Below are 208,895 nucleotides of genomic sequence, written 5' to 3'. Positions count from 1 at the left end.
AAGCAGTAAAAAAATATGCCTCAGGCAGAACAATTAACAGAAACACTCATTACTGCTCTCTGAGTCACATTTGCTCTCCGAGTCAATTCAAAACAAAACAGTGACCCCCACCCCCCCGGGTCCCTAACCCTGCCATTGCTTTTCATCTACAACCACAGTCGTTTTTTTCCCCTTTATCACTCCATCTGAGTGACTGTTTGCTGGCCTCAGCAGGAACATGAATGGCGTGCAGCTTAATGCTCCAGACTTACCTCCTATGCTTGCCTGCTTCACTCACTCAAAAATTTTCCACATGTAAAAATAGCACAACCATTAACAATCTGGAAAATACCCAGTGGGACTCCAACTCTGGATGAGTGAGAGGCCACTGCAGAACAGGACATGAAAAATACAACTGAAGCTCACCCTTTGACTGTGTACTCGTCTTCTGTCACTTCCTCTGAGCCACACTGACCTGCAGCAATAGGATGCATATGTTGCAGCCCCAGAAAGCTGAGAAGATGTGTGTGTATGGTGCATGTGAATGGTAGACAGGCAGGCACAGTGTAGACAGGCAGAGACAAGGAGCTGTGCATAAGTAATGCATCTGCAGAATCTGGGTCACACTGGTCTCACACCACTTTTATGTTGTCAGATTATTTCACCTACTTTTATGATTTGATGAGACATATTATCCTATATTAAATAATTATTTGGAGGCCTTAGGTGCATGTAATGGAAGCTTTTGTTTAGCAGTGCATCATTGTTATGAATGAAGATACAGAGGAAAATCCAATGGGATATTCTTAAGTTTGTATGATATTGATAATAACAGTGATCAGCTTCTTTTATTTTTACAGTGATGCCAGAGAAAGGTACTACCTTTTGAATAAAATATTTTAGTAATCATCTTTTGTTTTTATAATTATCTAATTTACGATAAATGTTGCATGTCAGTTACAAATAAAGCATACAGTAATATTATATAGTGTACAGCAGCACTGATGAGCCAAGATGATGTTCTGCATAATATATATTAGGAAAATTATAAAGAAATGTAAGTATTTATTTTAACAGAGATAGTCTTAAAAGCATGAAGGCAGCTGATAAAAGGCTATAATCATTTTTTTGTGTGTCCTTTCGGCTTAGCCCGTGAGTTCAGGGAACTCATTTTTCCGCATGTTGATTTGGCACGTTTTTATTATTATTATTATTATTATTATTATTATTATTATTATTATTATTATTATTATTATTATTTTCACGCCGGATGCCGTTCCTGACGCAACCCTCCATAATTTCTACTGGTCTTGGGACCGGCACTGCACAGCTGGGGATAGGGACGGGCTGTTGGGTGTCTTGCCCAAGGACACTTCGGCATGTGATCCTGTTGTCGGTAGTAGGCCACTTTATACTGATAAAATCCTAATGACAAATAAGAGTCATTATATTATCATTTACTAGTTTTGTCGAGATAAAAAAAAAATATTTTATTGCACTACACAAATGAAAAAACCTTTTGATGTTTCTTAATTAACTTTCTGCAGAAAAGCTGCAGAAACATATATATAAAGACACACCTGAGAATAAACGATGTTTTATTTTGGTATCGATGCCACCATACACACTCTGACGACGCACGTTTCTCCCGCACCGTCGTCGTGTCCACGCATTTACCGCGCGCGGTGTCATTCTTGAACACGCAGTCAGGTGTCGCGCTTCTATCACGCTACCGGCGACGCCCGCCGGCTTTTTCCCACGTCGAAGCAGCTTTATTTAACTATTAACCCACGTTAACAGATTCTATAGGAACGAGTGACGTCGCTTGTGCACCCAGTGTGTGTGTGGGTGTGGAGGAAAATGTCAATGTGCGGCGCGGAAGCAGGAGGAGAAGCTGGAGCTGAGTCCAGTCTCTAGCTAGAGGATAATATCAGTCTAAATACAACTTTAGCACTTGAGCTAATTGCTGGAAAATGCGTGAGGAATAAAGTTGTGAATGGCAGTTTGCAGTTAGCTGAGCTCTGCACATCGAAGCCCAGCCTCCTTTCCTGGACGTGAGGCACATTAGGCAGCGACGATTCAACATCAGGGCCACTTGTGATCACAGGGCCGGACCTCCATCTCAGGTGAGTTTATTCGCTCTACAACGACAGAAAACTTCTGGAAACCGATGTGTGGATGCTGGACAGGAGGTGACACGTATCCGACGTCCGTGTTTCATCCGGTGCGGTGAGCCGAGCTGGCTTCATCATTTATGAGTTTCGATGTTACTTTGGGCTAATGTTACCTCCAGTCACCGCCGAGCCTCATGTCCACCAACAGAGGCGTGTGAATTTTATGCTTTCGTCGCATGGTGCAGCTATGTGTCGGATCTGCCTGCAGCCAAAGAGGAAGTATGGAGCTTGATGATAACGTTACCGACACGAGTGGTTAATATTCAGCAGTGTTACTGCCCTCTTTATGTGTGCCGTTATATTATGGAGGTTTTTGCTTGTCCTGCCCAGTAAAGGGAGGCCACTGGTGTATAATGGACCACCACGTAAGTCTGCAGTGTCTCCACAGACGATTAGTGGAAATACTACATGACAGTGGTTCATACGGAAACATCAAGACCTTACACTGTACAAAAGCGTTTGAGTGCAAGGACATCCGACCTCTGTGGGTGGAAGATGCTGCAGCAGCCCCTCGCATCTCAACGTGGGGTGTGGTTGGCAAGCCGGCCAAGCAGTGTGATAGCGCTCTCTCCAGCAGCACTCTACGCTTTAATCTGCCATTTGACAGGCCATTAAGCCATCCCAGCTATCCAGTATATCCTCTACCAAGCCAAACCTCTGCCATGCATGCACCCAGCCCCTCTGCTGCTGTGCTGAGTGACGGGGTCTGTGCCTGTCATAACAGCTTTGCTGCTGCTTGCTCCAGGGGCTCGTAAATCTGCCCCAGTAGACAGGAAGCATGTGTTGCACACTCACTTTAGTTTGATCAGCCTGCTCAGGGCGGCCTGCAAAAACTGCAGTACATGCCGTGGTACTTGTATGTGTGGGATTGTTGTCATAATGCAAAAAATGTAGGATCACTCTCTGTTTATGGTGATGTAATGTTTTATATTCTCCCTGTCTCAACATGTTGATCTAATGTTTGGTATAACATTTTAGGAATGCTAAAATTTACAGTATCCCACTCTTTTTTTCCCCTAAACCCTTTGTTTCTCTGCTCTTCACCCGCTAACCAAATTTACCTGACTCACTCTTTAATTATAATCCCGTCTCACCCTCCATACTACTATCTTCCTTATCTTTGAATGCTAACAGTGTAATCCCTGTGGACTATACACACCAGAGTATGCCTCTCTCTTGGTTTTGCTACCTTCCTAAACCATTAATGGAAACACTCAAGGGAAGTCTAATGTTGGATTTATGATAGTTAGAAAGATAAATAAATGCCTTTTACTGTATTAATGTTTGTGCGTAAATGAGAGGATAAATGGTGTACACATAGATCTACATGCACAGGCCAACAAATCAGCCTCCAGCAATCAAGGAGAACACTGATACTGGTACTAGCTATGGTATAACTGTTGTGGTGTGTCTCACACACACACACAGCAAGGCGGGTTGGTTTCTTTGGGTTGACTGGTCATTCGGGTCAGTAATTTGTAGCCATGCTGTTTGCATAGTAGTTTTTAGATCATGTGCTCCACTCTTGTTGCACTAGGATGGGTTGTTCTGCCTCTCAGTGGGATCTTTACAGTCTCTTAAGTGTATCACTAGGCTGCTGAGTGTGTCTCGGTTTGTGGATGGACGTCTGGTGTATGGACAGACCTGTTCTGCTGGTATTACTATACAGTGAAGGTGTATTTATGTGTTCCTTATATGTAATATAAGGCACAGTTACTGATGTGTTCTGCAAACAGGAGTGTATCTTACTCTGTCCACACCCTCACACAGAGAAGTGAGCAGTCTTTGTTTGAGCTCCCATTTGCAGCTCTTTTATGATTTTACTAGGCCTGCATTTGCCACTAAATTCTAGTTAATGTTTGACGCTTTGTGTGTGTGTGGTCTGTCTGGCCTTGAGGAGGTCCATCTGTATGAGTTTAATAAGCATGTGGCCATTGGAGAGATGTCTGTCTACCCAACCTTTTGTACTTGATTTACTGTATAACCTACTAGCTTAATCTGCTAAATAGTGTAATTAAAAAGGTAACATTTAGAGTGCATTATTTATTTTTACATAAATAAAGATTAGCAAAGTAAATATAGTAATAAATGTTAAGTTTTTTTCAGACTTGTCAGTGTTTTAATAATTTAATTATTTTGTTGGCTAAATTCACAATGTGCTGTTTTGCACAATGTTAATATTTAGTTCACCACAATTGACTTGTTTTTAAGTGCATGTTTTATTTTCCATGGACTCATTCAGAAATGAAAACAACCTTTAGTTGGAGTATTAGCCACTTAGATAGATGAATCGTGCTTAAATGTTAATAGAGAACTGGTTTTATTGTCAACTTGTAAGTGAACATTTTTTCGTTATGAACGTTTTCTTTTGCAAATGATGAAAAATGTCTCCGGCTGTTATAATGGGTTAACTGAAGTTAGGGCACCACTTTTGTAGTTCACTGTTGATCTTAAAGGAATAGACCATAATGCAAAATTATTACACATTTTGTCAAATTCACCAATGTTCCTCTAGCTGTCCGTCCATTATGTGTGCTCAACCACCCTGTTTGTTTTTAATATAGTCCTGGCTCTGTAAATGGGCAAACGGAGAATGTGGCTCGGCTCACCAGTTACAGCTAATTGGTAGCGCATTGTTTGTTCAAGAAGCTCAAAAGGGAACCTTTGGGGTGAGGGTGAAGGCCTGCATGAACATTGCTGTTGCTTTTCAACAATAGAATTTGTTTTTAGCTCACACACTGTGGACATATAGCTTTGTTTCTGCTAGGACAGCTGCTATGAACATTGTATTTTGCCAATGTTGGCGTTAGCTCCACCAGCTCGAGGTTGGAGTGAGAGAGTAACCTAGTGAAGCTGGTGTGCCTCTGAAAGTTACTGTTAGCTCTGTAGCATTAGTGGTTCGTAAACTATGCAAACTCTCATTAGGGTACAAATAACTTTTTGCTGTTGTGTTCACTTTTGTTTTATGCCTATTTGGTTATATATATTTGATTTTAAATATACCATTTTATGGGAAACATCAGATGTTTAAGCTCATTCCCTTCTCTTTAGCATTGTTGCTTTGGCAATGCGTGTAGCTGAACCTTAGCAGTGACTGAATAGAGCAATATTTTTTATTTGGTTGAGTTCAAATTTTAGACTAAACCTTCACAAAAAACATATTTATTGAATTGTGTTATTATAAAGAAAAACTTTTTACATCCTACATTTGGATTATTCAGATAAAAGGCTTAAACTCAGCCACCAACCAGTGTACAATGCTCTTTTAGGTACACAGAGCTCTTATTTCACTCAAAGTGAAGAGGGATTTCCTGAGGTAGTTGTGAAACTCCTTCTGTGTTTATCACACTTTGTTCAGCCTGTTTTGAAAGAATCAGGGTTACAACATCAGCCAGTGGTAGAAAGGTACTGGCCTAAAGCCTTCGTCATGTTATGTTTCAGTGTTATTATACTGTATTGGTGATGATAGCTCTCTTCTTCACTGCTGGTGACTTCTTATCCAAGGCGACCAATAGTCCATTTCTCAAGCAACAGTCCAACATTATGTGGTTGTCTATTGGTTTCTTAAACTTTGAGGATTTCCTGCAGAAAACAGTTAGACTAACTGCTTCTACATGAGTGGATGGAGGTAATTGACCCTGTGACTTGTACTCGCTTTGTTTGCTTCTGTGAACATTAAAGGTGCTTGTTAGTTTTTCTGTGCCCCTATAAATTGTTCCAGTTTCCTGTATAACATTCTTGGTTTTCCATCAACTATAAACTTTTAGAGTTAGCTAATGGCTGCCACTTGGAGAACATGTGCTTTCAGTATGTTGCTGATGACATATACAATGGTTTAAAAAAATAATCACATTTGTGCCTTTTATTTTTTTCATAACATTAATTCATGTTTGATTTAATTTGCCTGATAAAAAGGTTTTTTCATGTCAAAGTGACATGATCAAACAAATTTGTATAAAAAATATGAAACTGAAAATAATTGCATATAAATTCACCTCCTTTAGATTAACTCAGCTAATATACTGTGTAATATATTTTATACCAGGTATTTTGACAGTGTTTTGTAGTGAGAAAAATATAAAAAATGTGATAGACATGCAACAAGCATTAAAAGTCACTTTGTAACATCCAGACGTTCCAGTTATTTGAGCTTCACCTGATTACTGATTATGGCAAAGGCATACATAAGCATGTTAAAAAACGTGGCATATTGATATTGTACATAAAACCTTTTGGTCATTACAAATTGTGGTACACATGCTTGTTAATCACATTTGTTAAACAATTGATATGTTTGTTTCTCATGTCAATAAGTATAGAGAATGTTTGGTTCCTGTGTGTACAGTCTCAGTTGTATCCATCCCTAGTTGTTCTGCTTAAGACTGTTAACGAGAATGTATGCTTGTGTCAAAGCTCTCAGTGTGTGAATGAGCTCTATCTCCCTTTCTCTGTCACTGTGAATAAGAGTGAGACCACTGATTGCCCGCACTCACTAACATCACCATGCCAGCAACTCTGGGTTTTGGGATGTACATGTTGAAAGGTAAGAATGTATGGGGGGATGGAGGAGGTGGTTAAATGTTAATTTCTCTGGTAGAGGTCTGCAGGGTTTTATTTCTTGCTCCTATTTTATCTTCTTAGCTTATCTCTTACAGTCTTAATCTCTTTTCTTTTTTGCTCACCCATCCCTGCTTTTTTCCAGCATCTGACTGTGCATGTTGTGTAAAAATCTATGTGAAAGGAAGCATCCTTGCCCTCTGGCATTAATGCATTTCTGTGTCTCAGTCAACCTGCTCTGAGAGTGGACCAGATAACAAAATCTTTCTGCATGTGTGGTTTTAAATGTGTTGCCACATTGTATGATGTATTTAATTTGATTGTGTGGTTTTGTGTGTGCATCTCATGTTTCCCATCCACCACGAGACTTCTCTTTCCCAACATCCTTTGATATGAGAGGAATCAAGTTTTTGATGGCAAGGGTTGCCTTGGTAACTATTTCTGCCATCTGTGTATGTTGTATGAATGTTTTTTAATGTGTGTGTAGAAAAAGATGAGACATCTGTGGTCTAAATGCAGCTCCCACTTTTTCGCATTATTAATTTAATAGTTACCAGGAAGACTGAAAGGTCACTGGGTTACACATTTTTTCAGGGAAGGAGGAGTCCACTTTCAGCTTAGTGAATGTGTGTCATTGACACATCTGTAATAAAATACGCCAACACAACTGCAGCATACCTATAGTGGGGTAAAGGTGGATGAGTAGATATTAGACTCATAATAAATTTAAACCCTTTTGTATTTGCCTTGCTTTATGTTGCATGTTTTTGAAGGGCATTTATTTTATTGTTTTTGCATTGGCTCTTTATACCTGGCAAATATGGCATTATTTATATGTTCTTTCTGGTGTGTCCTGTATGTGTGTCTTTGAGAGAGGAAAAGGTAGAGAAAAATCTTGCAATTGTATTGCACTGATGGATAAAGTGCAAGGATGTCTATTTGAAACTAATTTAATTCATGATGAGTCGGTTTTAAAACAAAACTGAGATAACAGAAAGAATAAAAGGTACATATCTTCAATTTTCCATGGATACGTTTCTTGAACTCTAGCTTAGGCTGTCACTTTAGGGGATTTTTAGCTAGAATATAATTTAATACTGCTTTATGATTAGTTTACTCCTGCAGGGGTTAAGAAAACTACCGGCCCTTTATTCTCAATTGTTCCAGGACAAGATAATGTGATCTTTGGGAAGAATAATGTCAGGACTTATCAAACCAAAGGATAAAGTTATTAGTTCACAGAAAGAGTTCCAGTGAGATGCCAGAGGCCAGGAACATAACTATGGTGACGAGACACATTTTCATGCACTGTGAAGCTTCTAAGTAAAGCCAACGGACTGGAATAGGGTAATGTTAAATGGCCAAGATATATATGTTACAAATACAAGGATACCAGAAGAGAGTGTAAATGTTAGTCTCAAGAATAGCCTGTTTTCCCCAGGCTGTGTTGCGTCATGTGGCCGGTGCCCAGAGAAGTTCGCAGAGTAGTTTTGTGTAACCCAGTTTTTAACACTGACTCACTGTTTCCCATCTTTTCTTTTCTCCCTGTTTGTCTGTCTTTCTCTTCATAATAGAAACTCTCAGTATTCCCCAGCAATGATGTAGATTGAGCATCGACATGATGATGAAGATGCGGATGCAGGGATTTGTAGGGAGAAGTAGAAGTAACTGACTCTCTTCTCCATTTTGCCACACCTGGCACTCTGTGTCCGTCCAAATTGGGCGGCCAGAGTGCTATGTCATCAACCACACCCCCTGCGGCACCACCCCTTAAGAAGGGAAGGAAGCCAGAGAGATCAGAGGTGATGGCCGATTCAGTGCAGGCCACCAATGAGGAGCTGAAGAGCAAAATAATGGACATTCAGATTGAGCTACAGCAGGAGCGGAACAAGGTGAGAAGGAGGTGCAAGATGATGAAGAAATAAAGTGACATATAGTATTAGTCTCCTTTATATGCCACAGAAAAAGCAAAAGCAGGAGAAGGGAAAATTTAAAGAACTATAAATAGACTTAGACGTAATATAACAACAGCAACAACAACAACAATAATAATTGCTGTTGTTATTATTGTTATTATTAAAAATGTTTTTAATGCAGGCTTATAGTCAAATTTGAAAATGCTTTGAAGGTGCATGTATGTACCCTTACAACAGGGGCTGTAATAATGGTCATTGCAACTAGTATAACTAGATAACTGCTATGATAAGCCACTTCCACAGATAGATTTCTGTTTACAAGGTGTTTTATATTTGATTGTATGCATATTGCAATAACTATCACCATGTTGCTATTCTGTATTATATTTGTTCACTAGGTCTTACTGTAGGTGCTCTGTACTCTACAACTCTTTACAAAGTTTTTGGTAATTAATTCAGGGGGTTTGCCTCTTCTTGTATCTTCTGTTTGACACAAATTTCCTGTCTGTGCCACTCTCATCCTACTTTACATTTGTAAGAGCATTGAGCTCGTTGTTCCCTTACTAATGAGGGAAGCTTAAAACTTATGCAATTGGCAGTTTGCATAAACTGTAAGTTAACTGCATCTGTAAGTTTAAACAAATGCCTACAGGAATGTGAACAGCATAACTACTGTAATATTAACAGTTAGGGTCATTGTGTTTAAGACTCTTCTATGGGCTGTACAGGGTCTGGGCAAATGGGTGAATATTGGGGGCATATGATATTTATGATAGTGAAAGGTTAATTGCGTTATTATATAAATCTAATGGCACAATTTGTCGTAATTCCAGGTATGCAAGCTCCGTGAGCGGCTCCAGGAGCAGCGTCAGGCTCGAGAGCTTGAGCAGCACAAACATGCCGTTGCACTCACTGACCTCCGTGCCAAACTGCATGAAGAGAAGCTGCGTGAGATGGCAGCTGCCCGTGAGGCCCTAGCCCGACAGCATGAAGTTGAGCTGGCCCGGGCCATCAAGATCCGGGATGCTGAGGTGCAAAGGCTCCAGGGACTTGTTAATGCACTGAGAGATGGAGCAGCAGACAAGCTCAAAAATGCTCTTCTTGGAGAAGCACGAGAGGAGGCAAGGAGGGCTTTTGATGGGGAGAGGCTAAAGCTACAGCAAGAGGTAAGTCTTATACATATATGGATGACTAATTACTTATTATGACATCATTGACACTTGGCCTGTTCATTCACATGTTCAAATCTACTGTACTATGCTCCGCAAAAAGCGGAGCTCAACCTGTACCTGAGGACTCTTCTTCTAGTCAGTGTAACAGTGTCATCTGACATTCGTCACAATAATTAAAGCACCTCTACATTTGTATCAGCTGTCTCTCATTGTAGCTGTGTTGTTGCTTCTTTGCATTTATATGTGACCTTACAAAAGTATAGAACAAATTTTGAGGACTGAAGTTACGGAAACTCTAATGGTGCTTTGTGTTCTTCTTTGTGTTAGTTGGAAGTTTGCATTCTGAAGCCATTCTGTGTGTGTGTGTGTGTGTGTGTGTGTGTGCGCTGAGTAAACCTTTGCAAATTTTGTGCTGAAAAACAGGAAGTAGGGTGGAAAAGCCCATTGCCAAGCTATTGTTTCAGTGCAGCCTTTCCAGACAGACGGGGCATCTATCTTTACAGTTGTTTAATGTTAATTTGGAAATGCACACATAACACTTTTATGTGTGCTAGTGTTATCATGTGTTAATGTTGTCTTTTAGATCCAGGAGCAGAAGACTGTTAGGAAGCAGGCTGAGGAGGCACTAGCCAATGCTTTGCAAGCAGATAAGGCCAAAGCAGCAGACCTGCGCACAGCTTACCAACAGCACCAGGATGAGGTGCATCGTATCAAACGAGACTGTGAGAAAGACATACGCCGACTGGTGAGACAACATGCTTATGGGAAGACATATGCTACACTACAAGACACTACAAATGTCTTATATTAAACTATAAAGGAGACAAGTGTGACAACATAAATGGGATGTTTCTAAAATATTACCTAAGGTTGACTATACATTTACAAAACCTATACACTTATGAAAGATGTACTAAATTTTTCATAAAGCTTATCTGCAGAAATAAGCCAGTATGTAAATGTGGTATGTGCAATCCAAAGACAGTCCTATAAAAATACAAATTAATAATCCCTAGTGTTAAATTCACAACTTTAGCTGCTGTTACTTTTTTATAAGACTGGTCTATCTTGACTTTTAAATATAAGGCAGTTTCTCACACTCCAACATTTGCTTTGGTGCTGCTGAAGTTATCTCTGAGGGTTTATCTCATTGATTTTGCATGAAGGCTAATTGCTGCACTGTCTACCTTGGCCTTCCTCACTATGTGGAAATTATCTGCAGAAATAAGCCTGTATATGTGCTGCAGTTATTCATTAACACCGATAGATACTGTACAGTACAGCAGGGCACAATAGGAGGCATTATTGTTTGTAAAGCAATATTTGAACAAGAAGACAATGATATTTGGAAGCAAAGTGGTAAGTGAACACAGCTATTGTGAAAAAGGTGTATAAATTTATCAGAGCTGGAGGACGGAATTAAAAGTTATTTTGTTTTCAGCCATCATAGATTGCTGTTCTAAAGGTGTAAACAACATGGTATGTGAGTTTAGAAACTGTTTGATGCCAATCCTAAGTGATGTCATGTGAACTTAATTCTCACACGTTAGTGTAAAACAAGTAAAACAAATAAATGGACCAAGCTTAATTCTTGATACGTCATAAACATTTTTCACGTGTTTTCTGCAACATGATTTCAGGAATTTCTGCAGTGGTATTTATTGTGAAGAGTTTCAGTATTTTTATGTGGACTATGACAGGAATCTGGCTCAATTACTCTTTACACCGTCCTTCACCTTGGTCTTGTCCCTGTTTTACAGATGGATGAGTTGAAGGCAAAAGACCGTGTAGTGTGTGCCTTGGAGAGAGAGCTGGGGGTGCAGGCTGGCTATGCCCAGAAACTTCAGCTACAAAAAGACGCTCTGGATGAGCAGCTGGGCCAGGTACGAGAGGCTGAAAGGTACAACCACGGCAGCCCAAAGAGGGAGGCGATGCCTGGCCTGGGGGAAAACCCAGACCTGCTCAATAACCAGGTATACATACACAACCTAGTGTATCTACAGTTATCTGTATATGTGCATGCATGCCTTTATACATATCTAGTATAACAGGACTCTAAAATGTGGACATGCTCTACAGTACATCCATAAGATCAAAATATATACAGGGTGTTTTGCATTTTGCATTGCATTTTTGTTTAGATGTTATAATTTTAATGCAACTAATCTAAAAACATTAGGGGCTTTCAAATAAAGGCTTTTAGAATAACATACGGCTAATAATTGAAGAAAGATTACCTGCTTTGAATTGAGTATACCTAATTTATCAAGGTGTAACAATTTAATTCCTGAAAAAAATATTTTTTAATTTGTAAAATTTAAAAACCCTAATCTATATGTAGTATGTGTTCTGTTCTGTAAGTGTCTCCCATCCTACTCTTTGATTTTAAAGGAAACATAGGGATACCTTTTCATTTTTGAGTGCTAACTTATTTTTTTCCTAAAACAAGGGGAAACATCAATCCTCTTGGAGGTGTACAACAACAGTGTATATCCATACGATCAGTCATACATGCATATACAGGTCATCCGTCCATGGTGAAGCATGTGGATACTGTGTATATTGCACATAAAACTTCACAGTTGCACTGTGAAATGACAACTCATCCTTCATCCCATCACCTTCTCTGTCCCATCCACCTCCATTACCTGCCTGTCTGCCTGCATGTTCTCCCTTGTTTAGTTTTTGTCTTCCTCCTCCTCCTCTCCTGCCCCCCCTGTTCAACAGGAGGCAGAGGAGCGTGACATGAGGAGGTTTCAGCTGAAGATTGCGGAGCTCCATTCAGTCATCAGGAAACTGGAGGACAGAAATGCACTTCTGGCTGACGAGAGGAATGAACTAGTGAGCAACACACATGCAGAAGTACATATAAACCGTGATTATAGGCATGCAAATATGCACACACATACGTACAAATATACACACCTAACAACTAATCAAGGAACTTACATGACCTGTGTCTAAACCCTCCAACCTTGAACTCTCACCAGGAGCTAAGACATAATATTACAGTGTTTCTCCTCCCTGTTTCTTTCCTCTGTCCAGTTGAAGCGGGTGCGAGAGGCAGAAAGCCAGATGAAGCCTATATTTGAGAAGAACAAACGGCTTTCTAAGAAGAATGATGACCTCCTTCAAACACTGCAACGCATGGAGGAGAAACTTAAGAATCTGAGCCGAGAGAACGCTGAGATGGTAAGGGGCAACTAGTCTTCCTCTTATATCTGTGTAAAAATGTTGGTCAAAATTTTAATAATTGTAGAAATACAGATATTAAGAGAGTGGAGTTTTGTTTTTGTGCTGAGAGACTGTCATCAAGATGAATGCAGGACCTCTACTGGCTGTTAAAGGAAAAGCATGAAGTAATTGTCACTATGACCATTATTTGTCCTCTCTGCCCTTCTCCCTTCCTCAGAAGGAAAAAGCTTCCACTTCTCGGCCTTCGTCACACCAACAGCCAATTCAGCTGCAGCTGAAGCGGCCAAGCTCCCTGACAGACCTTAGCCATGCCCACGAGGAGCAGGAAGTGGAGTTCCTCAAGCTGCAGGTTGCAGAGCAGCGTGGCATTATTGACGAGCTCATGCAGGTCAGGCTCAATATGTCACTTTTTTCTTTACTTTACATTTGCAGCCTGACTCAGAACAATCTGCCGATTCACCATAAAATGTTGAGCTTCATTTGACAAACTTTATTCCTATCATTGTCCATTAGTACAATTTTATCTCAGTTATCTGTTCAGTTGGGTTTAATTTTTGTTTTTGACCCCATATTCAAAAGAAAAAGACAAAATTGGAAACCACTGTATGAAACATTTGATTACTGTTCCGCCTGTGCCACTTACTGAGTGATTATGACTGAATATCAAATGTGAGGTTGATCTTACCAAGAACAAAGTTTGAGATGTTGATCTCCATGTGTTTGTCTTTAGGAACGTGACCGATTAATGATGAGCAAAAAGAACAAGAGGAAACCTTTCAAACTGTCAAAAGTAAGTTTCCACAAGTGTTTTAAAATCTCTGTTAATCCAGTCATGTGTAACGAAGCAACTATCCTATCTGCAGTTGACTGATCCTTAAGTTATGTTTTCAGTTGAGTATGCATTTCTCTCTGTGTGTGTTTGTGTTTAATTGGGCTCAGGAGACTACAATGACAGTATCTCTCACTACTGGGAACATCATGCTGAAAACACTGCATGAACCATTCCTACAACTAGAAAAACAAAAAATGTTTTTATGTTATTTTATTTTATGATGGTGTGAGAACATGGAAACATTGATCAACCAAAGTGCAAGCTTATTTTGTCGATAAAAGCTTGCACAAAAATAAAAGCGATCTGTGTCTCCACTACCCTTTTGTGTTATAAGGAGAGAGAAAAGTGGCTGATGGGTAATTGGATGAGCTGATTGTGTTAGAAAAAATAATTGCTGTGATACGCGTGTGTGTGCTTAACTGTGCAAGTCTGGGCTAATACATCAGGGGGCAGTTTAGAATCTGTGATGTTGCTAGGAGGAGGAGTTTGTAGATGCATGACACATAACTTCTCCCACCTCTGTTGCTGGAGGTAGTTGTCTCCTCGACAAGTTGCATACAAGATTGGGCACATTGACCTGACTCATGGACTTGCACCAGGAACTTTGTCTCTTTTTTAGGAATTAAATGCAGAAGCAGTTTACACAAGCTAGAAGACCTCAGTCAGAAGTTGGCTTTTTGCAGTTGCGTCTGTGGAAGTCTGGCAGAGAGCAGTTTTGATTCTTGGACTTTTACTAAAGCCCTGAAAAACACTATAAAGATTAGCTGGAGTAGTCCAAAATAGGATATACATTTTTGGGTGATTATTTATAGTTTTGGTCCAGTTGCAATATGACAGAATACATCCTTCTTATTCTGTACTTCTCTTCCTTCATTTGCCTGTGTGCCCTGGTCTGCCTCTACTTCTCTGGTTGCCAAGAGATGACTTACAAACATGATGGTAAGGACTCAGCGGGGCTCGGAAAATAAATGCCAAGAAAGAGATGTAAAATATACAGAGACTGGTCTGATTCATGGTCTGATTTCTTAATACCTAGGTTACTAAAATGAAAACACAAGGTTTATATATTATCACAACAAAAGAAGTTGTGAGTTTTTCTAAAAGGTAACCTGTTTTTAGGGTGTTATTGCATTTAAAATGGATGTTTTATAATATGTAATAAGGTGTGATAGTTTGGAATTTTCTTTCTTTATTTATTTCAAATTTCTACAGAATGGGCAACATCAAACCTGTTCAGATTTGTGTTTTAATCAACATTGTGTCCCTTTTTCTTGTTCTCCTTCCTGCAGAGGCATGTTGTGGAGACATATTTTGGATTTGATGAGGAGTCAATAGACTCTGAGACCTCCTCTCTCACCTCCTATAACACTGACCTCACTGACCGCACTCCTGCAACTCCAGAGGAAGATTTAGAAGAAGTAAGAAAATCATTAATTTGCAGAGAAAGAAATTATTTAAATCATATACCGGTCCAACATATATGCATTGCATAAATATTGAGATAACTTACTCCATTCCACATGTTAAGGTGTCCTTGAGCAAAACATTGAACCCTAATCCGTTTCTTCCACACTTGACTCAGATAAATGTTTGCCTAATGAGTAAAAATAATTGACAGGATAAAAGATACAAGGTAAATATTTGTGAGCTATTTTGACTCTGTCCCTCTTTGTTACCACAGAGTGTTTCCCGTGAGGAGTCAGAGCTTCGTTTCCGTCAGCTCACCAGAGAGTACCAGGCTCTTCAGAGGGCCTATGCTCTCCTGCAAGAGCACATTGGAGGCTCTCTAGATGCTGAGAGGGAGGCTAGGGTTTGTACTTTCACTTTTAGTTATTAAATCCTTTTCAACTCTTTCAGCTGTTCTTATTTACTTGTCTCTATAACCAACAAACTATGCAAACCTTGTTGTTCTAAGTTAAAAACTTCTTTTTCTCTGTTGCCTGGCTGATAAACTTGCTCTTGGCGGATCTCCCTCCCACAGACACGTGAACAGCTGCAGTTGGAGCTCAGCAGCTGCCAGGCTAAGATCATGGACCTGGAGAAGGCCTTGGCTGAGAGGGGGCAGGTAACAAAGACAAGGGATAGGGACAGGAATTCTTTGGTCCTGCTCTCACTGGCCCTCCTGCATGTCTGTCTGGCTGCTCTGCTCCTTGGTTGGCGGTATGCTGACCATGTCTGCCGCAGAATTTTGTGATGTCACTTCCTGCACGTGTGATGCCACAGCTTGTGTCTGCATACTGTCCTTCACGTTGTCCCTCACACTCTGTGTTTCCTATTGTTGGTTGTGTTTCTTACCACGGAGAGGAAACTTAAACCCCATTGATTCCCGTTATCTTAGCTATTTTGTCAGAACTAAATTCTGTGTATTAAAAGAAAATAGGAAGATGTTCCTTAGTTGAAACTATACCAATATTATTATGAGTTCACATAAATATCTTAGTTTTTTCATTGGTTCTAAAGTTTTTCTTAGTCTTGATCTGCATGTTGTTTTTCCCACTGTGGCTTGATTTAGCTCTGTTATTTTGATTTGCTGTGCTACTTTAAAAAAAGCAAAAAAAAAAAAAAAAAAGATTGCCTTCTTGTCCTCCTGTTGCTGTGACCTCTTTATATTTAAATGCAGCACTTTTGTTATCCTGGGAGTGATTATTTGCATGAATATCTGCATGAATAAACTTCTGCCAACTGCCACTTTGTTCCTGCCTGTTGTCTACTGTATGCAACATTTGCATGTCTTATTTGAGGTTTTGAGTCTTCTTTGTGCATCACACCCCAGTGTTGGGGATCCTTTTCTTCATCCTCTGTTCCTACCAGTGTCAATTGTAGCTGATTTTATGTTTGGTTGTTATGACAGGACTCAAAGTGGATAGAAGAGAAACAGTACTTGCTCAGGACCAACCAGGAACTTCATGAGAAGGTAGATCGTATAAGTCTATATTCACTATACATCACTTTATTGGTACCATACAGTAAATTTAAAAGTCTACACACCCTTGTTAAAATACCAGGTTTGAAATATAGAAAAACAGACCGGAGGGGAGTAAAAATCTTACGATAAGAAATTTGCATAAATATGCACATTCAAATTTTAATGGGATTTAGGTCTGGATCTGGCAGGGCTATTTGAAAACTTTTGTGCCAACATTGACTGTGGGATGTGTGCACTTCTTATAAACACTGTATCAATAAACTGTATGGATGAATTTTGTGCATACTTGTATGCATTTAGACATTTTTGCATGGAAATTAGAGCTTTCATATTGTACCATTGCTGATTGATGCCATTGTGTATTTTTCTGGACAAAATAAGTTAATGAAGATTTGAAGATGAAATGTGTTGCAAAATGTTTTTTCAGAAAAGCCAAAATATACATACAAGCAGACATACAAGAACTTCTCCTAAATAAAATGGGACTTTAAATAAATCTGGTCAGGAAGAAATACATTTATTTTTAGAAAACCTAATTTCATACGCAGAAGTGTCTTTGGCCAATTTGAAAATAAATTTAAGCAGTTTCAGTGCAGCTGTGAGATAATAAATTGGTTTTAGACAATTCTTGGACACCTGGAAAAACATGAAAAAACTACAGGACATCAGGTATTCATAAAGCAATGTAAAACATGTGAAACAATAGTTGCATCACAGTGTCTGTGTGTGTGTGTAGATGTGTGCTTTGCAGCAAGCAGAGTCACGGCTCCAGGCTGAGGTTCAGGATGCTCGGGACCAGAATGAGCTGCTCGAATTCAGGGTGCTGGAACTGGAAGTAAGAGACTGTACTAATGTTAAACTGTCACCCGGAGGTGACAACAACAGTCTGAACTGCAGACACAAGACCTATATACAGTGACACCCCCCAACAGACAGACAGACTTACTGTTCACACCTTTATTCACACACATTTGAGTTTTCTTTGTTCTCCGTGTTTTCCTGTTTTGCATGGCAGCTGTGTGCATAACCCATCCAGTAAACTGGAGTACCTTGTATTTGAAAAAAATGCTGTTAAGATGAATATAATTTTTTTAAAATAAAAATATATTTAAGCTCACCATCCATTCCCATCTTTGTTCATTTTGTCTCTCATTTTTGTCTGCACATCCTGCATTTTTTTCCTATGTAATAACACCTGAAGTTTAAAGACAGCTAAAGACAAGAAATTGTATAATGTAAATAAATTAATACATATATTGGAAGACATCAGGTGAGTTACACAGATTCAAATGCATTTGCTAATAGAAATTATAATTATTACCTCAGTATCAATCATGTCAATCAGTCTTTATAATTGATTTGGCATATGTTTGAGTAAGCTGTCTAAGCGAGGACAGTTGTGCATGTGTTTGCAAACATCCTATCGGTTTGATTTGGTTTTCCTATTTATGGGTTTCCACACATTTTGGCAGATCCTGACCATGTTTTCAGTGTCATGATGTAAGTAAATCCCTTATTCATTTACTCCCGTTTTACTTTGCTAATGTTGTCATTTGTGTCCTTTACATTTTGTGTATCACTGCTCACCCTGAGTACAGCATGCTAAACTCCTGCATTTGTGTAGCACAAGGGGAAACCTTAGCTCCACTGTTCTGATTATGTGAAATATGTATACATAAGTATTAATGTATATAATAAAGGATATATTCCCTTCAGGAGAGGGAACGCAGATCTCCTGCTCTCAATCTCCACATGTCTTCATTCCCGGAGAACAGCAGCAGCGCCCTGCAGATCTACTGCCATAAGGAGGGAGTCAAGGTGAAAACACAGCCACAAAACCTCTTTACTGTTTTCTATATATGTAAAGGGTCCTAAACACAGTCAGTATTATATCTGCTTTGACCCCATGGCAGGATGTAATCATACCTGAGCTGATGAAGAAACTGGATATTCTGGGGGATAATGGGGTGAGTTCAAACACACCACCATTATCTGCCTTTATTTTGATGTCAGTTTTTTATAGTAATCTCTCATAGCTCTATGCCTGTGCCTTGTGTTTTCTGTAGAATCTCAGAAATGAGGAGCAGGTAGCTGTGATCCAGGCAGGGACGGTGATCTCTCTGTGTGAAAAGGTCAGTTGAAGACCTCAAAGACATGTTGTATTTCAGTGGTTCTCAATCATTGTCATCAAGGACCCTTGCTCTGCTTGTTTTCCAACTAACTCTGCACAACCCTCTGCTGATTGACTGAACACACTGGATCCAGGTAATCAGAAGCTGGAACTTACAGTACCATCTTAAATGAAGTTCAAGTGAGGAAGAATGGTGGACTGAATCCGAACTGACTCTTCCAGCTTCTAATTGACTAAACACGTCACAACTAATTTTCTGGGAATGTGTTAATCCCTCACCTTTACTCTTTGATCATATTCCTTCCTCTACAGTGGTTGAAACAAATAGACAGCACAGAGGCCGCACTCACACAGAAGATGATTGACCTGGAAAATGACAAGGTAAAAACTTAAAACTGTAGCTCCAATAGTTTTTCTAAAACTACAAAACTTCATATACAGTAATCCACTGTGATTACACAGGTTTGCATTGTATTATGTCACTTCTTGTTGCAGGAGCTGTTCAGTAAGCAGAAAGGATTCCTTGAGGAAGAGCTGGACTATAGGAAGCAGGCTTTGGACCAGGCCTACATGGTATGGAGAATGACACAGCGTGGGTTTACCTGCAGCATCTGCATAGAATAAAGATTGCCAAAGCCTCCCTAGAGACAAATTTCACTCAGTTATATTTATTTAACATTAAACGAGCTTGTTTAAATGGCATAAAGACTTGAGGTATAGTGATTTAGGAATGCAGGGGTGAAGCACACATCATTTCAGCATGCTACATAAACATTTGAGACCCTATTAAACATCACAAATGCAACATTTTCCATAAAGGTAAATTCCTTCTCATTTTATTGGGATACTGCATCTTTTATCATTTTCTAAATTCTGTGAACAGGCTAATTAACTGAATTGGATTCTGTAATTGGCTTTGCATTTATTGGCCTGATTTTCTTTCTTTATATTTAAGATATAATATCTTTATAAATATACAGTGGTTAGTAATTATTTTAAATTGCACAGTGAGGATCAAATTTTAAGAATTGTTTTCTTAATGGGTTTAATAAGATTGTCTAGAATTATTGCCCTTTAAATATCTTCTGTTTCCAACTACTTAAAAAAGCTCTTTGCTGAAAATAAAAATGAATGCTCAGATCATTTCATATGATTCTATTTCATTTGATCAGTGTTGGTGGTGGTTTGTGTTTATAATCCCACTTTATACTATTTTGGTCAAAGTGTGGTTTTTGCATGGTAAACTATTGAGATCACCTGATAAAATGTGAAAGTAAAAACCATAAAGCCACAGTTTGTGTTAATATAATGAATTTGAATTTACCATGTGAAGGTCAGGCTGAAATAACCACCAGCATAAAGTGGAACAGTGCTCCCATATCAAAGTGGTGTGTGTGCGTGTATGTGTGTATCTGCATGCACATGTGCACGTTGTGTGTGTGTGTGTGTTTGTTTTTGCATGTGCCTCATTGTGTGTGTTTATGCATGCCTATGTGTGTTTGTGCATCCACACATGCATGTCTGGGTTGGTGTGTGTGTGTGTGTGTGAACCTTTATGTGTATATGGCTGGCTGTGCAGAGGATCGAGGAGCTGGAGGCCACGCTGTATAGCGCTCTGCAGCAGGAGCAGCCAGCATGCCGGGCGGTGGCTGAGTCGCTGACAGACAGGCAGAGGGAGGAGCTGAGGCTAGCCGTGGACAAGCTGAGGCGTCAGATTCTCCGGCAGAGCCGGCAGTATGACAGTCAGATCTTACAGGAGCGCATGGAGCTCCTACAGCAGGCCCAGCAGGTAAGGCTTAAAACAAACCAAGTCAGGTTACTAAATCCTACCCACTCTCAGTCTGACCCTTGGTACCTGCTGAGTTATCTGACCCCACAAGACCCCTGGTCTTATGAAAAAGATGCAGTATCCCTGTTTGTGCTACCTATAACTTGACCTGTGCATGTAGATATGTAAGTGAAAAGATGAGAAAGAATGACCATGTGGCTGTGTATGTGTGTGCGTATCATTGTGATCTTAATGCCCCCACTCCTTCAGTATCCTTCCCTCTCCAGCCCTCACAGTAGTTTTACAGCCATGGCTTGTATTTATTGAATACATTAACAAGCACCGCATTTCAACCTTCATTTGAGTCAGTTGAACTGTAAAATTAATATTGTGATTTAAACACCTATTACAACACATTATTAATCAGCTTCTCACGATAAGATAACATACTGCACTAACCAAAGCAACTCTAAATATACTAATGGTGAAGAAAGGGCATGCTTTGTGTAAGTTTGTCAGTCATTATTGAAAACCAAAGATCAGCTTGCAATAGATGATGGTGAATTGTAGAATCAAAATATCCTGTTTGTCCTAGCCTGTTTGCATAGTCTTCCCTTTTTAATTTAATGTTTTCAGAAGAAAGAACAGAGTCAATGACTAAGCTGCTCAGATTTAAGGTCTCACAGATGGGGTCATTTCCACCATTAGGTTTCCATGGGAGCTGATTCCTATCCAGCGCAGCTACAGTACCATGGAGATGGTGGGCATGATGAAAAGGAGGAATAGCTGGATCAGAGTCTTATTAACATCTTACAAACTGTCTTCTTTTATACTTGTGAAGTTATGACTGCGTGAGATTTGGAAATGGGGTTGTAATTTTATGTTTGGGCACATTTTGACCACCTAACCTAACCACTCCTGTCTTTACCTTGCAGAGGATTAGAGAGTTGGAGGACAGAATTGACTTGCAAAAGAGACAAATAAAGGAAATAGAGGAAAAGGTATTCATTCAAATGTGATTTTATTTTATTTTATTTTATTGAGCTTTCTGTTGTGGCAGTGAAGTGTGAACCATATCTTGATTAGGTAAAGATTAGCAAGAGAGAAAGTAAGGATTTGTACTGAACTGATGCTGTGTGTTGCTTAATAACATTATTAACTTTGGAAACTATTTTTTTCTCTCTTTTTTGTCACCTGTTAATTAAACCCCTTTTGTTCTTTTAGTTTTTGTTCCTCTTTTTGTTTTTCTCTTTAGCATTTATTCTTTGGCCTTAAAGAACGTGACCACGGACCCACATCAGGTAGCACCTTTATTTACTTCATTGTTTCAGTTTTTAGCACGGGGCTTGTGATAACACAGATAATGATGAGGAAAACTAAACAAGTTTTTCTTTTTTTGCAGGTTTTAAGGTGCTCTGGAGGCAAGCGAGAATAAAACATAAACTAATTGTTTTTATGCATTTTTAGACAGCTCAAAAAAACCTATGGCCTTTTTGATAAATGTGTACTTTTGCAGAAGACCCTTACCTGGAATGCAAAGATAGTTAAATAATATAATAAATAATCAGATACACATGAGATTAACATAAGATTTATTTATAAATAACATCTACTTTAGTGGTTCTTGGACCTGGAACATAACACCCTAACTCCTCGGTAAGAACCAAACACAAGTGGATTTACTGAAAAAAACTCTGAATCAGAGGATCTATTAATGAGAGAAGACAAAGCCTCAGCTAAAGGGTTTGACTGAAGATGCCCAGTCAAACAATATAACAGAAGAGATGGAGGGAGAAAAAGAAGGGAAAGTACTGGGCAGAAAAGGGGCTGAACAAGCCGATTGCCAACTGGAGAAGGAGGATTCTGCCAAAGTCCAGCGTCTCTGGCGTTTCTAAGGAAACAACAATGCAACTGATTTCAGAGTGGACGCTGAACTTACTGGAAGCTCATTGCTGCAGTGGTGGACAAAAAACTGGTTATTATTTACATTTTCCTTTGAGAATTTACTGCTTTGTATATTTCTTTATATCAGTTTAAATGTTTGTAGAATATTATAATGGTTAATCCTATCCTAATAGCACAATTTCCAGATTATATAATGTAAATAGTTTTTCTTGTCTGGTGTGAGTTAAGCATTAGCCAGTACAGATCATCAGGGAAAAAATCCACAGTCCTCATTCTGAGGATAATATGAGGCTGCTAGGCTCAGCAGTTAGACAAATTAAGTTGATAATATTCAAATTTACAACACACAGGCTCCTGAACCCTTGTTAATGTTCTGGTAAACTTGTGCAAAATGTGTTTAACAGCAAATACAAGCATTAGAGCATGGATTTATTACAGACCTGAAAAAATAGTAGGTTTTTAAGCTTTCATGATGGGAGGATTTGTAAAATGTGGTAGGTGTAGCTAGAGGGGGACAGGATTAGGAGGCAGGGTAACCTGAGAGATACCTGTGCTTGACAACTTGCAACCAAGCTGTTAACATTGTAAATAATAGATAATTGTGTTTTGTGCATATGGATCTTTGCCTCCGTGTGTGTGTGTGTGTGTGTGTGTGTGTGTGTAAGTGAAAACGATAAAGAGTATTAACATCAGTTCTTTTGTTACAGGTTAATAAAGCTCACCTAAGTGGAGCAGGCTGACCAATGGAGGATCACATGACCTAATCAGACAACACAGGTACCGGAAACAGTAGTATTATTATGGTTATGAACTCTGTGAGAACTAATCAGAACCTGCGGGTTCGACAGTTCCCTGATGAACAGGTGAGAGACTGGGGGAGAGGGGAGATCCAGTGACACACACGCACATGCGCACACCTGCTACTATGCTCACTTTTGGCAGAGGTGATATCGCATATCAAATGCTCCTGACTGCACGACACACTTGCATGCAAACACGCTGCTGCTAACATTTCTGCTGGACTGCTCAATCCAGGAGATTTAAATTTGCATTACTTCTAGCATTAGAAGGTAATTGCATCTTTCACATTTCTGTTAGTTTGCAGATTTATGCGATGATAACAGCTTCTCTGTGTTGTGTTGCAGGATCAAACCGTTACAGAGGTCAGAGAGGAGCCTGCTGCTACAGCTCTGTCAGCTAACCCCCAGCATGCAACACTCTCAGAGGCTGGACCACAGACTACAAATGCTCAGGGGGGAAGTCAGGGCCATGGTGAGTTTTCTAGATCTGTAAATGCATCACAATGCAGGGACGAACAAACCACAAAATAACTTTACAAGTTGGTTTTAGGAGATGCTCTAGGACATTTTGAGTTCACACGTCCCTACTGCAGGCACAAATAAATATTGTGTTTAGCCCAGCTCAAGGGATGGACTTTCTTAATTAATTCAATTACCTACAACTACAAAGATTCAAAGGTAAAGAATGAAATAAAACAAACAGTACAGAAAACAGTACAAGCTAGTGTTGGTAACAGCACTCTGCTAAGACATGATACTGTTACATTACTATCACACAAGCTAATGCATATTCTAAAAGGGCTTTTGTGTAACTCAGGAAATGGCTTAGCCACAGCATGTTGTAAAACAAACTTTGAATTCATTGACAGTGTGGGATTTACCATAAGTCAGGAGTTGGTTTTCCAATATCTCCCTTTACTGTTTTCACTCCCTCCCATCTTTACCATTTCTCAGACTCTGGAGAAAGAGCGAGGGGAGCAGGTATGGAAAGAGCGACTGCAGCGTTGTCAGAGACAGTTAAAGGCCAAAGAAGATGAGATGAGTCGCCAGTCCCAGTACTTTGAGAACTTTAAAACCCAACTTCAGCACAAACTCACCCTGGCCCAGGACAGAGAGCAGAGCCTTCAGAGCCGGATCTACACTTTAGAGAAGCAGCTACTTGACATGATTGTAAGTGCAGCCACGGGGGCAGCAATGATCAGTGCAGTCAGAATCACTGGTGGGACCATGACATTTTGGAAACAACAAGAGAGACTGACTACCATGAGAGGAGAGGGTGAAGGAGAAGAAGAGAGAAAGGAAGAGAAAAGGAAGCAATGGCAGCCAAGTGTTGAAACTGAAAGAGAAAGCGGACAAGATGGCGATGAGGGAAAATCAGAGAAAGATACAGAAGGAGAAAGAAACAAAGATACAAGACAGAGCTCAGATGAGGCCAGACTGCAACGCTTTATCCTGAGCCTACAGGAGGATCTCAGGGTGCTGTTGGAGAGAGAGGAGGATGGGATGACAGAACGAAAAAGACTTATGGAGCAGCTGCAGGGGGCCCAGGAAAACAGCCACTTCCTCGGCTGCCAAATGGAGGAGATGAAGGCAGAGATGCAGCGGCTGAAATTGTCTGAAAGCTCCCTACTGGAGGAGGCAGAAGAGCTCAGAGAGGAGAACCACAGACTCCAGCAGGTCCTCAAAGAAGCTACAAACCAAATACCAAGTCAGTCATCTCAAATCTCTGAGTCCACATGTCGGAGTCTTGGGACCAGCTCGCCAAACTGCAGTACTATTTGTCCTCGGTCCTCTAACACCACCATGACACATTCTTTTGTACGGGGCTTTGGAGAGGTGTGTAAGACTTTTTCATAACCATAATTATTATTATTACATACATTGTGTTGATTAAGGTAGTGGCATTGTATAAGATCTACGGGCAAGGGAGACCCAAATAAAGCAGGAGCAACAGAACACAAATAAGACAACAACAGTACAGATGGTCATACAAGCGCATACACAGTAACACATGGTCCAGTATTTACTTGAATTTTTTTCACCACATTCTGTGCCTTTTACTTCAAAAATAAGACTTTATTCTATATCAAGATTTTATAATCCTTAACTTCAATATCAGTAACATATGTGTATGTAGGTTAGAAATATCAAATGTAGAATTATTAAACATGTCGATATAAAGCATTTGTTGATGGCCTGTATAAATAATTAGTATCCTGCACCTGTTTATTAGGCATTACTTTTAAATTGGTTTTAGAGATATTGCTATTCAAATGGATGCAGTTTCTTTCTTTTAGTCAGTTTTGCTAGTTTTACACTTAGGACAGGCCAAATGGGTTTTTTCAAATATAATGCCGATATTAAAAGGATCATTGAATATCCAGTTGGGTATTATTATTTGCTTAATATTAAGTTCCTTCTTGTTTCATGAGAAGGACTTACAGCATGAACAGAGGGAATGCACCCAATAAGTAAAGGCTCTGCTGCTATAAGTTAGTGTGTTACATAACTCCCTGGGGAAAGAGTGCATCTAAATAAAATGAATATTTTACCATGGTAAAATATGAATTTTAATTACTTGGATGGAATTTTTTATTTACATGTCATAAATATAATTTCCACAGGTACAGGGGGCTACTAGTGAGGGTCTAGCCCAGACATATTCATCCGCAGTTCCACATGTCCACCACCAGGATGCAGCGGAGACCGTTCAGAAAAAGACCAACGATCACTCCTCATCTGCCAAATCAGACCCCGTAAACCTCTCTGCCTGCCAAGGATCCAGGACCAACCCCAACTTCCAGACACTCTCCTTGACTACAGAGACAATAGATGAGTTTAAACTGGGAACCTTGTGCTCCAGGGGAATTTTAAACCTAGAGAAAAACCCCAGTGAGGAATCTGATGCCTTGAGGGAAGCTTATAGGAGCATGGGCTTACAAAAGGATCTTGAGGCCCTTCAAGAGCACAGTGACAGCCTAGAGGTTGCCCTGCAGCACACACAGCAACTGCTGCAGGTAATGTCTGAGGAGAATATTCAGTTAAACTTACACCTCAAAAAACAGGCAGAAGAAGAAGCTGAGGCAGAACAAGGGTCTTCAAGAGAAAAGGTATAGTATGCCACAGCAGTTGCAGTATTTTCAAATTTACAACAAAATAAACCCAACCTTTTAAACAACGGCTGTACTTAAATTATCAAATTCTATCATGCATTCTATTTATGCATACACAGATCATCTTACTGTCTAGCTGTAATGGAGCTGATCACCCTCAGCCCTCCTCTACTCCTGATAACACCATCCTTTCCCTTGCCCAGGATGATCTTGCCCTGGCCTTGAATCAGGAAAACCGGGCCTTGGCAGACCGGATTCAGGAGCTGCTGGCTCATATTGAGCTCAGAGAGGAGGAGGTCAAGAAGGAGGAAACACAGCTGAAGGAGCATATCTCTAAGTTAGAAGAAGACAGAGCCAGCCTGGAGCAGGAGAAACAGGAACAAGGCTGTCTAATCACAGAACTCACCAGGAAGACTGAGGATGATCTCAATACCATCATGGATCTACAGCAAAATTTAGAGGAGAGTAGAGAGCAGCACAACCTCAAAGTACATGTGGGCAGTTTGGGGGATAATGTGCTAAACAGAGAAGAACTGCAGTTGATTTCTGGTCAACAAATAGCTGATTTGACTACAGCTTCAGCTCCTGGTTCACAGCATAATAATCCAAGCGGTTTATTGCAAAACAGTCTACAAAACACTTTGCAGGTTAGTTCGCTGACTGATCAAGTGGACCAGCTGATCAAGTCTATCCAGATCCTCAAAACAGACCGAGAAGAGCTCCTGGGCCACTTAAATTGCCTCAGAGAGCAGCAGAAAGAAGTAGCTCTGTCAGTCCAGATACAGACAGAAGAGAAGCAGCACTTAACTCGGACAATTTGGGGACTGAAAGAGGAGAAAGACAACATCTCTAAGTCTCTTGCTGGTCTCAAACAAGAGAGAGAAGAGTTTAGTAAAGCAGTCTCTGCACTGAAGAATAGTAGAGATAACTTTATTAGGTCAATGAGTGGCCTGAAAGAGGAAAAAGAGACTTTGTCTGGTCTTGAAAAAGAAAAACAGGCACTGATGGAATCTCTTTCAAGTGGAAAATTAGAGCAAGATCAAATTCTGCAATCAATACAATGTTTACAGAGACAGAATGCCCAGTTAGGCCACGAAGGGCTCAATTTAAAACAGGAGAGAGATGAACTAACCAATTCCCTTAAGTGTCTCAAAGAAAATAGAGACCAGTTTTCCTACACTTTACAAGAAGACTGCGACAAGTTAAAAAAATCAATTAACAGTTTGAGAGAAGAAAAAGGACAAGCTGAACATTCAGTCAGCTGTTTAAAACAGGAGGAAAAGCAGCTAAGACTTGAAATTCAGGGGCTAAGAGTAGAAAAAAACAGTGTCCATTCTGCTTTTATCAGCCAAACACAAACAGAGGAGAGGAAACAAATGCAGCATCTGTTGAATCCAAATGGTGCTGATATGACCCTAGTTGGGATAGAAGAATACGATGCAGAAAAATGCCACATTAAAAACTTCAAAGGAAACTCTACATGGGTATAAAAAAGACACACTGTGATCTCTGTCAGCATTATGGTTCATCAACATACAGTATCATGTAATGTGAGTGCTGTGAGGTAACACAAAATGTTTTTCATGGATAATAGAAGCAAAGTGATCTGATGAGAGAGATTGAAGCTTTGGGAGAACAATTAAAGAGGTCACGAGAGGAACTGGAAGAGACTCGAGCAGAGGTAAGCTTCTCTCATCATTTGCAGTTAAAGACAACATTTACTTGGAAGAAAGTGAGTCACAATATAGGAAACCAGTACACCAAATGTTTAAATGTTAAAATTGAGAGTGTACTTCATTTGCACTCTATTATCGTGAATGGCAGTTCATCAGAGAAAGAAAGTCAATGCGCTCATGTTATTTGCGTAAATGTTCAGACCAAGAAGTTGCAGAGTGAATTGTGTCAGTCAGAAGCCAGGAGGGAGGAGGCAGAGAAGAAGGCGACTCAAGCAACTGAAAAAGGAATGAGAGTGATTGATTTAGCCAGTCAAGTAGAAGAAATCAGAACGGAAAATGCGAGCCTCACCAGCCAGGTATTTAAATAGATATACAGTACATGACAATTATTTTGTGGTAGAAATTAATGCATGGCGTGTGAATTGTGTCACATTTGATGTGCTTGTTTACACTTCAATTCCGTTTGCCTTTTAAGACCAGATTAACTCCTTAATGCATTCTTATTTTGGGCATCTTGTTTCTTTTATATTATTATTCAGTAGCTGGTGCAGAGCTAATTAAAGTTAATATTGATCTGTTTGCTTTAAACAGTGCTTTTCTGTCATAGGTGAGGGAGCTGCAGAGCAGCCTGACAGGTGTGGTCAGAGAGAAGACCGATGCTCAGTTAGTAAAGACACAGATAGAGGAGCAATACAACATCCTCTCAGCTCAGCTCAGAGCTAAGGTAAGAATGACATACGGTAAAGTTCTGTTTTTCACAAATGAATTCTAAATTAATTACAGTGGCAATCTTGCATTTATGATCTCAGCTCAGTAACAATGTGTTTCTGCTTTCTGAAAACCTGTATTTTCATCAACCTAGTAAGACTTAACCCACATTACTAATCATCACTGGTTTCCAGTTATTTGACTTTTGATGATGTTTCGACAAAATAATGCAGAAATAATTGATAATTGCAGTAACAAAAAACGAGAAACAGCAACATCATAAGGGAGGCTTAATTATGGATCTGTTACTCTGTGTGTGCTTGTTGATGTGTGTGTAAAACTGCACAGTCGGTGGCTCTGGAAGAGTTGAACTCTGAGTATATCGCTCTAAAACAAGGGCAGGGCAGCAAAAATGATCTGAGTGGTGTTCTCACGTCACTCTGGACCCGCTACAACAACATTAGAGCTAAGGTACATGACCTGTCAGCTGTAGTTTTGCAGTCATATTTTCTTTATGAATGGTATCATTTATTCTTCAGTACTTTTCTATGTGTTTTGTCTGCAGTATGATGCACTCTTGAAAAGGAAGAGCCATACAGATCTGGATATAGCTCCTTTGAAGGTGAGGAAATGTATAGCTTTGTTTTCCTTTATCTTGTACACTGTTGTACAGTCAAGTAACAGTAGTCATATTAAAACATGTCTGTTGGACTGCAGGTAATTTGTACTGGCTGCTGTTTTGTTATATAATAGGCCAAGCTGTCATGCCTGGTGGTGAAGTGTCAGGAGAGAAACAGCTTGTTGGTTCAGATGATGAAGGCCATGCACAGACATGGCTGCATGGACTCTACGCTCACACAGCAGGTCGAGCAACTGCTCAGTGACTCCGCTCTGCAAGACTACACTGCAACATTCACACCAGGAAAGAGCGTAAACACCCAGAATCACAGTGCTGGGTTTAAAGCAGGATTTATTTCCGATCTTCCACACTACAGTGGTGGATTGCCACCTGATCCGAGCTCCCCTGCTATATTACCATCGGTTAACAAAGGGCACCAAAATGGATTCAGTGAACCTGGAGTCAAATGCAGAGACTTAAAAAGTGAAAATCACACTTGCACTACCAGGGAATGTACAGAAAATCTTCAATACTGCAGCAGTGAAGTCACAGTGGAAAAATCTGAGAAAAATGCCAATTTTTCACCCGTGCAAGAGCTCATCAATATCTATGATTCACCATCACCTGCTGCTCCATTGAAAGAGGCCTTAAATACAAACACAACACAGGTGAGAGTGATTTTGGGGAACTGTGGTCCTAAATAAGACTTTAGCACTAAAAACCCACTTTACATGAGACCGAACCTGTAGGTTGCCTCACGTACTCACTAACTTGTTTTTAATCACGGAATCATTAATATTGTAAATTGATATCTTGACATTCTGTATATACCAGACATATTAATTCATAATTATATATTTATAATTATAATTAATTAGTAATTATAATCAGAACCATGTTATTTAGCATTTGTCCTGTAAAAAGAAACATTAAAGTTTTGTATCACCTCCAATACAGCTGTTTCACTCTGCCTGTGGTTCAGAGAAACTTGAATTTCATCATCCAGACATGAAAGGGAAATTTTCCCCAGGTTTCACCAACTTGACTGAATCCTCACCGAGTCCATCCTCCCCACTCTCCAGCCAAGGAAGCAGTCCAAGCAGGAGGCTGAGTAGTCCCGAAAAGATCATCAACTTGCATAAGCAACTGCAGAAAACTCTGATGAGCAGCTATCAGGTAAACACCAACTTTTTAAACATTCAGTAATGCACATATGGTAATTTTAATGTTAGAAATCTCACCAGAAACAAGGACACATTAAAGTGGAGTCAAGCCTAAAATTGAGATTATTACTGTGTTGACAAATCTGCTTTCATTTTGTTTGTATTTATAGGCCCCAATGTGCAGGGGAAGAGAAGAGCAACCCAGGAAAAGTCTATTGTTTTCAGCTCCTGCAGACCTGATCTCAGGCTCTCAGACAAGTGAGCAGAACATTGGTTTTGATAATCCCCATTCCAACTCCTCCCAAGTCACCACAGGCCATACTACAAACATTCCTGTAATAAAACCTACTGCCATTAATAAGTCAGTAACACTTTTTAATGCAGTTGGCTCAAGATCTGCTGGTGTGAAACTCAGCCCTAATGTGTTTACTGACAATCACAACAGAACAGTTACATCTAAAACTACAACATTTGCTAATTCTGGCTCATCTCACCTTCCTTTGGCCACTATGCCACTTAACAAAGCCAAATCCATCTCAAGCAGTGGTTCTATGGTATCTTTACCCACAACATCGACAAAGCAAATGACTATTTCTGACATATCTGATGCACCACGTCCAGCTGCCACTCCTTTAACTCTGAGGGCCACTGGCTTGGACTTGCCTCTGTCAATAGGTTCTGACACAAATCCAAAAAACACTGCCTCAGACAGAACTGCCTCTAGCATGTCAGCACCCCCAAAGGTTAATATTTTTAATATGACTTCAAAAACGGATGGTGCTGCCCTGTCATATGACGACTTTGTGTTCACTGCATCCTGCACTCCAACCACACATCCCTCTCCTGAGAACTCCGAAACATCTGCCAGAAGGTCTCCTGCTGGCCTAGAAAAGACCAAGAGAGCAAGACCTAAACCAGGTAATGCAAATGTTCAATATCGGATTATTCACACAAAAGAATAATAAAACTTTTCTTAAAGCCCCAGTAGAAGTAATTGTTGTTATTAAATGCAAACACATACGGTTGAGCAGCTTTTATATAATTGTGGTGTAGAAATTGAAAACATTGAAATGTCTTTATTGTAACGACACAACAATTCCTACACTTCCTCTGTGTCCTCTCTAGTCCTCTGTGCATATTGCTGCAATTTAACATTGTAGAAAATTAGTTTTTGCAGCAGTGCGATGTACCCAGCCTAGAATTAGGCTGTTTTGTCACATTCTGATAGTTTGATGTTGCTCTATTTACTGCCTACATCAGCACACTGCAGTACATAAACCTAATGAAAAAAATAAATGAAATGAAATGAAATTAATTAATGAAATTAATGAAAAATAAGTGAAAGTGGGAGTGCTTGTGTACTTATGTGAGGGGAAAAGCCATCACACACATTTTTATTAAGAAAGAGACGTTTTGGTAGCATGTTTGAGCCAAGTTGATTTTGCAGTTTTCCTGCTTTGGAAAAAAGTCCCAGAAGCTACAGATGAGGCGCAAGTACATAAACATTTTAAAGCAAGTTTGTAGAGGTGCATTGATGAAGTGCTCCTGTTTATGTAAGACAGCTCTGTGAAGCGGTTAAATAATGGAAGGAAAAATTAAGTGTAGAGTCCTTCAGAAGGGAATTTGAACATAATAAACTTAAATGAAAACTGAGCAAAAGTGTAGACAGGAAAGGAAAACTTATTTGGAGAAATGTATTTGGAGTTATAAGATCAAAATGATCCCAGGCTAGAGAAAAATAATTTTTTCTCGATGGTCCAATAAATATCAGTGGACAATGACGAAACAAAAACTAATACAAAAAGCACCAAACAAAGTGTCCTTTCCTACAGTACAGTACAGTGTGTTTATCTTTTGACATTACAGTCAAAAGATAAACACAATTCTTCATTTCCTTACAACACAGCAGCTGTATGGGTCACGTGATTTATTTTTTTTCTTCTTAAAGCATACACACTTAGATACACGGTTTCACAATTTCTGCTTGGCACACGCACCAACTTTTCAGTATTGTTTGACCCATCACTAATTTTGCATCTGCAATATGAGCAAGCAAGTGAGGATGCTTAACCGTTCTCTGTCTGATTACCTCTAGAAGCTCCAGCAGAGGTGAGTGCTGTTGAGGTCATTAGAACAGTGGGCCAGAGCAGCCTCATGATTGGCTGGGAGAGGCCTCCCCTCGATGAACTGGGCTGCAGTAACGGCACGTTTGTGTATGGATACAGGGTAGGAAGAATGAACTGGCAGGTACACTGACATATGAGCTTTGATTTTGAGAGATATTTGTCTAAAGGTGTTTGCCTTTAATTACCTCTAAGGTGTTCATTGACGGAGACTTCCACAAATCTGTCATGAGCTCAGCATGCACCAAGGTAACAGCTCCACCTGTACTTAACAGCTGTGCATTATCGTGTTCTGCTAACACTCCAAAAACCCAAACCGCAATTCATGTACTGAATGTTTTATTGTTATGCTCCACAGTGTATTATGGAGAATGTTGACCTGAGTGTCCCCATCCACATCAGCGTCCAAACGCTGGGTTCCAATGGCCTGAGTTCAAACAATGTCCACATCACGTACAGAGCAGATTATATTTAACAGTGTCCATATAAGATGGACACATTGAATAGATCAGAAACTAAGACCAGTTTGATTAGAATTCTCTGCCTTTAAGTTTAATTCCATCAAATGTAAATGTGTATTACATGGTAAATGGTAAATGGTCTGCACTTATATAGCACTTTTCTACCTTATTGGTGCCCAAAGCACTCTACACTGCTTCTCATTCACCAATTCACTCTCACAATCACACACACACTCACTCACAAATGGGGAGCTGTTATGCAGCTGGCCTGTTCTCACTGGGAGGTTGGGGTTTAGTTTGGGTTTGGTGGCTTCTTTAAAGACACTTTGACATGTGACTGGAGGAGCCGAGAATCAAGCCAACAATCCTGGAATGGTTGGATGACTGCTTTTCCTCCTCATCACCCCCACATCACATCATTTTTCTCAGTGTCTCTGTAGAATTACGGCAACGTCTAAGTGGAAGTCTTCCTCGTTAGGGGCCATGGTGTGGTAAGTTGCTTTTATCTTTGTGTCCAAGTGTCAGTGTTTGTTTACCAATGCAGTACATCTGTGTGCTTTTTTTACTGACTGCACTGCAGCTGTGTATTTTTGTTACAGGTTTGTTGTTTTCTTCTCATTCATTTTTTATTTTTGTTATGTATGTGTCTACCTTGACACTCAATTTAGGAAAAAACAACAAAGTGATATCCAACATAATATTGTTTGTCCAGATACATTGTAAACACACCATATTGTGTATTAATTAAGGCATATATTTTATCCAGGGGATGCATTTGTTGTATGATAAGGTTGTGTGATTGTAATTGAAAAAGGTGCTGACTGATCTTATAACTCACTCATAAGTGAGTGAAATGGTTTGTATCAGCTCCTGTGTCTTTAAGGCCATCCCTCCTCCCCAAAACCCACTCTGTTTTCATTGATTGGCTTGTGGAAGTCTTCATATTGCTGCACTTTTTGAGCGTGGGAACCCAAAACAGACGTCTATTTATAAACTTCCACGACATTCGTATGTCACATTGTCAGGCATGTTGAAAACACTGATTACTCCCAAGCCAACAGGAGACTGACATTAAACTTTACAGAAGTATATCGTATATATATTACACCAGATTACAGTTGAGCATAATATGGTATTATTTTCCGTGCCAGGACTTTGCTTCTTTGTCCTCTTGTTTTCCAGGAACAACTAATGGAAAAAACATCTACTGTTCAAATGCTCAAATTATACAATGACAATCTATTTTCTCTCCATCCTGTGTTTGTATCTGTTCTTCAGGGCATGGCCATCTTTAGCTGCAGCGCCTTGAGGGACCATCCTAACCTCCACCTCAGCTGAGACACAGTCATGCTTCTGGGATACCCTTGGCATATGAAGCTCAGGTCAACCCATGGGAAAAAACGTATCTCACATGGTCATTCCCAAATAGCTATGAACATTTAGTGACCTCTGACTGGCCACTAAACCTCAAAATGATTAGCTGACGATGTCAAACAAAAAACTATGTAAGACTCCTGCCTCTCTGCTGCTGCATATAAAAGCAGGTGAAATTAACTCTATCCTTGTAGGAAGGTCCAGTTACAGTTTTCCACTCACTGGATTCACCTGTTGAAAAGATACGATTGAGCGACTGTAAGGTGAAAGGCCAGAATGGCTCCCAATCAAACTGATAAAAACTGCTAAAAGCAAATGTTTTAAGCCAGGCTCACATTATCAAAAGCTGTCTCTGACACAATGGATGTTTGCATCTGCTGCATTCTTTTTACACTGTGGTAAACTCCGAGAGACTATGTGTCACATAATGCTTCACTGAAGATCCCTGCTGCTGCCTCTCTCAATTCTCTGTATGCCAATGGCTGGTTGAAGGGACATTTTCTGTAAGAAAAGGCTACACATTTTTACAATGTGCTAATGCAACATTGTACCTGAAGATCAACTTACTTGATTTTTACACATGAAGCCAAATAAGGAAAAAGATTAACTCCAAAGACTCACCTGTTTCCTTCAACTCACCGGTCTACAGGATTCATTCAAAAACAGAAGCTATTTTAGTTTTAAAATTTGCACACAATCATTAAAAAATGGGAACACCTCTAATATTTTTTGTAGAGAATATTATAAAGAATATGCCAATATATGTATACAAAATAAACCATGCGACTTTTTGTATGAGGGGCACTTTGTGTTCAGACTTAATCAATTTCATATTTGCACACTTTTTTTTCTATCTGTGGGTGTGGAATACCATGGTGCAGCAAAGGTATTTTTGTATCAGTAATTGATAATATTGAGTTCCCATTGATTCCTTACAACTGTACAAGAATAAATGTTTATATGCTATTAACTAACTACAGTGTATGTCTGTGTCTGTTAAGCTTCAGAAAGGGCCTAATACATTTACGTGTTACTGTTATGATTGATGCATAGTTTTATATTGAGTTTAGATTTGAGTTTGAGTTAGGTTTGAGTTTACATTTTGTAAAGTGGATAATACATTGCTGTTTAAAGTAACATATGGCAGACACAGACCATTGACTGTAGTAGTGTTGACACCAGAAATAACACAATGTGCTAAAAAAAAAGAACATGATCTAACTAAAGGAAACATTGGTCTGTGCGTCTCTGTACAAGTCGGTCACTGCAGTTGACGGGTGGTTTTGCTGTGCGTTTGGTGGATTGGGTGATGCTAAAAGAAAAAGAAGAAGCATCAGCAGCAAAAATGAACTTAATAATCACCTGCTGTGCTCGGCAGTTTTGGGAACCCCTCTGAGAATCACTCGTGATCGGCAGAAAGTGTAGTGTGGTGTAGTGTCGAGGAAGGAGAGGTTGTGTGTCGAAGTGCAGGTGCATGATTTCAGTATAAAGGCTTTTAGTACATGTACACTGCGTGAAAAGATAAACATCATCTCTCACTTTCTTGCCGCTTTGCCTGATGTCTGTATATAATGCACACAAGGGGGAAAATTTGTTCTCTGACTAGGATTAGAGTTTCAAATGCAGGGCCAATAATTGCAATAAGCAATGCATTTCCAAAGCAGAATTTCTACTTTTACCTTTATTTTAAATATTTAAATAAAATTTCCACTGCTTTTGTAAAATGTATTGAGAAAACACATCCCAAGTAACTGTTCTTCTGTTACTATAAGGTTCTATTACTACAATACTAGTATCATTTGTATCAATTAGATTATTTATATATAATATTATTTGAGCTTCGATATCTTCTTAGTTGCCCAACAATAATAAATACTGAAGTTTGAACTCCCAAGCCTTATTAATACTTAATAAGAGGCCTTTAAGCACAAAAACTGTCTGCATGTACTGTACACTGTAGGTTTTGCAGAATGAACAGGTTTAGCTTGTATGTTTTAAAAGTTAGTTAACTTTATTTATGCATTGCTCGATTGCGAGTTTGTTCATTTATTCCTGCCTTATACCTGTTGGGTTCCGTTCTGGTTTTAGGAAGTGGCCTGCTGCATTGCACCAAGTAAAGAAGCTTTAACAAACTGCAGTACAGCTCCTTTTATGCCAGTGGCCCCCGAATCAGCCAAAAGAACTTAACTGGGCCCAGAGGGCTCTATACTCTCCAGGGCGACTCACCTCCATATTTAACATACACCATACTTGATGCACATGCCTCAGTGCAGTAGCATGTGATTATTGTGCTTCTTTACATGGGTTAATGACCTCTGTTCATTTATGTTCAGTGCTGGATGTTAATGATGCCAAGCCCAGCTCTGACTCTTCCCATGTAGCCCAACATGGGAGTTAAGGTGATGCAGGAGAGGGATGAGAGGAAGGGCAAACAGGGGCTCCATATTAAATAAATTACTGGAGCTTATGTGTAAGTATGCATGACTGGGTACAGGTGTGTCAATTAAAATGACAGCTGGGCACAAGCCTCCTGCAGGAAAATACTGTTGTGATGCTTAAAGACACTTATGCAGCATCCTCTCAGCTTGTGCATCAGGGCATCTGAAGTGGGGGGTCTTGGAAAAGGAGCGGCAGTTTCAAAAGAGAATAATAGGTAGGGTGTGTTGAGGTTTACATTTCACCCATAGGAGACATGTCACTCACCACTGTCACTGACATCCTTAGGGTCTAGAGCTCAAGTGGAGCGTCGGTCTTGAGTGGATTTCCAGACCTCCAGGCCAGCACATTTTCTCCTTACACACACATAGGCTCTAAAAGTGGTGCTGTGTCTGGGCAGATGGGTCTTGATACTGGAACGTTGTTCTGTGAATTTTTAGTGTGGGCGTTTATATGTGTGTGTTGGTGAGCGGCGGAACTTGCATAGACACTCCTATACTTAAAGCACATTAAATCACCATCTAGTGAGAGGAAATTGTTTCATTCTTGTATGCCATTGAAGGAAAATGTTTATGTATCTCTCCATGTGTGTTGTGAAGCCTCTTTTATTCTCTCCATCTCTGTTTCTGTTGCGACCGTATCAGTCCATCTCAGAGCCCAGTATATTTAGAGGCAAAGCACTATCAGAGCCTACAGCTGGAGCCTGTGATTCACATCTGACAGATCTACACTACAGTGTTCAAAGCAATCTCCGTTCTTTTTGTCTCGCTCGTTTTCCCAACCCCCTCCCCCATCTTTCTCTGGCCTCCTTCACACCTTCACTTTCATCCTTCCCTCTCTTCTTTTTTCAGCTAAGATTTTATATGTTTTTGTACTTAAAGCCAATCTAAGTTTGTATTTCAACCCATTTTTGTTTAAATTGTTTCTTTAAACACCCTAATTTTAAAATTTGTTTTTTTTCGATACAATCCTGATTTTCATCTCCACCATTTTCCCACCTGCATTTTTCCTTCTTCTTGTTTCTTTGCCAGCTGCCCCTTTTCAGATCAATTTGAAGCGCCTCATTGTGCATCATGAAACTCTCTCCCCCTCAGCTCCCCTTGTTTCTTCTAGTCTCTATTCAATTTTACCCACATCTTTATCATTTGCAGTTCCTATCAGGGACACTCTGTCCTAGCAGGTGCAGAAATGAGAAATCATTTTGAGCAAATCCATACTGAAACAAACATCAAACGATGTAACTTCTAATTTTGGAAGAGACTAGTAATTAGCTGCTATTACATCCTTAAATCTTTGCACAAAGGCAACTCTAATCTCATTAATCATGAACAATGGGGGCAGTAATAGAGAAACATGTTTATGCAAATTCCCCCACAGAGTAATCTCCTTCATGCTCAACAACCAAAACAAGGGTGATGCCTCACAAAACAATCCTCCGCCTTTGTTTTTCTACTCTCAGCCATTTGACTTTCTCTTTCCTCCTCTGTATTTTTTTACCCCGCTATCATGTTGTTTTTCTTATTTTACATTCCTCTGCCTTCATCTCGAGTGAACCAGAACATTCAGAGTCAGTGGAAAACTATTGATCCAAGTCCCTGTTGAACCTTTCAGTTTGAAAGCAAACAACCCTGAGTTTGTTGGGGCATTGACTTTTACCTCCTCTCCTCTTCCTCTTGGCAGCCCCCCAGCTTATTCCCCTATTCCTCAATTCTTTCTGTTTCTGGTATTTTTTATGCCTTCCATTTGCATTTTTATTGTTTCATTGCTTGCCTCCCTCTCTCTTTCCCCCATAGTGTCTGTTTACATTTATTTCTTCATTTTTCTTCTTCATAATTTTGCCATTATTATTGTTTTTCTTTTCTTTATTTTGCATTGTAGCCTTCGGTCCAGTAGGCATATATGATTCAGGACTAAATATAGCCCAGAAAGTCATTTTTCCTGTGTTCTTCTTTTCACTTCTTCCTTTTCCCCTCTCTTTTAGTCTTGTCATCTCTTTTGCATCATGTGCCAGTTTCATATGAAGCTGACAATTTGGTGTGAAGCCTGGTGAAGAATGTATTTGAGGTTTAATAAAGGTTAACAGCAAAAGATTCAGACGGTTATAATAAAAACACAAATTAAAACCTCCCAAATACTGTAAGGTTTAACTGGGACAATCTACATGTAACTATCTAAGTAAAAGTACTTTAGATACAGTTTGAGCTTGTTTTTTGAGCATATTTGCTAAAAACCTTACCTTACTTACTATAATATTCTTAGATTTTACTACATTTCACATGTGAAACGACCTTGTCTTTTATACCTATACTACGTTACTTGTCACTTTACAGATCTACATTTTAAACTAAAAAATTATAATTATAATAACATCAGCATGTCACCATCACCTACTACACTAAATAATAATAACATCTTATTAAATTGTTTGAGATAAAATGTGCCATCAGTGTGCAAAGTCATCATCAACATCAGCAACAATAATAATAATACTGCCTATTGTGCAAAAATACTGTGTTTTGGCACCTTGTTAAGGACACCCAGCTACAACTAACACATTCTTATACAACAGTGCTGCAATACATTCTCTTTCATGAAGGTAGTTTTTTCAGTTTTTGGTAAGCGATCAATTCAACTGTATATTTTTGACGCTCATCATTTAATTGAAACAAAAGAAATTTAAAATCTTTGTTCTCGTCTTTAACGAGTAAACAAAAAATGGTTACAGTGTTTCCACAACAGTGGCACTAAATGAGTATATGTTAAAAACAATGCAAAAACAAATCAACCATGCTGCCCCAGAGACACACAGTAAGGAATATATAATACAATAATAAAACAAAAAACTACATCATTACCTTTTCCATCACCGACATTACAGTGTCTCTGTTCTACGCTATTCACAATTAGTCATTTAGGAGATGTTTATAAGTGTCTTGCCAAAGGACACTCTGACATGTCTCAAGCAGTTCTGGGTACCTGTCACAAAAACAGAACTTTGGTTCAGTTCAAGGACATGTGCAGCTGTCACCCAGGAGGACAACGTTGTCCATCAGTGCAACAGCATGTTTATTTGTTTAGATACTAATTGTTGTACATTGCTGATGTTAGAGCCTACATGGTGTGACTGCAGTAAAGTGCCAAAGCTTCAGTTAGAACAAGAAAACAATGAGCTAATTAGTCTGGGGAAAAAAAAGGAAAGAAAAAACCTAGAAGAGTTTAATGTATATCTTCTTTTGATGGGAACTTCAATTGTAAAAACTCTTCTAACAAACTCTTTTTTTCTTTTTGGAAACCACCAGTTTATTTCTTTACCACACACTTCCTCTCTCTCTCTCTCTCTCTCGTATTCACTCTGTGTATATGCACATCTCACTCTCAAGCAGACACATAATTTAGACACATTCAAAGATAGGATGGAGGAGTTGGAGGAGGAGTGGAGGGAGGGAACACAAAGCAAATAGATGAAGATCCCAGTTTGTTAGTTTTTTCTCTCTCTCCAGCTGAGCGAGGACGAGAGGCGACACTGTAAGAAGAGTGCGCTCACCTCTGCATCTTTCACTCTGTTGGATTCTTACTCTCTGCCAGAAGAAGTTGCATTGATTGCCACTTCGATCTGAGGGAACTGCTAGTGGTGCTGCTGATTTTGTCCTGGAAATCTCTTTCATGCTCTGGCCCTACTCAGCCTGCTGTGTCCCAGTTCACTGTCAGGATGGCAGTGTGTGCTAAGCGCTGCAAACAGGGAATTGTCAAGTTTGCTTTGACTCTGCACAAACTGGTCAGTGGAACTCTCATTAAAGGTATGTAGGTGCTAAAATGTCTCTTAAAAATTATAGTAATGGTTCATATTCTAACAACTTCAGGCACATATGTTTTTTTATTAAGTTCTTGTACATTAAACCATATACTTTAAGGTTGACATACTGAAAGTGGCTATGGAATATGTGTGTTTGTGTTTTGAACAGTTAATGTGTTGCGGACAAAGTCGAAAAAAACATTTAAGAGTCGCAAAAGTGAAAGACTAGTCCACCTCATACTTCATGTTCAGCTCATAAAACTCCTTTCCTTTACTCTTTTTCGTCTCCAGTTGACCTCGTTCTGTTCAGTATCTTCTCCAGAGGGAGGAGTGAAGGAGACAGAGATGAAGGGAGTAAGCAGCAAATAGAGAGGAGAGATAAAGTTGATATATAGCAAAGAGTGTGTGTGCTCATGATAAATGTGAGTAATAAAACACACACAATGCTGAGAGGTATTGGAGGGTTTTGCTATTTTGAGTCAGAGGTTGTTATTTGATGTGTGTGTTTGTGTGCGTGTTTGTATTCTATCTATTGCCCAGTGCCTATGAGTAAGATCTCTGTGAGTGCACAATTTTTTTTATCTTACTCTGGTTATTTTATTGTTTCAGTAGGAAAACACTGCAGGGGAAGACAGCTTCAGAAACTGTATGAAGCACAGCAACCACCTGGAGGCACATGCATGCAAGCACACACACAGACAATTTCAACATAATACTATTTGAGCCAATTGACATTTTGTCTAGAGGGATGCCAAACATCAAAGAAGTCAGTATACACATAGAGTACATATTCAAATGCACACAGACACACAGAGACATGCACAGACACACACATACATATTTGTGGATGGCTCAAGCATTTGACCACAGTGGGTAAAATTGCCCTCAAGGTCTCTCTCTCTTTTTCCATCTCTCTCTTTCTCTCCTACATGTACACACACACACACACACACACACACACACACACACACACACACACACAGATAGTCATAAAGGAGCTGCTGAGTCTTGGTTGCGTAATAAATTACTCCTTTGAAGAAAAACTCATACAGAGGCACAATAAATGTAAATATGAACTTAGTGTCTCTCGCTGTCTCACACACACAAAGATGTAAAGCACACACTTACCAAAAAACATCAACACACATAGAATCAGATTCTGTATTTATTAGCCAAGAATACAAAGAAAGTGTCTCTTCACAAATGCAACCTATAAAATGAGAATAAAATTGATCAGAAAAAACGTCCACATGGAAACTGCGATAAATTATAAACTATGTACACTAACTTATAGTATGATGATGAAATTAATTTGGAATTACATATGTATATAAAAAAATTCAGGGCACTAATACGCAGCCATTACAACAAGGAAACTAGTTGAAGGAGCAAGTGGTCTGGATCTGCACAATATTAGACACCCAAACACACACAAGTTCAGAAACCCACAAATAAAAACCCAGACAGGTCTACAGATGCTCTTGTTCAGAGCTACAGTGAGAGCAAGAGCTACAACTGCAACATCAGATTATGCAACTGACACACACACACACACACACACACACACACACAAACACAGACACACACACACACAAACACATCGACACACACAAACACATCTATGCACACACACATACACACACACAAACACAGACACAAACACACAAACACATCGACACACACAGACACACACAAACACATCTGCGCACACACACACACATTCACACAATATTACACACAACATATTCTAGCTCCTTAAAGGGCCATTACAGTTGTGTAGTTTTATGGATTTCGTTTACTACTCATTGCTTTTCAATTTGGGATGTTGGTATTTTTATTGGGCACCAGGAGAAGCTGCTGTGTGCACTCTTAATCCAGATTGTTGAACACGAGAGAAATAAATTCTGCTCTACTGTTAGAATTTAATAAAGAATGGTGAACATGTATTGAGCAGTGAATAGTTTTTTCTAGTAAATGGAAAGAGGAAATAAATTTGATTCTTGTGATGAGTAAAGTGCCCAATATGTTTTACCTTCTTCTACAACAATCACAATTTGTCTTCCTGTCATTTCTTTTTTTATTACTGAAAGACACAAGATCACTCAATTATGTCACTCACAAAGTGAAAAGTGACAACATGAAGAATGAGCAAAGATGAGTAAGTAATTTTACAACACTATCTTTGCACTAGTTGAGGTATTGAGGTTTCTGTTTTGATGTGCTGGGAGACAATGCAAATACATTCTAGGAATCCTCAAAGCATTTGTGCAGCATTGACCTCTGCTGGTAGCTCTGAGAAAATACAGGTTACCATTATGCAACTCCTGGTGGGTTTCTGTCCTACTCAGTGGCAATTAAAGTTTTAAAAATAAAACTAACTATCTGATTTGAGACTTAATTATGTAGTCACTGGTTCGGTTTCCCTCTTTACAATTCAAAACAAAGCACCAGATAAAAATGTATGTTTTTAAATCTTACCATAGGCAGTAATCCAGGATTTGCAATAAATTTACAACAATGTTTAAGTCGATTGTTTGACAAAGGTTTTGCCAAACAGTCACAGATTGTTATATTATAGCTATAAAGCTGCATTTTCTGTGTATCCAAATCTATTTACCAAGATCCAAAGCATCTCCTTGTTTTTTAATTAAAGCTTCTTACACTCAGAGACTTAGTACTAATCATAAATGATGTTAAGGTCAAAAACAAATTACTGTTCAACACTGCTCAAGGTTATTAAAGAACTGTGATAGAATTTTTTAGTTTACAAAAATGTGAAAAATTATTTAATGCATAAATATTAAACATAGTACTGCAATAGCACTGGTTCTGTATAATAGGTAATTTTACTATATGGTTTTTATTATAAAAGTGCAAGCTGGGTGTGACAAGCACTTTGCACAACATTCACAGATAAGATCAAAAATCAAAAAATCAAAAATCACATTGAAAAGCTTTCTCGTGCTATAGTTGCTGATATAAAACCATGATGTGACATGTTATGCTGCAAGCAGTCTAGCTTACAATCTTAAAAAATAACCATATTAGCTAAATTTGTTTGCCTCTAGTTCACAGAATTCTGAGGCTGGAGTTTCCACCTCTGCTCACTTTTTGTAGCTGCAGGCTGATTAGACCAAATCCCTTTCATCTCTTTGATTTTCTCTACTTCATCTCTGACTGTCTGTCACTTCCTGCTCTGCCTTAGCCCCAAACTTCTCCTTGGCTCTCTGTCATCTCTGAAAACCCTGTAAACACTCTGTCAAGCCATGCCAGGCTATAAACAGTCATAATTTCACTTATCCCCTCACGCAGACTGCCTTCTGGTGCTTTCCACGGTGTACAAATCCAACCTCTCTGGATGTAGAACAGTGCAGTCTGTGGCGGTCTGAGCACAGGTGAAGGCAGCCATCAGCAAACAAAACACAGTTTGGCTTAAGTCCACAGAAAACACAATCTTCCTTCAACCAGAGATGAGCATGGAAGCTGGCAGCTACTCAAGTCTCACATTAGTTTGAAACTCATGACATGTATTGCATCAGATTTTTTGCCTGTTTTACCACCTCACACTATGTAACAAAACAGAAATGTCTCAACTATGACATCAGACGACTTTTGGTAATTGGACATAAGAAACTTCATTGGAGGAACAATTCCAGAAACTTTAAATGTGCTGACTCCTCTCTGTCTTTAAAGCCGACTACTGTTGGGAATAGTAGGAACATGCAATGTTAATCACTCCTCCCCTCCTTCCTGTCTGTTCACTGCCTTAAATGGAGAAGCTCATTTCCAAAAGGGAAGAGCGATGACACCTGAGGATGACTTCATCATGCTACATCTTAATGTCTCATTTAGAATGTATTAATAATGATGCTGTAGTATTTACAGTTTTTAATCCTTGCCTAAAAACTCAGTTTTCTGTCTTCAGATTTGTATTTCTCTGACTGCACAGCAGAGGGTGTTAGATTCCTATTCCTTTTATTACCATTACCTTTACCACATTGTCAGAGCACATTAAGGCAAAAGTGATGTTGAATCTTAACCAAAATGAAGCTTCAAATATTTAGAACCTCAAAGTGCTTGCTTATGATGGTGGACATTGAGGAGGAGTGTTCACACTGAGGGTTCATCGACATCGACTGCGAGGACTCAGATCTGAGGTGTTCCTAGTAACTGCTTAATGAAATATTCAACAGCTGCTTTGTTTCCATCACATATTCGCTTTGAGTCAGAGGGACTTTCTGCACTTGTATATTTGGCGGAGAGACGTACTGACAGTAGGATGAATGAGGAAATTAAAGGGGGAGCACTGAGGAAGGAAAAATAAGGTGACAGGAGTATATGCGTGTTTGCATGTCTACACATGTGAATGTTTGTGCAGACAGGCTTTGGTGCAGCCCTTTGAGTGTGTGCTTTTTCCAGAGTTCTACATTTGTGGGTAGGCTGCTGCTGCTCCTCTTTAAAATGCTTTTAATGTGCCATAGGGGACATATTGAATGTTTAACACAACATATAATGGAAAATAATTCATATGGAAAAGGCTCTCAGGATGATACGCCGTTCACACCCCCAGTACTGCAATCAATCCCAAAGCGGCATACAATTAACACTTCCATCAGTCTCATCTGCTGAGGAGGGAGGAAAAGAGAGACACAGAGGGGATGAGTCAATGGAGGTGTTTGTATTCAGTTCACATCATCCACATGGAGCTCTTTGGGCAAAGAAAAAAAAGACCTGGCTGCAGTTGACAAAAATGTAAATTCCATCTTCATCGCACCCCGCTGTGTGGTGTGTTTAGTGTAACCAGGAATAGTCGTGGAGGACGACAGGGCTTGAGTACAGTAGCAGCCACAGGCAAGGTGATGCATGGCAGAATGAAACCAGTAAATATTTCCACCAGGCTGAAACAAGAATTGATAAACAGCTTGGTCTAAGCGTGATTCGTGAGAGTTTATGGTCTGTACAAGTTCACTTCAAGCTGACAGGCGTGGTGAGAGTGAACGGGAAAGGTGGTGGCTGTGAAGTGGGTTTTTTCACATCTTGACAGGTGACATAAAGTATTTGGGTGAAAAACAGTGGAGAATCTGTCTGAGAGATTCACAGTGGGACAGAGAAACTGCAGCTGTTGCCTTGAGGGAGAGAAATAGACTGTTGTCATGGCAAAAAACACAGACACACACACACAGATATAACATTGTTACCCGTGATCAGTCTTCTACCTGCAGGGACCATCAGTCTTCTTCTTTGGAATCACTTAAAGGCTCAGTTCACCCAAACCACTATTAAAAAGCAGATACTACATGTTGCACAGAGGTGTGGTTGAATTTGTTTTTTTTCGTTGATTTTGAAAAAAAATAAACTACTCTAATGGAAACATCTCAATTTGTAGCTGTTAAGTCCCAAAAGCTTTCCCCTGTCGCATTTTAAGCAGCCACATGAATTGGGTGAGACAAGTGATGATGTAGATTTAGATGTTGATATAATCTATGCAAAGAATACTTATGGAACTTAAACAATTCACAGCATTTGCCAGTAAAACAAGATAGGGAAAGTTGTTGTTGTTAAGGTCTTTCAGATTGGAGTAACACAGATGTTGATGCTGTTGTATTTATTTTAATTTTACTTTTTAAGAACCAGAAAAAAAAACAGTACAAACCCTTTGTAAAGGCAAAATAATTCTCGCAGTAAGGCCTTGTTGAACAGCTTGGCCCAGTTTGTAGGAGTAACTGAGACGTTTGTCTTTGTTAGAGGAAAAATGACGTATGATGCACTATTTGCAGCAGGAATTGGCTGCTCTTGACTGTTACACCTCATTCCCATGTCTGACGGGATCATTGAGCTTGTCTCTTCTGCTCCTCACTCCAGTAATCAGTCTATTTGTTGTGATGACTCAGACGACATTGAGCATATCTGAGCCAGTTGGTAGCCAGGTGCATTTACACTCTTCCCTCCTTGTATTTCATCTCTCTGTTCTAACTACCCCAACCCTTTTTTCACTCCCTCTTCCATTCTACCATACTGTTTGTGTCATTTTCTACTCCCCCACCCCTGCTACACCCTCAATCCCTCCTTTCCTCTGACCATATCTCCTCTCCATCTACTCTGTCCTCCCAAGTCTCTGCTTTAATTCGCTTCTCTCCACCTTCTCCCTTTTCACTCTCTAACTCCTCTATCTATCTTGCCCACCAAATTCGCTATTCTCATTTGTCTCGCTTTTTTCTCCTCCTCAGTCACCTCCCTTCCTACAGTTATTGACCCTCGTCTCATTTCTTTCACTCGTTTCCTTCTCTCCATGCTGCCCACCAAATTCTCTGCGCTCACTGCCCTCATCTCCTTTCCACTGTGTGGTCATCACTAAGGCGTATTTCATCCAGCCTTGCTCTGATAAGACCAGGCAGCCACTAACCATCCATTTATTATTCACTGCCCACTTGCCACATTTCCTGTGCTTGTCAACACGTCATCCCCCTTTGCTGTCAAACACATTCTACCTTTCAACCCCAAATTCTAACCCCATCTTTTCCTTTCCTTACCCCCATCCATTTATCCAGGCAGCATTTCAATCTAGCAAAAGGTCTGTTAAGTAATGGTTAATAAATGATGAGAAGGAGGTTGGCGGGCACTCAGAATGATCCACAGCACCCTGGACAGGATCAAGTCGCAGCACAGATGATGTCAGGCTTAATGTTCTGGAAGAGTTTGGCGCTCAGCCTAATGTGATGAACCTGTTGCTGTGAGTGTTATTACACTGCAACTGCAGATCTGCAAAGTTATTTTGGTTTCCTTGGTTAAACCACTGAGAACTTAATGGCTCGGTTATCTTGTCTGTGTGTGTCAGCAGGATGTTTTAAAGATCTATGAATTATGAAAGTGTTTAGATAATGGTGGTGACTTACAGCAGATCTGGATATATGTGATGAAATATCCAGGGTTAAGCCAAGGTTTGTTTATGCAGTTTTTCTTGTAAAGATTAAACTCATAGATTCATAATTTCTAGTGATTAGAAATTTTGGTTTAGGTCCAAATAATTTCAAATGCTCAGTTGGTTTATTTGAGTTTTTTGTCATTGTGCGGTAAATGAACACAACTAATTCCACTCATTAAAAATTGGTTCTTTCCAGGAAATGTGGAGCAAACCTCAGAAACAATGTGAGTTTACATTTGTGACAGACCCAAGATCTGGTTGTAGCATCACAAAATCCACAGTTGGATGATCGTAGTGATGCAATCAGTCGATCCCTAGATTCAATGAATTTTTTTTCCTCCTAACCTTAAAAGAAATTATTTTCACCCAAATCATGACATTTCCCCAGCCTCAACCACGTAGTTTTTAAACTAACCAATCCTAAACCATACATGCTTAAGGTCCATTTCATACTGAAGGGGTCAGAAAACCTCTATGGAGGGACTTATTGTATAGAGGACAATGACAATGCGTTACATTTAATTTGCACTATTCCACAGCCATCTTCATTGCATAACTTAGAAAAGGTATTTTTCCCATGATAACAGGTGTTGGAGGATGAGATTGTCTCTGGCTTTGAATATGAATGTCCTTGTTGGGCTGTCTCCACATGTCCACTGACCCCTTATTTATAACTCTGATCCCTTCCCAATCAATATTGGGGCCTCTTTCAGTCTGATGCTCACAGACACTCAATGTCCTCTGCTTCCCCTGCTTATGCACCATCTTACCCATGGTGAAAATACTATGCGGGGCTTATACTATACTAAGCGTTAGGCAGTTCTTGGGAGAGGTCTCTGTGACAAGGCTGAGTTGCATGTTGGACAAAATGCCAGGCCTGCTTTGGTGAGAACTGAGATGCCAATTACAAGTCATCAGATCACTGAAATTATTTTAAACAACAGAAAGCACAAATTCTGTGGAAAAAAAAAAAAATCAGTGGATTTTGATTTGAAAACACTGTTATTGTTAAATGATCTGCTCTCATGTAACACTTTTCTACCTATTGCCACTCAAAGCGCTTGACACTGTTACTTATTCACTCATTCGCACTCACAGTCGCACACACCCTCACACACTGATGGGGGAGCTGCTATGCAGCTGGCCAACACTTACTGGAAGTAACATAGTTGGGGGTCAGTGTCTTGCTCAAGGACACTTTGACATGTGACTGGAGGAGCCGGGGATTGGACCAACAACTGCAGGATTGGTGGATGACTGCCCTACCTTCCTGCGCCACAGTCACCCTGGAGGATTTCAAAAACCAGTTCTCTGACCTGACATTGCTAGATGTTGGTCAAAAAGTACTTGGTTAGGATGGAGAACGATTAGTGGTTGGCTTTAGTTGCTTTGTGTCGTGACTGTTGGCAAACTCCTGTCCTAACTCCAACATTTTGTTACAGACAGAATAGAGTTATTAATACATTTTCTATTTCCTGAACACTTTGCAAAGTTATGCTTATGTTGACCTTCAGAGCAGTGACTCAGATTCATTCTCGATCTTAGACAAGCAAAGAAACTTTTGATCATACTACCACCTTCTTCTGAATGTTATTGTGAGAATTCTCAACTTTTGTTTCCAAGGAAATTGTCTTTTCTATTGTTTATTTCCTGAATATTTCAGATTTTTCAAGAAAGGTAATTTAGTGCTGTTTGAAAAGTTGGTATTTAGAAAATGTCAGCTTTGCAGAGACCGACCAAAGCATCTTCCACTTTGACATTTTCAGTCTATCTTTTATATGTTCAAAGTGTTTGATCAATCAAGGGCTTTTTCTTTACTGTTGGATGTTTTTAAACTCTTTCAAGTTAAACATCACCACTACTACAAATCATGCTCCCTTATCTCATCCATTTAGCCGAGCTTTAAGAATTCAATCAACGTGTGTGTGTGCGTTTGTCAATGTATCACTGCTATAGTGTGTACCTGTATTTAAAGGTTGGTTTTCTCTCTGTTACATTGCCTCTCTTACTTGTGCTAATCAGTGTCTGTTTGTGTATTTGTGTGTGTTTGTGTGTGATGTGCATGAGAACGTGAAATATTTTTATTTTGATTGGAAACAGCTGTCAGAGCTGTCTCTTTCTGAAGTACAAGAAAATAGTGGGAAGTCAAGGTGTGTGTGTGTGTGTGTGTCTGTGTTTACTTGAATGAGTTCTTGCATACCCCCCCAAAAAACCCAATGTCTCTCACCATTACACACACACTCTTGCCCTGTAATACTCCTTTTTTCTCACTTCTTCAAACTCTCTTTCTGCTTCTCTTCTCCTCATCTTTTTCTTGTAATTCTTTTGTCTACACTTCTTATTTCTCCTGGTTCTGTTGTTTTTCCTTTGCATTGATCCTCAGCATGCAGGATACCGAAGCCAGTAGCTTTTAATGAATGTTATGCCCTAATGGCTTTATCATTGGCCTTGATGACCTCATCTCAGCCACACCGTTAACTCCGCTGTAAATTGTTTTCTTAAAAAATCCACGTGAGGAATTTCAATAAGGCGGGCAGTCAATAGCGTCAGTGCAACCTGCCAATCTCAATAGCAGGGTCTCACATGGTGTGCAGCAAGGAGCTAAGTGTCATTGAACTATGTATAAGAACTATGTATATGAGTGTAGCTGATGGATTCATCAGCAGCCCCCAGAGCAAAAACATGTCTGATACAATGTGTTGATGCTGGCACTGATATATGCGCAGCATCACTTCTCCAAATGTGGCTGTGTCAGTGTACAGGGCTCTGTCTTTGACCCACCCGCTGGCTAGCAGAATAATTACAGACACATGCACCAATACATAGACACACATCGCCTGTCAGACTCGTGCATGTCGAGATAAAGCGGCAAATACACTCCAAAGTCAGACTGTGCTTGCTGAATAGCAAAGGGGGACCGATCAGTCTAGTCCTCCCTTATCTCCCCTCACCCCTTGCACTCTTCATCTCTCACTATCGCTCTCTTTCACCCCCTATTTTCCCACCTGCTCTCCCATTCACTTTACCTTTGCGATCCTGCTAATTTGTCCTTGTCTCCCTTTTTCTCCTTCTCATTGTTTCGTTTTTCCTCCTCTCTTTTGGCTCTCCCTTGGGTTTACTCTTCCTCTCCCCACACTCCCTTCTCCCTGTCTCCCTCTGTGCCTGTCTTTTCCTGTGCAACACTGTGCAATCCCTCTTTCCTCAACTAGACAGGCAAAGAGACAGAGCGGCTTAGACGAATAGGAAAGGAGAGGGAGCAGAGAGAAGCAGAGACAGACAGAGGCAGATACATAAAGAGGCACAGAGGAATTGATGGAATGACAGTCTGGTGGCAGGGGACCAACTGAGAAAGAGAGAGAAAAAGAGGACAGACAGAGAACGGAAGAGGAAGGGTGTGCGAGCTAGAGAGAGACAGAATGGATGTAAAACAGGCAGCTTCAGTGACAGCATAGACAAAGGTAGCTTCAGAGTGCATGTGCGCACTCTATTTCATTTACACACTCTCTCTCTCATACGCACATACACACATCTCCTCTCTCTCTTTTTTGTTACTCGCACAGACAGACACACTCACACACACACACATACATACACCCTCGAGCAGAAGCAGCAGAGCTGTGTGGGTGTTAGGCAGCATGAGAAGTGATATATGTATTTCCACACATACAGCTGGCTGATGGACTAACTTAATTACAGCTTACACACACCTACTGTACGCACACTCAACAGCACACCTTGACTATATACGACCAGACGCACACACACACGCACACACAAACTGTCTCCAGCCAGAAGTCAAGATGGGTCTTGTGATGGGAACCTTTTCAATGCAAACCAAGCAGGTGAACTACCGCAAAGGTAAGAGTTCTTTTTTAAATTGTATTTATTCTACAATCAAATCCCTCTTTACACTCAAGCTGTGTGCGTGAATGTCTTGAATGTGGGCACAAACATGCATGTTATTTGACAGCAGCACCTGTAATGACAAGGTCTGGCATGTTTGCTCTCAGTCATAAATATTGAAAAAGAAGTGCATTATGCGAATGAGCTGAACATATACTGAGCGGTGATATAAAGTTGGAAAAAATTAAATTTATTGTTGGTTTATGGTGCACTCCCCAGGCCATCTGTCCTCTCTGGGTTTAAGAAGATAGAATTGTGTGTGTATGTATGTGTGAGGCTGTATGTCTATAAAAGGTGATGGTATTTACCCCTGTTTGCTCTCCAAACCAAACTGCTTCCTGGTTGCCCTGCTACTATTTGACAGGGGGAAACTCGCACATCCATTTTAATGCGTGTATGCGTTCATATACCTAAATTTGTGCAAACAACTTCACGAAAATATTTATGTACATAAATCACTCCTATGTGAAATGTGGGAGTTTGTAAAGGGGGGGGGGGGGGCATTCATTTTGTGTGTGTTGTTTGGTGGTAGTGGCAGTGGTGTGCATATGAGGGCAGTAAATCAGAATGGTCTTATCTGTCAGCCTCTGGCCATGCTGTGTCCTGTGTGTGTTGACCTCAAACCTGATGGCTATCGCCGACAGACACAGAGCCACATCGTACACACTCGAGACAAGAAGCAGATCCTGTTCTAAGGACTAAATGGAGTAAGATCATGGTAAATAGGTTGCTTGTTATGTTGTGACAAAATCTGGGGGTGATGTAAGTGAAGTAAATTATGTGCTGTGAATGGTGTGTAAATCCCACAGGAAAATACCTTTCTAGTTGGAGTCACACAGAGTATTTGAAATAGCTGTACAACTCTTTAGAGACTCTGTAAATGGTTTTCTGAAATACATGCATATATAGCTTTTTGCGTCGGTTGTTTATTTTAATTCCCAACCTGCGCCTCATTTCATTGCATGGCAACACCTCTCAGCAGATACTTCTGATCTGTGCTGAACAGATACTTGAGGCACGGATGTTTCTTTTCTGTGTAAAATATGAAACCTGTAGGAGGATGTCTGACAGAGGAAACACGTGTCAGAAAGTCTTTTACGTCCTGTCCTGTAGCACAACCCTGCTAGTAACTATAGACAGGAATGCCTACGAAGCAAGTGTGTTTAGTCAATTTTGTTCAGGAAAAGCCATTCTCTTGTTAGGGTAGCCTCTTAACTGCAGCCACTTTGAAGTTTCCACTGTTATGGTGTGAGGAAGAAGCAATAGATGAGTAAAAGTGGGGAAAAAAGTTGAGAGTGAAGGCGAGGTTGCTCCTCAGGGGGCTGGAGTATGAGTGTCAGCGAAAGTGTGTGTGTGTGCGTTTCACCATCTGCTACAGTGGCCTAATGAAAGCAGGGCAGGATTCATTTTGCATGGAAGGTTGGCTCATCCTTGATCACAACCCAACATGAGGCAACAACCAGCTGAGATGGATCCAAAGTGAAGTGGCTGAGAAAACAAAACTTTCCAGGATAGAACATGATTTTCTAGGATAGACTTTGCTTTTGTGCAGAGCTGTTGACTCAAGTCAAACCTGTTAATCTGAAGACTTCATGTGACTGGACAAAATCAAGTAGACTTGATGGTGGTGATTCAGCCAGTTAACTCCAGATTTTTTTTACTGGTCACAGTGCTTTTTCACTTTCTCAGCACTTTACGCTGCTACTCATTCACCCATTTCCATTAACAGCTCTATGCAGCTGGCCTGCACTCACTGGGAGCAAATTAGGAGCAGCTAAGTTGTGGTTCAGTGTTTTTCTCAAGGATACTTTGACATGTGGAGCCAGGAATTGATCCAACAACTGTGGGTTTGATGGGCACCTGCTTAACCACAGTCACCCTTTAAGAGTTGTTGACGATCTTGATATGTTTCTTTAGCCTGACCAAGAAACATTACTTGAAGTATAAATTTAAATCAGTGGTTTCCAGTCCAAGGCAAATACTCTTCTTAGGATTCTCAGTGTGAACATGCTGTTGATATATTTATACATTTACCTTTTCTTTTTAAACAGAGGATGGTGCCATTTCTTCAGATTTAACATTGTTAAAACTTTTTACGCTTGACAAGGAAAAAGTAGTTGTGGCTTGATACACTCAGTATTTAAGCTATGACACTAGTACTTTACTCTAAGGGGACATGGGTCAAAATGTCAAAACATTTGCTTTACAATGACAGATATGCAGAATAGACCTTATTCATCTAAAATCATTCACCATTATCCAGTAGTGGAGACCTCGCAGGTAGAGTAGGTCTTATATTAATGGCAAGGTGAATACAAAATGGCACTTTGGCATAAAAACAAATGAATGAAACCCATTTACTGTACAGCACTATGTGGAGCATTTTGTAGTGATGAACCAAATGAAATGAATTAAAGAGAGCTGCTACGCAAACTAGAGCAGGCATTTTTTGTTTTCAGTGCACTAAATGAAGCCAAACGGATGCTGTGGCCTATATAAAGTCATAGCTTTTCCATTAGGAAAGATCAGAAGCAGAAACATTAGCCAGTGTCTCGACCAGCTCATGTGGCCACATAGGTTAGCGTTGAGGAATTCATCTATATGCATCTCTCTCTCCACCTGCAGCAAGAAATTTATCCTGTGTCACTGTGCACAAACCCCTCTGCTCGAATGCAATATTTCCCTCTAGGCATGTTTTAAACCACAAAAACTGCACCTTGCCAACACATTCATCTTTCTGCCCATTAACTCTATTTGTTTTTGCCTCTACTGGATTTCTCTGTAGTTTCACACTCAAGTCAAGTGAACCGGACTCTCTGTCTTGATCCTGCTCTCTCTCCTCTCCTCATTTCAACTGCTGCATTTTGTCTTTTATGTGTTTTTCCCCTCAAGTTTTCTTCCATTTCGAATCCTCACATCTCTATGTTTTTAGTTTTGCACAAAGGATAGCTTTGCCCTAAAATCTTTCCAACTGTACAAAGTTTCACTAACTACTCAGAGTTTTAGTGTAGAGCTGGGAGAAGTATGTAAAAAGATGTGTTTATGTGTCTGTGCGTGTGTGACTGTACATGAGTCTTCTGAAGAACAAGGGAGTTTGGCTCAACATTTCCATCAGCTCCAGGACTGAAGAGCTGAGAGGAGAGGAGCCCTATTTTTCTAATAGGCTTTACATTTTTCACCCTCTCTCTCATCCCTCTACATCAAAAGAGATGCTCTGAAAGTGCCAATTAGGACAGCAAAAGAGCTTTAATAGGCACATGGTAACATGAAAACGGGTTTCTGGTTAATCCCATGCCCGAAGCATGTGTGTGTTTGTATTTGACTAAGTATAAGCGTATAATGATGGGACTGTGATTTCATAACCTCATATCTAATATTTCTTTACACATGAATCCATTCTGTGAGATTGTTCACTGGAAGAAATATTAATTCCATCTTTTAAAATCTTTTAGCATTGCAAATTTAGCCACATCTGAGCATTTAATTAAGAAAAAAAATCAATATACTGTATAAGTAAAGAGATGATGAATATATCCCTACTTCTGACTATATGTTTTTAATCTGGAGACAGTGACACGCATTACTTGAATTACATTAGACTCGTTATGTTATTTTCATCTAAATTTGATGTTTTGATTCTGCTTATTGTAACAGAATCAGTACAGTATCTGCCATATAAAATGGTGGAGGTTTTACAATTTATTAGTCTATTATAGTTTATAGTTCATTTGTACATATTCGTAACACTAGTTAATCCCTACAGAAAAAAGTAACTCAAATGAAGCAACAGAAAACACCAACGTCATGCAGAGCAATCACTGTTTATGTCTTTTTCCCTAATTACCATTGTATTACTGAAGGGACCACCTGTTGCCAAAGACATCACTGAGGAAAGCTCTGAGGAAAGAAAGATGTGGCAAAAGGAAGGACAGAGGTGTGATGAACAGCTTCAATTTACGTCTAAAAAAGTGAATCTGTGAGATAAAAAAAGAAATGGAGGACGTTTATCATTGCTTTTCTGACATTTAACAGTATGTTGTGCTGCTGCTTGTGTTGCACCATGTTGTTTCAGATCAATCTGACACTGGAAATAACACAATGATGTGCTCAAAAAAGCATCATCTAGAAATTGGAAATATTGGGTTTGTGTGTGTGTGCGTGCCTGTGTGTGGCAAAAAAAAGTCAATTCACACGTTTTAATTCAATTCAATCTTTATTTATTTAGCACTTGAAAAAAAACTAGGAGTTCACCACAGTGCTTTATAGCAGATAAACAGAATATAATATAATATAATAAAAATAATTTGAAGTTTAAAACCAGAGCAGAACTATTTGTCGGTTTACCATTTTATTGTGGGATTTATCAAGACTGATTAGGTAGCTACCGATTGTTTTACCACCCAGCCCACATGGTCATGTATGGCCGTGGGTCAGAATCAGTATCACAACCAGCAACGGTTGGAAGTCATCCAGCCTTATCCAGCCTCCAATATAGTGACTATCACAGTCCTTCCTGTTCTTCTTGGGTCATGTAAGAACAAACCTCTTCAAACATCCTACTGAGTATTGAATAGCAATTTGCTGCTGTTCTTTTCCCTGACAACAGATGTGCGTTTACTAAGGCGCCCCATTCAGTGTTGATCTAGTTATCCATGAGAAAAAACTGCAGAGCAGAAACCACGTGGAAGAAGGTGATGCTCTTCTTTGTTTAGTTCCTCTTTCTCTTTCTCTATTTAGTCTTCCTCATTGATTTCTTTCTTTAATCGCTCTCTATCCCCCATTCACTCTGTATCTGCTGATTTCTCTTACTCCCAAATCCTTCAAATGTTTGTGCTTTTCTTCCTTTTTTCCTGTCGACATATGCATCTTTGCTCCATTCCATCATTATCTTACTCTCTCCATTTATGCATGTAAATCTTATTTCCATTTCTCCTTTTCTCCTTTTGCTCTTTCCCTATATGATGCCACGGGCATCTTTATTCATTCACTTTTTTCACAGTGTGATGAGAGCTAGCAAGAGGCACAGCATGTGTCCACTCATGAAGATACAGAGGGTGTCTGTGTGAGAAGTAATTTGGACAGAGGAAGATATTAGTATTATTTTCCTAATAGACATGTTCTTCTCTTTCCAAAGCTCTGCTGCATTTGATGAGTAATTGTAAAGCTTTGTGTCCCAACAAGACAATGTCCTGCAGCAGCTTGATTGACTAATTATTTATAAATGCTGGAATCGATCATTTGGGTGGAAAAGGGAGAGTTTTTACAGTATGTTGTAGGCCTGCAGGTTTCCACTAAGGTTGGTCCTAATGTGCAGCTCTGAAGAGCTGAGCTGATTTCTTCCACCCAGCTATATATCTTAATCAAGATCTTTTGAATTTCATTTTCTCCCACACTGCGCGATTTTTTCTCATTCTCTTTGTTCTTCCATCCTCATCTCTGGACATGTTAGCATGTTCCACTCACGCTCTCTGCCTTTTCTTTCTTGTGATGCCACTCGCCCACTCTCCTGGCTCTTGTTACCCACTTCTTTCTGTTTCTTTTGCTCTCTGGATCACTCTCTAATCTCCTGCTGGAAGCTTTCCTGGTGTGTATCCTCCTCCTTCTTCTTCTTCTTCTTTCATTGCCAAACAGGTTTCCATCCCTGCCTTTGCTGTTTTTTCCTGCCTGCTCACATGCTGTCCTGCCTCCTCCTCCTCTTGCTGATTTTCTCCTCTCCTGTCCTGTTGCATGCTGGGAGTTTCATGTGACTGTGGGTAGAGTGTGTGTGAGAAGCGCGTGTGAGAACCGCGAGTTCTTGAACTTTTCTTTTAGCTTTCTTTTTTTTTGTTTGTTTGGTCTATTCTCTATTTTTCTTTTTATCGTTTTTTCTCTTGCATGATTAGGTAAGTTTTGCTGCTAGTTTTTTTTTTTGTTAGTTTTGGGGTGGGATGGCGTCCTCTGAGGCACCAGTCCCAACCCTTCGGCAGGGAATTAGGATTGCCCCGCCGGACGGTAGTATTACAGTGGAAGAGGTTCTGCTAGCTATCGGTAACCAGGTAGGACATGAAAATTTACTTGTTGCATCAAGAATGAACAAAGCGGTGGTCGTGTTCCTGAAAGCGGAGCGTATTGTTAATGACCTCGTTGAAAGTGGCGTGGTTATCCGGGACTTGTTTGTACAGGTGTCCCCCCTGTCAGCCCCTTCTACGCGGGTGATTGTATCAGGTGTACCGCCGATCATCCCTAATGCACTGCTGGAGAACGAACTCCGTAAATTTGGCAAATTTGCAAGTGGTTTTAAAACGGTCAACTTGGGTTGTAAAGATCCCAAGCTGAAGCATGTACAATCTCTGAGGCGACAGGTGTTTATGTTCCTTGACTCGTCTACACAGACGCTAGATGTTTCTTTTAGAGTCAAGCATGGCGATGGGTCTTACATGTTGTATGCTAGCTCGGGACACATGAAATGTTTTGAATGTGGTGATGTTGGACACAAACGTCTCGCGTGTCCACATAAACAGCAGGCGGTTAACGCTGCGGGGCCGCAGTCGGCCACTGCGGTTGTGGGCATCGCTGGGGGCAATGCCAGTGGCGATGCCACCGCGGAGGCTCTAGTCGGCTCCGCGGTCGACGCGGCGGTGGAAGTGGCGGTTGGTCCAGTAGCTTGTCCCTTAGATGAGTCCGGGAACACAGCGGCAATGCAGAGTGTACTTAATCATTATGGTGATAACGGTGATGTAGAAAGGGATGTACAGAGTGTGTCTGTGGTACAACAGGAAACACCTGTGATAACAGATGCTCAGGACTGCAGCCAGCCTGGAGTAACTGACGAGGCTCTACAGCTGCTTACTACAACAAGTGTTGCTGTAGCCGCTAGTACCAATAGTCAACTGACTGGTGAAGAAGACATTGATTATGATACCGATTCAGACACGATGTCTCTCGGTGAATGTTCTACCAAAAATGTAGACCTCTACTCCCTGGACAAGATTAGTGGTTTTCTTGATAAAACTTATAAAAAGTCGGTCAAAGTGACAGACTATTTCAGTGATACGGACAAGTTCATTATGTCTGCAAGAGTACTCCTGAAACTGGCTGGGTTTGACCTTCTGGATGAGAGAAAGCGTTTTCGACTTAGGAAACATATAACAGCTTTGAATAAAACACCTAAAGAAAAAATGATTAAAAAGATGAGGTTTTCCAGATAGCATGATCATGCATCACGTGGTGTTTTACCCTCCTTTACTGTTTAATGTATGCTTTGACTTGTCTGTCTCTTCTTTCCCATCTTTGTGATGCAGGACCTAAAAATAGGCACTTTAAACATTAATGGTGGGAGGGATAGATGTAAAAGAGCTTTAATTGCGGAGGTTTTTTCACAGAAGAGACTAGATGTTCTATTTTTGCAAGAGACGCACACTGTTCCAGCGGACGAGCCAGAATGGGGTTTATGGTGGGAGGGTCTATGTTTTTTTAGTCATGGTACCAATTTAAGTTCAGGGGTAGTTGTCTTATTTAAGAAATGTGTAAATGTAGCTGTACTATCCACCACAGAGGTGGTGAAAGGCCGCCTTATTATTATTAGAGTTGAAATAGAAAACTTTGTGCTGTGTCTTGTCAATTTATATGCCCCGAATCAAGGCACAGAGCGAGAAGGTTTTTTTTCTTTATTAAAAGCTGAACTGAGCAATTACCAGCATGATGCTCTTATCATTGGTGGGGATTTCAACTGTACCATAGACTTTACTATGGACAGGATGTGTGAGGAACCTCACCCTCAATCATCCCAGAGTCTCCTCTGCACCATTAACCACCTAGATCTGTTAGATGCATGGAGGGTCAAACATCCAAAAACTAGGCAATATACATGGGTGAGAGGCAATAGCAACAGGGTGGGTGCAGCTAGGCTTGACAGGATCTACATCTCCCAAAGCCTTAGCTCTAGACTATCTAGCAGCACTATAAGCCCGGTGGGTTTCACTGATCACCACCTCGTTAGCACAACTTTGGTAATTTCCCCAGGTGAAAAGGCTAAATCATACTGGCACTTTAATAATAAGCTGCTACAGGACAACACTTTCTGCCAAGACTTCAGGAGATTCTGGGAACACTGGAGGCTTCAGAAATTAAACTTTAGCTCTCTGAGGCAGTGGTGGGAGGTTGGTAAGGCTCAAACACGTGTGTATTGCCAACAGTACACGTCTTACTCCACCGCTAGGATTAAGACGGCAGTCAAGGAGCTTGAGGCAGACATAACACACCTTGAGAAAGAGCTACATGGAGGCTCAGATCCTGACACACGTCGGGTGTTGCAGGAAAAGAGGCTGGAGCTCAGCTCCTTTCTGCATGAGAGAATAAAGGGGGCCCTTGTGAGGTCTCGCCTCCTTCAACTGGAACATATGGATGCCCCAAGCTCCTTTTTCTTCAACCTGGAGAAATCGGTGGCTCGAAGGAAGCAAATGACCTGTCTTAAACTTCCAGGAGGCAGGTTGACTTCCAATCCAAGTGAAATGCGACGTCATGCAGTGGATTTTTATCCTGACCTCTTTTCCGCTGAGGATTGCAATATGGAGCATCGTGAGAAGCTTCTGGATGGGCTTCCTCAGCTTGCGCAAGAAGAGCGCGCTGCTCTAGACAGCCCATTGACTCTTGAAGAGTTAACAGATGTTGTTAACCAAATGGCAACAGGACGGGCACCTGGGATTGATGGTCTCTCCAGTGACTTTTTTAAGTGGTTTTGGAATGTAATTGGTCCAGACTTGCATGCAGTTTTTATGGAGTGTCTAGATAGGGGTTCTCTTCCTGTTTCTTGTCAGCGGGCAGTACTCTCCCTCCTGCCAAAGAAGGGAGACCTGGCCCTGCTTAAGAACTGGAGACCAGTAGCCCTACTTTGCACGGACTATAAGGTGCTCTCCAGAGCCTTGTCTAATAGACTGAAGGACTATCTAGGAATTCTTGTTAATCCGGACCAAACATATTGTGTACCGGACAGGACTATTATGGACAATGTTTTCCTTATGCGTGATCTGATTGATTTATATAGCATTTCGAATGTCAATGTGGGAATTATTTCTTTAGATCAGGAGAAAGCTTTCGACAGGGTTGACCACTCCTATTTGTTTTCTGTGCTTAAGGCTTTTGGCATTGGTGATGGGTTCCTAGGATGGTTACATTTGTTGTATAACGGTGCTGAATGCATGGTTAAGATGGGGGCAGGACTGAGTCGACCAATCCCTGTACGGCGAGGAATCAGACAAGGCTGCCCTATTTCTGGGCAGTTGTATAGTCTTGTCATTGAGCCTTTGCTGTGCAGGCTGAGAAGTCGGCTGGGTGGTGTCTCTTTGCCGGGCTTTTCCGGCATGTCCCTCCCTCTCACCGTTTCCGCTTATGCAGATGACTTAAATGTCTTTGTGACCAATCAAGGGGATGCTTGGTGCTTGGAGGAGACTTTGTCTCTCTATGAGGAAGCCACATCTGCAAAGGTCAACTGGGCAAAAAGTGAGGCCTTGCTAGTAGGACAGTGGAGAGGTCAGCAAGTGCCTAGCTTGCCAGGAGGACTTCAGTGGGGGAAGACTGGGCTGAAAGTGCTGGGAGTTTATCTTGGCTCGGAAGGTTTCCAGAGGAAAAATTGGGAAGGAGTTAGGGAGAAGGTTTGTGCTCGGTTGTCTAAATGGAAATGGTTGCTACCTCAGATGTCATACAGAGGAAGAGTTCTTGTTTCCAACAACTTGGTCGCCTAGACTCTGTGGCACAAACTTACGGCCATGACACCACCAAGTGGCATGATAGAGGACATCCAGAAAATCATTGTGGACTTTTTCTGGTCTGGCAGGCACTGGGTCCGGGCAGCAGTTCTCTACCTGCCTGTGGCTGAAGGGGGTCAAGGCCTGATTGACATTCACTCTAAGATTGCCTCTTTCAGACTCTATACTGCGCAGAAACTGCTTTACGGCTGTGGATCACGCTGGCTCGATACCTCTCGCTTACTGCTGAGGAGAGTGGGGCGCTTTGGGTACGATAAACACCTTTTCTTCCTGCGGGCTGAGGAAGTGGATTGTGCGGGCTTGACATCCTTCTACTACTCTGTGTTGCAGGCGTGGCAGGTTTTTAAAATCGAACGTGTCAACAATGACACGCCAGGTATGTGGGTGTTTGAGGAACCCTTATTTTTTAACAACTTCATTCGAACTCAGACACTGCAGTCCACTAGCCTTCGAACTAGTTTCTGGGAGGCCGGCTGTACTAAGGTGGGACACCTTATGAAGATGTCAAGACCCTCTTTGACTACTCTTAGAGAGGCGACCGGAATCCGGTCAATCAGGTTACTAGGGCAAGTCATGGAAGAAGTTTTGGCAGCTCTGCCAAAGTCCTTGAGGGTGTTTGTGGAACAAAGTGCTATGCCTGACCAGTGGAATGATGACTGCGAGTACAGTTTTCCTTCTCTGCTGATTCTTCCAGCTGCGGGGGAGTGGCAGGAAGGAGAAGGCCAGATTCTCTCATTTAAGATCCCTCAACTGAGTACTTTTCAGGGCACAGGAAAGAAGGTGATCTATCAGATCTGTGTAAAGGTTTTAAATTTGCGCTCTTTGACGGGAGTGAAAGAGTCGAGGTGGACTGGGTTTTTGGGCCAAGGTGATTCCCCGAAAGGCAGCTGGCGGTGCCTGTACAAGCTGCCTATTGAAAAGCGGACAGCAGACCTCCAATGGAGGGTTGTACATGGGGCAATAGCCACAAACAGATACAGAGCATGGCTAGACCCTAGCTTAGGGGATCAGTGCGTCTTCTGTTCCCAGACAGAGACACTAGAACACTTATTTATCGAGAGCCCCAGACTCTCAGCAATGTTTGACCTTCTAAGGATGTGGTTTCAGGGTTTCGGGGAGGTCTTCTCTTTTAGCTTGTTTATATTTGGGCCAAAATATTGTGTTAAGAAAAGGGCTGTACACATCCTGATATGATATGTTGACTTTTGGCCATAGATGGGCATTTGGGGATGTCCTTTGTACTGTAGTGGAGGAAACTGGTGAATTGATAGTAAACTTCTGATAGTGGACTTTGTTTGTGTTTTACTATGTTGGTGTTGTTTTGTAATGTCTAATAAAGGGTTTTTTTTAAATCAAAAATCTCCTCTTCTCTCTTGCTTCTTCTCTCTGTCCTTAAAAGTGTGACATAGCAAAACAGTCTGTAGCCTTTTCTTTCCATGCCTGCGAGAAAACACTGGCCAATCCAACAGCAACACTGTACACACACACACATTCCTAGTTCTTGCTCCCTTAGCTATAGAGACAGACTCTTGAGTTTGTAACAAGCTGGGAACAATATTTTACACGACAGTAAAACTGGGCTGGTACATGCAGAGGTTTATAGAGAGAGAAAGCTAGATAGAGGTGTGTTGGCGTAGGCTGTGTGCCTGGAGACAAATTCACAGATGGGTATGTGGAGAGAGATGGATAGATATAGTTTAAGGCTAAAGGTGAAGTACGGTGCAGTGAATGTAGGGAGAAATCAATTTGATAGCCTGTAAATTTGTAAAGTCACAATACGGACAGTGTTTTACAGCACAGCAGGCAGAAAGGAAGAGTAGAGTGTGTTGTGTGTAGCAGGAAATAGTAAAGCTCCCTGGTTCTGCATGCTGCTTGGATACCACTACAGTCCACAGAGACCTCACCGTATGATTGCCCATTCTTTCTGCTCTCACTTGCTGCATGTGCAAAATGCTTGTGTGTATACATATGAGTGTTTTTCTCTCTGTGTGAGTGTTTATTCACAACACAGAGAGAGAGACAGAATGGACAGCAGTGGGGAGTAATGCTTTCACCCTGTCTTCACACACACACACACACACACACACACACACACACACACACACACACACACACACACACACACACACACACACACACACACACACACACACACACAGACACACACACATCCGAACATTCATAAACACATTTTCACTGAAACAGATTGCCATTTTTGTACTCTCTAAACTAAATCTTTCCAGCTAAATCTTCCCATATGGCTTCATAACAATCATGCCTGGTTCATTATTCACCATCAGCAGACAAAATGTGCCCCATATTTGGAGCGGTTGCCACATTTTCAGAAGCATTATTACTGACGGCTGGCTTGTTATAAAAGGACAATGTGTTGATTCTCCAACTCAGCTACTGAAAACTTGGCTGTAAAACCTGACATATGCATCTTTCGCAATAGCAGTTGTGGCTCTGTGACATTATGGAAACATTTTTGTCTTCCAAAAACTGTAACTTTATCATAGCTGACGATGACACCTTAATATTCCATCCTCAGGCTAGATGAGCCAACTTTTTCATCATCAAGGCCAGTGATGATTGGATGGGAGCTGAGCATCGATAGTATCACCTTTGTACATTATTTAGAATTGCTTTTCTTCCCAGCCATACTACTTGTTACACTGTAAATTCGGATTTTGCACAAAAACGCACACATTTCCTTTTCAGTAAGTAATTACATGAATATACTGTAGCTATTATATTAGAATAATATAACTACATTAGTGGGGTAATAAGCTACACTATCTAAGAGATATATCTAATCTTTTTATTGAAGCTGCACTTTTGAACTTGCATGTAATAGCCATTTTTTGATCGTAAGCCCAAATTCAGTGTACAGCAAAAAGAAGTGTGGCAGACGAAATATGTCTCAGTATAAAGCTGTAAACTACAGCAGCATCACTAAACTGTGGCATGAAACATGTAGCTAAATTAACACTTTTGTCACATTATAGCCATTATAAAAGAAGACTTTTATTGTTTATTGTATTTATATTGTTTTGGACTGCATTAGACAGCACAGGTGCACCTAAGAAAGACCACTGAGTATTCATAACATACAGACGCATTTCTTCTGGTGATTCTCTTAATTTTGAGCTTTTTTACGTGTGACACGTAAACACGATTTTACCATTAATGCTTTTGCCCATTCTCAATTAAATATTGGAAAGCATTGCATATACTTCAAGTAGTTACAGTACTGTATACTGCTGTATACTGAATGGTTGTTGCTACTTTGGCTTAAAAGATAAAAATACTTCAACCCCTGCGTCCTTGAAATATGCATATGCATTTTTACTTTTCATGGTGCAAATGTACAGCACATATAACAACTATAAGTGTCTTTTAAGTGCTCCCTTAGTGTCATCATGTAAGACCGTTTACCTTGTTAGTATTGATCAGGCTGTAATTAAAAAGTGATTTAATATGGTGTGTGTGTGGAGCTCTTCCCAGTGTGTGAGCGAACACTCCTGCAGTATTAGCTGACACTTATCTTGATCCCTCTATGTCTAACCTATTAAATTTCTTATTCTTCTCATCCTTTGCCTCTTCCTGCTTTTAATCTCTCTCCCACTTTACACTGTTGACTTTAAGCTCTTTGCACCTTTCTGCTCTCCTGCTGCCTTCGTGTCTTTCTTCCTCCCCTTCATCCTTCACTTGGAGCAAATTTCCCTCCACAAACACTCTCTCCATCCTTTTATCCATCCAATTGGTGGGTATGTTGGGGAATATGGGTGAATGAACAGGAATGGCAGACAGAGTGAATAGAGGTGCTGATGGATTGAAATGGCCTTTTCATGAACAAACTGTGGTATTGTGGGAAAAAAGAGGTACTGCATCAGATTTGTCCCATTTTTTCCCATGCACATGTTTTTTCTTCACTCCATAATTCATATTTGTCTCCAATCATTCTGAGCCTGCATCTATTTGCATATTTGTCCTTGATCAGAGAAAAACAGATGTGTTATGCTGTGAAAATGTAACAGGGCATGTTTGTTTTTCAAACACTGCTATCATCTACAAATCGATGGGTACGCTCATAATAATTTATAATTTAGAGAATCAACATTGTGGCGACTTCATACTGAATCACTGATGCTTTGCTCTGGCTTATGGCTTGCAGTAAAGGTGGGAGGGAGCTAAAGTGAGAGAGGGAGGGTGGGAGACTACAACCCCTAAAGAAAAACATGGAAATGGGAGGGTGGGAAATAGAAAGTGGTAGAGTGTAGGGAGAAAAAGGGGAGTGTGTGAGAAAGAGAGGAGGAGCGCCATGAGATGGGGTGAGAAAGCATGAAAAGATGGATGATAGAAACAGGGTTTCTGGCAAGAGCAGCTATTGAGGGAGGAGGAGGAAAAGAGAGAGAGGAGGATGGAAAGAGGAAAGAAGGCGAGGGAGTGTGTGTGTGTTCAAGCCTTTCAAACACGTGACTAAGAGATACAGTCTTCAGCATACAGACGCGCTTGTTTCCACGACGACGACGGCAAACATGGGGGCTGTGGTGGGTACACTGACCATGCAAACCAAACAGAGAAGGCCGTCTAGGGGTGAGGAAATACACACACACGCACAGAAATGCAACGCACATACTGTATGCAACAAAATGTATGCTTTCTCTTTCATGCACACACACACATATATGTAACACACACACACACACACAAACAAACACACTTAGGCATGACAACATGTGGGCAATGAAACTTTTAACACTACCTCTTATACACACATACTCACTCCACTACAGATATAAAGCTCACATACTCAAATTGCATAAGAAAAATTATTGCTGCTGCTGGTATTTTGGTTAAGATGCCAGAAAGAGGACACATTGTTTATAGGGTGTGAAAGCGAGAGAGGGAGATAGAGAGCAACAGGTGTTCCCAGAGGAAAAGAAGAGTATTTTTTATTTTACAACAAAGTTTTAGTGCGACCTTGTGAATGTGTGTTTGTGTGCCGCCATGTTATTGTTGTTGAGCTTCTCTTTCTTGAAAGAACTAACCAAAGAGGAAAGTACGAAACGGCTTCTTTGACTGTGTCTGAGTCTGTGAATGTGTGTGTGTGTGTGTGCGTGTGAGTGCATGTGTGTGCGTGTGTGTAAGTGTGTGCGTGCATGAATCTGGCTGTCTGGCTGGCTGTTTGCGCAGATGCTAGTATCGACGCTGGTAAACACATACACATGTCGAAGGTATTTGTCACCCTGCTCACACACTGCTTTTCTGTCTTGCCGTTACCTTGGAAGCACGGTAGCCATGGCAACAAAAGATGTCAGTTTTGGGGTGGGAGGGTTTAGGGGGGGTTCGTTCGTTGAGTGGAGTTTGATGAGATTGGGGTATTCCTAAGTAAGTCAAGGCCATTTGAAAGAGACAGAGCAGCCATGCTCTGGGAAGCAAATATGTAAATGAAGCAGGGGAGGGGAATTTAATTATTAAGACCTGTTGCCTGTGTGAAGTGTTTTACTTCCTGGTTACTCATTCTAATAAAATTCTGTAAACCCTTATTTATGTAAATCTAACAAATCCAGTGCTCCAATGAATGGGCACACCAAACAGCAGATCAGTGCCAGAGTGAAAATATCCCATATTAATCATGTGTAGTTCGTTTCACATATTTATTGAGGCAGGCTATTATTGTGTTTTCTGTGCAAATTAGAGCATACAGGAATCTTTCCAAGTGTGAACATCTTATGAATAGGCTTTTTTTTGTCAGCCTGGCACAAACAAACACCTTTCCCCTCAGGCGTTAAAACGTGCAAGGAATAAATTTGTCGCTATTTTGAAAAATTAGGTGTTTGTAGATGCACTTCCACAGTGCAAATGTGTGAAACCTGGCTCTTTCTGCAAGTGGAAACAGACCCACTCACCTCCCTGCATAGACATGAAAGTATGGGATGTAGAGACCAAGCTTATGGGAGGTTGTTTGTAATTCTACTATTGTGTTTTGGGACTTCAGACTCTCTCTTTCTCGTGCTCTAACATCTCTCTCGTGCTCTAACATGCCTGCACTAACCCATGCATGCAGGGTTAGTGCAGCAGAGCTTGTCTGTGTGCAGCCACCTATTCTGTTGTGCTGCAGATAACTTGCTATCCAGGATCACAAAACTGACAGCAACACCGAAGGACCAGTGCACGGCTGCAATATCGTGAGATTAGATTCCTACATGATTGATCCTCACTCTGTGTTTGTGTCCTACTCCCTCCTAAATATTTGCATGCATGCTTTTATGCAGTGTCTGTTTTAATCAGGGCTGTTCATTGTTCTCACATTCTGCTTCATTTTCTGGGAAGTGTACTTGTCTTTTTACCTAACCACCTCTTTTTGGTTGGAGATTCTCCTACCTGTTGGCTATAGCTGCTGTTTTGTTCCTCATGTGCTGTATATGTCTCTGACAACTCATTTCTCTAGAAATGTTTTCACCTTTCATTTTTCTCCATGGTTATATTTCCACTTGTTCTTAACCCCTATTTTTTGCCATTCTCACACACTCTCTGCGGCAGTGTTGTCTCAATGTTCTCCCTCTTCTCTCGTTTTTCTTGGTACCACATCTTTTTCTTTTTTCACCTTACCTCTCTGTTTTTTCCTTCTTTCTGTTCTTTCCCCCATTTCTTACTCTCACTCCTCTTACACCTTGTTTTCCTTTGTCTGAATTTGTTCTAATTTCCCCTGCTACACTTGAAATCCACCACCACAATCTGTTCCTGGCATCTTCATCTCCATACCTCTCCCTCTCTCCTCTCTCTTTTATGCCTCCATTCTTTCTCTCATTTGCTCCCTTTTCTCATCACCCACGCTCCCATTAGCTGGTGTGAGTGCTTATTAAGTCATCTCGTCATTCTCCTCTCTTGGCATGCACCAATGTGTGTGTGTTTGTGCCTTTGCATGTGTTTGTGTATTTTTGCAGATTCAAAGTCTAGACATGTATTTACTCAAAAATCAATATTGGCATTCTGTTATGAGTGTGTAAAAGAGCTGTATTTGACTCACTCGGTTGTACTGGCACACCAATATGTGAGAAAGTGACATTTTGTGAATTTCTTTGTGTGTGTCTGTGTGTGTGTGTGTGTGTGTGTGTCACCTGTACATACTCACAAACCCACAACACTGCAATCCTGCCAATACTTTCCAACACTCCTTCACAGCCTGAGGATTAGTAAGCAAACAGATGTGTTTGCTACGGGGACTTGTATGCATGGGGGTGTACAGGATATTGTTTCACACACAGGGCCTTATATCTGTGATCCTTAAAATCCTAAAAACAATGTGTTCTATTTGACTTTTTTAGAGTGTTACAAGTAGATGCATGTTGATCTGTGTGTATGTGTGCTTGTAATTTGTTTGGCCTTATCCAAAGGCCACTCAGCGTCCACTCGAGTGGATGCTTACTGTGGAAAAACAACGCTTCTCACAATGTAAACTCAAATTCACACCATGGAACATGATTATGTGTGCAGCTTTTGCATTGTGTAAATAGGCCTGTTGAAGCTGAAATCTATTTTTAAAATACTTCCTCCATAAACCTCCCAGAAGCGCAAGGCCAGTGAAGAAGCTACTTTCCTGGAGAGTGGCCTCTTCCATTAAAGAGACCGGTGAAAGTGAACACTTCATTGACGGCAGATTAGGCTAATTCAGATTATGCAAATCACATACTCTCTGGCAAGAATTACAGGACGCAGTACAAGAACCAAAGCGGGAACATGGAAGAGACTGAGTGAGAGGAGAGTTTCTCAGAGTGAGTGAGATCAAGTTGGGAGGACAGATGAGGAGTCAGTAGCTAACAGAGGAGGGGAAGAGATGGAGTTTAGGGATTAAGTCAGAAGTCAGTAGTGGTTAGGAAGAAAACTAGATGTTTTTTTCTTTTTCTCAACTTTTCTTTTAGGGTGCTTACTGGGGAGACTGACAGCCACTCTTCCTTTGCTGACAGCTCAGGGCACAATTTAATGCTCTGAACAAGGTCTGAAAGCAAAGGAGTTCAGGCTTTCGGTCAGTGTCAAACTCCACAGCTTATAATAGCTTGTGTAACAGATGGAAGTGAAGTTCTCAGAGCTGCTTTCTAGGTTGGGTTTATTTAGCTAAAGTGCTAAGTTTGCAGATTCAGTTTTGGAACAAGAGTCATGTAGGTTTCTGGATCTCACCTGTTAGCAATAAAAAGTTTCTATAGGTACTACTTACTAGATAGAAATAAACACCACCTTTCACAGTTTCTCAAAAAGCTAATCTTATTTTTATGGTTGCCCTCCCTTTAGTGAGTCTCTTAGAGCTTTGCCTACAATTATCAGAATTAATCTAAACGCCATACTAACACACCTTATTCAAGGCAGATTTTAAAAATAAGGAAAACACCCCATGTTTCCTAGGCAGTGGAGCCTGTAGGAGAGTATTAGCCACTCCCCAGTGTCCAGAGATGTATTAAGCAGGCTTCTCATCGGAAAGTCAATGTTTTTTTATATTTATGTTACTGTCTTTAAATTTCATAAAATATACTAAATGTCCCACATCCACCTGCTCACCTGTTTCCCATTTTCCCATTAGCTCTGTATTACACTGGTTTGCTTCCTCTAGCACTCTGCCAGATCATCTACTGTGCCACCCCAGCTGTAGCTTTCCAGCCTTTTTGTGTGCACTCATTTGCCTGCCAGTTTTCAACCCCCTGCAACCTTTTTGGCCTTTTTCCTGCTCCCTGTTTGCCCGGGTTTCCTTTCTGCCAGCCTGCCGACTTTGCCTAAGCCCTTACCCACTACTTTCTGTAGTACACTTAAATCAAGGTGAATTGTTTGAGACATGAATGCTCTGGGATGCTATCTGCTGACTGTCAATAACACTTGGCTGCAGTTAACATAATTAGTGACATAATTTAAATCTGTTTCTTTTATTTTATGAAAATACCAACATTATCACAAGTTTCCTTTAATATTTTGTCCATTATGCTAAATAAAGTTTAAAACCCTTCTTGAAACTGAGTGTTTCATCATGACATAAAAGCTGTTAGTCACAGTAAGACCAACTCCATGTTGATGATTTGAAGAAACATCTTCATGATTTACACTACTGAGCATGTGTAACAATTTAAATTAAACTACTCCTGACACTAAATTTCATTTTACCCAGGACTGCTGCTTAAATTCAAGGACAATAAATAAAGCAAACATTACACTGAGAACTCTGTGGAAAACCTCCTGATACAGCAAAGCCTCCTGCAATCATCAGTAACCTCCAGACTGTAAATGAGTAGGAGCTGGTCAGACTGCACATATACCACAAGAAATATTTCATGTTTTATTCCTTGTACATTTCAAAGTGTGTTACTATCATGCAAATTTGAAAACCATATTACATTTTATTTCACATGAAGATATTTTGTTATGATTTTCCTAACATTATAACTATATGACTAAAACATATCAGCTAAATGTGAAGAACCATTTGTAATGAAATGTACAACACATCTTAATTAGAGGCTTTGTCAGACAACAAGATGAATTTCTGTTGGGTTCTGCTACCCCCTGCTGGTACATGGAGGGTACTATAAAAGGATCAGTCTGTGGACAGTCTAGAGTTATTCATGCAACAGGAATTTAGCATGTTTCATTAGAAAATTGACTTTATAGTAAATTAAGACTTTTATTCTTTGAGGGTGACTTTGACAATGGGGACAGTTAATCAAATGCTGGTCATGGAGACACACGCACATGCACACCTCACACAAACATACACACACACACACACACACGTGAGGGCACACACACCCACATACGTGTGTATAGGCTACAAGCAAAAAACAAACACCTATGTTTAGTGAGTAAAAGTTGAATGTGTCCCCATTACAGTGTGCTCAGGTTGGACCCTCAAATTAAAACCTGTTCCCAAAGAGTGAAGGACACAATGACTATAACCCGGGGGGGGTGGAGAAAGGGACATAGAGAACAAATGAGGGGAAGAGAGGGAGTTACTTGGATAAAGAGAAGGTCAGGGTAAGGGAGTGAGATGCCCCAGGGAGTGGAGAGATGTGGGGATAAAAAGACAGAGATAGAGAGAGCCAGGTGAGTGCTGACTATAGGAGAAAGCAGGATGGATAGAAAGTTTATAGGCATGGAAAAGTGTTGAGAAACATTAGCTTAACATATTCTGAGCCTGGTTGTACATAATAAAAACTAAAGGCAGTCTAAGACTTTTGGATAAAATTGTTCTGGACACAGAAAGCTGTTTGATTATAAACAAGTCCAGAGGAAGAACATCATTAATCGTAATGGAAAGAGAGGAACAGAGTGAGAACAGCCTGCACACTATAGCCATCATTCTGCTGTGCTGTGGGGCCGTCAAAATGCTGCACCTCCTGGGAGTCATCACTGTAGAGGGTGAGTCAGTACTACAGCTACCGTCGCTGTCATCCTGTACTAACCCAAACAGCAATGTTGGAAGGAGTTTGTGTTTTTTATGATGTCTGAGATAAAAAAAAGATCTGAGTTATTCACGTGAGAATGTTTGTTAGATGTGTCAGACATCTCCACCTGCTCTGGTCTCAGAAAAACATAAACAAACAACGAACAAATTTTATTTGTTACATTTGTGAGATGCTGCAGGGAGACACACACTCTCAAATGATTTTTCTAATGCTTACTGAAGAATGCTTGTAGTTCTTGCTGTAGTTCTTGATATTCAAAATCAACTATAGCCAGCTGTCTAATACATTTTTTGCCTACGGATAATATTGCTGCTCACACTCTCATTGCTACAATGATGTAGCACAATCACAACACAAGAGGAAATCTGAACCGGGTAAGGAAACATTCTTTAACAATGGAAAATAACTAAATGAAAAACATTTTCCATTCACTTTAAGTATTGTGGATGATACAAATGTGCATATTGTGACTTGTGACCAATGAATGAATTAATGTATGCTATAAACTCTACAGCATTCTGTCCACCAAAACAGTACGTATATGAAGTCTTTTTTCATTGATTGTGAGCTCAGTTTTTAATTCAAAAAAGTGAGTTAAGCTGCTTACTGCTTACTTACTTTGTTTGAATTGTTGAAATCTTGCAGGTATTAGGTCATATCTTCAGCTTTAAGATGCTTTATGACCAAAATGTTGGTGTAATGGTAAGGCGTTAAGCCTTTATTTTACATTGCTGTACATGGCACTTTCTGATTGGACATTATGACCTGTTTTAGATTGTAACGTGTGATTGTGTGATTGCTATCAAAGTTTTAATATGAGCTCAGAGTCACATGACAGCTTTCAGAGTAAATGTGTGTGAATGTATGTGAGTGCTGGTGTGTTGTTTAATTACCATCATGAGGATCTGTGTCGCTTTTGTTCCCGTCTTTGTTGAGTAAGATGTTTGTTTTTGTATGTGCTACAGTACTGTAATTGGGAAGACCACTGGGACCTGGGTGTGAATAATCTCACCTTGGGCATGAGTCTGAGCTGTAATGTGACAATGACACTGACTAAGACTGAAATCCCTGAGTGATGAAATGAGTGGCCTTCGGGGGCTCTGTGAGCATTTGTCTGTGTGTGTGTGTGTGTGTGTGTATGCGTGTAATATCACATATAAGGAAAGAAAGGAGCTATACATAGATAATCTGCTTAGCAACATTATATCCAGAAAGTCATTCAATAACACTCACATAATCAGTGGGTTCAATGCATTAAAATCTAAATTGTCTTTTGTTTTGTAATATAGCTGCATCTACATATACAATTTTTTGAAATGTATTTATTAATTTTTATTCACCCAAAAAAAAACTGTACAATTCACACAATACAAAACAGCAACAACAGTGTGCGATATGACAAATCAACATATATTCATAACCATATATACTTATACAATGACACCACAATGCCTTATTTGAGGGACCAGTTTGGATCAGCTAATTCACATAATGTATGATAATCGACCTTTAAATTCAAACCCGCTTTCAGCTGTTAAACCAGGACGGCAACTCTCCAATGCAATTCTCTAAATGGAAAAAGTCTGCAGGTATATAAAGTGGGAACAGTGGATACTGAATCTGAAAAAGGTTAGCCTGTTGACTACGACTTAATTTAGCCGACGCTGTATGACGCTTTCATTTCCTGACGCAGTAAAAACGCCAACCTGGTACCCATGATTCACTGACACTAGAACTGAAAAGGTATTGGAGTAATAAAGCTGCACTATTCACTAATGGTCTTGCCATACCGATAGAAGGTTTCTATTTCAAGACTGTTGATGTTTCAAATCTGCTTTGCCAAGGACAGAACAAACCTAGGACCTTCTGACCCTCAATTAAAGTAAAACAGGAGCCTTTAAAAATGCTTGTGGTCACCGATTCTACCTGTGCTGGACACTGTGACTGTGCCATCCCCTATTGAAGGAACAGTGTAATAATCAGGTATGTGAAAGCAGACACTGACACTTCTGTGGACTGGTGAGGTAAATATAATTTGTAATAACTTTTCACATACTCTGACCAAACGTTCCACCTGGCCAACCCAGTGGGTCATGCTTTTATAAAAAGAAAGATACTTTATCATTTAACTACTAGAGAGTTACATTTATATTTTCCATATTACTACTGCACATTCTAATCACACTATCACTTTCAACATTTAAAAAACCCTTTCTGGTCATTTCTGCACAAATGTAACAAAATGTGTATCTGTGCATATTGTCAGTGAATGTCCTCAATTTACAAACGTGTGTGTGTGTTGTTTCAGAGTCCACGGTTTGTCCTCTCTCTCCTCCCCTACAGCAGGGAGAGTAATGAGTTTTTAATGATAGGCCTGGTGAGAGGAGAAGCATAAAGCTGTCAGATTGACCTCTACCTCTGTGCATCAACATCTCTCAGCCATTCCTGTGCTTCTCTTTTTTGGTTCCACTTTGCATGATATCTGACTTTTCCGACAGATTTCAGACTACATGGTGCAGAAACAGTTCCAAAGAAACACTTTCCTTTGTTAGTCACATAATTAAATAGCTTTTGTTTGTTTCTTAAGATAAAGCTGACGATGACTTGGAGATGACCACGGTGAGCCATCGACCAGAGGGCCTTGACCAGCTAGAAGCTCAATCCAACTTCAGCAAAAGAGAGCTCCAAGTGCTCTACAGGGGCTTTAAGAACGTATGTGACTAAACAGCTGCAATTGAAAAAAATACAAAAAAAGAGCAATTAACCATCAAAGTTACATGTGATAGATTTGTCAGTCCTCCTAGTAAAACCCATCATCTCTGGATTTGAACTGAGAAAAAAGAAGTAGCTTGCAGCTTGTATAAAATCAAAACTTTGTGTAACTATTTCTTTTAGTTACACTACACTAGATTTGGATAGAAGATGTCTAACGTATGTTATTACATCACTAGCTGTCTATACTGTGACCCGGTGCTGATTTTTTTTATTCAGTGTATATAACTATGCGTGTTGTCTGCGTGTTATCTGACTCCGACACAAAATGCTTAGAAGATATGTCTTTGTGAGGATCCCTTTGAGCAGCCCTTATCCTCATCCCCACTTTGCTTGGTTCTCAACCATTCTTACCTATACCCCCTTCTTATTACCTGGATCAGGTGTGTTTTGTCCATGAGAAGATGGGAACCATCTTAGATAAGGATGGAATAGAGAAGAAAGTGAATTGGTATCATCCAGCTTCTGGCATGATACCAATTCACCAAGTCACAAGTCACATGGACACATTTACATTTACATTTAGTCATTTAGTAGACGGTTTTATCTAAAGCGACTTACAAGTGAGGTACAAGGCAAGTAAAAATCTAAGTAAAGGAGAAAACATCAAAGCAAAGTCCTATCAGAAAAGTGTTTACATTCACAAGGTGCAAGTCCGAGAAAGAGTTTTCAATATGAATACATATATGCTAAAGTTGCTAAAGTTTTCAATATGAATAATGACTAATGAAAAACATGAATAATTTGGTGTCTGTTTAGCCAATGTACAGCTAAAATAAAGCTCTATGTAAAAACTAGACTCAATAGTGACGCAGAGTGTTCTTTTGATCATATTAGACAATCAGCAATAAACTTGTAAAATTTGCAACAGTGTTTGACTATTAAAAATGTAATCACGTATTGGTTTATCCAGTACTCAGTTGCCCATCAACTGTATGTATTTCTTTAATTCTTACTGTCCCACCTTCCATCAGTCTCTGTCCACCTCTGTTTGACTTCCCCCAGGGCTTTGTCTCGCTAATTTATGTGTCTCCCTTTTTTGCCTCACTTTCTCTTTGCAGGAGTGTCCAAGTGGCATTGTAAATGAGGAAACCTTCAAACAAATATACTCTCAGTTCTTCCCACATGGAGGTAAAAAAACCAAAACATGCTGCATTTTTGGTGCATTTGGCATCCATACAGTACTGCTCTTTGTCTCCATGTTCTTCCTATCCAATGAATTGAGAGGCCTTTTGCTCTTTTCCTGCAGATGCCAGCACCTACGCACACTATCTATTCAATGCATTTGACACAGCACATACAGGATCCATAATGTTTGAGGTCTTCATGATTTGCTAATTTCTATGCTATTCTATTTGGCACATTGATGCTCAGGTTCTGAAGAGGTCTAATTTAAATGTAGCTCTCTGTTTCTCTCTTTATCAGGACTTTGTAACAGCTCTGTCCATCCTGCTGAGGGGTTCTGTCACAGAAAAACTCCAGTGGACATTTAACCTCTATGATATCAACAGAGATGGATATATCAACAAAGAGGTGTGTGTGTGTTTGTGCCTGTGCATGTTTCAGTTTTTTGTCACTTGATACACAATTTGTTTTCTGAGTTTTTTTCATGATTTATGAGATCATGCGTGTCTCTTCTGTCTCATAGGAAATGACAGACATTGTCAGAGCGATATATGACATGATGGGGAAGTACACTTACCCTGTGTTGAAAACTGATGCACCCAAACAGCATGTGGATGCTTTCTTTCAGGTAACAACAGCTAAGTCTAATAAAAAGCCTACAACAGAAAACATTGACAAAACAAAGACATATCAGTGGAATAAGCTAAAGTATCTGCATATCCACAAGAAGCAAAAGTAGAGAAATAACTAATTGTTACCATGTCCACTTTGTTTAAACAGAAAAAAATATGTGAAACAGATAAAAAGATAAAATATTCCAAGAAAAACACAATAAATAAATCACAGTGCTTGATTTATTAAATGGGTGATGGCCTTTATGAAGGACACTGCAGTGTGTGGTGTGGGCACATTCATATCTTTGAAAGAGATATAACCCATGACATATCTTCTTTTACACACACCACAAATGGCTTTGTTCATATGTATTTCTTTCCTCAGAAAATGGACAAAAACAGAGATGGGGTGGTCACTCTCGATGAATTCATTCTTTCTTGTCAAGAGGTTTGAGTTGATTCTCTTACTTAATGTTGAGCCTCTATTTAACTTTGCAATTAACTTTTTTCACCAATAACATTTTTGTGTGTAAGGTAATAAAAAGTGTAAAACCAGAAAATCTAACCCCGGTAATAGCTAAATACCTAATTAAAAAGCCACTGACAATTGTTGTTTGGGACACCTGAGCTTATCCTACACTGTCAAGTCAAAATATTTGCTGTAAAAATGCATGTTTTAGGTTTTGCTAACTGCCTATCAGCCTCTTTTGCATGACTCATGCTGTTAATAATGGGCTTTGCTGTCTTTTATATATCAATGTGTTTACCTGTAAGTAGAACACTAACATTTGACGGGCTTTCACTGCCCTCTAGTGGCCATTAAGCTGAATTATATGGTGTTTGTTGGAAGAATTTCTCTGCACAGCTCCTTAATTTTTTCATCTTTTTTTACAGGATGAAAACATCATGCGGTCTCTACAGCTCTTTGAAAATGTCATCTAGATAACAAGAAGAAGGGGATTGCAAAACAGACAAAATTACATAAAGAAAGAACAAAGCTGAAAGAGATGAAGGAGGAGATAATGTGAACATGCAAAAAAAAAAAAAAAAAAGAAATGGCACAGCTTGCCACGAAACTCCATGAAAAATGTCTTGCTACAGTTTCATAGCAACCAACAATCACTGGGTTTCAAAAATATCCTTCAGACTTAAATCCTTCTTTTGACTTATTTGTGAACATTTAACTACTCGCCATTACCCTCAGTTGTTGCTGTCTTTACAGTGGCTGTCATATTGGACAATGTGTCCTTCATGCCTTTGTGTAAATACTGATTCTTTTACATTTGGTCAAATTAATTTCCAAACTATATATACAGGGCCACATTATTAGCATTATCTGGATCCCCCCAAAAAGCTAAGCAGTAAAAATCAACCAAATGTATTAGAGGCTTAAAAATACCTAAAAAAATGTTTAAAAATATATTTTTTCTTCATGAATTTCTGTGACAATACAACAAACATGAGCAATATTGTGAATTGTGCAAGACAGAGGCCTATGGTATATTTAGCATATATGTGCCATAAAAAACTGGTGGCAGAATCCTCAAGTTCTCGCTAAGGTTTACATTTGGGATGGCAGAGGTGTGTGTGCGTGTGTGTGTGTGTGTATGTATATGTGTGCGTGTGCGCATGTGTGAGCATCTTGTGGAGCTGCCTCATCTGTTTTGAGATATCTACTAAATTCAGACACAGGCCTGTAAAGGTTTGCAGAGCTGAATGTGACCTCGGCCAGTTTGCGTGTTAGATTTTGTGACAGTCTCCAAACTCCTACTGTGTGTGTTATGGTGGTGTCCATCAGTGATTCAATGTTGTAACAACTCAACTGTAAATATTTAACTCTTGTATTTGTGGCTTCTTCTCGCTGTCTGGAATCATTTGTGTCTCTCTGTGCGTTTCTGATTCTGACTGTCTGTTTGTCTGTCTGTCAAACTGGATACATGGAAATGTAATTATTCTATCCGACACTCACAGCTAAATAAAGAGTCCATTTAGAGGTTTTGTGGCATACAGTTCCAAAGTGAGACAGGTTTGTGCATTTGTCTAAGTGTGTGTGGTGTCCTGATGTGAAGTTTGTTTGCCTGATTAAAGTGTGGTGTATTCTTGCATTTAGCCTTGTTGTGTGGACACTACAGTCAGTATTTCTAGCAGAATTTATGCCAGAGAGGAGAGTTTCATCATCGATTCTGTCTTTTAAAAATGCTGACCAACCTTTCACTGTGAGGGAGAGCCAAAAGAGAGATGTTTTTGATGGAGGAAGGAAGACAGGAAGAGACAAAGATGAGAGAATAAGACACAAGATGAGAGTAAAGACCTTTTCACTGATTCTGAAGGAATGGAAGCCATGTTTCAAACAAGAGCCATCGTTTTTGAAGATTGAGCAGGACAAAAATACAGATTTACATATGATTTACTGTCATGCCCACTCACTGTGCTAGCACTAGCATAATAAAATCCTTACTGAGATGTGTTGCTGATCATCTCAAATGTACCCAGACATATGTCCAGATAGACTAACAGACAGGAAGACCAACAGATGCACAGGCATACAGACACTTAAAAACTGTCAGAATGAGACATGTGTATTGGAATATTGTATAAAATCATTATATTTATCAATAAACTTTTCAAGAAACAAAATGAAAAAATTGCTGTAATTTTTTTTGCCTCATCTCCGTAACTTTTTTCTTTTTTCGTATAGCTCATAAATATTGTATATTGAAACCTTAAAATTATTTTTTATGGTGTATCATAAAGAGCATGAGCAAAAACAGTCACAAGAACAGTTTATACTGTTATTTACACATATACAATCAAAGTAAAAAAAAAGGGTTGTACATCTATGCCTCCATCCCAAAGGACACGTCCCACAAATAAAGCATGATAATGTGCATATGAAAAAATGTCACCACCATCACTGAACATGCATCACTCCCTTTATTAACCCAACTTACAGCCTCTCTCATATTTTCTTCACTTCTCTCCCAACTAATTGTGGTATTTATTTTCCTTTTATTACTGCTCACAATAGCATTTTTTCCATTAAGCAAAATTCTGGGCATCTTGGTTTTTGGGAGGGGTAGCTAGGATGGTTTATCACACCTGTGTATAAACAGGTGATTGTTATGATGCACTGTAGTTAATTGGATGCATTTATAAATGAGGTTTGAAGACGTTTTAACTAGAGCAATTAAACATTTGATCCAAGTTTTATTTTGTGCTGACATTTTTGTCATTTCATTAAACAGAGCTAGATTTGTCTTGAAAACATGTATGCAAGTTTTCTATTGTCTTATTTTGTACGTGTTGGAGGAGCTGCCAATATTGGATGGTGTTTTCTCCTAAAAACAACAACAACAATAACCAAACCCTTTTAAAGTGTAGCAAAGTCTGTCTTTCAGAATAAAGAGACGCTTGCCTTGAGAGAAAACATCTTCAAAAAACATTTAATCATTTCTCACCGTGGAGAATTGACGGCCACCTTCAGATCTATAGGGTCAATTTTTTCTTCCACTTATTCTAATAAACAGAATAAGTACAAGCATAAGAGGACAATCACAGGGTAAGGGGCTGACGAAATCTTAAGACTAGTTCTGTTTTTTCTGTTTTTGAATCTGAAAAGTCTTGCTGTTTCCAAGTATACAGAGTTGCAAGATTTAGTCCAAGGAAGTTCTGTGTCTGCTCCAAGAAAGGGATCACTCACCATCATTTCAGGTCCACTTTCACAATCATCCATTCCAAAGGCTGGGGCCCATCTTTCAGTTTTTTTAGGGCAGCATTTATTTTTTCCTCCATTGCACATTTCAAAGTAAGTCCCACTGTCCTCCCATTTGCCTAATTCAATTTATTTATTCTCCCATGGATAATAGATGATGCTTAATGATTACAGCGCAGTGCCTGGTCTCTATTCCCTGTCCTCGGCCCAGGGTTGGAGGTTCTGCAGGGCGTAAAGGGAGGAGTTGTGGGCGCACAGTGGATCCGACACCGCTGATTCGCTGAGGGATTTCTGGAGGGCGGACTGCTGCAGCTGCAGGATGAGACGATTGGCCTGCTGACGCTCCGCCTCCCTCTCCTCGGCTGTCTGTCTCCTGAAAGACGAAAGGAGAAGGAATATATCTTGGTTAAATACAGAAATATAGGTTATTGTAAGACAAAAGATAACAGGAAAGAGTGTAGAGCTGTAGAAATGTGCTGCGAATAGGGCGGTGCGTTTTAATGTAAATAAATGTCTGCGATGTGATGACAAGACAAAAAGATTTGTCTGAAGCAAGAATAATTAACTAAATAAAAATATGTGTGACTTTAACTCCCTGTAAAGGTGTGTACACACAAAAACATTTTTTTCACTTTAAATAATTTTACAATAATTATTACTTCACACTGTAGAGTGGTTCACAATTTAAAGACGAATCATTTGTACAAAAACAAATATATAAATATGCAGTAAGTCAATATTAAAGTCATTTTTAAAATTTGTTACCGTTCATGTTTTTTTTTTTTTTAATTCCGTGTCTACGGGAAAATAAACAGGAAATTACGCGCGGGATCATCCGCTAAAGGAGGAAAGTTTTAATCAGGGTTACGACGTGGGGTCCCGGTTTCCTGCTGTGAGATACTGATAAAACTGTTAGTATTGACAGCTTTGACTTTAACATAGGACTTCATACCAACCTCCACTTGGTCCTGCGGTTCTGAAACCAGGTTTTGACCTGTGCGTCTGTCATCTTCAGACTCTTGGCCAGGGCTGCCCGCTCGGCGCTGGCCAGGTACTTCTGTCGGTGGAAACGTTTCTCGAGTTCGCAGATCTGAACTCTGGAGAAGGAGGTGCGGGGCTTTTTCCGTTTGGGGGGTGTCCGGTTCTGGTACGGGTGTCCTATCCGGCGCGTAACGGCGAACGGCACCAGGGCGGCTACAGGGAGCAAAGAGAGATTTCGGTGAGTGGAAGATGATATTTAACACAGCATCACACAGACTAATTCACTCCTCACTCTGTATGGAAATTTAAGGCAATATATCACAGATATCTGCCCTGTTTGACAACAGTTCCCTATTTAGACTGTGTAGGCCACGTGTGAGAAATGTGGAATGAAATTTATTGTGAAAGATGAGCCTGGTTAAACTATCGGAAAAAATACAGGTATAAAAATAAAAGTGAAATACTTGTTCTAACGTCGTTTGGATTTACAGATTTATTGTAATTACAAAGGGGACAGCACACTTATTGGCCTACTTATCTTTACCTTACATAGTTTATAGTGCGTTTGATAGACTCCTCACACAGGATATAGGACTTTGTGTAAGTCTTTGTGTGCTTTGAAATTTTATGTTTAAACTTTAATCACCTCAACTTTCCTCAACATTTGTTTACATTTGAATACAGAGAACATATTATTTTATTATTATTAATAGAAATGTTCAACTTTGCTTTAGTTTATGAATAATATAATTATGACCCAATGTATCTTTACATTTTCCCATTAATGATTTATTTATTAATTAACTTGACTTAAGAAATAAATCCTGTTTGATTATTCAAGAACAGAACATAATGGCAAAAGCTGTGTAATTGTAGGTTATTGCACTTGTCACACTGTCCTGTTTAGCAAAGGTTAGGGTTAAAATTACTTTATTGTCTCCCTTAGGATAAATTGTTGTGAATCAAAGATATTGCTGCACGTGGAACCAACATGTCGGATAGAATATGTTATCATATATAATAGAAAAAAAAACGTGACATAGATGAAAAACCTAACAGTACTGGTGACATCTTGTTAATCCTGTCCATTAACACTATCGGCACATAACCACATTGAGTTCAAAGACACAAAGCGTTTAATCAGCATCTGCTTTGTTGTTAAAAAACAATCAAAACTTTTATCCTGTTCTATTGCTTTTATTAATCAGTTTACACAGTTTTGATTAAAATGTTTTATTTTGCCGTGAAAAATGTGTACAGTTGTCTGGCGCAGGTGTCTGATGCTCGTTTGGTCCAGTTACTTACGTTTTAAACGTAATAAAATATTAATGAGAGGAACCCATTAGGTCTAACAGCTGGCCTACCTGATATCCTGTCCTTGGCGAACCTGTTTCCTATCCAGGGGAAGCACAGCCCTCCAAAACCAGGGACAGCGCCTTGAACCGGGGTTGGAGGTCCCGGGGCTGTCACAGGTCTGTGGGCAGGGACTCGAATCACTCCCCGGCTGCCCACACTCCTGCTCTCCCCGTACGCACCTGAAGCCTCCACCGGAGGCATTATTCCGGAAAGGGAGATAGATAGCGCGGTGTAAGAGGGCGCACCGGCCCCGGTCGGGCTTCCTAAACTATAATACCCGTCCCCATTGCTTAAATCTGATCCACTTTGTCTCCCTGCCGTGCGCCCATTTTCTGGCTCTGCACCGGCTCCAAGGATCTGGTCGATGCCGAAGCTGATGGGCTCGTGATGGGCCGGTTTGGGAGGAGGGCTCGGCGCACTGGGTGCTTGCTCCATTCCCGTCGCTCTGTCGCAAAAAGGACGAAAAAACGAAGAAGGTGCTTTCAGGGGGATTTACAGCAGGGTCAAACTGTACCAAAAGTCATCGCCAGTAGTGTCTCCATCGCTATGCAGCCGCCTGCCCGGACTCCGGCGTGTCCTTGTTGTCTCTATCAGGCCTCCTTCAGAGGACTGGGTCCTCTCTACAGGCTGTGGTGAAAGTTTGATGGGCGTTTGGAGAGATGTGACGCTCTGTCCTCCTCTCACCGCGTCAAAACGCTCCGTCTAGCAGCTCCGTCCTCCTCCATCCTTCTCCACCTTTCATTGGTTGGCATCAGAATGACTGATTGAATGTTAATGGGGGTAGGCCCACAATTTGGCACTATAACCAACATTTCCCATAACCACGGGCGTCAGCTTATTATATATGTGGCAAGAAGTGGCATCTCCCTACCTTCTGAGTGAGTCAGTATTTGATATTGTCGTTTTTTATCATTACAGTGAGGCGTAAGGAGCAAGCGACAACTTCATGGAAATTTATATGGCTTATGTAAAACCTCGCACCAGGGATCACTGAAGACCAATGTTCGTCTAAGCTGTTCGGTGACGAACATGTATCCAAATGGTGTTTTGACAGTCATCTGTCAGTGTTGCGTTCGTCCCCATTAATGTTTTAACTATCAGCGCGTTTATACGTTTTTGTAACAAATGATGTCATAAGAAAAAAAATCAATCAAACAAACAAAACAAAACTTCGAATGCACCTTTGAATCAAACGAATCGATGCTTGTGTCTATTAGCACTTTTCAGACTAGACACAAAGTGCCCGTCATTTGTCCTCTCACAGTCTGTATTATTTGACACGTGGAGTGCACGAGAATAATAAGTTCACACGAATCTGGTTGAAAGCCATTAGAAGGTGATTTATAACGCGAAGACTATTTATCATGGATTTGTTATAAAGGCGAGACCAAAGGGAAGAAATCCCGGGACCAGTTTATATTCATTTCATTTAAATGCGTCTTTAAACATAAATATATATTTTTGGTCAGATTTCCTTGCGGAATATCAATATTTTACAATTGTTTAAATATGTTACATTTAAATCAAAAATTACTTTGTTTTAGTATTCACAATGCTTTGGATTTAAAGCCTTAAGTCCGTTATCTAAATGCTGTGCAGTCACATTCCTGTTTATCCATGTTAATTGAATAGAAATAAAGTCAAATCAAAGAAAAGGTCTATTCAAACACTTGCTAATTGTGTCACATATGATGAAGCAATTGAAGCATTTTAACAGATGAAGTCATGTTAATAACTTCAAACGGTGCGTAAATACGCACATCCAGTACGTGAAATGTAGCCCATCACCTCTCTCCTTAAAATGAAAGGACAGCAGCCGCACTGAACATTGGCAGTAAATCACGAGCACCCATTGAGCTTGGCAAAGCCTTATGTGGCCTTATTTGTTCCTGGTACCAAGTGCCACATTAAATGACCTGACAAGGGAAGGCCATGGGCTACTTCAGATAAAGTGTCCGAGCTCTGGAAGCTGCTAACCGTTCAGATTCAATGTAACAGGCGCCCAAAGTGACCGGATAATCTCATTTTCACTAACTTGTCTCTGGGACAGACAAATGCGTGTCGGGTTTGGATGCGGCAGGTGGCTTTTTAGGATATCACATTACAGTGCTTTAACAGACTAATACCCACCATATTCATTTATTGACTATTTGTAGGGTTGAATACAGTAAGATCTGTTGGACTTGTTCATTAATCATACACCATCGTTGTTTTTTAGTCTGTAAAATATGCAAATCAGCCGGTATGTGTGTTGGCGGCAAAAAAACGCTGCTATCAGTCCATAGTGTTTTTTGTAATCACATGTCATCATTTAAGAAGAGGCAGAATGATACTTTTTAAAACATCTCTAAGAAAACGATCAAATTGTTTAATTGTAATTTGTGAAGTTGTTTGCTACAAATTCAATGCAAAGATACTGTGGTGGTAATATATATTTTAAAAAGGAACCTCTTTTCGCCCTTCACAATAAAGACTTATGAAGCAATATGAGATGGGACAAGGCCCGAGGTGTTTGTTTGGCAATATGGACAGACTCTGAGTGTTGGCTAGCTCACCCTGCCATATGTGAGCTCACCGGTGGCTTTTAAAGGAGGAGAATTGGTCTGTTATAGCTGTCATCTTCGGACATTTTTATGTTTCTCTAGGTAACATTTGGGAAAATTATTCTCTAACTGTAATTATGTCCGAGTTCGTTAATCGGAAAAAGTAATTTACACATTTATACTTTGGGTTTATAACGATTTTTACTTTAGGAAAGTGACTTGCAGCTAGAACACTACAAAATAATTGCTTCTTGAAAATTAATAACTATTTCGTTTATCCTGACTCCTCTTCGGAGTGAAAGCAGCCCCTTCAGGTTGTACAGGGCATACAGGGCTGGTTGCAGATGTTGGGTGTTAGTAATCCAGCGTAATGACACATTAGCTCTGACCGACCCGTGACACCGGTTATCAGAAAACACATCAGGAGGACCCCCAGGCCGCGTTTACAAATTTATTGATGATGTCACGCTTGGAGACAGTTTCGGACCTTTTCATTGCTCCTTAGTTAGCAGCAGAAAAGGTAAAACTGATACCAAAAGTCAAACTAAAACCCACAGCCCCATTTGAAAGACGGCCCTGAGGTCATCTCGTTTAGTTCAAAATATTTGGATTGGCTACTGTTTGTGAAAAGCCTACATCCCGACCGAGCAATTAAAACGCACATCAATCCTCGTTTTTTTCCATGGGCAATATAAAAGCTGACACCCTGATTCCAAAAGTCCAAAAAGAAACGACAACAAAAGAGTGAAAGAGTGCGATTTGTTTGAGAAATTACCACTTGATCTGCATAATCGGGGGTCTAGGCTGCAGCTCGGTACCCGGGGGCTGCGTTTTTATTGCGCGTCTCTTCGCCGTTATCAATTTCAGCAGCGCGCCTGACTTTTTAAAAGGGGGACGAGGCCGGCTGCTTCTGAATAATGAATGACACGCTTTTATATTGTCGCTAAAGTGCCCGTGATGTTACAATATGAAAAGGCAGCGGTAAGTAATAGTGCATTTAAGGGGGATGTAGTGTATTATTATGATGTAAAAGAGAAGGAGAGAGGCGGTAGAGAGAGGGAGATGAGTGGAGAGCAGCACACAGAAAGAGAGAGAGATTGTTTTATTACAATAAGAGGAGATGAGTTTGCCTCGCAGCGATATGGGGACCAGTTAATGAAACTTTACCGCAGCTAACGATTTCCCCTCCCTCGCTCTAAAAACCGCCCTTATGAAATATTTAAACTATTTAATATAGGTAGTATTAAGCTGAAAGACACTGGCATCGGCCATCTGACAACATTTACAAGGCTGCGGATTTTTTAAAGTTGGGTAAACAACGCGTTAAGGCCCCCTTTCCCTCAGCCCACATACAACAAAAGTCGTGTAGTAAATCCCGCTCACATTGAGTGCAATATAGTGGAAATGTGTTTTACTGTTGGGAGACTTGATTTAGTCTAATTCACACTTTTCTCCATACCAAGCTATGCATCTTTACACGCACACAGATGAAGCAGTTTATGGGCTCATCCTATCAATATGAGTCTGACTTGCCCATAATGGGAGGGATAGACTAACGTTGCCCCAGCATGGGGAGATAGTGTTTCATATTGACATGCTCAGTGGGATTGTTGGATGAGAAGAGAGCAATGGGATCCCCCATCAGGGACTCCATCAGGACAATCTTCATCCCTGCGCTGTCATTGGACCATTGCTCTGTGTGGACACAGTGTTTCTCCCAAAGACTTAAAAAGCAGATTAAACATGTAAAATGTCAGATATATGGATTTGTGGATACAACAGGGTTTAATTACACTAAATGGATGCTGTCTTTCAAAGTGATGTCCTTATTGGACATTTTGAGCATATTTCTCTAAGTGATAAACAACAGCTGGGTTTTTCTTTTTGAAATTACGTAGCAACTGATTGTAAAAGTATCACCTTACTAAAAGATGGCAGTGGTTATTGGAAATCTTTACATTGAAGCAAGCAGACGTCGGTATGATCTTCTTTTATACAAAGCGGTCATTAAACCATATGCGCATTAAACCACATAAAGATGCCCTGATGGGGGATATTTGTTTCAGTTAACATTGCATTCTTGTTACACTTGAGGAACAATATGCTTTGACTCAGTGTGCGTGTGTGAGGGTAGACCATGTTAGCCTGTCTGATGGTTGAATGCATGGCTGCCTCTTCACGCTGGTTAAAAGTCAGGGAGGGAGGGAGGGAGCAGGCAAGAGAGAGGAAGAGACTTAAGAAGGGAAGTAAGTAACCACACAGACGTGAATTATAGGGCTGGACGGAGAGCAGAGAGCAAAAACAGGATGGATAAGACTGAGATGTGAGAGAAAGCATTAATGGGGATCATTTGGGGCTGATGATAATTGAGCACATGGCTTAAATTTTGACAAGAGGATTCCCAAAGCATTGTCTTGTCTTTACATGTCTGCTTATACTTTTGAGACTTAACCTCTGTCTTATCTGTTCTGAGTGCTAAGTAGAAGTCTCTCTGCTGATTTTTGTGGAGACATTTTTAGCACCTGATCACACTCAGTAGCTTTCAGAGGGATCTGTCATCAGCAAAATGACTTATGTAATTAATAAGTAAGTGTGTGCGCTACTGATTTAATGACTTTTGACTGATTTATGTGTGTGTCTGTGTGTGTGTGTGAGAGCCAGTGTGTGCCAATGTGTGTTGTGTTTAAGAGCAGCTGAGTGCTCCTGAATGCCCCTGGTTGTGGGACTAATGTGTTAATTCATTACCGCCTGTAGTCAGTTGCATTGTGTCAGAGCTGTGTTTGCAGTCTCTCTCTGTCCGTGTCCTCTTCGCTTCATAAAAGCTGATTATCTTGCATGTCGCCGCCATTCCACCCATTCTCTCCTGCTTCTTGACCTCCTCACCCCTCCTGTTGCCTGCCTGCGGGGTGCTCGTGCATGGGAGGAGGGGAGGGAGGGACAGAGGACCAGCTGCCACCAGCCATAGTGCTCTGGTGCCTGGCAGAGGGAGCTACTCCAGCCCCCTGCTTTGCAGGGCCTTCTGGCCCCTCAGGGTAGAGGGGGGGCACTAGCCTCATGCCACCAGCCCCACCTGTCTTGCCCCAGGCGGAGGAGTGTGACCGATTACACACACAGAAAAATATACAAACCCACACATGCACATTGCTGGTGAATGAACACAAAAAATCTAACTCTCCACTAACTTTCAATATGCTCTCTAAACTGCAGAATTCTGTTGGCTTACAATGCAAGGAATCCTTTAAATGTATTTCTGTTCATGCAGAGGCCTAAATTTAAATCTAACTTCATACAGACTCAGACAGACTTTCTCGATGCACACACACAGACACACACACACACAGACACACACACACACCCTTCCACACGCACACTAGGATACACAGGGGCACTTTGCTGTGAGGCGTGAAAGAACGAGAGCTAAGTGAGGCCACTCCAGAGCGCTATTCTCTATATTGATTTCCCATTATCAGACCCCAGTCCCTGCGGAGTCATTAGTGCTGGGATCAAACAGACAGACAGAGAAGGAGACTAATACCAGTCACTTACACCAGCACAGGGAGATCACCTTACCTCCCTGAGGGTAGGAAGGCCAGAGAGGAGCAGAGGAGCAGAGGAAACGATGAAGGGGGTGGGGGTGCAGTGGATGGATGAGTGCAACGGGCTAACAGATGGAGACAGCAAAATGTGTAGAGAGCGAGGAAGAGGAAAGAGGTGGGGTTTCAAAGTGAAACGTCCATGGGCAAATGGTAGACACTCTTTGATCACTTTATTTAACAGTTCTGTTTTGTCTGTTGTAGCGGAAACTTCTCGTCTAGCTTTCTTGCTCTCTTTTTTTTATCAGCTAAGCGTCCACATCGAGTGGAAAATACAGTTGGCTTTTGTTATTTCATAATTCAAACTCTTATGTTTTCTTAAATGGGCGACTTTTTTCTCTTTGTCCAACCTTGTAAAATGTAGCCAATATAACTCCTCGCCCTCCTCTGTCAATAATTTTATGGTAAAGATGCAATGATGAATGGTTTTCATGTAGCCGGCAGCTGTCCCCCCACCAGAGAGAAACAGAGAGAAAGAGAGAGAAATTGAGAGAGAGACACAGGGAGAAAGACTGAAAGAGGAATATGAAATGTGAGATACTCATTTTGGTCCCTTGCTTCATAATTTCTGTGGATGTATTTATTCTCTATGGATTCGGGGGGAACAATGAATTTGTAGTATGAATCAACACCATCCATCTTATTCACTTCTGTTTGCCATTGAGCTCTGGAAGTGCTGGTGAGGCTTTGCTACACACACACACATACACACACATATCAACTCACACTAACAAACACACGCAGCTCAGACGGGGGTGACCCTGGCCTGACCCCCCTGCTGACCCCCAATCTGTTCCCCAACCTCACACCATGAGAGATCAGGGCACACTGGGATAGGGACACACACGCTCAGCGACACACACATTGGCATACTGCGCAATGTGTGATGTGATGACTATCTCCTCAGACAGCACCATGTGTGTGGGCAGCGTGCATGCGGACAATGTGTTTGAGCCTAAGTGTGTGTGGTGTCGTACCCTCTGCCCCCTCCCACTGGTGTTAATTGATTCTTGGTGCGGTTTGCTGATTGGTGTGAGGACCCCTAGGGGCGGGCCCAGTTTCCACTGATGCCCCATCCCCATTTGTGTAACCCCACACACATACACACTCTCACATACATCAAATACGAAACAGATATACTGTATACTTCATGCATATGTTCAAAAACTGTTCATAGCAGGTGTGTTGATTGTATGCACATGTGAGAAGAAAAAAGACAAACACACACACTCCTGTCTTTAAGGGGGTTTTCACACCCTGCTAAAGAGGAAGCTGGCTAGCTAACATGAGCAGATTGTGGATCATATGAGATGATCCACATAGAAAAAAAATCTGTGTCTTAGAGGTGATTCATGAACAATATAGGTCTAGGTGTGTGTGTGTGTCTGTGTGTGTGTGTGTGTGTGTGTGAGTGTGTGTGTGTGGGAGAGAGCCAGAAAGACAGTAAGAGAGATGAATCTCCGGTTATTAATTTCCAGCCGCGGCCCCTGGGTGAGATGTTAATATAGGGCTGATTGTGACTAATTTCTTATTAATTGCCATCAGCGATTACACAGTGGCCAGTAATGTGGCTAATTTGTTGAAATGAATTTGGTTTTCTGAGGCATTTTAATTGCTGCAGGTGGGCAATGTCCTCCGCACACTGTCACTTTTGTTTTTCAAGAGAAAACTTTTCAAGTTGTGCTGCTACTGCATGTGAGTACCATTAGTAATACTTTGTAAATTACCACAACAGTATAGTATGCTGGATGCACTTATGTCTCTGCATATGTATGCTTGTGTTACTGCCTCTCTGTCCGATGCCATGCACTCAAACATATCTTTGCAGCATCACTGTAAATGTCACTGATATGTTATTCATCAGGGTTATGCATCCTCCTTCTTCCATATATCGCTACACGGTCATGGTCATTACAGTGGGGACAGAGGGACGCTTATGTTGTTGCCTTTGTTTGTTGAATGTTTATAGCTTCCGTTAGCACAGGCTCAACGACCACTAAGGAACCAGTAGATACAAAATCCAAATCCCCCTATAAAAGAGGAGATGCCCTCTGGGCAGCCATAGCTCATAGTTGGCCTGATTTAGTGGCAGCCAGGAATCTGGGCTTGAATAAAGACAGAAAGAGAGAGCGAGGGCAGAGTGGGAGAGAGAAAGATAGAGAGGGGGAGAGAGAGAGAAAGGAAAAGATAGCTCCCCGTGTGATAAATAGCCCCGGCTCTTTCTATTGCATTAGCCGTCCGGGCCGATAGATTGCGAGCCCAATAGACCCAGACGTATGCGATTGGTTTCTCATATAAAAGTTGCATATTAAATTCCTTCACAGGACTGTGCCCCCCCAAGCATGAAGGAGGGAAGGAAGAAATGGGAGTTAAAAAGAAGAAAGTGGAAAAAGGAATGGAAGAGCAAGAAAAAGGCTTTTTATGAGAGGCAAAACGAAGGCAGAGAGTCGAGGAAGCCGGAGAAGAAGGGGGGAAGATAATGGCAGGAGAAAAGTAGCTTGATGGTAGAAAAGACAAATGGTGATGTCATGTATTTAATAAGTCCGTGGATATTGGGCGATGAGTGCGACCGTACGTCCATTTAATCAGTATTGCTTCCCAATGAAGATTTCTCTCGTTTTGTGCTCACTCCCCCCCTCTTCTGTTCTCAGCCGTTCTCCACATGCTAACGACCTCTCTAATTGTTTCCAAGCTCATTAAGATGCTGATGTTTTAATAGTAATTAATCCGTCATTTGCCTACATGCAAACACGGGCCACTGAGGTTTGTTCATCGCTGTTTCAATACAGTGATAATGCAGTAGCCTAGTCAAAGGAGACAATACCCTGCTAATTTAGCTCATCACTGTTAATTGGTTGTTAAGTGCCTTTAATTACCACACAGGCTTTGGGATTTAGGTCGGCAGAAAGAGGGGTATCGCTCTGATTGTCCCTGCCTACCTAATGGATCTTGTGTGAACTTTCAAAACTGCAATAAATGACCAAAGCCTGAAAAGAGACACACATTGACCCTGTTCTTCTTCCTTTCTCTGCTGGTTTCTCTCTCTCATTTCCTTTCTTCTTTTCCTTCTTTTGCACCGTCCTCCTGTCCCTTCCTCCATCTCTGTCTCACTCCCTATCTCTTTCTACAGATATTATTAACTCATTAAGTTTTTTTCATTATTTTTAATAAAAGATGAGTTATGGCTTTAGCCTCACTGTGGCAGCATCCCCCCATACCCTCCTCCTCATCCCTTCTCTCTCCCTTTCCTTTCAACCATTTTACTCCCACCCCTCCTCCGCTGCATCCCCCCAAAATTCTTCTTCCTTCTTGGCCATATTGTACCTGCTCAGATATGCTTGACCCCTGAACTGTAGTTTCTGACCTTGGTGTTGCTGGTTAAAACCTTCTGTCCATCTTCTCTGCTTTCGCCTAAGTCACTCACTTCTATCAATCATCTCTCTTTCTCATAGCGCTGAGCAGTCTTTAGATGGCATTCATAAGATTTATGATTCATGATTCTCTCTCCTCTTCTGTGTGTGTGTGTGTGTGTGTGTAAGAGAGAGAGAGAGAGACAGTGTGGGTGAGAGAGGAAGTGTGTAGAGAAGGAAAAAGAGAAAGACAAAGACAGACTGGAGAAGGAGAGAGGCTTGTCGATGACACAGTTGAATAATGACAATATGTATGATTGATAGCTCATACAGAACAAGTCAGATGTGTGTACTGTATTTGAGTGTGTGTGTGTGTGTGGGTGTGTGGGTGTGTGTGTGTACTAGAGTGACAGAAAAAGGATTTACTGTTTATGCTCTGTTTTTCCTCACATTCATTTGGTGTTAAAGTAGCAATGATAAATGGGTTTCATGTAGTTTGAGCTGTCAGTGGTCACTCTGAAGAAGAGAGAAAGGGAAAGAGAGAGTAGCAAGTGATCAGAATTACCAAGGGACACACGATTTTATGTAGGAATAGAGGAACTGGAGGAGATGAAAGCATAAGAAATGCCTTTTAAGTTAGAGAAGACAGTTGTTAACCACTCTGGTTTTCACCCATGAAATGCTAAATGTAATTTTTAGTGCATCAGTTAGTCATTGCCTTTACCCTGTTACTAATTTTTTTAAGCCCACCTATATAATTCATTTGGATCTGCAAATCATAAATGGGCTTGCTTCTATGGTGTTTTTCTAAATTAACTAAGAGAGCGCTTTACAATTTGGACACACACATATACACATAGATGGTGTCAAAGCTGCCATGCAAGGCTCTGACCTGCCCACTGGCTGTGATGTAATTTTTAAAATGTTAATAAAATACATATGTTCATTCTAATTTTCAGTTGAGACAATAAGAGGCGTCATCTGTCTTTAGTCTATTGCAGATGTTTAAAGTCTCTTTACTATCCTGATTTGTGTTTGGATGAACACTATTCCATTTTTAAAGCATACTGAGTGAGTACCTTTAGTTTTGCAAGTCTCTATGTTTTCAAGACTCAAAGCCATTATCAAAGTTACCTGCTAGTCCAGTGATGGCAAAGGTATTTGAAGTTGTCCATAGTCCAAAAAAGGTTTTAATGTTGCATTTCTGATGCAAGTAAAATTTTTCAGAGCGATCCCAAACAAAGAGTGTATAAAAGCATGCTGGATTTTGTTGTATGTGATAATTAGACATTACGTAATAAAACATGACCAAATAATGAAATTCTACATTTCTTTTGTAAAGCATGGAATATACAAGATCGGAACAAAACAGGGAAATCCTGCTTGAATGTAAAGTGTAATGTGGCTGCTTATGCTTCATATTAGCTTTGCTGCACAGAAATTAAAATATGCAGTGGTGCAACATCTCTTCGTCTGCTGGCTGACAAGTAACATCCAGTAATGATCATACATCTACTAAGTGGCTTTTTTTAAGTTCTAAATTCTTACTATCATCCTGGTAATTGATAATGCCAGCACCACTCAGTCTACTTCTTCCTTGATTTGGGGTTTGGGACTGTTGTTGTTTTGCAAAGCTCTAATGTTAATATATGTTTACACCTGTCTTTGGTTTCTTACCATTACTTGTTTGTGGTAGTAGCTCTCACTGCAGAATCCTCATTGCTGCTTGGATGATCTCAGAACCCTCTTAAAGGGTAGAGAATTTTATTACAAATCTACATTTTTACCATTTTCTATGAATCGCGTGGTCCTTGACGGAGTCGTCGTTGACTGAAGGAAGACTGTCAATTATATTTTACATTGTTGTCTTATGAGAAAAGAATTACTTCTAAGCAGACATATAGTACCTGTAGCGATATGATTATTGATTAAGATTGATTTTTTTCTAGTCCCTAAAATTCTCCAGTAAAGCTACTGCTTGGTCATTGGATGAAGCTGTTGTTGAGAATGTTTGTACCTGTGTCAATGTGGAGGTAAACATTCCGACACTGGTGCTTAAACTCTCTACTGATCTACCTAATTGAAGAAGTTACCATTGTTGTTATAAACACGACATACGTGTTTTGATGAGGTTGAATAGGTTGTAAGACCTTCTCCATCATATTATACACACCACTGTGTCATTCCTCAAAGGAAATAGCTGCAAGTATGGAGAAGGTTAAGTGTTAATGTGGCAGTGGTTTGAGGCCATGTTTACTGACAGCTGTGATGAATTGTTTTCAATGTACTTGTCTTCCATACAAGTCATACAGTTTTTGTGTATCATCCCACATGATGATCCCTTTCCACACATAAGAACAGCACAACTGTTCTGCTTAGAAAAATGGTTATATACATTATGCAATTTATATGCGTAAATTTTGGATGCTCTTTATTGATACTGTAAGGTTGTTGTGTAATTTTTTACTCTAGAGGAACAATTCATGACATTCTTTTTTGTCCTCAGTTGTTTTTATGGTATGATACAATACATACATTTGCCATTTTAATGCTGCTGAATAAGCAATGATAAAAATATTCTTCCATGACACATAATATATTTCACATTTCAGTGTCACACATTTCAACACATTCTGCATGAAGTGACACATTTTTTAGAAGTCCATTAATGAACTCTCCCCTTCTGATTTTGCAAAACATCCATTTCATATGAGTAGTCCGTTCCATTGCTAAAGTGGTGATCCTTTGTGAGATCCTCATTGAGAATGATAACTTTTACCTGGTGTCATTGAGTCTTTTAGAGATTCCATTCAGTTAGTACCAGAGCATTTCAGGGCCACATGCGCCCTGTGTGAAGGCTGAATGTGTAATTGTGTTAAACAATTTTTATCATCATCCATGTGAAAATGTCTCCATTTGTTCAGTGATGGGCAGATTGAGGCCAGATTTGTGCGTACAGTTGGTTCTTGCTGATGAGGTGTAGAAATAATTGTGATTGCTAACACACAAAGACACACAAAAGAATATGATCAAAAGCTGGCTTTGCTGTTCATTTTGGGTGAATAATATGAAGGCAGGAAAGAATCAACAACTGTTGCGAGTGAATTAGCTTATAAGCTTGGTAAAGAGATGAGACACTTTACTGTATCAACAATCACAAGAAATCCAGGGCTGCATTTAAACATTTTTACGAGGTAGGATTGGTGTTAGATGCTTGTTGATGGCTGAATATGTTGCAGCCACCCAAAGCTGTTTCACTAATACTATTTTAACAACACAGGTTACTTTAAATCTACATTTTATAATTTTAACTGTTTAAAAATATTAAAACATTTATTAATTTGTTAGTCAATAAGGACAAGTACAAAAGTAATTCAGGAGGTGCTGAGAGAGTCACAATAAAGAATGATTAACAAGAAATTCTCTAAGTTACAATTGGGCCTGCTTGACATTTCATAAATGATCATCCCTCTGCTTCAGACAAATAATTTTACCAATTCAAGATGGTATTTATGAAACACGATGTTATGTTTCTGAGTGCTGAACATTTCTCATTTTCAAACATTGCTACAGTATAGCCATTATTTGTTTGTCTCTAAAATACATTCATTATGATAATTATCTCATACAGTGCTTTGAAACATATTTTACTCTCGTGATTTCTCTTTATTTGTGTATATCTCATACCAAACAGTTTTTTTAAATCTTCAAACAAAATCTAAGCCAAGCATATGCATAATACAAGTTTCAAATCATAGTCCTATTTATTGAACCACAAAGGTATATAATACCAACTAGGCCTGTAGGGCATCTGAGTTTGTCTGAAACAGATATGTTTAAAAAAGAGAAGAAACAATGTGCTGGATGAAAAGATGGATTTTGGCAAGTGTTTGATGCTTCACTTTTAATCTGATGCTGATGATTTTTAAAAACTGAATGCAATATTTTGTACACAGCAAATCTGGCAACACTATTGTCACATACGGACACAGACACTATATAGATCAACATTCTACGAAAGCTTTGTATGGGACGTACTGCCACTGAAAATTTGTAATAGCACAGGATAGATTTTTCTGTACCACATGCTTTAATGCTGCAGAGCCTTTACAATAAATCAGTAATTAAAATACTATCTTGTTTTGCCTTCTCTGATACACACCTTAAAGACATGGACATACAAATAGTAAATTAATTAGCTGATACTGTTCATGTAGTGTAAAAAGAAAAAGGTAATAGGCATAAGCCTGATGTAAAGTGGTTGACATGTGTCACACATTTGTTGTGGGGCAAACACAGGATAGAAACCATAGTGATGTCAGTTTGCATAACATATGTACTTACATGGATGCTTCATTTGTGGCACAGCAAACTTCCAGATAGAGGGGGATATATATGTTGGTCCATCTTTTTTGGTCTGTTTATTCTCCTCAGGAGAAATTTAGTTTCTTGGTTGCAAAGACAGAAAAGTGAAAACAGCATCCACCTCACCAGCACAGCTTCAGGATGACCTGAGCCCATACAAATGAGAGTAATATTTGAGTTTTATGACTAATCAGATATTGTGTTTTTAGACAGAGACCCAAAGTACCCAAAGTCTGTTCGGTACATGTATGTGTCACATACTCTACAGGCAACATAATGCACTGATGACAAGGTCTTTTCCTTCTAAAACAAGTTAGTTTTTGTTGTATGTCATTTATTATAGTTGAATGTTTCAGAATATTCACCCTCATTTAGATGTATCACTTGCTTTTTGAGCAGATTTATTGAAATGGCTCTGCGTGAAAGAGCTCCATTGGCGATAGACTGGCAGGTGAAGATCCTACCCACAAAGTGTTTACCTTTCATTGCCATTGACATCTGTGGCAGGAGTGCCATTTGCAAACTGGATAGTTGCTGTAGTTCTCCTGCAGTTCATTTCTTCAAGCATCAAGTGTTGATCTGTTAAGCCTGCTCTGCATGTGGCAGGGGTGTGGCCGCACAGCAGTGTCACTTCTGTGAGCTGCTCTCTGGCTGAGCAATAGGGAAATAGAGGAGAAATTAGAACAAGGGAAACTGAGGTCCATGCATATTTGAAACTGAGTTTGCTACTGCAGAGTTGAATTGTGCTGATTTACCTGGGGGTATAGTGGGACACGGCTGCCGGCTCCTCCACCCACTGTAAGATGGGCATCGACATCTCAGTAGATGAGTGTAGGCTGACCTGAAGTCCCTGTTGAGGGCCCCATATAGGATAGGGTTGAGGGCTGAATTAGTGTAACCAAGCCACAAGACAATAGGATATTCTGGTACCGTGCTAGGGTCTGGATGCTCTTTTAGTCCCAACACTGTAAACAGGATAAAATAAGGCAGCCAGCACACAACAAAAGCCCCTATTACTGCTGCTAGTGTTACTGTGGCTTTGTGCTCCCGCAGAGCCACTGCTGTAACAGTGGAAACCACAGTGGTACTGGTGGAAGGGTTATTCCTGCAGTTGTAGCTTGTCATACAATTGGGTCGGGCACTGACAATGCGCTTCGCCTGTGCTCGTGCAATGCGCAGTATTTGGAGGTAGGTCCAGCACATAGCTACCAGAGGCAGGTAGAAAGTGAGAAGTGAGTCAGTTAGTACATACGGTCTGTTAAGCTCAAAACGACATTTCCTCTCTGGAGCCCAAGGCCCGTGGTTCTGCACTGTCCCATTAACAGTGTTCCAACCCATTTGGATGGGCAAGAAAGACACAGCCACAGACACTATCCAAACACTGGCCATGGCTACAGCAACTCTCCATGGCAACACCAGTGAGGCATATCTCAGAGGCATGGTCACTGCCAGATAGCGGTCCACACTGATGGCCAGCAGGGTGAGGATAGATGCAGTGCACAACATGACATCCATGGAGATGTAGAAGTTACAGAAGGCTGGGCCGAGCGGCCAGTCGTTGTTGAGCTGGAGGAGGGCAGAGAATGGGAGGACTAAGAGGCCAAGGAGTAAATCTGTTACAGCCAGTGACACAATGAAGCAGTTAGTCAGACAGCGGAGGCGTCGAGAGGCGCAAACAGCCAGGCACACCAGCACATTACCACCAACAGTCAGAAGGATGAGGAGAGACAGGATGAGACCCAGCATCACTTTTGACAACATTATTTCTGAAGCTTCACTGGGGACAGTCAGATGACATCATGACTTGACATGACATCAGATTTGTCTCTTGACAAATGCTGCCAGTAAAAACTGCAAATTAGTGCTATGTTTGCCTGTTGCAATGTCTGTGATGGCTGTTAAACTGCTTTCTTTCTGCATAGTTGATTCATAGTGGACTGTGGCATCACAATACTTCAGGACCATCCTCTATGGCCGTAGTGACACCTAGTGGTCAGGGATGAGAAACACAGTTAGTCAATTACAAAGACTTTCCTATAGTTTGAGGTGTTTGACAGCTATGCATTAAACATGTCTACACAGATAATGTGTGTTGGAGTATATACTTGGCCTCTGTACTTCTTTTTCAATAAGTAAATTAAATAAATGAATATACTAAATGAATACACTAATGCGCTAAAACATGACTGTATAAGATTAGTCACAGATTATTCAGAATTAAATTACCTTAACTTGGTATAAGGTGTGTAAAAGCTGTAATAAAATGATAGATTAGTGAAAACAGACAGAATTATTCACAGTTTAATGGTAAACTAACTTTTGAGTGTGGCCCCAATTCCAAAAAGGTAAGGAGGATGTGTAAAACGTAAATAAAAACAGAATGCTATGATTTGCAAATCTCATCAAAAGATATTTTATTCACAATATAACATAAAAAACATATCAGATGTTGAAACTGAAAGATTTTACCATTTCATGGAAAAAATAGCTAATTTGGAATTTGATGGCAGCAACACATTTTTAAAAAGTTGGAACAGGGTGATGTTTACCATTGTGTCAGATCCCCTCTTATTTTAACAACTGTCTGTAAACGTCTTGGAAGTGAAGGATCAGTTGCTGACATTTAGCAGAGAAATGTTGTTCCATGCTTGTCTGATGCAGGATTCTAGCTGCTCAACAGTCCTGGGCCTTTGTTGCCGGATTTTTTGTTTTATGATGTGCCAAATGTTTTCTAATGGTGAAAGGTCTGGACTGCAGACAGCCAGTTCAGCATCCGGAATCTTCTCCTGCGAAGTGACGCTGTTGTGATGGATGCAGTAAGTGGTTTAGCATTGTCTTGCTGAAATATGCACGGCCTTCTCTGAAAGAGACGTTGTCTGGATGGGAGCATATGTTGCTCTGAAACCTTCATTCATTGTTCAGCATTGGTGGAGCCTTTCCAGATGTGTAAGCTGCCCACGCCACAGGAACTAATGCATCCCCATACCATCAGAGAGGTAGGCTTTTCTAATGGCCGCTGATAACAAGCTGGAAGGTCCCTCTCCTCTTTAGTCCAAGGTTTTCATAAAGAATTTCAAATTTTGATTCATCTGACCACAGAACACTTTTCCATTTTGCCTCAGACCATTTTTGGCCCAGAAAACACGGGAGTGTTTCTGGACTGTTTTCACATATGGCTTCTTCTTTGCATAATACAGCTTTAAATTTTTGCATTACACAGCGATCTATACATAAAGACGAGGATTTCTGGAAGTGTTCCTGAGCCCATGCTGTGATGTCCAGTAGAATCCTGCCTGTTTTTAATGCAGCGCCACTTGAGGGCCCAAAGATCCCTCACGCACATTCAGTTTTGACCTGAGGCCTTGTCCCTTGTGCAGAGAGATTCCTCCTTATTTTCTGAATCTTTTTTGGCAAATTGTAAAATAAATGAAACTGTATTCAGTATAAATTCAACTCTACTGCCTTTGATCTTTTGTTTAAACAGTTATTACGTCACCAGCGCCTTTGTGGCTATTTAAAAAGCGAATAGACTTTACAGGGTGTTTTAAGCTCATGCTACTAAGTATAGGTATTTGTAAGCTGTTAATTTCATGGCAGCCATTTTCTCAATAAATCAAAGAAAAGTACAGCTGCCACTTTTGACAGTCAGGTAATAGGATTTCCAATCTATCTACGATAAAGCAATAAAGCATGACAGATAGCCTTTTTGTTGTGGGCACAGTATTTGTTTAGCAAAGGACAAGATGCGTACGCGACTGTGAGCAATCTGTTGCTGCTGACATCACCTTGAGTTTTTTTTTTTACAATAGTTAAAATGAAAGCCTTAGTGTAATAACTTCTTAGAAAATTATTGTTCTAAGATTATGTGTCAAATGGAAATCAGGAGTCACAAATCAAAATGTTTGGTTTTGCTACTGTAATTATTATTTTCATTATTATTATAATGAAAATTATTATTGTTATTATTATTATTTATTGCAGAAAGATGCTCCATCTGAATGTGGAGAGGTGCTGTCAGTGGCTTCTCATTGAACAGCCTGGCAGTAGTGCAGAAATACTGCCTTCTAAAGGTGGCTGAGTGAGGCTAGCCCTTCTAACCAATCAGAGAAGACCACCATTTTTTGAATAGACCTTGGAGAGGGAGTTGTCCTCTGTAAACTCATTCAATAATGGCATGTGGACATGAGCTTATAATGTGTGCTTGGTGGAATGAGGGTAACTGCTAGATAAGTGAAAGTGTGTGAGAGAGTATGAGTGTGTGGAGTACATGTTTGCGTCAATGGGTGGTGGGTAATGTTTGCTCGTCTATTTTCTAGCACTGTAATGGATGTCGGGACGTTTGCCAGACTTGGAGCAGAGCCACTCACTTATCACCTCCAAAAAGAGAGAGAGACATGTCAAGAAGAATGAAGACGAGAAGAAAGATTCTTATACAAAATAGGGGGAAAAAAGCAAGAAAGTGTTAATTAAATGTGAGCGTACAAAAACCAGAACCTCATATCTAATCTCTGAATTCTTCTAATCTTCACTTCTTTGTTCTGTGGACACATTTCTGTCACTGACTCACTGCTTTGAACTACATCCAGTGCAAACACTGATAACACGGTCACTAACGTATGAAATGCAGCTCTCAAATGGACATTACATCTCAGTCTTTATTTCTGACAAAAGCACAGACTGACTCGGAGACCACACATTTAATATATTTTCATTATCAAAGTCTGTCTCTCTCACTGTCAGTCACTTTCTTGGTTTCTCTCTCACACACACACACAGAAATACACACACACGTACTTGCTCACACAAGTTGGAATGAGGCTGACTTAGGTCTAAGACTATGAGGAAATGTCCACATACGGACAAATTTTGTAACTACTAGCAGCACAATCTTGTCTCCATCATGCCATGTATGCATATGAAGCTAAGTGGTCACACACAAAACTTATCTGCTTATTTTTATGCTTCGTTTCCTTTTTCCCATGTACATTTGTGTGAGCGCAGAACCATAATTGTTTCCTGTGTTTATTTTTGCATAAACATTTTTATATTGACAACACCATTAATATACAGTCCAACTTGTCTAACTTGCAAACATTTTTGGTATAAATGCCAAGTCTATACTGTGACATTGAAATTCACATTCATTTATCTTAATATTGATGAGAAATACTCCTGCAATAAATAAAGCATAGCTCATTTAGACAGTGTGCTATTTTATTACTCGCCATCTGTTTTCTTTTACAAACTTCTCATTAGCCCTAATGGAAAACAGTGGTGAGTGTTACTATATCTGTATATATAATCACAGACACACGCATGGGCAGACCCACATGAACATATCTACACAACCCATAAAACATGTCTTGATAATGGATTTTGAGGACAGTAATGGATTGTAATAACTGTTGAGTGTTTTCACAGGATGTAAAGGCTGCTCTACTCAGGGTGTCTCTGCAGGAGAATGCTGTTTCATGTTTCCAAGGGATGGCAAAGAGTTGTATATGTTTGTGATTTTGCAGGAAAATGCTTGAAGTGTCCATGCTGGGAATATTTTAGGGATAGTGTACGTTTGTGTGAATGATGTGACACCCAACAGTTGATGAAATACTAAGTGATTATATTTTAGAAGCTCCTAGACTGCTGCCTTTCCTTGTCTGTTCTCGTTCAACACATGAAAATCAGACTTAATTCTGCCCCATCTAGACCTTCCTTTACTCTGTAAGTGGTCTAGTGAAAAGAGACCAATTTGGGTACTGAGATGAAAGGCGAGCTTAAAAGAACTTAGAACAGTGGCTCTTTACCACATGTGGTCTGGGCGCGGAGATGAGTAATGATTTTATTTACTTCCCAACTGGGAATGGCTGTCTGAATAGGGAGATTCTCCACGCAGCAAGTGCTCATAGCACTGCATTTTTTCACTAGCCAGATGGGTCTTTTTAGAAATAAACGGATAAGGAATATCTGCTTCAGCCCAACAAGTAAGCGACGCAATCATGTGTTTTGTTACAAATGCAAAAATTGAATATGTTTACATAGAATCAGGAAATGGGATAATTGTACACTCATACATCACGGCAATATTAGAATGAGCTCTGAATTATCAGCAGGGTGTGAAATTAACATATTTAGCCAGTTGCTGCAGACTAGTCATGCAATCAGGAAATAGCCCATTGATTAACTCACTCACTCATTCATTCATTACGTCAATTAAAACTCAATAATAGTTGGTGTATCTGCTACTTAATGATTGGCAATAGGTACAGCCATGTCCTAAGATGACGCACCAAGCCAAATACTGAAACTTACCTCGTCTTTACCATCCTGCTGAAATCTGTGGAGACTTACAGGGTGTGTGTGTCAACAGTACTGCACAGTAAAAGTACATGCGGTGACTCTGACTTTCAATTTGTTTAATTGTTTGGGTTTTAAAAAAGTGGAGATGAAATTGTGCAATTTCCTGAAGCTTTTTTACAACAGCTGTATGAACTTTTATTTTTTTCTAAACTTATCTAACAGACACCAAACCTTTAATTAGTAAGGATTGGAATACTGAAAAGGCTTACAGATTTTCAAAGCAACTTGTGACCGTGCACACAGCGTCCATCAGAGCTACATAATGCAATCAGACTTTCGTATGCCTCATTCATCCTGATCTAATTCAATTGTACACTAAATACTTGGCTCACTCCCTTCCTCAACCAATCTATAGCTGAATTTTTATGAATGTTGAGAGGTGAGCCTGTGTGCGTGTGTACATGTCTTTGTTTCGAAGCCATCATTGTCAGGAGATTTCATCTGGTCCTCACTAATTAAAAGGGTTTTTAATGGTTAAGACTTGGCTTTGATGTTAGGGTTAAGAGACAGGCATTTTGTTATGATGATTAGGGTCAGGGTTAGATGCTATAGATGCTGTACAGTAGAATGCATTATGTCAATGAGTGTCCTCACAAGTACAGTAAGGCGTAATTGTGTCTCTGCCTCTGTCTTCCTGTTTGTGTTGGTCTTTGACAGAGAGACCCATAGAGAAGTGATCTGAAATGGGGGGTTGCTTGGTAACAGCTGTGTGTCCCGACCAGTGAAGAGAAGCTCTGGACACTTGGTGAAGCGTGAAAATGAAACACACTTGAGCGACAGATGACAGACACAGCTGCACTCAGGTACACAGACAGGGGCATCAGACACATAAAATATGCATAGACATTCACAGCATGCAATGCAATAGTGCACAAGCACTCACAGACACACGTACACGCTCACACACATAACCAGATATACATAAATGTCAGTCACATGGTGATAATTGATTACTTTCAAAGTGTTGGTCTTGACCTTAGCTCACCTCTATTATGTCAATATAGCATCTTCTGTAAAAAATGTCCAGGTTAGGATATAAACAGACACATTGATATATTTTATAGAAAACACACACCTGTGCAGGTCCAGAATCAGCATATTTCTGGTCATATGGTAACTCACAGTTACACTTCCTATCAGGTCATGAAACAGTCATTACAGTTAACCACATCCTTTCACTATTGTGGTGGCAGATTCAGCTAACACAGACACTGCATAGTCAGCCTGCTAGTCGAAGTCACATAGGTCACAGTGTGTAACACTGTCATGTAATAATAGTCCACTTAGCTGTTCTGTGTGCTTCTGTCCATCACATTATTAGTTCTTGAAAGAGTTTATGCTTTCTCTTATAAATATCTGGCATCAGAGAGCACTTCTCCACATACAATCATTTTCCCCTTGTTACTGTCATCAGGCGTTTTTCTTGTTTAGAAAAAAAAGAATGTTGCATTGCCACAATTTATGCACATATAAAATAAATGGTATGACTTAAAGAACCCTAAAAGCAATAAAAGCTACAAGAACACAAAAGCTCAAAGAAATTATGTCACAATACTAACAAGGTTAAGTCATCGAAGAGGTGCAAGTCATAAAAGCATCACATGACAATAGCCATTTTGTGAATGTAAGAATACATGTAAAAAGAAAATGTGATGTTGTGATAGACTGCTTTAAATAAAGATAATTTAATGTCTATTGCAGGACTGTGATTGTTTTTTTTATTGTGGACCTGATCTTCTTTCTCCTTTTCCCACAGAGTGAGGGATTGTCTCATTATACTGTGACAGAGCACTAGCTAAAGCCTTCTAACAACATGGCTATTCTTATTATAATGAACAATTAATATCATACCCATTGTGCTTTAGAATAAGGAAATGAGAAAAAAAGTTAAGTCCTTTTGGGGCTAGGCAAGTTCAGTCATTCTTTGTCTGCTTTTTTATTAATCTATTTTAATCTTACAGTATATGTGCACGTGTTCAATGTTACCAAAAAAAATTGGTAAAAAGGTGAAGTTAAAAAGTAGAAGTGCTAAGTATGAAACAAATAAAGTAATGGGAAAAGATGAATCACTGTAGCTTCACATGGAAAAATCCCACTTCCTTATTTTTGGAACTGATTAAATGACCTCTTTGTATTTTTGTCATTGTGCATGGTTTACATACAGTACTTGCACCAGCCTCAGTTTTAACATGAATCTGAATTTAAGTTGCATAGTTGAAAACTAAATCCTTTCCCTGCTGCGAAGCTAGCAAATGTTCAGAGCAAGAACATTTGAAGCTGTAAGCTTCCTTGAGACTGAGGTCGTCTCCCTCTTTATCATAAACTGACAAGTAATCAAAGAATGTTGGTGGTAATAAATAAATTATCAATGAATGTTTTAAATTAATGTTCTTTTCTTTCTTTAATCATCATACTTTAATCATACGCTGTAGATGTGTGGATCAGTAAATTAGTGCAGGCTGAAACAAATACTGAGTCAAACTTAATCATGCTGTCACACCACAAACACAGAGCTGGATTTCACAAAAAACACGTTTAAATTAATGACAATAAATGAACATTAGGAAGCACTAAATAGTGATTTATTAACTTACCTCTGTGCCGCTTTTCTTTGCTGTGACTACTGCCCCTGCTGCTCTGCACTGCTCCCTGAGCAACGAGAGAACCACAGTGTCGCTCACAAAGTGTATGTTTGTGTGTGTGTGTGTGTGGGAAAGAGAGAGAGAGAGAGAGAGAGAGAGAGAGAGAGAGAGCCACACACATAGCTTCCCTCCCCCTATTTTTTACACAATTTTTGTGTCTTCTCTCTTTATGGTAATTTGCTTTTGGACATATTTTAATAGTTCTTTTACTCTGCTTTCAAACAGTTGCCTTTGGAGACAGGGCTGCAATACCTGGACAGTTTAAACAACCTGTTGCATACAGCCCTAATGGAATTGCTGGCAAATACAGCATGTTTCTCAAAAAAAGATGTCTCCGTTGCAACATTTGATATCTTGTCGTTGTACTACTAAACAAATAAAGGGTTAAAAACAATTCAAATCATTGCATGTTGTTTTCATTTACATTGTACTCAGCATTCCGACAATTTTCAAGCAGCAGTTGTAAAGTTTGTCCGTTTTAATCTCCAAATCCCTCAATGCACTTTTACACATTCAGTCCTCGATAGTGGAAACAAAGATGTCTAGTAAGGACAGCTAAAATAGCTTTTAATATACCATTAACAGCAGCTTGTCAGGTTGCTGCTTAAACAATTAGGCTGTCTTAACTTGACAGACAATGAACAAAGCTAGCTGTACAGTATTATCAGCTTTCACTGCTCGTATGGGTGATGTATGTTTTTATTTACTTTTTTTTTTTACAGGTAACAAGCTTTTACTACACATTATTATTTGCTACTTCTAAAATTATGCAAAAAAATATTTATTATTATTTTGTCATGATTTTCTATCACAGGTACTATCACCATCACAGCTTTTAATCATAACAAAACAATAACAACTTATAATGTTTGTCCTTTCGGCTTATCCTGTGAGTTCAGGGTCGCCAAAGCGGATCATTTGTCCGCAAGTTGATTTTTGCCACATTTATTTTTTACGCTAACCCTAACCCACCAGGCTTGGGACTGGCAGTGCATCGCTGGGGAGGGGGATGGGCTGTGGTGGTTCAGTGTTTTGCCCACACTTTGGCATGTGGTCGGGAAGAGCAGGGGGAAGATCTTCCGACCCTATGATTGGACCCTGCCAACTGGGCCACTACCGCCCCAACAATTCAAATAACAATAAAACTCTATCTAAAAAAATCTAAAATTCCAATAGATCCAAATTCCAATAGATGTTGACTATTACCACATACCATGTTTACTACAGTTTATATCCATCTGTAGTGAGGGGCTAACTAAGCAGACATACCGCACAGATATATATTTATCTTCTTAAACCCAAATCTCTTCAGCTAGCCTTGCAGTTTGTAGTACTTTTTGGGGGCTTTAAGTCTGGCTCATAAAGAGACACAAGAAAGAATTGTATTCATGCATGCATTGTTTCTAGGCTTTAAGAATTTTTCTCATGCACATGCCTCAGCTTTGTAAACTTTATACACTTTATTAATTTGTCTGAGAACTGGCAATAGTTGCAGTGGAGTGATGTCAATGACCCTAATAGGTCAGTAGGATTTCTAAATCTATCTCTCTATTTCTGGCACAGCCGTTTACTCAGCTTTTGTATGCATTTCTTATGTGGTTTGGCCCCTGATGTCACTTCTTTTCAAAAGACAACTCATCATCTTGGCTTCGGGCTAGCATTCAAAATCCATTATCAGTTCTCTTCTTATACCTTTTGTCCCTTTTTGCCTCCCTTTTCCCTTGTCTGCTTCATCTTCCTGATCTGTCTCTGTTTCCAATTATTCATATGTTAGTTTATATCTTTCTGTATTTTTGTGCTGTTTTTCTTTTTGTACAAGCTTTCCTCTTGCGTGTTGCTTATTTATAAGCCTTCATCTGTGTAGCACTTTATCTCTCTCTATCTATCTGTTCTGCTTGTCACTTATTTTCTTCTCTGTTTCCACACCGTGTTAAACTCCACCCATATTTCTCCTTGTGAGTCAAAGCAACAACGTTCCAGTTTTGAGAACCATGTGATAACATATCTTTCTTTATCATGCTTTTTTTCTGTATTTCCCTCCTTCTTTCTCCCTTCCTTTGCATGTCTTTTTCTAACATCCCCTTCCCCCATGCAATGTACACAAATTCTAACCTCCTTACATGCACTTATTTCTTGCTGTTTGTAAGCTCTGAACCCTTGTGCCATTGTTAAATCCATAGTGTGCTGAAAAGTTCTGCCTCCTCTCATGTTTGTACAGCAAACGATTTCCAGAGTATCTCCTGATATTTCTTAACTGGTAGAGGATGTCATCAGTCAGTCACATAGTTGGGTGCGCCTTGGCTTTGATGTCTCTGGACCACATTGTTCCCATGCCAGTAAGTAAGGAATCGGACTATTTATTTAAACTCATAAAGGGCAGTTGGCTATGGTACCTCAAATTCCATTAGTATTATACTGTAGTATAATTTTTGTTATGGGAAGTGAAACAGTTGCTATTATTGTAGGTCAACAATATGGCAAATTTTGATAAGATAAGACATAAGGTAATACCAGGGATTTAAAACAAACAAAAAAAACATTTAGAACTCTAATACCCTCTGTTGGATTTGTATGGTAATTACTTTATTTCCTGAGGAAATAACTAATCTGCAGGCAAGTCATATACAACAAAAAAGACATTTTAAACATGCTGAATCTGAAAAGTGGTGTTCATCTGAAGATTATCTTGCTGAACAAAATGTTGTACTGTTCTGTATGCAGCCTATTTTTTCAATCTCCTTTTTCATATCACTCTGTCCTCTGGGTGATCCTCTTTCACACCAATGTTCTCTTTCAGAGCATCCATGAACCTCCACTTTGGCCTACTTTCTTCTGTCCGGCACCTCCTTCCTCAGCATTCTTTTCCCTTCCCTACCCTGCATTCCTCCTCTGCACATGGTCAGGCCATCAAAGTCTCCCTTCTCTCACTTTACAACATGGCTGGTCTCACAACCATCTTGTAAATGTTCCTATTCATTCTTGTAGATGCCCAGACCACTCGTGACACTTTTCTCCATCCACTCTACCCTGTCTGCACCCTCTGCTTGCCCATTACTTTGAACAATTGATCTTAGGTGGCCAAACCACCTCTTGTTATAATGCACTCCAGTAAGAATCAATTTCCCACTTTGATTTCAGTAATAAACACATAGTAGAATTATCACCTTTCTGACAGTTTCAACCTAAAAATTGAGAAATTATTACCTTGTAAAAGTAGAATTCATTACAGAACTCAGGATTTTAGTGCTTTCAATTGCACAGGCGGTCATAATGTTATGTGTGACTACTGTGTTTATATGTACTCAATGATGACACTATAGCTGCTTCTGCTCCAAAAATATCTTACACATGATCTAAACACGTGATCTAAATAAGAGACTATCTCCCAGGTTTGGCCTACAAAAAACATCATCCCCACAGCAGTCTATACACATTTTAACATTTGATATACTGCAAGTAAAAAAATATTCTGCCCACCCTGAATGTGTCTATTTTTCTGTGTATCTTTTATTAAGATCTCAATAAAACAAAGGCAACTTTAGCATATACGAAACGTAAGTTCTAAATGATAATTGGATATATTGAAACAAAATAGTTTTCTAATACCTTAATCACCAATATGAAAAGTAATGCTCCCCTAAAGTCAGTAGCTTCAGGTTTGAACTAGGCAACTGCAAACATTAATTATTTGGGCCATTCTGAGTTTGACCTAATGTTATGTTTGGAATGCTTGTCTTGCTGCATAACCCTTTTGCAGCTTTAACTCACAGACCAATGTACCTGACATTTAATGTTAAATGGGCTTGACTTATATAACCCTTTTCTACCTTATCATTAGCACTTTACATTTGGCTTCGCATTCACCTATTTGCACACTCACAGTCACACACTTATGACAGTGGCTGTCATGCCTCAAGCCACAGGCAGCAACATGGGGTTCAGTGTCTTGTTGATGACCTTGCTACTGTAACTTCTGAGCCACTGTCACCTGTGATGTCTTCCTCCTGGTAGAGAGCAAATTCAAGTTTCCTTCAGTTATGGCAAGTTGCCCTGGGCCTGACGCAGCAAAGCATCACCACGCAACAACTGTAGTATGGTGTCATTTTTGTGGAATTCTTTGTTCGCTTTATGCCAGATGTAAAGGACCCCTGTCTCACAAACAGTCCAAAGGTTGACTCATAAAATACTCTCGCAGAGGGTTTTATAGTCATGTCTAGTGTTTTGGCAGAACAACTATGTCTGTAAGGGTCATGGTTGTTTCAACATTCACTGTGGATCTATAGAATTTCAAGATTTCAGTACCTTTAAAAATTATATTATAACTCTTCCCAGACTGATGTAATTCAATGTGGTGGTTTTGTTACTGTAGTAACTAACGGGGGATATTTTGTCCACAGATGTAGTTGATATTACATCATCTTTTTTCCACAGTAAATACAATTATTTGTGTTTTCTCAGGTTGACTTTGTTGTATTTTTGGACCAGTTTAATATGTAATACACACAAAATTTGAAGAAACCAAGAGGTGGTTGAATATTTTTCTCACAAGACAGTAAGCTTTTTTATATATTCAGATTAAAAAAATGTTTGTTGTTGTTTGTTTTTAAATACATTTTCACATTTTTCTAAACATTTTTTTTTTACTTGCTGTAACATTTCATTACATCTAGAAGACAAGGGCATGTACAGTGCCAGTTTTGGGTGTAAAAGAAAAATGCTCGTGTATTAGTTATTATTGCATATTATTTTTTATCCTGTGTCTGTTCTTGATGTTTATTTCTGTACCATGCAGGTTAAGTGATCCACTCAGTCCATATGAGCAAAATGGAGACTTAAAACAGGTCTGCGGACTGCACAGGACTCCACCTTGTTGTACTCATTCACTTCCCCTTAACCGCCTGAAGGCAGGAAGAGAGGAGAGACAGAAGAGGAAGAGAGGCAAAGGGGGATGGGCTTATAGCTTTCATTTAAAGCAAAAAGAAATGCAGAAGTGAGAAGTATTGTAGACACCCTCTAAAAAGTCAGATAAAATAGAAAGACTCTCAAAAATACAAGAGTCAAAATAGAAAGTAGGGTATCTACTACATGCAAGTATGGCTCCTTGGACGAAGACCGCAACAGAGCGGTATGGTGTAGGTAAGTTAAAATTGTCCACTTGTGTGTCTTAAATGTTTCTGTACTGTCTCTGTGTTTAAGCGTGAGAGTAAACTGTCATTTCTGTAAATAAGAATGAGAAACTTAAACAGCCATCATTTCCTGCTTGACAGGATATGAGCAGGTGCTAACGGCCTCACTGAACTATACAATGTACACATCAGATATATAACACACAGACAACTTAAATCATGTTCACTACTTAACTTCAAGGCTACAAAACTCATAAGAGCTGCAGTGGCTTGTGTGGGGGATAAAACCATAAACAAAATTGCCATCAATCCCAAGTGGACAGACAAATAAGTAGGAAAATCACTATGCATTACACTCAATACAGCACATAGAAGTACACTTGCTTAAAAAGCTATTATTCCTAAAATTGCATTTTTAGAAGTGGAAAGATTAATTTTGGCAACAGGAAATAATTTTAGACTGTGGAAATGCAATCTCTCAGTACAGTCACAATTTTATGTGATATGTGGGTGGAATACAGCCGAGCTAATCAGCATATATTGTCAAAAGATATGCAATAAAGGCACAGATTTAGCAAAACATTGTTTTTGTCTCATAATTCATATTAAAATGTAGCAAAATGTATGTTTGCCTGTAGCAGACTACACATTGATTTACTAATATGAAATGAGTGCAAATTCTAAAAGAAATTCAAAAAGAAAAAAAATACTATTTCAAGCAAATAGTTCTACCCCTTACAGAGTTGTTAAAGACTGACAAATACATTTTATAAAACCACTTAGAAAGAATTACTAATCTAATTAGTGAAGTGTCGTTTATCTGCTGTATCTAGACTGAGTATCTTCCTGGTCTGTGTGACTCTACAACACAGGAAGTAGAGGAAGAAGTTTGTAGTTGTGCTAAATACTGTAGAAGGAGTTGTGTTTAAAAAAGTACTGATGTGAAAATTACTTTCAACCCAAGACTGTAAAAAAGTCACTTTGCAGTACTGCAGCAGTTTCACAGCTAGGCTTACTTTCACCAAACAACTGATTTCGATTGCACCCTTTAGTGCTAGTCAGTAGACAGCAGCTGCTGCTAATCCTACATTTTTTTGCTTTGCCAGTGAGCCCTGGTTCTTAGTCCAGCGGCAAAAACTAAGTTGCATTTTCTCATTGACCACCAAGTGCCTAAATACGCAGTTTACACTAACATGAAGAAAAACCGAATATCCCTACAGTTGAGAATCTGGAACCACATAATGTTTTGCATATTGCTTTACCACATCAAGAACCACACCAATATAAATAAAAATTAATTTGTACTTTTAAATTGTAATTTGGAGTATTTGTACTTTTGTGCTTTATGTACAAACGTAATTTGCAAGATAATATAAAATGGGACAGCTTTATGTAATACACACTGATTTGGGATTTAATGCCAGCTGCATGTGTCAAGAAATTGGATCTCTCAGTTCCCATTCATGCGTGATATAAGATTCCAGCCACTCAATAGATTGGGGTCCTCCTTTTTCATATTTTTTTGCATTATAATACACTAAATGTTTTCAATGTCTGACAGGTCTGGGCTGTATGTAACCTATTGTATCACTAAAATAAGCAAGTCTATGCTCGATAAAGATGTCATTTGGATAGCACCATATGTTGCTCCAAAACCTTTATGTATTGTTCAGCATTAATGGTGCTTTACAAATATACAGCACAAGTGAACCACACTGTGTGTCTTAATGCACCCCCACTCCATCGTGGATTCTGGTCATGTGGTACCTTTCCCTTTTACCATGGAGAGCATGGCATCCATAACTTACAAAAAATAATTTCAAGTTTTAACTCGTCAGACCGCAGGACAATTTTTCATTTGGCCTTGGTTCATTTAAATAAGTTTGGTCTCAGAAAAGACAAATCCGAAACATGTCCACTAGCCTGCTGTAGTTACTGTCCTGCCTCTAAGGCAATAAAGGCCCTAAATGCCAACTCCACATGAATAATATAATATAGTTATCATATACATACAGTATATCTATGGTCAACCCCATGATTTCTGGAGCTTTTCATGGCACTTGGCAGTTTGACCCTATCTACAATCATCACTAATTTTACGGTCGAACCGCAGCATTTGTTCACTAGCTAGCTAACGCTAACATAGCAAGGCCTGATCTTATTAGCTAGCGTTAGAAAACTTAGCTTTGGTCAATATTTGTTTGCTTGCTTGGCAGAGGTGTTAAAAGCATTAAGTAGCATTAAACGCTTAATGCATTCCTCATCAGATTGTGATTGTTTCCTTTCTTCTTAGTAAAGTGGAATTTTATTGCCAAAGGAGAGAAGCAGCTTTCCCTGGAGATAGGAGATACAGTCCACATCCAGGAGACATGTGAGGGTAAGATGATCCCAAACATTAGGAACGTTAACATAATACTAAATTCATCACTTCTGTATAATGTTGTATAAAGTTAGCCATTCTGAATTATACTTTGTGTGTTGTTTTATAACTAATCATAAATAGCATTTTGGAACTTGGAGATTTTACTGTATTTCTGACAGTACATATTTTATTAACAATGATTTTCTTTTACAGTTTTTTTACAGATACAGTAACTTACACCCTGGCTGTAATTTCACATGTAATTTTCACTTAATATTACTTAATATAGTTAAAAAGAAATGCAATTGTGGTTTATGCTAGGTTGCCACACTTCAGTCCTCCAAAATTTTTTATTAAAATTTTATTGAGGTGACAATTAGTTTACAATGTGTTCCAGGATGGTACAGGGGCTACTTGGCTAGAAACAAGTCTCAACAGGTAAGAGCTCACATAATTTTTTTAACACAATACAAACAAAGGGAATAATACACAACGTACTTGTATTCAACTGCTAAAGTATATCGCCTCTTCTAATGTAAATAGAACTGGTGTGAGCTACCTCTGATCTTTTTTATAGTTTTTCTTAAATGCCTTTTTGTTTTCAGGGAGCGTTCCCTGCCAGTTTTGTCCATCTTAAGGAGGTCATCATTGAAAAACGGGGGTCAGTAGATTGAAAATAAGTCTTAAAATCTTTTCAAAATCTATGTCTTTTAACTTCATACTGTTTGTCTGCGTTCAACTACAGAAATGAGGAGGTGGTGATGTCTGCAGAGATGCCCCTGGTAAAGGAGGTGACGACTACGTTGAGGGAGTGGGGAAGCATATGGAAGCAACTCTTTGTGGTAAAAAAAAAATGAAAAATAGCACCAGCACTTCTGTGTTTTTGACTTTGTATGTTTTGACTATGTATGAAATGGGACAATATATTGTATATCTACCTTTCAGGTGAATAAAGAGGTTCGTGTGAAGCAGGTGCAGAGGCTGATGTGGGAGTTAATGGAATGGCGTTCCCAGCTCTTGTCTGGCACTCTGCCCAGTGATGAATTCAAGGAGCTCAAGCAGAAAGTCACCTCCAAGATTGACTACGGTAACAAGTATGTCAGCTCAGAAACACAATTACGTGTTGTTGCTCAGAGCTACACTGAGTATTTTCAGCTACACCTACAATCTCACTTACATATTTACATTTTTGTAGCCAATAATGTTTAGCAATTTCCCCCCTTAAATATCTATTCTGCCCACCAATGTGCCAAATCCTCAACGCTCTTCCTCCCCATTACTAACTCCTACCTCAGGATCCTGGAGCTGGACCAGGTGGTTCGAGATGAAAATGGTAACATCTTGGAACCAGAGCGGGCTAGTGTCATAAGTCTGTTTCGAGCCCATGAGGATGCCACAGCCAAGATCAATGAACGCATTAAAGAAGAGCAGGTATAGAAAAAGTGTGATACAGAGTGTCATAGAAAAATTCTTAGGCCAGAGAAAGGATCACATGAGAATTTGTTAATCTCATTTAATATTATCTTAATCCCAACTGATTTTATTTAGCACCTCTTTTGAGATTGGTTTGGTTTATGGTCTCTTCATACTAGACTCAAAACTGTACAGCCCTTAATAGCAGAAAATGCAATAGCTATACTGAAGTACTACTGGTACAGTATCAGTGGAATCACAGTTATGTAAATGTTATTTTCTAACTTTCTCAGAAATTGGCTTGTCTTCTCTTCAACTCGGAAGCCTTTTTTACTTTTTAATATCTGGATGCTGTGGCTATAACATGTTAGAATAAAGTAACCAGCCATTAAGTGTTTGCAAACCAACCAACTAGATTTGTCAGGAGTTAAAACTAGACACTTTTGGCCGGCAAACAATTTGTCCTGTTTAACACTTGTCCCAAGTTAACCTCCTAAAAAATGTCCTCTCCTGCAGTCCAACGTCCAGACAGACCACAGTGGGATCTCTGCACGTATCCAGTCATCCCCCACCCACAGTCTTTATGTCTTTGTCAGGAACTTTGTCTGTCGAATTGGAGAGGACTCAGAGCTCTTTATGTCCCTCTATGATCCCATCAAACAGACTATCATCAGGTATCACTTTTTTGTTTTTTCTTTTGGGGGGGGGGGGAATTTAACAATTCAAAACAATATTTATGCTAAAGTTTGAATGGCTCTTTTCAGACTTGAAAAGAATGATTTGAAATCCTTTTTGGGGAGTAACATAGTGCCATATTTAGATAGAAAGCAAAGTGTGTGATTATGAACACTGTTGTGTCTTAAAAGATATAAATTATATTGATATGGTTTTCGTAATAAGTGTGAGTCTGAATTTAAAATGTTAATGAATGAGACTATATAACAAGTAATAAATAACTATCTTTTAAATAAAATAAAAAGATGGCAAAAGGAAAATTAAGTGCGTGCAGCCGTTACCCTATCCTTCATGAAGCCATTCATTGTCTGTAATGAATACAATTGGTTTCGAATTTAACCTCATCTTTATCCATCAACTGGCTAAAATGTGTTCACAAACACCCTAGCTTTCACACACACAGTCCTTCAGTCTTCTCCAACCCCTTGTATCTATTTACCTTTCCTTCTCTTGTCTACTCATTTGTCCTCTCTTTTCCATTATTCTGCACTACTAAATTAGAACGATGGTATGTCACAAATAAGAATATGGAAACAACAAATTATAGAGAACCATTCTGTATACTGATTTGTAGTGTTGTGTGGTGCCTGACAGGGCTCTGACACTCACTGTCATATTGAGTATATCTAAAAGACTGCTGCTTGGAACATTAAGATGGACTTAGATCAGTCATCTTTTTCTTTATATTCACCATATTTTACTTTCTTGACATTTGTCTTAATGTCTGACTTTGTTATGTATCATCTATGCATGTTACATTTATTTGAATGGTTAAATAACTGACTTTTTGTTTTGAAATTATAAATTCTCTCACCTTATCTGTGTGTCTTTGTGTTTTTGACATCAATATTTTAGTAGGGTTTCAACTTTTCCCCTCCCACTGTAGGCACAGACACTTAATGATTATGTGTGTCTCACTTGCTGTCTATCTTCCTATTCATCCCTCTGTCAGTGTCTGATGCATGCTTGTTTGTCAGGAAATGCTAATGGAAATAGAAGATCTGTATTTTTAGCTCTTGAATGTAAATTATTATGCTGCTACTGGACATTGGGGGATCCACAGGCCTGTCAGAGAAGAACTAAAATTTGAAATTTTCCAGAAATAATTTAATATCACATCAGCAAACCTTATACATTTTTTCATGTAAGCCAGCCAGGCCACTGTGTAATTGCCTCTAAAGAGCCTCAAGGCGAAAGAGAAACAGTGCAAGTTTATCTGCAACAGGCACTTGCCCATTCTTAAATTGGGCAGAGATAGCTTTTTTGTATTTTCTTTTTATATATTTCTGTAGGTGTATTTATATACATACCCCAAGACATAATTAATATAGGTATGTAGAGGAGATGCAGATATTGTGTAATATTTATTCATAGGACAATAATGTAACAGGTATGACTTGTGCCTTTTAACTTTGTATCATTCTTTATGCAGTGAGAACTACTTGGTCCGTTGGGGCAGCAGAGGATTCCCTAAGGAGATCGACATGCTTAACAACTTAAAAGTTGTATTTACAGTAAGTGGCCACAGGAGGGAACTGTAACACTATTTTTTAGCACTATTGTCACTGCACTGCATAGCATTTTTGTGATGCTATGCATTTTATCAAATTGGGATTCGCTTAAACATCACCATATGATGGTACAACTTGCTAATGTTTTAACACGTTTCCATTGGTTTAGCACATTTTTTTCAAAGTTTTTTTAAAACTATTAACACACATGTCAGTGACCCAAAACTTTATTGAAATACTGTAACTGTGTCACAAAAAGGAAAACACAGCTGACCGAATACTTTTTGCTGAATTATAAATCACTTATGTATATTTTGTCAACCCCTTTCAAAAAATTCTTCAGTGATCAGTACTGATCCATCTAGAGGGGATGCCATCTACAGTATGTTTTGTATGTTTTGCCATTTGCAAGCAGTGGTGGATGAAATACTCAAAAACTTTACTTAAGTAAAAGTCCAAATAAACAAACTAAAAGATACTAGTATAGGTGGCCACTGACATTTCTACTCTAAAATTATTAAAAGTAAAAATACTTTACTTTTACTTTATGCTTAACAAAACAAATGGTCTAAAAATAGACCATTTGTCCGGGGGCTTTCACTTTAGCTGTGTGCACAAACGCCCTTTGAGCACTGCTAATGTTTCATATAAGTCTTTATAAGACCTGACACTATGCTTGCCTCTGCTTAATGAAGCAATTCCTGTCCTGCTAGTGATTTGTTTTCATAAAAAAACTGAAAAAGTGGTATATCATGATATTTTTATAAAAGTGTGTTTTTTAATCAAGAAATAATAGTACAAATTCATATTCAGTGTCCAAATTGGTCTAGTCTTGATGCTCACTGTACTGTAGATCCTGTATGTCAAAGACAAGTGGGGGGACAAAGACCTGCACACAAAAATGAATGAATCAAGAAAACTTTCTTAGGAAATGTGTTTTTTACTGTTTTTTAATCAGTGCATCTTAAAAAGTGCACATGCAGAGTGCAGCAGGGTTTATGACCTCTAAGAAAATCACAATGGGATATTGGGATATTGATAGATAGATGTTTTGTTGTTACAAGTTTTCTTGTCTGAAGAAAAAAATAGCTTTTTTGTAAACACAATGTGTCATTTCATGCAATAAGCTTTAGTGAGGAGTGTGTGTTACCTTACTGTAAAATGTGACTTCAGAGTGGACAGTGTCTAAACAAAACAGAAATACTGTAAATTGTTTTTGCCCTCCCATTACCACACACATTGTTCCTCTTGTCTTTTTCTTTTATTAACCCCAATACCTCTCTTGCTTTTTTGTCTCTGCTGTCTTCTGTGTTTCTGTCTTCCAGGACTTGGGGAACAAGGACCTGAGCAGAGAGAAAATTTACCTGATTTGTCAGATAGTAAGAGTGGGCAGGATGGACCTAAAAGAGGCAAACAACAAAAAGTTTACTCAAGGCCTGAGACGGCCATTTGGGGTTGCAGGTAATTAGAGAAACAAATTATTCAGTGTCAAAATATAGATAAAATTTAAAAGTTGTTTCTAAAGCAAAATATTTATTGTAGCTATTAGACCAAATTCCTTATCATAAAGGTTTCTCTTCTTTGTCAATCTTTATATTGCCTTAACAAGCATATTTCTGAAACTTTTGTTAAAAATAATTTATTTGTCAGGCTGCAGAAGATATCATTGCCCACTTTAACAGTACGTGTGGGACCTGGGGTTGACCACAGTCATCTTTAGCACAAACAAAATTAAATTATTGATGTGAACTGTCCACTAGTATATACTGTGTTTATTAGGGTATTGTTGCTTCCTCTGGCTCAGAAACATTGCCTTTAGCCTCATGTAACCTCATAAAACAGCTGTCAGGGTATGGAACAAAGCCTGTTTTGCTTGACTACTGTGTGATAGTGAAGTATACATAATGTTCACAGAGCCTGTCATTAATGTGACTCTACATCAGAAATCACTATATTGCATTTTCTTTGATTTTTGTCATCACTGAAATATTTGTTTTCTCTTTTTGTCAGTAATGGACATAAGTGATATCATCAAAGGGAAGATTGAAAGTGATGAGGAGAAGCAGTTCTTCATCCCTTTTGTCCCGTATGTTATATTTTTCTCAGTCTCTGCCTCTTTTATTCCTCTACAAATACCAACTCCCACTTGTAATTAAATAGCAAAATTGAGATTAAAAAAAGTCTAATTGTAATTTTGAGAATACCATAGTTGTCATTTTGCATCTGTAAATGTTTTACACAAGTTTATGATTAAATTGATTTTGTGTATTTGTGTGCGTTTGTACCAGGGTAGTTGCTGAGAATGACTTTCTTCATACCTTACTGAACAAAGTGACAACATTACGCGGAGACAGTGGTGGCCAAGGTACCATTCTTCATTTGCAGGCTTTGCGCTCGTTTCATAGTGTGACCCCTCTGCCAGTGTTAGTGGCTTGGCATGCACTGAAGGTGCTGCTGCAGTCCTGCTGGACTGTGGGTGCTGTAGTCATTTGTGGTCAAATACCCTTGCTTTTTCTTTCTGCTCTATGGTTGAGTGTGAAGGGCATTATCCTGATGGATTGCACACGCCCTTAAGCCGATGTTTTTATATTACTTACTCTTTCTTTCACCCTCACCAGTCTCCAGTCTCACTGTCCACTACCTCAAGTTAATGGCTGACATTGACAGCACCTATGTGTGGCTCTGTCTTGTTCCACATAGACTAACCCCATGTATGCACCGTTGGACTGCACTGGTATATCTCTCTGCTTTTATCTCCTGCTCCTGAAGGCCCTGAGTATAACCTAGATATTAAAGAAACACCTGGATGAGCAGATATGGACAGAGTACCCGAGGCCACCAGATTTCTGTTCTTAACATTACTCACCCCTAATCTCTCCTTCCTCTCATTTTGAGATGCTTTTGCTACTACACACTAACACACACGGAATTTTCCCTTGGGGTAAGTGGTTAGCCTTGTAAATGTGGGTTTGTGTCACAGTCTAGATTTGACCAACTATGTATTTACCTAAAATAGCTCATCCTTTTCTTTCTTTTCTGTCCATTTCTTGTCTTGTTCGTTTTCTCACATAATTTCTCTGAAAACCCATTTCTTAGCAGTAAATTTTTCTCTCCTTATATTAATACCTTCATTTTGTCTTTGTTTCTTTCACTCTCATTCTACAAGGCTTTCACAAATAGGACACACATTTTATTTATTGATTACAGTCTAGTGTGCAATAACAACAGACGTTTTTACATCCCCAGTGCCCTTTTTGGAACACTTTAATTCTGTATTTCCCATAGATAAATATTACAGTGTGTTAATATTAAAGTGGATCTCACTTTAAGTTCAGCTCACAAACTACATGCTTCAGGGTTTCAGATTTGAAAATGCTTTAAATTCACATTTAATAGCACCAGACCTTGAAAGTTCTCATTCATTCAATTGGCTTTAATTTGAATGTACTTGCCTGCAGAAACAATTTTAAAACTCTTTTTGGACCCGCCTTTCAAAGTGGATTGGATTTACATCTATTTGTTTGAATACATTTTCTTTCTCTTTCCTGTCTATACATACCACCAGAAACTAACAGACCACCCTAGAATACAATTAATATGATGTTTTTTCATTGATCACTGGCATACTACAAAATTAAAAGTATTTACTATACTACTATAATATTACTGTATTAGGTTGATTTGACCACCAGTGAATGTATTCCATGTCACAGTATTTCATCTGTCTAAACCTATAGAATCTTGATTAATATCATTCTACGTCCCAGAAATGCTTTATTTACAATGTACCTAATAGAAATCAAAATAAAAAATTTACGCTCTGTGTAAATATCTTGATAAGTGGAGCTGAAAAATCTATATTAATTGTAAGCCTACACTTATTCTCTAACCCTACTTCTTCCCAGGTCTTTGGGTGACCATGAAGGCTTTGGTCGGGGACATAGTTCAGATCCGGAAAGAGTACCCGCACCTGGTGGACCGCAGTACTGTGGTCGCCCGCAAGTTGGGCTTCCCAGAGATCATCATGCCAGGAGATGTTCGCAATGACATTTACCTTACCCTACAGGGAGGGGACTTTGATAAGTACAACAAGACTACACAGAAGAATGTAGAAGTCATCATGTGGGTCTGCGATGAGGAGGGCAAAGTCATACAGGTCAGCAGCATGTCAGTGAATTTAAAATGGAGAGAAATTAATCTATTAGTGTACAGAGATTGTGTTGTTGTTGAGATAGGTTGAGATAGAGTGAGCAGATGTGAAAGTGAGTATGTATTGTATATGCAGTATCAATTGAGGTGGTTTTGGCCACTGGGCAATGATCAAGTCAGGGATGCATAGATTTGGTTTTACTAGGATGAAAATCCAATTAGGGCACACATTCACCAAGCTACCCAAACATAAACCCCTTAATTTAATTATGAAACTAAATGTTCTCTTACTCCCTCTTACCTAGAACTCCATCTGTCTGGGAGCAGGGGATAAGCCAGTCAGTGAGTACAGATCTGTCATCTACTACCAAGTCAAACAGCCCCGCTGGATGGAGACATTTAAGGTGTGTGTGTGTGATGCATTTTACTTACTTATTTAACTAAACCAGAGACTTCTTTTCGTTTCTTGAACATTACTTGTTATATAGTATTTGCAATCCTCAATCTAACCGTAACCTTTATAAAAATAAATTCCAGAATGTCATGGTTTAACCTTAAACATTGCAGATACAGTTTATTATTTATTTTCATAATAACATGAGATGTGCTTCAGGTGGCTGTCCCCCTAGAAGAAATGCACAGAATTCATTTACGCTTCATGTTCAGACACCGCTCTTCCCAGGAGTGTGAGTATGAGCCTCTGTTCCTCTTCCTGCCTGTTCACTTTATATATCCACACTTAAATTCTCTCCTCCTATCTCCTGAGCATAATGTGACACTGGAAGGGCCAAATGATTGGAAGCAATTTGGAAAATGACCCAAGGCACCATTACACACTTGATTATACAAATCAGCAATCTTTCTTCCTCCAATGCCTAATTTCTCATTTCTCCCTCCTCCTTGTCTGTTTTCCTGATGTCTTTCTTCCCTGACCCTCCCTTTCTCTGTTTACATATCCATCTCCTTTCTCTTTAGCAAAGGACAAGAGTGAGAAGAACTTTGCTATGGCCTTTGTGCGTCTGATGAAGGAGGACGGGACAGTTCTGCAGGATGGACTGCATGACCTTGTAGTCTTCAAGGTCAGAAACACAGAAAGGAAAAACTGTCAACTCAAGAATGAGTTCCACTTAATTAAAAAACAGAATTAATCAACATTAAAATGGAAACTCATCAACTGGTGGTTAACAGCATAACCAGTTTGCAGGGTTGTTTTGAATAACCCTTTATGATCTGAAATGAATGAATCAAGAATTTTAAAACTGTACCAAAGCTTGGTGCTATTCCCCAGTTTTGTTTTTAATTTCCATAATGTTAAGAATTGATTGTTAGACTGAACAAATTACTGAATTGTGTTTATCTGAAATACACAGTAAGGTAACACAAGCAAAAGGTTTTCATAATGTCTGTTTACTTGGCACCATCATCAAAGAAGATCTAGAGTAAAGCTGTACAGTAGAGAGTCTTTACAGGAGATTATGGCCACACAGACAGGTTGAGTCAAGCCAAATAGATTTCCTTCCAAATGAGCCAGAGATAAGACTGAATCCCTTTATTGATTAAATGCCAAACGCAATGAAGATTAATTACTCATGATTCACTCAAAGACCAAATGGATGGTTCCCCTGTGCCCTCTTTCTCGATTATCTCTCGTTATCATTGCATTCCTCTCGATCTCTGTGCCTCTCGTGGCTTCAATCTCTTGCTCCCTCCTTTTTCATCAACTCACTCATTATCACTTACTAGTATTGCATTAAAGAGAGCAGAGCTAAGCTTTAGGCCTGTATAAATTAATGACCCAGAGTTGTATGTCTCCAAGAATGTACAGTAGTTAATGTAGTAGTTAATAATTTTGAAATAAGAGAAGAGAACTTTTTCACATACAGTCTTTATTTTCTTTCTTTCCCAGGTATGTTATTCCCTTTCCAGCACTCTTTAACTAAGACATGTTGGTGTTTGAGTTTTATCTAACCTGTCCACAGTCCACTGTTTTTACAGTTATAGGTTTATAAACCAAAGCTGAGTTAGGCAGAAGCAGATAAAGGATTGTGGTCACAAAGGATTACTGATGTGGAACTTGGGACTTCAGTCATTGTTTGTAAATTGCTTTCTCCAGGGCTGGACTGATAATTCAATGCAAGTGTAACAAATATCATTGTCTGTGTGTTTTCTGCTTCTGAATTTGCATCAAGACATTGTGACTTAGTGCAAAAAATATCAGTACCTCTACTGGTGCAGCACCGACCAAACATCTGTGCTATATTATTGATTATGTACCATTACCTGATTATCAGCATAACTGGGTTAAAAAAATAATCTTTCATGCTTTCCTAACAGGGTGACAGCAAGCGCATGGAAGATGTGAATGTTTACTTGTCATTGCCATCAACCCGCCACCATCATAGTGACCCACACAAGGTGGCAGCACTGAGCCGCAGCGCCAGCAGTTTGTCCAGTGGAGGAGGCCTGTCAGTCAGCTCCAGGGACAGCTTCAGCATCTCCACCCTCGTCTGTTCCACCAAACTCACCCAGAATGGTAAGTGTATGTGTGTGTTTTTCTTTGTGTGTGTGTGTGTGTGTGTGTTATGGTCATAGCAAAAGATGGGAAGGGAACTGTGTATATAGTACATGGGCTTCATTAGTGGGGACTGTTGTCATTTTGTCGTGCACACACTGGCTGGCAGCCACATGGTGAAGTGTTCATCAACATCTACAAATACATGCACACACATACACTCCAGGCAGAAAGGTGAATCAGACACAGGTGCAGTGGAACAGCTGTTACTGATGAAGCCAGTCCATCACTATAATGAACATTTTCTGCAATATTAATCACCTGTACCAAACACACACAGGAAAGGCTCTTAGGAAAGCATGCATGCATACAGTATTATTTCGGGCCACCCACCAGATGTGCAGCATGGCTTCATTATACAGAAATTATTGGACAGGGAGAGCGGTGAACTTCAAGTGGGCAGCCCCACAGAGACATGGAAATCTGCCCCATGTCAAACTGGAGCAGAAAATAATGACAGGAACTTTGAGTTTTAATGTTCAGTTGTCTCACTAACTGCAGCAATAGCACTTAACAAATCATCACCTGACAAGATGCTACTGTGTTTGCTTATCAGTCAGAGATACACTTGGAAACCACAAACTTCAATATATTTGTCTTTTGCTTGTTTTATGTCAATCTGCCCAAGGATTGAAGATGAAAATTAGCCTTTTCGCTAAACAAAAATAAAAAGCCCTGATCATACTACATAGTTACATTGTAAGGTTCCTTCTCATGGGCATCACAGTATTTTGGCTGAAGGAAAGGCAATATTTTATTTTTCCAAACCAGATTAAAGATTCTTGTGGCCTGTTTCACTTGAGTAACTTTCAAGTAAATTATTTTACATCCATTTTCAACAAAGTGTGATATATTTACTTTGCCAAGTTAGTGAAAACTAAGTTTAGTTTAACAATTTGAAATGTTACATTCATTGTTAAATGTTTATTTGCATGTGAATTAATTAGTAAATGGCATTGTAAGCTAAGAAGACATATACATATAACTGTACAGTTTGGCTTTAATTGGCATCCACTAAAAAAACAGTGTGTATGTTTGGTTAACTACTACTTACTTGTCTCTCCTCTTTAGTGGGCCTACTAGGGCTGCTCAAGTGGAGAACGCGACCTGAACTCCTCAGAGAAAACTTGGAGAAACTTAAAATTATTGATGGAGAAGAGGTGGTCAAGGTCAGTGGTGTGAATACCAGGTTGTCTATGCAGTGTGTAGAATCTGTCCTCTCACTTGAGCTCTCTATTGTCTTGTGTGTGTGTGCATAGTTCCTGCAGGACACTCTGGATGCCTTGTTCAACATTATGATGGAGCACTCCCAGACTGACGACTATGACATACTTGTGTTTGATGCCTTGGTGAGTGTGGGTTTGTGTGTCTCTGTTTACACAGCAAATGCTTGTGTACCTTGTCAACAGAAGCACATGATTTCTTGACTAACCATGTACATCAAGATTTATATCTCTTTGCCTGCCTGTCCATCTCTTTCAAAATAAACATGTCTATCCGATGATTGTATATAACGTCTCTGCCTTGTGATTTCTACTGCTGTGAAAACTTCTAACCTTATCTGTCTTCTGTCTGCAAGATATACATCATTGGTCTTATCGCTGACAGAAAGTTCCAGCACTTCAACACAGTGTTGGAGGCCTACATCAAGCAGCATTTCAGTGCTACACTGGCCTACAAGTAAGTTACATTCTGGATCAGAAGCCACTTCCTTTAATTATATTCAGTGAACTTCGAATGAGTTTCCTGTGACGTTGAAGGGACAGATCTCAACATTATATGTCTGCTGTCTCAGACTACACAAATACATACACTAGATTCTCTACCCCACAAATAAATGAACAATAGGACAAGCGGCATACAGCAATGTATATAAATTAACCAAAATGGAAGTGTTAGACATCACTGAATAAAGTAAATCTGATCTAAAAGGCAAAAACCTCAATAGCCAATTAGTATGCTCCTGCAACAATTCTGTTTATGTCTTCAAAAGGCACCCAGCTCCTTACTGCATCTACCACAGGAGATTTTATTATCACTGAAAGTCAGTGAGTGAGACAATCTATTTAATGTTTAAATAATATTACTGTGGGCTCCAAAAACTGCCAGTTGAGTGCTGAGTGCTAGTGTGCACACCACCATTGTGTCAGCAAGTTTTGCATTGGCCTTGTTATAAAGGATTATATGATATTTCACAAGGTAACTCCCCCGTATCTTGGGAGTTATGAAATCTTCTAAATCACATAAAATAACTATAATAATAATAATGCTTTGTCATCAAGCCAAAAACTGTTTTGATGTTCATAAAAAGTTGAAGGAAGCATCCTATAGTGCTGCAGATATGTAATATTGTGGAAATTTAAATTTCATATGGAGGTCTAATGTTACAGTAAGAGATTAAATACTGCACTCTTTCCAACTACTACTGGAGGTGTAATTATTGGCCTTTGGACAACTGGACTGATTCGGATTAGAGTATGCTTCTTTAATGAACTCCCAGCTAACCAGAGTTTTAGGCCTGTCTCTCCGTGGGGAAACAGCTAAAGCACTCAGACAGTACACCTCAAACATTTTTCTCTCTGCTAATTCACTTGACTTGATTCTCTGGGCACTAGAGAAAACAGCTGTTTGTGTTGCCAAAGGTTCAGTTAAGAAATTAAAAACATGTCTTACTCTTCTCTTGCTTACCCCAGCTGTCTCTACTCCTCCATTTTAGTTTCCCTGGCCAAATGATCCTTGCCACTCTCCCCCTCTTAACTGCCTTTTACTTTCCCTGTGTTCTTTGCTCTGTTTATCTTTCTCTCCATCATCACTCAATCCCTTCTTTGCCACAGTGCTGGTTTACACCCTCTTTAAGAGGGTGACTGAAGATTAATGCCAGTCAGCCCAGAGGCTCTTATGTAAAACTCTGTAACTCCTTTCCACAACTATTTTAAACTCTGTATATCTTGCTGTTAAAAAAATACTGAGTCATTCTGTGCTTGCCTTTAAATTATTCACCAAAACAAAGCCAGGGGAGACTGAGTGGTAACAATGTTGGTAATAATTTTATGGACACCACAGTGGCATGAAAGGCAGATGAGAATAAAATTTTAATGGGACTTTTGTTATTTTAGGGATTTGATAGGTTTGGGAGGGGGCTGACCCATGTTTGCCATTGAATTGAAAAAGAGGTGTCACACAGCCATAGGTTTTAACCCTCTGTTGGCCTACACTTTTACTTTATGTTATAAATAGTTATTATAGTTCATAAACTTAGACTGAGCTCTCTGTCACCCAGACCTCTTTCCAACTGCTTTAACACCTCCGCATTTATATGTGTCTAAAGACAGCTATGAGGTGCGTGTTTGTTGGAGACAAATTCTTTTAACCATGCGTCTCAGGGCAAATATGTCTGTGAGCTGTGTAAATGATACATCTGTTGATGTGTGAAATACTTGCCTTACTTTGCCTCTTTTCTTCCACCTCCTTGCCCGTCTTCCTCTCCCTCAATCTTCACTTTCCCTCTGTTGCACCATGTCTTTTATGCTCTATGGAAGTGAAAAATAGAGTTGGTGATGAATTTTCCAACCTGTGGATCATTGGAAAAGGAATGAAAATTCTGACTTACTGATTTCTATATGTTTTCATTTCACACTTCTTTTTCTTTCCTTCTTTAATCTTTATTTAACTTCCACATTCTTTGTCTTTTTCACTCCCTTACAGGAAGCTCATGTCGGTGTTGAAGAGGTATCTGGATGTCTCCAGCCGAGGGGAACAATGTGAGCCTATACTTCGGACCCTCAAAGCCCTTGAGTACATCTTCAAGTTCATTGTCCGCTCACGCATGCTCTACTCTCAGTGAGTGTTTGCGTTTCTCTATGTTGACTAATCATTATGATAATGACTTCTAATTTCTTTTTGAACCATAATAATGCAAATAGAGACTGTTGAAGGCACACACTCTGCGTCCAGCAACACAGCTTTGCTAGGGTAATCGTTTTTGACAGCTCTGTGAGAGAAGACTGCTGATTGCAGCATGTAGCTAATAAGCATTGACGATGAAGCGCAGCCTTCGAATGTGACCTACAGACAGGACCAGGGTGCTGAATGCACAGCTACTGATGCACCAGTCAGAGTCACTGTAGGAGAGACTTATGACACCCACTGTGCTTCGCTGGGATGAGAGCTACACCATACAAGTGTAAACCCAATTTATAACTGCAGTGCAAAAGCTGACAGATCAGAAACATGATCCACAATTGTGTTAGGTGCCTTGCCTGGGGGTGACTCGAACGCCTGTTTTTATTTTTGTGGAGGTTATATAAGACAAGAGTGATTGTGCCTGTGGGAATATAGGTTCTGTGCGGGAATTTGTTTGGTGTGTGTCATTTCATTAAGAGCTGTATATTAGTGTTTATAGGATTGGACAGATGTCCATTCCCAATCCATTTGTTTTTGTGTTGGTGTGTTTTCAATGCAGGTCTTGTCTTTTTAATCTTCCAGAGGGCATCATGGGCTTTATTTCTTTATTGTTATGGTTGATGGGTTTGTTATTTCATAGCACATGGATTTCTGTTGATAAATTATATGGTTTCCCAAGTGGATGTGAGTGAGTGTTTATTTGCATCTGTGTATACAAGCCTAAGCATATAAATTTAAGCATATTACAAGTATATGTGTTTTTGTGTGTGTGCGCGTGTGTGTGTGTGCGCGCATTACATTATCGCTCCACTGCTCCTGGACTGAGCTCCAGTCGCTAGCCTCCCCTGGGTATTTCTGAACTGATAAATCTCTGTCCCTTCTCTCTTTCTATATCTCCACCTTCATCTGTCACCACCACAACTACCTGAAGCAGACATCTTTAACTTTTTCTGCATTTAAAGTTGTCCTCCCAAAAGGCCTTGTCATGCCAAAAGAGTATCATGTATTCAAGAGAGCCACTGGTGATGTAGGTGCATCCAAATGGCTCCATCATTATCACCATCAAGACTAACAGTCATTAATAGTTAAAAGGCTTCAGTGAAGATTTATTAGCTTGTCAAACTCACTTCATTTTCAAGTCTATTAGGAGAATTAGATTTTTACTTCAAAAATATGTAAGACACATTGTACCAGATTTTGCTCTTTGTTTCACCTTCTTCCTGTCCTTCATGCCTTATGGCTTTCATTTCTTACCATGGTCTAGTTCATCAGTTGTATCTGTTCCTTTTTTCCTTCCCTAGAGCACCAACCTTGTTCTATATTTCTCCATTGAGTTATCCCCCTTCTCTCCTTGTCCTCCTAATTTCTACCCCTCATCTCATTTAAATCTCACCTGCTCTCTTATCTTCGTTTCTCCTTTATACATTCCCCACCTTTTTATACAAGCAGATGGCCTCTTATCAGTTTTAATAACAAACCTTTACTCTTATAAAGTCTTATTTTTAAGAAACCACTTCTATTTTCAATGACATACTATATTTTGCCAAATTGTCACCATATCTGTGCTTTCTGATTTTGTAAACTTAATCTTATAATGTCATCTCGCATTATTTTGAGATCATGTCTTTTCATAGAAATATTAATATCATATCTTACACAGTAGGTCATTATAACATTGCTGACATATACCAGACTTAAATGTACTCTTTTCCACAAATCAGATTATACCCAGATTCATAGCGCAAATATATTTGGAATTATTAAAGCATTTTAAAGTAATCGTTTGTTTCATTGCACCATTTGTGCATTTACAAGTTTCACTGGTAAATAAACAGTATTTTTTTATACTTTAATGCCTAAATCAAAAGGAGTGATGCATGAGAGCAGAGTTGTGCTCTGTGCAAGTTATTTGCTTCTTCATGTGCTGTGTAGAATATCTGTAGTTCACACTTGACCCACACTGAGGGGGAACCTTGTATCTCACTGCTTAATTGAAGCATAGAACATTTTCACTGATTGGGAACTGATGGGGGGATTGCAATTATACATCAAAACAAGGCAACATTTTTGACAAGGATTTTGTAATTCATGAGGGACATGTCACCTTGTTGTTCTCCTTTTTTTTTTTTGATACCCCCCTACATGAAGCTGAGCTCTTTTCCCTCCGTACCTTCCCTCCTACTCTCCGATTTCCTCAGACTTTTCTTTTGTGAACCTAGCTTTTTTCCCTCCCCCCCCCCTGCTGATAGCGATCTCTTCATCCCCCTCTCTCTTCTCCATCTGTCTCCAGTATTAGTTTGCTGAGCCTTTTTGCTAGAATTTATGTTCGTGTGCTTATGTTTGGGTATTGAGTGCCTGTGTATATGTGCATGTCTGCATACATGTTATAGCAACAGATCAGATTTAATTCCACATGGATTGTTAGATTTGCATTAAAGTGATTTGTATAAAGAATCAGACGCTTTATATTTTATACATTTCAACATCATCTCTCAGTATACACGCACATACATATTCATGAACAGACAGGACTGGTGGATTAGTTTGAACAATGCGTCTGTAATCATAACTGTACTCTGAAAAGAGCCCACTAATAATACCTCTGTGTGCTGCCACCTAATCTCTTCCCCCACATGCTAAATTTGCTGTGTGCCACATGCTAATCCTTGCCTAGAGCTCTCGTAACTTCTATTGTAATTAACAACTACACAGCTCCACTGAATCACTCAGAGATCGTGTCAAGATGGTGGAAGGAACGGGGCGTAGAGCTGGATGAAAGAAAAGTTTGCCAGGGGTGTAGAAAGGATGGCTAAAGGGATGGTAGAGGGGTTTGTAGGCGTATGTATGTTATGTGAAAAGCAGCAACAAAGATTTTTTAAAGGAGGATTGTTGAAATAGCAGCAGTCAGTGCTTATGTTCTTTTACTTTGTCATTATATTATCTTGTAAACAAAATGCTGCATTGAATTGCTGCATCATTGAATAAGGGAAGTGAATTAAAAGTAATTTGTAGCTCCAATAACAATTTGTCCATTTGTCCACTTTTTGTGTCATTGTCTTGAAGATTTAGATGAAATGCTGACTGTGTTTTGGTTATGGTGGTCACGTCAAGTTTTCAGACTTTCTTTCTTTCTTTCTGTTTTTCCTTCTGCATTTGTTAATTTCCTCCTACCCTCCTAGACTGTATGAGGGGAAGGAGCAGGAAGAGTTTGAGGACTCACTGAGGAGCCTATTTGAGTCCATCAACAACCTGATGCGAACGGACTACACCACTACACTACTGCTCAGGGTAATCACACATGCTTAGCCTGTACCCACACTTCACCAATTAGAGCTTTTGTTTAAATTCTTCTCATCACTACTCCTTTCGTCTGTCTTCACCTTCATCATCTTTCCTTTCTGTGATTTCTCAATCTGATGCTGACTACACGTGTATTCTGCTGCTCTATGTTATCCACTTAGATATTTCCACTACTTAAACTAAGTAAAACACACAGTACACAAAGACTGACATGCAAAACAGTGTGGCAGACACACAAGCAGCCATGTGAAAAATAAAACTGAGCTTTTCTTTTACTTATGATGAGAGCTTATTTTCTGTAATAGTAGAGTGACCTCCTGCCAACCAACAACTTCCACGGTAATTTGAAACACCTGTTATCGGGCAAGAGGAGTGGTACATCCTGAATAGATCACCATATATCTCAGGGCCACCACAGAGAGACATACACAAATAACCATTCACATTGACATTATCACCTATGGGTAATTTAGAGTCAATAGTAAACTTTACATACCTGTGTGTTAACTTTGGGAGCAAACCAGTGTACCCTGAACAAACCCACGCAAACACAGGAAGAACAGGTGAACTTCACTTAGAAAGGCCGCAGCAGGCAGGTGGATTTAAACCTTCTAGCTTTGAGGCCGCACCACTAACCACTGTGCTTCTACAGTAATTTGACGGTGTGTGTGTATGTGTGACAACAGGTTGCTGCTCTGAAGTACCTGCCAACAGTTCTGCATGATGTCGAGAAAGTGTTTGATGCCAAGCTCCTCAGGTAAGTTTACCCCTTAAAAACCGACACACACACAAGCACCTTATCTTTGTTCTATTTCAGGGCCACTGCAGAGATAATATATACAGTAAATTTCCCTCTCGTCTTGGTTCAGTGACCGCATCCTTCTTCCCCCCCCATGCACCTCACGCAGATCGAGCTTTACACGTTTTTCGGTGAACTTATTAGTAAAAACTTATTAGTAACACTGTTACTTGATACTAATGATTGGGTAAATTGGGTTGGGATACAGAAGGCAGCAGGTTTGAATCCCACACTACCAGGTGTGACCCCTTCAGCCATCAAGAGCAACCTTAGTCCCAAGCCTGGAAAAATGGGAGGGCTGCCGCAGGAAGGGCAGGAACTACGAAATATTTACACTATAGGTATTTTTCTTCGTCTGATGTTGTTAAAATTATTCCCCAAACTTTTCTTATTGTTATCAAGTAACAACAAATATGTATCCATAGGTACTGTAGGGGAACACCGTTGTTATTAATAAGTACACAGTAAGTTCACTGTACTTGCAGTCGTGGGCTGTAATATAATGCGTTGCAGATGTTTCTTTACTTATGACTGGCCACATTCATTTTTAAGGACTCTCATCCTCATATTCATTTCACCTTTGTTAGACCTGTGTGTACTTTTGTGTATTTATATATATAGTGTATTTATTTATATATATATATATATATATATATATATATATATATATATATATATATATATATATATATATTATTGTGGGTTTGTCCACATCTGCCAATTGAGTTCCCTAGGAGGGTTCTGTCAACACAGTGTCAAAAACTTGCTACCTGCAGCATCTGCCACACGGACACACAGGCCAACACACACATAGGGAGGGTGAAAGGTGTTAAAAGGCACACAGTTAAAAATCCTTGCATATATTCTCACTTTCTGTCATTCATTTTCTTTTTAATTCACACAAATTCATTCACACTTATTGTCTCATTTGCAGTTTTTACATGCATGCCCAAACATGCCTGAGTCCTCTGAACTTGAAAGTAATTTCCCCATTGCATTCCTGATCAGAATTGCCCCGAGCTGTGTTTCCAAACGCAAGCTGTGTGAATTATAATCTCTGTGCATGGAGTGGACATAAAAGCTTTGTCTTATTTCCTGTACAGTCCCATTCATACAACTTGTAAATTCACCTGCAGTGTGATTCATAGAGTGGTACAAGCACAGACATTGTCAACTATGAATGTGTTTTGTTTGCTCTCCATGTCCATAGGGCAAAGGCTGACATTTTGGGTTTTAATTAGATTCAGCTCAGATGATTAGTGGGCCTGATAAGTCTGCACTGAGCCTCTGCTCCCCAGACTGTCTTTGTGCCAGCTTCTTTGCACCAAAAGTCATATGAACCTTTTTGTTGTGTTTAGATTTGGGAACAAAGGTAGGCATTTCATTCTTTATTATTGAAATGCTACTGGAGAATGTGTGGTATAATTTAAGAAGACAAAGACAAACTGAGAGATGGAAAAAAAAAAAATTGAGACAGAGGGTTTGCAGTGCTCCAAGCATTCAATCTTTCTGAAAGGCATTGGGTCTTGCAACCAGCCCGTTTAATTATTCTAAAATCGAATTTGAGTCAGACCTGTGTCTTCATTAATGCATGTTTAGGCTTTGGCTCATTTGTTTTAATGCAGCATGCAGTCATGTCTTTGCTACAGTCTGTTACAAGCACAACTTTTAAAACTTACTAAACTAAAGCTTTAAGAGATTGATGTTCAAATCTTGACTTAGTTAGGTACAGTATTTGTGTATTCAATGTTTCAATCAACTACATGTGAATAATCTGCTGTTAAAATCCTAAACACGTACCATAATATGCTGAAAATTATTCCTGAATATTTATTGTGATAAGAATGTTTATTTTATTTTCAAGATATCACACCTGTTGCTCTTCCACTGTAATGATTTCGCTCATTATTCATTCTACGTTCCCTTTACTTTCTCTCCCCAGTCAGTTGCTACATGACTTTTATTCCTGCATTCCCCCTGAGAAACTTCAGAAACAGAAGGTGGCCTCCATGACTGAAATTGTCAGCAGCCTACTCTTTCAGAAACAAGGTATGTACATTTTTCCACTTATAGAACTCAGAAATGAATTACTAAACAACATTGAAGTTATCAATTCTGCGAGGAACCAATCGCAATCGTGGACAGTGTCATACAAATTCCAAACCATTGCTTGTGAAATCCTACACAGGATCATACATTGAGATCACAGTAAAAAGTCTAATAATTCCTACATGCAGCAATGACACTGGTTAATCACTTAATACTACTGTGCCTCAGGACCAGTAGGAGTGTTCTTTGTTTCAGAGGTTTTAGCTTGATAATGACTAGTTGGTAAACAGGACATGTTCTATCTGCATAGTATGTCTACAGTATAACTTGTAATGTTAAACAATTTCTGACAATTTGTGGGAATTTTGAAAAAGGTTTACCTTATTTATTTGTATGTTTTTCTATCTAAATAATGTGGATATTTTGTCACACAGTTAGGGTTTTTCCCTCATAGGCTATTTTCTATTTAGAAGAATAAACTAATATAGATTTTGTATATTGTAACACAATTACAATGGTGCTATGTGTACCTCCACTGACATTAAAATCATGAAATGGAACCCAGCCAGATACCATCTTATTACAATCAGCACAAGGGGCACCTATTAATGCACTCCTGCACTGATGGGAAAAATTACCCACAGTAACTCTTGCTGAAATTAAACAGTCTTAAAACAGGGTAAAATAGCATCAGACTAGATATATATTTGTCAGTCACTGGCCCTATTTGATGTTTTTCTTTAGTCCTAGGATTGTTTTTAATACTTTCAAAGTAGGTGTTGGTGGTGACAAAGGAGAAAAATGAGGGAGAGAGGACAGGAAGTGCTCCAACTTCCCTGCCATGAATGTGTCTCCTTTGTCACAGCGACTACTCTACTTTTATGTAATAATCTCACTATATTTGGCATAATTATGTGTCCAGCTGTGGTGCAGGAGGTAGAGCGGTCGTCCACCTTTCCCACAGTTGTTGTTTTGATCGCAGGCTCCTCCAGTCACATGGAGCTCCCCCTTTGGTGTGTGATTGTGTGTGTTTGTGAGTGCGAATGGGTGAATAAGAAGCAGTGTAAAGTGCTTTGAATGCCAATAGGTAGAAAAGTGCTATATAAGTGCAGACCATTTATAATTGCCTGGGACACATTATTTTGTCTGTATTGTACCTTTAAAGTGCACTATCAATGATGACACATACTGCACTAATATACCTCTCTACAACCCTATTATGCATTTCTAATTTGCTAAGAGTCATTGATGATACTGTTTGTGGGTGTGAGCATGCTTGTGCATATCGGTGTTTGTGCAGTGGTGTTTCTTTAAAGGGTGTCTGTACTGGCTTGATTATTGTTGTTGCCCAGTGTAGCAGTGAATCCACTCATCAGTCGATTGCTGTGTGTCAGTTACTGGTTCATGATACGGTTACTTTGGTATTGATCTTGGCTTAGGTGACTGATCCCCTAGGGGCTGAGATGACAGGTCTGGTCCTCTGGCTAGCTGTCAACACACTCAGAGTCACAGTCTGTCACCAGTAAAGGAAGAGGAAACGGAAGAAAGGGAATAAAAGCAATAGGAGGGGGTGTAAAGGGAATGTCAGGTAGAAAAAGAGAGCATGTTAAAGAGAAAAGGGGCAAAGTGATGTATACCTAACTGCTATAAATCAGTTTGGGCAAATAGAGACCTCTAAATTATCAGTCAGTATGTAAATAACAGATGCGTATTGTGCAATGATTTTAGAAGTTAACTAAACTCTTGCAAAATAATGCAGCTGAAGTCAGACAGAGGTAAAGGAAAGACCAAGGAAATATGATTAAACAGAGAAGGACAGCGGGAGAAAAAGAAAGATAGCAATTCATGAAAGAGTGAGAGGGAGGATTGGAGAATTTCTGAAAAAGAAAAGAAACTAAGAGGAAAGGAAAGGGGGTTGATGTGAGATTCAGCAAAGGAGAGACAGGGGCATAAAGATAAGTAAAGTGATGGGAAAGATGGCCACAGGAGAACTGGGAAAGGAAATAAATAGTTGAAAAAAGAACAATGGATTTGAGACCGATAAAGAGAATGAAAAGAACAGGTGGATGGCGGTGAAGAGAGTAAGCAAAATAGCTTGAAGAGTGATACAACAAGTTTGTGAGAGAAAGAGAAGGAATGGCCTTCTTTTGCAACCAAACAGTTTAGACATGATAAACGTTTAAGGCTCCCACATGCAGTAAACCTGCAGACTGTTGGTCAGCAACATGTACAGTACTTTAGCCTCCTCCTCTGCTCTTTTTTCGTCCAAACTCCAGCACGGTGCTTGTATACAGTGTATTCAGTCCCCCTTCACTTTTTTCAATTTTGTTATGTTGCAACCTTATACTACAATAATTCAATTTTTTTCTTATTAAGCTACACTCAGTACACCATAATGACAAAGTGAACATTTTATAAATATTTGAAAATTTATGAAAAAGAAAGTAAGAACTGAAGTATGATATTAGCATAAGTATTCAGACTTATTCAAGTGCTCAGCTCAGGTGCGTCTCATTTCTCTTCATCAGTGCTGAGATGCTTCTACACCTTGACTAGAGTTCACCTCTGGTAAATTAAATAGAGTGGACATGATTTTGAAAGGCAATCATGTCTCTATAGAAGACCTCACAGCTGACAATCCATACGGTATCAGAGCAAAAGCCATGAGGTCTTAGGAATTGCCTACAGAGCTTACCCAATCCAGGTGTGCAAAGCTTTTCTCATCGTACCCAAAAAGACTTGAGGCTGTAATTTCTGGGGTATCAACACTGTACTGAGTACATGTGATGTGAATTTTTTTTCTTTTTATCTTTTTATGTGTAAGATTTTGTTTTCGCTATGGGACTGAGTGTATATTAATGAGAAAAAAAGAAGTTAAACAACTGTAGTATCAGGTTGCAACTTAACAATATGTTAAAAGTGAAAGGGGTCTGAATTCACTATGTTTATTGTATATTTATACATTGGTTCATTCAATCTCAATCCCCACCTAACCAAACAAGAGCTGACACTCAGCCTAATTGACATGCATTTTAGCATCGGGACGCTAAGCAGAGGGCTTGTTTGCTAAGATTTCATTCGTCCAGGAGGCTAAAATTTGCAGCAAAGCTAAATTATATATTTATAATACCTAATGGCCCCCGATGTCCTATCACTCTCCTGGAATACATATTTAATAACCCTGCCTATCTGTCTTCTCTGACTGTCTGTCTGAGAAGACCTGCCAAGCTTTCCAGCGAGAAACGTCAAGCCAATGAGCGTGTAGAAGGGGGTAGGTGATGGAGAGGAATGGTGTATGTGTTGGTGTGAGATAGCAGATCATTTGTCCGATTATGTTTGACACAGTGTGAAAATTAACAATCTTTGTTGGTACTATATTTTTTATGCAAATAAAAAGCAATAAAGAATTTATTTCTGAATAAATGAAAAACCCAAAACAGTCTATACCTACCAAACTGTGTGCATTGTGCACAGTAAGGTTGTTTTTGGATATTTATTTGAGGTTGTATTTTGCACTTACTCCTCTGGAAGTACCGTAGTTTTTGTTATCCTGTCCTGTGTCTTGGTTACATTTATTCGAGTTTTCAAGCCATAGTTTCAATTAATTTGTAAGAGTCTATGTTTGTGTGAGGCTTTCTAATGACCAGTCACATTCATGGTCAGTGTTTAATGGGATTAAATTTTTTTTTCTCTCACTTATCTGATTTATTCAAAATACACTCCTGGGATTAAGGGTCTTGGCAGACATATACTGTATAAACACACAAACACATAATGCATGCATACACATGGTGGCACACATGGGCCTGATACACACATGCACTATGTCACACAAGCTTATCTGATTTTGAAACCAAATTAAATTTATGAGGTGCATTATGGCCCATTTTAGGCAAATTATCAGGCCGTCAGGCAATCACTGTAACAGATTGAGAGCATCAACACTGATAAAGGGGAGGAAAGATCTAGAGATCAGAGAGAGCAAAGAGCAGAAGGACAGAAGGATGAGTCTGTAATTTTGTTTGCCCACTTGTTTCCCAAAGCTGGTCAAAGCCTCAGATTCAATCTACTAACCCTCTATATCTTTTCAAGTAGTCCGCCATAACCCCTCCTCTATCTGTGCAGCTAGTGAAAAGACTGCAGTCATGTTACTGGTGTAATAGTGCATGATAAACCACATTTAAGGGAACCTTTCATGCACAGCTATCCCATGGCATGATGTAAAAGAAAATATAAGGCAGAAAAATTTGAAAAAGTGCCTGTGTCATATCTAGTGTAAATATATTTTTCCATTAATCTAATTACTTAAATTGCTTACAGCAGTGCATTTTACTGTACTGTTCACATTTTTTACACGCCTGTATGTATTTCCCTGTTGTGATAAGTTAACAAATGCATGTCAGTACTTGATGAATATGGATGAGTAATGTGCAGTACAGTTATTATCGTGAGGGTTTAATCAGGGCTGACCAATCTCAGTTGTTCCCACAGTCTCCACCAATCACTATTAATGACAGGTCACTTAAAGACCTGATGTTAATGATGCGGCCATTTTTTTCTTCTCTGGCTTCTGAGCTTCAGCCCAAACACAAACTGGCTATGAATCTACTGTGTAGTAAACATAGGCTGTGTTAAAATCTTACTTTAACAAAATCCAAAATCTCCTTGCTATTGTATGTGTTTCTTATAGCTATTCTCAAAGGAGCAGCTTAAGCCATAATTTTGTGTGCAATAGGTTTTTTGGTTGTCAACAAAGTACTTGTGTGAGCATATGCTGTATCTTTTCTTATATAGACATATTACGAGACATGGGGGACATGGGGAATATTTTCTAGGCATATTGAATCCAAAGCATAGAGTAGGGTCCTTTGTCCGAAAGGGTGTCAGTGGGACAGATCGATTTGGATTTCTCATGCAGAGGACGAGATGGCTGGCAAGAAACTCACTCTATTCAGCTTTAACAAACATCTGTTTTCCAGCAGTCATTGCAAAATGGCCCTGATATACCAATTGTTTCAACGGAGCTCCTAGAGATTATAGACAAAACTGTTAACTATGTCTCATATGACATGGTTAGAGCTGAATGGAAGAGGGTACCTGTTTTTGAAGTTCTAGTCTTTTAGGCCATTATAGTCAATGCATGGATGTAGTGTCACTATGTGTCAATTAGTGTACTAATTGCCTACAAAGAAGAATCCTACTCCTCGGGAGTGATGAGGAAGGAAGAATGATCATGGCAGCTAGAGACTGATGTTTTTTCCATGGCTGTTTCTGAAATTACCCCCTACTCACTCATTTCCTACTCCCTGTATAATAAACATTAAGTAGTTCACTTAATAGTGAGTCAATTGACATTTTGGACACTTACTAATCCACAAAAAAGCATTTGTTACACATATGTAACATTTGTAAATGGGGGCAGCTGTAGCTCAGTTGGTAAAGGCAGTCGTCCATAGACCACAGGGTCAGGGGTTAGATCCCCGGCCCTGACTATATGTCGAAGTGTCTCTGGGCAAGACACTGAACCCCTAACAGCCCATTCCCCTCCCCAGCTGTGCAGTGCCGGTCCAAGCCCGGTAGAAATTGGGGAGGGTTGCGTCAGGAAGGGCATCTGGTATAAAAACTGTGCCACGTGAACATGCGGACAATGATCCGCTGTGGCTACCCTGAACTCACGGGATAAGCCAAGAGGACAAAAAAAAAAAAAAAAAAAGTAACATTTGTAAATATAAATTGGGTCCAACAAATGTACGTATATTGTATACTGTATGTGTGTGTGTTTGTGTGTGTGACCTGCTACAAATTATTATTGACAGTTTTACAAGCTGACCTAAAATAACATACAATAGAACTGCATTCTGATGGTTTCAGAAGGTAAATGAGAGACAGAGCGGTAGGTGCTGTCATTCAGTCTCTGCACTGATGGTAGTTTGGGAGGTTATAGATGAAACGATGGAAGGAAAGAGATATGGATAAGACTAATGGAGCAATGTGAATGGAGTTTAATCATTTTGGGAAATGCCTCAGTCTCACACTCTTCCTTCATCTCATTTATATTCTGATCCATGCTTGTGTCTGTGGGGTGGTCTCAATGGAAATTAAATGCAGACAAGGACAGTAGAGGGACAAAAGGGGCAGTGTATCAACACACTTCCTCACTAATTTGTTTGCTACAGATGCTTTAACATTAACTAGAAGCAGGAGCAACCTGATAGACCAGCTTGGTGGTGTCAATAGCCAACCTTCCACTGTATAGCTATGCAGGTCTGTTTCTCACTTACAGAAAATAACATTTCTGGGATTGTTTAAATCTTAATGATCCCCAATAGGAAGCTGAGTCATTATTCAGCAGCAGAGACAGCAGTAGAACTGGATGGGATTGAGAAAATAATGACAAGTTATTGCAGCAGCAGAGATGTTTGGAGATAATGTATTAATATGCATAGCAATTTTAAGCATATGAGCTTCCCCTACTATTTCACTCTAGCAAATACAAACATAATTGTAACTGAGATCAAATAGTAATATTAACCAGAACAAGCAGGTTCTGTTATTCCTATATTAGAGGACACTGTGATTAAGTCGTTCCATCAGTCACTAATGTTTGCAACAAAGTATGTACGTATATACTTTTCATCTTCCGTCTTCACATTGATGTCACAATGCTGTAACAACTAATGCTACCAATAGCATAATTGGTCATTCAATTTCGTAGTCATAATGAAGACAGAACAGAAGAAGAGGGGAGAGATGAGGAGTGGCAATAAATGGGTGTCTCATAAGGAGTCACAAAGACAGGATGAACAAAATTTAACAAATGAAGATGCTCAAAGAATTATCTAAACAGAGTCACTAGCATCTAGTGTTTGTAATTCTTAAAACAATTGTTTTTTAGTGGTTATACATGACTAACATCTTCAGGTCCATATATTTATGTGTATATATACATTTGTACGTTTACTGTATTTTTGTGTGTACATTTGAATGTAACATGAAAGCTGAAGACGACACTTTGTTCTGTAATTCTGTGTAGTTTTGCTGACAGAATATGTTTTGTTCCATCATCATTCTTTACTGCACAGTATAATTTTTAACCCATGAGCCTATGCTTACAGGAGAACCTTAGCCATAAAAGCAAGACAATTTTAAACATATCTATGAAAAAAACATCTATATAAACAATTTTGAGAAAGCTTTCTTACTTTTACAAATCTTACAAGTATTTCTTAGCACCACACAATATTGAAACATAGATTTAAAAAAAGGGTGACAGTAAGAGATATGGACTAACAGGCACAAGCAAATAGAAACAGAGAAAATCTAAGTCTTTAAATTTCAAATGCACTTTAAAAATGGAACAGAGAAAAAATGGGGAAGGAGACAAATGAGATACAAAGGGAGAGTGGATGAGCGGAGACACCCATAGTGACATGCAGAGATGAAAAACCTGCTGAGAGAGACATTTAGTCATCACAAAGCGGGGAGACAGTCTGCTTGGTCCCAACCCCGTCTCAACTCAGAAGATTTACTTGTCGTCACTCCTCCAAACCTCCTCATTATCATCTGTTCTGTCACTTTATCTTCCTCAAAGCAAGGAGCGACAACTGAAGGGAGGGAAAAGAGGGAAGCAGAGAAAGACGAAGACACATCTGATTTAGATGCCTCTTAAAAACTGAGTTTGCATCTCATTATTATGTGCAATAGTTTATTGTGTTTGGCTGTCAAATTTAAAATAATGGAACAGAGAAGGAATGAGCTGGGTGCTGAGCCATCATAGCTGCTGTCTGTGTGGTCGCCTGCAAGCTTTGGTGGCTGTCTGCTCTTACAAACTTAGTAACCCAAACACATACCCACATTCTTACAGACGCACAAAGAAATTCCAGCTCTCACACATCAAATAGCGCTGAAGCAACAAATCATACACAAAAGGAAATTCACACTTGGGCACACTGACACACATTGATATTAATAATCAAAAGCTGAGATTATGTCTAGAATAAATAGACATTTGGAATTGAATATAGATGAGTACTTGAAGAGTACTTGTGTGCCTTCTGAATATGTTGCGTAGTGTGTGTCAGCAACTGTGTGTATTTCTGTTTCTGTGAACAAGTGGGGTTATCTGCACATACAAAAAGCTGAATGAGATAAAGTAAAAATGCATCGCAATGTTTGCTTCAAGACGTTTTTTTCCATTTGTCAGTGCCTGTTGGTGAAACTTTCTTCCACAGTATGACTGAATAGGTTTACTCTCTGTTTACAGGCTATAACATACACTACATGCAACTAAATCACAGAGTGGAACATAGCACCATAGGTGTAAATAGGAAAGTGCAACCACTGGGCCATTAACCAGATTCAATTTTTAAAACAAGTGTACGTGTATGCATGCATTTAGCAAGAATGAAAGGAAAGGTGTTCAGCGATGTTGTACGGCTTAGTGGCACTGAAGAAAAGACAGGATGGAGCGCTGGGGGTAGAAGAGCTTAAGATGTGGAGGTTCTCTTTGGGAGAGACGAGGATGGAAAGGATCAGGAATGAGGACATCAGAGGGACAGCTCATGTTAGATGTTTTGGAGATTAAGTCAGAGGCCAGACTGAGGTGGTTTGGACATGTTCAGAGGAGAGACTGCTGAGGTTGGAGCTGCCAGGTAGGAGGTCTAGAGGAAGACCAAAGAGGAGATTCATGGATGTAGTGAGAGAGGACATGAAGTTAGTTAGTGTGAAAGAAGAGGACGCAGAGGACAGGGTTTGATGGAGGCAGATGATTCCCTGTTGGTCTGGAGGAGCATTGTCAAGACTGCCGGCATGTTATTTTGTAAGTTATGCTCATATGCAGGAATTTACAGTTGTGATAAGAGGTCAATGGGTCCTAAATAAGAACAAAACAGGATCCAAACACCCTGATAGACTCAGTGAAATTGTGCTACTGTCTACTTTAACCTTCTGCTAGAGTCACTCCCTGCCAGATCCTTCTCAGAACTCACCTGACCTGTTTTTTTTTTTTTTTAAAGGTTTAAGTGCATAGGAAGTTGCGAAAGAGTTCTGTTCTAAGCATTTTTTTTTATGTTGGAAGTGACGCTGCTGATGGTGTAGAAGTTTGTAAATGGTCTGTACTTATATAGTGCTTTTCTGCCTATTGGCACTCAAAGTGCTTAACACTGCTTCTGATTCACCCATTCACGCTCACAATCACACACTTACACACCCAAAGGGTAGCTGCTCACTTTGAGCATCAAAGTTGGGGTTCAGTGTCTTGCTCAAGGCCACTTAAACATGTGACTGGGGGAGCTGGGGACGCATTTTGTATTAGCTGGAGGGGTTTGATTGTGCATGCTGGTAGCCCCGTCAACAGGGCATTGCAGTAATCAAGACAAAATATAGCTTGCACCTGTGCAATGACTTCAGTTGCATATTCAGAGAGGTAGAGTCTGATTTTATAAATCTGCATGCCCTAGAGACAGAGGAGTTGTGCTCGGTAAAGCTCAGTTGATCGTCGATGATGCCATCGATGATTTCTGGCAGACTTAATGGGGCAATCACACAAGGCTTAATGTTGATACTAATGTTTTGTTAGGTAGGCATAGCTGTGAAGAGTAGAAGTTCATTCTTGGAAAGGTGGAGCTGAAGATGCCTTTCTTTCATCCAACAGAGATGTCAGACCGGCATTTCTCTGAAATTAAGCTCAATCCTGCACATGAATCTTGAACCTTTCTGTCATGGTTATTTTTTTATGCCTGGCTCCTGACATTTTAAGAACAAAAACAGGGAATACAGTGTATAACACAACATAATCTCTATCTAATCTAATCACAAGGTTTCTGCATTGATGGAAAAACCACATTTAGCAGTTTCTAATCCATTACAAAGCTGACAGCATCCAAAACACCACTCTATATCCCTCTAAAAGGAACCAACCAGAAGGCCTTACTGCTTCATGTTCTTTATTTTTTTACATTATACATTATTTTAAATGAGTTTAAACTGCATGTCTATGAGATACTACTAATCTTTTTTACTTTCTCCTACTTTTAAATTTATCTGCCAATCCTATGTTCCCTCTCCCTCCATTTGCCTGAGACATGGACGGCATTTGGTGACTTATGCACCCCTGCCACCAACATTTCATATCATCATGTATGTGTGATGGAAGGAGTGTTTTAGTGTGGGTCCACTCAGCAGGCATATAGGCTTGGTGCCGTTAATAATGGAACTAACGAGCATCAGCCCAAATGAGCTTTTAATGGGCTCTGTCTACCTGCGGCTAAAAGAGAGGGATGAAGCGGAGGAAGCCGGGGGGGGGGGAAGATGGAGAATAACAAAGACAAAAATGGGAGGTGTCAACTTGGGCAAGTAGAAAGAAGAAGAATTATTACAATAATACATACAATGGGACTTTTTTAATTGTAGTGCATTCTTTTTGATATTCCAAATTTATTATATAGCCTACATATATGTAAAGGTTCTTTGACCTTGAAATTAGATTTAGAACATTCTAACTTAACATAAGCATCACATTTTTTTTTCTGCAGCTGAGAGGAGTGACTGTTTTAAAACTCATGCCAGACATTAAGTAAATACTTTGATTGCTCTAAAATGTTACAGTACACTCAGGAAAAACCACAATACAGTAAGGGATTAGGGCTGAATTCTTTCTTCAGAGTGCAGTGGCATCATTACTCATAGCTGTTTTAGTGTAGCTGCCTCCACAGGTGCTGCACCAACTAATTGAAAGGTGTAGGTTTAGACTTCAAATGTTTTTTCAGAAAGCAATTACAGTACATTAAATCTTGAATCTTGATGCTGTGACTTAACGTCTTACAGTTAATGTTGGGGCTTTCTATGAAAGTGAACACTTTCAAACTATAACATTTTTCTTCCAGACATTGAAGTTTTCTTTTGGATAAAAAAATCTTCCTCCAATTATAGTGTATCTGCTGAATAAACTGTACACAACCTTATTTTTAAACATGACCTTGTGTTCTTTTGCTTCTTCAGAGTGCCGTGATGTCTTGTTACCCATGATGCTGCGGGAGTTGGGTGGGGCACTAGCCAGTATGGCTGACGGGCCACATGACGACAGAAGAAATAGTTTAGAGCTGCTCAACAACATTCTGGAGGTCCTCAGCCGGGAAAATGTGGTGAGACACACAGCACTGCTTAATAGTAAAAATCCATACATCCTGTTCAAACACATAATTTACTAGAATTACAGAATATAGGGAATTTCGCAAAAATACAGTATGTGTGGTGAACAACTTGAGACCAAAGTGCTTAGGTATAAAAGGATCTAATTAGAGGTACAGTTATTTTTACAATAGTAATTGTTAACGTATATATACTATTTAACTCTACACTTACAACTTATTTTACTGCATATAGCTCAACCAACTCAATCACAGACCCTACCTGAGGCAAAATACCAAGTTCATCTTTCTATACAGCAGCACCTTATTTCTCTTATTTCTTTAATTTTAATGTTGTCTGTGTAGAGTTATTTAGCATCTAAATGGATGTTTCAGTCTCACGTAGTTTCCAATGGTAGCTGTGTGGCTTAATGTGTTAATATTATATGTTATTATATGTTGTTGGGGTTTTTTTTTTGTTTTTTGTTTTGTATATTTATTTTTCACAGAGACAATCAAATGTTAGGATTAAATTTTGTTTCCCACTAATTGGTCAGTTGAGTCACATTTCATTAATGGAAGAAACAGGTCTGGATAAAATAAAATCATTTTGCCAGAAAATGTTGATAATAATAAAAACTGGGTTGAGACAGACCAATCAAATTCATGAGTGACTGAACTGTCAAGCAAAATAACACCACATAGGGAGTGAAATTATCCAGCCCATGAATCAGAAGTGAAATATTCAACCTTGGAATTAAGTAAGGCCAATTAGACCAATTAGAATTTAACAGATTGTTTAACACATGTTGCTGCATGTTCAAACATAATCCAGGTAGCTCCTAAACTAAACATATTTAACACACACACAAACACAAACAAACAAAAACACAGAGAGAAAACTAATACATGACTACTATCCAGCCGAGGGCTCTTTAATTGCTCCTGCCAGTTGTTGACAGCCTGCTGACTCTTTGAAATAAAGGTATGGCTTTTTCAGCTCAATTTATTTGGATAGCACTAATGAAGCATAAGCCAAGAGAAGAGAGATGGCGAGAGAAGTAATGAAAGGAGTGAAATGAATATGAATAGATGAATTTGAGTCAGTTCAAGTAAGAAAACAAAAGCAGGCAGTGACAGCATGTCAAAAAGACATGATGGGTACAAATACACTCATGTGCAGACTTCCAAACCTGTGACACACAGACTCATACAGGTTTTCTGTCAAACTACACAAAGACAAATTTCGGCTACTGAAGCAGTGATCGCACATTAAAATATTAACTGAAGAAATATGTGTAAGCTATAAATGTTAAGGACACTTTGAGAATGTATAGTGGCTTTGATAATTACATATAATTATTTAGATAGCATAGATATGCACACATTTGTGCAGTATACATGTAATGCTAGACTTTATGTGGTATAGCTCAATAAAAGCCTTGGCATCAGTACCTTTACGTCGGTCCTTTTCTTTATGCTTAAGAGCTTTTTGTAAAATCTAGACATCCTTGTTTGCCTATGAAACCCAGATGTATTGTCTAGCTGAATAAGCAAACTATGAAGGATTGTTTATTAAACATGTCAGAGGAAAACGAGAGCAAAAAGGCTGAAGAAATGAAAACTGCTCATGGCCATGCAGAGAGTATGAAAGAAAGATGCGTAAGCAGAGATTTAAGGGCTAAACAGACTGAGGAGAACATCAATAATTTCATCAACAATAACATGGAGGGATTTTGCAGATTTTACAGGAAAACCAGACAGGGAGTTGACGAGACAATTGTTTGAAATTTGAAGAAGTGGAAGAAGTAAAAAAAAACAACAGAAGTAGAAGAGGTGCTGAAGCACCCCCCTCCATCTCTTCTTTCCCTTTGTTTTCCACCTATCTTTCTTTTTCTCTCAGGGTGGTACCTGATTAATTTGTTACACCACAGATGTCTCTGTATAAGAGACAGAGAAAAGGAAAGATGGAACGCGAAACAACGTAACAGATGAATGTTCATGTCTGTCGGGGAGTTTGTTTTGAATTTGAGTAACTTTTCTCATTCTCTTCCCGTGTGTATGTGTGTGAGGGAGAGAATAAGATAAAGGGAGGATACTGACAGAGAGACAAGGATTTCTTTTTTCCTATCTCCTAAATAACATTTTCTGTTTTACTTTGTTATATCGTGATGCCAGTGGAGATGATGAAGCAGACTACGCTTTGGAATTAATGAACAGAGTATCCACATAACATATTTGTGTTCTGCAGAAAAGAGGAAGAGCATTGTCTCATCTCCCATCTTTCAAGGAGACTAAAATACCAGCAGTGAGCCAGAAAGATGTAGGGTTGTTTAAATTCAGCAGCTGCATCTCAACTTAACTGTGTGTTTAGTGTGTGTGTGTGTGTGTGTGTGTGTGTGTGTGTGTCTGAGAAAATGGTATGCAAAATGACCCACACACTAAACACACATTGTTTCTTATCTTTTCTTTGGCTAAGTCAATGTACAGTATATAATAAAGTTCATGCCTATATGATTCAAGTTAGGCCCTTCAAAACATCGGCCAACATCCAACACACAGATGGAAAGAGAGTGGTAGATGTAAAAATTTAAACTTTTCCTTTTATCCACTTATTTAGTTATTTTTGGACCTCTTTTTTAGTATGCTTTGCTGATCAGCTCATAAAAAGCCATGCACACATCCTCTACAAGTGCACACAAATGCATATTTGGGTCAGATACATCTGGGAAAGTTGTACACCCCTCCACATACATACATCTACACACACAGTCACAGATGGTCTCTGCATAGATAGTGTTAAGGTGTGTTTGGATGTAGCAGATGTTTCAGTGAGTTACTGCTCTCAGTCTGAGTCAGCTTCTATTGACCAACTTCACTGTATTGTAGCGTGATTGTGTCTGTCTGTTTGTCTGGGTTTTTCCAAGTACATAGATCTAGCCCCTCTAAAGGTTCATATTATTTTCATATTTTGAATTTGATTGGTGGATGAGTGCTTTTTTGGATGAGTGCTTTTGAGAGTGGTCTTTTTCATTCATTATTATGAATGATTATTATAAGTCATTATTATTCCCTTCCAAACTGTAAAAAGTGTTAATTACAGCTTGGCAATAAATATAAATAATAATGATACTGTTATTGTAGTGTATCTTCTATGTATTTAACAGTGCATTACAATATCGTGATAATGTTTTCTGGTTCCAGCTCAACAAAATAGTGAATTAAATAAAAACAAATAAAGCTTTTTATCCTGAGCACTAAAGTATTTATATGTATGTTAGGTAATATTTTGTCAAAGTCTACTGTTTATATGGCTAAACAATTACAAATCACTAGTAATTAGATTATAAACAAACTGTTAAATACATCTTGTTTTTTTTTTGTCCTCTGGAAAATTACTTCCAGGTTGAGGGAATGATAGGAGTAGGACAGCAGGTATGTACAGAAAAAAATTACACTCAAATGTCCACACTAGTGATGGGTAGACACTTCATAGAGTGTATGGCACAGTTCCTTAACTGTGCTGACACAATGTTGACACTGTGTTTGCGCATCGCTTAACAGCGACATCTGCTGGATTGCAAGAGAAAAATAACATTGCAGGCAACATGGATAAAGCGTGTAGAGACTGAACTAGGTCCATCCCTTCTGACATGTGGATGAATTGTGCTGTTTACATAACCAGCTTATAATAGAGTGCTAACTGAATGAAACAGAAGTGTATTTATTCCAATTAGTTTGACTATAACCAAAATAATATGACTATGACTAGTAGTATGGCAAACGCAGAATGTACAAACATTGTTTTTGCAAGGAAGTATAATGGAAATTGTGAAATTAAAGAGAATTTTTTGTTTATGTCACTTACGAGTGACATGAGTGAAAGTGGGTGTGCTTGTGTACTTATGTGAGGGTAAAAGGGCAGGGTTTACACGATTTTATTAAGAAAGAGAAATGTTTGCAGCATGTTGGGGCCAAAGTGATTTTGTCTCTTTGAGACCAGTTCCCCTGCTTTAGAAAATCTTACACAAGGTACAGATGAGGCGGGAGTATATTTGAGTACTCACTAGTCATTCTCTTTTTTCCCTGCTCTGTCTTTACTTTTCTAAGGGGGAAACATTCCAGCATATCCAGGACATTGTGGTGTCTCTGCTTAGAATCATCAACCAGACAGTCATCACAATGGGCCGAGAACATCCTCTCATTGTGAGTACATGCAACTGCAGCAGTGTCTTACTGTAAACAGTCAAATCTCTCTTTCCCTTATTTTTTCTGCACAGTTTCATACTGAAACACAAAGTATGTTGACAAGAGTGACAATTTGTTTAAAATACACTTTTATTACATACAATAGGAAGATCGAGAATAGAGGGAAATAATGGAAGCTCCCAAACTGTTATGGGACAGTTTATAAAAATGCAGGGATCATATTTTAAATATAGATTTGTTGATTTGTTATTTAGTTAGTGTGGTATCACCCAGTATTCTAATTGGTGGCAACGTTCCAGCCAGAAGCAGCTGAAGTAGGCCCTTTTGAGATTAGTTGTTAATCAGTAAACTGCTGTGAACTACACGTTGTGCAAATGTTGTGTGTCTGTGTGCAAAATAATAGTGCGGGTGTTTGTTTGCAGCAGAGATAGACCCATACAGATTTTTTTTTGGTTTTAATTTTTAATGACAGACATGTCATTAAAAATGACACATGCCAATGTAGAGTCTGTTGTGAAATGTAACTTTTCTCTACTAATTGTTAAATGCATTTACAAAAATTTTTTTTTTAACTATTTTTTTTGAGACTTTAGTTAGTCAGTGAGTCATGGAAATAATAAGTGTCTTGACCTAATAAAATATACAATTATTGTACATTTTTGTAGAGAATCTACTCTGTTGTATGAGAGTACAAAATGTTGTATTGTACTGTAGCTGAATGAATGAGTTAGCAGTGCCATGTGGTCTGAATTACTAAAGATCAGGTCTACGGCTTTGGAAATTCTTACCTATGGTATATTTAATGAGTGCACTGAGATTGTGATTATTGGATAACTAAAAGTCTTTATATGTTGTATGTATTTTTTTGTCGTTTGTTTCATTTTCAGTGTGACTTCATGTATGTACTTAATGTGAAAGTGCTGTCAAGTGCTAAACTATATGTAAGCTGATGGCCTGAGGTTCTTCACACACTGTAGCATATCACTGGAGAACTTCTCTGCACAGTTTGTGTAGTGTTATTAACTCCAGATTGCAGCAGCTAATTCAAATGTAATTCATACAGATTTCAATAATGCGTTATTTGCTGTGATGTTGCAAATATTGAAACATTTAGACAACATTAATACAGGCCAATTTTGAACACTAATCTAATAACTGCTCCACAATGGTTCTCTTATCTACTAAATCTGTACTGTACTTTATGTATGTGTGTGGGAGTACTTGCTTGTGTTTTTGTGACTTTACTATACGTGTGAATTACATCTTGCAAGTGTATGCTTCTCTGAATGTATTTATACGCATGTGTGTGTGAAAATCCTTGAAACAAGATTGAGCTTACAGCAGAACATTTTCATTTTGGATGGTAATAAAGGAGAGAATCAATCACTCTGTCGGTCAAAGCTGACAGAATTTTTAATTATCTGACACAGCCTGTCAGTCTTTGATCAGCTGCCTATCACATTGTCTCTTAATGTATTCTTTAAACAATCTCAACTGTGCTCTCCAAACCTGATATCCTTGAAGCAAGCTGTCTTCTTGTTTCCAAAGATCTCATCGTATAGTTTTCTGCTCACATCCTTTTGGGGGCTTGAGTTGTTGCTACATTCAAGTTTTGGCTGTAACACCATTCAAAAACACAATATTCCAATTAGGATGTTGAATTCCTTGGATTTTAAGAATCATTCCAATTTTTTTGCTTATTGCTGTAATTTAGCCAAAATTGTCATAAAAAGTTTATTTCCAGGTGTAGGCGGGAATCCATCTTGTCATAAACTCATCTGTCCATCTTTTTTTTTATTTTTGCCACGTTGCAAACACTACGTCCGTCTTTTATCAGAAGGGGTTATGCTTTATTTCTCTGAATTCTCTCAATTCCTTTTTAAAATTGTTATGGGGAAGTATCCTCACCCTCAGGCAGGAATTAATTACAAGCTATATATCAGATCAGGCTTCCATAGAAAGAAGACTGGGATGATCTCGTCCTTAGTCTCCACTGTCACACAGATCCAAAAGGAGGGTACAACTATGTTGTCTGCTTTTTCTTTTTTAGTACACTTCCATTTTTTCTACCTGGTTCCCATTATATTTTTTGCGATGTTTAGGATGACTTGCTGATTTTAGTCACACTACACACATTGGAGAGATGCCTTACTTTAGAATTTTTTGGGTCCTGTGAAAACCAACACATGTATGCAACTGCTACCCAGAAAGGCTGTTGTGGTTTGTCAGCATTTACAGCCACCAGAAACACTTCTTGCGGAGTTTCTTGACACGGGCCTTGGTGCTTGGGTAGCTAGAAGAGGAAGCGACTGGGGTGGGCTTGGTCAGACTTGGTGCAGGCACATCATACTCCTCCTCTAGAGCCTCCATAATTCCCTGGAAGCGTCCCTCCTGTTGTCTAAAATCATGCTCTACACTGTAAAGGACAGAGTAAGAGGAGGGAGACAAGGATGAGAGAGATGCACTTGGAGCATGATGTAGAGCTTAAGGTAGTATCAAATAAAGTTTATTTGTTTGGCTATTTCAGTTACATTTTCATTCAGTGTGGGGGTAGTGAGACAGAAGGATGTAAAGAGGTGTAAGTTTACTGAGCAGGAGAGTTTTTGAAAGAGAGGGATGGACGTGAAATGAGTAAATGGGTTTTAGGGAGATTAAAATGTCACAAAATGCTGATAGCACCTTAAAGGGAGGTGGCACCTATGCATATTGCAGTTTTATAAGGTGATGTAAAATCATGTTGCATTCCTAACTCAGATATATGCACCTTTAGCATGCTCACACACATACTCCTTAACTTAGCACTCATTTCACGTCCATAGTATACTTCGGCACTTCATGCCCCAATAGATCACAGACTGGTGAGATGAGAGGGGTGGGAGGAGAATGAAAAAGAGAGCAGGGAAGGAGAGAAAAACATTTGCAAAATGGAGGAGCTAAAGGAAGGAGCAAGGGAGGAACTTTTCAAAGCATATCCATTTTTGCTTTCTTTTTATATGCTTCTCTCATTCCCTGCACCCCATACTCATCCGTCTCTCTTTTTTTTTCCCTCACCATCTCTCTGAAGTGTCCACCGCTGCAGGTCATAGTGTAGTAGACTTGGAGTTTGTCTCTCCCTTTTGTGTTTTTGCATATGAGAGAATGTGTGCGTGCATGCTTGCCTGCGTGTGTGTTAAGTTTGATTATAGGGGTGGGGCTGCAGAGGGCCTGGCATCTGGAGTTAATGAGCCACATGATGAGACGAGTAGAGCAGATACAACTACCCATCCGCCCCCCTCCTGTAACCCAACATCCCAACACACACATACTATAAAAACACATATGCTATTGCCTGACACCCAATGTGTTCATCTGCCATATCAAGCCCATAGCTAAGTTAGGGGAAAAGGGAATATACAGTGCAGAAATGTATGGAAGGAAAAAGCCACAATCAATAAGGGCATAGAGGTCACTGCAGAATAAAGATGGGGGGAAAAGACAAAGTAAGGTTAGGAAGGAGAGACATGGTGAGACAAGGGGCTGAAATCTCCTGTTTCCATGAGAAATGGCACAGGGTTATACAGAGTGAAGGGAAGAAGTAAACAGAAAAAAAGAAAGTAAAAGCTATAACAGGCATGGGGATGGCTGCAATGAATTAATGATAAAGGACATGTATTATGACTTTGCATATACACAGATATTGTTCAAACACAAAATATATATAAGATTATAAAATGGTGCACCTGTCCTAGATTCAGTCAATTTAGAGCCTTTCGTGTTTCAGAATGGAGGACTTTCCTCTCTCAGGTCTTTCCCTGGCTACATACTTCACTAGTCTTTAACACCCCTCCCCCCATTCTTTTTAACCACCTCTCTGTTTTGCTCTACCCATATGTGCCTTTCTTACTATTGTTCATGGAATAGCAGCACAGAGAGAAAAGCTGCTGCTCTTGATTCATCTGATAAGCTGTCATCTTCAGCATCCTTGCACCTGTGTGTATGGCTGTATTTATTATATATATTTTGCTTCTGTAGTATTGAGAACCTATTTTGGTTAAAATGAATGTTAAAATAGTCATGAAGGTGCAGGGTTAAGGTATAAGTTTTACTAGATATTTAATTTATTTTCTTCTTACAATGCATACTTATAGTACCTTTTTATGTATTAGGTGTGTACATATATTCCAGCAGATGGATCTGTGTGTTTAAACGGTTTAAACTTTTAGAGGAAAAGAGAGGGGCCTCCGTCACACAGATTAATTAGGACTGACATAGCATAGCATCTTCGGGCAACTAGCCCACATCAAAACCCCATTTTTGCACCACAAATCAGTCCCACGCTTAATTCAACTTTGTCTTAACTCTTTGTCGCCCTTTTCTTATCTTGAGTCTTCCTTACCCCGAGTACTCTCAATAGGTTTGATAAGAATGTGACTGTCCAATCAAACAAGTGGAGCTTCTGCACTTCTGACTTTACAGTGTGTTTGTCACAAATGTGTGTAATTTTCCATATCAAATTTATAATACTATATGAGGACAAATATGATAATAAAGCAGATTGGCAAATCTATCCAAGTCATTAATGTCTTTCACATCAGCGTGAAACATATTCTTTTCTTGTTTGTCATTTAGTATGAGTAGGCATGCAAGTATTCAAATGAAATGTATGGTCAGAAGCTGATTTCCATTTTTGTTGGATGAATTAGCATGTGTGTATAACGATCAACGGCTTTCGTTGATGATACACCACAGTGGAACGTGTTCCGCATGATGATTTGGCCTGAGTTTTTACGCTGGATGCCCTTCCTGTGGCAATCCTGCTAATTCTATCCAGGCTCGGGACCGGCACCACATTAGCCCTTGGTGGCTAGGTGCGGCCACACCTGGTTGGGTGGGATTCAATCCAATGGCCTTTTGTATCCCAACCCAATGCTCCACCGATTGAGCCACCAGGCCCCCAATTAGCATGTGAGTACACATGATTATATTCACATGTACAAGAAAAGTAAATCAGGAAAGTAATTGCCCGAGAAGAGAGAAAAGATGTATTCTTTTCTTTTAAAAGATCCAGAAATACAGTTGCAAACAAAAGTTTACTTACACTTATCATGAACATGACTGCCATGGCATTGGGCTTTGACTGAGTTCTTTGAGCTGCTCATTTTTCCCAGCCAGAATTATTTTACAGCCCACATTTAAAAAAAAAAAAAATGTTAAAGGGGCCTTTATCCTGTGTGGAGGTGTAGGAGATGTATATATATGATTGTAAACGATGAGAATTGGCTTTAAGCCAATTTTAGTCTGAAAAAGACTATATTTTGGTCAGAAAAAAGGCCTCCAGGTTATGACAGGAACTACATCAATTCTAATGTCTCTCCATTCTCATAGAAGTTACTGTGTATATACAGTAGGTATAGAAAAGTACCTTGAAAATATTTACTTATTTATCATTGTCGATTTAACTTGGCTTTTTTGACAAAAAAGAAAACAAATACTCGTGTCAAAGTGGAAACAGATCTCTAACACAATCTAAATAAAAAAAAAAATTTAAAACTGAGAATAAGTGATTGCTTAAAAATTCTGATAAGATTATTAAAAAGCTGAAATCAGGGGATGGATACAAGAACATTTCCCAGCCATTAAATATATCTTGGCATGCAGTTAAATCTATCACTAAAAAATGGAAGAAATATGGCACATGTGTAAATCTGCCTAGAACAGGCCGTCTTTAAAAACTTAGGAACTGTCCAAAAGGGAGACTATTGAGGGAGGCTGCAAAGACAGCTTCAATGGGAAAGACTAGAGGCAATGATAGGTTTGGCAATTGACAGAATAAGATCTACAAGTATACTAAGAAAATCAGTTTAATTAAATGTTGGAGATGATAAAAAGAGAGATGAAGCAGTCATTGAATGGAAAGAGAGAAGGATTTACATAATGAAAAGACGAGAACTAGAAGGAAGGGTTAAAGGTGATGGAATGATTTAACTACAGTATGTGAAATTAGATTGTGCGTGTGCAGCTCTGAAGTATGCGATAACTTATTTAAGTCACACAGCCAGGGGATAGCTGGGACAGGAAAGACACATCATTTATGTCCTGCATTGTTTCCACTGAACAGTCTTTTATGTTCTAATAACATTCCTCGAGAGCGGATACTTTTCTATACATATTGTATGACTACTACAGTTATTAGAGTTAGAGAAAAAGGCAGAGACAACAGGATACATGTATAAATGACACATGACAGTTAATGACAGATAAAACCAAACGGGAAAAAAATGGTGAATAAGGTACTCGACTGTTTATGCTCCAGTAAAGAGTGAGTTGTCATTTGTAGGTTATGGATGCAGTAAGCTTATTATCTTGATCAGGTTACCTGTAGATGATGCAGGCTGTCTTTTGGCAGGTGGGGCAGTTGTTAATGTCCTGACCAGTTCTGTATGAGCTGCGACTGTAGAAAGAATAGATGTAGAAAATTCTCACACAATCGCCATCTGGAGTTTAATTAAAGACAGATGTGCAGGGAGATGGCAACTCATTGCACACTGGTCAGTCTGCTTAAGAGAAAACATACACTTTGGTAGTTTTACATTTAAAGAACTATCAGTGAAGTTAATAATAACTCCAAAACCCTCCTAGTCTTAACATTATGCTCAGATGTACAATAGTAGAGGAACAAATGATCAAAATAGCCATTGGCGTAGCTTTTCTGGACTGAATAGAGTTGTTACTATCTTGACTGCTGGTTTGACAATTGTTATTGTACTCTAAACATATGCATGCTTATTGCAGCAACATCAGGCGTGTTCTCTGGGGTTGTCAAAGGGCACAAATACAGCAGCTTGTGAGGTTTAGTGCAGGTGATCTAGCTAAACTGGACAGAGTCAGGGCATTAACTGAATGGTCCTGCTTGGTTAAAACAAGCCTGTTTATCATTATAGGCAAATGAAAGTTACTAAGCATTGTATACAGTGACTGATTATATAGGTCGGTCTTGTTGGAAGACAGCCATTACATGTTCAGTGAAAGTAACAAAAAATAGTGTTTAATTGGGGTGCATTACTAAAAGACTACAGAGCCAAAGACAGTACAGAAATGGATTAAAAAAATTGGAAGAGTCGATGCTGACTGATGTGTAATTAAAACTCTTTATTTTGCCAAGATTTTGCTACCCTTTCACTGAACTGTGTAGTTGAGACAGTAGCAGATTTATGTTGATAAAATAGACATTTTAATTAAATAAAGAGATGTTGTGTGAATGAATTTTTTTTTCTTTTCTACCCATCTTTATCAAACACGACAACAGCAAGAGTGGACAAGTATTTGCTCTAGGGAAGAAAAGAAAGCAAGGAGCTGAGCACAGCGACAACCTTTTCGCTCAGCCGACACTTTTATCACAGCAGCCCACTTAGAGTTCTTTCATTTCTGGGAAAGCATCAGATACATGCAGCCCCCATTACTTACTGGTTCTCTTACTTTTCTCTCCTTATCTCTCAATTGTGCTCTCTTTCTGTCTCTACCTTTCTCTTTAGTCTGCCTTTCAGTCTGCTTTTTCACCCATTTTTTCCTTCTCAAATGCACTGACATTACATGAGACACGAGCATTCTAAGCTAGCACACACACTTTGAGGACATGAATACATAATCCTGTACAGTCACACAGGGCAGGTCACTGCGTATACTGAATTTAGGAGCCTGATTGTGGAGCTTAAGCATTAATTGCATTTCTCAAAGGTAATCTGGTAAGGATTAGTGTGGAGCTAGAGACATCTGTTAACCCTGATCAGAAAGAAAGAGGGGTAAAAATGGAGACACTATTGTTTTTGAGATGATGTGAACAATTAAAAAATGAATTTTAAGATGATATGAAGTTAAAAAGTTAATTACACAAGTGAGAGAAAGGGATTGACATTTATGCAAGAAGAAATATGGTTTAAGCTGCAGTACAGAAAAAGAACGACTGACAGTTCGAATCAAGGTGAAACTGAAGAAGAAGGAGAATGAGGAAATAAAAAAGAATGGGGAGCAATCGAGGGAGGAGAAAACAAAACAGTGACAGCTAACACATGACACCAGGGGAGAGTGAGAGACAGGTTGTCTGAGCAAAAAGGGAAAAAAAAGTGAAACTGCTGAAAAGAGGACAGATTCACAGGCAAATGCACCGTTATTAGTTGCAGGCTTTTCATATAAAAGGCTACAGAAAGAAAGGCAGATAAGGATAGAGAGAAAATGTATTAATTAAGAATGGGTGAATAAGAGGTGTGAAGGTGGAGGTGGGGATGTAGATGAATAGCTTGAAGCAGGTTAAAGCCTCAGAGAAATGGAAGGACACTGATTGAAATGAAGTGAGTAACAATCACCATCCTGGCTGTATAAAGAGGAGAGAAACAAAGGAAATGGTGCAAGACAGAGGAACTAAGAATAACACAATTAGCAGGAGAGAGACAGATGAACTGGTGGGGGCACTGTACTGATTCTTAAGGATACTGTTTCTACTGGATGTACTATTAGGAATAAGATAAAAGGGCAAATGAGATCTGTGGAGAATGTGCTAACATTGTCTACAGGCTGGCAGGTATCACATATCCCTATAGGACTGTATCACACACATGCCCACACACAGACACTTCAGTGGTTCTCTGAAGCCCTGACATTTAAAATGTATTACATAGACTTGAAAGCTTGTCGGTATACAGTAAAAAAAGTCTAAAAAGTCTAAAAAGTCAAATATACTCTCAATATTGGGCATATTGGCCCCGTTCCTCATTCTGTCTCTTCTTTATCACTCTTACCTGGACACTTGTACATGCAATGAATACCTCACTTTATCTTACTTCCCTATCCCTTATCTTCAACTCTCCCTCATTTTTCTCTCTTTACCTCCCTTCCATTGTCTTATTTCTGTTGTCTTATTTCACACCTCACCTAAATCCTCTATTTATCACCTCTTGTTTGCTGTTATTCTTCCAACCCCCAATTACTCTTCCCTCCTTGACTCCCTTTCTCACCCTTCGCTGATGGCCTTGCTCTTCTCCAGGTCTTGTATGACATTGAGAAGCACTTTGATTCTCTCCTGATTGGATAGCAGGTTCTCTTCTACTCTCTGCAACTGCCTCTCCAGCCCGCGTGGTGGGTTTCCTATGTGTCCCAACAGTCCTCCTGGAGCCCCATTGCATTGTGCTTTCATATGAGTCATACAAGGCAGAGTGTGGTTGTCAAATAATTTGTTCTTCTGCGCTGTGAGTTTGAGCCACTCAGAGGAAGTTTGTTTGGGAATGTTTGTGGTCTCTTGGGGTTTTCTGGCCTGTGCTGCAGGTGTGGAAAGAATTGAATAGGTGGTTTTAGGAGAGGTTTTTGGTGGGAGTGGTGGCGTGGTTGATTTTGAGTCTTTGTCAAGGGAAGAGGCTGGTGTTTTAATTCTAATGTGGACAGATGAGTGTTGGTTTGTCTGTTCATAGGCATGTTGCATTTCGGCCTTGTCTTGCGTGTGTTTGTCAGTTGAATGTGGTTCTCTTGCCTCTGAAGATGGTGTGTTTGCTCGCTGTGTGTGTGTAGTGGCTGTGGTCTTGTCTGTATTGCTGTGCATATATGCATCTGTAGTTTGTGTGGCTGAGTCCTTGTAATGAATGAAATCAGCTGAATGTGGCCTTGTATGCTGAATTGAATCTTTTGTTTTGTTCTGATAGTGTGACATGTGTTTAGAATGTGAATTGTGTGTTTTCGGTATAGTGTGTGACAGCTGTGGTATTTGAGAGGTTTTTACTGATATGTGTGTGGTGTTTTTAGTGCAAGACTGAGAGTTCAGAGGATTGTCTTTTCTTAACTGGCTGGGAGCTACAGATGTTTTCCGTGGTGGATTAGGTAAAGTCTGGCTGGCTTTGATTTCAGGGACAGCCCTCCTGCGACATGCACCTGTGCATGGTGTAATCTGCGATCGTCTCCTCCCACAAGTTGCACAGAGGCGTGTCGTAGAAGTCGTTATCACTCGACAGGGCCGAGGTGGTGTGGCATGCACAGTTGTACAAACACTTCCTGTCTTTAATACTGAGCGATGGCCCTCCCCATGTAGAGACTGCACCCTTCTCCTCTCCCGGACTGGCTCCTTACCTTCTGTGGCCTCGGTACAAACCCCTCCTACCAGATCCGAGGCTACCACACTGCCATTTGTATACTGAGCTGTGCTTTTACCTCTTGTGTCCTTCGGGTTTGTCCGTATAGTTTTTATCTGGCAGTACACTCCACTGCCTGACCCCTGCGACCCCATGTCATCCTGAGTCAGGCTGTTGATTTCATTCTGAGATGTCTCCTTGGACACTGGCAGACTGTTGCTGTCACTTCTAATAACTCGTTCTGTCTCTGCTGTCTTTGTTTTGTCTGTTGCCATGGTGAGTTGGCGATGTGTATTGGGTGGTTGGCTGTTTTGTCGTTTGATGGAGGGGAGAGACCGCAGTCTGGGAGATGTCTGCACCCCAATACTGCACAGTGGACCCCATCGCCCCCCTGCCAGGGGAACCCCCAGTGCAGGCACCGGATTGGTTGGATCGGCCACCCTCCTGCCCATATTTCTCTGCAGGTCGGCTCAGCCCCCTGAGGAGCTGAACAATGTGGAGGCAAGCGATGACATCTGTTTTTTTTTTTGCCCAAATGAATTTGTATGTTTATAAGGCAATGTGAGAGAGTTTGTATGTGAAAGCTGGGGACAGGAATTCAATATCCAATAAGGCTCTGACTCTCAGTGTCCTTCCATTAATGACGTCCTAACTAGTTTGGCTACTTCCGATTGGACATTGCTGTCAGTTTCTGAGCAACAGCCTGCAGATGACGAGTTGGATGGATTCTTTGGTAATTGTCGGTTTTCTATGGAGAGAGATAAAAAATACAGAGGCAATGAATGAGAAGAATGATGAAATAAAGATACAGAGAGTAAATGGTTAGATTGGTTAGATATTAGGCATGTAAATCACCATATAAAAGCTCTGACTTCGACTGAATGCACACACTGATCAGATCGATACAATTCTATTAGACCAGCAGGTAGGTGAGAACTCCAGAGGCAAAACTTTAAATCTCATCAAGTTGTTTTTTTGAGGGAACTGAAAAGGCAAGCAATCACTTAAGGGTAACAGCGTATGTCTTTATGAAGTAGAATCTGAAAAGCCTGTTTTGTTAATGTTCTTACTCAAATGTTTGGAGGTACAGTAGGAGTATTAGAAACAGGCTAGAGCCACATTTGGCATGTTTAAATCACCTTGTGACACACACATAGCTCCTAATGATAACTGTAGTTTATATATAGTATACTGCATTTTTGTGGCACTTCTGCAAGAAATGCAAGTATCAATTGCATTTTAAACTGACAAGAATAAGGTTTGCAAACACACACTTTTGCATTTTTATTATCTTATGTTGGTTTTATTTTCCAAATGGTGGTAAATGGAACTCAATCACATTTGAGCACAAATTAATGGTCAAATTAAATTTTACTCAGGTGTGATTTCCTCCTAGGCCTTTTGCAGAACTTCCCAAACGTCTGCTCTGCTGGTTGTACAGTGTACCTGAAACTGTCACAAAGCGAATTCTAGCAGCTACGTTCCTCTCCAGATAATTCCTACACAACCTGGAAAAATGATTGCGTTACAGAAGTTATCCCCATCAGTGGTTGCTCAAAGGGACTGGCATCCCTGTTCAGTGTGGAATGTTATTTATGCTTATTGAGGATCCCTTGCACATTATGCAGATCACTCACTAATCCATTGCTAAAGCATACCCAGATCTCCATGTTTTTAACTTTGGGTGGTGTTTGGCAGACATCCATGATCAGAAGCTCTGCTTAGGACACATTCTACACTTTTCCAGACACCTCAAACTTTGGCTTATTGGTCCACAAGACTTTGTTGCAGTCATCCAAAGTTTACTGTTTGTGCATCTTGGCCCACTGCAACATTTTCTTTCAATTTTCCAACCTTACTAGAGTATTTTAGCAACTCTGACCATGAGACCAGCTAACCTGAATCTCCTATACACAGTGTATGTGCACACTGGATTCTCTCTCTCTTATTTTATTCAACAATTTAAAAATTATAAAACATTATAAACACGTTTTTATCTGGACTTACAGAAATTTCAACACATTTCTTTCTATCTATTTACATTTGAATTAGACCACTGCCCAACTGTGATCCCTCACTGCCAGTCATGAAGCCAGTGTGCTGCTGAGTCCCAAACTCATTGGTACTTTCCAACAGATGGTTGTTTAGGAAGATGATAAGCGTCTGGTCACAAAAATTATTTGTGCGTGGAATTGAACTAAACTGAAGTTGTATTTGTTTTCTTTGTCTTTATTATATTACAGTCATCATATAATGTTAAACCAGCTGGCACACACACACACACACACACACACAGCAAGATAATTAGCTTTATTTATGCCAGGTGGTGCAATATCACAACACAGTTGCTTACTGTAAAGGGTCCACAGTGGAACTGTGTAGTATTTTTTAAAATAAATGAAATATGTCCTTGTTCAAGCTCAAGCCTTCCAGAAGTTTTGGATATCTGCAGCAATGGCCTTGTAGTAGTTAAATATGTCCTCACCAGCAGACAAGTACTAACTCAACCTGACTGTGATGGGCCTGATTTCTGCTCTAATATTTCATATGTATTCAAGCTCAGAGTCATGCTCACATCCACCCATACCAATGCTCTGTGTGACCTATAGCAACTTATTTTGAAGCCTTCTGTCACAAGTTCTTTTGACTGCATGAGCAGGATAAACACTTCGACCCTTATTATGTTTTATGTGGAAGCAAGTGTAATTAAGGCTGTCAAAGTTTTTATAATTTCAGTTTATTATGCTGGTGGCCCTGGCCATGGGCCATAGGACAACATTGGGAAGAGTTGAGTGCCTTCCTGGTTGATAAAACTTTGTACATGTTATCCACATGCCAGTAAGTTTTTTTGCCAATAAGTGTCACATAATACTGTTTACTTACTGTTTATGGTAAAGCTCCTGGCAAACAGTATTATTAGAGCACTTTACTGGCAGACAGCGGATCTTGGAAATGTAAGACATTATAGATTAAAGGATATTTGTTTCAGGGACATGTTGCAGTGCTATTTATATAAATATTTGACAGTGTGTTTGGCTCAAGGACTACTACATTGCCTTGGAGCTAGCAAGGGGTCATACATAATTTGATGGGCCGGTCTTTTTATAATGACTACTTTGGTAACTGTGCTGACAGTGAACAATGGAGATCTTGACCCAGAGTTCAATCATCCTCCCAGGTTTGTGTGTGTGTGTTTGTTTTTGATAGCTTCTGTGTGTGGATGTAAAATCTATTTGCAAAGCAGGCCACGGCCACTGGTTGGATTAGAAATGGACTGAGATGTGTTGTTAGCAAGAAGAAGTTGGATGATGACAGAAAGAGAGAGAAGGCAAGAATGAAAAAGCCAGTGTCTGTGTGTAAGCTAGCATAAGGACCTCAGATGTTTTTGCATATTGTATTTTGTGTGTGCATGTGTGTCTATGAGTTGTATTTGGCCTTGGGATTCTCACTAAGGCAAGTGAAGGAAATTGTACCGTAGCTCATTTCCAAGCATTTGTCTTTCCACTAGTAGCCACATTAGACACCAGAGCACCAGCTGCAACAAACCTTCTCCCGCTCTCTATACCCTTGCTGTCATCACCTGTCTATGTGTTTCTAAGTGAGCATGTATGTGTGTATGCCACTATTCTCACTTTTCACCCCTGACCTGCAAGCTGTCAGACAGAAAATGACACCACATCCTGAGAAATCACTTTCTCTGATTTCCACACATTTTGCTACCCTGTCTCATGCTCTTTCTGTATCTCTCTCAATCACTCTCTTTTTCAGTCTCTCCTTCACTCTTCTCTATTTATTGGATACTACTCTTGTCTTGCTTCTCTCGTCTTTCATCATTACCTGTGTATGTTGTCGCACTTTTCCTCTCACCTCCCCGTTTTCCATCTCTGTCATGCGGCCTTTGATTTACTGTTCGTTTCTCTATATTTAATCTTAGTCTCTCGCCCACATCACACCTCTGGCTGTGCAACATGAGCGGGGAGGAGAAGGGGAGGTAATGCTTTTGACTGGGAGATGATGGGGAGAAAACAAAAGAGGATAACAATGGAGACAACAGCACAGGAAGGTGCAAAAAGGTGCAGGAGGGGTAAAAGAGAACAGATGAAGGTGAAGGACCACAGACAAGATGAAAGTTATGCGTGAGCATGTGTGTGGAGAGATGTAAAGGCCCATTCCTTAAGCTGAATTCTCCAAAAGTGTTGTGTAAAGTTTGTTAAAGAATAAAGAGGAATGATGCAAAGCAAGAAATGAAGAAACATTAAAGGAAAGGAAGAAAAATATCTTGGAAGCCACACACATTGCTTGCCAGTAATCAGTACACAGTGCAAGTGTGCTTGAGCATCTGTTACCATGCAGATGCTAAAACACAGCCTTTAAACACTACAGGGAGTTTCTTGACAGGGTGCAGCTTTTATGAAAGCTGTTTATACATGCAATGACTTTAATTTACCAGTTGGTGGGTTTGTGCTGTTCAAGAATTGTCTACTACAGAGGCAGTCTCAGTTTGTGTGTGTGTAAGAGAGAATGAGTGTGTGCGTGTGTGTGCGTGTTTGTGTGTGTGTGTGTGTGTGTGTGTGTGTGTGTGTGTGTGAATGAGTGTGCACCCACACCTTTGAAGTGGTAACAGAGCAACAAATGCTCCAGTGAATCGAATTCCTTGTCGTTTCAAGGTGAGGCTCATTTTTCAACCGCCGATTGACGGGGCCTGTGTGTGTGTTTTGTGGAGACTGAGACTCACTTTACTGCTTTGTAATCACACTACTTCTCTCACTCAGTATCTTTGGTGCCCAATCACCTCAGAACAGAGCAAATGCAATATTTTATTTGTGTTTTGAGACAAGGAAAACACTGCATTTTGGGTAGTATAGTTAGTTGTTTCTCTGTTGTCTGGACTCAAAATCATCTGTATTTTTTGCATTTGGTTATTATAATATATGTTTACATTTTATATTACTAAACATATATATATTTATTTGATTATGCAGGTCTTTGAAACTATAAAATTTAATAAAATGCATAGATCTGTCTGGAAAATTGATTTAAAAGAAAATAGGGTAGTTTATTGCGGCAGTGTTACCTGCCAGGAAAAGGCTCTGCTCTTGAAAATGCTCCCTAGATCAATCATCAAGTAAACACAAATGGGCATAATTTTAGGACTGGTTGCAAAGACATTTGTCAATAAATAATTGCAGTTAGAAGTCATAGTGTCGGCAGCAGTAGCCACTGTGATCAGTAATAAGAGCTGTAAGATTATAATGGTCTCCTCAATGATCCGATTTTAAATGTGATTGATGATTCTAATATGAAGAGCTGTCATTTCTGTCAGTTGTCCTGATAAGACTTTTACTTTTACCTTTATTGCAAAATAAGGTGTGTGATATGTAAAGATTAATTTAATATTGGTAGCAAAAGCAAATATAAATATTAACATACAATAGTATTAATTCATTCATTAGTTAGTACTTGTAAAGTATGTGCAAATTTTAAAATTATATAGTATTTTATATATATAAATATATAACAACTACAATAGTATACGTGAATATATCTTTTTTTATTGTATACACAGTTTGTGTTTACTTCTGTTTTTAAATTAATGACTGGTTTAAATTTTCCTTAAGTGTCACTGTGTAACATGTACCCCTGCTCTTCTAACAAAGGAAGAATCCGATAATGATCATTGAAACAACCAGGAAAGCTCTCAGCAGTTTCTGCAGCCTGTTTATGTCATTTAATTGGGTGCAACTGTATTTGTTTGCAGCAGTGCACTTTAATTACAATTTCACCTAAAGAGCTTAAACCACAAAGGGAAATGTGTTTATAACAAGAGCTAGGCATTTTAGCCAACCTAGTATTCTGTACTGTGATTTATCTTCTCATTCAAGTATTGTTTGGATCAGATTGTGTGTACCTTACTTAAAAACTCAAGTGTCTCTTCAATGCAACTGTATGCAAACTGTTGTTCTCCAAGAAACTTGTTGTTTTCCTTATGGACATTCATGCATACTAACTGCTTTGTGAAAAAAACACAGAAAAGCACAAAATGACAATGCTTTAAGGCACATTTATCCAGGCATGTTCATGATGATTTGAGATACCAATCTGGCTCACCATCTTTAATATGCCTGTGAGATGTAAACTGAGTATGAGGATCAGGATTTTGGGTTTTGGCATCATGCGTTTATCTCCTGGAGGTCACATTAAGGAAAGCCAACAAGGTATCACCCTCCTGGTAGACTAGGCTGGGCTTGTCAGCCTATTCTCTGAGTAACCCTCAGAAAATTATGCTGATGATGATGATTAAATGATGATGAATTAAAAATATATTTAAGGCATTTGACGCTTTTTCAATTGTTCTTGTATGTACATTCCCATAAGGATCTCCCTTCAAGGGAACATTTCAGAATACATATTGACCTTCATGACTGACTTGCACCATGTAAATACATTTGTTTTAGACTTATTTAAACTTGTTTACATCATGCCTTGATTACATTACACATGAATACAACTTCAAGAAAATGCCCTATGGCAAGAATCCACCTTAAAAATGCATACTCTTAAAGCTTACATCCATTTTTAACCCTTATGTCCTAGTTTGTAGTGAGGGAATGAATGCGACATAATTCAAAGTGATGTCCCATTTTGTTCAGAAGGCACCTGTAGGGAAGAAAAGTTAACTGCTTTGGGTTTTATGATGTAAGCTTATTTACAATCTGTTAGGTACATTTAAAAGGGAAAGGGGTGATATGTACACAAAGAGTGTATTATTGACAAATCCATATTGCAGTTTAATTTACTTGTTTTGTTGTTGGCTAGAGCATGGTGTGTTGATGGAGCAGCAGAGCAAAGTAACTGATGTAAAACTGTATAATTTTGAGATACTTGCCAGCAGTGTTTGATAATTGGAGATACAATGAAAAACCAAATCCTGTAAACCAACAGAGGAATACACAGTGTCTGTCTGTGTTAAACAAGGTGCTGCAGATGCACGAACACCACACACACCTTATCTATGTGGCTAATAGGGTGTGATACAGTCTGGGTTTTACATTGTTGATCAAACTGCATTCTCTTCCCACTTTTTATTTTAGCCTTTCCTTTCTATCTCCTGTTCTTATTTTATATCTCTCTTTCACCCCGTCCCCGTCCTCTGATTACTCCCTTCTCTTTTATCATCTCATCTTTCTTTTCTCTGCTGTATCACTTATCCTGTCCACACGTCCCATCCAATCTCTCATCATTAACCCCCAATCTATCTCTCCTCCACTCATCTCTTGATCCTGTTGCTCCGGCTGCCCTCTCTCCCTTTCCCTCATCCATCTTTCTACCCTTCTGACTTTCAAGTCCTTTTCTCCTTTTCCCAAAACTCATCTATTTTTCATCACTTGTATACAGCATGTCATGTTAGCAGAGCAGCTAAACTGTCAGTGAAACACAAACAAATTCATGTTCAAGTGGACACACATTCCTTTTAATTATAAGTGTCATCTTCTTTTCTATAACCTTTGACCTTTATTCTTCTTTTGCTACATCATTTGTCAATTTCTGAAGAATTTGGATATAATAAACCTCAGTGCAGTCTAATGTTATAACCTTCTGATCAGGGTTCCGTAGTATGTGTACCTGTGCCCACATTAATTTAATACTTGACATGGAAATACCATGCATTTCAGATTAAATAAAGACACCAAAAGAATCATCATCTATCATAAACAATGCTTCTTACAGATCTGTTGAGAAGGAAAACATTAGGGTATTAAAAACAGAAATGTTTATGAAGCTTGTTCTTGAGAATATTGACCAAACCTTCTTAAAAGATTTGATTAGCACTGAATCAAATTGCTGCCTGCAAGAATAGAGAAATGCACCTTGCAGTATCATGGTGCATTAGTAATTATCACAACCTCACTTTCGACATGCAAACATGTAATTTTTTTGTCATTGATTCAACAAAGAGGATTCCAGTGCCATAGGTCTACAGTTTATTTTTTAATCAATTCATCATTTATAAACTCACTCATAAAGCAAAAGCAGTCCAGTCATAATCTAAAGGTATTTGAGTTGGCACTGAAATACGACAAACATTAGCAAGACAGAAAGGATTTCCCTACTCAGTTTTGGACTTGTTGCTGTGTTTGTCTCTACTAATGATTTAGGTGCATACGAATAATTACACTTAACTATCCTTTTAAATTATGCTCTGAAATTGACAAGATTCTACACAATTTAAGCCCACACATATATCCACACTGTTGGATCTGTTTCAGATGCACATTGTTTGTTTTTATGTGCAGATATAAAAACCGATGCAAAGAAGCAGCATCAGTGTTTAGAGAGGAGTTATTGCGCTGTAATCCCATATTAAAGCTACACTACTCTTCTGACAATTCATTCAGAGGCTTTTAATCGGACAATAAGCACACAGTCTCACAAACAAACAATTAGACAAAAGCATTTGGAATCCTTGTTAATAGCTAAAGTTTAAATGAATTTTGGATAGTAAAACACTCACAAAATATCACTACACACATACGTGCTCTGTACCACTTGCACTATGAATGTATTCATCTGCATCAAATCCTGCTGATGGATAAGATTACTTGCCTACACAAAGACACACACACTCACACACACACACACACACACACACACACATAAATACAATATATCAACTCTTTTCTTATGATGCTGTGGTCTTCATGAACTATAGAGGTGTACACTTTTATCAAAGCTACTGAGTCTGTAGGAAACAAGACATACAACGAACACCAGACATGTTGTTGTGGCTTGACCTATGGACTATTATTCCAGGTGGCTGTGTGGTGCCCACTTTGTTAAAATATCATTCCCTCATTCCTAACTCTGGTCAGTGTCTTAAATCTTGAATGAGCTGCTTTGAAAAATAAAGTATTAGCTATGGGCTGTCAGACTGGAAAAATTTTCCAGGGGGTCAGCTCAGACTGTCTTTGCCAAAATGACAACAATTAAGGCTTTTGGGTTATCACTCACACACATTCTGACTGAACACACTGTACAACTCTTTTTCATTGCTTTTAGAGGCACTCACCTTTTCTTATTCTTATCCTCCTTCGTTCTCATGCTTTTCTTTCTTCCTTGTTCTCCCTATCTCCGTCTCGTCTCTGATAGTCTTTTAGTCCTCAGTGGTGCTCTACTCCGACTCTTTACCGCTCTCTATCTCTCTCTGCGTCTCTTCTGTAGCTACTGATCCTTGCATGCTTACGGTGCCTGGTGATCCTCCCCCCTCTCTCTTGCGCTCGCTATCTCTCTCTCTCTTTCTCACTCTGTGAATTCCTCTCTCCCTCTTTTTTTGTTCTCTCTGATTCATCTTTCTCTACTCAGTGCAGTTCTCACTGTCTTTTTCTTTTCTGCTTACCTATTTCCCAAATACCATCATTCTTGTTATTAATCCCTCCACCCTCTCTCTCTTTCCTTCTGTCAGTTCCCCTATTTCTGTCTCCTTACTGGTGGCTAATCCTATGCCATGCCCTGATTTTTGCATCTATGTACTTGTCTATGTGTGTGTTTCTGCATTGACCCTGGCATGGTGGTATTGTATACCTAGCAAAACTTTGGCAGCACTAAAGTGTCCATTCCTGGGACTCAAGCCAGGATACAAACACACACACACACACACACACACACATATGCACACACACTTGCTCTTGTCAGTGACTTTATTTATATCTTTGCTTTCCTGCCTCTTTCTCTGTCTTGTTCTGTTGTTTTTTTCTCGCTGGTAGCTTTGCCTTACTCTCCCCTCGTCATTTTTCTGGTTTGCCCCACTTTAGCCACCTTGTTCCTTTCTTTATTCTTGTATTTTTTTCTTACACTAGCCTCATCCTTGGCAGTTCCACCACCCACCCTGCTTCTATTCCATTCTGCTTCATTTTCCTCTCCTATTCATACCAATATCCTGCTCTTTTGTTTCTTGAGCTAAACATGAGAACAATTTGATAAGTAGAAAAGTGAGATTGGACACCATATGACATCAGGTTCTAATTATGAGAGATTTGTCTTGGGTGCACAGCAAGTATATGTTGAAAAGTAATCTTCTAATTCATCATGCACAGGAAAGATGAGAATGTTTCTCTGTGGCACATTTTCTTTTCAGGCATGTTTTGAGTTTTGAGCTTTTTATAGTTTTTATTGTAAAGAGCTGTATTTGTATTATGTAACTGCATTATGAGTTATGACTGTCAGTGAAGCGTTTACGTATTTATAAAGAATGAATTATTACCTGTGAGCATGTCTCTCTCTGTGCACATATTCCTTTTGTGGTCTTATGCATATGAATGTTTTCCTGTTCCCTCCCGCTTGTGAAAACAACTGATGTACTGTATGCACCACTGCAAAGTGGTTGACTCACCTTGCACATGTTTCAGTTGACGTCTGATTAGACTAGCCATAGGCTATGCGTGTGTGTGTGTGTACGTGTGTTCATGTGAATGTGTTTGGACACGCTAAGGTCGCAATAATTTGATTTTGGAGTCGAGAATGAAAAGAAAAACAAGATTTTGTCAAGAAAGGATGAGGACAGAGAGTACGGTGTGTGAACAGAGAAATTTCCCTTTTTCCAAGTTAATGTTTTATTTCATTGCAACTTTATTTGCTCCCTTCACCTTTTTTCTTCTCCTTAAGCTCTCTCACTCCCCTTACTTTCTCACCCCTATTTGTACCAACTGATTATATCTCTTTGTACTTGACTGGGAATTGGGACTCTGAGGACACATTGATCTGTTTTCAAAACAGTGAACAGAAGTACATGTTCACCTACACAGTGAAATACCAATACTCAAGCTTTTTCTACTGTTTGTGTGTGTGTGTGTGTGTGTGTGTGTGTGTGTGTGTGTGTGTGTGTGTGTGTGTGTGTGTGTGTGTGTGTGTGTGTGTGTGTGTGGAGTTAAAGGAGAGTCAGAAATGAGCGTGTTTTTGGAGTCCTGCAGGCTTCCTGTGTTTTTTAGATGTTCTATTTTTTAAAAAAGTATGAAAAATCAGAGTTGAGAGTAGCATAATGACTTCCAACCTGGGGGGAGACACCACAAAAGGAACAACAGAGGAGAGAAGATAAGGAATAACAGAAGAAAAGGAAAATGGGTGGTTAGGGTAGCACTGGCAGGACATGGTCTTAAATGAATTGCTGTGAAAGGCATCAGTGGACCTGATAAGAAATTATTCGAATGGATTGTTGTTATCATAGCCCCCTGAGCTTTAAATTGAAAACCATTTATTCTTGTATTTGTTCTCATTTGCTTCATGAGTCGCTTCTTGTCTTTTGGTTTATCTACTAGTCCTCAAAATAAGCTACAAAATTGGCAATTTAATAGGCAAGAACGTACAAGTAAACACCAGAACCTTCCATATGTCTGTGATTTCTGAACTGTTTCACATTATTAACAGTTGTAATATGCTGGTAACGCATTTTTGTATTGCCTTACTAATTGTATAATTATTTATGTTAGTGCTTATAAAATTAAGTTTAGTGTATTTCATTGTTTTAAATTATTAAAATGTGAGTAAATTTCAGATAATGCTGCGCTAGATGCCAGACTTTCCCTGTTTATGATTCTGTTACTGTACATGTTGACGGCTATTAACTATGACTGTGGTTTGAAGGTGGTGATGTTAGAAACAGTGCGCTACAGTTACAGAGACTCGCCATAGACGAATCGAGGGTGAAGGTTGAAGTAACTAAGCTTTAGCTGCAGTGGTACTGCAGTCTGGTTGTCTTTACACTTGCACTTTACACTCTGTTACATGAAACTAAATCTATTTGCATACTACTACTTGAGCTGCATGCTGATAATGGAGATACCACGAACCATAAGGCATGTAATATGTGGTTATTCTGATTGCAATGTACAATGAAAGATATCATAGTATCAAAGGTTTCTTTTCTTTTCATAAACTGTTACTACTGGCTTTAATTGCTACAAGGAACTTTCCTATGCAGACCATGGAGGATGGAAAAGTGCATTAGAGGTTCTCATTCATTTCCCCAAAATTGTTATAAACAATTTGAGACAAGACATTTAACACTGAAAATCTTCCATGTTTACATAATTTAATTTGATCTGCTAGTGCAGGTGATTGCTGACAATAATGAAACCAGAAATTTTGTTGTCAATGAAAGCATTCATTTTGATTCTGCCATCACAGTAGCGGGACTTACACACAACATATAAATTAGCGAGCAAAACTCCCCGAGGACAAACCCTATATTATTACTTAAACTACTGTTAAGGGTATACAAATAACACTATACTAAGTGAGCTTAGTTAGTTAGTTTTTACTGTGGAGTGCAGTATACATTGTGTCCTCTGCGTTTCTAGCGAGGCTTAGTGTAGATTTATTTCCTGTCATTTTCAGGTTAACTGTCATTTTAATGGAACTCAGAAATTAAAGCTGTTAAGACATCATTAACGAGAGTGGCCAGAGTGAGAGAATGAATAGATAAATGTTAGAAAATCATAGAAGGGAGGAGGCGGAGACAAATCCCAGACCTCGCCAGCATCTGTGTCCTGTTTTGTCAGTAATCTCCTCACTGTTGCATAAGGACTTGCCAGAACAAGCCCTGGATTCTCTCTCTGTCTGCCACAGTAACACTATAGTAGCTTCATTAGTATGCACACAGGACATGTTATAAAATGAAATGTAAAGACAGAAAATAGAACGTGTGAGGACACGACACTTGATTTTTGGATAATGAGTCCTTTGAGCTTTTGTGTTTGTTTTTAGACAGTGGTAAAAGAAATCAAAAGCATATTTCATCAGAAAACTAATTATAGTAAAGTAGAGCAATGTGACATGTGGCCTGTACTTCAACACAAGCTGTGGCCCTATAGTAGTGAAAAAGAAGGAAGACACAGGCAAAAGGAGCTACCTTATGTCTGTTAGTACACATGTGTTACTGTCCATACACTGGAATGTAATAAAACCATTTACTCCTGCTATCCTTTTAGTTCACATTTCTAGAGTTATAGCACTTTTCATGTTAATGTTAGTCACTCTGAGATTAAAAAACATAATTGAAAAGCAAACTAAACCCTGTGTTCTTATTTAGATGGACAGCACAAGTCTCTACTATACATTGGTGTCACGATAAGTTGGTCTTCCAGCATTTGGATAAAAGGATAAAACCTTGTGAAAGCACCTTGTGAAGAGACTGCTGACAGCTTCTCTGGCGTTAGGATGATGAATGGAGGATGGGGATAGTTATGCACTGAGCTCAGACAAACATACAGATAAACACATATAGAACACACAACACATGTCTCCATTGGTACTGTGTTTGTGTGTGTGTCTGCCTTTATTTACACTCACTGGACACTTAATTAGGTACATCTTGCTAGTAGCTGGTTTAACACCCTTTTGCCTTCAAAAGAACCTTAATCCTTTATGGTATAGTCTCAACAAGGAGCTGGAAACATTCCTTAGCGATTTTGGTCCATATTGACTTGATGGTATATTGCAGTTGCTGCGGATTTGTCTGCTGCACACCCATGATGCAAATCTCCTGTTCCACCATATCCCAGAGCTGTTGGATTGAGCTCTGGTGACTGTGGAGGTCATCAGAGTACAGTGAACTTATTGTCCTGTTCAAGAAACCAGTTTCAGAAAAAGCAGTTTTAGGGATGGACATGTTCAGCAGCAATACTCAGGTAGGCCTTTGTATTCAAATTGTGTGTGTCATGTTGTTTATGCCAATTTCTGACCCTACCATTAGAATGTGGCAACAGAAATCAAAACTTATGAGTTTCAGATCAGCAGTTTTTGTAATACTCTAGCAGCCTGTCTGGCACCAACAACCAGGCCAGGTTCAAAGTAATTTACACCTTTCTTACCTATTCTCATGCTTGGTTTGCACTTAAGCAGATTGTTTTGACCACATTTATGTGCCTAAATGCACTGAGTTGCCGCCATGTGATTGGCTGATCAAATATTTGTATTGATGAGCAGTAGCTGTTGAGTGTATATCTCTAAATTATGTCACAGAAAGATGCTATAAAGGTGTTTTTGTAATATATTGCAGGGAAGGGCACACACACACACACACACACACAAACACACACACAAACACACACACATACCACATGGTCATTTAATCACATGACAGCTGTCACCACATGAGATGCCATTCACCTTTCATCTTCGATTAGCCATCCATCATCTTTCCTCTCACATTTCCCTTTTCTTCCACCAACTCTAGAGGATAATTTCACCAAAAGCCTTGGCGCTAAGATGAAGCAGCCAGGGTTTCTGACATTTTTCAAAAACACATCTCTGAACTTTGTTTGTTCTTGTCAAATAAATAAACTGAAAGTAACTTAAGGACAAGGCACCTTGTATCACACATTAACAACGTTCTCTATATAGTAAGTGCCAGAGCTGTTACTTCTTTCCAGTTTGCACTGCTGGCTTCATTGCTTTGAGGTTTATGGCTGGTTTATGTAAAGCTCAAGAAACAAAAATATAACCGGAAGAGCAAAATACAAGTTGGAAATTTGACAAATGACAGTAAGACAGCAGGTTGTTTTCTATTTTTAATTTATTTTAATCTGTTTGTTTTTTTTTAATTTATTTTAATCTGTTTGTTTTTTTAAGTATTTTATTGAAATGAAAGCATTTCAAAGTCGAATCTAACAGAATCCCACCAGTCTGAGAAGTACAGAAAGAATGTAGATGCAGACCAAATATTATAGTTGTCTGATCAATCAACCATTTAAGAGTTTTGGGAATGGGATCAAATGTCTGTAATATAGAGTACTACTTAAATAAGGAGGGACTAACACCATGGCTGCCTGTGCTGATTGGTTTAGCAAAGCAATTTCTTTCTTGATATTGGTTTGTTTTTATGACAAACAATAGGAATGTGGTGGTATATAAATTTGCTCTTAAATATAGTGCAGAAAAAGTCAAAGTAGCAAAATAAAGTACAGTACATACCTAAAAAAGTAAAACAAGTACAAAAACAAAGTACCACTAACATTTGATATTGATTTTGGGCTCTAATCTAAAGTTTTTTTTTAGCATAAGTTCTTTTTAAACACACTTTTACATTTTTGTTATTCTAATCTTTAATGTCTGTTTTACCTTTCCAGGCATATCTATGGTTTCTTCTTCTTCCTCCTATTGTGTTTCATATTCTCCCACTTTCCTTTTTTTGGTTTACATTGTTTTCATTATGCAATTTCACTTTTTAACTTTCTAAAATTTGTGTTATGAAGCACAATTTACAATCACCAGGTAATATTTGTGTGTAAAAATAATCATTCACTCACTCACTTTTCACATAAGTATATTTTATACAGACCATCCTAAAAAAAAAAAAAAAAACATAATGCCAATTACTTTTGCTCAGACCACTCACCTTGTTCGAGGTTCTTTCAGCCATATGTGATGATTCTGATGGTGATGGTGACTTTTGGTGTCTAGAACTGATGTAATGTTTTCTCTCACATTCTCTGTAGGTAGCCCTTGGTGTGGGGCACAAACAATTACCTTAAGAAATGTAGATTTATTTAGGAGCTGCACTTCAAAATGTAACCGCGGGTCTTTTTCTCTCCCTCTCGCTAATATTTACTTTTATATAGTCCAGGGTTGTTGCCTGCATGACCGCCATCCTCAGTCAGATGGATGATCGTCACTATGCTTCGTACATAGAAACCTTTACAGGAACCACTGACCTGGTGGTAAGTGTACACATAGACTTTCAGACACACCTCCATCTTAATATAACAAAATATAAATAAAATACATTCTAACATTTTATTTTTTGTTACACTTTTACATCTGTGTTTTGTGTCAGCATTTATTAAACTGTCCACACAGAACACACACAATGTTCTCTTTTCTATTTCACTGCAGGACTTCCTGATGGAGTCCTTCCTGCTTTTCAAGGACCTCATAGGGAAGCATGTGTATCCTTCTGACTGGATGGCGATGATCATGGTACAGAACAGGTACTGTACTTCAAGTGCACAGATTAGAACCATGACCTGCTAGGCTCCGCTCTGCTTCTGTAACCTGTACAATCTACAACTACCCCAGTGTGACCTCTATAGGACTATGTTGTGTATTTTTAAGAAAAGTTAGCATCTGCAGCATCTTCTACCTCCCACAGAGGAATAGAATAGTGAAGCTAGGATCAAGGCTGCAATAATAAAAACAGCTGATGTGACAAATGTGTCTGCAGTGTGGGCTACTGGACTGAAGCCATTAGTGTATCTTTGTTATGTGAGCTAGAGGTGAGGCTAAAGCTGTGTCAGAGTAGACAAAAGGTAAATGGGAAAAAGGGAGGGTGCACTAGAAGAAAAGACAGGTTGATAAGGAGTCTTCAGACCGGGGTTAGGGAAGTGATGTGCACATCCATCTTAAAAGAGGGAATGGCAGCTGACTGTACATAACGATGATAGATGTATTGTATTGGAGCAGAAAAGAATGTAGGAGCGATTTGCTTCCTAACATTAGAAATGCATGTTGTCGCAAGTTGCTGATATACCTGCATAGAGTTTGTTTATTTGCTATTATGGTCTATCATCATGACAGAAGCTGTGAATCTAAAGCTATATTACAGTAATGTAATGTGGCCGCTGACAAAACAAATAGGTTCCATTTTTTGCATTTGACAGACTCATTGACAGATTCATATTCTTAGGTATCAACCTATTTGGATGATTTATTATTTATTATTTATTATTTTCCTATTTGCTTGGTGCAGTACTACTTTTTTGACAGATTTTGTGTGCGCCTATACAGTACGTTTGTGTTTCTGTCCAATAGAGTGTTCCTGAGAGCCATCAATACTTATGCCGACACAATGAACCAAAAGTTCCTCAATAATAATGACTTTGAAGTACAGGTAAATATATTTGTAGCTAATTACCATGCAATGTGTTTCACATATAACAGCATCTGTACAGTTACCCTGTGCTAATTTTAACATGAATCGCTATTCTTCTTCTTCCCCTTCTAGTTGTGGAATAACTACTTTCACTTGGCGGTGGCATTTATTACCCAGGAGTCTCTGCAGCTTCAGCATTTCTCATCAACCAAGAGGAACAAGATTCTGGCCAAGTGAGCGAGAAGCCATATAATTTTCATTCTACCTCCTTTGATCTAATGAAACACTCAATGACGTCTATTTTGGAGTCTGCATTTACTGTTTACACTCCCACTGCCTATTAAAACTATTCGATGCCTGTAGATAGACGTTCAATTTAGTTCATGTTGGGGCAGATTAGTGCAGCGTTATCAATCCCACTGGGCTGCTCATTTTAATAGTGAAAATAATTGTATTGATCATGACATTGTTTCTAAATTTAGGGTCTGTTTTCTCTTTCTATATTTTCTCTCTGTTTTTCTCTTCTTGCTTCTCCATTACAGATATGGGGACATGAGAAGACTCATTGGCTTCGCTATACGTGACATGTGGTACAAACTAGGTAATACTGTCTAAGGATCCTTGTCAGTATGTCAAGATACACCTGTACCTATGTTTATGCGTGTGTGCAGACATGTCTTTAGTTTCATTTCACTTCATAATACAACCTAAAGTCTGTGAAATTTGTTTTCCATACAATGTGATAATATGGGCTCACAGTATTATTATACATAATTTCCCCTCCAGTATAGGTTCAAAAAGTTTTTCTCACTTAAATTCTGGGTGATCTGATGCAAAGGGCTTGTAATACTGTATAGTTACATGTAAATATTAATACTTATGTAGACTATCCCAGCTGTCAATGGGTGAGAGGTGGGGTACAGTCTAAACAGGTCGCCAGTATATCTCAGGGCCAAACATAGAGAAATACACAGACAGCAATTTAGAGTCACAAATTAACCTAACATGCATGTGATTGGACTGTGGAAAGAAACCGGAGTACCTGGAGGAATCTTGCAAAGTTCACACAGACAGCCCACAGCTGGAAAACTGATTCAAACCAGGGACTTTCTAGCTTTGAGGTGGCAACGCTAGCCACTCCACCTCCGAGATGCTATAGAAAACACATCACTCTTAATAAAAAACCTTCACATTCTTTATATGTAGTCAGAATAAACAGTATGTACATACATTTCGGGGGATATCAAGAAGGCTTCAAAGTCTTTATTTCAGAATGAAAACAATACTTGAATTTGCATGTTTTTGTGCTCCGTGGAGCTTACCTGAGAGGAAAAGTCAGAATACATGGTGAGCATGGGGAGAGAAGTCAGGTAGGATCCTACACGGTCTTCTTCACTCTATGTGTATGTGTTCTTCAGGCAGTCATAAGATCTGTTTCATCCCTGGCATGGTGGGCCCTATTCTGGAGATGACCTTGATCCCTGAAGAGGAGTTAAGGAGGGCAACCATTCCCATCTTCTTTGACATGATCACCTGTGAACATGGATGCTCTGGAAACTTCCACAAAGTACGGACACACATACAGGAGCATAATGAATATAGTATACAGTACATAGTGAAACATACGACCACTCAGAGACATACAGCATGACACAGTGGGCACACAAAATAAGATACACATTTTGCTTTCTGTTGAGTTTGAGAGGCATGTTTCTGTAAATAATTGATTTCTTATTCTGTCTCTCCTCTAATTTCACTTTTTCCCATCAAATTTCTCTTTCACTCTTTTCTTTTGTAGTTTGAAAATGAGATTATTCTGAAGTTGGACCATGAGGTGGAGGGAGGAGGAGGTGACGAGCGATACATGCAACTACTCGAGACCATGTAGGCCTGAGCATCAAACTATACCACCATACAGTATTCAATCGTGGGCGACAAGTATAAAAACAATTTTAGTAGTTATAATGCTGCTGAAAGAAAATCATATAACATAGTTTCTGTAATCTGTCAAAAAATAAAACATCTCAACCATCATAGCTTTACGCTTGTCCCAACATATTAGCCCTTAAAGTGCATTTCCTGCTACCCTCAAAAGTTAACCATTTACACATGAAATTGGACTCTCATCAGCAAATTGACAAAACTAAAACGCTGCACATCAATGCAAAATCCTTCTAGGCATCTCTGATCATTAACTTGGATATTTGTCTGCCAGACTGCTGGACTGCGCTGCTGAGAAACCCACGCTGGCGCCACAGGTGCAGCACTTTGTTGCCTTGGTGAAGGGACTCCTCATTCGTCTCCTTGACTACCGCACAGTGATGAGCGATGACAGCCGCAACAACCGCATGAGTTGCACTGTCAATCTTCTGGTAAGATCTTCCTTCTTTAAAATACATCCGTGTGATGGCTGAGTTGTCTCCACCTTGTCTTTAAAATTCCTGCAAAATTCCAGCTTCTCCACAAAAAGTGTGTTAAAGTGGACCTTCTTAAGGCCACATAACCAAGGTTAACACAAGGCTAAGTAAAAAGTTGAGTCCTAGAATTTTGCCATATTGCTGTGAGCATTTCCATGATAAGAATGTCATCTTTTTTTTGTTTTCTTCCTTTCACTGTTCACTAGATTTCTTTAAAAATCTTCCACATATTACGAACCTTTCACGCGTCACCATGAATTTGCATTTGTCGACACTAACCTTGTGATTCAGGCACCATTCTTCGTATTTGTAGTATTAAACCCCACAGCAAAGAGGTAATAATCTAACACACCCACAAACTGTCCAACACAAACACACAAATGCATGAATCAGTAAACTCATAGTTAATTAAGACTAAGGTGAGAAGAAACTAGTATGTGTTTTTCCTTACAGACCTCTATCAATAAACGTATCTATACCAAAGGAGGTATAATGATTGAAGAGTTTATTATAAAATACTGTTTTATGTCTTGCTTTTCATGGCAAGGTCTTTGTGTTTCTTTTACACATTTAATTTGTGGGCTGATTGATCTAAAAGAATAGATCCATCTCTATGTCTGGTCTCTGACGGTTTGCAAAAGGTTGCATCAGCTCCTGTCTGTTTCACATCCTTTTCTGGATGTGATCTCCTAATCAGATTCTCCCCTATGGCATTCTCAGGTTTAGTAATGGATCCCATCTACCTACCATACAATCATCTCCACATCAAATTAATTGCATATGTCCTCCTCCAAATATTTTCTTACCATAGAATTAAAAAATGTGAAGACATTTGTGAGTTCAGATCAGTTAATGATAAATGGATGTGAGTCTGTTTGTATCTTATAATGTGTTTTTTGCTCCCAGAGGAGGCAAGGACTGTTGGCACATGGCAGAGGGTTTAGCTTATAGCCTGTGGCAGCTGTCCATTAGCCATTCTCTTTCATTTGTTTAGCCAGCTAAAAAAATCTGTTCTGCAGGCTAGCGGGCACTAGTGCCTATTCATGCCCTCCTCTAGGTTAACCTCACTATGAAGTGCACACACATTCACAATCAGCAGGTATTTAGTGTTCTTTCTCATCCAGATGCAGTTTTTGTGCACATTCACACATATAAACAGATTAACACACACCACTCAGGCTAAAATAACCTTGCAAACCTTGGGCTAAGTGGTTCCCAGAACAACTGTTTTTCCAGTGACACTTTTAGCTGTTCCCAAAAGCAAGTAAGAATTGCCAATAGTACTTTCTCCATATATATATACAGTAATGTATATGAGTAAAAACTGCTGACTTTCATGTAGACAAGCAGCCTGTCAGTCAAGTAAAATGCACTGATGCAAGATGATGATATATCTGACCTTTTTCAAACATACAGCATATGTATACATATATGTATACAGTGTGCTTTGGCTTCCCAGCATCTCTTTTCATATTTGTGATTGTGTGTGTTTATATTACTATCTTCTGGCCTGTGGTGGAGAGGTTGGGTTAGATCAGTTTATACTGTTCTGTTCTCTGTAGATGCCATTAAACTTGATTAAAGTGGGAGTTTGCGCTGCCTGAGTAACAAATGTGTGCACACTCCCACACATTAACACACACAGGCAATCTGAGGTATGCAGTGTAATGCAGAATGCACATGTACAGCTATATAACGGACCACAGTGGCATACTGTCAATAAAATATTTGTCACTGCAGCCCTTCAGTAAGTCTCTCTGTTTCTTACACTCAACTACAAATACACAGGCAGACTTAGACTAACCCCTCTTCTTTTTTCGGTTTATGCAGAACTTTTACAAGGACATCAATCGTGAAGGAATGTATATCAGGTATTTGTTGGCAAAATTTTATATAATATACAATTAAAATGTATATATTTTATGTGAATGCATGTGTGTGTCTGATTGGTGTACATGTGTGAGAGTGTATTTGTGGCTCCATAATCTGACAAGGGATTATATGAGTCCCACTGAATTAATGTCAAAATCCACAGGATCAGCTCTTGGTCTGACTGGAGGGAGAGCAAAGAGACAGAGAGGCATGAGGCAGAAAATGTGGAGAGAGAGGGGGGGGGAGAGAAATGATGATGGCAGGAGAAAGCGAAAGAGAGAGAGTGAGAGAACATACAGATCCCCTCAGATCCCACAATGAATTACTGACAGGAACTTTTACTGTAGACATAATTAGTTATGTGTATGTGTGAATGTGGTTGATCAGCTGCTTCCTTCTGTCCTGAGGAGAATACAGTAGCATTTGGCTGGCTGTCTCGTTCGCTTGTTCATGTTGGTAAACACACATTTAAAAACTGTCAATGTCATCTCACACTTTAGCTTTTAGCTTTATTGCTTCGAGCAATGCATTAACATAAAACCCAATACTAATTATGCTATGACCTACGGTGAGAATATTAGATTTGCATCCTAACCGCACACAATTAAATTGAAAGTGACACTTACTTCATAATATTACTTCATATTGAACTTTATCGTATTCTTCTGAAGCTAAATACTTTTAAATAAACCCAATATTGACGGAGAAGATATTAGTTTCATAGCAAACTCATTCAGAATTCCCTTTTTGCTGCCATCCACACCAGTACACTGTACCTAATGAAACTTCATTTAAGAACATTCAGAGTTGCCCATTCAGAACCCTGCACCATTATTACAGAATCCAATGTGGTAAACTTTCCATGCTGGAAATCACTGCACTGTACTCACTTAGTTCTGTTGGTTTGCATTATTGACACCCTTCCACCAGCTACAGTATGTGTCTACTATATATAATTTATGTGTTTAATGACAACTTCTCACAACCCTGAATGTTAAGCCAAACAAATAAACAGCGGTGTAGATTTATTCAGGAATGCACAAGAAGGACTGAATGTTATTTGTCACAGTCCACAACATCTGACTTCTCCTAACCAACACAAAAAACAGTCAGAATCTCCTGCAAGAAGAGAGTTGCTACATATACCACAGAAAACATGGAATGAAGTGAAAATTAGAAAAGAAGACATTTAGGCAAACACAGTGCATTCTTTTAAAACATCCAGAAGCTAATTGTTTTTGCTTGTCATCCATGCCTTAGCACAAAAGGACAGGTTCTGGTCAATTGAAAAAACGTTTTCCCCAGAAAGACGAAGCTAGATACAGAAAATGATCAAGACTTAAAAGGCAGTAAAACAATCAGTTCGTTCACAAGCAACCCGATGTTCCCAGGCCTACAGTGTAAAATGTTTTTGAGCTACAAACATCTGTTAGGCCATTACAGAGACATAAGTTAAATCATGCTTTTCTCTTTTCTGAGGGAATATTCAGGTGTGGGCCTGTGAGACAGTCAGTATGACACATTTGTGTTCATACATGTGCTCTATTTAAAGCTATTCAACTTGCCCAACAGTGTCATCTAGTGGAGTAATGCATATGTAGTGCATTGATTATTTGTTTTACCTCTGAGACTGTGTGTGTGTGTGTGTGTGTGTTTGTCCATACACGTCTGTGCTCAGGTACCTTTACAAGCTGAGAGACCTTCACTTGGAGGGTGAAAACTACACTGAGGCAGCATACACACTCCTGCTCCATTCCCGCCTGCTTAAGGTACGATACACGCACACAAGCTCACTTAAAGAATTATTTGGTCATTTATTGGTAAACCTAGTGTCCTGCTCTGTCTCATCAGTGCCACAAGTGAGACGTTTTTTTTTAATAGTTGATAAATGGTTGCTTCATTGCTGTCCTCCAAATGATGAATCCCTGAGGCTAGTTTACGGCATGGCATCGGCTACTGCTGCTGGATCACTATGGTGATTGATGCAGTGTGTGTGTGTGTGTGTGTGTGCGTGTGTCTGGGTGTGTTTGACCTCTTTTGTCTCTTCATCTGTTTTATGGGACACTTACAGACTTACAGAGAGGGAAGAGTGAAGAGGGCATCTCTGACTCTCTCCTCACTTGTTGGAGTATCATGACATCAGAGCAGTTGAACTCTATAATGTTTTTTAACCATGTCTCTTCTTCCCCTCTATCAGTTCTGTCATGCCCTTTTCACATTATTACAAATATCAAGCAGTCACACACACTATGATTATATTCCTCACCGTTTAAGCTAATGGGTAAGTTTAAGAGATCCTAAGAACATTTTTATATTGTTTCTAAATTAATACCTGTAATAGAAGATGAATCATTGTCTTATTTATATAATAAATGGGCACTGTTCAGCCTTTTTGTACACCGCCTGCTTAATATTGAATTATTACAACAAAGAAAGTTTAAAATTCTTTTACTCTTGTTAAACATAATGATAAATGGGACACCAAAAAACAGAGATATTCATAGCTGCAAATGTTTTCTTTTGTTTCAGCAAAATGATTTCACACATCACACTTTTACCTTTTTCCGTTCTATCTCCGTTGCAGTGGTCAGATGACATGTGTAACCAGTTGGAGTTCCATGGCTCCCAAACCCAGCGCCGGCTCAAAGAAAATCTGTACGACACAATCATTGACTACTTTGACAAGGGCAAGGTCAGCAGTAATTTTTGTCTCTCTCCCTGTGAATGTATGTTAACATTTGAAAGTGCTCCACAATCTGCTTATCGTAAAGCTTTTCTGAATTTCTTTCACCAAAATTTAAATGAGATCACAGTACTTGTGGCCTGAGTTTTACTTTGGAGTAATCAAAGCCCATCAAATTTTCATTTAGTGAACATACTTTTATTTTCTTTCATAGATTCTTGCAAAGCAGCAATTTGAAACAATAATCCACGCCTTAGTTACCACCCGGCTGGATTACTGAAATGCACTTATCTTTGCGTCAGTCCATTGTAAGTCTCTCAACTGCAGCTTTTCCACAACGCTGCTTCATGTCTTCTAACTGGCATTCGAAAATATGAGCACATTTCTCTTATTTTATCCTCGCTTCACTGGCTGCCTGTGCAATTTAAGATAAATTTTAAACTTCTTCTATTTGTTTTTTAATTTTTGAATGGTGCTGCCCTGCTATACCTATCTGAGCTCCTGCATCCATTCGTTCCAACACAGTTCCTCAGATCAGCTTTATTGTTATCGGTTTTATTGGTTTTATTTCATACTTTTTGTAGGGGGTGGCTGTAGCTCAGTTGGTAAAGGCAGCTATATGTCGAAGTGTCTCACCAAGACACTGAACCCCTAACAGCACATTCCCATTCCCAGCTGTGCAGTGTTGGTCCAAGCCCGGTAGAAATTGGGGAGGGTTGCATCATGAAGGGTATCCGGCGTAAAAACTGTGCCATATCAACATGCGGACTATGATCCGTTATGGGCATCCTGAACTCACAGGATAAGCCGAAAGGACAAAAATAAAAAAATTAAAAAAATGTGATACTTTTGTGCTGTTTTTATTTCTGTTCATTTTATGTTTTTAACCTGTACAGCACTTTGGTCATCCTAGTTGTTTAAAATTCTTAACAAATAAAGATGCAAGTTACAAATTACATTTAGTACCTTGTATGAGATTGCATTGCATATCAGATTGCATTGCGAGGCTTTTTGTGTTTTGTGTTGTGCTGGTGTAACATCGATTTAATATTCTCTATGTGGAATTTTTTTTCTGAAGGAGTAATAGAGGTGTTTTCCTAGATTCTCCAGAGACCTAAAAAAACTACTTTTCAAAAAATAAATTCCCACCATGACAGCTGCTGCCCATTTATTAGCAGATGGTGTAATGAAGGACACTTTCTTTCCTTGTGTGTATGTGTGTGTCTAGATGTGGGAAGAGGCCATCACTCTGTGTAAGGAACTAGCAGAACAGTATGAAAATGAGATCTTTGACTACGAGTTGCTCAGCAAGAGACTGGTAATCTGAAACCTTCACATCTTCTTCTCAGTAATCATGATTTCACATATTTTTCTGTGAATTCACTTTATAGAGAATTTAAGAAATGTTTTACTACATTGTAATAATAACATACAGTGGCTCATATCCCATACAGATGTTGCATACTGACTTGCACTTAAGTTTAATACAAATAATGTGAACGAAATAAGTACATTGGTGAAATATTTTGGTTTGGTCTTTGGCCCAGTGTAAATGTAGGCAAACAGCTGTCAGTTTTGTTAGAAATTGCAAAGTAATATGTTAAAGTCACATTCAAACATTACCAGGGACGTATATGTTTAAAAATAAATCTTTTCTTTTTTTTTAAGAACTCTTATTTCTTAAGGGTTAGCTGCCACATCACATGCCCTCAAATGTAGGATTCATTATTGTCATCAGAAACTTTAAACAGCTCCTAACATTTTGCACTTTGTCCTTTCAGTTTCTCTTTAGTTTAGTGGAAGCGATTTCCTCCATAACTGAAAGTCGAACTTGTCGTTTAGCATCACCCTCATCTCTGTTTTTCCTTCCCCTAACTATTCTTCCCCCCCTTCCCAAAGAGAGTTAGACATTTTCCAACAATGGAAAGCATGTTTTTAGTCTTTATGAGTTAGCAGTAACTTCCTCATTTATGTGGTTATATAAATGACAGATATTGCCCTTGGATGGCCCACACTTTATTTTTTTTCTGCATCTATCACCCTCAAAGGCCCAGCATTCTGCTGAGCATTGTCACTGGCACAAGATGATAAAACTGCTACAACTGCAGGCAGTGCACATCTGAGGTTCCCCTGTGAACACATCCTCTGTCTGTCTCTTTGTATCTTTCTGCAGGAGAAACAAGCCAAATTCTATGAGAACATTATGAAGATCTTGAGGCCTAAACCTGACTACTTTGCAGTGGGCTTCTATGGACAGGGCTACCCTCCATTCCTCAGGGTTTGTGTTTATGTCACTGCTAGGGGGGATATAAACAAACATTTTAAGTTTTCATAGAGGCACACAGATTCACACCATACAACGATGACTCTTCCATTCCTCAAATAAACTTTTTTTTCTGTTATAAGCACTGATGCTCAGCTATTTCAAATTCCATCAGTGAGCATTTTTTTAAACACTATATAGCTAACACTATGGGACATTAAATACCTTATAGGAACATTGTAAATCTGTGAGAATGAAATAAAAGAAATGTCTTCGATTTACAGCTCCTGTTTTTAGTAGATGTGTTAATGTGCTGAAGTAAGCAGTACGACATACTCTGCAGGACAGTGACGAAGAAAAGAAAGTTTTTTGAATTGTATTGTAGTCAATGGTTGACTATTTGCGTTAAAATAAAAAGATTGTTATATAAAGATTACAGGATAGATTGGCACTTCTTTTTGTTAGTATAATTGACATGCGTTCATTTTCCATGGCTGCAGAACAAGGTCTTTATTCATCGTGGTAAGGAGTATGAGCGCAGAGAGGACTTCCAGAACCACCTGATGAGCCAGTTTCCCAGTGCTGTACGGCTCAACACGACCACCATGCCGGGGGACGAAATTAAGAACTCTCCACTTCAGTGTATCCTTCAAGCAGCATAGCACACACAAGCAAATTATATAATCTAGTGTCTTTCGGAAAATGTCACTGAACCTTTATACCCACAAACATGGTAAAACATGCTTTAAGAGATGTACATTAGATCTTTTCTCCCTGATAGACATTTTTGATCTTATTTTCTGATTTATATTACGAGGTCAAACATACTGTCCAGATCTGTGCTGTTTTATTCCTGAGCAATCTGAACCAGATATCCAGTGTTTCACAGTGCAGCCAGTCCTCGAGATCCCTCCTCGCCTTAAGAACAAGCCAGTTCCTGACCAGATTATCAAGTCAGTGTTGTTTAGCACATCTTATTTGAAAATAGTAAAAGCTAAATGTCTGTGAAGTGATAAGGTAACAGAAAAGCTTCTTTGTGAATGACTGATTTTCTTGGTCATTTTTCTAACACAATGTAGCTTCTACAAGTCCAACTATGTGCAGCGTTTTCACTATTCCCGACCTGTGAGGAAAGGACCTGTAGACCCAAACAATGAGTTTGCTGTGAGTTTCTTTTTTTTTAAGATTTATGACCAAAGGGACTAAGTAGAGTATTTCATAAATTATTGTATGCTTGCATTGTTTTTGTTGTGGCATAAAAGTACAGGACAGCAGGCTTTAGTTTAATTGTATGATAGGACACCAGCTTATGTTTTAACATCCCAGATGAGCACTTGAGATAAAACATCAGATTCAGGTATTACTGCAGTGTAAGATTAGAGATCAGATTGTGCCGCAACTAGATAATGGTTTAGACTTTATTACAAGATATGGTATCATGATATGAACATTTACAAGTGGCAGAGATTTATCCATCTGCTTTTTTCCTCTTTTCTGTCTTGTTATTTTAGTCTATGTGGATTGAGCGCACAACCTTCACCACTGTGTATAAGCTACCAGGGATCCTGCGCTGGTTTGAAGCTACTGATACGAAACATGTATGTCTTTGGAGACGAGTTTGTATTCCATACATGACCTGCTGTGAGCTACTGTGTAACGTGTACCACATCTTATTTTTTGGTTCCTTCCCTCTTTGCTCTTTTTGCCTCCTTCCCCAGACGACCTTGTCTCCATTGGAAAATGCTATAGAGACCATGGAGTCAACCAATGAGAAGATTTTGACCATGATTAACCAATATCAGGCTGACTGGAGCCTTCCCATCAACCCTCTCTCCATGTTGCTCAATGGCATTGTGGATCCAGCTGTCATGGGCGGCTTTGCCAAGTATGAAAAGGTAAACTATAAAATTTGTAATCCTTCACAAATTTTATCTGCTGTCAAAATTAAATTTCTGCTTCTCAATGAAAGACCCAAAGGGACTTTATATATATGTGTCTTTACTGCATGACTCATTGCTCATGTCCAATTGACTAATATGTTTTTAGTATCAAAAATCCACACCTTTAGCTCTAAAGATGATTAAATTAAATTTTCTGTTGTCTAAATAAATGTAGTGAACTTAATTAAGTCTGGTTTATGCATAACTTGAAATATTAGGGTTTATCCTCAAACCCCATAGGAGGCATAAGAGAAGATCAGTTTGCTTAGCTTAGTTATTAATTTATAAACTGCATGAGCATGCGAAATGTGTACTGTCATTCCTTAAATGAGTTTTCATTATTTTCCTCTGTATCAGGCATTCTTTACTGAGGAGTACACTCAGCAGCACACAGAGGACAGAGATAAGCTGCTGCGCCTCAAAGACCTCATTGCATGGCAGGTACTGAACTGGCTAACACACATTCATTAATATGCTGTAAAGACACACCATAAAAACTTGTTCTACTTTTATGTGGATGTTCTGCAGACATTATAATATTTGTATTTATAGATCCCATTACTAGGTGGGGGAATCTCCCTCCACGGGAAGAGGGTGACTGATGACCTGCGTCCGTTCCACGAGCGCATGGAGGAGTGTTTCAAACAGCTGAAGAAAAAAGTGGAGAAGGAGTACGGAGTCAGAGAGCTGGTAGGAAGTGGGATTCAAATACTTTGAAGTGTCAAGAAGAGAGAATTTATTGAAACATGGTGTTTTTCTTTCATTCAAAATATGTTTTTGTCTGCAGAGGTACAGTGTTAGACCCACTTAAATTGCAGCTGAGATGACCCAGGCAAATAATAAACAATAAAATAATTAAGAAAGCCTCTGAATACAGCATGGATATGGGATTTGTACCTTTTTGTTTTTTTAACCACCAGAACAGGATTTGGATGGACTAGAGCTAAGTACAGCCATTACTGTAACTTGTAAATTGGCTCTGCCCTTAAGGATAGATTAAACTAATTAGGAGTGGCAATGATGATGCACTGTTTTTAAAAGTAAATAAACTTTATTTTCCTCTTGCAATCCTAAATGATAAACTAAGGCTTTGTTCCACTTTCACTATCTCATGTTCTATCACTATCACTATCTCACTATCACATCTCACACTTTGCCTCTCTAGCCAGATATGGATGAGAGGAAATCCACCCGTCCTCGGTCCATGCTGCGCTCCTTTCGTCAGTCTATCATCTCGATCTCCTCACTGCAGGGATCTGAATGTGGGACTCCAACTAAACCTCATCCAGACAGGTAAAATATTCATATTGTACAGCAGGGATGACCAACTGGCAACACAACATTTCTTTATGATCCGTGTCACCCATACACACACCATTAGTGAGTTGGGAGGTACAGGCAATCTGCTACCATCAAGAAGGTGTGCAATCTGTCCATGGCAAAGTTATCAATGCCTCAGTAACTAATTTTAATGTTAATGTGGAAACTAGAACAAATCTATGTTTCTATATGGCATGTGACCCCCAATTGCATGGCAAGTATACTATAACTCATCTTCATACAGCCCCAATTCCCAAAACTTTGGAAGGAACTGTAAACATAAGTAAATACAGAATGCAATGGTTTGCAAATCTCATCAACTCATATTTTATTCATAATAGAACATAAACAACATATCAGATGTTGAAACTGAGACATTTTACGATTCATGGAAATTATTGGCTAATTTTGAATTTGATGGCAGCTACACAACTCAAAAAACATGTAACAGGGTGATGTTCACCCTGTTGTAGCATAACCTCTTCTTTAACAACTGTCTGTAAATGTTAGGGAGGTGAGGAGACCAGTTGCTGGAGTTTTAGGAGAGGAATGTTGTCCCATTCTTGTCTGATGCAGGATTCAAGCTGTTCAGCAGTCCTAGGCCTTTGATGTCAGACTTTTCATTTTATGAAGCACCAAATATTTTCTCTTGGTAGAAGTCTTCACTGCAGGCAGGCGAGCTCAGCATCCTGAATTTTCTCCTGCAAAGCCATGCTGCTATGGTGGATGCAGTATGTGGTTTAGCATTGTCTTGCTGAAATATGCACGGCCTTCACTGAAACAGACGTCTGGATGGGAGCATGTGTTGGACTAAAACCTCTACATACTTTTCAGCATTGATGGAGCCTTTCCAGATGTGTAAGCTGCCCACGCCATAGCCACTAATCCATCCCATACCATCCACAGCAAACCGTGTTCATAGATAGTGATTCATGAAAGTGTGTCTGAGCCCAAGCAGTGATGTCCAGTTGAGATTCATGTCTGTTTTTAATGCAGTGCCACCTGAGGGCCCGAAGATCAGATGCATCCAGTTTTGACCTTCGGCCTTGTCCCTTGCAAACAGAGATTCCAGAGAATCTTTTGATGATATTACATACTGTAGATTAGGGGCCACCAACATGGTGCCCGTGGGCACCAGGTAGCCCGCAAGGACCACATGAGTAGCCCGCGGGCCTGTTTAAAAATAGCTCACCATAGCGCCACTTACCAATGAGCTGCATCTAAATTTTTTGTTGCTATTCTTTTTTAAATCACATTTGATAGTTATTGGGAGAAATCATTAATATGATCCATGTCTTCACATAGATGAATATCATTAATTTAATTCATTATTAATAATAACACATAATTAACAGTAAATTGAGCAAATTTGTTATTTTAAAAGTGCATATTAAACTGTTAACCCTTCAAATTAATCGGTACCCAAGAAGTAGCTCTCAGTTTCATAAAAGGTTGGTGACGCCTGCTGCAAATGGTGCGATCTTTAAATTCTTCACAATTTTCACAATTCAAAAAATTGTTCCACAATTTTTAGATGCCCATCTTTACAATGGAGATACCCAGCTATGTTATTGACTTGTTGCCAGTTAACCTAATAAGTTGTCAAATACTCCTCCATTTCTTTTTGATTTGCTGCAATTTCTTTTCCAGTCTTTTGTTGCCCCTATTCCAACTCTTTTGTGATGTGCTGATGCCATGAAATCCAAAATGAGCTAATATTTTCCATGAAATGATAAAATGTCTAAGTTTCAACATCTGATATGTTGTTTATGTTTCCAATATTCTGAAAAAAAATATTGGTTGATGAGATTTGCAAATCATTCCATTCTGTTTTTACACATCCTCTCAACTTTTGGGGAATTGGGGTTGTATATACATGTACGTTTGTAAAAAACCCTAACCCTAAAACATATCAAGCATACATCTCATCTTGTGCAGACTGTAACAATAATTTCACTACAGAACAATGCAATTGAAGAAACATTTGTATATACTCTTATTCTCCTGCCTTCTTTTAGGGAACTGCCCACTGAGCCATCAGGCTCCTGGAACTCCACCCTGTCACGCTCCAGTGGCAGCATGAGTGTAAGTACAGCAGAGGAGGTTGTGATGACGGTGGGTGATGCAGAGGTCAGACTGAGGAAGAGTAAAAAAAAGAAGAAGAGGAGCAGCATGATCTTCATCACAGAGGAAAGAGAGAGGACCAGTACACTGGAATGCAAACGGGTGAGAATGTGATTTAGAGAGGTGAATAAGTATGAGGAAGGGAGAGGAAAAAATGCCAAGGCAGCAAGCAATTGGAAGTTTAAGTGATAGAGCAATGAGCATTGCTGTAAATGTTGTTTCTGAGTTTTGTGTGTTCTTTGTCTCCCTCTAGCTGTCGAAGAAACAGGAGTTCCGCAGTGATACCAACTTGTCAGAGCCAAATGAAGGAAATGTGTTGTTGACTCATGCCAACTCCAGATCTTTGCCTGCCATCACAGGTAAAAAACTAAAATCCACCTATTGCTGCTTAATGCTGAACTATTGCGTTTAATTGCATTACACCTATTAACCAAAACCTGAGAGACCTGAGAGAAATTGCAGTGTGTTTTTCTGTCCTGGGAACCCGAATGTAAAGACATACAAACAAGGCACTGAGAGGAAAATGCCTTGGCACTCGAGGTTGAGGTAAAAACAATTGGCAAGCTGGGGAATGTTGCTCTACTGGCCTGGCCTCATTCACAAATTCCGATGTAAGGTGGAAAATTAGTGAATCGTTCAAGTCAGTTGTAATTTTTCAGAAATGGGCAGCAACATCATCCATTTAATATTTCATCACTTCAGTTACTTAACCCTGCTCCTCAAACAGTGCATCGGGCTACAATTCACTGGCATCCTGCCATGTTGAATCACACCAGCTGAGGCAGTATTGACTGCAGTGTTAACACTTTCCCTCTGATTAGCACTGGTGTCTACGGGCTGTACAGCCTCACTGAACACACACACAGTGCCGCCAGGGAAGCCAGAGTGCAATCAGCAGAGCAGCTACACGAGCACAAAAAACTGTGTGACAGCAGAAAGAGGCAGAGATTTTGTTGTAAGCTGATAATCAGTGAGACACAACATCTAGACTCCTATGGGTTTCTGTCTATAGGTCTGTCCTTGACAGTAGTGGGAGGTGCAGAGGAAGTGGACATCACCAGAGCCAGGAGGGACAGTAAGAGTATGTCTGTCTGTGGGACCTCTGACCGAACAGCAGACAGACGCTCAAAGGGAGTCATTAACCTTCTGTTTAAGTCCAAGGTGAGACCAGCAGTTCCATCGAGAAACCATTGGTTGACATATTTGGATACTGATTGCTTTTATTTAGGATCATTTCTATTACTGCTATGATTAAAGATTGATATGACTAGAAGGATATCTTGTACACGAAATACAAATAAGTAGCTAAGGATTAACACAGGAAACATCAAGAAACAGTAAATCTGTCTCTGCTTAAAACTTATCAAAAAATATAAAGTCCCCAATTAATTGATTGATTCATTAATTTAAAACTTTCAAAAAGGGGTAGTGGTACAGTTTTATTGTTTTATTGTTTTTTGTTACTACCTAGATGTCAATGATTGTTAAATGGTCTAAAATCTACCGCTATTTATTTTTTAAGCAAATTTACTTCCAAACAATCTTCTAGATAAATGTTGTGGACATGTTTTACTCATAATAATCCCAAGAAGAAAAAAAAATGTTTACATTATGTAAATGTTTGTATCAACAGAGCTCCAAATCTGAGGATGTGAAGCCTGGTGATCCAGCCAAAAACAGTGAGAATCGTTTTTGAAGTCCATTATTTTAATTTCTTATTTTCTTTTAACAATTATATGCACTTGTTTTAGACAAACCTGCAGCCAAATCCCAAATTATCCTCAATCACTCAGTTTGTCAGTATGTTTGTTGCTTTAATATAATTAGATTTTACCTACATGTATCAATAAAGGCTATTTTTGTGGAATGACCTTCCCTGATAATTCCAGTGATTCCCAGTGAAGCTAAATGCCATCTTTTCAGCTTTTTAATCAATTCTGCTTCTGCAAGAATGAGCAAACACAAACCATCCTGCTGACATGGTTGATATAAAAAGCTTATATGGTTTTCAGCATTGTTGTGACTGACTGACATTAATGGAAAAATAATAATTTGATAAAGCACAAAGGTTACCTTGTCCTCCCAAAGGACTCTAAACTGGAACATGCTGCCAAAAAGCTTTGGCAAAGATACAACAAACCAGGTTGCTCCGTATTATCAAATATGATAGGGAGCAACAAACTGTGGAACCTAAGGTACATGTGTGTTTTTTTTCCAGTCTAAATGTTTTAATTATGCACAACTTTGAAATATATATGATGCTTTATTTTATGCTTTATTTTATCAGACAGTAAAAAATATGCTACTGTCAGGAGTTTGAGGATCTGACTGAAGATAACAAAATCCACCGCCAGCACCTCTAAGTTTCATTAATTAGCATAATGTATGTGGTGTGTGTTATCTGTTTACTAATTGTGCAGAAAGTCATGATCCAATAGGATGTAGTTCCAGCAGGTAACCTTGTGATAAAACCGCAACTTTTTGAATTCTGTTTTATCTAGATTTACAAATAAGTAACATACAATACATCAATAACGGATCCTTAAGATGGTCAGAGCCAGGCCAACTGCTTTTTTGTGCTCCATAACTTTGTACAATATGTAACATGCACAGACATGAGAGTGGTATAACTTTTTCCTTCAGATTTAAGTCCAGAAGACTAGACAAAACATTTACACAAGTAAAAGTTGTACTGGAAAAATAGTACTTGGAAAAAAACAGTAGATGTATAGTAGTCATAAAAACAAATATAGTATAATAGCACTTCAGTATCTACTGAGGAAAAAAGTTAAGCTACATCAGAATGTCTGTAGAAGTAACAACTTAAAAACAAATGCAAATGCAAAACATAATTATATTTTTCCACTAACAGAAATATTCTTCAAAACATTTCTTAATTTAAAAATGTGTTGTCAAAGGCTTGTGTGACTCAGACTCAGTAACTAGCCGTTTGAATGATGCTCCCCCTTATAACTTAATGACAGAAGGCCATATTTTACTGACTGACTTGTAGGTTTTGTAACAAGAGTGGATGGTTTTCAAATTTCATAGTTTTATTTTTAGAAGTTGCATGATGTCGATTTAAGTTTTTATACAGTAAGCAAATGTACAGTAACTTGTTACTGCCCAACGCTGCTTTTGGCAAAAGTAAATTTGCATATTTCCTGAACGTTTCCTTTAAAACACACATAAAAGTACTGTTATGTTCGTCAACATCCATGAAAGTTTCATATAGAGTGGGTAATTTCTCTTACCAGATGGAATTCTGTGGTTGCTAGTTGGCTGTTTGAGAAACTACAAAATGCTTGTTATGTAAATATGAGAGTTGCACACTTGTGAAGGTTACTGTCGATTTGTTATTTGCCGATGTTGCTAGATACAAGTTCAGTTGTTCCCCTAGAGAATGTGATATGAGAGTGAGACGGAGAGTGAATAATGAAAAGAACAAACCAGGTTGGACCAGATTCTATACAGCTCCCAGGATCTCTACTTGGCCAGTGGAAAAACAAAACTCTCGTGTTGGTGGACAACTTTTCTTCTCTTGTCATGCAGCAGAAGAAGAAACGAGGAGGAGAAACATTGCAGCCTTCAGGCCTTTTGTAGACCTTTAGTTTGTGCTTTTTGTTATTTTATCCTCCGTACATTTGTTTGTGATTCCCTAGATTCAGTCTGTCACTCTGTGAGTCCACCCTGGCTTCCTTTGTATCCATATGATTAAACCTGTCAAAATGAGTAAGTAAGGTTGACAGAGCATTAGCCTAAGTGTCACTTTCTTTATTGACTATAATGGCATTTTAATAAAGATATTAAGATCAATTGTTAAAAGAGCAGACAGACTGATGCATATAATGAATACAAATTAGTCATCAGTGCAGTCATTGAGGGAGCTGATGTATCAACTACACTGGTAAAACCTCATTACAATGGAAAATGTAATTTAAAATTAGGCTGCTTTAATGATTTGAACATGTGGATGAATATCTTGTATTTGCCCACTGGTGGTTTTATTTCCTCATTGTTCTCTCAGTGCCAGTTCACCAGTCAGAAAGAGATTAAGAACAATACAGACATTTCTCCTGTCCCTTATTAATACTGCCATTATCTGATAGCACATTGACCGCCAGCTTTCTCAACAGCCAATTTAAAGTTGCAGGCCAGCCTTTTGAAAACTCATGCAAAGTGCTGTACTGCAATAGATCAGTCTGGGCTGTGGATCTTCTGATTAAACCATTGCTCCGTGACCACTGAGAGATTTCAGCCCACAGAATATCTATCTTTAAAAAAGGACAGATCGGTTTGGAGGCCTAGTTAAATGATATGCTGTATATTCTCAGTGGGAAGGGAGCTGCATCACTTGACTTATCAAGACATTAATTTCCATTTAAAATACCAAGGCTCTTCTGAAGAGTGCACATTTACAAAAAACAAACCTTGGAAAGTTTTGCATTTATAAAAGTTGAAAAAGTTAAAGGTTCATGTTATCAAAGCTTTCAAAGATTTATCTGAAAAAACCTTTTAAACATGTGACTCAGTCAACTGGTTGTATTATTATTTAAGTCAAAGGTAATAATACTGTGGTGTCTTAGGCTTTAGTAGGAAATCCCATCACACAGGTCCCACAGGCATTATAGATGTCATTTTTAGCCTTTGAATGCATCTCGGATTCTTTTATTGGAGCTTGTCAAGTTCTTCCTACACACCATGTTAGTTGGTGTAACTTATTACGCCTTGCTGGTTGTATAGTAAATATATATTATTTTACCTGCTACTATATGTTTTTTCTAGCTGATACATTTTATAAGTTGTTTTGTTGTGTATCAAAAAGTTTATCCAAACAAAATAAAAATAAAACTTTCCCCTTGTAACTGTTTGAGCTTAACTGTCTCTTTAGAGCAGTTTCCAGTCTGTGAGTTGTGTGATCAGTCGAGCTATTACATCTGTATCTCTGTTATTAATAAAGAATGTGTCCTTACACCTTACAGTTCATACAGCTGTTAGTCACTATTTAACTTTATTAACTAAATTGAAGAGCTTATTAATGTCAGATCTTTACTGCTTTATGTAGGCTTTCATATTATGACTTTCAGACTTTGTTTTTTTGCTGTCATATATTTAGAAAATGTTGCAAAGAATGCATATATTATTTATTTCATTTAAACAAGGCAACACATGTCTTATTTTAAAGGTTAAGACAAGAACATGAAATGTAATATTTTTTAGCAAACAGGCAATACAGCTTGTTTAACATATATGGGAATAAGGCAAGAATCACAAGGCAGTATAAAAAAGCCTTAAGACAGTCTTACACATAAAAACAAATTAAGTTGGAGCAGACTTCACATTTTGGGGAGTTTGTTCCCAACATTTGGTACATTAAAAGTGAATTCTGCTTCTGCACTTTTAGTTTTGACCCTGGGGAAAGTAAGCAAACTTGTCCCAGAGGATCTGAGGGGTTTGGTTGGCTCAGAAAACTGTAGCACTAAATTCTGCACATACAGTAGTAAATAATATAGCTTTAGCAGAGCCCCAGAGGGTAAAGCTGTTTTATATAAAAGTTAAAGGTTAAATTTGCTGAACAGAAAGTTAAAAGAACTTCTGCAGAGTTTTCTGTAAACAACACAAAGAAAAACAACAGTTTGTGCCGGCTGATATATTCCCATTGATTAGTTGAAAAAAAACTTGTTTTGTTTTCTCAAACTGAGCAGAATATTTTTATCGGAAACAGAACCCTCTGGTTAAAACTAGTTTTGGTCAAAAAGTTTTAGAACCAAATATGATGGCGTGTCACTGACCTGTGTGATGTTCACATTGTACTAAAACCAGACAGCAATAAATTAAACGTTTGTTCAAATTGAATATAATGTTTCTATTGGTTTATAATTCATGCCCCTCACTGATAAATGTCTTGAAAGAACAAATACATGTATTTTTATTATTTTTATTATTATCAAATAAAGAGACTGACAGACACATACTGTAATTTGAATGCTTGCACATACAGTGTGCCAAAAAAACATGCCTGTTAGTATACAAAAAATTATTTCTTTACCTCATCCTCAGCAAGCTAAAATTATCAAAAAATAAAATCTAAAACTGGGCAGCTAAAAATGCAAAGATGTTGAACCTATTATAAATAATAAAACTTCTTTTAAATTAAAAATGCAAACTGAGCACAGCTGCACATAACTAGAGCTGCTGCAGCTCTGCTCTCTATTAACCTGCCTGGAGGCTGTTCAAAATGACTGAGCAGCTCCACTGTCAGAAAGCATAATTTTCTTAATGAGCAGTTGATGACAAAGTAATAAAAGCTGTAATACAATATCGAGAATACTGTGTCTAGGGCTAATTTACAGGTAATCTTAAGCAAATTACACATAGAATAAAGTAGTAGGAAATTTGGAACATGTGCTTTGTGATTAGTGAAAAATAATGTTTACATGGGGTCATGTGAGCAGCAGCACCATGAGAGTTGTAGTTATGGCCATTGTCCACCAGGGGGCAGTCAAACACTGTGCGGGCTCACACAGACCAAAGCAAAATGTAACAAAGTAACAAAAACTAGGTGTTTCGTGTTCGGCATTCTTGGCAGTAACTTAAAAAAGTAACTGAATGAAATACACTGTCATGAAAAGACAAGGTACAACACACACTAAGATAATGTATTTAAATTTTATTCTATTGTTGTTTAATGATCCTGAGAATGTGGCTGAGCTGAAGCAGCACTGCAAGGAAGAAGGGTTGTGTAGGGCTTCTCTGTAGCTACAGAAAGTGCTTGTGAATTTCTGGTTCTCACTTCTGCTGGTGATTTTAGCCACAAGGAAGGAAGTATCAGCTACAACATCTTGTCACAGCCAGAGGAACAGCCAGCATCATCCTCATCCAGATGGGAGACAGACAGCTGAGACATGCAACTCTTGACCACATGACATGATGAATACTCTTCACAGGTTCTTTTGTTTACTTCCATTGTGATATTCACTCCCTCCTGCTCTGCTGGTCACTGAATGTTTCAAACATCGTTAAACTCCCAAGAATCATTGCTGTTTGTAATAGAAATAGAAGCAATGGGAAGATAGAAGGTGCAGTCATGTCAGCACAACATTCATTGTTCTAGAAATCTAAGAGTGTCTTTGACATCTACAAAGGATAGCTAATGTACGTTTGGCCCTGTGTTTTCACATCTCAACAACCACATGAGAGGTTGATGAGGACTGGGATGACTTCATGACTTTTGCAAAAAGTTAAATTAATGGACAAGGGCAGTTTTCTCGTTCAGTTTGCTTTGCGTCAGCAGTGTTTGTGCTTCCCTTGTGTTCCAGCCAAAGACTTTATCTGTTAGTTATCAGTGTGTGGGATAGTAGGGGTTAGGGGATGCTGTAAATATTTGTCACATCAGTAAGTACATTTGGTAGCAAGGCCAGAGAATCTAAGACATACAAGATACTGCAAAGTGACGCCCCTATAATTTTATCTCTGTTTCTTATAGTTGCTACGATAGCTTCCTCTATGATTAGAACTGGACCTGGCTTTTTGTATTAGTTTGTACAGTGCTGTGCAAAAGTCTCACACCACCATTACAGTTGTTTCAGCAATGTTGAGGACAATTATTACCCAAAAATGTTAGAAAAAAGCTGCTTTTATAGGCTCCAGCGACTATCAGAATAGTTCTGATGTTGCATCTTTTTGCATATTTCATAACCATCCAATAAAAACAAACGACAACTAAAACCAAATGACCATTTTGATTTGATATCAACCTGCTTCTCAAGACTTCTAAGTTTTCATTTTTTAGTTTCTGTTCTAGGTATTTCAGTTCTGCAGAGCTCTGCAGATTTAACCTACATATAACCTTTATTTTTTCAGGCATAGAAAATTACTATTTCTAAAAATTCTCTAATATCAGTCTGTATATAAATGATATAATTTTAGTTAACTTTTCTTTTTTTATGCTTTTTACGTTCCTTGCAGAAATGTGTCACTCTGATTTATGGGAAACCAATGTGTTAAGTACATAAGCTGCTGAATCGCCAACATAGCTGAATCAAGTCTGATAATATGCTACTTATCTGCCATCCTTGTCTTTTTTCCCACCCTCAACTTTTGTCAATTCATTTTTCTCTCCTTGTCTTCTTGTAGCTGCTGTGCTATTACTTTGCTGACACTCCATTGCTCTTTTCACTCCTTCTAGCTCGTTTTGTCCTCCTTCTGATATGCTTGATATTTTATCTGTCTCTCTGACAGGTTTCCAAACAGCTGATGGGAGAGCAGAAAGTGGAATAGTGCTGCTGTGAGTTTTAATGGGGCTGTTTGGTAATCCTTAATCTAGCTGCTCCTCAAAGCAGACCAAGCTGCTCACATTTCTAGGGTCTCTCATAAGAATGCAAGTATAATGTACAATATCTTATGTAATCTGTGCCTCCAGGCTTGTGCAAATGGTCTATGTGCATTGCATAATGAAGCACATTTACAGTGTAATACACTGCAGCACATGGTTCTGACTCAAATTGCAGATGGCAGGGTTCTTGATTTTGTTGGTGGATAATGGACAGGAACCAGATGAAAGCTGTTACAATATTTCCAGGTTTAATGTCTCACAAGTACTGTGATAACCGTGGATAATTGTATTTTTTAGATCTTTTCTTGAAGATCGACTCTTGTGCTTTGTCAGGTTGATTTTGTCCAGTTTCTCACCTGACACACTTCCACAGCTTTAACTGAAAAGAAACAGAAATCAGTTTGTATATTTGAGAAATTAACATTTGTCACAAGCAATTGCTAGAGGAGAAAAAGATCAGTGCAAACCCCTAAAACTACATAGAGCTTTAAGTCAGATACCAGTTAGAGTACAGTTCACGTACCAGTGAAGTAACAAGTGCAGTGCACAACTCGATATCCATTCAGCAAAGAGTTATAATGAACTATGTGTATAGGGGGAACCCACTGCTGTAACCTGACTAGCATGATTCAGCAAATTTATTCAGGGATAATCTGCTCTGTGAGCAATCGGTATCAGTAACAAACTCCTGTACATGTTATGCACTGGTTAAGTACTCATGGCGAGAAAGGTTAAGGTTAATAGTTTTTTAATCCAAGCAAAACCCAGAGAGTAAAAATGGCGATATGTTTTTTATGAGCAGTGTTCACCAATTTTAATTAGTTTATTCTTGGTTATAATATGATTGTATATTTATATCTATGAACTGGCTGCTATCTATAGTTGTTTAATAACTGCAGTGGAAGAAAAAGTAAAATACTTCCTTGTACAAGTTGTAGAGTGTGTATCAGACTATTTCTTGGCAAGCTGCAATGATTTCCTGGAATCTCTGTTGCCTGGCAACCTCATCAACCTGACACTAATTAATTTGTTAATTAATAGTCGTACAGGTAGATGCTAGAAGTCAGATGTTTATGCTGAATTAAGCTATAGCCTCCTGACTTTAGCTTTTTGTGCAGACACCAAACTCACATGCTGTATAAATGCATGTCTGCTATGTGGCCCCTCGAAAAACAGTGACTTTTGTAAGAACTACAAGGCATTTAGAACATATTCAATGCAAGTAAATGCACACAGCATGCTGTAAAGTTGTATGCAAACATATATGTGATTTCCTTCCAGGTGGCCATGATTAGCATGTCAAACCCAATCCAACATTTCCGTCTCTGTTGAAGTAAGTTTAGTTTTACTATAAATTATCATGCAGTCTATGAAAGAACACAGCAACAGGCATTTATAACAATAACACTTAATTTTAGCTGTAAATATACAGACTGCAACTAGTTGTCTATATTATGAGAGTAATAATAATTCATCAAATACTGAGCTTAAATGAAATACTAAAGAGAATGAAGTTTCATTTTAGCTCAAAAAGTAATAGGCCATCACAAAAATCTAATGTTACGTTAAAAATAAGGTGGTGCAGGGCAGTATTAAGGCATATATCCGTGACTAAGACGATAAAAATTGGAACAGCTCTCCTAGCTCAACCTGCCAGAGCTGCAGACATTTAATTTTTACCAGAACGCAGTGGTGAGGGCAACATCTCCTCTGTGGCTTGATCGGATGGATTACCGATAGGTGGAATTAAAGTTTGGTAAGCGAGATCCATGTCATCCTGAAATACACGTTATCAAAGTGAAACTAACAACCGTGGCATTCACTGGTAGCAGGAGGGCAGGCAACAGCAGAGAATGATGACTGTGTCTGACATCTTAGACCAAGCATCTAATTGGTGATGGACATACTGTATGTAAGCTCAGCGATGCTACACACATAGCTGTCTGCTGTGTGTGTGTGTGTGTGTGTGTGTTCAGTGACACTAAACTGCCTATCAGATGTCTCCTTGGTCTAATGAACATCTGTGTGTGCTGGAGACACAATGGCTGCAGAGGAGAGGAAATGGAGGGCGAGGAAATGGAAGGTGACTGAAAGGAGAGGATGTTATCTGTAGTAGAAGACAGAAAAAAGCCTGTCAGGTGTTTTGTTTGAAGAACTTTGGACTTTGATTTCAATTGGAATAGAAGTTAATTGATGTATTATTGTTGCCTTAGACAACATGCTCAGATGTATGTTGACTGCTGTTTTTAACTACTGGCTTAGGTCTTCTGATGCTTTAATTCTTTAGTATGATCTGATTAAAACAATCACACGATTATCATAATTTCTATCCTTAAACTAGTTACTGTTTCATATGAAAGACACATTAGCTTAGTCGTTAACCTATTACACCACTATAATACAGCATAGTGCAATAATGGTTGCCATTCTTTACTTAGAAAAGTTTGTACATTAGGGTCCTCCCAAATACACAGACAAAAAAACCCTGATTGATGGAACCAGGCTCAGGGTGGGCAGCCATCTGCCTCAACCAGTGTGAATTGGATCAAAGTTGGCAGCATCTATTGTTTGCTTAGTCCTCCTTACTGTTCTAATACTGAAGTCACTATATTCAAATTTTACATACTGTTAAATTAATCTTGTACAACTGGATTAAACTCCCAGCCATCACTTTGAATTAAAGTGTCTTTGAAAAAAGTGTGCATACAGTAGCAGCATTCTGTGTTGTCACATTTTGATCATTAAAGTAAAATAGTTCCAGTGATCGCCAAATGAGAATGTGTCATTAGGGAATCACCCTGGCTGTCCGCTCGCTGATTAGCCAATTGTCACCAGAGGCCTGGTTGCCTAGGTAACAGCCCTCCGTCACCTCCCCTTCTCATTCACTTCCTGCTGCTCTCCACTCTCTGCTGCGCTTTTGCTCGTCGACGTTCTCCTTGTTTTTTTTATCTTCAAAGGGCAACAGCTTGCACACTTCTTTTGCATGCATCTGTGGGTGTGGGTGTCACTGTAAGCCAGTGCGTGTGGATTTGTGTTATCAGTCACGCAGTTTGGTCAGTTGTGTCCACTGGTGATGGACTGTGATGCCATCGTTTGCAGCAGCTCATAACAAGTCTGTCAGTACTCAGCTGGTACCATGCACACACAGAAACTGTTGTTGTTTTTCCTACTTTCTAAGCTTCATTTTCTTTCTTTGTTCTTTTATCCTCTACCATTTACTTTCTTCTTCTTCCACGTGGTTTTCTTACCGCTTCCTTACTTCCCCGGCACTCTATGACATGTACGATTAACCTTTTCTTCTTTACATGTTATTGTCTCATCTATACATCCCCTGCCTTTCATCCAACCTATGTCTTTCTTATTACTTTACATCTTTTACATCCTCCTTTCTATTGTTGCCTCACTGAGTCCACCCCGGTTCAAGGTCCCTAATCTGCCATCACTTTTCTTTACTGTATATCGTGCTCCTTTTTCCTTTTTTCCTTTCCTTCTTCTATATGATTCTCCCATTTTTTTTACCTCCATCTTTCTTTTGTTTCATCTGTCAAACAAGAGATGAAAGACTAGAAAAGTATAACATGCTCTAGGACTGCACCACCAGTAAAAGCCAAACCTCAAGGAGAAACAAAGGGTGATAGAAATATTGCATTCATGCAAAACAACAACATCCTGAGGTGCTAAGAGGTTTATAAAAAAGTGGTTTTAGACTATTTCCCCCCAAATTTGAGAGATAAAGGCTGTTGTTTGTGACAACCACATTTTCCTTTTCGTTATTCTTGTACCCAAAAAGTTAAAGGTAGTTTATTTATGCACTGTAAGTCCCTACATTCAAAGTCAAAATGTCCCAGAGAAATAATAAAATGTCCGAGGGATAGGCCACAAAAATATACCTGACCTGTACATCTGTAGATTGATTGATTTTGAAATTGATTTTGAGAGAGTAGCGCACACTGCTGAGAATGACTGTAACTTGTTGAGAAATAAAGAATAAAGAGACAGGAGAAGCCTATGTCATGATGGGAGTCTCACCTTTCCAAAAAGCTCCAGGACATCCAGATCTAGAAGACATTCCCCAATCCTCTGAGACATTCTGCTCCATCTGTGTGCTTGGCGGGCAAATGGAGACTGATCCCTGCCCAGACTGTTTGGAACAAACCTAAACTCACAGTCTACCAACTGGAATTGTGCGTATTGCAAAATATAATTCATTTCTCCAAGGTTCCATGGTTGCTGCGCTTTTACACTTTTAAATGTATTTATTTAGATTATACCTGTATTCAAATATTTACAATTCCTAATGCTCTGCCAGTGTAGCCACTTGTACTCTAAATGCCTGTCAATAACTTTTGAAATTCTTGTTCGAGGTCTTCATTTATGTGGTCACCTCTCGTCAGAATAGTTATTGGTGTAAGAGTTTGTGAAGGACTGGCAGGTCTCACAGGACAGCCAGTCCTCTGTATGAGCCTAATTAAACACAGCTTTCTCATTGATGCTCCTCCTTCTTCTCTCCCTACTCTCTGGCCCCTGTGATGCACAGTGGGCTCATTAATTACTTCAGCCTCAGTGTAAGAACATAAAAGAACACAGTTGCACATTAGCTTTACTTGCATTGTTAACAATGAAATGCTGCTGACTGAACTATTGTCCATGTTGTGTTTTTCACTCTATCCAGATAGTTCTGTCTTGAATTTTCTCACAAGTGTGAGTATGTGTGAGTGGCACTTTGATGTAAAGTGAGTACCACAAAGGTGCAGTCACCATTCCCTGTTTTGTCTGATTGAGCTACAAGTGCACAACAGTCTCTCATCTCCCAGACCAGAATGTAACAGCCAGAGAGATGAAAGGAAGATGCAGAACAGCAACAGCAACAACAAAAAATGGAGACACCAATATTAGAGAGATTCAATAAACCACATAGAGTAGAAAAGACTGAGTTTTAAGTTGAAGTTTCAGATGAGGCAAAGAAACACAGAAAATATTTGAAATCCCTGGTACATAACTGACTTTAAATTCATTTCATCTCATTACTCTACACTCGGTACCACACACTGACAAGGTGAAAAAGGAATTTTAGAAATATCTAAAGAGAAAAACATGAATTATCAGATTGGCCTAAGTATTCATACCCTTCACAACAACACTTAAAATTTATCTCAATTGCCTCCCACGTTTCAACATCTTGATGGTGTCCACCTGTGGTAAATTCATTGATTGGACATGATTTGGAAAGACACACACTTCTCTACTGAAGGCCTCACAGCTGACTATACATACTGTTTTTGAACAAAAGCGATGGGGTCAAAGGAACTGCCTGCAGAGCTCAGAAAAGGGATTATTACAAGATACAGATCTGGGGAATACTACAAAAAATATATCCTGCACTGCAGGTTCAAAGTGCACAGTGGTCTCAATAAATCTCAAATGGAAGATGTTTTGCACAATTAGGACTCTGACTCCAAACTGACCAATCGAACCTGATGGTCACTTTTTGGAGATGGGACAAAGTTCCATAAGCACAACCATCACTTCGGCCCTCCACCGATATAGGCTTTGTGGCTGAGCAGCTAAAATAAAGCCTCCACTCAGTCGACACTCAGTCTAAACACACTGCAAGCCTACTTGGAGTTTACAAAAAAAGGACCTGAAGGACTCTCAGACTGTAAGGAACAAGATTCTCTGGTCTGAAGAAAGCAAGATTGAACTGTTCGGCCTCATTTCTAAACGTTATGTCTGAAGGAAACCAGGCACCACTCACCACCTGGCCAATACCGCTCCTAAGGAACAGTGGTGGCAGCATCATGCTGTGGGGGTTTTTTTTAGCAGCAGGGACTGGGAGACTGGTCAGGGTAGAGGGAAAGCTGTATGGAGTAAAGTACAGAGATATCCTCATTCAAATCCTGTTTAACAGTGCTCAAGACCTCAGACTGGTGCAAAGGTTCACCTTCCAACAACAACACAGACTTAAGGACAATGTCATTGTCCCAGAGTGGCCCAGCCGGACACCTGACTTGAACCCTGTCTAACATCTCTGGAGATACCTGAAAATGGCTGTCCACTGACAATATCTATCCAACCTGACTGAGCTTGAGAGGATTTGCAAAGAGGAATGGCAAAAAATCCCCCAGTCCAGTAGTATATATACACACATGGATAACACTGTTTGTACCCTTCCGTTAAAGTAAGAAAAACCCACAATGGTCACTGAAATAACTTGCAACTGACAAAAGTAATAATAAATAAAAATGTACTGAAAATTAACTAATGCAAATCAGACATTGCTTTTGAATTATTGTTCAACAGAAACATTTAAATAAAAACTAATGGGTGCATCACGCAAAATCATGACATTTTAGATTTTGTTAGAAACAAGGAAGTGGGACTATTAAAGTTCCAAATCCACATATACCTTATGTACAAAGGCAAGGTGAATAAACACAGGAACAAATGTGTCTATAGTCTATACGTATATATATATATATATATATATATATATCTATATACACACACACACACACACACACACACACATATATATATATACATTAGGATTGTTCAAGCAAAACTCTAAATCCTGTCATTGCCTGGAAAAGCTGCATTTCAATCTTCTTGCTCCTTGTATTGTGTATGTTATTGCAAGTCCCTGTAATGTCAGTGTATTAGTTACCCATGCATTATTTCTATTACAAGGCAAAATGTCTGCTATGGGAAAGGTCTAGTCCAGAAACCAAGTACCCACTTCTCAGGCTGTGGATTACAGACTGGATTAGGAGTATAGAGAAAAGGAAAGTCTCAAGCATGTGTCAAAGTGTTTTAAAATGTGGGAAGAAAATGAAGAGACAAAGAAGTAAGAGATGGAAATGTATGTAGCTGAATGCCTGAGTAAGAGGATGACTTGAGTGGAATGATGGATCACAGAATAATGGAGGTGAACACTAAAATGTGAAAGACAGAAGGTGTGAGAAAGAGAAAGTGTGAACAAAGTGCTAAAAGTCTGGGGGAAATCTGTCCTGAGTAAAGCAGAGTGAGAGTGGCATGTGGGGGGAAGAAAGGAAGAGTGTAACAGGACAACGGCCGCTTTGAAAGCAATTATCTTGGAGCAGCTGTCATCAGATGGGTGACAAGATCTGTCTGCACTTTCCAGCAGGTTTCAGGAACAGGGGATCAAATCTCTGATCTAGTGATGCACTTCAATTTCAGGCCCCAATAAATAAAATAACAGCACGACCACAAATAAATGAATAAGGCCAGTACAAGAAGCAATGAGAGAAGGTGGTGTGGCCTCAGGCGATCCAAAAGCAGCAATGCTGAAAGTTGTCCTGTCAAGACAGGATGAAAGACAGCAATCCACACAACATCAGAAGACAGATGACATGAACTATTTAACTTACAAGTAAACTGTAATAAAATGTTTCCTTTATATAATTATTTAATCATAAGATAAAGATGAACACACTAAGCTCCTCCTGTGGTAGCACTAAAACATATGCAAACGTCCAATGAGTGTAGACCTGAGTCATCGGTCTAAAAATAAATTTATGAAATTTGTTCCTGGATTTTCACAGACACTATTTAAGGCTTATCAACATATTTTGCCAAATGACACACTGATGATTAAATAAGGTAGCTTATGGCCTGACCAAACCATGGTAAACTAAAGAGGCTTCCTGTTACATTCATTATTTTTATCCAAAGCAATTTTCAGCCTAAGGGCACACAAGCATCTTAGGGTGCACAGACACACGGGAAGATGTGGGGATTAAACTGTTGACCTTATAGTCGGCCATGGCTGCCCCTGTTTAAAAAGGTTCTGTTTCACTTTTGTGTTAGTGTAGTTATTCATGCCACATTTTGTTAAATGGTGCAATACGTTCTGTGACATGGGGAACACACCCAAGTCAGCTAATGGCTAATAATGTAGCAAGCTCTGAACTAGCTAGCACTAAACAGTAGCTAATGTTTTCCTCTGTATTGTACATGATTTCCATCAATCAATTAATCAATCAGTCAATACTAGGAAAATAAAGTAATAAAAATAAGCTAATCAGGTCAATACCTATTTATTTGATTGGAAATATAAACCCCTATCACTGGATACAAACTGTGTATTTTGAGGATAAAACCATTACATTGATCTTGACAAGCTTCCACACGCACCAAGGACACTGCATTTGCAAAAAAATTTCTATCTTTACATTAAGTCAAATGGAAGGATAAATGCCACAACAGAAAGATTGATCCTATTAATCCTTTAACCAATGGTATAAATAAACTCACTGATCACCATAACTATCGTCACAGAACCTTTCATATTTCATTATTAGGAATAGTTAGGACAATTGCGGGAATAACATCATCCTTTGTAGATCAGAGATACCAGTGAGACTGCGCCGCACATCGGTAGAGTTGACGTCCATATCCACTTGAGGATCAGAACTGCTGTGACAGTGGGAGGAGATGAAGACAGATTTCATTGTTTCTCTCTCCCAGCTCCTTATCACAACAGCCACACTTATCTACTCCTTGTGGAACGATGCTGTTCGAAGCCTGTGCTGCTCACACAGGCTGAATAGATAAAAGCTGCATAGATAAATGTTTAGAGCCAAAAAGGATAATTTGGCAATTCTATAGATAAAGTAAGTGCTAGGTGTATATTTTCAGTTTGACAGTGACAATAACAGATTGGTCAAGTGTTGTGACAAAATGGGGCATAGATGCCACATACACATAAACTCAAATGTTCAACACAGAATTTTCAAACCGACTGATTTTTTTTACCTAATCATTATCTTTTAGTCTCACTGAAAGCACAGGTGTCATCCTTGGAAATACACAGTATACTTTATTTCTACTGTAGTTAAATATTTACTGAAATCCCTCCAAAACACCAGGAACATGTTTTTGAAAGATCTGTCGTACATAGTCACTTCCGAGCTGTGAATCTTATATATTTATATACTGAACTGACGAGATTGAATCGGCAACAGACTACAGCAGACAACAGTTTGGCAACAGTGATGTACAGAGGTATGAACTGATATATTTTCGAAGGTTGTTGCTAATATTTAGCTTAGAAACCCACAGAAACAGGACCTATATATGGATAGATATGGCTCTGAAGTTACAGAAAAAAGACATCCATTCATCGCAGAGTTGGCATTTCAGTACCTAGCTCCTTCCATTTTAGTGTCGAAAGCCTAAACAGACAGAATGTCCTCCAGATAAGCAGGGGATGTCTGAAATACACAGTCGTGCATTAGCAAGTGTGTCTGACCCTGCTTTCATCCCCTTATGAACAACCAGCTGAAGTGTGTGTGCAGAGCAGCCCAAGCATGATTTGCATTATCTCATCCATAGTTTTTTGTTCATTTTTAGTCAGTCAAAGTTGTGATCAAAGTTGCAGTTTCATTTTGCTGCTGTCTGACAAATACACAAAAGTTCTCTGATTTCCATAATTGAAATTTAACTGCAGCAGCCGCAGTCACATGTGAGTTCGGTATTTTGTATTATTTTCCTCTGGCATAGAAGTGTTTCAAATAAGCTAGATTGCAGTAGCAAAGTGTGCCTGGCTTTATGTTTGTGTATGTGTGTGTGTGTGTGTGTGTGTGTGTGTGTGCATGTGTGTGTTTGCGTGTGTATGAGAATGTAAACAAGAGAGACATCCCAATGATTGATGCAAATTAAATTCCCCCTGTATGTTTTCCAGAGAGAAAGAATAATAATGTAAAACAACCATGGGACTACACAGCATCTGCCACGCCAAATTGAAAGCGTGTATGTGTGTATTATTATGTGTGTACCCTGCAACTGTTTGTGCCTTGAATTGCTTTATTCCTGCTGATGGCAAAGGCTTGTCCATCATGAACCAAGAGGTACACCACAGAGAGTTATGTTCATATTTGTTTCTCTCAGGTTATTTAGAGAATAGATGGGTTGTGACAATGGAGATCTCATCAATCAAACTCAACAAAGAAAACACAGACTCTATAATGTCTCATTTATCCCCACAAAATGTGCCGATGTCCTCGAGGGGTATTTCTGCTCCTGTCTCTGAAGGTCGATGTTGGTAATTTATTCTTTACTAGATAAAGGGTAATAAGACCTTCATTATTCTTCCCCAACATGTTTAAAAAATGGTTGAAAGAGGAAAGAGGGAGCAATGGAGTCAGGGGAAGCAGGAGAGACTAACCATGACTCAACAGAGACAGAGTTGGAGCTAATCACAGATAACTTAGTTTGTCACTCCAAAATATTTTTACTTTGTTGTTGTCGATGATGGTGATGATTATTTGATACGTGACAGTTAAAAATCCCAATTTTTTTTTGCTAAAAAAACAATGTATAATGTTATTTAGAAGTGATGTTGGTTGATTTGGGTCCATCATGACATTTTAGTGCAAAGCATTTGAACTGTATGTTTTGTGTAATAAAAATGCTAAGGGATTGCTTCTGTCACCACAAACTAAGTCAGTAAAATGTATTTAGCTATGCACT

At 39.2% G+C, this 208,895-nt stretch overlaps 6 protein-coding genes across 34 annotated transcripts; 3 read left to right on the top strand and 3 right to left on the bottom strand.

Moving 5' to 3' along the window:
- The first annotated feature begins 1,644 nt into the window (after nucleotides 1-1,644).
- On the top strand, nucleotides 1,645-35,825 carry jakmip1 (janus kinase and microtubule interacting protein 1). 20 transcript variants are annotated; one of them, XM_067518433.1, is made up of 25 exons: nucleotides 1,645-2,105; nucleotides 8,285-8,602; nucleotides 9,460-9,792; nucleotides 10,382-10,543; nucleotides 11,559-11,771; nucleotides 12,481-12,639; nucleotides 12,844-12,990; nucleotides 13,211-13,381; nucleotides 13,724-13,783; nucleotides 15,115-15,243; nucleotides 15,507-15,635; nucleotides 15,807-15,890; nucleotides 16,677-16,739; nucleotides 17,488-17,586; nucleotides 18,468-18,569; nucleotides 18,665-18,718; nucleotides 18,818-18,883; nucleotides 19,195-19,263; nucleotides 19,378-19,455; nucleotides 20,462-20,671; nucleotides 21,586-21,651; nucleotides 21,906-21,951; nucleotides 22,053-22,625; nucleotides 23,263-23,332; nucleotides 23,701-23,770. In XM_067518433.1, exons 2-23 carry the CDS (start codon nucleotides 8,447-8,449, stop codon nucleotides 22,115-22,117), a joined length of 2,661 nt encoding a protein of 886 aa, XP_067374534.1. In that variant the 5' UTR covers nucleotides 1,645-2,105; nucleotides 8,285-8,446; the 3' UTR covers nucleotides 22,118-22,625; nucleotides 23,263-23,332; nucleotides 23,701-23,770. The 20 variants fall into 20 exon arrangements, with proteins under 20 accessions (XP_067374534.1, XP_067374539.1, XP_067374541.1 ...); XM_067518438.1 differs by having other exon boundaries at nucleotides 21,875-21,951; XM_067518437.1 differs by having other exon boundaries at nucleotides 1,647-2,105; nucleotides 12,526-12,639.
- A 4,694-nt stretch (nucleotides 35,826-40,519) lies between these two features.
- Nucleotides 40,520-78,857, top strand: LOC137134040 (A-type potassium channel modulatory protein KCNIP1). Of its 7 annotated transcripts, none has more exons than XM_067518403.1 (8): nucleotides 40,520-40,825; nucleotides 74,428-74,552; nucleotides 75,674-75,743; nucleotides 75,862-75,932; nucleotides 76,038-76,145; nucleotides 76,261-76,365; nucleotides 76,737-76,799; nucleotides 77,246-78,857. In XM_067518403.1, the coding sequence occupies exons 1-8, from the start codon at nucleotides 40,738-40,740 to the stop codon at nucleotides 77,291-77,293; spliced, it is 678 nt and encodes a 225-aa protein (XP_067374504.1). In that variant the 5' UTR covers nucleotides 40,520-40,737; the 3' UTR covers nucleotides 77,294-78,857. The 7 variants fall into 7 exon arrangements, with proteins under 7 accessions (XP_067374504.1, XP_067374505.1, XP_067374508.1 ...); XM_067518404.1 differs by lacking the exon at nucleotides 40,520-40,825 and adding an exon at nucleotides 50,932-51,601; XM_067518407.1 differs by lacking the exon at nucleotides 40,520-40,825 and adding an exon at nucleotides 56,754-57,528.
- Nucleotides 78,858-79,939: 1,082 nt separating this feature from the next.
- Nucleotides 79,940-83,117, bottom strand: LOC137134038 (T-cell leukemia homeobox protein 3-like). Its single transcript, XM_067518402.1, has 3 exons — nucleotides 82,409-83,117; nucleotides 81,020-81,257; nucleotides 79,940-80,436 (listed from the first exon to the last, which is right to left on the bottom strand). The coding sequence occupies exons 1-3, from the start codon at nucleotides 82,833-82,835 to the stop codon at nucleotides 80,253-80,255; spliced, it is 849 nt and encodes a 282-aa protein (XP_067374503.1). The 5' UTR covers nucleotides 82,836-83,117; the 3' UTR covers nucleotides 79,940-80,252.
- An 11,177-nt stretch (nucleotides 83,118-94,294) lies between these two features.
- hrh2a (histamine receptor H2a) lies at nucleotides 94,295-105,289 on the bottom strand. Of its 3 annotated transcripts, XR_010915440.1 has the most exons (5): nucleotides 105,200-105,289; nucleotides 97,007-98,237; nucleotides 96,731-96,902; nucleotides 96,231-96,397; nucleotides 94,295-94,884 (listed from the first exon to the last, which is right to left on the bottom strand). XR_010915440.1 is itself a non-coding variant. In XM_067519443.1 (3 exons), exons 1-3 carry the CDS (start codon nucleotides 98,010-98,012, stop codon nucleotides 96,388-96,390), a joined length of 1,188 nt encoding a protein of 395 aa, XP_067375544.1. In that variant the 5' UTR covers nucleotides 98,013-105,187; the 3' UTR covers nucleotides 94,295-96,387. The 3 variants fall into 3 exon arrangements, 2 of the variants coding, with proteins under 2 accessions (XP_067375544.1, XP_067375545.1); XM_067519443.1 differs by lacking the exon at nucleotides 105,200-105,289 and having other exon boundaries at nucleotides 94,295-96,397; nucleotides 97,007-105,187; XM_067519444.1 differs by lacking the exons at nucleotides 94,295-94,884; nucleotides 96,231-96,397 and having other exon boundaries at nucleotides 96,738-96,898.
- A 4,925-nt stretch (nucleotides 105,290-110,214) lies between these two features.
- On the top strand, nucleotides 110,215-194,934 carry LOC137133960 (dedicator of cytokinesis protein 2-like). Its single transcript, XM_067518193.1, has 51 exons — nucleotides 110,215-110,383; nucleotides 112,667-112,750; nucleotides 113,133-113,173; nucleotides 113,341-113,396; nucleotides 113,481-113,577; nucleotides 113,681-113,829; nucleotides 114,031-114,166; nucleotides 114,665-114,822; nucleotides 116,316-116,397; nucleotides 117,720-117,855; nucleotides 118,405-118,480; nucleotides 118,683-118,759; nucleotides 120,300-120,550; nucleotides 120,849-120,947; nucleotides 121,157-121,229; nucleotides 121,519-121,622; nucleotides 122,878-123,076; nucleotides 124,187-124,284; nucleotides 124,375-124,464; nucleotides 124,695-124,795; nucleotides 126,821-126,955; nucleotides 130,198-130,306; nucleotides 131,005-131,075; nucleotides 133,060-133,166; nucleotides 144,165-144,307; nucleotides 148,403-148,498; nucleotides 174,201-174,299; nucleotides 174,475-174,569; nucleotides 175,390-175,468; nucleotides 175,583-175,683; nucleotides 175,993-176,051; nucleotides 176,869-177,017; nucleotides 177,249-177,334; nucleotides 177,666-177,822; nucleotides 179,698-179,738; nucleotides 181,418-181,508; nucleotides 182,324-182,431; nucleotides 183,651-183,740; nucleotides 184,596-184,700; nucleotides 185,186-185,327; nucleotides 185,557-185,638; nucleotides 185,765-185,849; nucleotides 186,197-186,283; nucleotides 186,404-186,580; nucleotides 186,983-187,066; nucleotides 187,178-187,315; nucleotides 187,791-187,918; nucleotides 189,964-190,171; nucleotides 190,323-190,428; nucleotides 191,082-191,230; nucleotides 191,703-194,934. The coding sequence occupies exons 1-51, from the start codon at nucleotides 110,341-110,343 to the stop codon at nucleotides 191,763-191,765; spliced, it is 5,520 nt and encodes a 1,839-aa protein (XP_067374294.1). The 5' UTR covers nucleotides 110,215-110,340; the 3' UTR covers nucleotides 191,766-194,934.
- On the bottom strand, nucleotides 148,508-169,387 carry LOC137133961 (protein INSYN2B). Of its 2 annotated transcripts, XM_067518194.1 has the most exons (4): nucleotides 167,657-169,381; nucleotides 157,489-159,337; nucleotides 154,857-154,931; nucleotides 148,509-150,917 (listed from the first exon to the last, which is right to left on the bottom strand). In XM_067518194.1, exons 2-4 carry the CDS (start codon nucleotides 159,039-159,041, stop codon nucleotides 150,734-150,736), a joined length of 1,812 nt encoding a protein of 603 aa, XP_067374295.1. In that variant the 5' UTR covers nucleotides 159,042-159,337; nucleotides 167,657-169,381; the 3' UTR covers nucleotides 148,509-150,733. The 2 variants fall into 2 exon arrangements, with proteins under 2 accessions (XP_067374296.1, XP_067374295.1); XM_067518195.1 differs by lacking the exon at nucleotides 154,857-154,931 and having other exon boundaries at nucleotides 148,508-150,917; nucleotides 167,657-169,387.
- Nucleotides 194,935-208,895: the final 13,961 nt, after the last annotated feature.

The sequence above is a fragment of the Channa argus genome, chromosome 10 (assembly GCF_033026475.1).
Source record: "Channa argus isolate prfri chromosome 10, Channa argus male v1.0, whole genome shotgun sequence".
Lineage (NCBI taxonomy): Eukaryota > Metazoa > Chordata > Actinopteri > Anabantiformes > Channidae > Channa > Channa argus.
Note: the sequence above shows the minus strand (reverse complement) of the source record. Positions and strands in the feature narration are given on the sequence as shown.

What these genes read in the sequence shown, in the direction of transcription:
- jakmip1 (XM_067518423.1), top strand. Translation starts at nt 23,765, where the DNA reads ATGCAACACTCTCAGAGGCTGGACCACAGACTACAAATGCTCAGGGGG. An exon ending in TGGAAGAGACTCGAGCAGAG is followed by an intron (nt 28,150 to 28,344) that starts GTAAGCTTCTCT and finishes GTAAATGTTCAG; the next exon opens with ACCAAGAAGTTGCAGAGTGA. An exon ending in TGGATATAGCTCCTTTGAAG is followed by an intron (nt 29,475 to 29,605) that starts GTGAGGAAATGT and finishes GTTATATAATAG; the next exon opens with GCCAAGCTGTCATGCCTGGT.
- LOC137134040 (XM_067518403.1), top strand. Translation starts at nt 40,738, where the DNA reads ATGGCAGTGTGTGCTAAGCGCTGCAAACAGGGAATTGTCAAGTTTGCT. An exon ending in ATGTGGATGCTTTCTTTCAG is followed by an intron (nt 76,366 to 76,736) that starts GTAACAACAGCT and finishes TTCTTTCCTCAG; the next exon opens with AAAATGGACAAAAACAGAGA. An exon ending in TCATTCTTTCTTGTCAAGAG is followed by an intron (nt 76,800 to 77,245) that starts GTTTGAGTTGAT and finishes CTTTTTTTACAG; the next exon opens with GATGAAAACATCATGCGGTC.
- LOC137134038 (XM_067518402.1), bottom strand. Translation starts at nt 82,835, where the DNA reads ATGGAGCAAGCACCCAGTGCGCCGAGCCCTCCTCCCAAACCGGCCCAT. An exon ending in CGCCAAGGACAGGATATCAG is followed by an intron (nt 81,258 to 82,408) that starts GTAGGCCAGCTG and finishes TGCTCCCTGTAG; the next exon opens with CCGCCCTGGTGCCGTTCGCC. An exon ending in AACCGCAGGACCAAGTGGAG is followed by an intron (nt 80,437 to 81,019) that starts GTTGGTATGAAG and finishes TTCGTCTTTCAG; the next exon opens with GAGACAGACAGCCGAGGAGA.
- hrh2a (XM_067519443.1), bottom strand. Translation starts at nt 98,012, where the DNA reads ATGTTGTCAAAAGTGATGCTGGGTCTCATCCTGTCTCTCCTCATCCTT. An exon ending in GTGTCCCACTATACCCCCAG is followed by an intron (nt 96,903 to 97,006) that starts GTAAATCAGCAC and finishes CCTATTGCTCAG; the next exon opens with CCAGAGAGCAGCTCACAGAA.
- LOC137133960 (XM_067518193.1), top strand. Translation starts at nt 110,341, where the DNA reads ATGGCTCCTTGGACGAAGACCGCAACAGAGCGGTATGGTGTAG. An exon ending in ACGGCCATTTGGGGTTGCAG is followed by an intron (nt 117,856 to 118,404) that starts GTAATTAGAGAA and finishes TCTTTTTGTCAG; the next exon opens with TAATGGACATAAGTGATATC. An exon ending in ACCTTCTGTTTAAGTCCAAG is followed by an intron (nt 191,231 to 191,702) that starts GTGAGACCAGCA and finishes TTGTATCAACAG; the next exon opens with AGCTCCAAATCTGAGGATGT.
- LOC137133961 (XM_067518194.1), bottom strand. Translation starts at nt 159,041, where the DNA reads ATGGGCAGGAGGGTGGCCGATCCAACCAATCCGGTGCCTGCACTGGGG. An exon ending in AGCAAGGCCATCAGCGAAGG is followed by an intron (nt 154,932 to 157,488) that starts GTGAGAAAGGGA and finishes TTCTTTCTACAG; the next exon opens with TCGCAGCTCATACAGAACTG. An exon ending in ACAGCCTGCATCATCTACAG is followed by an intron (nt 150,918 to 154,856) that starts GTAACCTGATCA and finishes TGTCCTTTACAG; the next exon opens with TGTAGAGCATGATTTTAGAC.